Source organism: Harpia harpyja, chromosome 10, assembly GCF_026419915.1.
Source record: "Harpia harpyja isolate bHarHar1 chromosome 10, bHarHar1 primary haplotype, whole genome shotgun sequence".
Classification (NCBI taxonomy): domain Eukaryota; kingdom Metazoa; phylum Chordata; class Aves; order Accipitriformes; family Accipitridae; genus Harpia; species Harpia harpyja.
Genome location: NC_068949.1, coordinates 25,942,765 through 26,220,004, shown reverse-complemented (window position 1 = coordinate 26,220,004; position 277,240 = coordinate 25,942,765). Strand labels below are relative to the sequence as shown.

The 277,240-nt window shown below is 41.5% G+C and overlaps 3 protein-coding genes across 8 annotated transcripts; 2 read left to right on the top strand and 1 right to left on the bottom strand.

Moving 5' to 3' along the window:
* The first annotated feature begins 33,856 nt into the window (after positions 1 to 33,856).
* Positions 33,857 to 58,095, top strand: TMEM273 (transmembrane protein 273). Of its 2 annotated transcripts, XM_052799635.1 has the most exons (6): positions 33,858 to 34,132; positions 39,430 to 39,480; positions 40,287 to 40,397; positions 42,597 to 42,621; positions 54,930 to 54,956; positions 55,777 to 58,095. In XM_052799635.1, the coding sequence occupies exons 1-6, from the start codon at positions 34,078 to 34,080 to the stop codon at positions 55,820 to 55,822; spliced, it is 315 nt and encodes a 104-aa protein (XP_052655595.1). In that variant the 5' UTR covers positions 33,858 to 34,077; the 3' UTR covers positions 55,823 to 58,095. The 2 variants fall into 2 exon arrangements, with proteins under 2 accessions (XP_052655596.1, XP_052655595.1); XM_052799636.1 differs by lacking the exon at positions 42,597 to 42,621 and having other exon boundaries at positions 33,857 to 34,132; positions 55,777 to 55,843.
* Positions 58,096 to 78,675: 20,580 nt separating this feature from the next.
* LOC128146791 (V-set and transmembrane domain-containing protein 4-like) lies at positions 78,676 to 173,656 on the top strand. 3 transcript variants are annotated; one of them, XM_052798552.1, is made up of 8 exons: positions 78,676 to 78,843; positions 84,419 to 84,817; positions 93,284 to 93,352; positions 94,806 to 94,913; positions 98,272 to 98,305; positions 104,280 to 104,392; positions 105,248 to 105,309; positions 170,122 to 173,656. In XM_052798552.1, exons 1-8 carry the CDS (start codon positions 78,789 to 78,791, stop codon positions 170,998 to 171,000), a joined length of 1,719 nt encoding a protein of 572 aa, XP_052654512.1. In that variant the 5' UTR covers positions 78,676 to 78,788; the 3' UTR covers positions 171,001 to 173,656. The 3 variants fall into 3 exon arrangements, with proteins under 3 accessions (XP_052654512.1, XP_052654513.1, XP_052654514.1); XM_052798553.1 differs by lacking the exon at positions 170,122 to 173,656 and adding an exon at positions 117,273 to 117,442 and having other exon boundaries at positions 78,679 to 78,843; XM_052798554.1 differs by lacking the exons at positions 78,676 to 78,843; positions 84,419 to 84,817; positions 93,284 to 93,352; ... (2 more) ...; positions 104,280 to 104,392; positions 105,248 to 105,309 and adding an exon at positions 165,351 to 165,769.
* WDFY4 (WDFY family member 4) lies at positions 129,155 to 276,387 on the bottom strand. Of its 3 annotated transcripts, none has more exons than XM_052798548.1 (62): positions 276,217 to 276,387; positions 271,168 to 271,441; positions 264,686 to 264,800; positions 263,977 to 264,080; positions 262,368 to 262,514; positions 261,793 to 261,982; positions 260,489 to 260,678; positions 258,228 to 258,388; positions 257,444 to 257,896; positions 255,840 to 255,944; positions 253,067 to 253,257; positions 249,290 to 249,900; positions 244,878 to 244,971; positions 238,272 to 238,486; positions 237,184 to 237,287; positions 236,002 to 236,209; positions 235,659 to 235,735; positions 234,745 to 234,963; positions 233,521 to 233,705; positions 230,772 to 231,003; positions 228,577 to 228,728; positions 227,929 to 228,040; positions 227,625 to 227,815; positions 225,905 to 226,057; positions 225,387 to 225,460; positions 224,385 to 224,546; positions 222,592 to 222,683; positions 221,490 to 221,589; positions 220,470 to 220,675; positions 219,688 to 219,857; positions 219,211 to 219,336; positions 218,575 to 218,736; positions 218,268 to 218,465; positions 216,644 to 216,761; positions 214,769 to 214,965; positions 214,085 to 214,323; positions 211,493 to 211,602; positions 210,331 to 210,522; positions 209,654 to 209,793; positions 193,729 to 193,806; positions 192,610 to 192,813; positions 191,736 to 191,787; positions 190,255 to 190,421; positions 179,156 to 179,304; positions 177,903 to 178,023; positions 175,380 to 175,465; positions 173,874 to 173,936; positions 160,804 to 160,846; positions 159,877 to 159,996; positions 159,187 to 159,304; positions 158,373 to 158,482; positions 152,946 to 153,099; positions 151,253 to 151,344; positions 144,753 to 144,965; positions 144,068 to 144,212; positions 143,037 to 143,194; positions 141,165 to 141,323; positions 137,087 to 137,266; positions 134,011 to 134,193; positions 133,295 to 133,382; positions 130,944 to 131,055; positions 129,155 to 129,798 (listed from the first exon to the last, which is right to left on the bottom strand). In XM_052798548.1, exons 2-62 carry the CDS (start codon positions 271,426 to 271,428, stop codon positions 129,732 to 129,734), a joined length of 9,618 nt encoding a protein of 3,205 aa, XP_052654508.1. In that variant the 5' UTR covers positions 271,429 to 271,441; positions 276,217 to 276,387; the 3' UTR covers positions 129,155 to 129,731. The 3 variants fall into 3 exon arrangements, with proteins under 3 accessions (XP_052654508.1, XP_052654509.1, XP_052654510.1); XM_052798549.1 differs by having other exon boundaries at positions 214,769 to 214,926; XM_052798550.1 differs by lacking the exon at positions 130,944 to 131,055.
* Positions 276,388 to 277,240: the final 853 nt, after the last annotated feature.

The following is a 277,240-nucleotide window of genomic DNA, read 5'->3' as shown; positions in this document are numbered from 1 at the left end:
TGTTGCAGATGTAAACAATGGATTGCATCCTGTGCCATGCTGAGTGCACAGAGCTCCTTACTGAAGTCACGGGGCACTCTCGGGGCTCAGCATCACGCTGGACTTGAGCCACAGCCTGCAGCAAAATGAAGAGCAGAATCTCCTGCGATTACAGCCCAACTCCTGCTTCCATGGCAGAGCAGGGCTCCACGTGAGCCCAGTATTCATTTGCATGTTAAAAAGTGTTGCTAATTACATTGCTACAGCATAAGCAAGGCAACAGCCATGTGGTATCTGCTGCCTGAGAATCTCCAAGCACCAGGAGGCTTGTGATGAACTAATCCTCCCTGCGATCCAAGAGCGGCCTAAGTTTACCAGACCTTAGAGAGACAGTGACCTGCCTTCTCCAAAGCAACCTTCAGCTTTGAATTCCCCACCTGGGAGAGGTGTATCATTCACCTTAGATCCCAGCAGGAAGATTTGCAAAGCCCACTCTCCTAAAATCCTGGTCTGGGCTTTTGGTGCTCAAGTGCTCCTCCTAACTCATCCCAAACTGAATGCTGGTCTTGCCAAACATCAGGGCACTTCTGCTAAGTTCTGGCCCCAAACTACATACTTCTGACAGCTACCCACACTCTGCACCCATGAGAGCACTTATGCACAAAGATCTGGTGCATCATGAGTCATGGCACCTACGAACTGAGACATCGGAGAGAACTGGTGCACACCGAAAAAAAATAAAAGTTTGGGATGACAGACAGTGGAAAAGTAGTTTTCAGGCACCCACTGCCACTAATGTAGGCAAAACTGTCTGTATATGTGTGTCTGTCTCTCCCACATATTTCTAAAGAGGAGTGGAATGTATTTCTGGAATACTTGTGCTAAAAATAAACTCATCCCTGCTGTCGATGAAGAGAGGCAGGTATAGCCCTGCTTTCTGTAAGCCCATGAACTTGTGAACTGCTTAGAGGCTGAATTGCAACTAGAAAGACCCCCATGGAACTGTAACTGCTAGTGCAGGAAGGGTGGCTGATTGCTTGGAAAATCCAAAACAGGCCTCTCACATGAAAGCAGCTGGGGTTAACGCTATTCATCATGATGAATGTGCTTTACAGACTCCAGCTTTGAAAGGACTCAAATCTTGGGATAGGCATTATGCTTATTCAAATATGATGATAATAAATACATATATTTGCAAATTCAGTGCTCAGATGAGACTCTGGGATCAGATGGCCTGTCATTAAAATAAAACCACTTCTGGGGAAAATTACTGAATAACGCACAGCAAACACAACCCAGTGGCATTTAGATGTTGTTATCCTGCTCCCAGGAAATTTAAAAAGCAAAAATTCCTGCTGCTTCCTTTCAGAGAGTGTAGAGCAATAACAGATCACACTGAACTTTTGTAGACAGCAATTTGGACTGAAATTCTAAATCTATATGAAAAGAGTATGCAATTTGCACAAATATGTCAATGGAAAATGAATGTATGTATAATGAATTCCATCTTTCATACACACACTTGAAACTTTGTGTACTTGGCAAGGCTGAGAATACAGACATGAGAGCCTTATGCAAGAGCAGTAGTTTCAGCCTTTTCCAACTTGTATCCCATCCCTTAACGCTTTCTCCAGGGAAATAAATGGAGTTCTGCCCTACTGAGAGAGACAGTTTTTTCCTTTGTTACCTTAGCCGCAAATCCCAGAGAAGCAGTATGCAGACCCCGAGGGGTCAATGGACCGATCACATGCAAAAAGTCCCTGGTACATGGAAACCAAAAAGTGGAACTGATGATAAACAGAAATGAAAACATGCCACTCTAGACTAGGAAAATGGAAGCATCAAACTGCTTTGGTTGTAGAAAGTAAATGGTTTATAATTCTCTTGGCATTAATGAGCAAGGGGCCTATTTAATAACCCATGAGAGCAATATGACTATATTGAGTTTTCAATTGTTTGTTTACAGCACTTTTTGTCCAGCAGAGCAACGCAGGTTCAGTTCTTACCTGGCAGCCACAGACTGAATGGTTTGTTGACTTATCACGGTGAGTGCAATAACTTGATCTCTGGGCACCGGACAGATGGGTACAGAGCATCGGCTGGACAGAGCAGCCCCAGGGTCATATCAGCTGAACAAAAGCAGTGAACCAAGGACTAGAACATGTCCCACAGCAGGACAACACCTTCATCTGCTTTGCATGTTGAGCCCCACACTTGCAGGGAGATATTGCTGTGCCCCACCTGAAGTCTTGCAAGGCCTGCATTTCTCTGTTTATAGCACCTGCATGTCTGCTTCTGGATGTGCCCAGGAGTGCAGCAGCAATATCGTGCTAAGCAAGGAGTCATGGTGCAAACCAGATGCTGCTCCACCTGCCTCCTTGGGACAACCCAACCCCCCCAGCTTGTTTTCCAGCAAGGGGGCTCCACCTCCATGAGACCTGTCTGGATGGGGAGGTGGCCACCAGTTCTATCCCATTCCTGCAGCATGTCAGCAACCTGGACCCAAACCCCTTTCTTCCATGCTCAAAATGATCTGAAGGCACACCTCCTCTGATGATGGAAATGCTCCCAGCTTCTGGGGAGGAGGTGCTCCACTTGTTCCTCCTCTTGCAATCTTCACATTTCACACCTAGCTGAAGGAGAGAGAATGACTGAAAATGAGTTGAGGTCTCCAGTTTTGCATTCTCCTCTAGGAGGCGTTGGACTTCCCTGAGGATCTGCACATTTTCTACTAAATGTGAAAGCATCACTGCTTCCTCCTGCAGCTAGATTTTGTGCAAAAGCTCTGGTCAGACCTCCACCCCCCCCCCCCCCCCGTTTCCTGTCTCCAGGAGGCAGCAGAGACCTGAGGGTCCTAAGGGAGGAAGATGTCTCAGTTATTGCTATAGGTATTTTCTCACCCAAAGGGGAACAAGATCAAGGCTGCACTTTTTGCTCAGCACCTCCTGTTAGGCAATGCAGGCTGTGCTGCACCTGGTATCAGGGGAAATGACAAGTAGATCTCTATCATATTCCGCTCTGCCTGTATCCTCTTCTGGGTTCAGCCCCTTACACATCTGGGTTTGAACCAAGCTCTGTACTGACAAACCCAGCTGCGCAGATGTAGGTGAGGAGAGAAGGGTCCCCAGCACCTGAGAACCAGTAGCAGTCCTGTGGCCTCTTCCCATGAAACCACTTCTCCACCTTGCTGGAAGGACTGCTTATCCACCCCTAGCGCAGAATTTGTGCAATGAGGCAGGTGCAGGACTCATCCACAACCTTTCTCCAGGGCTACTCCTTAGGGCTCAAACCTTGTCAGTAGCTGGAGTTTATTGGTCCCAAATCCAGGAACTCCTAGAGCTCTGACAAGGAGAGAATTTCTAATTTTTGAGGCCCCTGGAGCTTTCTCTATTTGTCCTTATTGCAGCTTTGAATGAAGCCTGGCGAGGTAAAAATCCTCTGCAAAAGGAAGCTCTGGAAGAAATTTCAGCATGGTTCAGAAAGAAATATTTCCTTGATCTCACCTTTCAGAATTTTACAGTATGGTGTTTAATATAATACAATATCAAAATTATTTTCATCCTGCCCTCAGAAAGTAGTAAAAGATATTATTTTCCAACAAACAAAATGCTATGATTGTCCTCTGAAATCTGATTTCTCATGAAACCAACAAACTTTGCTACATTTCAGCTTTGACTGCATTTGTGATCACTGCCAGACATTGGTTCCACCATCTTTTTGTCCATTTGTGAATATGACCTTAAATTTAATTTTAAAAGAATTTCTACAGCTTGAACTGCTCTCCCTGCTGCTGCCCCATCAATACCACCCAGGCTTAGCTGACTCAGAGATGACTCGTCTGTATTCCCACCCCAAACACTCATCCTAAATCTCTGGGAGGTGCCCAGCCGTGGCACCAGACTGGGGCTCAGCAGCCCTCTTACGGCTTTCAGGGACAGAACGTAGGCTAGAAGGACCCTAAAGACACAGCCTCAGTGACAGTTTTGGCAAGGATGTCAGTCATAATCACATCCTACTTATTTCCCCCAAATCAAACTGACTCTTCAGACAGGAGCAAATTCTTGCTTTTGCCAGTAAGACTTGCCTCACATGCATTGATCATATCTGCAAAACCGCAAAAAGACACTTTTGTATAACTGTTTCACTCTTAAACACTCTGCCAAGAGTGGAAGACAGATGTGGCAGAAAAGAAACTTACTACAGGAAATGCTAAACACCAGAAGATGGCTAAATTATTTTGCAAGTAAAGGTTTAATCCTGCAAAGCACTGTTCTACCCAGGCCAATTTTCCAAAGGGTTTGATTGCGCTATCTAAAATAGCCAAAAAACACATTAGGTACCTATCTGCCCTCTGGGCACTGATTTACCTTGGATATCCTTCCCTTCCCATCAGGAATTGTCAGTGAAATAGGCAGGAACTGACAGCACTTTGCAATTTGCAGGAGAGGTTCAGCCTGTCCGAGGACATGCAATGAATCAGTCTTTCAACTAAAGCTTAAGAAATAAGCACACTTGTGACAGGTCAGATGAGGGAAAAAAATGCCTGTAAATAGTCTGAGTGATGTAAGAATTAGTTCTCTTTAAAAACGTTATGTAGCAGCCAGTGACATTTAGAGATATTAGGACAAAGGCATTAGGTATTTTATAAACATAGCTATTATCCATCTCATTTAAGAAAAGAGGTTGGAGGAACGTGGAGTTACTGGCCTAGCATAAATATTTCCTATTTACAAATCACAAAGCAAAAACCGGAGGCCATGGGCTAATTAAAATAGCTGGACAGCAATGATGGAAAGCATAAGGTGCTATTTTTAGGGAATCATATGAGAGCCCAAGCAGCTAGAAGTCTAGTCAACCTAGAGGTGTCACATGGCTGCTCTTGGAGTCCTTTGCAGTCTATTGCCCCACCACAGACAAGGTGAACTAGCCAGTATGATTTTTGTTCCAGACCCCCACACCTCCATCCAGATTTCGTGCAATCCTTTGCATTTTACACAACACATTGGACAAACTTCCATGGAAGTTTCCACAGAACCACTGGCCCTGTCCTGTGCCAGGTTCCTTTGCAACTGAGAGATAGGTTTGGGGCAGTGTTTGCAGGGCTGACTCCCCCCAGATGTCGGGGAATACCAATGTTTTACAAAGGGAAATTGTGTTATGCTGCAGTACAGCTGGTACTGCAGAGGTAGCTGCGGTTCAAATGTAGGCTTATCTCTGAGTGGGGAGGAGTGAAAAGGTAAAACATTAAAACTTGCTATAGGCTAATGAGTTTACCTGAATTACATGGGTTTTTATTTTGTGGTTTGCAGAACACACTTGCTGTGGGCCAAGAAGAGGAAAGAGTGAAGCACAGCAGAAGAAAACAAGAATTTTATTCCTCGGCAGTCACTGAAGTTTCAAAACATACCTGCATTCTCTCAAAAACTCATAGCGCTGCAGATTGTGTTCAGAAAATACTGGGGTGCTGTCCTGGTTTTGGCTGGGACAGGATTAATTTTATTCTTAATAGCTGGTGCAGTGTGGTTTGGATTTAGTGTGAGAATAATGTTGATAACACACTGATGTTTTAGGTGTTGCTACGTAGTGCTTATCCTAAGTTAAGGCTTTTTCAGTTTCTTGTGCTCTGCCAGCAAGCAGGTGTACAAGAAGCTGGGAGGGAGCACAGCCAGGACAGCTGACCCGAACTAGCCAAAGGGATATTCCATACCATAGAACATCATGCTCAGTATATAAACTGGCAGGGGGTTGCCTGGGAGGGGCGGATCGCTGCTCGGGCATCAGTCAGTGGGTGGTGAGCAATTGCACTGTGCATCACTTGTCTTTTCTTGGGCTTTATTTATTTCCTTCTTTTCTTTTTTTGTTATATTCCTTTTCATTAAAATTATTATTATAATATTTTATTGTCATTACTGTTAGTATTATATTTTATTTTACTTTAGTTATCAAAAAATTCTTATCTCAACCCATGAGTTTTACTTTTTTTCAATTCTCTTCCCCATCCCACTGAGAGGGGGGAGGAGTAAGTGAGTGGCTGTGTGGTGCCTAGTTCCTGGCTGGGGTTAAATCACGACAGGTGCAAAACATCTACCTGCATGGTTTTGTTCTGGAGCACTGGTGGGCAGTGTGGGGAAGGCCAGCTTGGCTATAGGAGAGAGGTTTCAGCCCTGATGTGAATCAGACAGGGAAGGAATTTAAATTTGCACTTCCTCCTTCTCAAACCACTTCTTTTCCTAGCTCAAAACCCTTCTCAGAAAAGGAGTATTGGAAACTGCAAAATGTTTCGACAAATACTTCAGTTTTGCATATCTTGGCAGAAAAATGGGCACCACTAGTATGCCAGCCACAGCAAAAACAATTGCCTAACCTGTTTTCAGTCCAGTAGCAGATCAGAGCGCACCAGTTAACTGCAAAAAGCAACGTAGCTTTTTGCCTGTTTCCCATTCCAGTAATCCAAGGAATTATAATACTGTATTTCTAAAATGATATGACTTTAAGTCACATTTAAGAAGAGCAAGTAATCTAAAATTGGCATTCAGTAAAACAGGAAGCACTAGAGAGAAGACTAGAAGTTCATGCCCAGCCTTTCAGAAAAAGCCAATGTGTAATTGTTCAAGGTTTTGCTGAATGTCAGGAATGGAAGATTAACAAGCCAACAGATGGTGATGCAGTGAGATTATCAGTGTTAGCAGGAAGAATTCACGCAAACACAGGAAGGCCAAGAAAAGCTAAAAACCTGGGCTGAAAGATAGCGAATGTGCTTCTCTGCAGGACAGTGCTAAATAATGACTGAGAAGAAAGGAGCCAAATGAGGAACAGAAAGCAACTGCTGCAGAGAAGTGAGAAAACAGAAACGTGGCAGTCGGAAACAGAGCTCAGTTGTGCAGATTCGCTGCAGAAATCAGACCCAGCTCCTCTGCCTGCAGTACACCTGGGCTGGTCAGCACAGCCCAGGACCTGGCTGCAAGGTCCTTGGCACAATCTGCCTAGGGAATTGGGTGGACTGGAAAACTAGGGATGGATTTCATCCTTTCCCTGTAGCTGAACTTGGAGAACAGGGTCAGTGAGATTTGTGGAGTAGGTAGGAAGACAGGATCAGACAACCCCCTAAGAATCCCTCAGGCCTAAAAACTATGTCACAACCCCTTAATGAGGATTAACCAGGTGAGTGCCAGGTAATCAGAGACTACTCTTAGGAGTAAGTGATTCCTGGGACCGAAATCCACTGTACAAAATGTACTAAAGTGGCTGGTATTAATAAACTGACAAATGCAAACAAAGAATTCTTCTTTAATCTCATTCCATTAAGGAAAGGGCATGTGGTTTGAATTATGATCATATAAACCACTGACTTCAGGCACTTTTTAAACGTTTGTAGTCTGCAAAACTCATTAGAAAATTTATGCTGTCAAATATTTGAAGAGAAACACAATGGGAATAAAGAGAAAAATATTGTCTTTTAAAAAAATGTCACAACTGGTTTCCTTTAAACTTTACAAAGGCCTTTTCAGCAAAAAGATAAAAATAAAACAAATAATAAAATTATTGCTGATAAAAATTCTAATCCCACAAACATGTATGTGATTGATTATCTTCCTGCAGAGATCAGGGGCCCTTCTCTTAGGAACAAAACTAAACATGTTCGCAGAATCAAGGCTCTAAGCAAATCCATAATGTCATTCATACGGATATTCTCAGTGATTTCAGCAGAAGTGTTTAGCCACAATGTAGAGCACACACTGAAGCATTTAAGCACTGCAAGCTCAAAGTGCATTTTTACTGCAATCTTTTTGTTAGTGACAGAAAGTATTGCTGTTTGAAAATACAGCAGTAATTCCCAAATCCAAGGTGTATCTGAAATCCATTAAGAAAATGACTGTGTATGCAGGCAGGCCTGAATAAGGAGGCAAGGTTTGATGTCTCCACTGATGACACTTTCAACAGTGTCCATGTCATTTGGGATCACAAGTCCCATTGATTTCAATATTCCAACCCTGCCAAAGGACAATAGCCCCTCAGACATTTCAATGTGACACATGGAAGCTGGATATTTTGGAAATTGATGTTGACTGCAGAAGCAGCCTGGCAGATGCAGCTGAGCCAGCTCCAATCAATAGAAACCCTTCCAGAGACATGAGTGGGAGCTGGTGTCCTGGTTTCAGCTGGGATAGAGTTAACTGTCTTCCTAGTAGCTGGTACAGTGCTGTGTTTTGAGTTCAGTATGTGAAGAATGTTGATAACACTGATGTTTTCAGTTGTTGCTCAGTAGTGTTTAGACTAAAGTCAAGGATTTTTCAGCTTCTCATGCCCAGCCAGTGAGAAAGCTGGAGGGGCACAAGAAGTTGGCACAGGACACAGCCAGGGCACCTGACCCGAACTGGCCAACGGTGTATTCCATACCATGGGACGTCCCATCCAGTTTAGGAACGGGGAAGTGGGGGGCAGGGATTGGCCGCTCGGGGACTGGCGGGGTGTCGGTCGGCGGGTGGTGAGCAATTGCACTGCGCATCATTTGTACATTCCAATCCTTTCATTATTGCTGTTGTCATTTTATTAGTGTTATCATTATCATTATTAGTTTCTTCTTTTTCTGTTCTATTAAACCGTTCTTATCTCAACCCACGGGTTTTGCTTCTTCTCCCGATTTTCTCCCCCATCCCACTGGGTGGGGGGGAGTGAGTGAGCGGCTGCGTGGTGTTTAGTTGCTGGCTGGGGTTAAACCACGACAGCTGGAACATGCTCTGCTTGCTTATTGCTTTAAAGATGGAGTTTGTGCTGTCCTCACAGAACAGATGCTAATGAGACCTTGGACTAGTCTTTTTCCAGCCTAGTTGAGCACGACAAACATGAAACATCTCAGCAGAAAAAATATCTCTACCAATTCTGAAAGTCTACAGATTTTTAGGAAAAAATTTGAAGAAACAAATACAAAACTTCCATGTTAGTAATGCAAGACCAGAAAATACAAATAAAGCAAGGAACCGGTGGTATAAATAAAAATGAGCAAAAATAAAATGTTATTTAAACAACAATATTTTTACATTGTTCAACATTCGATGCTTTGATGTATTGTTAATTCCAGTGTCCTGATTCACATTTTCTTTGTACCTTTCACAGCTTTACCATATATTTTGGCATCAATGTAAAAAATTATAGTCACCAAATTCTCACAGTTGCCTTCAAAAAACATTTGCAGACTCACTGTTTCCACAGGATACTTCAGATATAATCACACAGTCCTTATGTTTACTCTTTGAGTTACATTAGTTTGTGAATTCCATGAGATTTTAATAATAGTCATCAAGTATATTAGGGGTTTCCACTGTGGCCTGTACCAGAGTAAGCAAGCACCTAATCTTGCACTCAGAGAAGATGATCTATAAATCCAGGCCCATGTACACCTGGTCTTGTTGCGTAAGACAAAAACCCCAACAACTGTCAATTTGAATAAAATCACGCTGCGAAACACACAGATTCATATCAAATACTTCTATTGGAATGCTTTCCAGATCTCACTTTAGTTAAACATCTACAACATGCTCTGTAGATGGTTCTTAGATTCAGAGCAACTAAACTATATCCTCGAGGTTATGCTGGGAACCTATAGAAAAGCCAGGAAGAGAATCCAGCTCTCTTCTCTTCCAGAATTATGGACTATTCATCAGCTTATGCTGAGCCCTAGATGGGAAAACCTCCAAGGGAGGATTTTTATTAGCACGTTCTGCCTTCTGCAAATTACTATGGTATGATCATAATTCCTTTGCGCTTTTGTCTACCTATTGGTAGTATTTTAAAAGTGCCTATTGCTTTTGAGTCTAGAGCTGCATAAACACCAACAATAATAATTAATAACTTCTGCAATTATCTTCTGCCAAATGAAATCTCGTCTTCAGCTGCAACTGGGTACATTCATCTGTCTTAAGTTGTTGTCTAGGGTTGTTATGCACTAACTGTTGGTATGTTCCATCCCAAAGGTGGCTCTTTGGGAAACTTTGAAGCTCTATAAATAGAAGATATTATTAGTAGTAGTATTAATATTATTTGGAAGGGGCAGGAATGCAACAATTTACCCTCAGGGGACAGAGACACTCAAGAACATTTGTTTCAGCATTTGAATGCATGGACGGTTCACAATCAGTAATGTGAGGGAGAGAAATGCTCTAGTGCAAAATATCCTGTATGAGCAAAAGGATGAGATCCAGTGGATGGAATCCATCACACCCAGTGCTGGCCTTTTACAAGTTTAAACTGGCCATCTAGGCTCCCTTTCTCATCAATGGAGGTTAGCAGACACTTCTGGGAGGTTTTAAATGCCTTTCTTCCCGCAGGAAAAATCAGTCTCAGGACACGGTCCTGCCCCCAGATGAGAGAGGAAACCTTCCTGACCGGCTGAGCCTAGGCACTGAGTACTGAGACAACTGAAGAGACGTGGCAGGACTTTGGCCCCCAGAAAGGGGACTGAAACCCAGCAATGGCCGAGATCCCTAAAGCGAGGAAATACAAATGAAATATGCACAAGAGGAGATGTAAAGGGAGTGGGGATACTGGGAAAGTCCTAAAATAAGGAAAGGATAAGGGGAAAACTAGGAGCAACAAAACAACCAAAGTCATTGAGTCATTGGTTATCTTCTAAACTTTGCAGGTCTGGGTCTCTTTCCATTGACTCCTTGCGAATTATGAGCAGATTAAGATTTTATAGGATCAGATCGAAGGTGCCTAAAAGAATTAAGCATTCTCCTTCAAGTCACTTCATTTCAGCCTTCCTAAGCAAACCACACAAAGTTGTCCCTCTGCCTGGGAAGCCCTGTGAACAGTCCTGCTGTGCTCTCAGTGCTGGGCAAGCACCGTACCCCTGGGCTTCCTTTGCCGTAAGCTTTTGCTTTCAGACACGAGTGTCGTTCCTGACCACTGCAACACAAGGGGATTTTAGAACTGTGCTAAAAAGAGGAAGAGAGAAGGTGGACACTGAAACCGTTGGCAAATTTGAGCAAGACAGGGTGCCATCTCTCGCCAGCAACAAGTTCACATAAGCGAAGGGTGTTAGATTTCACTTCAAAATCAGTCAGGAAACAGTGTTTCACCCAGAAAGATGAACTAAAGAGATACGTACCCAGTCGTCCTCATAGAGAAAATCTGCCTGTGCCGATGCCCTCCTTCCCCCACGGTGGCTAGGAGGAGAAGGACTGTGTGAAATGGCAGGGCCACGGCAGCACGCCCTGCGTGAGCGAGGGGTGCTGAGCAGTGCTGGCAGCAATATCCCCCAGGACTGACACCTAACCTGCCTCCCCTCGCCCCACGGCCTGCCAGCACTGCGGGTGGGGTGTCGCAGCATGAAAACATAGCTCCCCCTCCTACATAATCAGGTGCCTAAAGGGCCTTTCGGGCAGAGCCCATGCTGCTGACAGGAGTGACAAGAAAACACACTGCCTTCGCCTAAAAAGACAAGTGCTATTCTCTGGTTAAACGAGCCTTTGAGTCTGTTTCCTTTCACTGTTCATTTGACAGCCCTAGAAAAAGCGCATGTCCTCAGTTCTCAGTGTGCTGAGTACAAGGGCTGGAGGACAGAGGAGAGGGTGGCAGTGGCTTGGCCCCACTTCAGCAGCTCTCTGCCTGGAAGCAGTGAGGGGGATGAGTAGGTACAGTTCAATTCTTCATTCACCAAATGAAAAATTTGCCTTAACCATACCTCATCCTTCTCCAGAAGTCCAACAAAGGTCTAGGCTGATGCAACCTACCTCTGCCCAGCCACTGGCAAAGACAACACCAACCAACCTCCCTCTTGCTTGTGCCAAGAGTCGGAGAGCTCGGAGGTAAACACTCACACAACAGTGCTGGAGCCAATGGTCTGAGCAGCAAGGTCTGAAAAGAGGGTGGAAAAATCAGTAGCCATGAGAAGTGGCCATTAGCAATTAGACTTCTGAGAAATGCTGCTAGTTAGAAGATCTTTGATTAATACTACTAAAGACAAGAATCCCTGCCCACCTAGAGCTAGACATCTGCTGCCTAGTAAAAATGCCAGGATGGAAACTATTTATGCAGCCTCTATCTAAGACACAGATTTTTTTGCAGCCTTCTGTAGGGGCTGCATTGTACAATGGGACAGGCCCCCAAATCCAGATAGGTGCAAGTGCCATGGTTCAGCCCAACCTTCCTCATAGCAGTCTGGCATCTGTCAGGATGTGCCTCAGCAGGTTAGCCAAAGAAAAAGATTCAGGGAGGTCCTTTGTGCACCCATTTGACTTGTCTTTGTGCCAGATGATCAGCGTAAACCTCAACCCTCTCCCCCACGCAAACCCTATTATTCAGTGTCTTGCAAGAACATCAGAAAAAATATCCTGTCTCTGACTGCGGCCAGGATTATCTTTCTGCTGGTAATCATTGTGTGGCCTGTAGTTCCTAGACTGCAGAAATGGTAAAAAAATTTCCCTATCAGTTGTCCATCTTCTAGGCTGAAGAATCCTACTTATTTAATCTCTTCTCATGGAAGAAGATATTCCGCACTTCTCCACATTTCTACTCTCTGTACCTTCTCTAATCTACTCTTATGACCTTTTTGAGGTGACAGCAATTACCATAGACAGTATTCAGAATGGATTTATGTAGGGACACAATACTATTCTTGATCCCTTTCCCAGTCTTCTGTTTGCCTTTCTAACTGCTGAGCACGACGCAGACATTTTGGAGGCATGAGTCTAGCCTACCAGCATGGAGAGACAGACGTCAAAGCTAACACAGCAATACACTTCAGCAAAGCATCTTGGAAAACCTTGCTCCTTTTAGCTCTCTGCCAAGATAGCCTTTCCAGGCTACCCCATGAGTGTGTGCTGCATTCACAGCAGAGTCAAGGCCTCAGTAACTCCTGATGCCACATGCAGAATACACCACTTGGTTTAGCTTGTCCGTGATCTCCTTAACTACACCTATTCCCCATGCCTGATATTAACCCTAGCAACTACCACTTTTTTTTTTTTTTAAAAACCTGTTTCTTTTTCCAATGAATTTGCCATTCATTTTGCCAAAGCCCCACAGACAGGGAGCACTGAACTTGTGCCCATTAATTTGCATTCGGTGTAAACTGTACCACTGATGAAAGATGAGTCCTGCAAATGCCTAAGTATAGGAATAAAGGAATGAGTCAGATGAGGAAAGTTATTTACAAGTACCTACAATCTAGGCTGGCACTGGTGATTTCAGGGCTTGATACTACAGTCAGTACTAGGTACAGCACTCCATCAGCCTTTTATGACTTAGCTCATAGGTACAAGATGAAATTGACTGGGCATTTCTAGGTCTACATCTTAGTCCTGGAAGTGTTTGCAGAGTTATGAGTATTTGCTCTAGATCACACTGAACTGAATTCAATCCCACAGAATGCCCTTCTGTTGGCTGCTGCTGGGTTTTGGGTTACCCAGCTGAGACAGGTGACATCCAAGTCATTTAAGGGCTGAGGTGCCACCTTACCAAGAGAACTTTGCCAGTGTGTGGTGCACTGGGTGGTGTGCTGCAGGGACCTCAGCCTGGCACCTAGCACCCTCACTCTGGCACTGGAAGGTATCCAAGCATGGCAGTGGCAGTGCTGTTCACCAGGAATCAGCTGCACCAAGCGGCTGTGTCCCAGGGGCTGCAGCAGCTCAGGTGGTGGTTTTCACAGGTGTCTGCACCACAGTCTGCCTCACAGAGACACACTACTGACAGCTGGAATCCCACAGGCTCACAAGACCTAAGCCCATACATCATGGCAAGACACCTGGGAAAACCTTTGCCTAGAAGTTCTTGCATATCTGTCATGTTGCTAATCATTTTATCCCAAGCATGATCTGTTTGCCTCGAAGTCAGAAATGCCTTCCATTTGTGGAGTTAATTCACAGTCTTAACAACACTAGAAGGCAGGTTTTTGTGGTCAAATATATTACCACATTAATAACTTCAGAATATTACATGAAGCACAAAAAGAAAAGAAGAGAATAAATTAACAGAAGAAGCCTGCATGGCACACTAGAGAATTAAAGTGCCATTTTATTACACACACCTTAGAGTTAAGGTTTTAATTTTCTTTTAAAAGATTGCAATATATCATTTTCATCCTCCATGTTCAAAAACACTTAGAGAGGATGATTTGTTCTTTGTTGTAATCTACAGGACAAACAAAGCTGTAGTCAAGTGATGTTGACCAAATCCCTGCAATTTCACAGTGATAACAGAATTGTTATTATTGTTTGTATTCATTATTGCTCTAATAAGGGACTTTTCTCCAAGGGTCGTAATGTACTTTAAATACAAATGAATGAGTCTTCCCTAATCCCTTATGAGCTGTTATGCAGTCTTATTTTACAAAGGGGTTACAAAGGAGAACACTGAGGCAGAGAGGGGTTACTGGCCTTATTTTCACAGGAACTGACTTTGAAACAGCTCCTAGTTAGTGGTTTGGCTCAGGTCAAAGCTCTAGCTCTAAGTCACAGGCAGCTCCAAGAATTATTCCCAGCCCCCTGCTTGGGACATGCCTCCCTGTCCAGATGTATGGCTGCATACATTCATACAATGCAAGTACAGTAAGCGCCGCCACTTGCGGGTTTCACTTGCTCTGCTGAGCTCTGAGGAGCTTTTAAAAGTGGAAAGGCATTCAGAGGCATCTTTTTCTTTTACAAGCTGCAGACATTTGCCTCTTAGCGATGAAGGTCACCAAACCAGGCATAGAGACCTCTGTGCATATCACTGCAGCGCAGTTTCCAAATGGCTCCGCAGTCCAGCAGCTCTCCCCACTGCCTTATATTGCAGACCAGCAGAGCTATATTTGGAGACAGATACAGGGGTTATGTTCCCAAGGGCCTCTGATGGAGTAAGTTCAGAGTGTTGTCATGATGGACGTGCACACATGTGCCCTAGCAGACTAGAGGTCAGCCATCATTCATGAATATGTGGAGACCACTTACAGTCCAGTTACAGCATATGCTAGTAACACATGTTGTCCACCCACCCTGCTTTCTCCCCAGTAAGCTGCTACATTTTTAATGCCTCCATTAGCTCTTGGAACAACCGACAGCTTCAAGTCTTTCCCTGCAATGAGCTGCAGCGTGGACATGCCATGCAGCTTTCAATCACAAGCCAAATGGTTAAAGATTTTGAGACAAGATTTCAATTCCAGAACAGGAAGCCTGCCCAGTCAACCCTACACCTTTAATATAATTATTAATTATTCATAAACAACTATAAATGCACCTAGCTCCTGCAGTACCCTTTGTCTTTAGAAATGCCTTTGCTGAAATCGCAGGTAGGTGTCTGGGTTTTTCTTTTTCAGTGTATCTGCACCTAAGGCAAAGTTGCTGGCCCTAATGCTTCTATTGAGAGTCAAAAGATTCAGTGTTTAATGCACACATGCCAGCTTATCCCCCAAACATATCAATTTTTACGTTTCTTTTAGCACAAGAAATTATTTTTTCATTTAAAGAGAGGACAGTGCAGTTAAATGGTTTCTACATAAGGCAGTCAGACTTCAGTCCCCCCCAAACCACATAAATTCACATTCACAGCTGCAGAAGAAAAACCTGAAGCTGGCTGGTGTTGCAAAGGTTCAAAGTGCCAAGCAAATAGAAACAATACGAAGCATCTGCTCCCCTGAAATCTTGTGTTTTTAAGGGATGCTGTCAGCCCCGACGGCAATGAAAGGTGTGCTCTGGTATGAGATAAAATGATGTTTCTCTAAGTGCCATGTGACTTAGTCTGGGAGCAGAAAGTCACCCAAGGCTCTTAATTGGAACATGACTGACAATTACAATTTTGTTATCAAAAGTTGGCTCAGTTTTAGTGGAAATGCCCAGCTATGGAGAGACACAAGCCTGTTCCCTCTCAGGTGGTTCGGCTCTGCAGAGCCACCAGGAATAGAAAGAGGTAAAATCGTACTTCTGTCACCGAAGGAAGCCATGCACACAGTTTGAACACGAATTTAAATCAATTTAGAAAACAATTTTGTTAAAACAGATCCATCCCTTGGTATAGTTACTTTGATTTTAGCTTGACGGCACTATTTTGGCTAAGGGACTGACTGAAGAAAGAGCAAAGCAGGTCACTGAAGCTGCAATTACACGTGCTGTGCCGATTGCTGCCAAAGCCAGTCAGGAGGTTAGTGCACAGCAGTTTTCTGGCTTAACCTTACTGCCCCATATTCCCACTCCAGATCTTACTGGCTCCTTTGGATTCCCCAAGCCCAATTCTGCAGAAACAGCATAGACTGAAAGTCGTCCCAGTAAGAACTTAAACTAAACTTCATCTTTCTGATGGAACTGGGTTAGGGAGAAACCACACATAATTATGTTGCCAGACCAGAGAGAACAACAAGCCCCTGAGTAACTAAGTAGTGATATGTGGTAACCCATACACTGTAGGAACGCAGACCTTGATCTGACCCCTAAGTTGTACCGCTTAAAACTTTGCATATTGTTTGACTTGGTTCAATTGTTCATGACAAACCTTTTTGTAACACACTAAACCTGCAGTCAGATGTGTTCCTGTGGCAAACTAGGTTACAAGTCTATCGCCACCATCACATATCAACTGAACCATGCTAACTAGCTATGGGCTCATTGCTGCAGCTTACAGCAAATATGATGTAAAATGAGTTGGCTTAAATTCCAGTGAAATGAGTAATGTTAAACTCATTTAAGTTAAGCCACGCTGACCTGTATGGACATATTCTTATTGTTTGAAACCTTGCTGGCATGCTTAACCATAAATACCAGTAGAAGCTAGAATGCTCTGGGTTCAGTTTTAGCTAACAGACACATCCACCGCACATGTTGGTTTTGGCAAACCATTTAATTTGAGCTTTTGTGAGGCACCAGTATGTTCCCAGAGGGGGAGAGAGATATTTACTGAGTGAAAGGAAACCAAGTAAGAGAGACATTTGTGTGGTAAGATGTGGCTAGCTGAAAGTAATACATGACAGACTGCATAACCCTGTCACACTGTCAGGATATGATTCTGATAGTGCTTTCAGTTCATGTGAGGCTTTTCTCCACTTTTTGCAGATGAGCAAGGAGATAGCACATTTCATTTCCCTGTCTCCTTCTCTCCGCCTTCTACTCAAAATTTCTGAAGGGATAGCACATGCTCTTGCTTTTTCCCACTTGGGAGCAAACAAGTTAGTTACCTATAACTTTGCAGCAAGAGCACTTTGGACAAATACTTTCAGCTTGTTGACAATGTGCTTTTGTATGTTACCATTCACAGTTATACTTCAGCACAACGAATGAATGACAAACTCTTGTAAACATTAAGGAAACCAGCACAAGAACATTACCAAAATAAGCTCACTGATATAAACCTTCAAGAAAATTCTGCTACAGAGAAATGGTCTGGCAAAAAACTCCACACAGTGAAGTCTTTCCCCTGCGAGATCACAAAGGTTTTAAGAAAACGGGTCATGAATCCCATCAGTCGAGATACCCACCCACTGAAGGTCTCTATTCAGTCAGCTAGGTAGACAGAAAAAAATTATGATATTTAAACACAGCTAGATGGAGGCAGGGAGTTTTATTTTTACAATCCTACACAGCTGGAGGGAGCCCTGGGACCACCAAGTGAAGTCTTGACCCTCAGTACCCAATCTATCTCCTGGATGATTCTCCCATCATGAAGAGCAGCCAGAGGAGACTTTGATGATGCAACTTCTTTCCTGCACTTACTGAATTGCTTTGGTTTTCAAGTAAGTCTACAGTACCATAAATGCTTAATTTAAGTATAGCTATGTGTGTTTAGCTCACATCTGGCTTGATGACTTCATAAGGGAAAATGCTGTAAGGACACACCTCTTTGAGAAGGGGAGGGTTGGGGGTTGTGCTATGAGGTAAGACTGCCTACGTCAGGCTCCCAGAGCAGGGGCTCGGGATAAGGCACTTCCAGCTCTCCACTGCCTGGCCATGGGATGGCACTCTGCAATCAAGTCACTCGTTGCTCTCTTGAACTTAGACCCTGCAGGCAATGCCAAAGCAAGCAATCAGACCTCACCCCTTTATCCTCATGCTCACACTCCAAAGTCCTATTTTCAAAAACAATGTGAGCACTTAGCAGAGTAAGTCCCCATGAAAATGACTCTTTGCAAGTAGTAGTAAATCTCTTTGGCACTTTCAGAGTTGCATCTTGACCTCTGCTTGTGCAGTATGGCTAGCAAACCCTTTTATCCAGCTGCTGACAGCCAGAGCACAGCTCCTCAGGCTCCTAGAAAATGTTCATTTCTAAACAAGGCAAAGCCAAAACTGACCAGATCTAGTGTTAGCAATAGACCAGCTCTGAGAATAAGGTTGGACAAGAGACCCTGGAGCTTCCTTGCTACCAATGTTCCCATGATTTCTATGGCTCAGGAAAAAGGAAGTCCTGGCAAGACTCCACTTCAGCCCTTCAGCATGGAAAAGTCTAGTCTTCCCTAGCATCCTTCAACACAGTGATCCCCAGATTATCTATAACCCAACTTATTTCAGTCTCTGCAAATCACAATGAGTCCAGGAGCTGAAACACACCAGAAGGTGACAAAAAGACTCTCCTCTAAATCTTCCCTATCAGGGATTTCAGAGGGAAATGCAAGATGCACCTATTCCATTATGGTAGGAGAAGACTTTGAGATGTGCAGTCTTCAGATCTACTCTGGGAAGGGCAGGGCATGCCCTTCTCCTGAGGAAAAAAAAGAGAGAAAAGAGGCATTTTTGTTGAAGACTAACAGATTAGACATTTCTGCTGTAATACCATGGAATTCAAGAGAGATTGTATGTGTGCTCAGAGGAATGAGCCAATCTTTGTAAATGCTGATAGACTGTAAATAAATAAATGAAGTATTAATCATCACTGCCATCAAACTCTGGGAGAAATCTATCTTTGTATTATTTGGATGAGGCTCTGTCATTAGTTCAACCTTGCCATTTTTAGAAATTATTAGAGTTTTATAGCAGGTCTGAAACTCTATGCCAATGAGACTGTGATTTTAATGCATATTAATGGGACAAATGGGGGAGGGGAAAGGAAGTTGGTGCGATTCCCTTATAGAGTAGAATGCTAAATAAGAAGATTCCAGCTGTGCAACAGGAAAGTTAAAATGGTTTGTTTGGATCATTAATATTGCAATGAAAACTAATTAAACCTAGAGCTACAAGGAGGAGCTCATTAGAGATTTGAATAGAGGCAGCACAGCACTCAGCAGCCTCCAGTTTTAGCAGTTTCTTTTATCACACCAAGTGGGATAGCAAGAGTTCACTGAACAGAAGATAGTAGGAAGTGCCAAGGGGATATGGATGCCCAGTCCAGTGGATGCAACTGCAAAAGGTACCTGGCTGCTACAGGTCTTCTTTGGAAAATGCTGCATGAGTTTTGCAGCTCTGTAGAATGAGCGAAGCCCTTTTATTGGGTCTCTGCTCAGGCTAACATCACTGTGCTCTCTACTGTTACCTTCCGCTCTGGCCTTGCCTCCTGCAATGTTATGACTTTGTCCCATGATCTGACCTGACATTCAAAACTTTACCTAAAATTTGCTTAGCCAAAAAGCCCCAAAAGCTGCTTTACAAAATATATCTACTTGTATATCTGTCCTGGTTTCAGCTGGGATAGAGTTAACTGTCTTCCTAGTAGCTGGTACAGTGCTATGTTTTGAGTTCAGTATGCAAAGAATGTTGATAACACTGATGTTTTCAGTTGTTGCTCAGTAGTGTTTAGACTAAAGTTAAGGATTTTTCAGCTTCTCATGCCCAGCCAGCGAGAAAGCTGGAGGGGCACAAGAAGTTGGCACAGGACACAGCCAGGGCACCTGACCCGAACTGGCCAACGGTGTATTCCATACCATGTGACGTCCCATCCAGTATAGGAACGGGGAAGTGGGGGCGGGGAATCACCGCTCAGGGACTGGCTGGGTGTCAGTCAGCAGGTGGTGAGCAATTGCACTGCGCATCATTTGTACATTCCAATCCTTTTATTATTGCTGTTGTCATTTTATTAGTGTTATCATTATCATTATTAGTTTCTTCTTTTCTGTTCTATTAAACCGTTCTTATCTTAACCCACGAGTTTTACTTCTTTTCCTGATTTTCTCCCCCACCCCACTGGGTGGGGGGGAGTGAGCGAGCGGCTGTGTGGTGCTTAGTTGCTGGCTGGGGTTAAACCATGACAATATTGTTGGTCCCTCTATGTCCGCTCCTGGCCATGGCACTTCATAGTCTGTAGTTTTAGTGCGACCTTCAGTTTTGCATTTCCTTTCTTCTTTACCATGCCACGCCACTTTTGCTATAGCCAGAGAAGGTGTCCCTGCCTCTGCTCTGTGAACAACAGCATCCTCCTACAGCTATTTAACTCTTCTCACCGTTGACACTCTCTTTCCCTCCCCCATGGCCTCCCTACATCCCAACCTCCCCAAAACCCTGCTCACAGCTCCACACAGAAACCCAGTGATACAGGACTATATCAACCTCTTCCTTAGATATTTGTTCGAGGAGTGAGTAATGATCAGATTGGGCTTCCCTAAGTCTTGCATCCTTGCAGCGTCAAGTGAATACTGCAGCCCCAACTAATCTGTTGCTTATCCATACTAAGTGCTGGTAACAGTGCTTGCATTTCACCCCAATAAAGGCTACAAGAATGAAAGAATGACCTCTTAATGCTGATCATAAAGGACTTTGTAGGGGGGAGGGTCCTCACAGATGAAAGACACTTTGTAATTTTACTAGTGTTGCCCAAATGTTGCTGGATTGGGGTCTTGCTGGTGACCTGGGAAATTTAAAAATCCTTTAGTCATAGAGAAAACAAAATAAGATACTAAACCAGTGACACACTAAACTGTACACGTGTAACTCAAATGAGAATTTTCCTTGGTGAGTTAGATAACCGAGTGCCAAAGAAACATGATAGAAAATAAACCCTTGCCTCCCTTAATCGCAATGTCAGACCATTTGAACACGGGGATCACTGAAACCCCTCCCATTTTCAAGTCAGAAGTTTCCCACCACTGTAGGAGGTGCTGACTCGGGTTTCTATTATTTTTCTCCATCTTTGGGCATGAGGGAAATAAATTTTGAACAAAACTGTCTGCTGCATTCACTGTTAGGAGATGGTACAGCCAAAGGGGTTGGCAGGAAAAGAAAAAAGCTCAGAAAATGAGAAAATGGACAATTAATACTGAAGATCCCAAGAGATGAGAATGGATCCAAGCAAGTCAGCAAGACATCAGCTCCAGCCCAGCCTGCATTTCCAGGCAGGTGTTATCAAGGCATGGACTTCCCTAGATAGCCAAGGAGAAGAAAAACATGGAAAAATGCTGTAAAATTAAAAAGAAATCACTGGAGATGCAAAATTAATTTTCAAATATGACATCTAGGCATCAGTCTGCTCAATCTATGCCAGTGAAGACCCCCAGAAATGCCTCTGCTGCAGCATTTCACGGTGGGAGGCACAGAGAGGCTGCTGGACAATGAAGAATATTGCACACCCTGCAGAGTCAAACCTGTTGCACAGCCCCAGTCAGTGCCGCAGCCATGGGGCACAGGGACTTCCGCGCAGGCACTGAAGAGATGACAGATGCCTCCCGTCTGTTCAGCACTGTGTAATAAAACAAGCTGAAATGCTCTACAGAAAGGCTGCCAGGCAGAACCCAGAGCTGTGTGCTGTGTGAGTAAGAGCCCAAGTGAGGCAAAACTGTACTTCACATTGCGCTTGAACACAGGAGGCCCAATCTAAATTTAGATGCATGGATGTATACTGGACCAGATTTATACAAACAATGCAAATTCACACCAAGAGACCTGAGGTAATCTTATCTGTAGTGTTTCCACCTTTTCCCTGGGGGAGAAATAGGTGACACTGTGATGATGATACTTCTGCCTCTTAATAGACAACAATCCTGAGAACCTACATTCCACTTTCTATTTTCCCCTCCCTGATGCTCCCCCTCAACCAAAGTCCTCAACAGCATGGTTTTGGAATGACAAATATCTGCCCAGGCTTGAGTGACTGCAGTAACCTCACATTCCCTTTTCTGGTGCAGCTTGCGTAGTACAAATTCACATAGTTTGAAGTCAGTCCTTGAATACTACACATACTGGTTCTGCTTCTTCCTCCCCAGATGTCAACACCTTTAAGCAACCTGTATTGTCCCTGAACTGGTCCATCTGATATACTTCTTATTGACAAACAAGGACAGTGACAAACAAGGGGGAAGGAAATCAAGAAACATGTTATGGCCAGGGGCTTGATTTCCACAGAGCAGTGAAAACCAGAAAACACATTAACTTCACATAAGCTGTGATCAATGTCCATCTAGCATTTGTTGTCCACCACGTAAGGCTTTTAAAGACATCTTCAAACACATCTAATCCATAAGGTGCTCTGTATGAGGGAAAGTGGGGGAGTGGGAGACTGCAAGCTCAGTAGAGATGGACAATGCAGGAGAATGGCATCTACCTGAATCTGTGGTGCTTCAAGGATCTAGTGGGAAAGGCAGTTTTGTTTCAGATCTCTCCCATAAGATTAATTTGTGTTGTGATGCAGGCAGATGTTAGTAACATAGTCAAAGTTGAATGCCTTGGCTGTCACTCGATCACGCATTGTGATGATTTTACTAGCAAAGTGACTATGCACTGAGATGCTGTTTCTGCTAATTGCCCATCATTAACACAGCCTCCACAGGAAAAACCTCAGGCCTGATCCATCAGAAAGACAACATTGGTTAGATTCTCTAACCTAATTTAAGTATATTAAACGATAACGTAGGTGCTTAAATTCCTGTTGAAGGAGATAAACTAGATGTTTACATATCTACATCTATACATAAGTGCTTAAAGAAAGCAGGGAGGTAACTGGAAACATATTTAAGTCTCTCATTTCAGGCATCCAAATCTGGATTTTGGTGCCCTTCTTCCTCATTTGTCCATAAACATCTCTCCACTCACTCTGCTTGGCGTGTCAGAGCAAGGCAGGCACAGCCCCACCATGCAGAGACTGAGATTTTTGAAAAGCCTCTGTCAGGGGCTGAAAGCTTTCAGCTTTCCACAGCACCATGCACAAGAGCAAAACGACTGTCTTCACAGACAGGTAATGTATTTGAGGGGAATCTGCAAGGAAAAGAATGACAAATGGTTGTTTTATTTTAACTTGGTGTTTATGAAGATTGCCTAATGACTTCTAGTGCTTTTCAGTGTTTGTTAAATGTAAAAGGAGAAAAATCACATAATTCTAATCCCAAAGCAGGGCAATTGGCTTGTTTATGCCTATTATATTCCATTAAAGATGCAATATCTGCTTTATCTCAAGAGAAGTCCCAGCTTATTTATGCCTAGTGTAAGGGCAAATATTAGCACCAAAACGGGATGCAGTTAAGTCTAATGTCATGCCACCAGCATTGCTCATATTATAAACAAAGTGGCAATTACTTTGAGGCAGAACTGGATAGTCTGTTCAAGTGGCTCTGCTTTATGTGCATTCAAAATTTGCTTCCAACAACAGGATTTCAAGAGTAAAGTGCAACATGTTCATACATTTGAGGAATAATATAAACATGGTGTAGGAGCCTGTTTGTCCACTATTCATGAGTTATTGCTGCCCTTGACTAGCAGTCTGACATCAAATGATTCCCATATCATTAGAACAAACATGCACCAAAAAACCCCTAGGCTGAACATTTCTACTCAGAAACTTACCAGGCTTTCTTGTGGAAGTTATATTTCTGACATTTCATGCCCCCTATTTTGATGATGGAATTGACTAATAAAAAAAAAATAATCCCTGGATGCATCAAATTTTTGCTGTGCCAGTGCAATGGATCATTCTGTCCTCTGGTTACAGCACATCATGAGAATGTAATTCAGTAGGTAACCCAGCCAAGAGAGGATAACAGGGACATGAACTACCTGAATTACAACTCTTATGGGGCACTGCATCTACATTCTCAAAAAGGAACAACTGGTGTTTGTCAGGAATTCATTCCTGATAGAAACTCAACCTTTCCACATTTATGGCACATTTTCTTGGAAGATTTATTCTGTTGAAAACCCTATTTTATGCCTAGGAACAGAAAAGACAAAAAAGTTTCATCCATTCCAACACCCACGCTCCTTAGTGGGTCATTTGGAGGAAACAACCTGCAGACCTTTGGCCATAAAGAAACAGACTTCTCCTGCCCAGCAATGGACGCGGAGCCTTCCATACATTGCCTAGCCACCAAAGCTGCAAAATGACTTTGGAAGAGCATCGTGTACTTACAGTGCTCTGTACCTGTAGCAGCAGGTGCTAGCTATGAGCAGTGTGTTACAATACTCTTACTTCCTGAAAATACATATTACTGAATGCATTTGTCACTTTTATATTTAGATATGGCCCAGAATTTCCTATATCACTTTTTTTTATCTGCCAAGTGGTCATGACAGCCACGACCACTTACACTTGTTCTCAGCTAAACAAAGTTTGGGATTTGAGATGGGGTGGACAGACGAAGAGAGCTTTCTTCCTACTAGGCTAGAGAGACAGAAGGACAGTTGTGCTCTCTGAAAGGTACCTAGGTACTAAGAGGAACTGCAGCCAGCAGAATTTTTATGAATGAAATCAACAATATCTCACCAAAAGACACATTCTCACCTGAAATCCTCTATCTTCAGAGCCAGATGCCATGCTTTTGACACCATTATTCTTGAAATACTAATAAACTGCTTAAATCACCACACACTGAAGAGCTGCTTCCCCCACATTCAACACCCAGCACAGCAAGTGACCTTTTTGCTATCCACAGAGGCCAGCGAGTGTAGATTCTCCTGGACCAATGTGAGGGGAAGCCAGAGAGGAAATCCCGGTGTCCTGCCCTTCCTCTGTGAAACAATGAGGCTGTTCATTCAAATGCCTCCCTAGGCTGCAGCGGTTGCATGGAAAGAAATGGTCTCTGTGGCTGTATTAGCAAAGATGGTTAAATTGTTTCCCAGTTCTCCCACCACCTCCAAAACTGCATCCTGTCCTAAGCAGGACCCAAAGGACCTATTTCACTTTCCTGACACCAGCATAATTAAAACAGGACAACACACACATGCAGACAAGAGCAAAGTGCCAGATCACCTCCACTATAGCAACTGAAAGCAAGAGCAAATCTGTCAACTCTGCCACCTTCTCCTCCCATCCACCTCCTTTGATTCTTCCCTTCAAAGCCTAACTGATCCATTAAAAATAAGTGTTATTACAGGTGGGCAATTTATTTTTGCCATCCTGTTATTGTTCACCCTTAAAAAAAAAGGATGCTTAGTACCTCTAAAAACTGTTAATATCCCAAATACCTTAAGACACTGTACAATTACAAGGCAAAGCTAAAAACCAGGAACTGTGACTACACCAGGTGTTCTGTCTTGCTCATTTCATGTCCTGCTTCAAATTAGGTAAGTACTAATGCATAAAAGCATAAGTGTTTTACAAAAAAAATAAAATATATAAACACTCAGTTTTGGCTCTGGTGCCATTACTTTCGTATCATTTGACTTCCTCATTTCTTTCCTGGGCACCCTCAGGTTTACCATTAACACAGCTATTTATGTTCAAACACTGGCTAAAGATTGTGCTCCATCTCCTGAGTTAGCAGTAGAATAAACAGGCTGATTTTCAGAAGTACAGGGCACCTCTTGCAGAGCAGAAAATGATGCTGCTTTGTACTGTGACAGCAGTGGCAGGAGGAGGAATTTAAGGTGAGCAGGACACAACCTGAGAGCGGCTGGGATCTGCCTCCCAGTCCTGAACCTCTGTGAACTGCAGAACTCCAAACATCATCTGCAAAAAATAAACCCAAGTTTTCCTTTGCATTAGAATCCCATACTGCCTGAAGAGGGCTAAGCAAAACCTTGTGCCTTTGCAGTTACTTCAAAATTTCTGATGGTTTAACTTCCTCTAAAGTATAACTATAGCTCCAGATTTTCAGAATCTCTGGTGTTTGGTTCCCGCCCCAATAACCACAATGCCCTTGGAAGTGTTTACTGCATTTTACTGATATAAATTACTCACAGTGTCTTCACTTTAACAGCGTCCAACATTCTTATACAGAGTACAGATGGACAGGAGATACAAGAATATTGCATGGGAATTGGACATACTCTACCCTTTCTTTCTCTTGCTCTGAATTTTCCCGGGCGCTGCATTTTGCTTCACCACCACACATGCCTCCTTCAAAGAGGAAACATGCAGCCATTTTCAGAGTCTGCTTAGGAACTTTCTAAGTTATCATCATACACTTCAAAGGTATTTTAAGACACAGCTGAGTGTATCAGAATGTGCAACAACGACAAAGCCGGGCTGCCTGGGATGTTTTGTTCATGCCGTATGAAAACCTACATAGGAAAAATTCCAGCAGTGCTGCCTCAGTAAAGGAACTTTATCAACACAGAGCCCTCCAGTGACTGAGATGCTTGATAATCAGAGGAGCAGACGATATCATCCAGTGAGTATCAGAGCCTTCACGTAGGGTCATCCAGTCCTAAACTCATTGCTCAGAGAGCCAAACTCTCCCCCAAGGACATCTTTAATCAATTTTGTGGGATTGTTGCTTCCTCCCACAGCCTCCCAGCTCCTCTAGTACCTTTCCAAATGCTACAGTATCTCCACTGTGACTTACAGTGCTTCAGGGAATATACAGTATGCAAAGGAATCTCATCCTCCAGTAGCTCACTCAGATAGATTTGAGCAATAAGACAAATGCAATGTAGAGAAGCTTTCCCACAGAATGCTGAATGTACTGAAATCCACATGCACTGTGACAAGGGTCCCTTCTCTCCCCGAGCAGACTCTTAACTCCAGCCTGGAGCTGACCTGTACAGAGAGGAGCTGTTAGCCAAAGCCAGCCAAGGAAAACAAGCAGACACCTCCTTCCCCAGCCAAAGCTAGCTTTCTGATGGAGTTGGACCAAGCGGTGAAAGGCACCTGCTGATGCATATGAGCAGCTCCGCTGGGATTAATACAAGTTTGTTCCGTGTTTGGCACAGGTGTTATGTAATAAATAAGGCCTGTTAGTCCCACTGAATGATGGAAATAAAGATATATTGAACAACTGCCACCTTCACCCTGCTTCATTCATTATCCATTTCAGATGAGGTGAGGATTTGTTCTTGAAGTCAAGTGGAGATGGGACAGGGAGGATTGTGTACCATGGGACCATGTTACTGAAGTCCATACTATCATGGAAATATGCAACAGGTTGAATTAACGTATCTTATATCTGAAATTTCACATGGTAGCACAAAATAGCATCTCCAAAAAGCTCGTCTTAGTGCAATACAGTTCTTCTAATGTTATTTTGGTAGTGTTACCTAGGTATGTGTTTTGGGTTTGGTTTTAAATAAATAAAAATCCAGATTTGGTTCTCTGACTTTGTAACAGCATCTGTTCAGGCATCATCAGCAGAGTTAGACTATTGAATTTTCCATACTTCAATAAGTATTTTCTACTCAACGCAAGAAATCCATCCATGCAGTAAGGAACAACACACAGTCAAAAAAACAACAGGTTATTCACATGGCAGTATACACATTCTTTAGACAATGAAGGCAAAAATATTGCAGGGTATTTCCAAGAGGCAGTGTGGGTGAGAGACAGGCAACCATAGGTTCTTTACAACACGTTTCTCTACAGCAAGAAGGCTTATATGATCACATTGTCTGTGTGTGTGTGTTCCTCAGTCCTCCCAAAGGTATCTGAACTTATTGAACAATTTCAACTAAATTTGAGACAAGGTTAAGATCTTTCCCAGTTGGTGAAGTTTTTGTAATTTTAAAAGAAATTTCCCACCTGCTAGCTCTCTGAAAGATATCAGAGTGGAAAATAATCCCTTTCAGGGGAAAAAGCAAGTCAGATCAGACAGTCTCAAGTTGATACTAAAATGTGACCTGGTTCTGTTGAAAATAAAACAGGATCAAGCTACAAAATGAAACAGAGCCTCTGTCTTTGTTGACTATTATTTGCAATCTTGCTATTGGAGGAACATAGGCCTTATTCTGTCTTCTCAGTTCTTTTGACTTGTTAAACTTTTGCTCCCTGTGTTCCCACGCTCATCCTTCCCAGTGACTCATGGACTACTATGTCTAAGGCAGGATCCTGACCTCTTTCCTATTTCCTTAGCTAACTGAAGCATTTCCCAGTCATCTCAAGCATGAACACATCCTCCTACTTCTAGAGTCTCTCAGCTAACTGACAGACCAGCTGGTGATTTTATGAGAAGCCTGGAAGAGTCTTTATTATTAATCTTTTTAACCTAAATAAACTATTTCATACTAGACAATTTGTCTCCAACTTTTATAAACATTTTATACAACAGGCTACAGATCAGACTATGGTTGTCTGAGACGACAAATAAGATTGCAAGTTTCTGTAATACCATTCCTCTGAGCTGTGGTTTACAAATACATATGAGACTGTGGACTATGTTTAAGGGTCAGCGAAGGTTAACCTAAGAACATACCTATAGGCCTAAATGCACTAGCTGGAGATTGATACCTCTCCTAGAAAATTTTTAGCTGAAACCAGAACGGAATTTAAATCCTCTGGTCTAAAGTAGAGGAAGATGGGAAAAAATGCTGCCATTGCTGATGCTTTCTGTATGCTACCTGGAATCCCAGCCTGTAGGAAGTTAACAGTAAGAGACACAAGGAAAATGCTAGAGAGGCACTTGCTGGAGCAGCCATGCAGCACAAGGTCCAGGGAGGAAAGAAAGATTTTCAGTGGCTTATAACATGGCTAGCTCTAAACAGATCTCTGTCCCCCCACCAAACACACACACAGAGGAACAGTGAAAAAACATACCCTGACCATAGGATCACCTCACTGAAAGCTCTGCTACACTGTGTGTAGGTGCCAAAGCTCTCCAGATGAAGGGTATCGGTATGGGAAAACACACTGGAGAAGAGGAACCATGAACACTCTAATTTTCTGTATTCAAGTCTAAGCTATAAACTGTGTCATCAGGAAACAGTATCAGTAGGTTGCCAGGATTCCAGACCATGCCTATGGCACAGTGGCAGGAGTCTGAAACTCAGCTTAGAATGAATTTGACTGTTTTCATGCAAATATCAGATATGCATCTTTCAAGCACACATTAGCCACGTTTCCTACAAAAAGATTTATTTTTCAACTCAAATTTATGTATGCCTACCTGTGTTTCATCCCAGCACATAATACGCTCATTGCTATGTGTTAACCCAAAAAATATACAACTTCCCAAAGTGATGTCCAGGCGCTTTCCTTCACTGTGGAAGAAATTGCCTTCTGTTGTAATACCTTTTTTCCCTGCTGTAGTGTAACACAGAATCAGCCTGGTTTAGAAATACAAAAAATCCTCTTCACTGGGAAACAAGAAATAATGACACATAGGTGCAGACCATCTGAATGAATAATCCAAATATACCCAGTATGGAAGAAATTAAGCTCAGTATAAGTTGTAACTTCCATGAGGGACACCACACAGTTTTATAAACCTAAGAACAGAGCAAGGTCTGGGGCAGGACATCTGCAAATGAATAGACTGCTCAGCTGAGCCATGGACTACTTTGACATTTTCTTTCCTGATGTTGCACAAAAGAGACTTGAGGACACATGTCCCAGGGCTTTATTCTTTGCTTCCTTGCACCTCTCTGAGTTGGCAATAGGACCGAGCTATAGTGTCCCCCAAGTAAAGTCAAGAAAACACGTTTTTAAAATGTGCCAACATCTCTGTAACATAACATATTCCTTCAAAAGGAAATGGAGATGGAGGAGAAAAAAAAAAGGAGCAAGACTGAAATGTGGAATGGTTTCCCATAGTATTCCTTAATGTCAAGGGAGGAAGGCATTAAATAACTGGTGCGGGTGTGTTTCCCTTTGTTAACACACCCGACATCTGTGATTCTGCTGCTTGCTGAGATGTGGAATCCCTCCCAGTTGTCCCAGCAGCTCAGAGTCCTGACAGAGGAGGAGATGGAGAAAATAGCAAAGGAAGAGCAGCTGTGAGTTTTCAAGCATAGTTTCCATTTGTTCCGGATGCCCATAGCAAAAGCACCTTGATTTTTGGCAGTAACCAGCCTGAACATGTTTTCTTCAATTTGTTCCATGATATGACAAAACTCGTTAAGGGAAGGTAGCATGTCCATGCACACCAGACTCCCCTGAGGTTGCCTAATCTCCATCAATATCCATTAAGCCAAGTGCACAAAAACTTTCCATCTTTTTCCAAGAATCTTTTTCATTCAGACTTCAAGACTTGCTTGCTTGGCATCACTCTGAAAGCATATATTTGAGCGCAAGGACTGGATTTATGTGATGATGAGCTCTCATCAAGAGCTGTTAATGAAACAAAGGAAACGACCCCTTGGATCAGACCAATGAATCGTTTCACTCCATGTCTGCCTGCAGTGGCCAGTACAGAGGATGCTAGCAATGGTTACAGAGGTCAGTCAGTAACAACATCCTGGTCATCTTGGAGGTTTCCTTTTGACTTCTTATTTTGGGACTGACATGCATCCCATTACATTGAAGTTTCCTCTTTCTTTTCAAATAGATTGGATTGCCATTATTTAAAGAGGTTGGTTTTTTATTTTTTTCCCCCTTGATTTGTCCTGCTGAAATTCCTAATTTCACAACATTTGCTCTCTCTCCCCTGGCTCATTTCTGTTAGATTCTTTAATTCCTGCTGTCTATATCTCTGTTATGGTTCCTTATTTTGTTGCCATGCTGAAAGTAATCTGAATTTCCTGCTCTCTACTTAACTCCTCAATTTGTTACATGCTTTGCCCTTTAAGGACCTACTCTTTCAAAATCATGTGGATAGTCCTGGTTCAAGCAACTAACCCCAGTGAGAAAAAAGACATTTCTATGTGGGTAAAGGCTTTGGAGAATGTGCTCCTAAATGCCCAAACCCCTTTTTCAGCTAAGCAGTGTAAATCCAGGCATCTCCACAAACACAAACCGTGTTACACCAGTTAAAATAAAAAGGGAACAAGCACTTGCATATCTAGTCCCTCAGAATCTTTTAAGAGGATCCCCTTTCTGAACCCACCACGACTATCTTGGCACCCCATGCAATCAAAAGCTGCTGCACTGGTCTTTGTTTTGTTTGATTCCATTTTTTGCACATGGGATGAATTCCACAGAGAACAAAAGTTTGCCAGAAGGACAGATTTCTTTTGAACCTTGGATGGAAGATAAGGAACAGCATTTTAGTGTGCCTCTAATTACAGCCACCATGACAGTTCATATGTGTAGCAATAAAAATAACCATAAACCTACCTAATCATTAAAGTAAAGCAAACAACTCCTCTCTGTATCATCATACACAGGTACTGCAGTTGCTAATAAACCAGGAGGAGCACTGAGGCACTGGAGGAGCATCTTTCCTATCTCCACAGTTTCTTAAACAACTTTAGAGGCATATTTTTATTAAGTATATGCAAGGCAGATGATCTTAAACCTCAAAAAGAGTCTGTATAATAATTGTGTGCTCTTCTAATGCTCTCCAAAGACCTATTCAGAGTCCATTCTGAAAGACAATAATATATCAAGAACTTCTGCAAACTTCCTCCTAATGAACACATGCCAATTTGAGACCAAGAATTCTGGCCTCGGAGGACAAAATAACCACTGCTCTTAGTCTCTGGGTGTTTTGCTACTTTATTTCAGAGTGATTCAAAATCTAATTAAATTTCTAAACTCTAATGAAATTACAGAAGAAAAATCATTTAGGATTATATTATATACAATTACTCACAGCTGAAAATTACAGTTAGCCTCTTTCACTAGGATAGGACCTCCTGAGAAATCCTTGTTATTCATATAACATATAAATCTGACATTACTCCCACTATTTACAGGTCGAAGGTAAAAGCAGAATTAATTAAACATATATATCCTGCCCAGTGGCCGGATGGTGGAGCATGGGTAATAGAGGGAAGGCTGATAATGATGACTATGCTTGAAGCTACATTTCCCAGTTTGGTCAAGAATCAGAATAAACCTACTACAAAGCAGGATTTTATTAAGTCTGGCTTATTCTGATCAGTGCTTTTCCTCACTGGAGGTATGCTGTGAATGAGAATAGTGAAGCATACGTAGCCAGCAGTGAGCAGTCAGCAAGCTAAGCTATCTGAAGCATTTTGTGGAGAGGTAGCAACGGAATAAACCAAGCAGCTTTAGAGAGTTCAGCCAAATACTCAAATGTTTAGTTGCTTTTTCTGAAGTATGAGAGCCCTCTGAGACCACTGACTTGGGCCAGGGGAAACACACAAACAAACAAAAAAAGAAAAAAAGAAAAAGGAAAGAGAAGGAAAAAAAAGGGGGGGGGGGGGGGGAAGAGGTGACATTCATGTTACTCCTTCCATAAAAGATTCTCAGGAACCTTGGAGCATAGGATCATTTGCAGATGAAACACATGAGGTATGAAAACATTGGGGGTTTCTTACAAGAATCCTGATCTTTTCCATCCAGCTGGTACAGAGATTTTTATTTGCTTGGTTTTGTTGTTTTCAACTCTGATCCCAGAGAGAACCAGGAACAGTGAAAGACCAAAAATGAATTATACACACATGTGTGTGTGCACACAAACACAACAGGTCAAAGCATTAACACATACTTTCTATCACATCTACCACACTCCGTCAGTTCTGCCTATGCTTCATCCAGAAAAACAGGCCAAGAATTAAGGCCACCTCAGATTTTTAGTGCCTCAAGAGTCTTATTTGTTGGCTAACACTGTATTTTGCTTATCCCTCCACAAACACCTGAAAGTCATAAACACGATTTTCCACTCACAGCTTGTCAGAGCCACTAAGCATTTGTGAACATCTTGCTCATTTACAGTCATTTTTCCACCAAGGTGGCCATACACATGCAGTCATCAGCATTCCTTATGGACTACAATGGTCCCATTAAAAACAGACTTCTGGAAGGAGGGCTTTACAACTATAATTTACTCACCCAGCCTTAAGATGTGAGATTCTGCTGAGACCAAATTGCTCAGACATACCAACAGTAAGAAAAAGAAATACCCAGGAGTTTTCTCTCTTAAAACTTCTTATTCAAGATGTGTTTCAGATTATTTTGATTGGAGTATATAAGCATCTACGTGAGATGAAGATACCAGCAGCAAAGGACTAATCTAAAGCAGAAAGGTACATCAAGAGGCAAGAGGTAAAATCAATATAGAGATCTTCCAGAGACCTCTGCTGAAAAAAAATGAGGCCCATGTTCTTGTGCCTTCCCCCTCTGAAGGATGGACCTGAAATGAGTTGGGAGGAATGGGTTCATTTAGCAAAAAGCTTTAATATTTACTTGTATGTTTTGCTGTCATTCAGTTTTGGATCAGGTTAACCTGTTTGAAAAGATGAATTTTCCCAAAGAACAGAAAAATCTGTTTTTTCACTGTAGTTCAAAGAATAAGCTTGAATCCTACCAGAAGAATCATCTGCTAGCAAGTTCCTGCTTTTTAGTTCCTACTAGGTCAAGACATGTTTCTTAGGTAGAAGTTCTTTTCCAGGAACTGGCTTGCAATGGTTTTGCAGCCATGGTGAGTTTCTTCCACTCTGCTCCTGAAAAAGCTGATTGTGAAAGGGAAATGGGAAATTATGGGAAATGGGGAAAAAAATGGGAAAATTGGAAATTATGAAAGGGTTTAGCCAAGTACTCCTCTCCTCAAAATGTTACGATGGCATTCATGTTGAATTCAAAAAAAAGCTAACAACTTTGAGAGAGATTGCATTAGAAGGGTCTCCTTCTAAGACAGAAAATCCACTTGCATCTCCATGGATTTAGGAGACTTCGGCAGAGACCAATTCGCTGCGGTAGTATTTTTTCAATTTTGTAAAAATAAGTGTTAGCATTTAAAGGTCTCTTAGAGAGCAAAACAGCTGAACTAGGCTGGGACTGTTGGTTGTCTACCTTCTCCACAGAACATTTTCAAGCAGGGAGTTTATTTATGTGTTGAACCTAAACCCAAAAAAGGGAACTTCTGTTTGCAAATGTAACTACTCAGGATGTGACTGTAGTTTCCCAATATAGTCATGTGACCTGCTTTAGGTTTTTTTTTTTTTTTTTAAGACACTGCAGAAGAGCTAAATTCAGAAAATTTGGGTGAAACCACTCTGTTGTCAAAACTTCACAATGGCCTTACTAACAAGCTGGATATCAGTCCTAATGGCATTTCTTCTTCTCTTCCGTAAGTGATCTCTCATATTTCTTTTCCATCCTTTCTGAGAGCTTTTTTTCCCTGAGCTTGGTGGGGTTATTTATTTCCCAGTCTAATTGTATGTATGTTGTTTAAAACTTTGTCTAGAACTCTGTTCCTTGGAGAAAGAACATTTGTTGAGACAGTGGGGTATTTTGCTGAGTTTTCTCGCTAACTTTTCCTCAGCTGAGTGCTAAGGGGTCAGCTATGCGCAACCCAGACGACACCATTAAGTTAAATACCTGCATCTTTGCAGATGAGATGCCAGAGCTGCTGAGCACCCTGTTTGGCACTATATAGAAGACAGTACTTCAGTAGAGCATAAGGAAAAAGTTGATCTGTGTACATGCTATCTGCAAGCCACTTTTGGTCTCTGTGACTCTCACTTACAGGACTTTGATGCTCCTGACTTGCACTGCTTCTAATGCTTCCTGCCAGCCCAAAGCAGGGCTTTCTCACAACTTGTCTCTTATTTTGCGGTTACTTCTTCACTGCACAAAGTGGGGGTGAGTGAGCCTCATGGATAGGAAGTCTCAGCAGGGGTCATATTAACATTGGGACTAATGGGGAGGCTGGAGCTGGCAGCAGCTACAAAGACAGAAGTTTCATGGGTTACTGTGGTCTCCGGGACCGTAGGTAAGGGGGCAGGCACCCTCTGGTGGCAAAAGCCTCATCTTTACCGAATGAACAACTCCCACACTACCCTACTTTATGCAGAAATTCATAGGAAATCATCATCTACCCTTGGGGAATCCCACAAGGGCAGTTTGCCCCGAGGCATGCAGACCAGCTATTCCAGCTTGCATCCACTGGATATCCCCTCCTGCGAACAAAGCTATCCATAGACCTACAGCAGTGCTCTATCCTCTTGTAGTCCTTCTCAGGGTACACATAGGAATATGTTACTCTCACTATCCTTTTTTGTCAGCGCTTCAAGCCCTCTGCACCTTTCTATAGACAATTCCCAGAGTCCAGAGTAATGGAGACTGTCCACCACGTAGGACATGGGTAACCAACCATTCTTACAGACGTGAAGTCAGCAATGCCTGCTCCTTAGTTACTTATTATTGTTCAAAAATCAAATGGCACAAGTTCCATTAATGCAGTAGCATTTGCTTAGAGCAAAGAGATGCAGCAAGACATGTACTACAGCAAAAGGCACTTTGCAATAGACACAAGGAAAATGCATTAACTTGCCTCCAAGTGTCACATGGATAGGTGCAGGCAATGGCAAATCTATAGGCCTTGGATGGAGGGGTGCCTGGCAAGGACTAGAGCTCAAAGAATTCCTGTCTTCATGTAGGAGTGACTCCTCATCTATTACTACAAAGAAGGATTTTGCCTCTAATTTGGGGACTGAGGAAGGACCTCAGTTACCTGGATGCCAACAGTGCCTATCTTATGAAATTTACACAAAGCTGGGAATTTTGCTACACTAAATACCAGCCAAAATACCTTTTTTTTTTTTTTTAATAATTTCTTTCAGGAGTGGTTTCCAGCAGGATCATTGCTTGTAACCTCTTTGTTGTCTTGGGCATTCCTTATTTGGCTCTGGAGTTGCTCAGACATCCACTGTGAGCCATCCCTTTTTTCCACCCTACCTCTGGCTTTCACAGATACTTGCTTGCTTTCCCATTTGCTGCCCCAAAGATGAATAGCACTGAACCCCTGGCTACTGCAATGCCATAGAACCAGCCACTATCTGCTGCAATGAGGAGAAACCTGAGATGGGGGAGGAAGGGAGAAGAAAGTCACATGGAAGCAGGAGGCAACAAGAGCAAAGGGACTAAGGCAAGTGCTGGGCACTGAGAAAAACAAGGCACATGTTGCTGTTTATCAATGCAGGTTATGGCTTGGAGTTGTTCACAGTATCTCATAAGGTGGGGGAAGTGAGCTATTCCTGCTCCCTGATCTTACACCCAAATTGCATTCTGCACCACTTCCTCACTGCGCTGACCTACGGGCAAGGCAATGCGTGAGCACAGTTATGTAGCAGAGGGCACACGGAGAACAGGACATCCCTCAGTGTGGCTCAGAAGCTGTTTTCTGCTTAGCCTAGCTCCATGCACAGCAGGTCTGAGGAGGGCTAGGTCTGCTGGGGGATTCACCGAGATCACAGACCAGGGGGTCCCAGCCTGGTGTATTTATTTGCTGGTCCATCACCTGCTCAGCAGATGTACCTTGTGGGAGGTAACTGTACTGGCAGAGGACTGCAGTGGGCAGCCAGAAGCAAAAGCTTCCTTAGCTGCATGCCTGGCTCCAGCATACCTGACCGAGCCCAGCTCCTCAGGCAGGCTGCTGCAGCAGATTCACACTTACTCTTTCTCCATCCCCCCACCTCTAACGTAAGACCTGTCTAGTCTGCAGTCTCATCTCCGGACTCGCTGCCAACAACACACGCAGAAATGCTTTCCCCACCAGTTGGAGACACAGCCCATGCCTCTCACCAGCCTCCCAGTGCTGCCAGGGCTTTGGGGGGCACATCGCCATTATAGCACCAGTTGCATGTTGCGTCTGAGCCAGGCACACAGGAGAGTTGAGAAAGCACTGTCAGTTGCTTCAAGACCCTTTGAAAAATGAACCACGGGTCACTCAAGTATAGATATCAAATTCATCTGCAAGGCCCTTCCACCCAGAAGCTAATATTCTCCAAGCCCAGAGGGTTTGTTCAAGGCATGGGAGTTAGTCTAAACCCAGTATACAGAGACAAGGGGTCAGAAAGTTAGCACTGGGAGTGGAGCACTGCAGGATTTGAGGCATCATATCTAACCCCTCTGTACCGGGAGGTTTGTGTACATCCCCAAAAGATCTGAATTGAAGATCTAGGTCAAACAGCAACATGTGTGTGTTTGACTTAGTCAATCCACTTCTTTCCACCTAAGAAGAAACTGAAACAAACAGAAGCTGGCTATCTAACACAGTCCTCAAAAGCAAACAGTATTTAAGCAGCACCCAGTAAGTGTTATTAAACCTTAATTAAAACCATATTGAAAGTATGAATTGAAAATGTTCTCTCTAGTCCTGTGGGTTTTCAGAGATTTCCCTCCCTCCCTTTTTAAAAAGAAACTAATAATTTAATCTCAATATATTAAACTGACCTACATAAAATATTCCATGTAAAATATTATTTCTGCCATAAAACACATAATCTGTCACTGGTTTAATTCCATTAGAAAGCATACATTAAGGTCTATGTATTATGATCATTAGGATAATAAAAGTAATACAATATCACTTTTATTATGTTTGAATTTAAAACATTCTTCATGTGAGCACAAAGAATAATTAAGGGGATGGAAGAAAGGTTTTTTTTTTTTTAATTTATAATGAAATAAATTCACAGGCGAGAGCAAAGAGACTGGTTTTAATCCGGAAAATCAGGACCTATGTTTTTTACACCCACTGTGTAGTCTTAGACTTTTTTTTTTTTTTTAATTTCCTTTTCTTTGTAACTTTGATCTTGGTCATTTAGTATAGCCAGATTTTGTGATCATATCTGCAGTTGGATTCCCCACCCCTCCCAACTCCCTTCTCAGAGTTTCATGGGGTTTTTGGAGAGAAAACATTTCTGCTTGTATAAAATAAGTTTCCAGACATTTTAATTATGAAGAAAAGTCTGGCAAAAAAGGTTGTTCAGCTCAGAATTATAGTTCCCAAAATACATTTGCTTTAAAACTCAAGATTTTTTTAAGTTCATCTCCAGATTTTTGAAGCTTGGTTTGTAATTTATGAAAATTTGGGATTAGAAATGTGATCTAAGACCAGGAAATAGAAATAAATCTTTTGTGAGCCACCCGATATATCAGATTTTTCTGACATAACCGTGGAAGCCCCAGAGCCCACATTCATCTTGAGAGAGAGTTTCATCAGTCTGAAAGGCAGACACAAGATGGATTTCTGTAAAGGTACCAAAATGGATGAATTTGGAGTGGGAGGACTATGCTTCAAGTTTAAAAGCAATCATATTTGTAGCATTCATTTTACTGGACAAGAAATGAAAGCACAGCCCCCCAAAACCTCAAGAAGACAGAATTATTTCTCCACAAGAAGCAGAGGAGAGAAAGGAGAAGCAAGCTGGGACTTACGATGTTAGACACCTTAGCAGTAGGAAAACTGGATGCATTTAAGACCTTAAAATCCCACTAGAGTTTCAGTCAGACAATACTTCCTCACAATTCCCCACTACAGTGGGGAATGCCTATGAAAAGATGGTTATGTGCAAGACAGCTATCTTCCCACCAGGTCCCATATGTACTGTCACCCAGGCAGTGGATTGCAAAAGAGCAATAGCTGTAGGAGACAACTTCATGTTCTGCCTGAAGCATGTACAGGAGACAGAAATTTCACAGCATGCTGTTTTAAAATGCAGGAGTCATACCTGCTTTTAAAGCCTTCTCATGCTCCAGGCACCTCATGCAGCTACATATCAGTTATGTCATTTGGAGCTACTTGAAAACAAATATCCTTGCATGCCCATCACTGAAAAAAAAAAAACAACATTCGAGTGTACTTTTTTAGCCAATTCCTATAATAAGCAAGCAACATTAAAACTAAACATGACTGCTCTTTTTCTTGATTTTTTTTTTTTTTTAGATTTTGAATCTTTTTCCCCTCAAAAAGTATGTGGGAGTGGATTGTTTTCTTCAAAGCCACTCTATTCTGAGGGCTTGAACACTCCAAGCATCAGGCAGCACAGCTCAGTGGCTTTATGGAGAAGGGGAGGGCTGGGAAGGTGTCCTTTTGATGAAGAGGGACCTTGGCACGGGAGCTTCTGAAAAGGTTGCTTTCAGCCCATAACATTTTCTTGCAAGACGAAAAGACTTTCTTCTCTGTCAGCAGTAAATCACATTTTGAAGACTGGAACTTCAGGCACGATTGGGATGCATGTTTTCTGGAGAGGACTGTTGGGTGTACCATATCCTCTCTTGTTAGCATGTCTTACTACCTCTACTGCATCTGTAATCTTTTTCTTGATTTATAGCAACTTCTCTTGCATACAGCTCTCAGGCTCACAGTGAGGAAACTCTGGGTGGAAACAGTGCTAAGACAACATTAAATTTTAAAATTGTATTTTCTATTCTGTCCAAAAACTGGCATGTGGTGGCCACATTCCTAGGATGTCCTCATTAACTTGACTGATAACACTTCACTACTCCAGGAAGCCTCAGATCCTTTTTTAAGCTTTACCAGGATCAACCATCCCCTTGGAAATAGCCAGATACGGCATTCTCCTTGAATATAGAGCATTCTCCTTGATGTCCTAACAGGCTAAAATATTTTCATTTCAGATTTTTGGAGAGCAAAGGTCTATGCTTCTGGAAACTTAGAGGAGGAAATAGGTGAGTTCATGGTGAGATTTTCGCTTCCAGACAGGAAGTTAGGGGCAAAGCAAATATAACAAAAATGAATGTGCTTAGAAGACTAAGTAATTTTTATGTGAAGATAATCATCTGGTTGCATGTTTGTATTTTCCTTAGCACAGCAGAGTCCTGCTGTGTGACTGGGGCTTTTAAATTATTTTTCGGTAAATATAATGACCATAGGGAGGACAGAGCCTGGAACATAGATCCTGAACACAGGCACCCTCCTGCCTGACAGATGAAGGTGGACCCTTATGTACAAACAGTGGTGCAAAAATCACAATATGGTTCATAGTTTACATTTTAAAATTCTCCTGCTTCCTCCCAACGAAGACTTATAGAGGCAGAATAGTCAGGCAAGGCAGAAGGCTGGAGACTGGGAGGTGGAGATGAAGCTGTGCATGTGCAGCTATGGGAAGCAGGATGCAGAGTGGCAAGGGAGTGGCGATGAGGAATTTCACTTTGAGGGCAAAAGTAGAGCCCTAGTTCTAAAACTCAACTGAGACCTGCACACACCAAAGGCTAAAGTTGTTCATTACCATAAACCAGCATTGAGCCCCTTAGCCACAGGTTCACATGGTTTCATGATGTGCAGCAGGTTGAAAGTGTAGACTCTTCTCAGCTACCTAGTCTGGCTCAGCATTCTGAAGAACAAATATGGTTTTTTTGTTGTTGTTTTTTTTTTTAGGGATGAATTTAAAATTTGGAAACTTTGTGTCACTTCTGAAAGACTGTATTTATTACATAGTGGTTTATACTCACTGACTTGTTTTCAATTTTTGCAGATTTCACATATGTTATTATAGGAGTTACTCTGGGAGCATTTCTAGCAATCGGTTTTGTAGCAGTAATAATCTGCATGATCAAAAACCAAATGATTGACAATGTCTTTGGAGGTAAGAAAAAATACTCCTGATTTCTTATCCAGAGATCTAGATCTCCTTATATTCTGATACAGCAGATCTGAGCTTCAGTGTTAGGAATTGTGTATGTACTACAGCTCTGGTTTTCCTGTGAAGAACTATTTTAAGTGTCTGAAGTGCTGGAGTCCCTAGAATAGCAGATTCACATTTCAGTATAACCAACTCTGCTCTTTAGCCTTACAAGAGAAATAGAATTCACTTCAGCATACTGCCTGGGTATCTAGAATAATTAATTTTTAAAACAAAATTCTCTCTATTCAACATAAGTTATAGAGCCTTGGATTTGCAGGATGGGCAAGAGGCTTGCTCACACTTCCCAGCCAAAATTACTATTTATTTCACTGATTCTGGACTTTTCCTTCAAATGTGACTGTCTGACTAAGATACGCAGTTTCCATCAGAGTACATAGCAAAACTCCCTATAACTTTTCCACTGTGACTGATTTTCAAGTTGCTACAGGAAAGCATGTTTTTCATCTGAAACAGGCAAAAAGCTCTTTGGTCTAATATCATAACTGCTGGTAGCAACAGCTCGTTTTGACTTTGGACCAGCAGTTTACAACCCATGATTTTGGATTCAAATCCAAAATCTTAAAGATAACTGAATCATGCCCATCATTGCACTAGACAGAAGCTAGCGACAGGCAGAATTTGTCCCATGGGCCTCCCCAGAGGCAATGCTGGTCCTTGGCCCTTCATCCTCCGCACAGAGCCTTTCTTACTTGACAGGACTCTGAAGTGCTTCATAGAGCACTGTAGAGCAAATATTGTGATAATTTCTTCCACTGCTGAATACAACTGTCATCTGCAGAATGAAGTAACAGCACACAGTAACAATCAACTGCAGTTGAGTTAGAAATAAAAATCATAGCAAAACCAATAGCAACAGATAGTGGCAAGTGAGGAAATGCAAAGTCCTAACAGGTTGACCAGAACATCAGTATAAGCTGTTCTTTTTTGCAAAAAAGTATCCTGGGACTTTGCTAAGGCAAATCTTTGCAACCTATATTTTGCTTGGCAAGAGAGGCCTGTACTCCTAGTAGCACATGAAAATTTGGCTTGGAAGGAAACCATAGCAGAAAAGGAAGCAGTAAAGCAATCTCATGAAATAAGCGGGGAAATAATCTTTACTGAAAGAAGAGGGACTATAATAAGAGAGTTTGGGGACTGAAAACATTGCTCTCTGTATGGCATTTCCATGGTGAATTTCATAAAAGCACCTTTGCTGCTCTGGTTGCATACAAAGTACCAGCTCTTGCAGTCTACTTTTAAAAACAGAGAAATTCTGATAAATGTAGCCAGTTTCCACCATGAAAACGAGTCGGACATTAAACAAGGAAAATGCAGTGAGAGAACTCAGTCAGGCTGCTACAGCACAGGACTAGGACCTGTTTGTTTCATCCACTGTATCCAGAAACATTTGCTTCTGTGGCTAGATCTTTGCAGTAACCTTACACAACAAATGAGAGGTAGCTTTCCAGCATCCGAAACTGTCTAACCCTACTAAGTCAGCAATGCGCCATGACACACCGCTTCAATAGTAGTCACAGACTCTTGCTTAGTAAAGAGGAGAGCAGAGTGGTCTTAACTATTAGGCTTGGAATGAAATAGACTGAGCTCTCTGGGCCCAGCACTGCTATGGTGAGCTCAGCCCATCAGCCGTGACCCAATTCCATCCTATTTACAGTAAACACTGGTCTTTTAGAGCATAATTTTGCAAACAGACTCCCCAGGTACCACATGAGGCTACAAATGACAATGTAATACCACTTCCTGGAAGACAAATAGCTGATGCTTTCTTTAGTGACACTACATAGCAGGCCTAAAGGGAAACTGCTTCCGCCTCATTCTCATCAAGCATCTGCCCTCACAGTTGTTTCTCGTGACACTCTGGGGATGTGCTACACTCTAACTCAATATAGCCAAAATATTAGCAAAGATACAGCTCTGAGAAAATTGACATGAGATATTCCAGCTGGAAGAATCAAGAAGGTCTTTAGGAAGGTTGCATGACACTACTAATATCAAAGAGTTTTGCCTCAGAAAGGATGGCTAGATCTTCACCAGCTGTAACTGTGTTCTCCTGGTTGCATCCTCACAACTTCTGAGCAGGCCTATCACCACTCTGTTCCTGGTTTCTTAACTAACCACATTTTCCTGTTCTCTCTTTAGACTCAGATGGCAAAGTGGATAGAAGGTAAGAGTCATTGCCCCATGCATTTTCTGAGGCAGTGTGATATACAAACTGTAATGTTTAACTCCCCTCTTTATGCATGATGCTTCCCCACAACTGTGATTTGAATGATAACACATAACACACATGCAAGCCTCTGGAGGACCATTATACGCAGTGCATCTAGTGGATCTGTGTGGAAAAAGGAAATTCCTTGTAACAGGGTTTTGACATTTCAGAAATAGGAAAGAAATCCCAGCAGCCTGAAATTCTTTTAAAAAAAAAATCCTTCAAACACTTTTGATTAAGCTTTTTTTTTTAATTTTGTACTATGTATTATAATAGCAAACTCATTTAAAAAAAAGCATTTTTAAGGAATGAAAGCCAAAGGCCTTGTTTCAAAAGTGCTGAAGTTGGATTTTTTTTGACATTGCTAGAACTTTTCCATATTTTTTCCGAAACAAAGTTTTTACTGTATTGTCATATATTCACAAGCCCTTTAGATAAAGAAAAGAAAAGAAAAGAAAAGAAAAGAAAAGAGGAAAAAGAAAAAGATGTAAACCAGGGTAAATGGCTTCATCAAAGATTTCCCAGTTACTGTGTCTGGATCTCAGTTCTGAGAAGTCCCTTCACTCGAGGCTCTTACAGGTCAAGGTCATGCAGTGATCATTCCTGCTGGAAGGGATACATTTTTGCCCTTCGCCTTCCTCCTCCTCATCCAGAAACAGTAAGATCATTTTAGGTTTTGAGCACCCGAGGTGTTCACAGGCAGAAGAGGCAACAGTAGACTGCTGAGGCAATGGCCACTCCTCAACTCCTCCAAGGACAGGTAATAGGGTAGAGATGTACAGGAGCAGGGGCTCTGGACTGCAAGTTGCTTGTTGGCTCATGGTAATCTACATATGTGGACACTTTTTTGTGTCCCTTTGAGACATTTTATAAGTGACTAAAAAGACCCAAACGTTAATTAATCAGCATTTTCATGAACTGAAGGCAACAGCTGTACTCAATGATCTAAGAAATGGCTTTTGGACTCTCCCAGAGAGCTGGATAGAAGGATGTCCCCATCAGTCGTACCTCATAAAGAGAGCACAGCATATGTAAACACTCAGTTGAAGCTCAAAGCAAGGGCATCCCTTGCAGCAAGTACTTCAATATCGGCTTTGCCTGTCCAACAGAGAAAGGTCCCAGCCGTGAAGCACCTGTCATTTTCCCAGGGAGACACTTCCCCAACCTAACAAACACAGCTGTCACAAAACGTTTCCTTTCTAGTAACACACTATTCTCTTACAAGACACTGACAATTTCTGTGTATTAACCTAAAATAGATGAGGACTATTATATGGCCAAAAGAACAAACATACAATACCCAGTAAACTTTCTGGTGTATTAAGGACAGTATAGACAGAGCAAATGAGTGGGAGGGGCGTGAGAAGGAGCTAAGCCAAACCAGAAAAGCCAGGGACCCAAGTCAAGAGAAAAGGGAATAAAGGGAGGAGAGGGACAAAGACAAGAAGAGACACAGAAGGCAGTAGATTTACTGCCTGGATGAAATGCAAATAGTATGATCTATGAACTGCTCCACTTTAGACTTTTCTACCTCCCCTTGCTGTTTATTATGTGTGTTATTTTCCTTCAGAGACAGTTTGAACACCTACGATACCATCCTCTGATTTTTCTGAGGGAAGTGACTGACTTTGTCATGGCAGCAAAATTTAACATCTTTAATGATGACCTTACACTGACCTCTTTGATGATTCCTCATCCCAGTCTACAGGCGTTTGTTAAAAGGTAGAGTGAAGTTTCCAACCTAACGCCAAAATTCTGGTCCTAAGGCTGGAAATGTGACACAATACACAATCTCTTTGCCTTAGAGCCACTAACACTGACCAGGGAGAGAAGCTGTAATTCTACAGTGTTTGGGGGCAAAACTATGTATGTTAAAGATTACTTCTTTCAGTTAAGTAGAAAACAACTAGAAATCCACCATCGCTTCTTAGCAGTTGTACTTTGCAATTCTACTGTGGCACTGAGTAATTTACTAACAAATCTTTGTTCTCATTCACTTCAGGGAATCCATGTATTACTCCTTGATGGCTCATTAAAGGGTTCTATAATGCAGGTGTTAATCTGAGGAAACAGTATAGCCTTCTACTGGTCTTGAGGAAAGTAAAAATACTATCAGATCCATAGCAAACATTTAAACAGGTCCCTATAAACTAACACTTAGTAGGATTAGTGAAATGCAGATAGCATTGAGATAACATCAGTTTTTAGCAAGGAAGTATATATGGTGCTTTGTTTTATAAACAAAGCTATGCTTTTCCACATGTCAGATAGTTGATGCAGAACTAGCTTAGTTGGTTTTGCACCATCATTCTGCAACCTAAGCAATCTACTCACAAAGAATCAAAAGGAAATACAGCATACAGGAATCAATGTACTTTTTTATCTTTCCTCCTAACCTTCAGGACAGGGCCTTTCCAGATGGTAGAGTTTGTGTTGACATGTTAAACCAGCCTATACCCACTGGGAATATCTTAAAGGTTGGAACTGGACCTCTATAGCAAAAGTAATAGCTGAATATGTGGTAGCCTTGCATAGGACTCTCACCCATGTTGGCATCTCTTTGTTGTAGGACCAAACTTGACCCAAAGAATAGGGTTATATGCCATGTTTTGGATTCCAACATTCTTCATCTAACTGGTTGAGGTTGTATATCTCTGAGAGGAGATGTATGGGAGGTAGCTGTTCTTAACAGCAGCAACCAAAAAAAAAATCCCCCAAACCCCACAAACACAAAGCCACCACAATCCCACCCAGTTTATTTCCTGAAAAGAGCATTGAAATATTACTCACGCTGAGTACTTGCACTGTAAGTGCTACAGTATTATAAATACCAAGGAGATTCCTCAAGAAAATCCAAGCTGTATGTTCTTTTTTATCTGATTTATTTTTCCCCATAGGTCATAGGGATAGTTGCCCATTTCTTCAGGTCACCAGAGAAGCATGTGATAATTGGGTCTAAACTGACTTCAGCTACTTGTTTCAATTCCCTGGGGGTTTGAATTCATGGCACTTTTAGGCCAGTGGCTAGTCCTAGAAAACCCTTTGATAAAGCAAAGTCCATTATCTAAAGTCACCTGATTTACTCCAACTAATCATACAGCCACGCTGAATCCCTCAGGGATACAGGCAATCTGAAACCTTCAGTGATAATTAAGATACCACTCCTCTAGGATCAGAGAGAACTGGCATATCTTCTGCAGATAACTTCATTTTCTGCTTGACCAGTGATGATTATTAGTGTTTGTTCAGGAAAAAAACCTAATCCAACTGATAGAGCCCTCAACAAATCCATCTTCAGCCAAATTTTGTTTTAAATTTCACATCATTATTCCCACAAGCACCTCAAACCACTCAATAATTTCTCTCCCTAGCTGGGACATACTCTGAGTGGGTGTCACCCAGCACAGTGTGCCATCATAGTCAATGGAGTTATTCAGCCTCGTACCAGTTGAAGGCCTTGATGCAGATAATCTTTTATGCTAGAACGCTGAATAGCTGGTACTGAACCTAACCAAGACAATGCAAGAACAGGTTTCCACTGAAAACAGGAAGCATTCTGATGCGTCTCCTTTGATACTTTCCCAAATACTTAAAACAGAAGTGTTTCTATACCCACATGACACTGACAGTTCATTGTGAAATAATTAACAGCATTTACCACCTTATTTAGTCAGGTATATAACAATAAGATTTAAACAATCAATTCATAATGTGATGCCCTTAAAGACAACGGGATATTTACTAACACTTGAGAGAGAGGCTTGAGGCAAGCTTCTGTCAGTTAACAAAACAGTAATTTAGATGTCAACTGACAATTATTCAATGTCCTCTTTTTTAATTAATAGCTCATGTCAGTTTCAAATGCCATCTTGGTGCAAGCTTGGTAAATTATATGCCTAAAAATTTCATGCAAGTTTAATGTATTAATAAAAATGTCTGGGCACATTTAATGCTAGCAATATTTTGAGTTAACTACAGTGCATGGCAGCCAGATTTATTTTGACAGAAGGAGGCAAAGAAAGAGACATACAGAGGCAAGGAGAAGGATGGAGAGACAGAGAATGTTTACTAAAAAGGAAAAGGTACATATTTTAAACTTGCAATAGCAAAAAGGCATCTGTTACCTCAACACATCCTGGGCAACAGCACACAACAAAACTCCCCATCCTACTCACTGGGTTCTAGAGGCCCCTAGGTAAATCACTCAGCAGGAGATCAGGTTTTAAATGCAATATACAAGTCATTCTGATGTTTGATGGAGGAGAGAAGGAGCTTGGGAGCTGCATCAGCCAAGTGCCAAGCATATCAGTGATCTTCTTTTGCTACCCAAAGCATCATCTAGATGTTCGCTTGTATTTTCCCACTTGACTCCTTCTAAGGGACCGACTTCTCTTTCCTTTGCTAGGCTATGCTTGGGAAGCAAGGTACTCCTGAGAATCAGAGCATTCTTCAGGCAAATGGAAGGGGGCTTAGAATGTTATCGCATGTTGAAAGCCTCCAGTCTCCTCATTGTTTAACTCTAAAAGCAGCACCATGGATTACATAGGAGGTGAAATCATCCACTTGGAAAACATAAACATCAGAGATGGATGGCATGGCAAAGACTAGGTGTGGGCAATCATATGTAAGTTTGAAAGTTGAGCTGCAGTTTCTTCCAACTAGCAGAACTGTCTCAGCCTAAACATTTCAGCCAAGAACATTTTTCCTAGCATTTTGCCATGTTTGGGTCTGTAGCCAGCTGCACTGACAGGCAGAGGTAGTGAACAGGGTCTGATCTAACAATTTCATATCCTTCAAACAGGTTTAAAGTCAGATAGAAAGAAAAATCTCTTGTTTTGGAGAGGAGAGCAGTTCTTTCTGATCTAAATAGTCCAAACTGGTCTGTAATACTGTGAACTGCAGAATGCATCATTTACCGAACAGGAAGTAGGCATGAGTCATATCACCGATACTATCAGCTGCAAATGGGAGACACAACCTGTCTAATCACCAGAGTCTGAGCTCATAAATAAACTTAAGTACCCTAGCATCAAAACCAAGTCTCCAGTTAAGAAAGCCACAGGTGTGAGTCCTTTGGAAAACAGGCCCAAAATTTACAAATCAAAATCCATAAGTGAATACACATTCAAAGAAAAGAGATTTTGGCTTTGTCTGAACACGTCACTGGAAGAGTGGTGTGCATGGAAAAAGAATCAAGATCTAGAACACAGCTTGGGTAGGACGCTGGGCATTGAAATGCATTGCAGTGACTCAGATACTGCGTCAGCCATTCACACATTACACTATACATTCAGTCTGGAGCCAGGGAGTGATACTGTCTCAGCTGCTCTACTATCCATTGAAATCATATTTGCTTAAGATGCAAGCACATACTGCTGTTCTACTATAGCCAAGTTCAATGGCAAAAGTACTTGAAATAGCATGATGCTAAAAATAAATCTGCAAAGGAATTATCTTTATCCAGTTCTTAATCAGAGTAGCTAAGATGTCCTCTCCACAGAAGAATATTTTTAAATGAAGAGAGCAGGAAACAGGGATTGGTGCGGGTTATTTTAAGCCATGCTACAGCAATTTTTGTGAGTTTTAATTACTTTTCAATGAAGTAATTGCCTCCTGTGGAAATATGTCAGACTCGGAGACAGATTTTTCTTTGCACTGACCTGACTTTAAGAGTACATTTTTCCCAGCAGTAAGGTATCTCACTTTTCAGCCTGGAGATACCTGGAATGAGGCTAGTTCATTCTCCACATTTCATTCAAGTTGTGGCCTTCCTGCTAAGACTCCCATTAAAAAGTTAATATAGGATTTGTTTGGACACCTATGCAGAGGTGAAATCACCTATGAAATCAATGACTCATTACACAAAATATGTAACCACTGAATTGTCTATCACTACAAAGCACTAACAAACATTGTCAACTGCCAATGGATATGAAAAAGCACACGTTTTCCTAGGCATGAATCTATGTCTGTCATATTCCCCCAGGAGATGGGCACTATAACATCCCATCTTCACCTGCAAGATTACAGTCTCCACCTTCCAAGTTTCCTATTGCTTAGACATGCTCTCTCAGTTGCTTCCCCACTGTCTTTTGTCTTTCTAATTCACCTCTTCCAACACATGGGATGCAAGTAAGAAGTACAGGCATAAGAAAGGAATTTGTTAAGCAGTCACTGGTATTCTGAGGAAAGCGATGGAGTGTCACCAACCTTACCAGAAGTCAAGTCTTGGTATGGAATGGTTTGAAAAGGCGAGTTGGCTTAGCCTTTCACACAGAGTCCCAGCTGCTCAGTCTCTTCCCAGCCTGGCCTTCAAACGTGTAACAATGAAGAATCCTAATTTTCAAAAAGTACTTTCTTCTTTAGATGTAATATATGACTCTGCCTACCATTCACTCAAACTGCAACTGACTGAAATTGCAAACTCAACTCACTAGCCTTGCAAAAAAGAAAAAACAAAAAACCAACCAAGCAAAAAAACAGAGAAAGAAAAAACCCCAACAAACAGTGACTTATGAAATGGAAGAGTTATCAGAAGCCATTCAAAACTATTGGCACTTGATAGGTCTCTCATGGGCAGTCCTTCCTGAGGCGTCTCATATTTCTGCATTAGCAGAACAGTGCCTGGAACAGACTAAATCCTCCAAGATGTTTTTCAACAACAAATATAACAAACAAGAGCTTCAGCTGTCAGAAACTGGAGCTGCCAGAAACACACCTGGCAGAAGGCAGCTCACACTGCAGCACGGATGGGCCTCCCTGGCACAAAAATCACTTCATATAGTCCCACAAAGTCACACCCCAGTGGATCTGCCCCAGCCTCACCACTTAACTCCCTTTCCCCACTCAGCTCAGTTTTGCCCTTGTTGTGTGCAGCCATGGCATTCCTGCCACAGAAAGAAAACATTGTCTGGTCTGGAAAGAGCAAGGTTGAGCAGAGGGATATGGGAAAGCAGAGAAGAAAAAGCACTGGAGAACATATCAAAAAGCTTCAGACTCTATCCAGCTTTCACCTGCCTACACCCATCATTGTAGCTGATGGAAATGGCAGAGCTCTGTTGCCTCCTAGTCCATCTATTCTCCCATCTCCATCCTGGCTATCTTTCCCAGTGCCCTCTGGGCTTTCTTCATTCCCTTCTGTAGCCTGCGGGTGTCTGTTTCTTCCCATGTAGAGGACTAGAAGTGGTGGTGCTTATACAATACAAAGTATGCCACAGCTCCCCCCATACCTTCCAGACCACTGCTCTTGGACAGACCAACTGCAACCCTGTCCTTGTTCTGGACTGAGTGCACCCTTTGGCCTTGAGTCTTCATCTTCCACAGTTCCATTCCCATGTGCCCCAAGTATCTTCTGGACTTGCAGAGGAGGCAAACTGAGTTTCAGTGCTACAGTTCCTCCTTACAGGAGCTGTGACCAGTTCAAAGTAGCTTCATGCATGGTCATAAAGCATCTTGCAGCAACAGAAGTGAAGCATCAAAGGGAAAGAATCAGCCATACCCTACATGCACCCCTGTTCTCTCTAAATCCCCAGTAATCCAGACAGCTTCCTGGATTTCTTCAGTAATCCTCAACTTCCTTAGAGCCACTGAGTTGCCTGCATCCATCTTTGTTCTACTAAAACAAGCCTCTTTTTCCCTTTTCCTCTCCCAGGCATATTCCTTTTAAACTATGACAGTTAGTGTCTTCTTCTTGGATCTGGAGAAAATCAGTCATGTAGATTCAGCCGAATTTTGATATCTCTGGGGTCAAAGACTTGAATGTTTTCTCTTAACATCTCTCAGCTATATCCTAAGCTGTTCTTTCACTTGCCACTCCTTCCCCCCCCCCCTTTTTTTTTTTTCCAAGCAGCCCTTCACAAGGTCTTTCATTCTGTCAGCTAATACATACTACAAACAACCCAATCATCAGGTCAACATAAAGTTTTCGTAACTTTCTAGAGGCTTAGAAATAAGGAAAAACAGAGCCAGCAAAGACACTTAGCCTCCTCCATGATCTAAATAGGCCTTGCAAAAAATCAATCAAAATTATTCCTTTGCGGTCTGCTTTGACTGCAGAGCCTCCCTTCACATTGGCCACCATGGCCAAATATCAGTAGTGATCAACTATTGGGAGAATGGGAGTGGAAGACAGCTTGGAGGGCTACAGTCCTCTTAGGCAGAAGTGCATTTGCACTTCGCTAAGGAGCAGATACCACCTGCACAAGATGAGTCTGGCCTTCCTGATACACCAAAGCAGGCCCAATTCCTTGCTCAACACTGTAGGGATTAGGGTGGCTGATAGACTGAATGCTGTATTCACTGCCTTAGGTGTTCTCAGTATGCATCCTGGGAACTGAGTTTAATGAAAAATATTTAAAAGCTGCACAAATGCCATAATAATGCATGCTATTGCAAATAAGCATAAGTATGAACAGAGATGACCGAAACAACTCCATGCATGTTTGTGTAAATGTTAAAAAAACATGAGCAAATGATCTCAGCAGAAATGGCTGTCTCAACTCCTTGCACATACACATTTGCAGAAACAAATTGTAAATACCCATTCTGTGTTGAGGCAATGCTCACCAGTGACTAGAGCAATAAACTGGCTTTTCTACCTGGTTCTGTCACTGTCCTGTCTAGCCAAACTTGTTCTTCTGAACAACCTTGGACAAGCTACTTTAGCTCAGGTTGCCCTTTCCATAAAATGAAATTAATCTTTATATCACACACTTCAAAACCAAGGACACTAAGCTTTGCACTGTGTTGGGAACACCAGGCTTTAAAAAGCAGCACTAAGACACTCTGTAGGTACTGTCAGGCTCTCAGTTCCTCTTTAGCACCATTCCTGAATGGAGGGAATACTTCATGTACAGACACATATGCACACAGAGACAGTTTTATATGTATACACATACGTATAGCCCAGACTGTTAGGGTGAGATTAATTCATTAAACCTGTTTCCAGGATACAGCATACTTCACTGATACCAGCTACCAGCCTGACAGGCAGAGCCACACTTCTGGCTATTTTTTGCTCCTCCCTGGCCACTCTCCACATTCCCTGGGAGAGCATCTGGCCCAGGACGCCTGTGCTCCCTTCAGATCTGGGGCTGCATTTGTGGCTGACATTTTCACAGCTGCCAAACAGGGAGGAATCCTTACTCCTTCCTACCCCTCTGCACAACTGTTTGAGGCTAGTCTTGAATAGCTCTAAATCATTTGATTGTAAGAGTTGGTCTCAAACCTGCTGAGTCAGGAGAATTCTTTCCTTGTAATATTCAGACACCTGTCAGAGGCAATTCCTTCCACAGCCATCGTGGTCTCTGCCGGCAAACTTGCTGGTGCCACTGATTCCAGCAATAAATGAGTAACCCTACCATTCCCTGGAGCTGCTGCAAGTCTGGATTAAAAAAAAAAAAAAAAAAAATCAAAAATGTTTCTGGAAGAGTACCCTCTTCATTCCTGTCAACAGACACCCAGGGTAACTTAAATATTAGATGCCACCAAGCAGAGAGCTTCCTGCTCCCAGGCAGCACCCATCTGCCATCCAGACTGAGTATTTTTATGTTGACTAGGGCTTGTCAGAGAGGTGACAACATGGGATTAGCTAGGAATGAAAGCTGCTGTCATAGCTAAAGGACAGCTTAAAACCAAAACAAGGCCTCCTGACGCAAGAGACTCAGAGTGCCACAGGTCTTAGCCAGAAAAGAACAGAGTCAAATCAGAGCTCCTGCATATTCTAACTCACAGAATTTCCTGTATCCAACTGAATTTCTGGACAAGTTCACACTAAACATATGAAAAATAAATCACTGATTCCAGATGGACTCCTAGGAGCCTTTTTTCAGTTACTTCTCAGAAAATAAGATTATTTATAGATCCTTTTTTAAGATCATGTATAAAGTCTGTTAGATCATTTTATTTCAGTTCCCTGATCTCTTGCTCTCCAAGAGCTCTGCCTTGAAGGACCTGTACTAGGTATCAGCAAAGCTAAGTTTGTTTATCTTCTGGTTGTTGCTTATAACCACACACCTCCATATTCCATGTGCACTTTACAGCTTGGTGTCAGAGAACAAATAGCAAGCTGAAAGAAATGAGCAAGTATCACACAAAGTGATGCTGACTTCTCCCTTGTAGGCTGCAAATGCTTGGGGATCCATGGAGTATTTCTCATGGGTTCACAGAAGTTTATGGGCTTAAAAGCTTTCCATACGGGTTTAAATTAGGTTTAAAAACACTTCACAGAGGCCCACAGCTTCAATGGAAAATTTGTATGGACTTGTAAACAGAAAAAGACAGAAAATCACTGGCTGAAAAGTAACTAGGCACTTTTTGTGCATTAAAAACAACACCTGGCCCACTCCCAAATCTGATTTACTACACAGACATTGAAATGCTTGTGCTGGCACAGGAGAGATGGAGGAAGGGGCCAGGAGCTGGAGACAAGTGCTGAAGAATAAGTACCCCTTTAGGTGGAAATGCTGTTTTTAAAGTGTTTGTAAACTGGTTCCTCTGAGTAAGCTTCCACGACTCCCTGGAGGAGAGCAAAGCGTGGGACAAATGGAGCCTCCCATGTCCAGAGACACTCCTGCTCTGCTTCCCGCTCCCTGCCAGCACAGCCACACGTTCTGGTCAGGCAGTCACGCATCTCCACTGCCTCAGGGAACTGGCCTTGCCAAAAATCTATGCAGTATAACATAAAAATCATTTTCAGAGAGATCAGGCTGTTCAAGGACATCTGGCACAAAGGAAGTAGTAAAATATTACAGCTGAGGTGCTGGACAAGGCTGGACCATCCTTTCCTGAAGCAACTGGCATTGTCAACAGTGGGAAGGCTGCCTGAGGGCACCAGCAAGAAAGCCACTCTCTTTAGGTGACTTACTGATTATGTTGAGCTACATGGAGAAGAGCACTCGCCTTGCAACCAGTCTCTTCTTTACTCTTTTTGTATGCAGACAATTGAGTTATTTAGGATTAGTAGTGCCTGCCACAGGCAGGCAATCACTTAGGAATGGTGCTGAAAGACAATGCCCTTCCCAGCAGTTCCCTGCCACCTTGTTCTCCTCTGACACAGGCAGGGAAAGGGATCAAGTAAGCATCCCTGAACCTAATCCATAGAATTTTTTTTTTTTTTTTAATGGCTACAGTTCCAGACAGGCAGAAATTCATGTAACATAGTTCACATGCTTAAATCTGTGTTATTTTGTGTGAAGAAATTTTGACAAGTTCATAAGCGCAGCCCATGTCAGGTGCCCTGATTATGTTTTGAAATGCCTATCCTTTCTGGGAAAGAGCTACCACAAACCATTTGGAAGAAGCTGAAAAATACTGCTGCATAACCATGACATCCTGGGTAACATCAGAACTGTGTCACTAAAAGAAATTCCTTGTGTCTGCAAAGTGCCAGACCGGTGCAGGCAAAAGAAGGCTGAGACAACCCCCGGATACCTCCAGCGTGGTCACCAGGCTGCAGGCAAGCAGGCTGGCAGCAGGTGCTGGCCAGCTTCCCTCCTTGCACTTCAGCAGACACCTTCCCTGGATGCTCTGGAAGCTCCCTGAGGGCTGGGCAAAGCAGGCAGTATGGGAACCTAGCTGTGAAAGCACTGCAGGAAAGTGCAGGCAATGCCACCTTGTAGAGCTATGCTGACTCACCCCAGTCCCAAACTGGAGAAAGAAATAAGTGAGGAAATGGAGCAGAACAGAAAAAATCCCTTTGATTCCAGCCTATATATGCCTCACCATACGCTCTCCCGTGGACTGTATGCCCAGTTCAAACTAGAAGGATGAGAATCAGGTCTTAACTCTTTCTTACAGACACCAATGGTTAGTGAAGTGAATTTCGCATGAACAGAAAATTTCAGCACAGCTTTCTAAAAGTCACATGTGACAATGTTTCTCTCAGAGAAGGAAAAAAGACTGAGGCAAATTACAAGCAGCACGTCCCTGCCTGCCAAATCTCCTGCGAGTTCTTTCTTTAGCAAAGTCATCGGAAAATGCTTAAGTAGTATTGAAGGAAAGGGACTACGATGAATACCATTTCCCAGTGGAGTCATGAGATCTAATACAAACAAGCTGAGGGCTGCAAGGCAAGGAAACATCTTATTTCCAAGCACTGACGCTAGATGGAGTAAAACTGAATAAAAGATCAAGAGCAGTGAAGAAAAGAGAAAGGCAGAAAAGTTCCTGCATTTCCCCAAGTCCTAACATGTTGCTTCTTTGAATTCTCATCTTTGATTACTGCTCTGAAAGTCACAATTAATATCACTCTCTATACTTTGCAGGTCGAACATGGGATCGAGCCAAAACAGGTACATTCTGGGGGAAGGGGGAGTCTGGTGGAGCAGGGAGGTGAAGTGACAGTGCTAGGCAGACACATAGAAGTTGTAAAGGCACATCCACCTAGGTAAAGGGAAAGGTCGCACAGCAATAAAGGCTGTGGGGTTACCCTGAGTTCCTACTGACAGCCCAGATCTGCCAGACATTCTGCATCACCTAAGGTAAGTAATTTAACTGCCTTGTCCTCCAGCTTCCCAGTTGTATACCTGGAATACCCTAACACAAGGCACAGGCATACTGCAAGGCTGTCTGCCCTATGCAGCTGCAATGCAGCTGCCCCCACATTAGCAGGTACTCCAGGTAGTAAGCTCTTGGAAAGATGCAGCTGCAGTATGGATGCAGGAGCTGCTCAGCTGCTCCCCACTCATGTGGCAGGGCAATACTGGGAAGCGGCCCAAATGACAGTAATCCAGAGTCTGCAATACACGGAGCAGTTCTTATAGTAGGATGCTGCCCTAAAATGCATTACGTGCTGCTAGTGAATTCCTGCCTGGCAGTGAAGCGGACATCTGGGAGTCACCACAACAGCCAGAATCATACCTTTGTCCTGTTAATTCACTTAGGAAAAACAGATACCTCCAAAAATACAAAGAAATACCTAGGAAAAGAAAAGTTAAGTGGGAGGAACTTCATGAATGTAATTCCAGCAGCTCCATTAATAATTTTCTAGAATTCCTGTAATCTTTATCTGGGTATCTCACAGCTCAGCTTTTACAATGATGCTGTGGATCATCCCCAGTAAAAGCAAAGCCAGAAAGTTATTGTTAACCTGTGATCTTTCTTTCTTTTCAGAGATGACATCAATGTACTAGGAAAACAAAGTACAAATGATCAATAATCCTTTTGGAATCAACAGTTACCTGATCTGAGGATCAATAGAAGTCTCTTGTGCACAGACAGGAATCTCACCAATACCAATTCCTTTCTTTGTTCTTTAATTGAAAGACTGATTGATTGATTACAGGAAGAGCTTATAGTGCATGCTAATTTCAATCACCTGCACACAAAAAGCCTGCAATCCCCAACAGCATGTATATGAAGGAAATGTATGGGGAAAATAAAATAGATGAGCTCTGCTCATTAATAGATCCTGTTTAGTCTGTGATAAGCATACGATTGATTTCTAAAATCACTTAAATACAGGGTAATCAAAAAGGTAGAAATACATTTCAGCAGCAGAATTTATGGTCACGCCCATATTTCAAGTTAGGTAAATAATGACGGAAGTAACTTTAAAAATCATTAATTTGAGTTTGAAATAAAACAAGGTTTCTCAGGTTCTTCGGGAAATACATGTTTTGTGTTAATATGAAAACATTTCATTCACACTGAAGTTATATCTTTTTTTTAGCTTTAGGACTGATGTCTTTTGTTTAACTGTTCATGGCAATGCTAATTTCAGCCATTTAAAATGAATTATGGTCATTTAAAATGAAAAATTCCTTTTTGAAATAATGTTTTTCATGTTTTGTTTTTAGAACATTGAAATGAAAACAGTTTTGTATACCAAAAAAAAAACATTTCTGGACATCTGAAAGAAAATATTTCATGTCAACTTTCTACAAACAAGCTAATCTGACATTTCCAAAATTCACCCATCCCTATTTTTTTATTATAAAACAATGCACTAAGTTCAATCAGCAACTGTGAATAATTTCAGTCTCCCAGCCCCTTCAATCTTGTTCTAGCCTTATATATTCAGTTGAATTTGATTTCATCAAAATTGCTTTGCCTGGCTCCAATTACAAACTTCTTACAGTGGAAGTAACAACAAGAAAAAATAGAGCTTTGTCTCAGAACTTTTAGAATAGTTTAAATAATTTTAAATGGTTTAAACCAAAGTTATTTTGTAAACACATCCCAGCTTTTACCAAAGCTGTGAGCCCATGGCTTTGGTCTTAGTTGAGAAAATAATGCTACAGATTCTATTCTGTTTGTTTAAACCCACTTCTTTCAAGAATGTTTTATTATAACAGTTATTGTCATCCCAAGGTGCAAGAAAAGCAGAAAGATTTTTGTATTTCAAGCCAGGCTTTCCTTTCAGCTTGTGAAGACAGGGCAGCAAATGTCAGCTGTGGGAGCTCTGGGCGCACTGGTCTAGCAGCAATGCCATGCTGGACATCCTCTGGTGTTCCTACAGCTCCTCTCAGGAAACCCAGCAGGACTCAAAGGCTTGAGAGCTTCAGGTAGATGGCATGCACAACATTATGTAATATCACAATATTTCACCAGCATAGCTGTTATGTCATTGCATTACAGGATGGCTCCAAGCAGGATGTTACACTATTTTATTGCCATTTACAAATAACCACTAGCCAGATCCAAAGACCACAAACTAAATAGATTGGATCTGCCTAAACTTTTAGCTCAGGCCAGTGTCTATAGACATTAATCTCTCACCTAACATGCATTCTTAAAGATAACTTTTAAGCCAGTGTCTGCTCTTAGTTATGCCATGTGGCAGATCATAATAAATGAAGTTCTTTCCAGTTCTTCACTACTGTAATATAGCAGAAACTATTCAACTTAAAAAAAAAAAAAGACAAACATTAGACTGAAGTCCAACCTAAAAATTGTGTAGTATTAAGAAATATCACTCCAAAAAAATCACAGAAGCCAGGGCCTTCCATCCAATAATCAACTTTCAGACTGTGAAGAGCAGCAATTAACCCCACACATTAAAGGCAAAGCTGATGTGCTGAGTCAGGGACTTAGAGTCAACACACTGTTAGAGCATAAGAGCAGATATATCAGAATTTTGTTTCTATGAAGAATAAGCTACTGTACTACTTGTAACTGTAACTGAAAGGATTTGAATATGTGAATATTATCTCAGCAAAGCGGGTCATTTTCCAAATGTGCAAAGGAAACCGAATGGTATTTTTTTTCACACATTTTGAACAGCAAAATGTAAGGTTCATTTTCAGAGAAAATTGATATATTGGAATAATTTCCCTGGATTCCTAGGTGTCTGTTACCCAGTTCAGTAACACTGCAGTTCATTAGCCGCATTTGCTAAGAGATAAACTAAAGCAGTAATGTGATACTTGTAAGTAATTATGTGTATGTACACATGTAAGTGAATAAACCATCTTGTAAGGTATCTGTTAATTGATTTGCTTCCTTTAGTACCGTTTTAATTAAGACTTGGAACAGAAGAGAGCATGTGGTCAGGGAGGGAAGCTATTACCTTCCCTTATTTGTGTGAACAAATGTTTCCTTCGCATCATTTCAGTACACTATGGGAAATAATAAAGATGAAAATAAACAAAAAATGGTAAGTTACAAGCAGTAGAGGAGAAAGGCCTGGAGAATTAAAGTTAGTAATCTTGATCAGGCAAATGCACTGGGCTGCAGAATAGATTCTGAATTTCCAAAACCTTTTGGTGTGTGCCTTGGCTCCCTGGGTATGGGAAAAATATGGGCAGCACTGAGACAGCCAGCTGGGGACCAGGGGCTCCCAGGGTTGCTGCTTCTGCTGCCGCTGAGAGGTTTGGGCACACTTAGTAACTGCCACCGCTGCATGGGGCTGCTGTGGCAGCAGCAACCAGTGCCCCATCAAGCCTAACTCTCCCACCCCACAACTGTAGCAGCCAGCGTGGCTCTCCACAGACAAATCAGGCTGCCACAACCGTTTTGCCACCCCAAGTGTTGTCCCACAAACGGGGTTCATTTACCCAGTGTGCAAGGCAATAACAAACAGAGTCAAGGTATTTTCAAATTAATTTCATTGATGTGCATGAATGGGTGCCTGTCTCAAGACAGCACACCCTTGTCTTAAAAATTCTCACATTTATACACTTAATTAATACATATTCATTGTTATTTTCCTTAATGATTGGTTCTTTCTTCTTCGCCCCTTATGTAAATTAGTGCGCAGACTCTGTCTTCTTCCTTCATTGTCTTGTTTTGAGTAGGTGGTATCATTTGAGTAGGTGGTCAATGAGTCGGTGGTCGCAATCTCCCCCTGTAGGAATTACCTTTGACCTACTTCTTTCCTAATCTTGGCAGTTCCAAGTGGTTCTTCAAGGTTTATTGGCTAGACCACAATCCATTACCTTTTCTGGCATAAACATAAAGCCCAATTTTCTAGTAGTTAGTTCCTAAACCCTAAATCATGTCTAGTTATTGTTTCCCTATTTCAAATATTAACTGATGTGGGTTGTACCAGGAGTTTAGCCGCTCCCTGGTTATTTCAATCATATTCTCCATATTAATTGATAACACAAGGAACTGCTGGGTTTGCCCATTCCTACAACCAGCTTTACCAGCACTGCTTGCAGCATCAGTAGCTCCTGAATTTGGGCCAAGCTGCACCACACTGTTTGGAAATAATCAGTGAAGGAAAACTAGATGAAAGGGGAACATTTTGGAGGCATTCAGTCAAAAGACAAAAGGCACTGTTAGCTCCACTAATTCTTGATCGAGGATGCAGCCCAGGCAGCCCACAACCAGCACAATAGGCATCTGTGCTCACCTATTTGCCTGTCCAGCACAGGTTACACCTGCCCATGCTGAGCACTTCAAGCTCTCCATGAGATCACTGGCATTCTCCTGAATGGATAACAGTGGGAAGGACTTCAGAGTCGGGGTTTGGACACGTGCCCCAATTATGTCATGCTAGACCTGCAGTCTCCTCACAGCAGATGCACAGCAACATAATGATGCTTGTGAATAGAGTTATTCAGAAGAGGACGCAGTTGTAGACACAAGAAGTGAGCTAAGAGGTGCGTACACAGCATGCATTTCTAAAGAGATAACGATGCAGTATTGGCTTTAGTTACAATGCATGTGCCACAGCAACAGTGCGATCATTGAGGTCAAATCCTGCTGTCAGCTGCACCGGTGCAAATTGGGACTAACTAACTGGAGGAGCCACATAGCTTGGTGCAGCACTCACTCACACGGTAATACATCAGGCAAAAATCTCCTGGACTCGGTAGAACTGCATGAATAGAAAAGCAGCGCCTGGGGGAGGAGTCCTGTATATCAGACCTCACTGATACAAATCTGCTCTGGGCGGTGTGCAGAAGAGTCTGATTCAGTTCCTCCCAAGCAGAAAGGATGGCAGACTTCATAATAGTCAAAACAGTTGCAACCTGATCTTTCTTGGCCTCTCTCGTACTTGTAAGTGAAAAATCAGGTCATTTTAGTCAAGAGTATTTTTTTTTTCTGTTTCTTGTAACTACACTTAATCAAATACAAAACACAAAGACTGTTAAAAGTGCTTTGACTCAGCAACCAAAAATGGGAAAAACACAAGCAAAGGAAAGCACCTACCTAGCAAACCTGATAAAGAAGGGATGTTTATACTCACCTACAGAGAGAAATATAAATAGAGTGTGAATTAAAGAAAGAACAGAGAAGTATGACACTATATGATGGTATAGACCAGGTCTGAAATACAGAGTGCCTGTAATTGCAGAAGAAATAAATAGGACCTATGGAGGCTTCAGACTTCTAAAAATCACACTGGTTACACACGGGTAATATTAGAATAGCCAGCCTAGGTCTGACTAAAGTCTATCTTCTCCAATAGCCTCTTTGCCACAGTGGCTAATAGCAAACATCTAGACTAAATGTAAGAACATTGCAAGTATGTGCCAATGCTTTCTTAGAAGACCGTACCGCCCTACAGCAAACTTCTGCTTAGCGTCACTAAGCCAAAAGTTGTCCTGTTGATGTACTTTCCTTCCACAGTCAGAAGTAGTTGATTCCATATATACTATATATTTATACATAAAAAAATCACAAAGGCCTTTGCCTTCCCTGTCACTACATCAGTGAATTTGCATGGTCGCTACTAACACAGCATGAAAGCAATTCACGTACTCCTAAGAAGGCACATCCACTCTTTACAGAGACAGGAAATGAGACATGGAACAGCCCAAGTGCTGCGCCAAAGGCCGATGCAGGATCAGCAGAGCAGAGAATACAGACAATGTTTTCCAAGTTCAATGTGGGTGACCTAATTATTAGACCATCATTCTTCTTCACTGCTGCCTCCAACAAAAATGCTGGTTTTGGAATGGTTAGGTGTTAAGTATTTCACCTTTTTGAATATATATGGTCTTGATTCCCGTATTTCAGGCTTTAAGCCCTAGAAGAACCCCATGCTTTCACTTACAACTGCATCGAACAGGAGCCTCAGCAAAGTCAGTGACATTACACTGGGGCTGAACACTGTGGACTAATAACAAGCCCAAATGCTTCACAGGCAAACTGGTACAGTGCACAGATTCTATCTTCTGCATTCAATTAAAAAATGTGTTCACCCCCGTAACCCATGCAGTGCTCACAGGAGGCTAGCAATGTTTCATTTGCATCCCTCACAGCACTGCTGATGGCAGTCTGTCCTGATGCAGACAATCCACAAGGCCTTTACAGATCAGATTCTACTCAGTGCTATCAGAAATCTTTCTGAGTCAATGGGCAATTAAAATAACTACCTTTAATCATATTTTTCAGTTACTCCACAGTACTGAGGGAGGACTCACAGGGCTGGGACCAGATGCAAACATATTCTGTTGTGATTAAAACTGGCTGAAATGCTTCAATGAATATAAAACACTGGCTGTTCTCCCCTTTTGGGAACAACCCCTGTATGTTTTAAGCTGGGTGATATTTAAAGTCATTAGAGTGACACCAGGAAGCAATGGAAACCTGTGGTGAGTGCACAAGGGCTCCTGCAGGAACGCCTTCAAAAGAGCTGCCACCTTGAAATGCATACAAAACATAAAAGAGCTACTTAGAAGAAAACGTTGCTGCATATTCGCAGGATGAGCAGTTCTAACAGCAACTGGCAAAGCAACTGTGAAGGCTGGGCAGGCTGCTTGGTGAATCTGCCCCTCACACACTGAGTACCTCTGACAGCTCTGAGACCTTACTGTTCCAACCCAGGTCCGTCTTTGGGAGGCTGTTGACATTTTTTTGTCCTGAGGGAGGGCCCCTGACCTCAGGTCTCAAAGGCTACAGGTACCCGGCTGTTTCCTTTGGGACTGTCCTTACTGGGGGCTTCTGCTCCTTCCTGCCAAAGGGATGCAGCACCCAAAGTAGAGCTGGAGAGGCTCTGAGGTACCTCGGGGGGTCCTGGTATGAGAAGCTGACTGGATGCATTTGGTATGGGACTGGGGACAGTGGCAGGTTCACAGGGACTTGGCTGGGGATGCCGGGGAAATTGCTTTTTCAGATAAGCAAACTGATGATATAAAGGAGTACGAAATATAAGAGAGAACTCTCTGATGCTGGGAAGGGGGAAAAAGTGATTGCACAGGAAAAGGCAGGATATGTGAACTCACAATTGCCTCAAATCACTGCTTTAGCAGAGTCAGGAACAACAGAAAAAGCAGAGTGCTGCCAACAGTCATTATTTAACCTGAAGTTTTGCACTACCTGATACTCTACTTGAGATACTAGGTCTCTAAATCATGTGGCTGTGGCAACCCCCACTTTAATTTAAAATGTACCTTGCTCTTGAGGCTGTAGAGAACAGTTAAAAGTTCTGATCTCTGCTACATCATAAAGACTCAGAAACTGGGAGATCAATAGTTCTAACTAAGAACCCCCCAAACTTGTAAACCGTCAGGATTATTTTGAATGTGTTTAGGGATTTTTGAATTCTCAGGGTTACGAACACAAGCTCGGTAAACAACAGGCCCATACCTGCTTGCTACCGGACAGGCAGTTCCTTCCCTGTGACACACACCAAGTCCAAGAAGTTCCCGGCTTACAAAGGGCAAAAGCCTAGCCCTGCATCTCCTTTCAAAATTACTCCAAGATGTAGTGCAGGAAAAGCCCACTGCATACTGCTGGGAACTCATGTGCAAATGATTTCCACTAGAGACTGGCAGAGGTGGGTTAGAGGTGTAAACTAAAAGTATGCATTGGCATTTAAATGTAAATATCATGTATATCCAACTACTGTGCAATGCCAATAGTAAATGAGTTTGCCCATCTCCATTCCCTTTCCCCCTGCTATATTGAGATTTCTCTTAAACTTACCCAACAAGATCACTGCCTTAGTCCTGCATCCCCTGCATAGAAATGATTCCTACAGTTGGTTTCCTTGAGTACTATCATCCAGATACCAATGCAGCACATTAATAAATAATTTAGATATAATTCATAACATTTTCCAAATAATGTTAATGAGACAATAACTCAAATCTAGTTCCTGTTAAATAGCATAATCTACGCATACAAGAGGGTGCAAATGGAAAACGATTCTCAAGCCCACATGATACCACGTCGATAAAACCAATAAACTTTTCATTCAGTTCTACCACCTGCCAGGCTTTTCAAACAAGATGATGAAAGCAGACAACATTTTACACAGAGTTTAAATATCAAGATCAAATTTTGACGCCCTTGCCCTGTGCTTTTCATGAATTAGACTGAAAGACACTCAGATCAGATAGTTAGGAGAGGAAGAGCAAAAGACCTTATTTGGCACCTCAGCACCAGCCTCATCCTCAGTCTGTGCCCAGGTGGAGCAGCCTGCAGCTTGGTGCACCAGCACACATCCCACCCTTGGCTCTTCTCTGCTTATTGTTGGAGCTTGAAGCTTGAGCCACAGCCCAACAACACACACTAAAATTGCGCAGTCTCAGTGCATGCGCTGAAGCCTTCTCCTAAAGGAGTGTAGACTTGTGCAGTGTAGTCTCTTAGGTACAACGCATTGAAGGGCTTAGTGAAGACACACTTTGCATTCAGAGTCAAGCACAGCTACAACTGATTTTAATTTCTCCATTGAGTTTAATGGGAATAAGATGAAGCTGTAACTGGATCTTCTATGTGAGCCATAAATGCCTTCCCACTGTGACTAAGGAAAAAAAACCATTCATCTTATGTCCTTGATTATTCAGTAAGTAGAAACCAGTCGTTGGCCTAGAAGCATGTGGTTTTTCAGGCATTCTTTTGGGGAGGTGATGCTATTGATCTGAATCGGGCTGAGGCTGAGATCATGTGGGGGAAACAAGCAAAGGGTGGCTGTGACTGCTGCGTGGCTTGTCTGCAGCAGGAGCAAGGAAACCACACAAGGGTCAGGGTGAAACCAGAAGCAGTACCGAGCCTCAAACCAAGTAACAGCTGCTAGTTCTCTGCTCCCAAGCCTTCCTACTGACTTATTTATTGTCTCCTCCTGTGTAATTTGTCATAATCTCTGACTCGTCAGGCCAATTAATCATGCTTCAGAAAAAATGAGATTTCTCACAAGGAGATTATCTGTCTCTGACAAACAAGGGATAATTCAATTAGCTTCCTTTTCTAAACATTTATTAACTGGTTTTGGTAAATTAGTCCTTTTTGTAATTTAGCTATAATTTAGGAAGATTTAATATGTCATTAGGCACACCGAATTCTGTGTTAATATAACATTATGGCTGAGATTTTAATTGCTCCAGAGTCAGGAACTGTATAGATAAATGGCTTGATTCCCACATACAAGTGGCTGATAGGAAGTACACAGGGCTCCACAGAAATTCTCCTTAAAATCCCCTTCCATGAGTTAAGGACTCTGGATAACAGGAGACTTTCTCTGACTTGGGTAAGAACTCTAAGAATTCAGTAAGAAGTATTTACATATTTATTTGCTGAATTTCTACATACTACAGAAATTTACAGTATGCATGGATTTAACTCTCCTCAGTTCTCAAAGTTCCTGTCTTCCATACTGCAATTTCCTGGGAAAATCTAGTATCTAACAGTAGTACCTGACCGTGGCTGGCCTGTCAGATGAGAATTTCTTCTGTTTCATTCTGGATTATGCCTTTTAGTCCTTTTGGACACTGCCAATTGATACTAATGTAATGGCATTGAAGAAGTCAATGCAACTTCATACTGAGAGTAAAAATCAGCCTCTTTCATGTGGGGGTGAAATCAAGAGAAAATCAAAGCAATTGAGTTGTGTGGATATTAAAAGGCACAAGAGGAGAAGCAGATCCAGTTTTAAAGCAATGTTAATTACCATAGCAGGGTCATACAGATTTTGCCTAAACTGCAAGTCAAGAGTCAGTTTAAGCAGACTAATCCCTACGCACTGCTGGCTGCAGCCCGACTGTAACATGGATTCAGAGCATTGTTAATGGTCGCTGGAATAACTGAACTCAGGGTATTTCCTAGTACATGTGGTAGTAACCCACCCATGGCAGATCCTTTCAGACTTCATGTTTGACAGCATGGATCCACCATAAAGTGCTAGGATTTGGGGAATCTTTCCTTTCAGAAAATTTTGGAGCTCAGGCCAAGACAGCCTCCTCCCACCAATGTTTGAATAGATTGGCCAGTTTCTATCAGAACTTGACGGAAGGGCAGAAGCCTCCAAGATAGTTACATTCCAGTAGATTTCATGAAGACAAGCAGCTAGAAAAAGACCTTATCAGTCCTCTGTGCAGTGTGGATCCTAGTGCCTAAGAAGACACAAAACCCCATTTGAAGCTTTTCCCAAGGCTGAGGCATTCTCTAGATCTCTCTTTACAGATTACCTGACACCTAATAATAGCCTTAGCCATATTTAGCTAATGTCAACCAAGTGCATAACACAAATCTGTTGGGAAGCAGATTTCATTAGTTCTGCTGCTCACAAGATGTAAATACTTACACTTGAAATACACAGCTCCCAGCAGAAGTAGTAGGAAAACGGCTACAATTTAAGACAAGCCAGTTCAGCCCATCAGACTGGCACAGCCAATACATGCCAACTCTGTGGCAAAACACATTTAAGAAAATAGAAAAGTTTTTATCACAGGCAGCTGCCTTTCTGACTCTCAGCTGGAATGACTGGTACCCACTTACAACTGAGTTGGCCAAGAAACGCCTCAAAGCAGCAAGATCTGATTCTCTACCTGCCTTGAAAACACTCATCGCTAGCACAACAAGGGAGCTTACACCTCGGGCAAAAAGCCAGATGTTGTAACCACTCTGCCATCACACCTTCATTTAGGGAAAGTAAGAACTTTCCTTAATTTTATTTTATGGTTAAGATACTCCAGGAGTCATTAGATGCCATGCTGTTCACTAGTTTAAAGCCATAAATTCATATTTGGAATAAATTGTATAAAACTGAGGCTTTTTCATGAGTTATTTCAAGTGGTAATAGGAGGCATGATTCTGCACTCAGCTATACACCAACAAAGACTGTAACTTTATGGAATTACTGCAGGAAAGAGCACTGCAGACAAGAGGAGAGCACAGCCCATGTATTTTTTAATTTAAAATATCCCTATATTTAACTACAACCCCAAACTCAATAATTGTTATCATTAAGGGATTTATTAGGCAAGGATTGCTCTGGGGAAAGCCCAGCTGACCTCAGTGGGAATTTTGCCCAAGTAAGCTTCCCATTGGAGCATGCAATACTATTTGTATGCTCACACTCCTGAGCATTAGCAGAGACCAGACCCATAGCTGAAAACTATTTCATTAGCTCTCAAAGGTGTCATTAGCAACAGAGGTGAAGCTTTAAGAACTATTGGGACAGATTCCTTCTGTCCCTTTTTGGTCTGTACAGTGTCCATTAACACTCTGCAGGCAGCTGGGAGGAATTCACAGCCCTGGGCTGCAGGGTGCATTAAGGTCTTTTAATTTTCCTCCTCCTCAATGCCATTGTGGGGCATAGAAAAGAGGGGTGGAAAGGTAAATGTCCTGGGGAAAAAGGAGTGTTCACAGCATGTGTGGAGCTGTGCATTTAAAAAGTTCTGGTACGAAACACGTAGAAGGAAACATTCAGTTCGATGGAGGTTCATGCAGAGCAATGCTGACATATTTGAATATCACATTTACAGTCTGTCAGACTCCCAGACTTGGCGTTATCTCAGGACAAAGTATGGTATCGGGGGAGAATCAAACTATTCTGCAGGAATGAATAATGGAGTGGGTAAACTCCCCGCTAGTGAAAAAACCCTTAGAGAAGAACTGCACAGTTTCTACAGCTACAAACAATGAATGTTATCAGAAGAATACTGGGCAGAAAGTCAATTTATTTCTGATAAAAGTTGGATCTCAAAGGCTTGAGGTTTTTAATAGTTTTCAAATAAGACAGCCAAGAGGTTCACAATAAAAATGGATTGCGGTATCTTAAGGAGGACTGCATTCCATGCAAAAATGGAACAAGATTCATTAATGCAGGGGGAATGGAAAGTATAAAAGGAGTTTGTAACAGATCTAAGACTTGAAAGATGGACATTTTTTCTGGAAGGGGGATAAAGGGTGTTGGGAAGGATGGGAGTTAACTAACCAGGTCCCTGATAAGAGAACAGCTCTTCATTGGTGTTAAGACACACACACACACACACACACACAGGGAATTCAGAGACGGGCTCATGAAAAACCCAGAAATAAACTCCGGCAAAACATCTGGAATCAGCCAAGCAAAGAAAGTCATTCAGACTTGACTGAAGCTGACAGAGTGCAGGCCGCTCTGATACTGTGGCCGCAATAGCATACAAAACCACCATAAGTAAAAAAATCAAGACAGGACCCGTCTGTGGAGCTCAGAGTCCAGAACAACAGTAAGTGACTCGGCACACAAGCCAAAGCCATGCCCAGAGTTTAAAATTATGCAAGAGCCATAATTCTTGACGAGATGGCAAGCAAGGCCTGGCAAGTTCAATGATGGTAACATCAACACTGCTACTTCTGGGGAAGTCTGGACAGCATGGCTACAAAACATGATTTGGCTGCCAGCTGTGGGATGCTTACTAATTTTGTCTCTGATGTGCAAGTCAGTGTAATGCTGGGAACAGTTGTATTAGCACTGCACTGAGGATAAAATAGGTCAAAGGCAAAGCCCATTAAAGAACTGTAAGAATTAGTTGTATGGACAGTTAACAAACCGGAAACAAGACAATTTTCTAAAACTTGGTGAAGAAGGAAAATCTTATTGCTGATCTTAACATGGCAAGTCTGATCAAGACAGAGCACCCATCAGAGAAAGAGTGACCAAAACAACTGAAGAAGGCTTTAGGGACACCTTTCAGGAAATAAGAAAGCTCTCAGAGTGCTGAACAGTGCTGAAAGGACACAATTATTCCAAGACACAGGCCCCCAGGAGAGCTACCCTTGCCCTAAAGAGGAGGCAAGCTTAGGCCCATTTCTCCGGGAAGGCAGGGAAAAAGTATCGGTCCAGTTGTTGAACATCTGTTCTGGTTGCTGTAGGGGGCAAAACAGACAATTCATGGAAAGCCAGGAAGTCCCTGAAAACAAATGCTGATATAAGTGAAATCAAAGTATGGCGCAGTGTATTATAGTTTTTAAATTTAAATTTTAAATGTGCTTTTGCACAGTTTATTAATCCACAGATTGTGCAGTATTTAAAAATGGAAATATCATAGCTAGAAAGAACTACAGATGTTAGTAATTAGTGGCACATTACTCACATTTCATTGTAAAACAGATGTGTGTATTATTTTAATTATAATGACTAATATAACATATGCCTTTGACATACATATAAGCATAATGTTTTCTGTGAGTCAGTGCTTTAAGTATGGTTTTGATTTTATTTACTTTCCTAAGTTCAATGTCAGAGAAGGAAAGTATATTTGTTACATGCTAACAGATCAAAAGAAGCAGAGAAAGCCTCTGTGTATTATTGGAAACCTGTGTTTTGACGGTATGCATTTGCAACTGGTAAGTGGAATGTTATGATCTCCAGCTTCACTCAAATTACTTCTTTTTAATGATAATATTTCCTTGCCCTGAGGCTATACCACAAATGATTATGGAACATTTTGGAGCCTGCACTGTGTGCTATTACTTTCAAAAGATAGTATCCTGCTTCCCGTTTTTCCCTACAATCTTTTTTTCTTCAGAGCAATGTCCAAATGCACTCCTTTTTGAAAATTACTTGCATATGCCATGGCTTGTATTACAGCCATTTAGCACTGTGGTCATTTACTGTATGGCTAGCTTTTCAGTTAAATTATTGACTGCCTTTGCACTGACAGAGAAGAGTCTGTATATTAAAAAAAAAAAAAAAATCAGACTTCAAGAGCAGAATCACCAGCAGACATTCAACAAGGTATTAATGTACCTTATGTGCCATTCAGGCAGAATTTAGATGCTTTCACCCACCCATCCTATTTAATTTTAGAGGTTACCTAGGTTCAGATACAGACTTCACTGAAAGATAAGCATGATGTCTATTGTGAGTCCCAAAGAAGGAGCTGAGTCCTCCTCCTTTCCATTTGTGTCTCTTCCCAGCCACTCAGGCACACACAAACCTTTGAGCCCTCCATTAGCCTGGTGAAGTCAACCCCAAGCACCGGACACCCAGTTTACACCCTTCAGCAATAACCCTCCCAGCTGGAAGGCCTTTGCTCAGTGTCTGCTGTGGACAACGTACATTTTGATAAAATTGCTGCTCCAAGTAACAATGTTGTTTTTCTATATATAATCCCACAGACCCATAAAATGCAACATTAGAGGCATTGACTATGCATATGAAGTGATCCTTCCCCTGACCAAGGAAGGATTGTTTTGGAGAACCTGAAGTGCTTCACCTAGAAGTGATGCACTGATCTTAATTAACATTACAAGTTTCACTCTCTGACATCCTCCCCCTTTCCATTTTCTCCTGCCAGATCTCCAAAATAAAAAGTGAATGAAGTATCGTCATGTACCAACTTCTCAAGGATGTAGTAAATCACCATGGTGGGAAATCAGTAAATGACACCCTTCTTTCCTAGCTGCTGCCCAACAATTCCCGAAGTCGCAGGAAAAGCCCTCAGCCTGCTGCAACTACTGAGATTCAGCAGAGACACGAAGCCATGGACGCTTGGCCTGTCAGTATAAGCTGACTTGTGTCAGCTCTGCTGCTGCTCTCAGCATTACTGTTGTAACATTTGCTGGCAATTTCCCCAAAGTTTTTAATATCTGACCTTTTTAAAATTTCCCATTTTAATGTTCACATTGCCGTACCACCTCTTCCAGTGCACTCAGCCAGTGCTTTTTGGCACTCTCCATCAGCAATCCCCATCATAACCCTCCACGCCCATTATTAATAACTTTTGACAGACTTTAACCATCGGAGTAGAAATGTTCTACGTGTAGGCTCTCCACCAGGAGCTGTTTTTTTTTCAAACTGAGCAAATATTAGCTATCCGTTTGAAAAAAAAAACAAACCAACAAACAGTGAGCTTTGCCAACATCTGACTTAAAATCAACACAATAAACTTTTAATACCTTCATAGGTGAGAAAAATAATTTGTCATGTTTCCAGGGGACAATCCTGAGTTCAAAGCTGTCCTGCCCAAGTCATAGAAAATCATTCATACAGGTTTTCTGTCATTTAGAAAGTGCAGAGGAAAAACCCTTTTTGTACTTGCGCAGAGGGATTTGACGGATGCTCACTTGTAATTCTGCCCACGTCCCTGCTGCCCTGCACAGACTATTGTTCCACGTAGCCATGGAGCCAGCAAATCAGACCGGACACAGCCAAAAGGGATCTGGCTGCTACTTCACCGCATCAAAATCATTAATTTTAATGGGTCAGGACCTCCCCTCTTCCATCAAAGAGTGCAAATAATTTGGTGCCTTTCTAAGGCCGTTGTTGAAGCAGTCATCTTCTCCGTGCTTTAGGAGATAGAAAAACAAGGAACTTTGTCTATTGCCTTCTCATGTAAGGAGAGGAATGCAGGAAAAAAAATGATTCTTTTCTTTTAATAAGTAGTGCAAATTTAAGAGTTTATACAAGGTAACTTTTCAGACAGAAGAAATACAAGCTAATTTTGTGATATGGCAACACTGCATCTTATCCACGTGGCCACAACACTGCTAAGAAAAATGTCTATGTTTGGTTAAAGGATGCATCCAAGCATACGGTATGTACAGTATGCAAGATGTGGCTTCTCTCATACTCTCTGCAAAGAATCATTAAACAAATGGCACCTGAACTTCTGTATTTTAAAAAAGGACAGATAAAGCATTTCTTTTGCTCCTTATTTTTACCTTTAAAGGAAAGAAGATGAAGAACACACAATATTCAGCACCTGACAGCTACGTGAATGAGATGCCTTTGACTTGCTACAGTATCAGCCTATTTTTCACTTACAGGCAGATACTACACGTCCTCCTCTACAACATGAAAGAGAATCTATCCTACAATATTTGAAGAGAATCTATCCTCAATATTTGAAGGACACGAAAGTCAAATACTCTGTTTATTCAAAGCTGTGCCAAAAATTCTTCAGAGAGATCATCTTAGAAACACAAGTGAGGTAACTTTTTAAGCAGTTCATGGACCTGCTGGATATTTGGATGAGTATTTGTTCATTATTTCACTGCTCAGCAGGAAATGTAATCACTTGTCTCATCCATAACTCCTCCTGAAGCTCAGAGGTCAAAGTTTGACCACTACTCAACCTTATATAGCATACAAAATTTGCCTGGAGCTTACTGATTAAACTGTCTCTGGTAAAGATCTTTACTGAAAGAATTCCTTAAGAAACAGTAGGTTTTTACTTCTGTTTTTAAGTTTAAAGAATCTGTTTTAAAGTTAGCAGCTGCCCAAGCATAGCGACACCATTCCTGACAACAGAGCAAAAGGCAAGCACATCTTCCAGGGACATTCCTGAGGTTAGGGAAGGATTCCCTGCTTTTCTGACAACAAACTCTGTGCTGTGGGTACGTGTGTGGGTACTTTGCTTCCAGCCTGGAATGTTTTAAAAAATGCAAAACAGAGAGACGTAGGGTTTATTATCTGAACTTAAGAAAAGCAGAAACAGAAGAAAGTCTTGGGGGATATGGTAGAAAATGGAGATAAGAGAGCAAGTTGCTATCTATGTCTGAGTAGAACAAAGTAGGCCAGAGACAAAATGTTGTTACTCCTTGGGATGTGAAGAGCTTAAATGTCTTTTCTGTCGCATGTTCAAGGATTTAGTATTTCTACTAAGGAAGACAACATACAGAGAGCATAAAACAGTATCAAAGAAAACAAGGCTAGAAGAGCTCTTCAGATCTCATTTAGTTCAACATCCTTCTGAAAAGCTGACCAGGTATACTTAGACCATTTCTGACAAATATTTGCCTAATCTATATTCAAAAGCTTCTCATAATGAGGGCCCCTCACCTCCCTATTCCAGCCCTTGACTAACGTCATGGTTAGAAAGCATTTTCTAAGATCTAATCTTGCTTCCTGCAATTTAGATCTGCAGTTTCTCATTCTACTGTCAGTGGACATGGATGGTTGTTTATTCCCTCCCTTTGCCAGAGCCTTACAATACCTAGACATTCATTATGCTTCCCAGGCCTCACTGAGCAATCCCAGCTTTTCAGTGTTTCCTCACAGGCCATGTTTCCTAGAGCTGTGATCTTCCTTGCTGGGCTCTCCTCTGGGGTCTCTCCAGTTGGTGCACATGTTTTTTCAAGTTTGTAGTTGCTTTCCAGCTGTGAACTTCAGCTGTTCCCAAAGGCGAGTTAGCAATTTGTAAAGTGCAGATAGTAATTTGGTTCCACTTGTTAGATAACAGAATTAGTAAGAGCTTCACACTCAATTTTCCAAACAGACTTCCTGGAGAAGGTAGGTTCTACATGTATCATAGCTCTGTAGGTAGGGATAACTCATGTGTAAGAATACAGCGTGTAATATCATTTAGGAGCAATATCTGAGCAGTTTTGGTTCATATCTCATCCGCATCTTCACCTTAATTCACCTTCATCCAAACCCTGTATTCCACAGCCATTCATTTCTCTGCTTGGACACTACCTCCATCTTTCTCCTTGATCCATGTGGCTGGGTAAAGGCAGATCAGAAATACCAGGTGCAGGCAAGGGGTGCATTTCTTGTAATATTCCTGGCCTGAGCAGAAACAGGTAGGCCCAAGGAGTTTATGTGGAAGCCTTTATTCTTAAGATACATCCAGGCTAAATTTGCTAATTTCTTCTTGTTGAAGAAATGTTTGAAAACTGCAGACAATAAATCCAAACATAACCAGACAAAGGCTAGACAAGTACACTATACCTTCTGCTATTAGTTCACTGCTTTTGTAGTATGACTTTTCATGGGCCATGTAGCGCCAGTTGACAGCAGTGGCTGTTTGAGTGTCCATGTACAGGTTCAGAGATTCTTTCATGATCAGCCTCACCTCAGAAATTTGTCCCTCGGTAACCACCAAGCTTTATTCCTATCAGGGCCACATGCAGTACCGTGGGAGCCACGGAGCCAGCCTGACCAGGGATGAGGAATATGCTGGCCAACTTCTGTCTCTTCAGCCCAGAACAAAGTGACAAAGGAGCACATAGTGGGGTTGGGTCAAATCAGTGAGGGTCTGAGACACAGTGTCTTGCTGAGACAGTGAGTGCTGCAAACCATATGAAGTTGGAAAAGTCTCCTGGGAACACAGTACTGTGTGTTTGCCCTGCCCTATGCTTCTTTAAGTATTTGCTATCAGTCACAGTCAGAAAGAGGGCACTGAGCTAGATGGATCATTGCTCTTTCCCAGTAGAGTCATTCTTGTATCTCCTGTTGACAAAGAGGCAGTGGGACGTCTCTTGGACTGAAGATCCAGAGACAAATTATGGACACAAAGTTTTAAATACGGTGCCAGCACAGGCTGTGTGGAAAGCACAGACCAAATTCCATGAGATAGGAGACTCCACACATAAACCATGTCCCTGCAGTCTTGAAGAGGCTTGTGCTTCCCCAAACCTGGCTGCAACACTCATTTGGGAAGGCAGGCAAGCCAAAAGAGGGGATAGCATGGTGCATTGTCAGGGCAACTCTCACTGACCATGTGGTTCTGGAGTCAATGAGCTGGGCAGAGTGGGATCAGCAGGCTCACAGCAGGTAGCTCAAAGTACTGTCAGTAAAGTTTTAACTGGGACGGGCACCTAATGAGAATGCCTAGCCAGAACATATTAATGCACTGAAAAGGGTTTGAAATCCATCTTAGCATGACATTTGCGCACCTACTGCCAGAAATAAGGACAGCTAAAAGTGACATTTTAATATCTTTGGAGAACAGAACTGGAACTGCAATGGACTTTTTAATGGTCCTCAAATGACACTGCTATGTATCACTATATGAAGCTGAGACTATATCTTTGTGCATGACAATGCACAGTAAGACTTAATCAGGTTTCAACTCTTGCAAACACTTAAGGATGCAGAAAGTACACATGACTGAGGCTCTAAACACTCTTGCAAAACATCCACAAATCTTATTTTTTCAGGATTAGCAGTACCCTGCAAATTGGAATGATCAAACTTTAAGCAAGAGCTACGGAAAACATAATAAATCCCCTGTGCTTTTATGCAGTCCCAAACATAATCATAAAAGTAGTAACAAAAGCATGTTTCCTGAACTAAAAAGATGTGCTCTCATTTGAAGAAAGAGAAAATTGAAAAATACGTTACAGAATCAATAGTAAAGATTTCACCTATCCAGGAAGGTATGGCTGCACCACAGAAAATATCAGATCCTACCCAGATACCTCAGTATCATTCATAACCCTGAAAGAAAAAGGAAAAGAGAATGGAGGAAGGACACCTTACACTGGGGAAAAGGAAATCTTCAGTAACAACATCAGCCTATCTAGCAACTTGCCAATCAGTCAGAAATAAATGGCAACAAGTAAACTAGCATCAAAGCCCCAAACACAGTGTAGACATTGCATTACATTCAGAGACCTAAAAAGCATGGTGCTTCCATTTTGGAAGCTCTTATGTAGTGTCTTTCCTGTTGCCATGGAGCTGGACCCACAAAACAGTATTTCCTACATACCAGTCCACAAAATAGCCATGGAAAAACACCAGGGTAGAGTTTTTAATCCAAGCCATGTTGTTCAGAAGCTCTGGGCTGCTACAGTTCAAAGTTAATTTGGTTCGTTAAAGGGATGGGAAAGTTTGGATACAGATTCAAACTCCCTCCATGCTTGGCAACACTGAATCAGTTTGGATTTTATCCATTTCTAATCACTGAACATTAATTTATAATTATGATTCCGTGGGCCATGGGAGCTACCAGCTGCTGGATTCCGAAGAAGACCTGGCCATAACTCATGTCTCCATGGTAAGGTTCAGGCAGGCAGGTAGCACCTTTGCACGCTGCCTGGATGAGGTGTGGGAGGGTGATAAGCTGTAGCTGCCCTGATCAGTCCAGGTAAAGAAGAGAAGTTCAGAGACACAGTTTATTGATGCAGGTGGGTAGCAAACTCCCATATATCACTCAGAACAAGCATAACTCTCTTTAACAACGTATCAGGTATGAAAGCAGGCAGTCAGCTGACCCCAGTCTATCTACACATGGTGAGTGTTGCAGCCTTGTGGAGACATTTTTCCCAGTGCTAGAGCACAGCCAAAGCAGCCCTGTGTGAGTTGCAGTAGATACTACTGTATCCCTCTGCTGCACTGCAATATTGCTATAAGGGCAAGCCACAATTCTGCTCACAGGAATCCTGCAGGAGTTTTTGGAGACAGATTTGGGGACGTTAGTAAGACCTTTCAGTGGAAGAAGACGGGTTAAGAATAGCACCCAGGGAGGAAGGATGGGACAGCGAAAACCAAGATGCTGTGGTTACCTCTCCTGATGTGACTTTGCAGAGAGGCAAGGGGGATTTGCACAGCAGGTCTCCCCCAGAGTGACTGAGGCTGATGATTTCAATAACACTGCCCCCAGGGAGCAAGGGGCTCCAAGCTCTGCACGAACAGGCAGTCTGAGCTGTGTCAGCTGCACGGGAGTGCTGAGTAGGCACTTTCCTCCTCAGAGCAGACCCGTTCCGGCAGGAAACGAGGCCACGTAGGTGCTGCCAAAGCTGAGAAAGCCATATCCTGCGGGTGAGAGGCTCTGCACTCCTGCGTCAGCACACTTCCAGAGAAGCTAAGGGAGGTGCACTGGCTTACAGAGCTGCGTGCCTGGCCTGAGGGTGAAAGAGAAAAAGGGAATTGTACTGCATGTTCATTTGGCCTCTGGGATTTTTGGTGCATGGGTAAACTGTAATGGTATCAGGTAAGATGCATCAACAAGCTCGAATAAACATTTTACAAAAGCAGAAGCATCTCAGCTGCTACAAATGGGTTGAAGTGATGAAAGATTTTAACAGCGAAATAATCCAAACCACGTAATTGCAACCTTTCATGCAGGTTGCCCCAGTTTCATTAGCAAGCCCTTCCAATCCAGGCACAAAGGAAGGTTACAGATCACCTAGCTGCAGCCCAGAGGTTGGAACCAATTTGCATAAAATCATCCAACAAGTCAGCAGCAGATCTGAAAAGATGGGAAGTCAGCAGTCTATGTTTCTCCACAGCTCGCTAGCCTGACTAGTGCTGTCTGCCCCATGAGTATAACCGAAGAAATTGGCAACATGTAGATTTATTTAGGTATGTTAGGTGCTGGGCTGCCTAACGAATCCTGCTGGTGGTACAGGTTAGTAGCAAGAGAGCGAGCCATGCATAGAAGCTTATGGGTCCTGTTCCTAGCTGTGCAAAGAAAAGCTCTCCCTTGGTAAGCAAACTATGAGGGCAGCATCACCTGAGCTTATTTGTGCAATGACAAGTATAAAAGACTTTCAGCCTAAACCACTTTAAAAAGTACATTCTGAAATTTAAAAGAAATGTCCCTTTAAGAATAAGGAGCACTCTTCATGTTCTTATGTTAATTAAGATCTTTCAGTAGGGGAGAAATGAACTAAATAATTCTACACAAAGAGAGAACCCACAACACACAGGGAACTGTCAAAGGTACAGAGATCACAAGCAGCAAAATAGAAAGAATATGTTTTCAGTAAACTGGCAGGCACATGAGACTGGAGAAGCCCAGATGTGCCTCTGACTCACCTTCTGTCTATCTTCTATCACAGGCAAATACATCATATGATGCCTTCTCACCAATCGATCGATCTAGCTCTGTCCCAAAGCTCATTACGGTTCTTGATGCAATTAAAGGAACTGTAAGTGCCATTGGTAACTGGGATGGTAAAAATGACAAATATTGATACTGATTCTCACAGTGCATCTTTAAGCTTTGTAGGGTCCAGGCACTCACATGAGAGCTTATGCAGTCCTTACTGATATCTTTACATCAGTCTTTTGTACACACCATTAAAAGATCAGTAGACTGAAGGAAATTATGAGACACATGGCGTGAGGCATGACTGAGCCTGGCAGAATTATATGAGCAGGTCTAAAGTGTCCATGCAGCCTAATATCTTTTCTCCAACAATAGCAAGCAGCAAATACTTTGGAAAAGAGTATGTAAAATAGGTCATCCATGGTTTCCCTCTCAGTCAGCAGTCTAAGGATTTCCTGAGATGGAGCTTCCATCAGGACCATCAAATTAAATAATTGCTGGTACGGTTTTTTTGTGAATTTGCCAGTTTCTTTTTGAATTAGCTTATCTCTTTGATAGGATTTCCCTTTGCTATGTTAAAGGAGTAGACTCAAATCTACAAATCTTAATTAGCTCCTCAGGCAGTACAACTTTTAACAACTCACTCTGTTTCCTCAGGTCGGCTGATTGTTCTGTGCACAATCCAGACCTGTCATTCTCTTGCGAGGAGTGCTTGCTGTACAGACACAAAAGTCTGTCCCTGAAGTAAATGAATTGCATGATATTAAAGGCAGTGTTCAGTCTCATAAGGATCAGACGAAGCACATGCTAAATTTTCTGTGATGCTTAAAAGCAGACATGTATTAACCTGCCTAAGTGATTACTAGGAGAGGGGTGGAGTAGCTAAATCGGTACTCATTGCCCTATCCAGGGAAGCAGGAATGCCAAAGTGTTTGTATCATCCACACTTCACGCCTCATGAATACTAATATCGGGCATAACCCATCATACCTGCTGGTAGAAGGATTAAGCCCGTGTCTCTGGAGATTTGTGGACTTTCAAATGATAAACACTTTCAAAAGGAGCAAAGGGGAAAGGCAGGAGTAGATTGCCAGGTGCCAACTTCCCTTGCCCTTTCTGGCCTAACAGTACAGTACCATTCGGCAAAACAAGCACAGTAACCTTGGGGTGATGCGCCTTAAGCTGTTATATCAATTAATTCAGCACTTTTTTAGAGAGAGGGTGAATGTCAGTGGTCAGTAGTTGTGCTGCCACAGCAGAGGGCAAAATCCTCCCAACAGCAGAGCGCCGTGTGTAATGTCCTAGCACAAGTGTCCAAACAGCCTACAGCATCCATCCCCATGCCTGCTGAAGGGCCGGCCACTCCTGCCTGCCAGACCTCCTTGTCCCCAGGCTGCCACCGACAGAGCCTACAGAGGGGGAGAGAGCCGTTAACTAGAACTGCCTGAAAATGGTGGTCCAGTTCCAGTTAAGGAGTGGGATGAGGGCAATGGGCATGAGGCCCTGCACAACTTCAAACACCTCCAGGAAAGCAGAGAGGGTGCATAAGACAGCCTTCCCCGTCCCACCACCCTGCCCCACAACCCCTAACTGCCAGGCTGTCTCACCCGCTGGTAAAGAGGCTTTCTGTGCTCAGAGAGGGGAGCTTCCCGCTTACCATCTGCACAGATCTGTGTCCTTTGGGCAGGGGGGGTGTGCACAGCGGGGATCGCAGAGACTACAGATGGAGCCGCCCTATCTAGCCCTACGGCCACCCCGCGGGCCCGAGCTCGGTGGGGAGAAAAGAAAGGGAAAGAAGGCGAGAAAAAGAGGAGGAGAGTTGAACAGGGGGCAGGACGGTGGGAAGAGCAGAGAAGTGGGGAGGGAAGGAAGAAAGCGGAAAAAAAAGGAGGAGAAAGGGGAGGAGATGAAAGGCAAGGGGAGAAGGGAGGACGGGGCGGGGAGGAGGCGAGAGGCCGGGGACGAGAGGAGGGAGGCAGCTCGGCAGAGAGGGAAGGGACGGGACCCGGCGCCCCGCGGGCCATGCGCCTCCTGGCCGCGGCGCTGGCCGCCCTGCTGGCCGCGGCCCCGGCCCCAGGTAAGCGGCACCGCGGGCGCGCAGCAGCGGCCGGCGCCCAGCCCCGGCAGCCCCGTCCCGGCCGGAACGGGGCAGCCCCCCTCGACCGCCCGCGGGACCCCGGGCTCCGCCGCGGGCTGCCGCCCTCCCCTTCGCGCAGCGAAGCGGGGGCCGCCTTCCCCCGCCTTCCCCCGCTCCCTCCCCGCCGTCGGCACCGGGGACGGGGCTGGGCAGCGGCCCCCAGCCGCGGCAGCGCCCGGCCCTCGGGCACCAGGAGAGGGGGCTTAGCGAGAGGTTTAGGGGGGCCGCCGCCCGGGGAAGGCCGGCAGCCCCCGCCGCCCCGCTCCCCTGCAGCCGGGCGGGCCCACCCCCGCCGCCCCCCGCCTCCCCCCGCCCCGGGGTGGTCCCTCACCCCGCTCCGCTGCCGCCTCTCCGGGCCCCCGGCAGCAGCGTTTCTGCCCGGCGACCTGATCAGCAACTGTGTTTTTAAAAAAAGAAAACCCTTCCCGTGCAGAAGTTTATGGAAATGGGTCCTCCACCACCTTCTGCGCCAGGCGGGACAACGTTGAGCCGCGCCGTGGAACTGCAGGCAAAGCTGAGGCAAAGAAAGGGAGATTTGGCATTGTTTTTTCCACAGGTGCCTAGGTCCCGTAGGCATCCAGTGGAAACGGAACCCGCAGGTCACTTGTAAAAAACCTCCTCCATTCAAGACCTTTATGCCTCCAAAATCAAAGGTGCATTGTGTCCTAAAGCTGCAAAATGGACACAGAGTCCGGATCTGAACTTCAAGGTGCAGTGAGGGTTAGAGGGGTGGGGAAGCCCTGCTCATTCAAGGTTAATAAAGGGGTTGAATTTGAACCTTCACCTCAAAAGGGCAGGAGGTGGTGGAGGCAGAGGTTTGGTTCAAGTCCATTTCTAGTCAATGCAGAAGCTTTCTCCGAGAAGGAGCCTCTGACTTGTGAAACTTGCAGACAGATCCGTTCAACCGAAAACAGCTGGTTGCTTTTGGTGATCTTGCTAGCCAGCTCCTAATTATTTTCATTTAAACAAAGAGCTTTGCTTCTTCCTGGCTCATTTGCTCTTCTTACTTTGTAATTGTAGAGAAGTCAAAATAAAGCGGGCTTTGACAGCAACATTGTTTCACAGAACAAACTACAACACAGATAAAAGCCATCCCATATGCTTCTGGTCATGCAAATCTGAGATCAGAAGAACTACCCTGATGGCATGCTTCTCTAGTCCATTAGCTATCAGCAGGGGCTGAGCAAAGAGCTCAGCCCAGAAGGGTGGGTTGTAGATTCTGCCTGTCAGTGCCCATGGAGGAAGGAAAAGGGACCTATATATAACACTAAACCTGGCTTGCGAGCAGTAGTGCACAGGAACAGCTCTACTCGAGAGTATCTCCACCAAAGTAGCTGGGGTTCTTCCACAAAAACACAGCCACGCTGAAACTGCTCACCAAACAGAAGGACCCAGCAGTGACTGTGGGTCCTTTGCTACTGTTCCAGCACAGACAGAGGGGGCAGCCCTGGCATAGACAGGTTTCTGGCTGCTAATATATATAGTATAATTTGTTACTTCTGACAGTGCCGTCAAAGTGTTTTGCTATGTAATATGGCAGACAACAAAGTCCAAACATAGCTAATACTTGGAATTGAACTGGTGTAAGCAGAAGTGGACTATTTTCAAAATAGGATTTTTCAAAACAGAGTTCAGTCAGCAGTAACCTTCCCTGACTTCCAACGGGCTAGTGAGACACGTAGGTGGAGGGTACCAAAGAAACCAACAGCTAAAACATCAGGATGGGGGCCACTAGGTGAGCTGGTTGCAAATAGGAGAGACGTGTTTGATGATTGGGCACATTGCAAAGGAAACCTCAAGTCTTTGACTCACTCTCCTCCCCTTTTCTATAAATAGTTTCCCTTTCCAAGCAGAAGCAAGACTAAAACTCTTGTGGTAAGCTCCACCTGAGCAGCTACATCATGCTATACTGGGAAGGCAGGAGAAGAAAAACAGTGATTCCTCGCTTGAAGCAGCAATCTGAAGGCCAGAAATTCAGTACTCTGTTGGCACACAAGCCTGGTCTCAAGTTGTGGAGGAGTCTCCTGTCTTGGCAAGGAGCCCATGACAAGGGTAAACCCCATGTTGGGGCTGATCCAGTGCCTGCTAAAGACAGGAGGAACATTTCCACTGGTGTCTGGGAGCCCTGAATGAGGCTTTTCGTTTCCACATAAGAGTAAATGACCTCTTTCCTCCAAAATCCACCACTGATCCTGCTCCAATGGCAGTGCGAGGATATAGTCAAATGGACACTGTTTTTCTGTTTTATATAAAGCATCACCTGACCCTGTTCAACATAAGATGAGAATGACAGTAAAAGCATCAGGAAATTTCCAAAACTCTCCCCATTGCTGCACTTGTACAGTCGCACCAATAGGAGCCATAGAAGGAAGGTAAGGAGATGGGTTCCCACTGATCAGACAACATGAAGGATGCAAAATTTGATATTTCCTTATAAAAAGGCATGTGCCCAGAGGAAAAGTAGAAGCCTTAGGTATAAAAAATACCAATGTTTGTATGAGTGTAAACAGCTAGAAGGGGATCAGAGACTCCACATACAATGCTGCTTTATCTTGCGGAGGCTTCCATCACCACCATATCTGAGTTCCTCTTTATTTTCTCTTCGGTACTTTTTGGCACTATGTTCTGCCTAGTTTTGAATTAAGCGATGATTCTTTTGCCTTTTATTTTGGGACTCTATTCCACAACTAATCCTAGCCAGCTTTTTCAAGCAAGTTCACATGTCAGGAAAATGACATAATTGTTTTTCTTTACAGTTTTCATGACATGTTGATAATTTCAGTAGAAAAAGTTTGTGTTTTTCATTTACCCAAACTACATTTTTATAAATGATTTATTAAACACTTATAGCCTAAGTAATTCTGAGAACCCCAGAAAGTGTTGAAAGTCTTAAACTTATTCCTTATTTACTGAGTAGCACAACCTTCAAAATTTAGTCCTATTTTGATGGCAGAGGCAACCATCTTCACATCTGCCTGTAAAGCACCAAGGTCAGGTAACTCCAGCAAGTAATAACTGAAGTTTCATGCCTGGAAAGCTTTTGGTAGTTATTCAACCTTAATTTTAAATTTCAACATCCTGTTCTACTGGTGTGCTTTCTACAATCCAAAATAATCTCTTGTTTTGGCACTTACACAAATTGCACACACAGACATTATGCACAGATAATTATATCAATAATCTAAGCCATGCTTAGCTGTAGTTTCTTAAAGAAATTAAACCCCAACCCTTTCTTTATACAACTTATTTTCTCCTTCATAAAGAAAAAATAATGTCTACTTGGAAAAAAATACACCATTCAGTAGACCATTCTATTGAAATGAATGAAAATAATTATTATACTATTAATTTTCAGAGGGTTCTTCTCAAACAGTTGCAATGTAACTTCTTTAATTTAGTGGATTTACTTTAAGTAAGGTGATACAATTCACCACTCCATTTCATGGCTTCACTGGGGCCATAAAACCAGTGTCTCTGCCTCCAATACTCCTTCAGAAATAGAATGGAAATACTTTACTTGCTTATTTTGAGGATAAATATATGTTTGTGTTTCAGGAGCTGAAGTCAGACACGAGTCTCTGCCAAAACATTCATCCCCTTTGTTAAAATGTTCCTAGCTGATGTGCTAGAAAAGTGTCCAGAAATGAAAAAATCATTCTCTGAGTTGCAATTCTCATTAGTATTTGAGTACACTATATTCACATAACAGGAAGCTTAATATTCACATTTTAGAGGACATGTCATGCTTTGCAGAGTGCATTGCAGGGAGTGTTGCTTACTGTTGAAATATGGTTCTCTCCCTAGTGGATGCCATCAGGCTGGTAGATTACACATTACACGTCATTTAGGGAACACATTGCCACAATATACCATTGGTCAAAAATAGATCAGTCTCTGATATGACTAATAAGAACATTCTTAATGTACATTAGGAAGGAAATAAAATGAGTGTTGATTCCCATGCCTCAGAAAATCAGTCCAGCAGAAATCAGTTAGGTCAGGAAAGAAGAATCTTCCTTTAATGAACAGCTATGGACTTCTTTCAACCTTCACATATACTGGCTGTTGTTAGAAGTAAAGCAGAGAGACAAACAACTGGTCTAAGCTAAGTTCATGATGAAGAACAGAAAAACAAGAGTCAGAAATGAATGGAACGATGGAATAATCATTTGTTCCAATATAATCTCATGTCATATTTCATCACGCAAGTAATGTCAGATTAATTTGAATTTGTAGTCAGAAGGACTAATCTGAGAGATTTAACCCAGGCTTGAGATGACCATTTGATTATGACAAGGAGAATATTACTTAAAACAGAGGACATGGGGAACTGCAAAGTGAGGAGCTGGTTAGGGGCATATAGGGAGGTTAGTAGTCTTTCAGTGATTGTCTAGGGAACAGTATCATGTAAGGTTTGCACAAATGATGTCTAAAAGAAGTAGACAGAAGCATGCACATTGAAATTATGTGACCTTATCAAGTTAGCACAAGATTGGGATAACACATAGGAAAAACTGAGGACCAAGTAACAAAAGTGGAGCAGAACTTAGTAAAGCAAAGTCACGTACTTGGGGATTAGTAATAATTTCTTTGATACACTAGGAACTGAACCACAAATGACAAAGAAGAGAAAATGCCCAAGTATATTATGTAATTATAAACTGACATATAATCACATGTGAAAATACAATGAAAAAGGACAACATAATTCTGGGCATAGTATATCCCAGGCAAGGTATATCCCGGTCAAATCTGGGAAGCACCATGACTATTTCACAGGACATTGGAGAGCTTCTTTCCAGACACTGTCTGTAATTCCAGTCACCCACATTAAAAAAAAATTAAAATAATTACGATCAAACCTAAAATTTAAACTGGAACCAATGCAGAGAAGGGCTACTAAGGTGAATAGGGAAGTGAAGACACTACTTTAGTAGAGGAGACCAACAGAGCTTGGTTTCTTTAGCTCAACAAAGCAAAGGGTGAGAGACCAGATAATTGTTTTCTATATGGAGTCAGGAAGGAAGCAGTAGAGAAGAAAACACTATTTAAACTTAAAGTTGGCACAGGAACAAATGGGCATAAACTGGCTATTGAAACAATTTAGCCTGGAAATCTTAAGAAGGATGCAAGTCATTGGAAGAGCATCTTGTGGAACAGCTTTCCAAAAGACATTCTTGGCTCTTGCTCCAAGCTAGTTTTAGATTAACGCTTGTTCAGACTGACAAAAGATTATGTGATGTTGGGCTTATGACAGCAACAAGGTGTCCACTTCAACCCTGTCTTATTAATTAGCGATAGCAAGAATACTAGAGCAGGCTTGCTGAAGGAGGGCCTCATACGATCTTTAACATTCACAGAAAGACAGAAGATGTCAGGTTCTAAAAGCTCATTACATTGCGGCACACTGAACGGATGCCATTGGTTTACCTGCTCTGGACTTGCGTGCTGGGACAGATTACGATGCTGTTGTGCCAGTGTGGAGGATTCTCACCACCTTTTCTTTCCTTTGCAGATGTTTGTGAGGCTTTAAATGTGACAGTCTCTCCGGGACCAACGGTGCGATACTCCGAGGGTGATAATGCTACCCTTTACTGCCACATTTCTCAAAAGAGAAAGACAGACAATTTGCTGGCTGTGCGGTGGGTCTTTGCTGCATCACCTAACCAGGAGTATCTGATGATCAAAATGACAAAGTTTGGGTCTGTCCAGTATTATGGAAATTATACTCATCATTTCCACAAGCAAAGACTTCATCTTCTTAAAGAGAAACATGGAACTATGTACAAATTTCTTATTCTAAGCCTCCAGCAAACAGATCAAGGATATTATATATGCAAAGTCCAGGAAATTGGCAAGCACAGGAATAAGTGGACAGCATGGTCAAATGGCACAGCAGCTACTGAAATAAGAGGTGAGAGGCTACTGATTTCTATCATTTTTTCTTGTCCCGTGATCCTTTTTTTTCTTTTCTTGCAAGTTCACCTATAAGACATTTGAAGTTAAGCTATTTTTAAGTGTTATCTGTGGATATGAGAAGAAAACTTAATACTCAACTTCTTTACTTACACATTACGATTTAAACATTATTCAGCCCACAATGAAATGTAAAAAAGTGAGAAGATTGGTAGATTTGTAGAAGGCAGTCTATTTCCTTTGCCTTTTACCAGAATAGCAGTAATTAAAACTCCTTTACATTTAGCTACAGGTCTGTGGTGGGTCAACCTTGGCTGGACACCAGGTTCCCAACAAGCCACTCTATGACTCCCCTCCTCACCAGGACAGGGTGGGGAGAAAATAAGATGGAAAAAAACCTCGTGGGTCAAGATAAATCCAGCTTAATAAAGCAAAAGCAAAACCCATGCGTGGAAGCAAAGGAAAACAAAAGACTTATTCTCTACTTCCCACCAGCAGGCAATGCGCAGCCACTTCCCAGGAAGTAGGGCTTCAGTATGCGTAGTGGTTGCTCCGGAAGAGAAATGTCATAATAACAAATTACATCCCTCCTTCTTTCTTTTTCTTAGCTTTTGTTGCTGAGCAGACATCCTATAGTATGGAATATCCCTTTGGACAGTTTGGATCAGCTGTCCTGGCTATGCCCCCTCCCACGATCTTGCCCACCCCCAGCCTACTGGTGAGGGGGCAATGTTGGAGAGACAGCCTTGATGCTGTGCAAGCACTGCTCACCAGTAGCCAGAACACTGCTGTGTTATCAACACCTTTCTAGTTACCAATACAAAGCACAGCACTGTGAGGGGCTGCTATGGGGAAAATTAACTCCATCTCAGCCAGACCTAATACAAGGTCTCTACAACTTTGCTAGTGTGAATAAACAAATGCCATTATTATTTAAATACAAAGAGACAGAAACAGAGAGAAATTAACTTATTTTCTGAAGAATATGCAGTGGGCGAACCTGAAACAGGAGCATTATATTTTAGATCTATGTTTTGCCTCTGTCTTGGTGTTTTCATTGCTTTTAGTTCTAGATTTGCAGCAGTTGGTAATTAGCATTTCTAGTATCACTTCAGTACTTTTGTTTATACCACTTGTAGCCAGAAAGCAGAGCTAGAAAAGCAGTGACCAGCCTGCTGGTATTGAACTTCAGATAAAGAAATGACCAGCAATGAGTGAGGATTTTGAACCAAGTTGAAACCAAGCCTTCTCTTTGGGATGAGTCAGCTCAAATCTAACACCATGACACCCACACTTTCAGAGATGGGTGAAGCTGGATTTAGAGAACAGACTCCTTTGAAGAGGTCGTTGAGCTCAGCAGTTGTGCTGTGAGCACTAGCTGGCAAACTAGCCCCCTGCTTGTGGCTTTATAAACAGAAAAGTTGATTTCCCACAGGGCCAACTCTAAAGATAATGCCAAAAATCAAGGGTGACCGCTTGGTCCATGGGTCTGGAAATTCAAGCGGCTCATCCAGCAATCACAGAAAAACTTGTGGGAGGAGACTGCTTCAAGTTTCTGCCATTCCTGTTCATGCTAAATTTATTGCTGTGTTTAGACCCCAAAGGTTATTCCTGTAGCTGGGAAACCCTAATCCCATTTATCTACCTTATATTTTGGTGAAAATGGCCCTAGCTCTCCTCTGAAACCAGTTTTGGTCTGAGGGAACTCCACAGACTACAGACCTTTTCAAGATGGATTTTAACATGCTTATGTAGTCTTAATCCAAAGCACATTCCCTCAACACCAGCTTAACTGGTGTCATTCAGGTTTCTGTATTACTTTTGGACTATAAACACACCAGGGAGAGAAATGTGACAGTAAAAAGTAATCTTTTTGAGTGTATGATCTCCTGTGATGATAGCTCTCAGGTATCACAAGCCTTCAATCTATCAGAAGTTTGAGAACAAAGATGTGAAAAATACAGTATAACAAGAGTTAAAGAGCAGCTTCACATTGACCAGCAATGTTTAGATCTGCCTTGAGAAATCATGGCATTAACGTAATGTAATTAACCATTTATTACTAGCAATGATGAAAGAAACTAACAATCCAAAGCTGAAGTTCTGTTTGGATTAGTAGCAAAGACCATGGATCAATTTTAAACAACAGCAAGAAAATCCTAGTCTATGCTATTTGGTCTTACTGGGCATGCAAAACTAGTCTGGAAAGCCTCTAAGACATTCATGAGGGATTTCCTCTGCTTTTTGGTTGCAGTCAGAAGTATAAATAATGACAGAGCAGGACCCAAGGCCAAATGGAAACCCCAAACCCTTACCTGTCTCCACCAGGGAAATGCCCATCCCTCCAACATCCAGACCCCAGCTTTGTACATCAGCCACACTTCTTTTGCACAGAAGACCACAGAACCTGGACTTAAAGGAAAACTTCACCAAAGTTCATTAGACTCCTAAATAAAAATCACCAGAGCAATCAGTATCATGGGTCAGAAATGTAATCCTGCAGCCAAATGCCATCTGTAATCCATAACTTGGTATCCTAAAGAAACCAAAGCCTACATGATCACACTATCAACTAGTCTGCACTCTTTTGAATCTATGGGCTGATTTTAATGAGATAACGGTCTTAAAGATATTAAGGTTGTACAAGTAATGTGAAATTGGCTGGGGGGAAGGGAGAGAAGATCTGTACGAACTTCCTCACTGAAGGAAAGCTGTAAGAACAAAAAAGGTAAATACTGGTTTTGAGCTGCTATATGCCCAGTGACCTTCCACACTGCAGTCAGTAATTGGGGCTCCTGGACATACCACAGGAGAAGAAGTCCAGGACTAAGGTTATTGTGGAGAGGGGAGCCATTTGGGATGGAACACAGAATTCATTATCTTCACAGCTCAAAGAACAGTTTCTTGTTTGATTTTTGTTGCTGTTTTCACTCTTTTGTTTTTAAACAGGGAGGAGTGAAAACACTATACCCAAACATCTCCTGAACTCAGCCATCTTAACCTCTGCAGGGCCTTAAGTTTTACAAGCACTGACCCCATGTTGAGTGGCTGGAGCCAAGACACAGTGGTTAGTCTTGTAACCACACAGGGTTATGAAATGAAACTTTATTGCATGCATGATTTAGCCCTACAGACTTCAGGCATTAGCTTGCTTCATGCTCAGCAGTCTTTCTTCCCTGCTGTTCCCGTGCTTGGCTAGGAACTGGCTTTCCTCCTCCTCTCCCTCTCTCTTCCTCCTTCACCCCTCTAGGTTTGGCTGAAAGCAGAGATTAAGCCACTGTCAAGAAGGAACTGGCAAGCAGGACTGATCATCCCAGCTGCCTCAGCCTCCCACATTTGGGACGGGGCAAAGCTGGTGGCTTGTGTGGGGAAGGGAAGCCAAGGCTCTCATCTCAGCCTACAGAGAACAAGTGGCTCAAACGCTCAGAATGGAAAAGAGGAGGAGAGGCTGAGAGTAACTACCAGGTGTTGTTACTTCCAACAGCACCTCAAATGGATGGTCAGGGCTGAAGCTTGCAGGCCTACAAGCAAGGCTAGGAGGCCACCATACAATCCCAGAGACTCCTAGAGGATAGACTACTCTTTTTTTTCCAGTGCTTCAGAGAAGAGTTTCTGAGGATAACTTGAGGGAAGGGAGCTAGAGAGGGCCAGGTCTGGTGTCAAGAGACAGAGAGAAGCAGTGAAGGAGGAGAGTGCTGTTTCAGCTGGGGGTTTACACTGTATTGACCCTTCCCCTCAGATCCTCTGCACCAGACCAGGTAGCTGTCTCCAAGTGTAGTACACTGAAAGATAGAATGGATAACAAGTAATGTGTTTCTTGCATGAAGGACTTGCAAAATAGACCAACACATGTACCCAAGCAGTGCAGAACAAGTAGCAGGCTTGTGGGGGAAAAAAAACAAAGAAAAAAAAGAGAGAAAATCAGATGGAGAATAATTTTTAGGATTTTCCTGCGATAATGTCATTTCATAGGGCAGGTCAGCTGTTTAAAGAGTGCTTTCTCATTCACTGAATGATGGAATTTCTTAAATGCCTGTAGTGAAACACAGGGATTTGTCAGGAGTGCTTGGAAAGGGAATGACATGTTCCAGGTAAATGGCAGCAGAAGAAAAAGCAATATAAAAGATTGTCAGACCACCTGTCATACCCCTGCTCACAAAAAGCCACTCTGCATCTTTCATAGCTGCTCAGGCTATTGCTAACTATAACACAGAAACCTCTTAGTGCTCTTCCTAGCTAGAGTGTGGGATTCAGATCAATTTAGTTGTTGCAAGAAGGGAAACTGTACCTTTTCTGTCCAGTCCTTAAATACTACTTTTTCACCTGATTTTTAGTATGATCTATGAAAACATAATTGGGGCGGGGGGTTGACACTTATGACTTCTTTCTCACACTGTCTGGTCAGCTGTATTGCTTCTCTCTGCTTCAAATGTAACCCAAAGCGGAGCAGGAAACCTGAGACATTGGAGGAAGGCAGGCCCACCTGCAGGCTAAACACACTGACAATACGCACTGTGGGGATCTGTGGCAGACACCACCACCACCCTGGGCCCCCCAAAAGAGTATTGATTCTAATTCTAAATCCAGATTAAAGATCCTAAAAGACATCTGAAAAAGGATGTATCTTTAAATGCCATAGCAACCGTTTTACTGTTAAAAGCCTTTTTACTGGAAATGAAGGACCGCCTTAGCTAGCATCGGGTTAATGCACTGTGAGTGTACAGGACTCGCTACACATAGGAGGGAAGGCAACTCTTTTCAGAGTGGTGATAAAGTCTCCAGTTTCCCCAATGGTAACACTTGGGCTTTTCAAGGAAATTTTCTTCCAAACACATTTTGTATTTTATATTATGATAGGTTACACTTTTTACTGCAAAGGGATTTACTTATGTTACGGTTAGATCCAGGATGTAACAAAACGAGCAATACAAATTGCCTGAAGCATTTGGGTACTTAAATTATACCGCTTGTGCTTTATCAAATAAGGTAACAGTGTTCAAACACATCACAGTTGCTGTCTTGTCTAACATGTTGTTCCAGTTAATGTGTCTGCAGTTATGCCCAAATTCAAAATAGTATCTTTATGCTAAAGTACCAGGCAAATTTCTTACAACCTTGCACATCAAGTGGATGCAGAAATAGCATTTAGGTCCCTTTTTTGTTCACACAGAAAGAGGAGGTCACTGTGTAAGACACAAATTTCCACAGGGAATGGGAAAGGGTCATTCAGCTTCTTCAAAATTTGACTTGCTCTTGAAGCAGAAAGAACCTGGGACAGTTCAGTACATAGCCTTTGTCAGCCACCAAGCATAGCACTATTCAAAGCAAAAGACTTTATCAGATTACAGCTGGGTCTGTAGTTTCTACTGCTATTAACTTATATTCAGATTTTGTTATTTGCTAGCAAGTTTGCAGGTGTGAATTTGTGTAGGCCATTCAGAAGTTGCAAATGCATTTTTCTTGCAACACAAATTTATACAGATACATGTACTGGAGTTGTAGAAAAAACAATTGAGTTACAGGCTACAGTTCCTTACGTCTAATGATGGCAGTTAAAAGTTTAGCTACATATCTGGCTTCTCCTTTGGGGACAGAATACATTTCTTCAGAAAAGGAGCCTCAACTGATGGAGACGGAGTCCTTACAGTATTCTCTTCATGGACTCGTGGGTCAACTACAGCAACTTTGTAGTGTTTTCAGAATGCCCAGCTGAAATTTGAACTGTTGCAGTTTGCCCCTTTAGGTGTAGTGAATACAAGACATCAAATAGGATTTATAAAAAGGCTACTGTTAAATCTTGGTAGTCAAAGCAAGAGAAATCCATGTCCTGATGTTGCCAAGAAGTGTCTCCTACTCCAGCCTTGCAACATCTTCCAACTAGGCTAAGGTGAACCTTTTCCCTTCCCCCATCTTATCAAAGGCATCTGTACTTTTCCTGGGCTTGTGTGGTCAATATTATCCTAAAACCAAGTTAGTGACCTTTATTATAGTACTGAATACACCAGAAAACAGTTTATTTGAGGGAAAAAAGACATCAGAAAGATGGTTCTCCCACTGCCTTCCTACCAGAAAACTCAAAATAGTGAGTAGTCCTCTCAGAACAATATGCAGCATCTCCAAACCATCATTTACACTTGGGTAATCCCTCAAGCCCACTATGCAAGGTACTGCACATCTCTTAGGATGAGCAATATGTGTTCCAAATGGTTTACAGTCCAAGAGAAGAGAATACATGTAGGAGGACAGTCCAACTATAATCCTACTGTCACGGATAACACAAACAAGTAGAGATGATCACAACAATCTGTCTGGTTGGGAAGTTTATGTGTCAGAGTTTCCCATAGAACAGAATCTGAGTTCTATTAAATATTAGTTGCATGTGGCATTTTCTAACAGCAAAAATGTTGCAAGATACAGGAATGCAAGATTTAGGTTTTTTTCCCCCAAATGAATAAAGGCCTTTTTTTTCAGGGAAGGTATTCTAAAATACTCGCCAAAAATCTACACATGTGATGCTTTCATGTAACAAATGAGCAGATTTGTTAAAATATTCAGGATGAACTTCCCATCACAACTGAATAAAAGATTTCATTAGTCCTGAAAGCAGCTCCATATCCATTGAGTTAGCCCCATGCCTCACATCACTACAGGGCACTCCTTAATGAATTCTCTTTCCATTAAAATACTTGTTCTTTAATGATTTGCCATTTGAACCTCTCTTGGAGATTCAGACCTTATTGGCAATCTGGAGGACATCACCAGACTCGCATTGCAATGATTGCTAGCAGAAGAAAAATCATGGATTAACATAAGTGACATCATCTAATCTGATCAAAAAATGTCAGCATGCATAAACAATCTGGCTGAGGGGAGAAGAAAGGGTTTTGAACAGTGATCCAGCAGTCATAGCATTCGGATTCTAGTGCTAGGCTGTACAGCTGTTATGATACTGACATTCATCCATTTGCCCAGAGCTCTGTAGTCTGCTCCTCCTGAAACAGGGCAGACAATTCTGTGCAAACTCTGCTGCTATTTTCCCTCTTAACTGAGTTAGAACACAGTCATTCAGTCAGCCCTTTTTCTAGGCTGTAAAGGTGAGCTGGTACAACTTGTGATCATATAGTCTTTCTTCTCAGGAAAAAACTCCCATCCATAGGCAGGGGAATTACACCAGCTGAGAATTTAAGCTATTCTGCACTCAATAGTCAATGGCCATTGATACAGCAGTGACAGAGCAGTTTACATTAGTCAAGATGTTCAGCCTAGTTTGTTCCTACATCTAAGCTAAGGACACTGAGGGTAAGTAGAGACATTCTGCTTTTCAGCTCAGATACGCAATTTCTGAAGCATTTGGACATGCTTCAGGAAGTCCATGCACACATGAATGGTTTTTTTGCAGATAGGCAGGTATCATATCCATGTATCTTTAAAAGGTATGGCATGGAAGCCAACTTTCGAAGGAAATAAGAAGAAAAAGAACTCATGAGCAGTGCTCTCACTTGGGGTGAGATGTGCGATTTGCGTGCTGTTGTAGGAATTGCAGGGCAATTCAACGTGCCAAGGGACATCCACGAGAGCTTTGGAAGGAACGCAAGTTGGGCAAAATCAGGGGCCTACAGAGTCAGTCCTGAAGCTGGGGAAATGCTGTTGTGTTGGCAGAGATTACTTCAGTGCCAAGCATTGCTAGAACGACTTTCCTGTTTTTTAAAAAAGCTGTGCCTAATGTGGCTGGCTCCAAGTCAGTTCCCAGGAAGCCTTCAGAGCTGTGTCTTTCAGTAAAGCTACTTCTCTTCCAATTATTTTTTTCCTTAACCTCTTAGACTTAGAAATAGACTACAGTGTTAAAAATCCTTCTTAATATATAACTAAAAGGGAGAACAAATTCCTATTCACTTGAGCAAAAGTTGTTCATCTCCTCTCTCAGAAGTAGCTGTTTTGGGACAGAAACAGAAACTGCAACCCTAGAGGTACAAGTTCTAGGTAACTAAGAACACAGAGCTGGAATAAAACTAGCTACATACAGCATTAATGGCAGCTTTTTCCCTGGGATACTCAGACCATCTCCACAAAGCCATTACAGACCTTACAAGCACATGGCCACCCTATTCTAAGGCCTAGGCTCTTCCAAAGTGTGTTTCTATTCTCCTGCTGTTCTTCACTGCATTTAACTTTTGATTGAAGAGCCACACATTGCATCTTCCCAGAATAAGATGACAACAGGGAGGCAGTCTCAAGCCATACGGCACTCACGGGGGGTGCCAAGCCAGATGAGATTTGCTGGAAGACATTTTTATAATGCTGCTTTATAACTGAAGTGTTTCATTGAAAGGTAATTATCCTGTGAAATAAAGCAAGATCTTGGTGCACTGAAGTCTAAGGCAGAACTACATTTACTTCAAGATGTCCCAACTTTTTATGCCACACATTTTCAGTTCTTGTCATGTCTTCTTTGGTTTTTTTCCAGTGATTTCATCAAAGTCTTCTGATGATCCCACTTTCAAGAAAAACCATGAAGCTTGGAAGTTTTTTGAAGGTAAAGATGCATCTAACTGCTACTGGTTCTATACAAGATGTTAGTTTAGTCCAATGCTACAGGACAACTAAAGTGCCCCAATCAGGACCAATTTTGCCAGTTCCTGTGCAAACTCAGGCCTTGCCTGAGAAACCATCCCACAGAGTACAAGCTGTGTTGGAGAAAAGGCTCCAGCTTCAGTTTCTTATATATTTGTTATGCTCAATGGGAAAATAACCCATGCAAATACAGACCGTTATCCAGGAAGGTGCTGAGCTTGTCTGAAGAGGTACCAAGCGCTCTATGTTCCCACTAGCCTTAGAAACTGCTCACTGAACATGCTCTGCACTGCAAGAGCAGCTTAAAGCTCCCTTGAGTTTCAAGGCAAGCAGTATTTTCTGTGTAGATTAGTGGACAACTGTTCCAGGAGACTGCAATCCAGAATTTGCATGCAGTTGGGATTCCCTCCTCCTCCTCCCTCCTAATCTGGAGCACCAGTGAAGCACCAGCATGGCATTTCCAGCTGCTGTGCTGCCTGCCAGGCAGGAATGCTTGCTTGCAGGATGGCCTTGCTTCTGTGGGGAGCCTTGCTGTTTAAACCACAATTTACAAACCATATTGTTGTACAGTGTAAGGGGAATGAAGCACAGAACTGCAGGTCAGGGGTCTAGTTCCAGCAATGCTATTTTCTACAAGAACACTTGACCTGTGAGGCTTAGTTTCCTTTCTGTGAAGCAGGAAAGAAGCCAATATACCTCCCTAAGGACATTTCAAGGCGTTAATGGCTAGAGCATCCTTAAAGTACTCTATTTAGAGTTCTAGTAAAAGCAGAAGTAAGTCATTAAAGATTTCTTCTCCTTCTGAAGAAAATACTCCATCTTGATCTGCCATGGTACAACTCCTGTTAGCTCCACTGGGATTGTGTTATGGCACCTGAATGAAAGCCATAAAGGGAGACCGAGGCCGTAGAGTGAAAAGAAAAAAAAATATACAAAAACTTCAAGCCAGTACTGCCACCAGAAGAAGAAATTGCAGAATTTCTTCCTTTTTCCCCACCCAGTCAGCACTTTTCTTGGGGTTTTTTTTTGGGGAAAAAAAAAAAAAGTACAGCTGCTTGAACTGGGAAATAATCCAAATGAAGTCCTTCTGTTTTTCAGTTGCTGCATAAAAAAAAAAAAAAAAAGAAAAGAAAAAAAAGGAAAGAGAAGAAAAAACCCCAAACCAACCCTTTCCTCCCTGCCAAAAGTAAGCCCTCTTAGGTGTAGTTACACCTATTTGCATTTATGGAGACTTCAGCCAAATTTTAAACTGAGCAGGATATTATATGAAAGTTCAAGAGCATTAAATTACTTTTGAACTGTTACCCAAAATCTTTTGGGGCAGGGTCTATTCAGATCTTGTAGATGTAACTTTTTTCTGTCCTGTAAGCACGAAGCATCTGCAACACTGACCGTCATCTATGCTTGGCTTTCAGATCTGTACGTGTATGCAGTGTTTGTGTGTTCAATAGGAATCATCAGCGTCCTCCTTTTTACACTTGTCATTCTCTGTCAGTCAATTCTGAACAAGAGGAGATCCACAGGTGAGTGAAATGTCATTCTTGCTGACTGCAAAGCCCTTACCGAAGAGGGAGCGAGGGGAGAAGGAGAATGCAGAAAAAGCCGGAAAGAGAAATATCTCCTTGCCTTGATTTTAATAAAACAAAAAAAATATTGGTAGGAAAAAACATTTCTGCCAGCAAAACTAGAACAAGGGCATTTTGCTCCCTTTGAATAGCTATTTCACTTTAAATTTGCTTTGGAGTTTTCAGAATCTTTCAGCTTTGCATAAATATAAATTGAAGGGGGTTGGAACTTCTTTCAAAGAAGACCAAGTGCTGTATCATTAAATTGCATTCTGATCAGATCTAGCTAACGATTTGCATGAGTGACATTTCCGCAGACATTTAGAGGGGTTTCAAAGCAGTCTTTTTCTGTTCTGTTTTCTTCTCCCTTCCTGACTAGCTGTCAATATTCTTGGGAATATGGGGGTTGTTATTAGCATGCTGTCATTTGTAGCATTCTTTGAAACTAAAGCATCATTTCATCATTCAGATCTGCCTTTTTATAATACTCTTTCATGATCAAGGATTACTGTTTCATTCTCTTCCTCAGGAAGGGTTTCTCAAAGAGGCTACGTCTGCATGAAAGCAGCCCTGTTGTAATCAGAAGTGCTATTTCAGATCTGTGGAGTAGCCAGTGCAGGCTCTACTTTCATTTCAGTTTAAGAGTGGTTTATTTGGAGACCTCACACAAGCTGTGGGGATGAGATACCAGCATGCTTAGCAGCCACCATGTTAGAGGAGAGCATAAGGACCACCTCTGAACAGAAGCTTTCAAAAAGGGTTTTGTCAGTGATTTGTCTTGTTAATGACAGGAAAGAATTGTGATCTTGTTGCTTCTTCAGCATCACACACATAGCATGAAGGAATTAGTGACTCAGATACATGAGGGAGAAGACATGTAAGCCAAAAATAGATGTATACAGAAGTCCTTGCCTGACCACAAACACGTTTCAGGCTGTGGCTCCGTCTTCCCGGTAGTGCGCTCAGTAGAGTAACTCTGATTCTAACTGAACCCAACAACTCTACTTGCCAAGAGGAAGGAACAAGATCAATGTTATTCTTCCTACCCTGTTAAGTGATGACAAAGGTTTTGTGCCAAGGGAGTACCCACACTTAAGTATGTTGGTCATGGTGAGTCACCTTGAAGCCACAAGCACTAGACACACTGATGTATCCTGGTTTTTCTTGAGCAGACATTGGGCTAGATTTTGCTTCTGGTTTTGTTGATTTACACTGCTGTAAGCATACAAGCAGCTTGGAGAAAAGGTCTCTTTACATTGAACCAGCACCAGCAAAATATAGAAATAACACAGAATACAATATAGAGTAAGCATATACAACAGAGAAAAAGTAATTTCTTCTGAGCTGCTAAATCCTTTCTTCACTACTCTAATATCTGAATAATTGCAGGCTTCACCAAATTTTTATTTAGATTTTGAACATTACCCAGTAAACACTGGCAGCATTAAACTTATGGATTCAATGGAAATATAACAGAATAAATCTTAGCAGACAGGCACTCAGTATACAATGATAAGACTTTCAGGCAAGTCTTTCAGCTACGACCACCTGATCAGACTATTTTCCGGAGCCACGTTAATTGGCTCAGCATCCAGTCAAGCATCGGGGAACTAAAATTTCTGAAGCAGCAGTGGAAGAAGTGTCACTGACAGACACAGTCTCCACCAGCCCCATATTGCTTTTTCTCCCCACAGCCTCTGGGCCATGGCAGCAAGCTCAGCCCTGAACCTCTACCCCAGGGAGCAGCTGTTCATATGGGCATGGGGCACAAAGAGCCCCCTCCTCCCACAACGCTCCTCTACCCCCTCCAGAGGCACCTTCCAGGGGTTAGGGTCTGACCACAACATACCCAGCCTGTCAGCCAGCAGCAGTGCTCTCTCATTCAGACTGTTAGAATAAGGCATCGCACCTCAAAAAGTGTTATCTTATCTCCTCTCCACCCTCGGCACTCTGTACCTCCATCCTGGGCTGGACTAGGCAGATGCTAGTATTCATGTGAAATGAGCCTGCAGTGAAATCATGAAGTCCATCCTTCCTTGAGAAAAGGAGGAAAGAGAGGGACAGCAAATCAAACCTCCGTCTGCATCACCCCCAGCCTCCAGGCAGACACCAGGCACAGCCTTCTTCCACCTTCAGTGAGGTGGTTGCCGCATCATCTTCCTCAGGGGCTCTCCAAGAGAAGCCTGGCTCTGCTCTTCCCCCTGAGACCAGGTCAGGGGCCCAGGCCTACTGTTCTCCTGTACACCTAAAAAAGGCCAGACAGATAGATGGAAGTGCTGCCTTGGCTGGCTTAGACACAGCCCCTGTGTTAGCCCCAGTTCCTAGCGCTCTAAGCTCCCATTTCCTTAGGACTAAAATGTAACCCCCCCCAGGAGCTGTGTAGCTTCCTTAGAATGAGAGAATTTGGGTAAGACCAAGTATGAAAGCTTTCCTGTAGAGAGGGGCATAATCATGTAAGTGCACTGTTGTCTGGTTTTCATAGCCTTTTAAAGAACGGAGAACATGAAGGGAGGGAGGTGTCTATGTTGTATTGAACTTCACATCATGGCCCAGGGATGCACCCTCTTTTCCTTCTGAGAAATAAGTTGGCAGTAGGTCAACCAGAACAGCCAGAGCCTCTCCTCCTGCCTGCACGTCTCCACCCTCAGCGCAGCTTGGGCAGAGCACAGAAGCCACTAAGCCACAAAAGAGCATCTTAATAACCCTGGCTCCTAAAACACTGCAGGGGAGGGGAGCTGCCCTTGCTCAGGACTACTGGTTCAAAGGAATATGAAGCAGAAGGATTTATACAGCTCACACATACAGCTGTCAGAGACAGGATAGTGGCTGGACTGGACCTCTGATCCCATCCCAGGAGGGAATCGCTTTATGCCTGAGGCCACAATCTATCTTACATTAGGAACAGCAGTGGCTCCTGTGGGTGAATGGTTTATTTCAGGCTTCTGGAAATAAAGAGAGGCACCACAAGGGAAATAAAAGTCTTCAAAGTAAAATTACTGGCCTGCTGTGCTTTTCCTTAGCAAGCTGTCTTTTGGCTGGGCTTACTGCTGGAATGTGTGTTGCCCAGCACTTCCACAGCAGATTTTTGGTGGTGTTTGGTACATTCCCCTCTCCCAAGCCCAGCTATGTCTTTGAGTCAAGCTACATTTTAATGCACAATATAATGTACTGTGATGATTAGTAGCTCTCCCAGTGTAACAATCTGGCAACTCCAAAGTCTCAGCAACACAGGTCTAGCTGCATTGACCATTTGTAACTCATAAACTGTGTTGGTGTGAAGCCACATTTTCTTTCTGTTTTTTTGTTTCTTTAACAGTGAAGCATTACCTGGTGAAATGCCCCCAGAACAGGTAGGAGATTACACTTCTCTTGACTATAACCCAAGGCACCAGTTCTAGTTTTGTTTTGTTATGTATGCTGAAGAAGATGAGTAATGTTTTCCAAAATGCCTACAGGAGGTTAAAATGTCCCAGGTCCATGACTCATGAACATGCCTGCAAGCCAATATCTGCTGTGCATGATAAGGGAGATCTACCTGGGCTATGTAGCTGCAGGTCCTGCAGGTGCTTCAGTGACAAGCCTCTCCTTGAGACTGGGAATTGCTTTCTGGAGAAGCCTGCTTTCATCCTGTGTGGCTTTCTAGGGTTTCCCAATACCTCACCAGATGGTAATAACTTAAACCAGCCAGGTACATAGAACAAAACACAATGTTACCCAGTAATTCCCGCCTGCAGAACAGGGAGTAGGGCTCAAAAGCAGATTTTCAAGGCCCACAGTCTATTTCCAGCTGAAGACTCCAAGTGATGGGAAAAATCCTACTTCTGCTGCAGTCATTAATCACTGTCCCTTTAAATACCACTGACTGCCAAAAGTTTTTGATCATGTGGTGCTATAAAACTGATTTCCATCATATGATTTTCCTGAGATATAAATTGTGCTGGAACTGCAGTAAAAAAAAGATGATAGAAGTATTTTACAAACAAAAAAGATTAAAGAGAGATGCCTCGTAACAACATAGAACAGCTGTTTCCCAGTTTTCAATGACATAAAACATATGTTTCTAGCCTTGTAATTTGAATCTGGTATCACAGATACTATTTCTTATAGTATCTTTTTAGATACTATGAGACTCAAAGCCAAGTATAGCATGCCCTAGATCCTCAAATAGTGTAATTTTTAGTGCATTCTCATGGGATTATCACTGTGTTCAATCTAACTGACACTCCGATGTAACTGAAGTTGCAACAAAGCAACAGAGAGTTCAGGAGGGACCAGTACAAACTGAAACTTCCATTATTCATGGAAAGATCTTTGTTCTGTGACCCTGACCAGCCATTGCACCACACCAAAAATTTATAGACACGGCTCAGCAGTTTTCATTTTTCCCTGGATGCTTTCTCTTCCCCCTTCTTTATTAGCTGCTGGGACAAAGTTGGAATTACAAAAACAAAAAAAGAAGGGGGAGGGGGAGGAAATCAAAGTAGATTGGTAGAGAACACAAGAACAGGAGAAAAATGAGACCAGACTGAAAAGATGACTGAAAAAATGGAACATGGCAGATAAAAAGACTCGTACTACAGAATCTGCCTCTTTGGGAATAGGTGATGTGGTAGTGATATTACTGCAAACACTAAACTTAAGAGGCTGAATAGCAGAGGGAAAAGAAGCCAGCATGATTTCTTCACTGTAAAATGCAATCTCCAGAAGCAAAAGAAAGCGTGACTCTGTATGGATAAAAATATGGTTTCATATATTTCAGCGTGACAAGATATGCTAATGAAAGCCCCGATCCCACAAATGCATGTCTAAAGCACATTGGCTTCAGGGCTTTAAAATCAAATAGCTATGAAAGTGTTACCAGTATCATCATTTTTGTTATGCTTCACACTTGGTACCATTTATTTTCCACCCTCTGCTCAAAACACAAACCGTTAATTCCTTTGAACTCATTTCTCTTCACCTGCGCATTCCTTGTCTTGGAACTTAATTCAACACATTTAGACCCAAACCCAGTGTCTAAATATCCATTAGGCCAAACTGATGAACTAATTTGCATGAGATTCCTACCAGTCAAATGACTATGCTGTGCAAAATTCAGCCTTGATTAAAAAGGCTCAGCTCTAACTCCCTCAGTGATATTTCAAACTCAGAGCAGAATCCAGTTTCAAAATTACATTAATAGTTTGGTGTCTAAGAAGTGTCTGTACTCCCACTGCAGTAATACCTAAACATCTTAAAGTATTTTATGTCTTGACATCATAATGATGTTTTTACTTAATTGGAATCTGAAGCACAAAGGGCTAAGTGATTTGCCCCCAGTCTCACAAAATGGCCTTGGTAGAAAAGAAAATCAAATCCAGATTTCCTGAGTACAGCAAAGTAAATGTTTAGGTTTTTGTTTGCTACTTGACCAATAACAAATTAAGGAAAAAAAATGAGTTAACCAAACCCCGTTTCTTTCCCACATTTTAAAAATAAATACCTAAATAAAAAGTACAGTTATTTTGGGTTTTCCAAACCACCTAATTCCATTTTATGAGGTTTTATTGTCTTTAAATATGCTCCTTCTTATTATCTTGCTTGTTATTAAATAATTTTGTCAGTTTTCAGATCCAGAAAACCCCAGGAGGTGTAGCTTTGAAAATAGGAATTATTTTTTTCTGTCTTTTATATTTGTTTTGGCCTGAATGCTCCAGTCCTTAAGTGACTGCTCTTCTGGAGACAAATAATTTGAGGTGAAAAAATTGTTCGCCTCAGAAAGCTGTCTGTCTTGACACCTTGGTTCCACAGCACCAATCTAACATCGTAGGAGCAAATTCTGCCAGACTGAACCAGAACCAAGCACCCAGTCCATCCCTGGCACCTTTTCACACAGCTCCCCTATTTGGAAAATACCAAAGCAGCTCCCAGTTCACTCAAGTGAATTTTTTGTCATCCCACTGCAGATCTTTGACAGTGGGAAATAACTGACTTAGATGACAACAGGAAAAGTCCCACATCCTTAACTCTAGTAAGGATACTAAAGACAAAATTGTAATAGTTTTCCAGCTCTTGGGACAGCCATGACCTCCAGGGAAACAGCTGTGCTAGTGCCATGATTGTTGGACATCTTCCACAGGTTTTTCCCCCAAACTCCTGTGTTTTTCTTACTCTCTAAAACCTCATTAGATTCTTCAAGAAATGCACAATCTGACACTGTGGAAATAGAAGCCAGGAGGCTGGAGGAGGAGCTGGAGATAAAAAACTAACTTTCCTTTTAGACATAGAACAAGACAAGCTCACAAAGAGGCAGTGTTTTGGAGCCAAGGAGTCTTTTCTGAGCCTCCTTGTTTGGTTTGAGGAGCTCAGTTCTAAGACAGCAAGTACAGTTATTGTATCTCCCAGAATTAGTTAACCCTGTATGGCCCTGGCATTTAAAAGAAAAGCGTAAGCCACAAATAATACATTTCTCTGTAGCTTCACTTTTTCAGTAGCAAAGCAAGAATAACAACTAAGGCAATGTATTGACACTAAGCCTTTTCATGTATTGTGCTTAAAGTAGCTATATCAGAATAATAGCATCTTTAAGCTACACATCTGCCTTAATGACCTTGGATTATTAAAACCAAAAACATTTAAAAAAATCATTCTCATCCCCTTTTTGCTATTCTTTGTTCTTTGCAGTTTGCTGTGTTTGGGCAATGGAGCCAGGCAGGACAGTTTCATTTCCTGCTAGTTTTAAACCATTTCATATTTTGATTTTAATATAGAAACAAATGAATGTTGTGGGATAGGTTCACAATAGTGCAGGCAGACTTTGAAATTATTTTAATGCAACCCTCAGTTTACATAATTGATGTGATTTATTTATAAATCATGAAAATATTTTACCCTTTAAACACTTTAAAAAAAGTTTGGCTGCAAACCTATGTTTTGGACTGAGTACATGGAACAAAACTCAGGAAAATCAGCAAACCAGAGTCTTTTTGTAATCTACGCAAGTGTAAATCCAGAGTGATTTTTACCAATGGTAGTGACATTCATTTGGATTTACAGCTATGTAAAATGATAATGTCTGTTATTTTGTTATTCTTGTGTGAGCAATAGCTGAGACGTCTTAACTTTCATTAAGGCTTTGGCCCAGTTTGAATATTTTATTCTATTAATATAAAGAGAATATTTCATTATGCAAAAGAACCTGGAGAGGAACAGGAACTTGGGACAAATGATTTAAAATTCATTGAAACCAGTGTTGTCAGTGTAATGGCTGTGGAGACCCTGGTGGGATCCCATTGTGTGGTGTAACTCACCAGCACAGAACAGAAAGGTCCCCACAACCATACTGCGTTAATCTTTCCCGGGGTGAGCCCATGGTCAGATGCATCTGAGCAACAGCTGCTTACCAAGTCACCTCCACCACCGTAGTCATCATAACTAACTGCTATAACACTCTCCTCCCACCCCAGCTGTAAGTTAAGATTTCTTTCATTACTGGTTAAGCCAATGCAATTTCATTTCACGTTAGTTGCAAGCCAGGAGCACTTGCACAGTCACTTACCACAGCTCAGCTGACACACGGTGACAATCGCTGCAACATGACTGCGTATCCAAGCCCTCGTTTAACATCTTTGTCGGTGACATGGATAGTGGAATTAAGTGTACCCTCAGCAAGCTTGCTGACAACACCAAGCTGTGTGGTGCGGTCGACACGCTGGAGGGAAGGGATGCCATCCAGAGGGACCCTGACAGGCTTGAGAGGTGGGCCCGTGCAAACCTCATGAAGTTCAACAAGGCCAAGTGCAAGGTCCTGCACATGGGTCAGGGCAATCCCAAGCACAAATACAGGCTGGGTGATGAGTGGATTGAGAGCAGCCCTGTGGAGAAGGACTTGGGGTTATTAATGGATGAAAAACTGAATATGAGCCAGCAATGTACGCTCACAGCCCAGAAAGACAATCGCACTGTGGTCAGTGTCAAAAGAAGTGCGACCAGCAGGTCGAGGGAGGTGCTTCTCCCCTCCATTCCCCCCCACTCTTGTGAGACCCCACCTGGAGTACTGTGTTCAGCTCTGGGGCCCCCAACATAAGAAGGACGTGGACCTGTTGGAGCAAGTCCAGAGGAGGGCCATGAAGATGATCAAGGGGCTGGAGCACCTTTCCTGTGAAAACAGGCTGAGAGAGTTGGGGTTGTTCAGCCTGGAGAAGAGAAGGCTCCAGGGACAACTTATAGTGGCCTTTCAGTATCTAAAGGGGGCCTACAAGAAAGCTGGAGAGGGATTTTTTGGTAGAGCCTGTAGTGGTAGGACAAGGGGTAATGGCTTTAAACTGAAAGAGGGTAGATTTAGATTAGATGTAAGGAAGAAGTTCTTCACTGTGAGGGTGGTGAGGCACTGGAACAGGTTGCCCAGAGAGGCTGTGGATGCCCCATCCCTGGAAGTGCTCAAGGCCAGGCTGGATGGGGCTTTGAGCAACCTGGTTTAGCAGAAGGTGTCCCTGCCCATGGCAGGGGGGTTGGAACTAGGTGATCTTTAAGGTCCCTTCCAACCCAAACCATTCTATGATTCAAAGCAGGATTTACAGCCTCAGGCTTTGGGAGATGCTAAGGGTAAAAACCCCAGACTTAGACCATGTTAATCCATAATAGTCCAAACACAGATGCTGTCTTGGATTGGAGTCTGTTTACAATGTAGCCTGTACTCTTCCCTCATACCTGCTAGTGCTTTTTCAGCACAGATATACTGGAGAATGCCCAAGTTTAGAGACTGGGGCATGGTTTCTCCATTTTATATGTTCTGAGCACACTGGCCTCTTTTAAGAAGCTAGTTTTTTCGAATGTGGGTTTGTGAGCTGTCTGAAGACATGCTGCACATCCTCCTGGCCTGCTGGGCCCTCAGCCAGTCTTAGCCCAGAAACCGCATCAAAGATTTTGCTTTGCCGTATGCTTTCTGTATGAGTTTATGCAAGTCACCTAACCCGTCTGTGCCTCTGGTCCTCCAGGACATACGGGTACAAGCTCATCCTGGGTGCAGCAGTGGGGTCATACATGTCTTTAAGGAATAGAAGCTATGAAATGAGTCTTCTTTAAACTGACACTTTGCATTTTCTGCACCAGGACAGATCAGACTCCTGACTTTCTCAGCCAGGCTATATGGCTGAAAAAATGCAAGACCCAGAGCATTTCAACCCCTGTAAGAGTTTTTTCAGTATATCCCAGGTCAAAATCCAAGTTGTTGGGCAGGGACTCTCACAAGTAGAAGGTGATGTGTTTGCATGAACTCACTGGGACGAACTGTCTTTCCCTCCATTGCCTTTATTTTGCCCTCACATATGGGTCTCTGCTTTGCAGCTCTGGGGAGACAGTTACCAGTGTGACAAGCATGTCCCCTCTACAGCCCAAGAAGGTAAAGAAAAAGAAAGAGAAAGAGAAACTGGAGCAGCCACCAGCTATCCCAGCAAAAGGTATGAAAACAGAGATGCAGACGTATTTCAAATCCTGATCACAGCCATGGAGGGACAACAGAGTGCGGGATGTCAGGACTCCTGCACTCTGCCACTGACTCTGCCTGTGAGGTGACCTGTGCTCACTCCCACCAGTGGGGGAAGAAATGGCCCGTGCCTGCTGCTGTGACCAGGCTCTCACCTCCCTGCAGCTTTGGCTATTGCAAAGCTAGTCACCAAGTCCAAGCAAGAGGTCTCAGCTCCCACTAATCAGAGGAGAGAGAGGAACCTCTGTAGCAATATTGACCCTGCTTAAAGAGAAGATTCAAATTAGGCAGGGTGAAATTTCATGTTGGGCATAGACTGAGGGGAGCCAGCACATTGCACTCTTAAAATTGCAGGTGCACTTGAGAAGTCAAGCTAGCTGAGCAGATAAAGATCAACCTCTTGGGGACCTCACTTTCAAAGAGCATTTGCGATTGCCTCTGGGGTCAGTCTCACAAACTCTTGGGCTTATTTTCTGAGCACTACTGCCAGTGCTGAGCCACTGGGAGAGAGGAGGGAAAGGACCTGAAGGTTTACTGTGGGTTGAATCACAAGTGATCAGTTCTGAAGGGGTACATTTGCTCTGGCTTCTGCACACAAACAGCATGTTTTGCATATCAGACTCTTTAAACTTATGAATTTTTCTAATTCATAAGCCCTATGTTTCATTATAAAATATGTTACATGAAATACAGTTAAATTCTGGTATAAGTACATCTATTTGCTCCTAATCTGCTATTAATCTGTAATTTATAAATTGTTAATGCATATACTAAAAATGACAGTGAATGATGATAATATGAAATGATCCCTTAATATTTATTTCTGTAGCTCCAATAGCCAATAATTTTCCTAAGCCCAAGCTCTTGAAACCTCAAAGAAAATTGATCCTGGTAAGTAATTTTCTCTGACATTATTTTCTCCATATTCTCCTCTCCCAATACAATTGCTGTACTGTTACCAGAACTCTAGGTTCAGAAACTATACATTGGTTTAAAAATCATACAAGTCTTTTTTTTAAGTAACACTTTTTCAAGTGATGAATTATCTTGGCTCTTTTCATTTTGAGCATTAGGTTACACTGGATCATGTTTTCCAGCTTTCTAGCAGTCATCGTGTCTACAAATTTAGCCTGTTCTTAAATGAAACCTGCTATTGATTCTCACATGCTTCTGGCAGCTGGTGCTTTGGAAAAAATACCAGTTACTGACAGAATCACAACCGAACTGGTCACATGGCTTTTGAGACTTCAAGTCAGAAATGGGGAGCCTGATTCTGCCCTACAGTGGTGTAAGTCAGGAATAACTGAATTGCAGGAATAAGATGGATGTATATAGATCATATTAAGGGAAGAAAAACCCTTCATATGACAGTTTCTGTTGGATATGAGTTTCTGTTTGAAACAAAAACCCTGCAGATACATGCCAGACAAATCAAATAGGTGGAAAGATGTTTCTCTGCTTTAGTAACAGAACAGTACCAAGGGTAATAGAGACAGAGTTTTATACCAGCTAACTTCAGCTGGCTGTATAAACAGGGTGGTCTGCTAGGGTCCCTATATAGTCAATAGAAAGCGAGATGTGTTAGAGTGGGAGCCTGATCCTCCTACCAATTCAGACTAGATGCTTTGAATTGCCTTTTGGGGATCCTTTCTCACTTTTCTGGCAATAGAGAGAGCCCAGAGTGACTAACTCCCTAACTTAGGTGAAGGTGGGTGCCTAAAGTTAGGCCATGTGAATAACCCAAACACCTCTGTGATGGCTTCACTTTCAGATGAGGGTTAGAATTGGGAACCTTCCCACCAATTGTCAGGAAAGAACCTCTGCCCTTCTAAGCATGGTCAGGGCACAACCCAGGATACCTGGGCACAACGCGAGGTGACTTGCGAACAGCTCAGCTAAAAATCTTAGGCTTTACTGCTGCTTGGGTATGGAGCTCACCTCTCCTCTGCTGGTCCTGCAGGGATTGCACCTTGGCCAGGCTCTGCTCATACAGGTCAGGTTTCAACAGAGGAAAAGACAGAGTTTTAAAAGTCCATGAAAAAAAACCTAACATCCATGTAGGTAATTGTGTCAGGCCAATGCTATGCTAAGAGGACAAAGACACAGATGAAAGCACTTGGCATCAGGGTATGACAGCCACCCATTGCTGCGTGCACACTGCATTAATCACTGCACCCAGACACACAGCTACATCAGAAATCAGTTAGTCTTTAGCCCTCCTAGGAAAAGCTCTCATAGTTAAAGCACTCAGACTCTTCCTGCAGGTCAATAAAGCACATCAACACATGCTGAACTTGAGGTAAATCTGTTTCCACATGCTTTTTCTTTCTGGAATAAATCCAAGGATATGGGCCACAAATAGCTGTTGGCTTTTCCCTTCCTGCTACACAACCCCAGTCAAGGTTCAAACTCTTTGAAGGTGGGCAGGAATAAAGCCTTTTCAAACAATGGAATCAGCTTTGTCTTCCCTAGCATGACTGAGGAGCCACATGCTATGTGCAGCCAGCAGACTTGGTTTTAATGCCTTGCTGTTGGACTTGAGTCTGGCAGCTGTTTCCATATGTTGCTCTTTTCCCTTTAATTTTTCACCTCAGAGTGCACCTGGAGAGACATCACAGCCTGCAGAAAACACACGATCTATGGACGTGAGTTAGTTTTAAGTCAAAAAGTAATCCAACAAATACCATCCAAAGGATTTTCAAGACCCAAACTCACCTAGCAATAAAGTGCAATAAAGGACAAAGTAAACTAAACCCAAGTCAGTCTTTAAGGCACATCCAGAAGTTGGGCAGGACAATCCCCAGAGCTGTTTCCCATTTCTGTTCCTCTTGCCTCCCTTTACAACACAGTTGGTTAAACCTCTATGTTTTAGTATTCTCAGGAAAAAGAAAAAAAAAATCCATTTTTTCTGCTTTTAAATGATTTTTTGGTGAGGAAATCAGACTAATTGAAGTAAAAGAAGTTTCAACAAAGATACAAAATTGTAATAATTACAGAGAAAAAGACATATCAAATTCATCTAAATGAAACATTTTATTGCTTTTCAGCAAACTTGCCTCCCCATTTTTTTAATTCTCAACAATTTCTCAGATTTTAAATCTTCAGTCTACTTTGGGGCAAAAAAGTATTATCATCATCCTGCCAAATCTCTGCAGGATGAAATAATTTTTTCTTTCCAACTGTAATTATTGCACAGCTGGTGTCTGCACTAGGTCCTTTTTCACTGATAGAACATACTTACTAGGTAATCGTCACTTCAGAGACAGACTCAAATTGCTGAGTTTCTGGACTTCTTCTGCAGCTTCTCTGTGCGATCCAAGGAACGTACCACACCAGGGCACCAGGACAATATTCTAGAAAACCTAAGCAAACAAGCTAGAGTATCAGGGAACATTACAAAATAATTCCAGTGTTTTGGGAAATTTTTTGTAATAACCTAAATACCAGCAAAATTATTTCCAGAGGACATGTGTTTCTGGTTTCTTGAAAGATGTTTATAATAAGCTAGAGAATTTCTTTTGTTGTTAACGTGCTAGAGTGGGTTGCAGTATAATTTTACAAGAACACAATAACCTGGATAAAATATGGACATAATCTCAATGAAAATTAAAAAACAACAACAACAACAACAAAACCAAAAACAAAAATGAGAGAGAAAGCCTAATATTGTGTTCAATTGCACAGCCTTGAGTAAAGCCTTTTAAAAACTCTGCTTAAGTCATATTGCTTTTGCTTTAGCCAGAATAACAATTCTATGCTCCCCTTGTTGCAAAAATATTCCCCATCAGTGTCATTCTCTATTAGCATCAATGAGAAATGTGTACAGATCAAAGGAAATAGAGATGCTGAAATGCAAAAAGGGATGGTTTTTATAGCATGCAAGAAGTACAGAGAGTCATTAGGAAGAATAAAATTCTGGGGACCCACAAATTCTGCTCTCTAAGGGCTGTTCTGCTATAGCCTTAAGTACTTAGCCCTTTGAGTTGGTAGAGATAAATCTTATACTTCCTCAACCAAATTTTCTGGTAAGTTTTTCATTGCTTCCTAGAGATTAGTTGTCATAGCCCAAGAGTGCCAGTTATAGAACATCATCTAAATGAAAAGGTTTCAGTGTCTTTTCATGAAGGTTTGCACCACCAAGCTTAGGAGCTCCTGTGTGATTCACTAGAGCCAATGGGAAGGACACGACTTCAGGTTAGACCAAATCCTGTAATCTTTACTTATACAAAATTTTTGTTGACTTCATCATTTTCACACTAAATTTTAAGGGGAGGAATACCTGCACAGATAAGACAGGCTATAGGGAACCTTTCTGATTTTGCTGCTGTCTTATGTGGCCTCTGCTAAGTCATATAATCATCCCACTTTGAAATGAAGTAGGTATATCCTGTATTACAAATGATCCCCTTGGGCTTACTTCTTCAAACACATTGTACATGTAAAGCACACAGTACATAAGAGTTGGCTTCTGCTGTTCCTACACTGACTAACCTCTTGAATAACCTCTTTACTAGAGTGTATCTGGCTTCTCTTGTTCCCCACCACAGAATACAGATTGGTCCTGTGTGACTTCTGAAGCAGAGTGCTTTCAGTAACCATAGCTGAGCTATTTAGGAGAAGCATCCTTCTACCTTCAGCTCATACAGCATAGACAGCATTGCTTATCTCAGCATGGATTGGATCATTGGTGGCCTGGCACCCCACCATTGCAGAGATTTTCTTTTGATGATGATGATGTAAAAGCTACCTGAGAAACAGGAAGGGCTTATGGTTATCTAAGACTGAGGGAAATTTCTGGAATTCATTTTGTTAACTTTGAGTGAAAGCATAATCTTGGGCACGCATTCTACCTGCCTGCCTTTTTTAGGCACCACTTACATAGTTTATGCTGAGATTTGCAAAGCCAGCTCAGAGATCTGGATTCCCAGGTTTTAACAGATGTAACAGAAATGGGAAGCACAGGTTTCTTTCTGCAGCTTTGAAAATCCCATCCTTATATACCATTATAGGCTAAGTGCTGACAATGTGCTGAGTGCCAGCCAGTGCAGGTCAGGACAGTCCCTGTGCTGAAAGTGCTTACTCTGTAGTGAGTAATATGTCTGAAAGTCTGGAATTTGCAAGTATTCATTCAAAGGACAGCTTCCCTGCTCCCACCATGTCCACAAAGCAGAAGGGTGGTGTTTTGAGCAGGAACTTGACATAGGTTTGACACCTGTGGAACTGAGAAGGCTGTGACTTGGTCTCATCATCTTCATGTACTCAGCAAAATCAAGCTTTCAGCATTACACATTTAGCTCAGTGTTCTACATTGGTGTATACTCCTGAATCAAGCAATGAAGACAGGTGCTCCTAAAGCTGCCCAGAAGCTTAAGTTTCCTTCACCTGAAAAATCTTTTTGACTTTTAGGTTTCAGGAGTACGTTTCCCATTGCACAACAAACCAACCAGATCCACTGTATATCAGAACCAATGATCCTGGAGTCCTTTTGGGAGAGGGGTCTAGATGTGCAAGTGAATTGTCTGCAGTCTGATTACCACGTCAGAGCTCTGAAATGTAAAGAGCTGCTTTTGGGTTTTGATTGCTGGGAAATTTGTGCCTTCTAAGCTGGGCTCCAGCCTGCTGCCCTGCAGCTTCAGCCTCACTGCAACTTGGGAGCAAATTTACACATTGCAAGATTGTACTTGATGGACAAACTGATTTTTTTCCCTGTCTTCTTTTTCATCTTACAATTAAGCACTATGTCATTTAAACCAGTCTTATACCTGTCCTGGTTTCAACTGGGCAATATGGACACTACCATATGCATCAAAATAGCTAGGAAAGGTAGGCTAGTCAGGTTTTTTGTGCAACTAGTGGGATTCCTCACTATTCTTAACCTGTAGGTACTAGTGGCCCTTTCCTTGAGAAAGAAAAAGGAAGTGAAATATATCTGTTCAGTAATCTGTGGATTTTGGATCTGGGAACAATCAGGTCTTCCTTTCTCCTGGATGATTTTAAATTAAAAGCTATGCCACCCTCTGTTAGAAGAGTTGTTTCCTCCACAATATATAACAATGGGTGATGATTTAAGTTCCCAATTTCTTAAGGTATTATTGATCTCCACAGACTTCAAGTAACATTGTACATATGATATACAAAGGAGTCGTAAACATTTTTTTCCTTGACTCCCTGTGATTCTTGAATATTTCTATCCAGTCCACATAATTTCTCTATCTGTGAGATGAATAATCCTTTTTTTTTTTGTTTGCAGTCTCTCCTTAAGATGCGAATGTCCATAAGAACATTAATATCATTTACACATTCAGGTTGACACTCAGAACACAACATACTCATAACTACTGAGTTATGCCTGCTTTCCCATTCAGATCACAGGTTGCTATCCTTACTCCCAAGAAGGAACAGTTTGTATAAATACATAACATCTCTTGCTGGAATTGTGCCAAGACTTGTGTATTTACAAAATCCCACAGCAGATGATTTTTGTGTGATAAGACATTTGGAGTAATAGAAGTGTCACCAGAGAACTGAAAACCTTTAATTACTTCCTTGGGCCTTTTTGAAGGATAAGAAGAAATCAGCCTGATTTCCAGCAATGTTGGTTTAGAATCTAGGAATAATTCTGCAACTGTAAAAGGAATAAAGCGTTAGCAAAGGTGATGATGCTCTTCCCCAAAAGCTGTTAAAACAGGCTGGACAAACCTCTGCCAGGTATAGTTACTTCTGTTAATGAAGAAAAGTGGAATGGCTCACCCCTTAGAGTCACTACCTGCCCTACATTTTTGGGATTCTGTTTCTTTAAAATAAAATCATTCAATGGGACTTAGTAAATCATCTTTGTCCCTGACTTTGTTATCATCACTTCTGTGGGATTCAATAGCAAAATTGAGATGCAATGCTGAAAGAGGCTTCACAAATTGTTGTAAATATTGTTTCCAGGGAGTCTGGGAAGTATTTTTTACTCTAGGGAGTGAAAAATAGGCATCTTAATGGAAACAACCTGTCCTTTTTAACTGATAGTGCCACTAAAAGTCATACTTCCTACTCTCCATATTTCCCAATGTCCTATTTCTCAGCTTTGGCACTGCAAAGACAACAGCTCCCTTGATATTTCAGCACTCTTACTGGCCAACAGTTGCATTTCTAGGGGATAACTCATCTTGCAGATCTAGCTTCAGATTTACATGAAGGTCTGCAGAAGTAATTTTTGAAGTTCCTCTCTTCCAGGGGAATCTCTGGATTTCTGCCTGCAATTAAGACACTGACATTAGTAAACTCTCGAAGCACTAAAGAGAAAAAAAAAAGATCTCTTTCTGACTCCTGAGTTAAGTTACTACCTTAATGAAGGAGCCATCCCACCAAAGTTCATAGGGTTTGAGCATAAAGTGTATCTGTGGCCCCGAGGAGTACTACTGATTTCAGCACAAGACGACACATTCTAGAGAGAGTGATTTTCCAGTGTATATTAAAAAAAAGGACTGTCGAAGGCTAATGCTTTTCTCTCTGAAGTTACAGTGTACAGTGAGTTTTCTCACTATTAACTTTGCAAAAGCCTGCCTAACCTCACTGCTAGCACGTGCTGTCTCCCCCTGTCCCAGTGGCCCACACAAGGGGGTTGCAGCCTGTCCACCAAACATACTGAATCTTCACTTCAGCACACTCTTGCCTTTACCTCCATAACTGACCCTCCGGTGATAGCCAAGCTGGCAGCCGTACGCCATTCCCTCCCACAGCTTCAAAAAAAGGATGCTTATGAAAAGAAGATATGCAGAGGAAAAGATGGGCTAGCCCCCTTTCCTTAGGCTGCACGTAGTATGCACTTTCCTCCCATCTGGGCATTCAAGCAGAAAGAAGCAACAGTCTGTCCCTGTGGCCAAAGCCCATCCAGTTGGCCTGGAGAGTCCTGTCTAGACACTTTCTGACTGAGTGTGCTCAGGCAGGGACACAGGATGCTCCTGGGCCATGCCATCTGGACAGTATCCGCATTTTTCCTGTGGAGCTCTTTACTGAGTGTGACTACAAACCAGGATGTTTCTCAAATATGAAAGGGAAAAGGCCAAAGATTTGAGTTTGGCCTTTGCAAGAGAAAGGGAGAGAAAAAATGGTAGTTCCAGCATGTGCTTGCTAAGAAAGAGCTACTTCATGACACTGCGGCAGGGCTGCTTTCTTTGTGCTGTGGAGTAACCTGGAAAGGAGTGCAATTCCTAGAGACTGGATCAAAAAAACCTTACTACCACCTCTTGACTCTGTACCTTTCGCATTTACATTTCCTACAGCATCCCCCTGGCACCGCAGTGTGCACCCAGCAGCACAGCATGGCCAGTCCATAGGTGGCAATTTGCCATGTATTGGCAATCAAACCAGCAAACATATGCATAATTGGCAAGGTTTTATCCTTGCTAACCTAATAGATTCACCCATGAGCACAGGGCATGCCAGTGAGGGTGGGGTTTCATTTTCAAGTCTTGCTGCAGGAAATTAGGATTACTAAAAATATTATGAAGCTCTGACTGGAACTTGGGACATATGCTTGTTAAATCCAGAGAACTTAGAGGTGAAAATTCAGTTTGGTCTATAAACAGTTTTCTTGCCCTGGTCCATGTTAAAATCCTTCTGCATCATATCCCCAAAAAAACCATCACATGCGATCATATAGACACTGAATTCCAAGGCAAATGTCTGCAGCAATAGTCACTAAAATATATAAGATTGAAGTGAACTGGGAATTGAGCCCTTTTCTGCTTATTTTTGATAGTAAACTAGAATCAGGGGAAAATTTTTTTTTTTTTAAATTAGAAATTCACATTCATTTTGTCATCTTCATGATAACTGGTGTGGTCATGGAACAATGAGATTACAGCAATCCGTAAGTGCAAGTTGACATCAGTTCTTTTTTCCAGACAAGTTAAATTTATTCCTGGTAATCATGACATAAAAATCAGAGTAATTTGCATTAAAAATCCAACCCTTCTAGGTAATTTCTAACACGTTTATATACTGGACAAACTCAATAAAAACAAAACTATGTATACACATACTTTAGTTTCCTTTAAATACTCACATGATAGACTTTGCAGATTGTTTATTAAGAAAAATGTTCCTATAAGTGAACTCATTCGAATAATTGCCCATGTGACTGGAATAAACTAAAATTAAACTGGAAGAAATCTGGAAGAGGGATCATTTTGCATTTGCCAGAAGATACACTGGAAAATGATGACTCTTCCTAATTCGTATTTGTGCAAAGTGTGTGATCCCAAGATGAGAAGACAGAGATACAAGATAAAGACTGTATCTAGAAATGTCACAATGGAATAGAATTCTATTTGAAGAAATCATTTCAATGTTATTTTAGAACAATGATGGAATTTTTCAGGAAAGGGTGTTGTAGCCATAGAAATCCCAATGACCTCCTAAGTGAAGAGCCAGGATGGAAAGAGAGAGGTGAATGGCTAGTCATTCACTGTCTCTTCCTCTTCTGCCCTAGTATCAGTCCCACCTATAACATCAGTTATTAAAGTCACGCTATTGTTCCAAAAAGGAGGTGGTGGCAGGATTCCAGGTTTACACTGCCAAAACGCTATCCAATCCAAATGAGATATGAAATCGTAGAATTAGTTTTCTTTCCCTGCCCGTTCAAAAAAAATTGTTTTTGGACAAACAAACCAGCAAAATTAAATTAAACATGTGGTTGATAAATGAAGTACAGAAGAGTATATGGAATAAAACCCTGGCTACCATAGGTACTTTAAAGTAGTGTTGGCTTCCATGCACTGTTATTACGCATCCTTTGCTGAAAACTGTATACCCTTCACAATTTTGAACCTCCTGTGTGTTTCCTCATATTTTCAATCAAATTATTACATACTAGAAATATGCATAAGGGAAATTATTCTACACATTTTATGGTGTGCTGTTGCTTGTAGCAGTAATTGAAGTACCTTTTCCACTTATGAAAGTACTAATTTTATTTGGTTTTATTGCTTTTCTAGATGCAATTATTTATTTAGTGTGTTTTGGCTTTATTAAATTATGTTTACTATAGGAACATCATAAAAATGTATGAAAGCAACACATCAGCCACTACTGCCCAATGACTTGTTTTGGGGAATCTAGTGTTATTTTTCATATCCAAACATAATAGAATAAAGTAAGAATAAAGAGATAATCTACACTGGAAAACAATGCAATTTTGAGATAATATAATAAAACACCTGGACAATATGATTTCATAAATCTTAGTTCTAAAATTTACATGAGCTGGGCGTTGGGGTGGCTATTTTAGGACATGCGGCATTTTCTAAATGGAAACATAACATGAAATACAATTAAACAGCAAAGGGGAAAGCATATACGGATTTAGCTTGCTCTGAGAAACTGATTTCTACAGAACAATGAAAATATTTCTACTTCAAAAGATGCACTGGGTCAGTCTTAGGAAATGTAGAGTTTTACTCTGGCAGTGACTAACAGCTTGTTTGAAAGTTTTATCAGATTCATTTTTAGGAGGCTTTTCACATGCACTATATCATTCTGCATTGAGGGTCTGAGGTGACACCCACTGAAGTTGGCAGCAAAACTCCCAATACCTTCAAATAGAGACTAGATGAGAGACTACACTGAGAAGAAAATCTTCAACATTTGCTGACGTTATTGTGATGTCCAGCCTCAACTCCTGTATTTAGCCTCTGTTCTACCTATTGAATAGGTGGGCACATATAGTTTTGAGATCTCAAAAGGAATCTTTAACATACCATAAAAGGCAAAAACAACTTAAGTGTCTAGAAACTGAGGCTAATACTCTCAGGCTAGAAGGAAGAGGGGAATATAATAATTGATAAGTATCAAAGCGGTTGACCAAGAGTATTTTCTAACTCTTTAAGCCGCCAAAGCCAGGATAGGACAGATGATGTCTTTCTAAACACTGTGGTTCAGTTCAGTCCTGATACACAAACAAAGAAAAGAAATGTGTGATTCTAATTCTGTTACATACAAGATCAGGCTGGGATCCACAGGACATCCTTTTACATCATTACACAAGAGAATTCAACGAAAGCAGGAAATTTTCTGTGTAGTCAACAGTGGCGCATTTGCTAGTGAATGAGGACTAGAAGCTGAGATCAAATAGGACTACCCATGCAAGGGGGGGGGGGAGGAAAGACCATGTGAATAATCAAATACAAAGATTACAGACCTGCAGACAGCCTGCAAATGGCCTTTACTCACACGCACAGATCAACTGACTTCAACGACACCACTTGCAGCAGCAGCTGCACAAAGTATTTCAGGATCGGATCTGCAGAGAAGAAATAAGATTAAATTAATGCTGGAAAAGTGTAAACTGATCCACCCAGGGGGAAACAATCTGAAATATAGAGTGTGAGCAACTGTCAAGGCAAACTGAGAGGATTCCAGAGCAATGCAAAAGACAGGAAGCAAGGGAGCACAGGGACTGATTTCAGAGGATATTAGATGTTTATCTTTTTAGCCAGAAAACAATATCATATTTATTCAAACACATTTCAAGGAAACAGGAGTCATTTATGTTAAATCAGAAAGAAATAAATAGCAGTAAATAAAACATAAAGGAAACTCTTGGCATTGGAAAATATTGTCAATTTCTTCATTATAACATTTAAATACTGCATGGAAAATCTTGGTTTATGAACTTTGAGTCAGTTTTCAGTTTACAACTGGCAAAGCCTTTCTTGGTCTTAGAGATGCAACCTTTCCTATGAGGTATAGTCTTGTGACTGCAAAAATTTGCATGGCTGAAATGGGGTTTTTTTTGTTTTAATTGTCCTTTTTAGGCTTAAACTTGAGGACACCAGTTATATTCAGGTAGAACACAGTACCTGAAAAGATAAAAGAACAAATTCTCCAGTTCTTCACTTGCACAGGGCCTTAGCGCTTCTCCCTTCTTCAGGAAGCACAGACTTTAATCTTCTACAGATGAACTGAAATCTATTTCAAGTACTAGGGCCCCACATACAATTCCACAGCAACTCTTTTATTTGTTGCTACATTTTCTGAGGTGAATTTGTTATGAATAACCCACTCCCAGCTGATGAGCTAATACACACAAAGGAACACAAGACAAGACTTTCTTCTTCAAAGCCACCACTCTGAGTCTGGATGAAGTCCCCAATAGCAGTAGGAAGCTCTCCTGTCACCCACGTGAAAATTGTTCAGTAAATTGTCTTGATAACATCTCTCTTAGCTAAGTTTTATAGTTTTAAGTCTAAAACTCAACCACTGTAATACATCAGACAGCTTTGGTGGTATGGCCTTTGTTCTAAACTCTGAACTCATCTATAGCACGGCAAAAGTGGTGAAATCCCATTGGAATGACAGTAACTCAATTCTATCCATTTTTGCTGCCTTCTGCATACTTTTAACATGGTTTTTGGTTCTGTTAAGAAACATATTGAGAGATACTGTGAGTGGCTGTGATTAGAGATGTAACTGGTCCAATGTTTACAGCTGGGAAGCAAATCTGGCTTATATATTTCAAATTGTATAATCTGCAATAACTAAAATTAAATTGCGAAATTTAGGATTAAAGAGGCTGAACATTTTGCTAACACACATCTTTCAAATTTGCAGTATTTGAATTGTCCAACTAAAATGTTCAGTGTTTGAGAAACAAAGAGAAATTGGAAATTAACCTGAAAATCCTACTATTTCCTGTTTCTTATTATTAATATTAATTTCATCTTCTATCAACTAAATCTAGTGCTGATTAACAGCATAGTAGAATTAGCATGTGTGAGAGAAGAAATATAGCCCATTCTATAGAATATTTATATTCAGTGGTAACGACATTATAACTGTAATTTCTTGGTTCTGTTTCCTAGCCAAAAATCGCAGAGGAGAATTTAACATACGCTGAACTTGAACTTATGAAGCCGATTCAGGAAGCCAAAGGCATTCCCAGTACGACAGTCTATGCACAGATACTCTTTGAGGAGAACAAGCTGTAATAGTTCATGCCTGTATAAATGGCCTTTGCCTGTGTTCTATTTAATTCTTGCTGTGCTGTTTATTTATAAAAAAATCATACAAATGTCCTTATTTTTTTATTTCCATTCATGCACTTCTATTTTTCTATGAGACTTTTAAACAAAATGTAGTTGAAAGTAATCATAGAAAAAGCAGCTGGTCTACCAGTGACATCCAAGAGACACCCTTCATAGTGTTCAGCCCCCCTGTTTTAAATGGACTGAAGTTCCACCTGGGGCATTTTCAATACCAAACATTATTCCTTCTTTGATACTAATGTGACAAGTCCAGCTGCAAACATCAACATCATAGCAAGCCTCAGAAGGACAAGTAGCAGGATCTATGCACATCAGCCTGCTTCTGAAGACAAAGACCACTGACCAGGAAATTTGTCAATTGAATGCTGTTGTTTCCATCAGAAGAATATTAGCTCAGTAAAGCTGAGACTTTTTTCACAGCAAAGAAAAAGCTAAAACTACTTTTTCTTTTTTTTCCCTCCAGAAATAGTTATAAAAAGGTTTCATTTCTATATTTTCAAGTTCCCTTTTAAATGACATTGTCTTAAAAAACTTATGTTACTTTTAGTAAAGTGCTTCTTAAGTGCTTGAAAACAAACATTTCAAAATAATCCAAAATAAACATTCATAGTTAAACCCCAATAATTTAAGGAAGAATATTTGTAGCTTGGGAGCATTTTCCAGGATTTGATCTTTTTAAAATTCTGATTGGGAATAGGAAAAACTTGATAGTAAGTAAAAGACTTTGACAGAACCAGGACACCGCTTTTGGCCTTGATTTAGATTGGTGCTTCCAAACCTGCAACAGTTTCCTCCTGTGGCCTACATTACTGAGCTGCTGATCTAGAGGAAAAGTCACACAGCTTCTCCTTTAGTATGGAGCAGACTCCGTTAACACCCTGCTCGCTTACGTTGGAGTTATTTCTTTGGAAAGACCAGGGCTCAGGAGACAGGAAAAAGATCCTAATGTGAGAGCACAAAATACTCTTCTCTTTCTTCCCCTCTTGATAACTGAGAAGGAATTCTTCCTTTTCCTTTGATACATATTCCTGGAAAATGGAGTATTCTGTGGCATCCTAGGCATTTCAGTCATGAAGGATATCTAGACTGATGTTTTCAAGCTTCTAAATCTACAATGCCCAAATTCCACCAAAGCTCAGGTTGAGTTGGGTACCCAACACCTTTCAGCCCTTGAGAAGCTTTAGCCCTCGAGTAACCACAGAGTTAATAGATACATAAAAGCATGGGCTCTTTAGCTCACCATCAGGCCATGGAGATCTGATATTTGTTGTGTGCCAGGTCCTCTCCAGCTCTGGAAGGGAGCCGCTTGACAGGCCACTTATTCAGCAGTATCCAGTGTGGATTTTGGAGTAGCATTTGCAGGCCTTGGGTTTTGAAATCCTCACCAAGGTGATCCAAGTTGCTTCCTCCTTTACAGGTCAGGCCTTTTTAGTGATACAGCAACTTCTCACTGGGGCTCAGAGCACAGCTGGGAACCATCGCAGGAATACTCATGCTCTTATTCCTGTTACTGCATGGGAGCACAGAAGAGTTGGGCAGGGCTGACAATGCAGGAATGGGGACACACAACAAAGGGATAGAGCACATCACTGCCTTTTGGAGGGTTTTACCAGAATAAGCAAGTCTGTATAAACTGCTTTTTAACTTTTTTGAACAGGGATAGAAATTAGGCAGCATACATAATCTGTTACTGTATAGCCAGGATGTGTAAATGTAAAATACAGTCACCTGCTTCCATGTTAGATAAAAATCTCTTGTATAAAAAGGAGAATTTAAGAAAAGCTTGGCCATTATGTACAGTACAAATTCCAACTCTAGTCCCTCATCAAAACAGTTCTTTCCAAACTAAAGCTAGCTTTTATCAAGAGGTTTGCTAGTAATTATTTGTATTTTTAATGTTTGCATTTGTGAGCTGTCAAGAAAATGTTTGTTTCACGTTTTCATTATCCCAGGAGTTTAATCACACACCAAAAGGGCACGGTATCTTTCCTTGTTCTCTGATCGGGTGATGGACTTTCAATGACAACAGCAATCAACTCATTGACCAAAAAGAAATTGGTGCTAAAGAGTGATCAAACATTCAGGGATCAATCTTGGAACAGCCAGAGTTCAACTGACTATTCAGAGAGGACATCGCTTATGCAGACAGGTGTAAGGAAGGCCTCAGGAAAGTATAGTATATATACTATATGTAGTATATATAAATAGAACTTATTAGTGATTCCTTTGGAATTAAAAATAAAACCCTAACACATTAATGAGTTGACCATTTAGTTGTGAAAACTTTCTAAAGTTTGATGTATATAAACATTCCTTTTACATACAACTGGCCGTTGTGCCCATTGTTCAGAAAAATCCTCTACTGTATGTTTATGCCCAGTATTTTAATGAATACCATTCTTTGTGTATTAATATTCTATATATTCTTGTTTATATTTGATATCTAATTCCCCAAAATAATAGTTAATTGAGCTAAATAAATTACCTTCTTTGGTGCAATAAGTTCTCTCAGTCTGTGTAGGATTTATTGCTTGCTAGAGAACAATTCGAGGATATGCGTTTATCTCATACTCAGCATTTAGACAATCCCAATAGGTGGCACTTGAATTTTCCATTCTGCAGAAGTTCCATGATTTTAAATTTTTTTCCATTTGTGACTGACTTCAGATGACAGCAGAACCCTGAAAGGCAACAGACCAACTGAGTGAAAGGAGGCCAGAAATACTACTTAGGAGAACACCCATCTTCCTGAGTAGACATTTCCTATGCCTTTTGTTATGCAGCGGCCACCCAGATTTAATAATGTCAGATCATATCATTGGAGAAAGAAGAACATCATCCTTTACCTTGCAATTAATTGTACATCTTTAAGTATCAAAGCAACTCACTTTAAAGACTATGGAGAAGAAAATTTCACAGAGTATGATGTGCTTTGGTGGGAGAAATGCAGAATAAATTGGATTTAGCTCCTTCTAACAGGAACGGCAAGGCCGAATTAATGTCTGGCCTAACTCCGTCCGGCTTCAGCAAAACAGCAGAGCTGAATGTGGTCCACTGTTCTTTTATGACAGGAGCTCCCATGAAGACTCTTAATACCTTATTAAGCAGCAGTTGGAGTCTGCTGAGTCATACTATTTTGGTTACTCCTTCTGTTGTCATTGGTAAAACATGGGCTAGTGCTGAAATTTTGACAAATACAGCTCTATTAGCTTCATGCCAATTTAGTATCAGATTGTTAAATGTTAATGTACTGCATCCTATAGCTTTAAATAGAATTAGAGATGTTTACAGCTTTGGTTAAATGCACCTTGTTCCTCCACATTAAATTTTATTACTAGAATCCTCCATCAGCAAATAGGAGTAAATCATATTAGTGTTACGGGCTGTGTGGGGATTGATTCTGCAGCCCAAGGAAAAGGTGTTTTATTACTCTTTATTACAACTTTCTAATTGGTAGGTGTGGTCAGAATATCATTATCTCTGTAATTACAAGCAAATTATTTGTTTTAGAATAACTGTAACATAATTGTGGGGTTCTTTTCATTAAGAAGTTCAATAAACTTTTGTACTTAGCCAGGGTTTGGCCAGGTTCTGCTAGCATAGCAGGACTCAGACCAGATGAGGTCTCATTTGATGTTTGATTTGTAGGTCAAATTCTGCTTTTTGAGGGCTTCTCCAAAACACCTCTGGTGAGTGACATCAAGGAGCAAAGACCCTTTTTGGCTTCGGTCTAACTTGCCAGGATAAAACATATAATTCCTAAATTCCACTGCATAACAGTTGCTCTTCTGAGTTTCCTGCACTAATTTGAAATATACTCATTTGGTGTGCTTTATTCCACCACCTCGTTTGACTCCATTTTACTACCTTGGTTGGGAGGCAGGGTAGATTGAAATACTGCATGTCAATAGAATACTCTAAGTTTGTGTTATTCCTCTCAGAAAAAAAGAGAAAATGGAGATAGAACATATTTTGAGATGTCAGCTAGTCTATTACTTGATCTCTAGGTTGGACCAACTCAGCCTGACTTAACCTGGTAGAGGTTGGTCTAACCTCTTCTTAGAAACTTACGATGTTAAGGTTCCATACTCTTCTCACCATCCATTTCCACAGCCCTAATCATTCAAAATGCTTCCTAGCATATAGGCTATATCTTCTTGCCTTTTCCCCAGTAGACATCCAGAACATCTCCCTTTCCTCCTAACAGGCTTCTCCATGTTTGAAGACTATTGAAAGGAAAGTTGAAAAGAGAATTGACAACCTCAGTTCTGTCAGGCTTTCCTCTTGTAAAGAACAAATGATTCCCAACACTGCTTCTGTGGAAAAGATTAACAAATTATTCCAGAGAAAACAGCCCTGGAAATTCAGGGAGTGGTTAGATTTGGGTTCTAAGCTGGCTTCCCAGATCCCATTCTGAGCACAGCCCACATGGGAAAACACCTGCTGAAACACCTGCACAAAACACAACATAGCTCCAACATGTGGATCTCAAACAACCCCTCTCCCTGACTGCCCCAGCTCTTTCAGCAAACTTCACAGCAGTTTCACATTCCAGCATTTCTACTCAGAGGCTAAATGCTGAAGCAGTGTGCTCTACTGACTGTATAGCAATAGGTAGGGTAAGAGTCCTACCTGTCTTGGCACCATATTGTGTTAAGTCTCTCCTGTTCCTCACCAGCATTGCTGGGTTGTATGCAAACCCCACGAGAGGCTTTTCAGTCTTTGACTACCCCAGTCAGAAATGTTCTGGCAGTCCTTTTCGAGCCTCCAGCTGAGACTTGCTCAGGTTTTCATTTTAGTACATAACACAGCTAGTCACTGCAACTGCATTTCTCCCTGCTGTGCAGGACCTGGGACTCTCCTGCATCTCACACCAGGGAAGTAGGAGGTCCTGTGCACAGGGTCCCCAGGCAAGCTCACTTGGGTTCTGGTCCTGCCTAGGGAAAAACTTTGGGCAAAGGGACTTAGCTTCCTGCATGCCTGTTCCCTGTGCCCCTCTTGAATGCAAGCTGTTGAGTCGAACTAAAAACTTTCCCACTTGGATTTAATTTGAGTTGTTAAACCATGTTAAAATCCTATCTATCTTGTCTGCAGCAATATTTTACTGTAAGGAAGTGAATGAGAATGCAACAGTGCATTAGGGCTCTGTGCACAGAGCTGCACAAGATCACCCTTGAGGGCTTTTGCCTTCCTGTTCTGGGCTGGCATGGTCTTGGGCACAGCTGACAGCAGCTACAGTACATAGCTACCCACAGCCCCACATCTATCTTTGAGAAATTAGCTCTTGATCTTTTGGATTATCCTCAGGAAAGAGGAGGCGTGCAGGAACTTCTCTGACTACTAACAGTTCTCTCTGACACCAGGGGGGAGTACAGCACAGAACCAAGGCATCACGTAAAACATACAGGGCAAAAAAGACATGGGGATGTGCAACAGTTATCACTTTCAAACATGGTAACGTGACACGTGTCCTCCCCTTACCATAAAAGCAAACAAGGCATCACTGGGTGCTGCTCAGTGGTGCTACACCACTTCCTCCACCTCTGATTCTGCCTGCTGCGCACAGAAACTAGAAGGAAAACTGCTCAGCACCATCTGTGAAGGGATTTTTCAGGCAGCCAGTTAAGCAGCTTTACAAATCTCATTCCCCTGCACTAGTCCTGTGGGAGACAAGTAAGTGGAGAATCCTGGCCTAGGTACTCAGATCAGAGAGGATCAATGAGATTGACAGCCAGCCATCATTATTCTACATGGCACCTCTACACCTTAAATGGTCCTGCTTTGCAATGGCACTCTGCTCTCACGGGAACATGTGCACTTCAAATCCCTCAGGCAAACATAGCTATGCTCACTTCTACCTCTACTTCCTCCTTGCTTGCTCTCAAAGAACAGCCAGAGAAGAGGAGAGCTGTGTCCTGCCAGGGAACTAACTCAAAAGCCAAAATTAGTAAATCACTGTGCACGTGACGACGGCAAATGGCAAAGGCCACTCCTATGTATCACTATAAAAAATAACATTAATTGGGATGCTTTGCAATTTCCTGTACAACCCATAATTAGGTTAGATAAGAAACTAGCAGTGTCTAAGTGCTATAAATGTCTAAATTAAGTTATTTTGAAAGTGCTCGGCACTTTGACATTTGAGAGTTCAGAGTAATTGGGGTATTGAAATAAAATTGCTTCTGTTATTTAAAAGGTCATTATCTTCTTCGGGTAGATATATAAGGACTATTTTCCACTCTACTGAGCTGTTCTATTTGGTACAATTAGACCTGCTTGAGTAGATTTCTAGTGGGCCTCCTCCCACTTATCACAGTCCCAGCACTGCCACAGGGAAGGTCCTGTAAATATACAGCCCAAATACAGAGTATATATTCAGCTCATAATCTGGCTCTGAAGAGCCAAGAGCTGTGCGGAGCTTCAGACAGACACCCACCATGAACAGCAAAGGCTGCTACACCCAGCAAGGTGGCAACTGAGTCATTATACAACAAAAGTCAACAAATGCCAGCTTATAGGCAGAAGCCAGCCTGCCAGGCAGACAAAGGCTTTGGAGCAAATCGGAATTTCACCTTCCCAACCAAATTACCTCATAGTCTGGCAGCAACTATGGTTATTTCAATAACACTACTGGAATCCCTTGTTTACAGCATGCATGGTCTCACTGTCACAATAAAGATATGCCTTTTGCTTGCTTCCCAGATCTGGTGCTCTGCAACTGTGACAGTCAAAGATGGGAACTTACATGACTACACCTTGACTGCATTTTATTTTGGTTAGTCCAGCAGTGTCAGTAAAATAAGGGGGTATAAAGACATAGACATTGGCAGAGGAGATTTAACTGATCACCACCTCTCCACTAGAGACTGCCACAGCCAGGAGACCATGGGGAATGGACTGAGCATGGGAGTGGCTGGAGAGCACTGTTGCAGTGGCTTAATCCCTGCGGTCCCCCCATGGGAGCTGAGCATCCCACCAAAACTGGAGTAGCTATGGGAGCATGACTCTTCGTTGTCCCTCTTGGCCAGGGAACAGGTGTACAAGGGAGAAGCAAAGTCCTTAGAGTCTCCTGTCCAAGCTGAACAAGGAGACAATTTCTGACCTGAAACAGGGAAAGTTCTCATGCTGCTGTTGCAGTCACCTACACAGAGACAGCTTCTCCCCCATCCATAAGAGCTCACGATGTTCCTTCCACCACAGGACTCACCTGACATCCTCAGCTCCAGCCACCCAGCCAGCACACTCACCATTGCTCCCTCAGTGACTGCCCTACAACAACAACCCCCCACATGCATAGGGTTGTAACACTTGAGTATGAAACACATCAAGTGATGACTGAACACAGGCACAGCTGTCCCCAACACAAGGCCTACCTTTGCTCAATACTCATTGCAGCAAATACTGCTCATGGTTACCAAGATCCCAATGTACTGCTGAAGGCTGCCTGGTTCCAGATGCCAAGTTTCCATAAGACATTTAACTCCAGTGCAGGGAATGACAGAGTTCCCTTTTAAAAACTTCATGTGGCAAATTTCCAGGAGCCTCCTGACACTTGGGAAGAGCTCTGATGACAACAAGCATAGGGAAGGATGGCATTCCTCCATGTCGTGGTTTAACCCCAACCAGCAACTAAGCACCACACAGCCGCTCACTCACTTCCCCCCCAACCCAGTGGGATGGGGGAGAGAATCAGAAAAAAAAGTAAAACTCACGGGTTGAGATAAGAATGGTTTAATAGAACAGGAAAGAAGAAACTAATAATGATAATGATAACATTAATAAAATGATAACAGTAATAATAGAAGAATTGGAATATACAAATGATGCACAGTGCAATTGCTCACCACCCACCGATCAATGCCCAGTTAGTCCCCGAGCGATGATCTCCACTCCCCCCCCCCCCCCCCCAGTTTATATACTAGATGTTGTGTCACATGGTATGGAATATCCCTTTGGCCAGTTTGGGTCAGCTGCCCTGGCTGTGTCCCCTCCCAACTTCTTGTGCTCCTCCAGCCTTCTTGCTGGCTGGGCATCAGAAGCTGAAAAATCCTTGACTTTAGACTAAACACTACTTAGCAACAACTGAAAACCTCAGTGTTATCAACATTCTTATACCTAGCTCAGAAACATAGCACTATACCAGCTACTAGGAATTAACTCTATCCCAGCTGAAACCAGGACACTCCACCAGCCCTGTTCTCTCTCACACCTCCCCATCAGCCTGCCTGATGTCAATGACAGTAATTGCTATGCACACGTCTGAAGAGTGACACCATAATGCAACAACTAGTCTGATCCTTAAGTGATCTGTGTGACCATAAGCAAACAAATCACTCCACCTACCTGGCTCAGAGGTGCTCAGTACCAAGCAGGAGGAGACAAGAGAGCTGGGATCAGGTCCAGAGCTTTTCTGGGCTTCTTTTTCAACTTTCTTTGGATGTCCCTCCCAAAAAATGAGACAAGCATAACAAGCTGCATTTTCATGCAGAAGGGAGCATATTCCTGCAAATTATTTTAGCTCATATGGCTCTCATAACTTCCCTTGTGACAGCCATAGGCATTCATGAATGAGATGATCTTCTCACCAATACCCTCTTGTAACAAGCTTTGAGATCCCTGTATGAAAAGGACTTGGGAACAGTAGCACATGGTGACAATCACAGGGGAAACTTTCCTGCGGGAGTTACAGATCGGTTTGCACGGGTTTCTCAAAAAAGGTTTGAGCAAATTCTTTTTTATGAGGATGCAAAGGCCCGGCAATGCACAAGCAGCTCTGCAAATATTGCTTCACTGGTGTTTAGTAGCCAACAGAAAGCTACAGAAATCAGCCAGTATTTAATGCTCACTGTAACATTTATAAGACTTCTATTGCCGAACAAGGAAGCAAGATCATCTATGCAATAACCAAATAAGTGTGATTAAGGCGTTTTAGGGTTTATGATCCTCGATTAGATTAAACTGATTTTTAAAGTCACATAAAGGTTGTGCTGTTCCACATTTCTCTTCTTGTTTTCCCTACAGGGCAGAGGTAAGACTGTGCCTTATTTCTGCATTTCTTATCCTAATGGGATTGGATTTTTTTAAGGGTAATTCTCACCCTGAGCTACTTACCCCTTGCAAAAGTTGGTTCGGAGATAATTACAACACTCTGTTGATGTTCACACTGTGCCACTTAGAGCAACAATGGAGTTGTGCTCAAAGTATTTGCTGTGGAATTGCTCTACTTGCTTAATTTTTCAAGCATGTTCTAGATCTGCTACCCCTACATCCCACGCGGCCATGAGAGAATGAGTATCACATCAGGATACCCACCAAGTCGGCACCACTACTGCCCCCGAGCTAGCACCAAGTCTTGTCCATGTGTCAGTGAAAGCTACCTCCACACCTAGAGCTGAGAGAATTTCATGGACATTCATCATTTATCAAATACACAGGAGACCAACACAAATATAAAAGTAGGTGCTTGTAAGAGCATTAGTTTCAGCTAATTGGTCAACCATATATTACAACTTTCTAGCAAAAAGTTCATGTCACAGAGACTTGCCTGCAGAAGAATGACCAGGTAGCACTCTACCTCTGTTGCACACACTGGCTGTATCAGACCTAGGGAATGTGATGACTGCAACATGCTTACATTTGTGCCTTAACTCTGCAAGCAAGGAGTGGTGCTTTTGGTACTCACAGTATGCATTTCTTCCCATGACTTACAACTCTGAGGAAAGATCCTCTAGAGCTAGAGAAGAAACCAAAACTTTCTCAACCAAAAAATCACTCCTAATCAGAATTTTCACCGGGGGAAATTGCAACCCACTTCTATCCATTTGCCTTTTATGTTCTCCCAAATTACAACTCCCTGAACATTAGAACAAGCTTGACTCAGGAAGACATTAGTTGGTAACCTGCTGACTTCCATTCACACTTGCACAATTTGGATTTGTTCTAGTGATCCAAAACAGCTGATGCACCTCATCCTTCTCTTGAAGATGTAAGACAACTGATGTTAGGCACAAGGAGATGAGCCTGTCAAATCCATGCATGGCTAGCCTACAGCTGGCCTCTTCTTATACCAAACAAAGTCAGGTTGATGTCTAGAGCATTGGAGCCATTAGTGCAGCTGTCCAGGCTGCAAAGTAGGTGCCAGTGCTGGCTCTAGGAAAGGAAATATCTGCTATTTGCAGACAGGCTGCATGAAAAGGCTAAAGGAGGAGACACAATTAGCAAGCTATCGAGATGCATACTAGGTAAATGAAAACATAGGTAGTGAGCTTCTGTCATGGCTCTTAATCACCTTTATCATGGTTCAGTAAAGCTGTATTCACAGCGGACAGGAGTCCAAGTTTTACTGTCCATGTATCCAAATCACAGGTTATTTTTAAGGAATGTGCAGAAGGAAGAGGAAAGAAGCAGTGTACTTAATTTTGTTGAATTTTATGACAATTGACCTTTCCCCAGTCCTCAAGAAAAGGAAAGATGGGCATGGTCCACCTTTGCTCCGTAGGGTTACTTTGATTGCAAAAACATCGGTGCGTTTTGGCCTGTTTTCAGTGTATGTTTCACTGAGCGCAGAAAGGATAGTATTTGAGTCATCAAGTCATGCACTTGGAGGTTAGAAAAGATAACCAGCCAGGTCATCTGTGTAGACATAATGCAGTCTTCCTTGCATGTCTGCATCACGAGCTAGCCTCTAATTACTACATTTTCTACAGGCAATTACCTCACTCACTGTGGAGGTTAGACCAAGTTGTGGGGTGGGTTAGGGCGGGGACATGTCTCAGCACTCAGTAAGGAAGGAAGCTGTTTGCCATAGGCAGTCCTGCTCATTCAGCAACATAATTCAAAAGAAGAGTCATTAACAAAGCAGTGCCCTACAGGAAGAAGAAAGTTGATGGTGTAGTTAGAAGACAACTGGTAAAAACCTGTCTCCTACTCCAGATTCTTTCAAATGATGCTGGCAAGTCTCTAGCACCAAGATTTTGGCATATAGCAGTTCCTCACATTCCTCAATCTCTGACTGTCCAGTGCAGCACACACAGGGCTACAATCCTGCAGTGCTAACCAGTCCCAGTGTAGTGGAAATCAGGGAACTCTCCCGGCTCTGTCTGTTCAGGGCTGTGTTTGGTGGTATGAACACAAGGGCCTTCATGGCCATAATGTCCTTTGTGTTCTTCCTGGCTCTGCCCTGACCCAGTCTGTGGTGTTCAGGAAGTGGCTCTGCCTAAGTGGGTACTCAGCCCTTCTGTGTGTAAGATAAGATACTCAATTTCTTTACCAGGTCAAGGAGGGGCAGGGGAGAGAGGGAGCTGAGTTGTCAGTTTAGCTCCTTCAAGTTATCATAACATGTTAAGGAGCTTGATTTTTCACACTTTCTCCATCTCCATTAGGGACACAAATGGCACTTAAATTTGTTACGCTACAAATACCCACTTCTACCATGCAGGGTGATTGTGAAGGTAAATCCTGAAGTACGTTTTATACACTGATATTCCACAGAACATCTAGACAAAGCTAGGAAAGAAGGCAGTGAAGGAGGAGAGTGAAAGAATATGTTGACCAGCTGTGTCAGATCTTCATCCTCACCCATTCCATGCATTTTGCCTGCCTTGCTCACTATGAAAAAAACAAGTCAGAGATTAGGAAACTAAAGATGGCACTGTAACACATGTTCACAATGGGGCTGGATAAAGGCACCACTATCAACCTGGGAATTCCTACCTTTACTTTGCAAACAAAATAGCTTTTCAGAAAGCATGCATACATTTTCATGTAGATTCAGGGAAGGAGGAAGAGTAGGAATGGATATATTAACATACCTGCATGTTAGTAAGAACAAAGATACCGCAACAAACTCACTTAACATCTGTTTAAAGCCTCAGTATTTTCTGATCTCATGGTATTAAAATCAGAATATGTGAATTTTATTAAGCTACATTGCTCTTTGGCATAATCAAGGCAGTTTTATTTGCTAGCTATTATTTGTGAAATACAATGTTTTATGCCAAACTCAGTATCTAAAATAACATTTAAAATACAAAAGGTTTCGCAGGACAAATACTGCAAAATCTCATTGTCTATGTGCATGTCTGTCAGTGTCTCTCACAACTTTGGAGTCCATTCTCTAATTTCAATCAGACTTTACTGCAGGGTCAGTCCAACAACTCCTTTGAGATTCAGTCCACAACCATAGGCTTCCAGTTTCTCTGATTCTTTCATGCTCTGAAGGGTAATTTTCTCTCCATCCAGAAGGCTGAAAAAACAAGAGTTCTTGGCTATTTCTTCCTACCCATCCACAGACCAGCAGCAGACTCTTCCCCAGCTATCACCAACTAGGAGCTTGGAGGAATTTCTTAAGAAAGAAAGAAAAAGAGAAAAAAGTTTAAGAGCAAGACACAGATAGGATCAATGCTTTCTCCTGTATGTGTAGCCATTAGGAAGATGCAACATTCAGGGGAGTAGGTTATCTTTTATGTTAAATTTGAAGAACACTGATATAGAGTAGACAAAGATTTGTACTTCAAAGACTGAACTTAGAATTGGATCCAAACTTTCCTGGAGTTCAGTGGGTTAGTTGTGGACAATCTAGCCAGATCAGAAGCTCTTACCCTTCTCTGAGACTCTATGAATGTTAAATAATCTACTGGCCAGATTCAGAATTCAGACTTGTTAGCACATAACATCATGGCTTCAGCCACTGAAATCTCTGCGGCATGCAGTGCCACCAACACTAATGAAACTAACCCTCCCCAGCAAACTTTTCCACTTTCAATGCATATAAACATCACACTCATGAAATGCTCTAAATCTGAGCATGCGGAATATAGGAATCATTTTAGCAACTATCAAAATGCCAACACTTTTGGAGAGAAAGACAGCAACTGTTTTACAGTACATCGTAACATCCTGGAGTAGGAGATAACAACAACTATTACAGCCAGATGAAACTGCAGGAGGGGGATTGCGTAAACTCAAATACTGCTGGCTGTGCAAACTGAGTGGTTTAACAACAAAGTTGTCCATTGGCTAAAATCTTCCCGTTTACATTTTAGGGAGACAGTACCTCCAGCAACTCCTAGGGTAGAGTTTTTTTCTATGGTGCAGAGACAGTGTAGCAGTTACTGATCTCTACAGCTATTCTAGCTGAAACCTGCTATTTCTCCTGGGTTGTCTATCTGACCACTGACTGTCCCAACATCCTTCACTTAATACAGTTAGCCAGGCCAACTCCCAGACTGTCTGCATTTGGCTGAGACTGACTCGACTGAGATTTAAGAAAAAAAAAACAAACCAAAAAAACAACAAAAAACCAAACCACAACACAAACCACCAAAAAACCCAACAACAGCAAAACCCAAACCACAAAAACCAACAGTAATACTAACTCCAGAATAAAATAAAAACCCCTGCCGATTTGGGGCTGGGTGGTGAAGACCCCGAGGCTGGCGCAGTGCCCTCCACCGGACAGCGGCTGCAATGCAAAGGGAAGGACAGTACCTCGATACAGCCAGCGCTGTCACCACTGGGCTGGTCTTACTTGGTTTTCCAGTCAAGGCAAGGCTGGGATTCAGTTCCCGACAGAGAACAAGATGTTTTCCACACTTGTTACCTGTTGTGTGGTTCAAAAATAAATATTTAGAAAGTGTCTGGGGGCAGCATGGATGGGATTGTTATTATTTACGGTCAGCAAGTTGTTAAGTTGAGAACAAATATATTTAATCTTAGCCTGTGCTGTTGTAAAATAGGCCCATCCCAATTTAATTTGTGGCTATGATAGTTACATGTGCTGACGTGCGGCTGTATCAATTGTGTGCTAAATTGGATTTGTGTATTATTGCTTTCTAAATTGCATGCCTAGTTCAGCAAAATTGTTCATCAGTTTTCACTGGCTCTATGCTTAATAAGATGCCCCACAATACCTTGCTGCCAGGATATAATACAGCCCATAATTGCCTAGTAAAAAGAAATTACATAAAGCCCTGGTATTATCAACTTATCTAAATCTGCTCATAACAGAACCAGTAATTAAATGCTGAGAACATTTCACATACACACACATACATACACACACACTTAACAACATAACTCAATCATAGTTACTTTGGTCTTTTTAATGGCTGTGTTTTCTATTAATTTTATTTTCTTTAATGCATAGAATGAGATGTGGGAATATTGGGCCATTTAAAATAATTCTGAAGTCATCTGAATGGTTTAAGGGTGCATGTCACTGCTTTGATTACACCTCTCAACTCTTTATTAAAAGCTGTTGCTGTATGCATCTGAGAACATGCATCCTTATGCCCATGTGCAAACAGGTGTGTGTGTCTAGACATCACCAGATGCCTGGGGTCAGTGCATGTCTTCTACAATCCTTTCGGAAAAAGCCACAAACAGGAGTATACTGCTGTGCTCCCGTGGGCAGCTTTTAAGTCCTCATTTAGAAAACTGTTTAAGATATAAATTTTAAAAATAGCTAAAATCTCAGTTTGTTCAGAGACATGCCTATGCAATCGTACCTGAGTAAATAGGACATGGAAATTTCTGCCACAGGAAGTTATGGACAAGAACTTAGGAAATTCTTAAAACAAATTGGATGTTTCTACATGTAGAAAGAATCTGCAAAATGACTACAGAATACTACAAGGACTTTGGAAGGAATGTTAAGTCTTTTGCATTGACTTACAGCAATCTCTGATTAGAGACCACAATGAAACCAAATATGTAGCTACCACAGCCAGACTATCTCACATCTGGGATCTCGGGTGTTCTTGCACATTGCCTAGAAGCATCTGGCTCTAGCTACTCTGAGACATGACAAAAGGTAGGATGGGCATCTGGTTTGGCATTAGCAATATGCCTCTGTATGTATAAAGATTTTCACATAGCAATCTAAGTAATGTAGATGCCAAGTTCCATGAACAGCATTTCTGAAGATCTCAGTGGTAATGCCCAATTACTGTATAATATCTTTTTATGCAGATGTTACATCTATAGCTCTTTATTTATGCAAATTGTATGCCTAAAATTGAAGTAATAGAGAATGTCTGTAATGAGGATCACAGCAAATAAGTGGTGTAAATTATACATACTAACAACATAATTCCTTTCTCTTATAAAATGTGCTTGTGAAAAGAAGCAAGCTGTGCTATTTAGGATGTGCCTTTAAAGCTCCCTGGCAGGTTTCAGCTCCTGTATTTGTTAGAACAGAGAAGCGAGCTTGGGTTGGTTTTAATACCAGTCCGTACCGTAGCCCCATCATGTTATTAACCTCAGCTCTGTGAGAACTCCCGGGTATCAACTTCAGCTTGGCACAGCCTTGAATGAACAGCTCCATGCACTAGGGTGTGTTGCTGGCCTCCAACCAGTTTGAAGGGCCTCTGACCTCATTTAAGGTGGCAAAGACAACGAACTTCCATGTTCCATCCCAGGGCAGGATCTGGCACTGCCCACTCTGACATTATGCCAGTATACTTCAGTACAGACTATCAACAGAGGTGCCAAGGGAATGGGCTTTCTGGAGCCAGGATAGTTCATTAGTTTCATAGGTTTATGCAGCAAGGTGGTCTATCAAGCTTGACAGAACCCGTGACAGAGCCTATGAAGAAGCTTTCAGCTTCATCCAGGCTGGATGTGGCCATGAGACGGGTGGCTCAGGGCTGCTCTCTGTCTCTAAGGTAGGGCAGTGGCTGCCCACTACTTCTGCTGGTTACAGTAACAGAATGGTAACAGTTACCTGCACCACCTCCACTTCACACCACTGTGCCCACACACCCTCTTCTTCCTCAAGACCAAACAAGGTCTGCAGCACACAGTCATGCTGCAGTTCACAGCTCACTCTGTGGTCATACCTGTGTTGCCTGGCTCTTCCATTGTGCCTCTCTGCAGTCTCAGTCCAGCAGCTTGGTCTGTGGCATTGGTGTATTCAGTCTTCCACAGCTGTGCCAGGAAGGAGGTAAAAACAGAAAAAGCATGGATTATAACAATGCAACAAGAGAGAGATGCAGCTGCCTGCTTCCCAGCAAGGGGTGGAAATTGGACTTCTAACATCAGAACAGGATTTTGCAGTCATCTCTCCCTCTGCCGCTGTGCTGCAGGGCATCACACTGGAGAAACGCATGCAGGGAGCTGATAGGGTTGCGAGGCTGACACACTAATGAGGATGCCAGTAAACCAGGAAGCTCTCCCACCAGACTGGAGGTGGAATCAGCAGTGAATTCCTGCTCCTGAGAAAGTATGACTTAATAAACTGAGCTGTGAACCAACTCTCAGAAACCAGACTCAAACATATTTCTGATGGACAATATAATTTCTGCTTTTAAAACCACACCAGAATGAAAAGCGCATTTTCAAAACTCTTCCTGAACGGCAAATACTCCTCCATTGAGGAGGATAAAAATTGATAGGAAGCAAACATTTTACTCTGATTTTCAGCTTCTGCCCTGTGCTGCCCTGTTAAGAAAGTGGCATGGGCTTTTAGTAGTTCTGTCTCTCCATTTAGGATGCAAAGTTCTGGCTCCGGTCTACAGTGAATCAGGATTCCCTTTCCTCTCTCCCATCCACCTACCCTCACCACTCCATCTGTGCTTCCTGTGATGATGATGCTGCGTGTGTCCCAGTCCATCACTTCAGCAAAGCAACAGCAAACAGTATGGCATTCGGGGCTGCAGGTGGTGTTAACACTTGCAAGAAGCTGGCCATTGACTGTCCACAGATACAGGTAAGATCCAGCACAAGAGATAATATCACCCTGTAACAAAGCAAGAGGCAGTGTTTCAAAATCCTACACTCATCCTCCTCACAACCCTTAAGTGCTGATTATAAATTACAGAGTTGCTCTGACTTAAATTCTGACCTTTGTTTTGCTTCTGGGCAGATGATGTAAACCAGAGAAAGTAAAAATGACTTTTTTTCTCATGAAAAATTCTGATATTTTTACATGGTAGAAATCCAAAACAACTGTCTCAGATTTAGCAAGATAATGCAGAAACGAATGGGGGTTTACATTTTTTAAATGAAAACATTTATTTAAATGTTCCCTTCCTATTTTCCAGAAAATCCAGGCTTTTAGTAAAAAAGCTGACCTAGCTGCTGTCAGGGACAGGGACTGTGCACAGGGAATGCCTAGCACAGGTTCTGGGGCAGGGCTAGTTCTCTTAAGTTCTACAGATAAGCATTCTCTGAAACAAGGACATGCTGTTCACCTGCTTAGCTGCGAAGCCTTTGGTGATTTCATAATCCTCCTCTGCCCCTCACAGGGAACTTAATGTCATCGCATATTTAGATTGTGTTTTCCATTTGACCAATGGCCAGGTCAGCATTCAGCGACCTGCACTTCTGATGCACAAAACATCCTTTGCAACTGAATCCCTCCTCTCCTCTCCCTTCCATGTAGGCGCATAATCTTACCAAAGACTGTGCGTAAGGAGCAAATACACAGGTAATCCCTTAGCGGCAAGAAACACACAGAACCAAGAGCCAATGCTGCGTTTTTAAATGATCTTATCAAAAGTGCATTTTGATCAAGTTACTAATTGAAATTCCACCTAACCTTTCCAGCTTTGATGCATACTAAGAACCAACTAAATAGAACACTGTCAGCAAAGTCATCTGATTCTGGCAAAGGCCAGTGTGCCCTTAAATTAGCAGCATGCATCTGGTTTAAATCAACTAACACCGTACTTCACCCCTGCCTGATTCGGGGCCAGAACTCTTCACACTGCAGGGCAGAATTCTGAAGATAAAACAAGGATAGCACATTCGAAACAGAGTTGCCAATAATTAAAGAGATTAATTTTCAGCTACCTTATCTGCATGAGAGTACAAAATGTCCAGGCATTTGGTAATGATCTACAGTTTTTTTCAGGTCTAGACCAGGGATTTAAAACTAACTGAAATCATTCATTACAGCAAACTTTTACAATCCTCCTTAGCTTATAAACTTTTTGGGACAGCCTTTTTATTTTGTGTCTACGTGATACAAACACCATGAGATTTGGATCTATAAATGGAGCTTCTAGATGCTCAAGCAAATATAAAAACTAACAATCACATAACAAAGAGCTGTATAGGGTTCTTATTTCACAGAAAGTAGGTGGTTCAGAAATTTGTTTCCTTCAAAAGTTTGCTTAAATCATTCTGCATTTTCCAGGAAAAAAACTTTGTTACCAGACATGTAATTTTGTGTCAATCAACATACTTAATTAGCACAATGGAAACATTTTGTTGCTATATTCATGTTACAATATATAAATATATAGAGAAAATTTAAACAAAAACACTTTTCAGAATGCAGCATCCTGTTCTGCTAACGTCAAAAAGAGTTTGTTCATCCACAACACGTGGACCCCTTCATCTTTTTTTCCTTGAAGTTTCAGTCGTACTTTCTTAAGGTTTCTCCTCTTTTAAATGAACCTTTCTGCAGACTACTGTCCAATCAGTTTAACCATTTGCACTCCAACAAGCTGGAGAGCTGTGCTTTGATCAATCGCCAGACTGTTCTGGCACAGACCACCTCGGTTTTGGACAGCTCCAGAAGAGCAGGCTACCAACTAAAAAGGCTACTGTCAACGGTGGGCTGGGACATAGAAAGGAAAGGACTTCATCCTATTGGGGTCTCAAGCCCATGCTCCGTGCCAGCCCACCCACTCATTTCTGAATGCTTGGCACTGCTTCAGCTGACTTCATAAGGAACACTAGGGTATTCTGAACTGGCCTGCTGAAGCCACTAGCCATTTTACACTAACCAGGACCTCTGGGGCTGGGAGCTGAGCTGGCACTGAACAGACCAATTAATCCCCACCCTCAATTACTAACCATCAGACTGCATGGTTAATAAAGATCTGATATGAGATGACTGTTTTGGCACAGACTAAGCAGAAAATGTCTACCTGGTTTCTTACTGCTATGAACTCAATTTTGCCTTTCTTGGTGCAAGTTCAGTACTGGATCCAACCTCGAATTGTCTGAGCAGCTGGAACCCTGCTCTGGTTTATTAACAGAGACAGAAAACACAAATGTGCAAGCAACATTTTTGGGAGGTAGAAGGTTGGAAAGAATCTCATCCAGAGTGTTTATAGTAAAATCCAACACAGAATATTTTCCTATCAACACGCATGCAATTCTGGCCAGGCACAGACCACAACAGAGTTATACCCATTGCTATCAAGAGCTCCCCCTGCACCTGAGAGTAGAAGGGAAAGCAAAAAGCCAACACTGTTACCGCAAAGGTGTAAGGAAGTTGTCAGCTGAGGTGGTAGAGTGAGGTCTAATATGTCTCAGCTGACATGGCTCTGCTGCATGAATGTCAGGAGAAATTAATGAAATAATGGAGTGAATAAGGTTATGGGTGAGCCAAAGCCAGGAGCTACTAGGGTAATACTTCATGGTCCATAAACGAAAAGTTGTTTAATCCTGCTATCTACCCATCCAAAGATACTTCTACTTAGCTACTCAGTCTAAGATGTTGCTTTTAGTGCTTGCCTCTCATCATTAAGAACACTATTAGCAATCTCTGTAGAAAGAAAAAAAAAAATCAATGTATCAGACTCTCAGGATGTTTTTATGTTGGGAAGAGCACCCATTAAATTATCATGAAATGTTCATGGATGCATCAGAAAAAAGATGATAAATGAAGATCTTACAGTTAAATTGTTGACGGCAACAGAACAGAGGCTTGCCCTGTGGGCAGGAAGCTGGTTTATGTACGTCAGCTGGTTCAGGTCCCAAATGATGCAGGTTCTGTCATCGGATCCACTCACGAATATGCTGTAGGTCACAGATGCAGCAAGGCAGGTCACTGCCTGAGTGTGCCCATACAAAGCCTGGTGGGGAAAAAGCAACCAATAAACCACAGCAGAGGATGGCTGATTTACTACGGAACCACAGTCCTACTGTCATTTGCTTAGTAAGAACAAGCAACCTAGTCATTCTTTGCAGAACTGAAAAGGCTATGAGGGGGAAATACCAAAGGATCTTATAGAAGCATCCTTGTCCTCAAATCATGGTTGAAGAAAGTTGAGACTCCAAGAGATTATATGACTTGCCCTGAGTTACACAGTAACTCAGCGCCCTTGGCATACATTTCAGACTCTACGACAGTGCTTTATGCTCAGCAGCAAAGCATCATTTTTCACTTCAGTCCATGCAGTTTTCAGTAAAATTTATGCTTGGAAATTACTGTTTCTCAATATTTAAAAAGCATTTTGAAATAAAACTTAGCAGGATATATTTCAGTGACCTTCTCAGTCTTATCTTTCTGTTTTTCTGAACTAATATTTTTCCAATTTTATTTAAGAAAAACAGCATTTGGGGAGAATTTTTGCTTTAAAGCCATATAGGAATTCCTTTCTCTCTCATCATTACACAACATTCTTTTGTTGTTGTTTTATAAGTTCCAGAGACACAAGGAGTGCCCAGTTCAATTTAGCCTTATTTAAACAGTTTCATAAAAAAAGACTACACTTTGGGCAATTTAATAGCACAGATAGAAGTCATGGATTGAAGTGTACTGATGACAATTGTTCAATGCAGCATTCTCAAGTGACAGCAGTATACATTTCTGCTGCATAACCACCAATGACAGTGAAGCCTGTAGGGCAACAGAGAAAAAGTCCTTCACAGCTTTCCTAAAAAGCCTTTCAGGGCTCAACTTTTAGCTGCCTTACTGTGAAAAATCAGACCCACAAGTTTTAATATTGGTTTTAACAGTAAATGCATATTCCCTGCTGGCTTTCTCTACATGACATAAATAGCACATCTTCAGGGTCTGTCTCAGTTCAGCATGGAGCAGGAGAGCCACAGGTCCCAGATGATTTTTGCAAATATATTTCATACTCTTTTCCAGTGTGTGACTGCGAGACTGAACTCTTGCTGGCTAACGTGTGCTGCCACTTGCCAAGGTTACTAGGACAACAGTGTTCAAACATTAATCCACTGGTGAAGAAGCTGAGCTGCAGCAGGTTACGTACTACTGAAGGTGACCTGCAACTGCAAGGGACGATCTTCAGCTTGTGATTTATTCCATTCACAAGAACTGTTGACTAAAATACTGGCACAAAATGGGGTCTCCAACAGTGGTTTTCAGAGGTCAGAAACACTCTCAACTGAGCATAGAAAAGGAGGCTCAGCAATAGCTTTGGACTGGCTGTAGAACAGTCTCTTTACAAAGGGCTGGACATAATCCAGTGCCTGTGCTCAAGAACTGCACAAGAGCTCTGCAAAAAGGGCTGGGACAAGGCAAGTTCAAGGGCTCCAAATATCGTCTCCTTCCTCCAAAGCATGAAAGAAAACATACCCACTGTGACAGCATCCAAACTGCCAAGCTAAGCCAAGCTGAGCTCCTGCACAAGTTTTAATAAAACCCTTTTTTTTCCTCTTTTTAACCCAGAAAAATCCTACCTAGCAGTGAAGTACCTTAAATACAACCTGAGGGTGGAAGAGAGAGCTAGACCTGAGCGCAGTTATAATCTCAGCTTCAATCCACCAGTGTCTCAATGCATATACATGCAAAAACAGTCGCATGCTTTCAGCTCTCTACTGTCTTCTCATTATTGCTCTGCAAAGACCGGCAGCTTTTCCCTTAATAGGAAATAACCTGCAGCATGTCTGCAGAAAGAACTGTGAGGCCTATGTCCAGAGTAAGTTCACAAATATCAAAAGACAGAAAAGAAGACCAGCTTCACTGTAGGAATGCTTAGTCCATGAAAACTTAAACCAAGTTTGACCATCCAACTTAGCTGGCTGACATGGACAGAGACGCTTCACAACTATGCTCAACACCTCCCTGAGAGGTCTGTGTGGCAGACAGCGCAGCTTGCCCAGACGCTTCTCCAAGTCTAGGGTTTCATTTGGCCCAGAAATTCTGGGAGCCGGATTGCACAGATCGCTTTGCTCATGAACACCGAGGGAACTGGTAAATTGCATAGATCAATACTGAGGCTATTATGCTCAATCTTTAGTGTTCCATGAAACTGGAAGCAGCTCCTGCTAGAGAGGGAAAAGCGACTTTTTCTGCTGAAATATAGTTTCTGTACTTTACTACATTCCAAACCAGAATGTGTCAGTCCCACGAGACAGCTGGTAAGTGAATAGCATCCACTTTATAGCACATCAGCTTTACTTAAGCAAAGCTCACTCTCAGGAAAGATGATACAATTTTTTTGTTCAGCAGAAAAAGCAGCCACCATGAAACAGTGAATTACATGAAAGTAGCAAGTAATTCACTGGAAGACATTTAGAACTGTAGTTTAAATTTACATCTATGCCAGACAGTCATCAAAAAAAAGCCTCTGCTAGCAAAGAGAAGGAAAAAATACAGAATTGGTCATTGCATGATCTCATGCCACTTTGTGGACTTTGGCTAATACCAGATTAATCACAGTGGAACACATCAGCAAAGCGGATTTTAGATTGTTAAAGAGAAAGACATTATATTGGAGAAAAAAAGACAGCCTCTTCAAACAGTTGCCTGAAACTTAAACTGACCCCCTGACTGGTATAATTTTGATGTTGATGAAGATTAATGCTTATGCTTTTCTCTACTGCTATTTCTTCCATTTCTATGTCCATGTCCTGGTTTGAAATAATAACCAGCTGGATTAAAAGGTCATCACTGAAGATCTTGTCTAATATTTCTGGCTTCTCAAGCAGGAAACATCATAAACCACAGAAGAGAGACTGCTCTAAACACAGTTTCCCCCCTAATTTCAACATACAAGAATTTCAGATAAATGAAGATCTAAATACTTCTCTAGCATCCCAACAGACATTGAAGTTTTCACATCAATTAATGACAAATAAAATGTTTTGGCTCAGGGTATGGAAAGCACTGAAATATCATCTGAATATTCCTCCAGAGCAAATGAACAGAAGAAGCTTCTAACACTTGGAGACCTTGCTGATCAGTGAACCCTTTATTAGTTTGCCTAAAAGTAGCAGAGCATTTTCTGTCTCTTGCTTTCTTAGGGGGAAAGGGTCCCATGCTGCCTTTCAGATATGATAGAGATGTACTCTAGCTTTACTTGTAAAGTTGAGAACTCACCACAGCTGAACCACACGAATCTTGAATGAGAATTCACTTTTGTAAATGAAATAGTATTTATACAGCTGTTTGATGACTATAGATGAGCTCCAAATCAACAACCACTAAAGGACTTTGAACAATGAGGACACAAACTATATCATTCTTATTGAATGCATCCCTACCTCATGGAGTGACAGATAAACCTTTTATGTTCTGAATTTAGGTTGAGAGAAAAGAATCGAGAACTTTGCCTAGCTGAGCCTTCATCTCCATCAGCTAAGTTCTCAGGGTGTTTTGGATATCCTATCCATTGCTGTAGCAGCCCTAAAAGAACTATAAGCATCTCCAGGTGATACTGGTTTTTGAAAATAATCCAAGGGTTGGCTGCACTTCAAGTAAGAAGAGCATATGCTTTATCTTCACTGTTTCTTTGATTGTGATAAACTTTGGAAATTCTACCAAATGTGAAAAAAAAAAAAAACCCAACCAAGCAGAGTTTATAACTATAAGCTGTGAGTTTAAGGCATATTATCAGCTCCTGACCTGACAACAGGCTGTCACATGATACTGATGATTATTCGGTTTTTTCTCCCTTCTTCATTCACCCAAAGATGTTACTTCTGCCAGTCATCTGAGCGAAAGAAACTGATCTTTTAATTTTCATTAAGTTTCTATAGCAAAAGAGCCACAGTACTGACCTGTCTCAAGTTTAGGCATTTCACTTTGTCCTTGACCAAGGAAAGTTCCCAAACACACACAACCGAGCTTGTTCCAGATGTGATTATGGTAGTTGCTGAAGGACACACAGCGCAGAGGCACTTTCCCCAGTCTGCCATGCACTCAAATGTAGTCACGTTCTGTGCAAGAAAGCAGCTTTAAGTCAAATGCTCATCTGGCAATACCATGCATTTGTTAATACCAAATGGTAGATTCAATTTTCAGAACCGAACCTCCATTTCTTTAAATCCAGGTAAGAAAAGCTCACCTTAACCACTCTCTGTGCTCACAGCACAGCTGCATAACATGTACATGCAAAGGCTGTGTCTGCACGCGGCTGTGGCTGCATGCAGCTGTGCCATCCTCCAGGGGCCAAGCAGGAAGGCTGGGCAAAGGTCAGTGTCTTAAGTCTTAGGAGACCTGAGTCCCAATCCCTCTTGTGTCGCAGACTTCCTACATAACTTAAGGCAAGCTCATTCTGCCACTGTATAGTGACAGAATGCAAACATTCACTGTAGATTAAAAAAGCTCAGGCTGTGATGGCCACTGCTAACAGAGTTAGCGCCAGGCTCTGCAAACCTCCTCTTACTTGGATTGAAAAGACAAAAGCCAAAGCACTAAATTCCATTCTGTGCCAACGGCTCTGTTAGCAGCACCCAAACCAGTCTAAACCAAGGTCAGGTCTATTACACTTTGCTACAGTTACAATATAAACATCCTTCTGCTCACATTCTACATTAGCTCTCTCCCACACCACGGAGACAACACTATGGTGCTAAAGATTCTGGTGGAGCTGGACAGCACAGCTACAAAAACCGTACCACAGACAGAACAAACATTTACCTATTCACAATGAGGACAAAAAGTTCTTTTAATCTCATGTCCAGAGGCACTGTTGACCCAGAGAGAACTCAAGTTGGACTCCTAACTACTTCTCACAGTGACTGTGTAATCACACTCACTATGCTCAGTGTCATTAGGCTCAGTGACACCCTGACTTTTGAAGAGACAAAACAAGTAATTTATACCTACAGCAGCACTATGAATTGCTAATCACTGATTTTAATTGAAATCAATGGAGAAAACTCTCAATAATTTTATACAGTGAGCAGAAAGTAAAACACATCTCATGGCTTTTTCACTTCCATTGAATGCGCGTATGTCTGTAAAAACATAATGATGTGTCTTGTACAAACACCCAAGTCAGTATCTTGCTGAATGATGTATTCTGCTATTCTGGTACCCAAGCTAACTCAGATGTCTTTGCATGTCATAACATTGTCCCAAACACACCCAAAACTCAGTGTGTTTGTGGTAGAGGAAGAAACTGGATCTGTCAAGTGCCCTAACAAGCAGTGTGATGACATAGACTGTTGATTTTTAACAGCAAAGAAGTAAGAGTATTACCTTTCTAGAACAGAAGACATTATTATTTTGAATGAATGCACTCGGCTAAGCTTGGGAGCCAGAGGGGAATTGACAGATGGTCTTATCTTAATTCCAGCAGAAAGTTCTGCCCAAGGAAATTCTAATCAGTGGCCAGGAGACCTTGTATTGTCCTTACAACCTGTGAAATGGGGTTTCTCCTTCATTTTGATGGACAACACAACCACTGGAAGGAAAGCTTGAGATAATTTAGAGGGGAAATGTCACATTTTTGAGCCATGTAGAATGACTTTGTACTCTGTTGGGCTATCCAACCTGAGATTCCTCAAGAAGCTTGACTGTGAGAAAGTCCTGTACAGCATCCTCTGAAATCAGCTCCCTAACAGCCTCTGAAATGGGTGCCCAAACTAGCCAAAGACCACACCATATCATTCATTTCTGGAATGCTTAGACTTTTTCTTATTTACCTTCTCAGACCCATAGTTGCCAAAGCAGCAGGTGAAGTCCTCAAATCCCCAGCAGAATGTTTTGCTCCAAAGAGGAGGCATCAAAACTTTATTTTTTTCGACAGCCAGAATGCCTTTCTCAGTATGAACAATATGCCCAATAGCTCCCTTGGGATAGTCTGACAAGACAGAGAACATATTTAATTCTGTTGGTTTTAGAGCACTTATGTTAACTTTCCTCCTTGCACAGCTTGTGTGGTGAGGCTGGCAAGTCCCACAACTGGGCTCAGTGCTGTGGCCAGGCCCACAGACAGAAATCCACTCTACAACTGAGATTCCAGACAGAATAGCAGAAACACTCTTCTCCAATGGACCACATAAATCCATGCAGAGGGAGTGATGTGCTCCAAAGGAGGGGGTTTAACAGCAGTGTCATTAAGCTCCTTTTCATTGGCACACTGCCTTATGCCATGCACTACAGAGGATGCTGGGCATGTCACCAGCAGCCTCTGTAGTACAGCTATGGGAGCCCACTGTCCTCACAAAGATGTGTGATGTAAAGGACACCACTGTGGGATGACAAAGTAGATACACTGAAATTTCCAGACTTCTTTATGGTAAGAAAAGTAGCAGACCAAGAAAAAGATGAAGAAAAAGAAAAGATTTGAAGATTGAGAAGTGGGGAAAGACAAGCAGTATTTACTTTGCTGTTGAATATGAAAAGAGAGAATGTGAATGGGAAACAGTGAGCTTTATGTTTCAATTTAACATATCCAGAATGTAGAAGACAGAAAAGATTTAGGTGTCTTATAAAAAAAATCTGTTCTGAACTCTACAACAGAAGTTTCAAGATTTCTCCTGAGTATTTGAGTGTTTTCAATGCCCATTCACAATACACACATACACAAATAACAATTGGCAGAAGGGATCTTGATTGCACCAACTCATACAAAGCTGTGTGGCTATTTCTGTCCTCTTGAAAATGCAGATTCACTCCATCCAAGAATTCTGTACTTATTAGCTCAGAAAATGGAGCACAGCCCCTGCAGCACCTTTTATTGTGACTGGTGAGAGTTTCAGATTTTGCAGGCTGCTCATAAAAGGAGGAAGAATTCCACTTGAGTGAAAGGACAGCACAGTTTCTCTTCCTGAACTTTTCCCTTGGGCATTCCTGGATGGATGTGGTTTCATGAAGAGCTAGAACAAAGGAATGGCATTGAAAAATTAATCTCTATTTGCCAGATCATGCAGGAGAGACATCTGTTTAAATCCTTAATCATAAACTCCAGTACTACCATACATGAACCTCTTCATTAAAATAAAATCTTACCCTTATTACATTTTCATCAGACTACATCCTTTCCTCACAGAGATAGGAAGCTAATCCCAGCAATTCAGGAGAAGAGAGAAAAGTATAGGTGAGACTTTGAGCTGCTTTTATTTGACTGTACCCATTCCCAGACTAGTGGTTACTTGTGACTGTACTGAAGGAGCAGAATCAGATTTGATGCCATCGCTGTACGGCACACAACAGGAACAGCACGATTAGAAAGTGGAATCACACACGTGTGTGGGTGCATACTGATGTAGTACACCATCTGGAGAAGTCTACAGCCTGTCTTTCAGCAGATTTAAACCAGAAAATGTCTCTGATTTAAGTTTCTATTCTTGCTTTCCTGTTGAAATACTGCAAGATCAAAATAAATTATGCTTTCTACTCTCATGATAAAGTGGTACCTGCTTTGGTATCTGTCCAAAGTTGCTGATAAAACCCAGGATGGTGCTCTTAATCAGAGGATCTTTAATGTTGTTGAGGTCCATCTTGTCTCCATAGAAGTAAGGGTGATAGGTGTTAACTGCTTCCACCGCAGCTGAGCCTTGTTGCTTGTGGCCAAAAATCAGATCTATCCAGCAATGGAGGTGTGCACTGACATAGTCACTTTCCAGTGCCTAAAACCAAAAGAAAAATAATTAATTCAGTAGAGAGTATCCATTACAAATGCATTACCACTTCTAATCCCTGCTGGAGACTTAAATTCTCTACAAGTGAATCTTCAGACTTTCAGTTCCTCCAGTGCCACCATTCTCAGCTCATCCTCACAAAATGTGAACAGACATGAAAGGTGGATTCCCACAGGAAAAGGAAGGACAGAGTGCAGCATGCTTGACTTAATAGACTCCAGGAGCAATATCCTCAGAGACAACACAGGCAGGTTCCACAAAGCAAAGTGCAAGCACTCCACAGATCTTAGCACATCCTCCAGCTTCCAGCACACATTAAAGCCTGGGTTATCATGTCTTCACCAACACTGTTACTGACACAAGATGGTTTAAATGAGCAAAACATTTAGCATTTGGTAGCACCACTTTGCTCTATAGGAAAACCACAGGTGAATTTCTATTTGTAGAAATATGCCTTAGTTATGAATCACACTGAGTAGCAGAGACGTTATTTGAAAAGATACATATAAACATAGATTGAAAAGGGAGGTGACTAGAAGAGGGGCTTTAAGTTGGGTCTGAAGGATACAGCATGGGAGGCTGCATGCCATGAAACAGCAAAGAGAATGTAGAGCTTGTAGCGAAATGGCAACAGGTGCTGCAAGCCAAGACAGGCAAGGGGTTTTGCAATAGCTGAGTTGGGGTGCAGTGAGGCAGCTGTATGACAGAAGCTTCAAGACTGACTTGGTTTGATCAACAAACATTTTGTTACCCTCGCAGCGCACCACCAGATTTCCTCATCCTGGAAAAACTTGGGGTCTGAACTTTTTTCCCTGAAATGGTTAACTTTGATTAGATTTGCCACCCATAGTGACAGGTGTGTGGATTAATGGGACCAGAAAAAAAAATCACTACTGGAGAAGACTGGGAGAGATGCTACAAGGCAATACATTCACCCCAACATGGGCACCCTAGAAAGCTCAATATAATCATAGTGGAAAACTTGTGCTTGGAAGACCCAGACAGCAAGTTCGTAAGCAGTAGAAACAAGTCTGAGTTGAACCTTTGCCCATCTCCAGGTTAGCCAGCCTTACCCATGAGGCTTCACTAAATGCTTCTGCCCCTGCCATCACCTGCTTCACCAAATTTTTGTGCATTCCCAAACAGCCTTGCCCAATGATTCAAGCAGCAGTGTTAAGCATTATTAAAAATACTTTCCTATCTCCAAATCATTTGACTGTGCAATACTCCCTGATGCTCAGTTAAAGGTCTCCCAAGCAGACCATCCCACCCAAAACACAGCAGAAATAAACAAGCTAATGGGATCCAGAACAATGGCTCATTTCACAGAGCAGACAGTTAGCCCAGTGCAGCTGGTTTAAATGACCCTGCCCACAGCTATAACGATCACAGGGCAGCTCAGAGAACAAGTACGGCATACAATCTGTCCCCTGCAAACAACAGGAAAACACTTATGAACAGACTCAGAACTCATCCTCATTAATAAAAGCAGTTAGTCCATGAATTACAAACTGTAAATTTTGCCTGGCATCACTGCCAGAGCAAAACAAAGCAACCAACAGAGCTGCAACTGTGCAGCCTCTCAGTATTTCACTGAGCACTATGACAAGCCCAGCCAGGAAGGGAGAACTTGTGGTCTAAGTAGGAAGTAAACAAATTTCTTTAGTATACTAGATTCCTAACTTATTAAACATGAAACAGGGAGCTAATCAGAGTTTTATGTCAAGAACAAATCTTTGCTCTCATATTCTTTAAAGCAGTAGCCAAACCTCAGAACAGTGTTGACCTGGATCTGATTAATGCACCAAACTCACTGTGAAGGCTCCTAAAAATGACCATGATACCAGTAACAAGTACATCCAGTCTTGTGTATGATTTCAGAGGAGACAGAGACCCTCATGTTTCAGAATTCAAGATCTCTAACTCTTCACTTCAGGGTTAGACAAACTTTCCCAGGCAGGCTAATCAACTTTCCACAGTAAGATTTCTTGCACCCTCCTGTGTAACAGCTAGTACTAGCCATGGTTGGAGATAGAATATTGCACTGACTGTACATTAGGTCTGATCAGGTCTGGCAAATCATTAAGAATACAAGTCTATAAACATGATCTTTCATTTGCTAAATTGCTCCTATTTGAGATTTGAATTAATTTGTAAAAGTTGTGTGGCTTTATCAGCTGTGCCAATGTTATCAACTAGTGCAGCTCAGTGGAAGCAGATCTGTAGAACAGAACAGATGGTAGAGAGGGCCCAGTATCCACATTATGTGCACTGTGGGGGCTTTACTTCAAACTAGATCTAGTCTGCTCCCACAGGCTGAATGCCACCAGCATCTGGAGTGCACAACTGGAGTGCAGCTTTTGGTTTCATTTAATCCCAAACAAATCTAGTTCACACAATCTGAGATCAGTCTACAATGAGAGCAAAACCATGCCATGCAGGGATGATTGATAGATTCATTTCCAAACTGCACCCTTACTCCAAAGTACAAGGCAAAAGCAGATGTTCCCCATTGTATCTAAGTACCTTCATAGTGCTCACCATTACACAAGCAGTAAGGAGCACAGCTCAGTACTTTCCACTCCAGACAAACCACAATGTAAAAGACAGCATTTCTACCTATGTTTTTGCTTAAAAAACATCAGCGTAAAATTGCAGCAGCTTTCAGGCATCCATGGATTTCTGTCTGTAGCACCTCTGTTAGGGAAGGACAGTGTTGTCTTTCCCACGTTTGGTAAACCAGAGAACAGAGACTAAGCACCTTGGAAGGTCACAGAGGGAGCATGAGATAGAGCAGAGAAAGGAACCAGAGAGCCCCAAAACCTCCATGTCTTCACTGGAGTCACTAGGGAACACCAGGGAACTGTTGCGTGTTTGACCTCAGTGGCCAAAACGTATTTGCAGTGGGTGGCTGCCAGGGAAGGAATTGGGCACCCCCTAGGCTCAACTCTTCATTTTAGCAAGGACTGTACTTTGAGTAGCAAGCCTGCAGTGCACACAACACTTAGATAAGGATCTCCTTCCTCATAGTAGATGTATCATCGTGTGGTTACAGGCACTGACAAAAACTCAGGTCTCTCTTCCCTTCCACTGCCTTTCAGCGTGACTAGAGCTCTGAGCCTCTAAATCACTCTCTAGGCAGCTTCAGAGATATCTGACTCAGTAATACCTAATATTGTGTATATACAGGAGCTTAAGCAGTCTGAACATGGCTCTTAATCTCTCTGCATCTCAGTTCCTTGGCAAAAACATTCTCTCCTTATCCCCTCAAGCTTGCAAATAGGCAGGGGACAGAGTTTGACTGAAAAAATAGAAGCTAGGTTCTGGGGGAAATTCAGACACTGAATAGTGTTTTCTTTCCAAATCAGAGCAAAAAGCCCAAATCTCAAGTTTTCTCATGTATTAAAATCTGCCCCCCACCCAGTTCTAAATTTGGAAAAACTACGTCCTTTTATCTTACTAATAATGAAGCTATATACCATACAATACAATACTAGTTATAACAGCTACATCATAAAATAAAATATTTTCAGTTCAGCCTGTAATCTAATATAAAACATTGCAATGAAAAGATCGTTTTGATAACAAAGACAGAAAGTTGAAATAATTTATTGAGACACTTTCTTGTTACTACTGACACACTCCCATTTCAACCTGACTAGTTTTCTGGTGAAAAGCTTTTCCGTACACTTTTTTTCCAGGCAGGTCTACTCGCTGTGTGCTTGTCAGCCCAATAATACTGGGCTGTGATCCAAGTTATACAGGTAACTGCCACAGAAATACAAGGTAAAACAAAGAACAAGAAGATTAACGTAGCTTCTGTAAAGGGCCTGATTAGTCACTGAATATGCTGTAAATTCAATGTACTGGCTTAGGTTACGAAACTGTGTGGCAGCACACCATTGAGTCAAGCTACTAGGCATGGAGACACTTGAGACCTGCTAATAATAGTAAGCAGCTATTTTCCACACCACATGACTTGGAATATCATTAATTCACAAGCTTTTATGTATTGAGGCAGGATTCTGGGGCAAAAAGTGGTACATGACTACTTTCAATCACATTTTCAAAATGATTGAAAATAACATTTTTAATAAGTGTATATGAAAGTTATCAATTTCAAAATAGGTAAAGTAGCAAGATAGAAATCTAACAACTTTTAAATATTTTTTGGCATTACTGTTCTGACACAGATTTGAAGTGAAGTGTTCAAGTCATAAATTCACAATAGAGGCTAAAGAAAGCCTCTTAATTAAACCAAAAAATGAAATATCTCACTATATGCTCAACACCCCTAAAAAAGAAACAAAGGTAGGACTACTGCACAAAAAAGTAGGCAAGTACGGGCTCAGATCACATCCATGTTCACTCACAAGAGTAATCTAAGCACATGTGAATGAATCCAGAGTTGAACAGGCTCACTCTCAGAGTTATTCACAAGCAAAAGTGTTTGCAGCATCAGGAACCTATAGACACAGCATGGGATGCAGGTGCTACAAAGCACTGACTTGTCTTTGGAATATAAAGTTTTAACAACAATTAATTCTTCACAAGATATGCAGATGATGCACACTACCAGGAGCCTGTTCTCTTCAAACTGGTTTAATAGAAGAAAAATTTCTTCAGGATGGATTCACAGCCCATAGATCAGCTTATAAAGTATTTTTTTGTTTGTTTTTTAAACATGGATAAAAATGGCATTGCCAAACATGGGCCTAAGGCTAGATTACTGACAGCACCCAGGTGGCTGCAGGGCAAAGGAGATGTAAGAAGAGGCCAGAACAAATAAATCACATGCGTAGAGTCTCAAGAGGGAAAGGAGAGACACTTTAGGTATGAGGAGTGGAGCCATACAGAAATTCAAAATATAAGGGCATGGGGAAGGAGATTTGTATGCAATACCAGACAATGAAGATGGTACACTTCCATTTGTCTCTGTACTGACTTGAAACAAGGTATCAGCACATCAGAAAGAATGAGATGAATGTTCAAGAGAATGCCCATGAAAAGCACGTAAATGATTTAGTAGTATGGACAATCACAAAAAGTATGGACTCTGAATGCAGCACAGAAGTACAAAGCAAGGGACATGAAAGTAATGGTAAGTTAATGGGAGCATGGTGGTTGCTGTCAATAGTTAAGAAACAGTGGAGAAAAGAATATTTATAAGACAAGAGTATGAGACTGGTTTTTCAAAACACGAACAAAAAATTCAGTCAGTAAGGAGGTCAGAGACAGGATTTAAATCAGCATTTGGAGAGGTCAGCTGAGGAAAGGCTTATCTGGAGATATCAAAATAGAGAAGATGGTTGTATCCACAGGTTTGGATACAATCACCTAGAGAGATTATAGAGAATGAAAGCTGAACCCCCAAGGGCAGGACCTGCATAGCATAGGAGAGGTGAGAAAACCCACTGAGGCAGAAACTGAAGGTACACATAACAAACTAGGATGATGCAATGCCTTGAAGATCATGGGCTATTTGTTTAGTCCCACCAATGCTAACATATAATCATCACGCTTCTTATACATAGCAACAATCTGCACACACTCACAAATACAGATTGACTCCTTTTGCCAAAAGAAATCTCATGAGGTAATGCAGGGGCACTATAGTACAGCCCATTACCTTTTTAGCTCTAATAAAAAGAGAGACCTGCACCAAGATATTCTGTTGCAAAGTCTGTGTTCAGTGCAACAACCCTCATACAGAATTGCCTTTGCACTCACTGCTACATAACAGGCAACATCATACAGAAGTTAAGACTTTCTAACTATTAATAGATAGCACTAATTGTAGTAAGTCTCAGGACCTTAAAGCTATTTGCTTTCAAATCGCCAAGGCTGACTCCATTAAAGGCAGGAAATCACATTACGTTCCCCCACCCCAAATAAAAAAGCAATTGTAGTCCTGGCGTGACTCAGAGGTGGAGGTAGATAGTTTAAATAAACACACAGCTGGTTAGCAACAACATGGAACTGTATGCATATAAATGCCACGTGCATGCATTAGGTTATGGTCACATATATTTATGGGCTGATAGGTCCATGCCATGGACCTAGATACAAACCTCACTTGGTCTGGAAAGCTGGCCTTGATTCAGGGTGAATTGTTAGGCAGACAAGTAGACATGCAAAGTTCAGAACCCACATGAACTCTGCAAAGGTGACATGCATTTGTATCTAACATTTTGGTTTGTGACTCTGGTCTTCAGAGTTTCATTCTCAGTGGGACCCAGTTCAGCATTTTGTCACAAATCTTGATATTCACTGACCTGTCTGTGCAGGAGAATGAATTTATGGGGGTCCCCATCTGCCCAAGGAGGAAGCTGCACATCTCCCAGCACTGTTCCATCCTGCATGCAGCCTGCAGGAATTACAAAAGGAGAAATAAAACCAAGAATCACACACACTGCAAATAGGAACAGCTTTTCCAAAACACTGAATTCAAAGGAAATTGAGGTGTGATTTTCACAGATGCAGTTTCAGGTTCTACATCAAGTATAGCTTCATAGAACACTGCAGAACCAATTTCTCCTGGGATTTCTCATCCAGTGATAAAGCACTGAGAAGATGTTCTAGTAACTGTCACTAATGCAGTAAAAATATGCATGTCCTCAGCACAAACCGTTTTAGCACAGACTGCAAACTTAGACAAGACAAACCTGTTGGCACAACTCTTTTTATACATAATCCTCTGGGCCTAACTGCCAGATATTCCTACTAAAGCAGCCACTGAGAGGGATTTTGTTCTCAAGTCCTTTGCAATCTGATTCCTTTCAGAAGGTGAGCATATGTTCTTAAATCAGAGCACAGTGTTGCGTAACTGGATGAATTAAAATCTAAGTTGAGGCTCAGGTCTGGGACTGTAAGTTTCCTTACAGCGTAGTGGTGAACAAATTCATTTCTTGGCTTTGCCTATTGTAAAATCTTCCTGTATATTTGCTCTTCATTGGCAAGATTCTTGTGTCTTTTTTAGGTCCCTCCACTTAATTCCACTCAGGTCAGTCTCTGGATCTTGATTTCAGCCAGGCTCTGTTTCTTGGCCTCCTCTCAGGATGAAACTAACCCAATTCTTTCTTATCTTTTCACAATCTTCTAACATCTTTTCCCCATTCTGCTCTTTTCTTAGCATGTCTCATTTCACTGAGATCTTAAATACAATTATAGCTAGACCTCAATACCATGGATTAAGTTGCCTTTGCTATCAGCAATTTAGGATGATTCTTAAGGTGTTTCTCCTCTGCCTTAACTGTTAACCGACCTGTGTCCACTACAGAAAGCAGCTCTGCATTGCAAATGCAATGAATTTCCTGTAAAGTGAAGTGAATCAGGACTGCCACGCCTATTTCTGAATACTAGTTTTTCTGGATTCTCTCTGACCCTCCATCACTGATGCAGAAAGGTCTAGAGAAAGTGTACATTCAGAAGGGATTATGATGCTGCTTGAGGCCAGGGACAATATATGAAGTTCATGTGAATTGTGCAGAACCTTTCAAGATGATAGTGAGAACATTTGGCAACTTTAATCACCAGAGACATGAGATTTAAAATAACACCTTTTACCAACACCATTTAAACAACTGATCTGTCTCCAAAAGTCAAATTAATATATTGTTCATAGCCACAAAGATGTGATTATACAGACCAGATTTTCAAAAGCAGCCAACTAGACTGCTTATATCAAAATCCTCCTTTGTCTGACAAAATGTGTAGTTCCTTTGCACAGTAACTAATAGGAACTACAATCCCTTCTGAGCTGAAAACTTGGTTCTTCCGATATCATTCAGGTATCAGAAGCTTGTATTCTTGTAGCTGTATTTTAACAAAAATTGATCTCTCATCACTAGAAAGCCTCAACAGTCTGCATAGTCCAGGGACCAGTTCTCAACATGTGATCTGGATCTTTTCCCTTGGCAGGGTGCTGAGGAGTGGAAGGAGAGCACTGAAGTCCCTTCCAGAACTTACCAAGTTCAAAGTTATTTGCATTAGTTAGGAACTCTGGCAAGTAGAAGAATTCAGGGATGAGTTCCCTGACATCACTCATGTTGTCCCTTGATGCTGATTCCCACGTGCTCTTTACACTGTGAAACATCCTGTCTGCAACATCAAAACTCCCGCCCTGTGAAATGGAGACAGACAAAAAGACTGCAGTGTGAATATTCTGTTAAATAAAAAGCAGATGCAGAATCTTAGCCAATTCTGCAATAACCACCTTATCACATGTTTGATATCTCAAGATCTGTCCCAGCTCGATTTACTGTGATATTATATTAGGGGCTAACTTAGTCCTGATTTGTAGATATGTAGTTGAGAATACCATAAAGCTTGGAGACTTAGCATAGCTTGCAGTAACACAGAGGCAAGCAGAAATGATCATGTGCAGCTTGAGAATATCGGCATACCCATTATTAATGGTTCTGAAGGCAATTCATTCCTTTCATACCAAAGTGATTTGCAAGCAGTGGACACAACTTCAGTGTTTTCACTTCAGTTGTGACCCAAATAGTCGTGAACAATCTTATGTGCAATTCTCCTGAGAAGAACCTTTGGGGAAGGGGGGGTACCACTGAAATAACATTCATCAGATCCAGGCAAACAGGAAAGGCCCAGTGGGCAGGAGCCTGCAGGGAGTGTTCATTCCTTATGGGAAGGAGGGACAGCATAAAGAGGGGAAGAAAGGAAGAATGTCTGGGTCCCAAGGTTAACTGGTGTGTAAGGAAGGAGAAACAAACTACATCACATCCTGAGAGCATTTGAACATGTTTAGTTTAATGAGAGTCAAACACTAGACAAAAGCAGCCTTAGTAGCCCAGGACATCATCCTGAACTAAGGCCTCAAGAAAAAAGAAAAAAAACCCCACCATAAACAACCATAAATAAATCACTCACTCAATGAAGGGTATATGCCTTGCATTGAAACCATATTTCATACAGGATTTTCTAATGGGATTTCAGATACTGTATGCATTTGTGAAAATCTGGGTTCACCTTTACATAGGGATCCCTACATTGAGCATGAAAGGATTTATTTTAACATAAAATTTCTACAATAATGGAAATAACCAAATAGAAATCAGGTTTTGGAGATCATCTGAATGAGTTTGTCAGAAAAAAACAAGCTGTTTCAGAAGAAAGCTAACTTTTTAACTGTATAAAGTGACAGAACCAAATTGTTTCTCACTACCTAGTTCAGGTGCTGGCAACAGTATAGCTGTCCAGCTGCAGCATGCTCCCAGGCTAATATAGGCATTTCTCATTGGGGTTAATTAATTTGGATTATATGTCATGGGACATAACACTACATCCCACTGTCAGGGCTCAAGAGAGATTATCAGAGATAGAACAAGTATCTTTAAATAGTTCTGCAGTGCAGTGAAAATGTATGAATGATTGCTCATCCTCAACCATTCAATCTTCAAAGCTGCTTCACTAGGCAAAAAGAATAAGCCAGCGGGTTTGCAGAGTGAAGACACTAAAACCCAGAGGCGGTGCAAGAGTCAGTCTGTTAATGAATATGAGATGCAGTCAGGTTCTGTCTATGGCTGACCTCTTGCGAAAACTTGATAGCTTTTGGTTAGTTTTCTCTCTGCCTGTAGACTGCTGCATGTGCCAGATGAGGAGGATGCTGCCCTTCTGCACAATAACAGTCAGCTGAAGCTTTGACTTGCAATCTATTAAATAGAAAAATAACATCTAAGCATCCTCATGCTGTAAGGGTGGGATCCCACTCCCATGGACCAGATGAACCCTGAGCAGCAGTTCCCACATTGGTTTCTGATGGTAAGAACCACAGCCCTTTTGACCCGCCGAGTACCTGCTCACTTATGATGCAACTCCTTTGGATCTATAAACTCTGCTAAGACTGGGAACTGCAAGTAAAAAAATAACTTTTGCCATATCTTTTGTTAGGGAGAAACTACCCTCATGGATAAGCTATCAAAACACAGAAGTCAATAAACCCTAAGTTCTGAAGCCACATCTCTTTGCTTGTCCTTTGAGATAGACTCCCACCAAAAGCCAACACATATTCCAGATGGAAAGACCCCTGTTTCCCCTGAAGTCAATTCTGACCAGGCTTTTGGTCCAGCCTCATCTCTAAATGACAGCATAGTTCTGCTTTATCTCCTTGTCCTTCTTCGTTATACCGCTGACAGTTGTGAATCCTTCCCTCACCCACTCAAGGGACTGAATGAAAAAGTGGCTAATCACATGAGTAAGCCTAGCTGGAGTTAATCTGATGCACAAGGTCATCTTGTTCTTGATCATTATTAGGCAGGGACCCTTGGAGTCAAATTCAAATTGAAATTAAAACAGAGTAGAAGAAGGGCTATAAATAAATCAACAGCTAACAAGTATCTCATTGAAGCTTATTAAAGGGCTTTGTATATTTAATCTGCACACAGTGTGCTGTGTCTGGTGGTGATTGATGCTTTTTCATCTTTTTTTGCAGCTTTTATGAGAGCTGATGGTAATCTCCTGAGAAACAATATGATTTGTAATAAAAAGATTACCTGTATTAAATAAAAATAATATATACATAGGAAATGCTGTTAGCGCGACAAATCTGGTTAAAGATATTACCACCACGAAAAAATGTGATTTTTTCCCTGGCTGTCTAATTCATTTTAGGCAAAAGTAATATCTTTAAAACTTAAGCCTGTATTATTTATAAAGGAAGCAATAACTGATTTTCCCATTTCCTATATTAATAAATTTATTTGCATATATTTATATCAGAATTAATGAGTTTTCTCTCTCTATGAATGCAAAAACTGCACTGAAAGGGAAAAAGAGAATCAAGAATTGCTTTATGCCTTTGGATTGCAAGTCAACATGAACTCTTACGGCTTTTCTATAGCTAGACACAGTAAGTCTCTGTTTTATTTCCTTTCAGTAGAAGCCTTACACTGTCATCAGGAATACTGGAAAAATTTGCTTTTTAAAACTACAGTTCAGCAGGGTATATACAAAGAAACTAGTCAAAAGTGGTCTCTAGAGAGAAGTTAGAACTTCCCATGTTTATAAAACTAAGTATCAGTGATCCTTGGTAGTGCTTTAAACCCAAAGACCTCAAAGTGTTTGTAAGAGATGCTCGTGAAGGTGCAAAGACTTACCACATACCCAGAGACGCTAAGAAGTAATTACCTGCAGACAGTGCTTAAATGACTGCTGAAGAGTCAGTGACACAATGAAGAGTAAGAACCGTATTCTCTATAAGTACCTTTGAGACGTAAATGCCAGGAAAGAAGATCAGCCTGCTAGCTGAAATGCAACAGTGGGATAAGAATAAAAGGGGATAAAAGCTGAGTTGAATCAAAAGCAAGTCTCACTAATCATTGAGGGCATGGGATCCTAAACTGAGTTTCCAGTGAAGACACTAAACACAGAAACCTTTGCTGCTTTTTCATGGTGCTAAGAAAATTCCTGAAAGGAAATCCAGGAGGTACTTGACTAAGGTGAAGTGGAAGGTACCATGCAACACCTGTCTGATGACCCAGTTTTTCATCCATTCCAGTACAATATGCAAAGCACATACACACTTTTCTCCAGAGTCAGATCTCCATACACTTAAATAAAATGTGAAATAATAAGGTTTTGTAAACTCCTGTACAGTTCCCTTACTAAAGGCAATGCTTCCTCACTGCCTTCTTCTGTAGTCAGGTGCAAATCAATTCTTCGACTTGAGAAACAGGATGTTATGCCAACATCAATTTTTCACAAGGGGTGCACCTAAGTTGTTGCATCTCCTTGTCATGTACATTCAGAGTGGCAATTTGCAGTTATAAGCATAGCTTTTCCACTTTTTAAGATGCTGAGAAGCTTTCACAGCTCCCAACTCAGCACCCTTCCAAGGTCTTAAGTTTGGGAGTACTCCTTTTCCAACCTCCTCTTGATTTGATCATACAGTTCTCAGGTCTGCTGTTTGCCTGACTGCATCTCAGAGCAATTCCTAAGCCACTATAAGACTAGTCACCTGGGGAAAATGACAGCGATGACCTCAGCTGAACATGCAGCAACATAAGAGCAAAGGAATGAGAATGGAAGAAGTTCAACAGTTTCAGTGGATCCACACCCAGACAAAATTTTGAGTGCTTCAGATCTCAGCAGCCTATGAAGATAACTATCCCCACAAAAATGCTGTTTACCTGCTAATCACACTTTAACAGAGCTGCAAAGCAGCTACTCAGACTGGGAACTTGTTATGCATGAAAAGTGTGCCAGTGTGATGCAGCAGCCTTTGTTGTTTACAACAAGAAACAACTGCTCCACAGTCATTCATGACTGCAGCTAACATATGGCTCACAGAGTGCGATGGTAACCATTGCCTCAGGTGGTTCACTAACCCATCAGCTACTGCTGGTAACAGCTGATATCATAGGGCTTATTACTTAATTAGCACAGAGCTTTATTTGTATTAGTTCATTTGAAAAAAAAAATAGAAAAAGAAAAAGAAAAAAGACCAGCACAACAGCAAAGCACTTGGAAAGCTGCAGGAGGCATGGCCAGCCCTCAGCACACATACAGCAGTCTCTGAGTGTCGAATATTCTGGCCTCGCAGTCTCCCTCACATTGCTTTATAACAATAGGCAGATTTCAGCAAGACACTCCTTAAAAAATACACTTTTGAGGACCTGTCCTCCTAGCAGACCCTGCTACAGCCCAAGTGTCTGGGCTTGTGCATCACCAACTGCCTGCTGAAGAGGGCAGTCAGGAAATTTGGTGTCCCTGTATGCTGACCAGCTGGGCAAGGTAAGCACAAAGTTCAGTTTCCATGAAATTCAATTCCATGGTGAGTGCTTTTGGCACCATAAAACAGTGTCAAGTTTAGAACAAGCTAAAACAAAATACTCCTTCTGGAGCACTGGATGTAGTCTCACCCACTTCTCCTTCTGGGAGCTGATCCCATGATCCCTATCGTTTCCCACCCACCAGAACCTGTGCATCCTCATTTGGCCCAGGAATGCTCTTTATGCCACCATAGCCAGCTGCAAGTGCTTGCCTGTAGCCATGTTACTGTATGGGCACCTGGGCTTAGAATACCTACCATGAAAGTCTCATCTGTCCCAAAGTCAGAAGCTTATGTTCAGACAGATAGTGAAACATTGTCTAGGTGTTTACATGCCTCAGCTCTCACAAAATGCATCACAGGACCAAAACTAAATAATCCTTCTCCCTCAGAAAAAAACAAGATCATCAGGCATCAATCATGCTGCCATTAAGATGTTTTCACCGAATTCAATAGACATAGCATATAGCCTTCAGTGAGTCCAGAGTCCACATAGAGTATACAGAAAATGTCAAAAGAATTAATCCCCCTTCATTACACAGCCACTATAATGTGCTACATGGTTCATAACGAGGTGTAGGAGGGAAGCTATCTTGCCCCCTTACCTGCAGAGAACAGAAGGTCTGGGTAAATGGCTCCATTCGGACCAGGTAAGATGCCACTATAATTGCTGATGAATAGTGAGTACAGTAATGGCACTGGGCTGACAGGTCTCCTGGAAATTGAACACAAATCAGATTCCAGTGCAAAATATCATCATTTCAAGCCCATAGCGTCCAGTTACCGCAGCACAACTAAATAGGAAGCATCTTTAAAGCAGATGTGTTCAAGGATCTGTGAGCAAAAGCACACCTTGCATATTTGCATTGAATGTGCAGTTACTATCATCTCTGTATGTTGGTGGTTTTTTTCCTTCCACATTTCATTTTCTGAAGAATAAGGCCTTTAACTTTTCAGACCATCCCTTTCCCCATTAGTACCAAAAAAGGTCTTGATCTCCAGAGGTCAACAGCCTCAATGTTCTGTTTCCTTTTCTTAAAGTAGCTGTTAGCTAAGCTGTGTACAGCAGCCTTCTACATGCAGCTTAGCTAACAAACAAGACTAATGTGTGCAGCTTAGCTAACAGCGCAGTCTTTTCTAGAGAACATTGCTTTTTGCTGTAGCATCTCTTCCTGCTCAAGGGAAGAAAAAAGAATGCAGCAGTACAAGGCACGTAAGGCAGTGCTTACAGGAGTAATTTCTCTTTGAATCCTCAACTAGTTTGTATCCAGAAGCGAGAGGACCTCCTTGGCATGGTGCTTCCCTTAGCCACAGCTCCGGAAAGTTTTTGGGTGACATTTTCCAAGGGATTCACCAGAATCCCCAAAGGCCTGAGGGGACTCAAGCCTCTGCTGTCTGTTAGTCTCCTAAAACACTCACCCTCACTCTTCTCTACCTCATTGTAGCGCTGGATGAACTTGCGTTTCCTCTCCACAGTCTGTGCTCCCATGGGCTTTGACAGGTCCCGAAATGTATGAGGATTAGTAAGGTTTAGAGTCTGAAAAGCAAAACCAGCAAAGACGTAGATTTTTAGATCCCTGAGTCTTAGACATCATGAATAGCTCAGTGACACTGGATAGCAGCAAGGCTGTGTTGGAAGTTTCACCTCTACAAGAAGGTCACAGATTCAGTACTAAAATACCCATCTCCAGAACTGGGATTGGACTTGAAAAGAGAGTGGCAGCATGTGCCACTGAAAGGATAGCATGTACAAGGATCTTCACAAATAAAGGACCTGGCAGGTTGCAAATTGCTCTCAAGACTTTTCTGTCCAAACCTCTTTGTCAGGGGCCAGAGAAGCCTGCCCCTGACTATCTGCTGAGCTGATGCAGCCTGCCCTTAACTAGGGATGTATTTAACAGATGTTCATCCACCTTTCTGAGACAGAACATTATCCTCAGTGTGCTGATTTGAAGATAAGGCTAATCTATAAAGAATCAGTACAGTTCAAATAAACTATCTCAAATTTTGAACCCGTGGTCTAGACCCCTTTTCTTCAATGGCATCATTCAACAAACCTTTGTATGGTTGCTATTGTAGAAAGTACAGAATGCTGCAGCGAGCACTGACCTCTGAGTGATAGTCAGCGAGGACCCATGGAAACACAGGATACTGCATGTAATCATTGTAGCTGCGGCCAGCCAATGTGTTCAGGTACATGAGGTAATCAAAATTGCTAATCTCCCTTTTCTGCCGGGAAAGGAAACAAGCATTAAAATCTCCTAACTCCACCCCTGAAAACAGTGCCTCAAAGGCACTCTCAGAGCCCTGTGGTTCCCAGGTCCACCAGGACAAGAATTATAAATAGTGTAATCAATCATCCATTGCCATTCAGATCAGCACAATATCTCTTATACCACAACCCATTCAACAGAATCTTTCTTCATTCTGGCTCTTCTTCAGACAGGCCATTTGCATTTGTCTATAATCATGCAGTGCTTTTATGCTGTATTTGCATAACAGAGCACCTTTTCCCAATTTAAAAGGGAGCCAAATGCATGCAATCTGTATATTGGAAAATCCTGGACAACTGCCTGTACAGAAAAGGCTGCACAAAGTGCTACATATAAACAAGAAGGTATAGATTTCTTCAATGTGTCTTAGGTCACCAAGATCAGGGGTACAGGGAAGTAAATGCATCTCTCGGCTAAGCAAAACTTCTGGGAAAATGAGAGGTGCATTGATTTAGATGGACAGGTGATCTGTGAACAGTCATTCAGCTGGGTGGCTCTCTTTGGTCTCAGTTTAAAAATGTGCATAAAATCACACTTAATCTGCCGGACAGTAGCACCATATGTTTCACAGCAGGAGGAGCAAAACCTCTGCAATAACCAGATGTAAATACTCTGCTCCTCTTGAGAATAACCGTACCTTCAGCAGCAAGAGAACAGCTTAGGCCTTGAAGTACATACCTACACACACACATATCTGTGTGCAGACACACAGACAGGTGCTGAAATTCTTCGCTTAACCAGGTGAAGCCAAGATTTAGCTTACCTGCCACTTCTGGAGCATTGTCTTTTCCCCTCCTGAGTGTTTCCTGTATGGAACAAACATTTGATTGAAATGGCCTGCTTCAGAACAATAAAAGAAAGTCAACACCTTAACATCTGTGCTCCCTGTACCCCCTGTTCTCATCCCGCAGAAATGAGAGAACACCAAGACTAGAAGAACGTTGAATTTTCATGATTGACCAAGTAATTAAAAAATCAGAGTGTCATCAGTTAGGTTAGTGCAGCACAATACAAATTTCATTACTGCTTTCATTAGGACTGAAGGCTCTGCCTGGTGAACAGGGATGGCCTAGCTTCAGATGGCTGATGAATTTATCACTGTCAGTCACTCTCCCTATGACACGCTGACTTTCCCTAAGCTACTTGCCAGTCTTCTCCTGAATGAAGTGCCACTTAAAGTATGACATTTAATAAAGAAAAAAGAAGGAAGTAGGGTGGTGGTGCTAAGGATGGATTCTGTTTGCCTTAAGAAATTGCTGCAAACTGCCATGGTGGTGCCATACGGTAAACTGCAAGAATTCAGAAGCTGACTCACAGGCAGGGAAGATGCCCCTGCAGTAGAGGCAGATGGACAGCTGGGGACAGCAACCTCCTCAGCTGTTCCAAGCTAAGCCACACCGCTAATCAGTCTGTGCTCCCGGTCTCATCCCATTGTTGAGCTAGAGTGCTAGTGACAGGTACCATTAAGGCTGTCTGTTTCTATTCTGAAGCCTTGTTCTCAAAGGCTTATGCTTTTCTGAAGCATTCTGAAAACACTGACTTGAAAACAGAGGTGTCTTGGTCTCCATATCAAAGATGATATTTTTGCACAAAGCACTTTGAATCTAATGTAGTCCTTAAAAAGTGGGTTGCCATTTTTATGATTTTTTTTTTAAGTAATAGACTAAATATGGTTTTTCCACTTTGTTCTCAAAATGCAACTTTTTCTGAAACTTTAAATAAGAAACAAATCAGCTGAAGGCAGATTCTAAACAGGGTAATTGACTTGAAAATGTGAAAGGGTCAAAGGTTCTGAGCAAACTAAAGTCACATTTCAACTACACTGAACTAGAAGGTGTCTCAGTATCTGAAGGCCATGGACTTGCTCTTGTCAATTCCTAGAGACCAAACTCAGACAAGTGACAGCTTCTGGATTAAAGAAACTTTCAATCTGCCAAAGTAAACAGGGTTACTGATATGATATGATATAACTGTAGTAGGAGATGCTTTTCCCTTTGAGTGTACAACTTTAATCCTAAGGTGCCAGGTCAGAGACAGGACTACTAACTTCCCGAAGAGTAAGGAAATCAGTTCAGCCATAGATTATAAAACTGCTACAGTAATAACTAGCTGCTATTTTGCACTCTTGTGCTCTGTATTGGATCACACTAGAAATCCACAAAGCTAGGCTTAAAGCAGCCTCAGAGATCTAAATAAAACACCAGAACTGTCTATGATCATTACAGTTTTATTGAATTTGCAGTATTAAATTCTTGTAAACTACCTCTCATGATTATGAATCATTATTTTACTGCCTATTCGCTCCTGGACCAGTTAATAGTGTACATAAAGGAAAAACACTATGGTTTACTCAACACAGTATTTTATTGCTTGCTTAGGCACTCTTTTCAGAGAAAAGCGTGTATCTGAGGGAAGGATTTTGCATAGCCTAAGTAATGACCTATACCATGAACAAACATGAAACCCAGGCCCAGTTCTAGCACATGGTCTACAACTCTCAAGCTTTGTTTAGTTCTCCTGCTAAGCATATGAAACCTAACAATGATAGGCTATGTTTATAGAAATCAGGCAACACAAAAAGGTGTAGTTCATTTCTGATATGGGAAAATAGGATCTTCACTCTTTGTCCTAAAAGAATGAATTGATTATATGATGGTCTAGTTTACACAATGTAAATCAGAAGAAAGTCCATTGACTAGAGTAGAGTTATGGTGGCTTTCCACTCCCAGTTTGAGCCACATGTGGCTCAAGGATGTAGGAATTCTAAAGTAGAAAAGGGTTATCATGAGCACTTACCCTTTACAATTCAGCCCTCTTGCACTATATGTAGATTTCACAGAGTTTTGCCCCACTGGCCTTTGTAAGGTCTCCAACAGACATTCGGAACTCAGAGAGAGTATCTCAAAGGGACGGAACAGGATCAGGATGCCTGGCATTATTTGAAGTGTGGTTGGATTAGGGTATTTGTCACAGAGGGATCAAGTTAGGTTCTTCCCTTTCCAAAGGGGCAGGCTCACTCACTAAAACTGCCCAGGTCTATTTTGGATTTATGGCTGAGTTAGAAAGCAGGGGATCATGTAATGTACAAACCTGCTCAATCCATCAGTCCTCCAACATTTAAAGTGGGAGCTTTATAAAATACTATACACAGGACTAAACTGGGCCAGTCTGTGTATATGTTATGCAAATATACATATGTTGACTTGTGAGTGCCATGACCCTCTAGTGGAACTCTTGCTTTGCTTGTCACAAGCCCTAACAGCTAATAAGGACTCTACAAGGGTCAAAACAATCCTCTCTGCTGACTTTGAAAGCTGCTATATAACTCAAAGAGGTCAATAAGTTCACCACGTCATGAAAATATGCAAGGCTAAATGTAGTCACTCCCCTGTAAGAGCCATCCTTCTGGGTTTTGGGGGACCAGGCAGGATGCTGCCTCCAAGTCCCCAGAGATCTGGAATTCTGCATTCTCCCTTGTTGACTTGCAGGGGCTCAGAACAAGAATCGCATTACAGGCAGCTCAAGCCTGTTCCTCCCTTCTCCTTGGTAATCAATCAGCATTCCTCCAGCCAACACCTCTCTAGCCAGCACAGCAAAAGCTCAAAGTAGATCAACTGCAGCTATCCAACTGCAGTAAGTGCATTTAAAAATAAATAAATAATCAAAGGCTGGTTTGAAAAAGAAACAGTAGAAGTGCTTTATAAATAACTAAACTTCAAGAGGGGGTGAAGTTATGTGAAGTCAAGAGAAGTACCTACACATCTATCTATATCTAAATCTATAAGGTATTGGTAGGGCACTAGCCATGGCAGAATCTAAGCATGATGTATACTAATGATGATCCACCTTTGGCTACACTATACAAAAGTGATTTATTAATCCCTCTTCCATTAACATCAGACTATGATCTCACTCTTGTGATAGCCAGTGCTCTCCATTTGCTAGAGACAGGTGGACCTCAACCCATTTGGAGATTCATTGCAGATGAGATAATCTCAAAGGATAAGATTTTGCCCCCACTGAAATGAATACAAAAATTCCAATAAACTTAATGGGTTCTTAAACTTTACAAAGCTGCTTTCATTTTCTTTTTGTCTTCCATCCTCCAGACTTCTTAAGTCTGCAAAACAGCGCCAAGGCTCTCCTAAAACTGCTTTTCCTAAAGAATCTTTGCAATTACCAAGAATATTGTAAGGAAAATCCCCTTCCCAGTAAGCCACAACCTCGGTCCAAGTCCTACTATTAAAAGAGGAAAGAAGATGCCAAAAGGAATGCCAGCTTTCCCTGTGAAACAATCAAGTGTCTCTCAAACTCAGAAAAGTGTTAGGTTAGACTACTTTAGAATAAAGGTACAGCATCCTCCTTGTTTGATTGTACCAGTCTACCTTCTGGGGATTCTTACTCTGTGCTCAAAGAATAGAAATATAATACAAAATTTATGAATAAGTTTAATATTAAAATAGGGGTCCTTGAAGTAGGATGTCTTGAAAGGGCTAGGGAGGGAGAAAGGAATCTCCCTCATTTACGGAACACTGTTTGCACCTGTTCACAGGCTTAAACCAGACAAAGGAATGACATTTCCACTGCAGAAATGCTGCACCCAGGCACACTTTAGGTCATGAAGAAAAACATCAAGTAAATTCAATTAATTTGTTGAGGTGAGCAGAATGCAATCTCCAACCCTGGAATCAGGCAAGCACATCAACATTATCAGATTCTTTATGCCAATAATATCCCGGACCCATTATCAGCAAGAGAGGGACTTCAATGTTGCATCTCCTGTGAACAATACTTACCACAAAACACACAGCTATTTCTCTTTCATGGTTCTTTTTTTCCAGATACTATTTCGAAATTATTGCAACCAGTTACTAAAAGCTTGAGCTTTTTAGCCCCAGTCACAGAGACAAATTCCAGTATATTCACCTGCTACAAAGGGAAATTGTTGTACCAACTGCAGTTTTGAAGGGTCACAGATAGATGAATATAAGCCGTAGCTCACATCCTCTCTGCTGCACTGCTGAATGAGCCTTCCCTCCTGTGTCCATATCTATCTGACCTGGCACATGCTAAAGATGGCATCACAAATGTTGTGAGTTTTAACACACACATACAAGTATCTCACATTGTGTTACATCCAAGTAAAATGAAATAGCCAAATGACTAAAATGGACAGTTAAGGCAATGTTAGAAGCTGACGAACAGCTTCTAACGAGGTCCAGATGCTTTTTCTTTCTGCATAATTTGAAATCTAACATTTGCAGGCACTGCATGCCGTTTAGTTCTTTTCCCTCCAGCTTGAACTTGCATGCTGGAACCAAACATTATGCTAATGATCTCCAAGGACCTAGCGTTGCTGTTGCTTAGGAACAAAAGTTTCACAGGCTGTGGAAAGAGAATTGAATAGAAAGACCCTGAAGCCGGGGAAGTCCTTTTCACTGTTCTCCTCCTCCCCGCACATTCATATACACAAGTTTCTTGAAGGGCTGCTATTTTCCATCAAGGAAGTACGATTCAGAATTTGCAGGACTGTGAAAAGGAAATTGTCCTGTGCTCCCTGCTCATGGGTTTATTTACAGACTGAAAGACTAATTCATTACTCAAAGACGAGCAGACAGAGGACAACTGCACAGTAACAGACCATGAAGGCTCATCCCACACTACTGAAAAAAACCAAACAGCTTTTGACGTCTATACCTCGCCTTCTAAGTCTTCCTAGCTGCTAGCCGGTAAGATCTTATGTAGGGGGGGCAGTCTGGCAGAACTGTTAAGATGAAACAATATTTTCATTTATTTTTGGTGGGTCTTGGTTTTATAAGTGACCTTGCACTCTGTGATAGCACAGTGGCTCTGAAGTGATCTAGAAAAGCAAGAAAATTAAGGAAGAAAACCTCTCTCTGCCTATTTGCTCATGGCAGGATTTAGTCTAAACATGAGACTGCATTTAAGATAGTGAATTAATCTCTCTTCCACAGCAGATTGTATCCAACAACAAAGAAATGGTAACATGCTTGTAAGCAGGAAAATAAAAACCTACCCTAGCTGGAACTGCTTGGCTTCATGCAAAATCATTCACTGTACAAATGCTGGTTTTAAGCTTTATATGAAAGTATTTCCATAGAGCTATTCCATGGGTGAATTAGAACATGTCACCTCACTGCTTTCCTGCCACCAGAGAGGTGCAGGGCATGCGTAGCTCCACTGGGCTTGGCAGGCCTGCTCTGCAATACGCAGACTTCCAGGAGGAAAGACAGAGGAAACTTTTCTCACAGACTAGTTCAAGATGTGGTCAAGGTGATTCTGTGCAGCTTTGGGTGCAGTGAAGCAACCTATGGAATGAAAAGAACAGGCAGAACCACAGAGGACAAGGTCCTGAAACACCCAGACAGTGTCACAGGCAGAAGGCCTGTTCTGCTCCTACCAGCCCTATGCTGAGAAAGGAAGAAGAAAGGGTCAGGTAGAAGAGACTGCATCAGCAGGGTCAAAATCTGTATTCTTCTAGGATCAGATCTCCTTCTTAAGACAGGCTTAAGCTACAAGGAGTCATGACTGGGCCCTGTGCAAGTGCTTAAGTGCAGATAAGGAGTAATCTCCAATCCTTCCTTGCCTCAGAGAGATGCTGACAGCCCTAGTCCTGATGCTCAAGGTCTGCTCCCTCCCTGCAGCTCCCAGCAACACAGAGCACCACAGACAGCATGATGCCCTTAACACATTTTCTATCAATTTCTGTATCAGGTCAGCCTCAAAGCTCTGAGCCTGTGAAACACTCTTAAAGCTCTGGGGTTAGCCCTGGACTTTCAAAAGCCCAATCCAGACAAAAGATTTTACCAAGTGTGGATAAAAAGGGAAAGAGTTTTCTAGTTAAGATACTCTTTAGCAAGACCTTATACACACAGAAAAGCAGCACCCCCACCCCCGGGCAAAGGATTGCCAGCAACTCAGATGGTGAACCTGGCAGTGTGGTGAGGGTTTCAAGAAAATGAGTAAAGAGAGTTCCCTCTTGTCATCATCGTTTCTCAGGTAGTAGGACAACACATGTAACTCTCCCTCTGCTATCCCAGGAGATGCACTGTGAACATGAGGTCAAATAGCAAGGAGGGCTCCTGCAATTCCTGAATTTTTAATATCAGTGGCTACAGAACTGGAGCCCTCTTATGCAGAGCTAAAGAAAATGAGACACGGCTAAGTTCCATTATCTCCAGCTACAGCCCTGTGAAACACTGATAATTAGTTTACAAGCATGCGGAGAGAAGAGAGCTATTCATTCCCTTCAAGTTGTCTGGCACCCGGTGTTTCTGCAGACCTCTAGTGCAAACCCCTATCTTTGGGATTGCAAATCACCTTTTTGTATGTTTGAAACACGGCTGCAACTTTTAACCCAAAGGAAATAGCACTTGGAAAGAATGACCACTCCCTAGAGACTCATGTTTTCCTGATCAGTGCATCTTAGAGGTCCACAGTAGGATTTTAAAAAATCTGACTAAAGGAGGTGGTTAAAAATCTCTTTGAAGTCTGGGCATTATCCAGTGCAACACACAAAGAGATCTGTCTTCAGGAAAATTAAAGTGATCTGCTTGTTTGGTCTGAAAGTCCAGGTTCAAACTTTGTAACAAGTTGGCAAGGGTTATTGACAGAGAAGTACTCAAACCCAAAAGATTGAACGGTGCTGTTCCTGACAAGCCTCCAGCACTCAACCTTGTACACCAGGCTCCCTCTAGTGCTCCCAGGCACGCACAGCACAGAGGGACACCAGCACTGGGAACCAGCATTAACAGACAGCTGCAGAACAGGCTGATTTTTTGGCAAGCTGGTATTTTTAAGAAAGGAAACTGTTTTGGATCAGTGCTTCCCCCTTGGATTTTAAATGAAAATTAATAGGAAAAAATTACTAGGAACTGAAAACAATGTTTTCTTTCTGAGAGTTTTACAGATGTTTCAAAAAGCATTTTAAAAGAAATTATCATTTTTAATTCAGAAAAAAAATTTCCTTGAGGCTCCCTTTCATTTTTTTAAAGGCATACTTGGCTGAAAAGCTTCACTGATCAAAATGTGCTGAATGTTTTGGGCAACTCATCCATCACAAAATTCAGAGATAAAGTTGGACCCAAAAGTCACCAGGTTCACACCAATTGCAGGAAGCAGAAAGTCTCTTTCCATTCTGCCAAAGTGTAAGGAAGCTGCCCTGCAGATCTTTTTCTGAAGCATGGTAGTGACGCTCAGTGTACCAGTAACAGATTCAGGGTGTCCTGTACCAGCAGTAGGGCTCTGGCATTTCCCATGCAGTTGAACTTTATCTTCACAGAATTGCCAACAAGAATATTGCATCAAATCCTTAAAATGAGTGAACTGTGATTAAAAAAACTGTTGTTTTGATCTCCAGAATTTCCTACCCACTCCTGGGCAAATTATTTAAGCTAACTTCAACAAAGGTGGAGAAAGTGCTTCATTTTCCACTGTAGAGTACTTTGCTTCAGTTACCAGTCTACACTATGGAAAGAATAGCATTGATATTGTCCTTGGGGCACTGTCAGGTTAAATACAACAAAGAGTGAGAGGCCTTCAGATATAATGGTAATATGGCCCTGTAAGTACTGGTGAGAGACACAGAAAGATTTAACTGTGTTTAAATATTTTTATATAAAATAACAAAGATCCAATTTTGGAACATACCCTCAGGGCAAGACTGACCCCACTGTGATGCTTCCAGTATTTTTTGAAGCATCTGCCTCATTATGGAGCTCTTGGGAGGGTAGGTGGTAACTGGCAGAGATCCCCCTTGCTTTTGCATTATTTTTGGCTATGGCATGTAATTGAAAAGGAGCTGAAATGCCTTAGTTGTAGCCTGAGCTTCCCCTTCATGTATTTGCACATGATTAATGAGTAGCCAAAAAGCCTGAAGGGTTTGTAATGAAGCCTTTCTAATAGGGAAATGTATTGTAGACAAATCCATATTTTGTCCCAAACAATCATTCATCAAAGCTGCAATTTGACTCTTCACAATTAAATGCCAGAGCACCCGGACCATCCTGAGATTAGCCAGCTGTAACCCATGCTCCTCTCTGCACTCTGGTTGAGAGGACGTTGTCATCCATTTCCAGGGAATCAGTCTATTTCCTTTGTCACTAGCCATAATTAGCAGCTGTATTTGATGACCTTCGATTAGAGCGATAGTTCACCAAACCTGAGACTACAGTGGACTACTACTCATACAGGCCTCAATTCGACAAAGCACATAGTACACACTGAGCATCAGTATGAGTCAAAAGTCTGACCAGAGTACCTACACGCATTTTTTGAGGGTGGGACACCTTTGCAGTGGGAGCCCATCTATCCTGCAGCATGGATGGAAAGACAAGGTTAGAGTATCCAGAGTCTGTCCTTGAAAGCACAGGAGGCACTTAGCAAGGCCTGGTTTAACATGTCATAAGCAGCAGTGACACAGACCCCCTGTTGCAGTCTGCCCTGCAGGTGATCTATGAACTGCAAGCAGTCCTGGCAAATCTGGGAGCCCACTATGTTCCTGAGGTCCTGGTTAAAACAAGACTCTTAATCACTTGCTTTAAATATTTAATCTTTCAGTAGTGTCCACAGCCCAGATCTCAGGTCCATTAAACAGGATGTTTAACCAACCTTTCAACAGATGCCAGGCCTGTAAAGAAGGCAACCTGTTGGTCTGGCAGAATATGTGCGATTTTGGATAGCTTCTTTTAGTGCAGTCCCTAAGGACTGGATTGAGACCCACAATACATTTTTCTTAGGTCCCCAAACAGCTGATAGGTAATTACACATTTCACTCAGTTTCATTACATGCTGAACTCAAATCAGTATCTAGGGATGAAAGACAGAAAATTTCTCCCACTTGTAATTTCACCCTGTAATGCAATATAGGTGTTACAATGCAATAAAGTAATATTGTAAATTATTAGAATTTCATCTACTCAAAATACTTTCAGGAAGAACTTTCAGAGTTGCAGCTTCAGGGTTGAAAAGTCCTGACCTTAAAAAAAAAAAAAAAGACTTCTGAACAGTCCAGCAGTCACATGTTAATTTATAACTATGTGATTCTTTTGTTTTTATTTAGGGAGTAACAGCCACTGCTTTCAAAGGCTTTACTGGAGTTTCCACCTTTATCTACAGAGTCTGGTGTGTCTGTCTGCCTCTCAGTGGAGAGATGGCCAAGGGGAAAGCAAAAGGTCAAAAAGGGAAAAAGATCACCTTGAAAATTGCCAAAAATTCCATCCGGATATCTTTTGATGGAGGGCGCCGTCTTGACTTAAGCAAGATGGGTATCACCACCTTCCCCAAGTGCATTCTGAAACTGGCTGATGTGGATGAACTTGATCTGAGCAGAAACATGTTAAAAAAGATTCCAAGCAGCATCGAGAAGTTCCAGAAACTGCGCTGGCTGGACCTGCATAGTAATCAGCTTGAGGAGCTGCCCAAGGCAATAGGTACACTTCAGAACCTCTTCTACCTGAATATATGTAACAACAAGCTGACCACCAAAAATCTGCCAGAAGAGTTGAACCTTCTCAGGAACCTGCGTATTCTTAACCTTGGCTTGAACTGTCTTGACAGTATTCCCACCGGTCTTGGGGCCCTGAAGGAACTTAATGAGATAGGTCTCTTTGACAACGCCTTGACCACCATCCCAAACAGTGTGAAAAAGCTCCCCAAGCTCAAGAAACTGAATGCAAAAAGAAACCCTTTCCCAGATTCAACAGAACAAGAAGAGCATGCTGACTCCATTAAACGCACAGAAATGCTTTACTTAGTACAAGATAAAGAACTGTGCTCTTCCTGCCTGAAGATGTGTCAGGATGAGAGGGACAAGCTGAACAAGCTAAAGAATGTGACACCTAGCCCCTCAAAGAAGCCAAGTTTCCCATTACTCCTTACACCCAATTCCACTGCAAAGGATAATCAAGAAGAATGGAGATTAAGAGGCAAACACCCCTGAAATATACCAAGGCACTCCACAGACCATGTCCCATGAAGTCCAGTCCAAGCTAATAAAAAGCTGAGTACCTTCCTCCTCCCTTTTTCTGCAGTTCTCTTCCTTTAAAGATCTACTCAGTTTTAGAAGCAGCAGACCTGTGTGGTCTCTAAAACGGAATCTAAACCAACTAAAACAGATGTATACTTGGGAAAGGAAGGACTATTTCCATCTGGACCTGTTCCTACAACATGTTCTCCACGTTTGGGTTTGTTTGGGGGTTTTTTGGTCTTTTGTGTGTGCACGTGTCCAGCGAAGGAATCTTCAAAAAGATAGTTTTTTCTAGTAACTCCACTCCCACCACTAAGCTCCAAACATTAGTTTTGTTCATTTTCATAGGGCGAGACACAGTTAAACTAGTCTCAGTAAATACCATTTGGAGGAAAAGGAACAGACCTGGGAACCTTCTGCTGCTGGTGGCTGCCACCAACACCTCAGAGAATCTCAGATAGGCACTGTCAGTGTAGGAACCATGAGCTTGTTCCAATTCAGCAGAGGCAGATGACACAAATATTATGCTCAGGAGTAACTAAGCAGTGCAAACACAATGCTTAGAGCTAAACAACCAGTCATCCTGTTTGCCATCAAGGGGCCAGACTGTGCATAAGGAAGTTCTCTGGGATTTTGGGTGCTATACCTGGGTGCAGTGATCTCTAACTTGAACGACACAATCAGCACCACCACCTATATTCATTGTGTTTTGTCTGCCTCTGAGTCTCCCTCCAAGGAAGGCACAGAATAGAGAAGGGTTAGGGAAAAGATTGCTCTCTTTAAGGGTTCTGGGCATATCACTTAAGCAGTGAAAAGAGAAGAAGAGTCACCCTCTTCCATGATCCAAGAGTCAGCTGGTGAATTGATGAAATCAGGTGTGGTGTCCCCACAGTACTTCTAGCTTTCTGTTCACGTATGCGCATGTACATGTGCACCTGAGCACACACATTCACTTGCTCAAATCACATCCCTAGGGCAGAGAGTGCTGGCAGCCTGCAAACAGCAATATACAGGTACAACCAACAAGCAGATTATAAAAGCAGTCAGGCATGACACAAGAAGAGATGCTAGCTGTGGCCGTATAACATATGGTGACGGCAAACATTTAAGTATATTTAAATGAAGAATAAAGTGCCAGGGGCAAAGTACTCAGTTGTCCAGTAACAGCCCATCATAATTTCTTAAATGGCTACAGTAGAGCCTGGGAGTCAGAACTCCTGGGTATTATTCCTATGGGCTAGGTGGAAAAACTGATATGAGGTTTCACAGAAATGCTACTACCTCAATGTCATAGGATACATCAAACTAGTAATTTCTTCTTTCCATGCTTCAGCTGTGCAATTATTAATAGTGTGCCTGGGCAAAGAGCTCAGTCTGGACTTCCTCCCTGCCTCAGGTAGGGCAGGAAAAGCTGGGATGCTGTGGAAGATGTCCATTGCCCCCTAGATGGGGAAGGAGCCCCTTGTGCTGCTCCTGAATTTTTCTAACTCAGAAGTGGCTCCAGAATTTAAATGAGAGAAAAGTAAAATCATCAAGTCCTCAGTCCTTTGGTTCCCAGACTGGAGCTTGGTAAAGGGAATCATGCCCACTGGGGTCATTTTCTCTAACCTTCCACTTAAGCACAACTTTTCTGGGATCATTACTTAGGCAGTGGCACTATCTCGTGTTTATTTTAATTCAGCTCATGGTCTAACATGGCCCAGCCAAAGCTATGCCAAAGGCCCCTTACATGCTGAGAGTGAGTAAGATGCACAGGGTCCTCTCTCAGCCAATAGAGTAAAACTGAAGGCAAAGCCTTATGGGATTCAGGACAGGCTACTTTAGACCTAGACATACTCCCTGCTTCAATCTCTGAGACCAAACATGAGTCAAGTTTTTCTCATGATAATGACATGCCCAGCTAAAGCCCAAAGTTCCTGCAGCCATAGTGCATCTTATCTCAAGACATTCCCACCTGTTGAGCACCCAGCAAGCACTGGGAAAGGAAACCCTGGGGTCAGTTATTGGTTACTCCACACAGAACACGCATCATTCTCCATAGAGTCAACCATCACCTCTGGCATAGGTTAGGCTCTAGCCAGAGCTGGCTGCATACTGCACTGATACTTTTTGCAAGCTGATGGCTGGTACTCAGGGGTGAAAATGTTCATTTACAAGATAGGTAATGATCTACAACAGGTAGAGTAAAAATTAAGAAGAATAGTACAGCTGACACAGGCCACAATAACTCCTAGGGGTAATCTGCCCCTCAGGTCTCAGCAGTATTCCAGCCTCCAGGCAATCATTTCAGAGGACACCAATTAGGCATTCAGGCTTGTGTTCCTCAGATATCCAAATTGAGAAGAGTTACAGGCATGCAAGTAACTCAAGGTCAGCATGGAACATGCTCTCAATCACCTCCCACTAGAAGAAAACTTTTTTCCCTGCAGTGGTAAATCTGACACAGTTACTATAACATGCCAAAATATCCATGTGTACATCTATCATTGTCTGCCCTAACCACGCAATAAAGAGGCCATTATGCAGAAGCATTATGGATTAGCTCTAACCTCACCTCACTGACTGTCTCTTTCCCACACTAACTGTCTGTGTAGAGTTTACCAATAAAGTCATATTAAGGAGGTAATAATTATTAATCAACTATGCACAGTCAGCTACTCAACATGTTCTTCACGTCTTCACACTGTGGATGCTGTACACTAGAATGCTTTTCAGAGTTCTGGGGACACCTTTGAATCTTTAAAACAGGGGGCACAAATAGGTAAGTTTCTAGATGCTTTTTTAAGGTGCAACTTATTCACACAATTGCACTTATCTACAGTTATCCAATGTTTCCTATGTTTTACCTTATATTCAAAGACTCTTCTGTTATCCCCTTCGACTTCAAAGCAGGTTGGAAAGAGCAAAATCTATAGGAGATATGAAAGGTCACATTATAATTATTTAAATGGTTATCTGTATACTTTACATATGTATATAACCTATATCAAGTTCTGACAGCAACTTTTTTCCTTAAGGATGCCACAGCATTTCACTGAGACTCTAACCTAGGACAAAGCTGCAAGACAACACAGCAAAAGCATACATTTAATATTAAGGAGTTGTCTATGGGTTGTATAAAAGCAGTTTCTTTCCCAAACAGGACCTTGAATTGATACATAGGGCTATGGACTTATGATCAGGTGGTTTAAGGTGCTATTAGTTAAAGCCAAAGAATGAGAACCTGCTCAGACATTTATCTAGGAAAAACAGCAGAAAGGAATACCAACCCATGCCTCAGCCATTCCTGTTTACTTTCACTGGGGGTTTATGATGTCAGACATACTAAACTCTTGAAATATGTAGGTTTGGTGACCTTCAGTTGAGGGGCAATACAGGCAGCTGAGGATCAAAACCTTTTATTGAACTGCCTCCACAAGATTCCCCCAAGAGATATTTGTCAGAGCTGAGACACAGCAAAGATAAGGGCTAAACAAAGCAGCAGGCTCTGGGGCAGAACCCGGTGATTCTAAGTAGCCACACTATGCAGCCAGTTTAGAAAGAACAAACAGATAAATCTGCATTGACTTTTTAAGCAATACCCCGTTAGAAACTGTTCAGAGATTTCAGGAGCAGAAGGAACTGCTATGATTGTTTAGAAATTAACAGTACCAATCCTCAGTCCAGGCTGCAGAATTTGCCACAGGAACTACTACGTATTGAAGTATTTTTTCTGCATAAAGGATAGTGAAATTAAACCTGATATAGCGGCCAGAACTGCAGTAGGAAAAAAAAATGCAAGAAAACAAAGTGCAAATTAATCACCTCATAGTCTTACATTCAAGTTCCATCAAACAAGACAAGCACTTAAGGAGAAATCTTTTTTTAAACAAAAATTCCATTGTTAAAAGTTAACTCTACACCAAAGATAAAGTCAGTCAGAGAGACAAAAAAGTTTTATTCCTAAAGAATCTAATGACACTTCCTGTGTTGGAAGAAGGCAGGAAGAAACCTTCTTTCACGTAGTACTGTGAGGCGAGATGGAGGTGGCTGTCATCTCAGTGAGAGGAAGCGGCACAGCTACAAATGCAATTTCCTGGGATGCAGGGACATACAACACACCACTGGGTGCTAGAACGCATGCACTAGCTCCCTTGATAAATCAATATATAATGCTCCGAAGAATTCACAGGTCAGCAAAAGAAAAATTTCATAGCTTTGCTTAAGTGTAACCCAGTAAAGACCAAGGGCCTGCAATTGAAGAAAAAGCCCCTGGGGCAGCACAAAACAGACATCTGAAACCAGGATAAATAGGGGCAATAGACCAGGAGTGTCACCTGGGTGTTCACATGTTATTATGAAGTAGTGATTACCTCTTAAATATCTTATTTCTGTCGCTGTCATGGAAGACAAGAAATCTGGAGTAACCATTTTTGAAGAATATTTCCAAGGCAATCTCCTGGAAAGATAAACCATTTACAGTGTGAAGAGCTGCAGAGCAAAGCCTAGTGCTGCAAAGAGTCCATCATGGCCTGTCCAATTCTTCAGGGCTTTAAAAAAAAAAACAGGCCTTGACTTTGTATCAAGTGTGAAGAACTATAGCAAAATATGCCTAATATTCCCAGTTTCTCCAACTGTAGGAATGGTCATACTGGGTTGACTAGGAGTTCAAATGCTTCTCTGAAGCAAACCCAAACTCCAGATATTGGTTCCATCACCCACCTCCTCCTGCTGCTTCTGAAGCATTTTTATCTTGAAATCTCAGTGTGATTAACAAGACATTAGTAGTATTCACTTCTGATTAGGTGAGAAAGATAACATGAAGAGGGGATGCTAAATAAGAGTTTCTTTTAGAAAGCAACCATACTGCTTTCTAAATGAATAGTGAGCTCAACAGAAATGCCAAAATAATTTCTCCTGACAAGAAGCAGCAGAGGAGGAAGGGGAGTTTATGACACTTCTCACTGAAGCTTTAAACAATCAAAGTTGAAAACTTCACCCCCTTTTTTCTGCAAGGTCTCCACACAATTGTTGTGTCAGACGTTTGCATATAATCCTATTATTTACTCATTGAGTGGCCCTTTTTTCCCCAAAGTCAGTCAAGTAAAACTACAAATGACATGTAGTGTCTGGGGACCCCAGACATGAGTTTCAATCCAAACATGGCAGGTGCAATACAAACCTAGAAAAACATCTCAATGGCAACTGCCCCATACATGATTCACAAATAAAGTATAATCAGAAAGGTAATATGAGAGTAGCTATGACAACAAACAGCTTGCAGCGTTTGCTCTGAAGCTCAGCTTCCCAAACCAAGTCTGCTCAAGTGTCATCATTACAGAATTGGGCCGTGTGGTTTCACAGTGCTTTGCTCTGAGCTGGGCTATGTGCACAAACAGGAGATAGCTTTCTGAGGCACAGTAGCTGCCCAAACAGCTGATCCACCTGTCCTGCAGGGAAAGTGCAAGAAATCAGTTTTCTTCTTTTTCTGCAATATTTTTTCAAAGCAGTTTGTGACATGGAGTCCTAGTGCAAGAACTTGAGAGCCTGATACAGATACCTGAGTTTTCAGTTTGTTAATTGAAACAAATCAAAACAAAACAAAAACACCAAACCACCCCCCCAGCCAAAAAAACCACAAAACCCCCTCAAACTCCGCCTTTGCCCCAAGTCCACTCAAACAAAGACTGTTTTTACTCATCTCCATTTTTCACTTTGGGTCACACAAAACATTTCCATTTCACATGTTTAAAAAAATCCATGCATACACAGACATTTGAATATATGAGAAGGCAGCAAGATTCCACTGGCAACTTTGATGCTATTCACAAAACAGAAGAGGTGACAGTTCTGTTGTTCAGGTTGCTCACCAGTGATATAAGAAAATAAGCTTCATACAGTTACTCAGAACAAGACTTAATGTTCCTATACATGCTTGGAGAGTGACCTAACCACTGAGATATGCTATATCTTGAAGCAAGTCTCACCTAATAAAATTGTCCATTTTGCATACATAATTAAATATAAAATAAAACAGGCCTGAGTCATGGATGAGTGCCATACTACATGACATAAGACAATTATCAGCCCCATTTTCTCCAACCTTTGAATTTTCTGAATGTTTTCTTAATTCTCTTTTGAATCTCAACCTTCCAAAAATGGATTCAAAATAACAGGTAACCAGTTATGGCTGCTTCAAAATGCCATATTTTTGTCAGACAAAATCTGTGAATTACTCTTTAGACTGTACCAAAACCCTCTAGAGCAAGCACAGGCTCTGGTGCTGCAAGGAGCTCTAGCTACAACTCTTCTGTGATTCTCATCACAGGCCCATCTAAACCAGACAAAACTAAAAGGGTACCAGGCCACTGGTGATGAGTAGCTTCTGGGTAGCGCAGCTAAAGGCACAGAGGATTCAAATCCTCTGCTCTGACTTATGATTCATTTATTGACTCACATGCACAACTTGGAAGTTATTGCAAGAGGCCCAGGGTAAGCATGTTACACATACCCATAATCCACTGGTGTCCAAAACTACTGACGTCTGTGGGAGCTGAGTATTACTGAAAGTCAGACACTTACTGGGAGCTTCCATCAAAACACAGGATATTGACTTCAAGTCTTATTTTCAAAAACATTGAGATAAACTGTGAAGAACATTGTTAGCCTAACAACTAATAAGCCAACCACTCCAGTGAGGGTGCTTAAACACTCTGGTGAATATAGGAAGGAGTTTGTATTACCAAAGGCTAATGAAGCAATGATGGGAGCAAAGGCATTTTGGGACTCAAGTAAATCTCAGCAGTCTTAGTAAAAATTGTGGAAGTAGTTTTCAGTCACATGTCATCACTGCTGTTGCAGCTTTTTCTCAAATGACTGAGCATGTTAGCTCCTACCTGCAGAAGAAAGCGCATCAGGTGAATCTCTTTTATATCATGATACGAATAACGGGAACACATCTGGTCTCCCACAGCATGATCTTTATGACATAAGTTGAAAATAAATGGATCACTGATGCTGGAAGAGAAAAATATAAAGAAAGAAAAATTAACTTGAAACAAAAAAGATCAGGAGAGCCATCACGAACATCCAAGTCCTCCCTAAAGAAGAATAAAAATACTATGAGATAGCAAGATCAACTGGGGCATACATGAATTGAAAACAAAGCTAAATACTGAAGGCAGATTTTGTACTAGTTCCCAAAATAAATTAAAGAGCCTGTGGAGGCTAAGGGTAGGTTTGGAATTATTTTAGTGCATGCAAACAGGCAGACAGCAAAGTTTTGCACACACTGAAGTCTGAGAAGCAGCAAGGGAAGGAGCTGGGTGGGAGAACCTGAAAGCCTGGGGCAAGGGCAAGCATCATATGGACACACAGCTATTATAAACAGCAATTAATTGGAACTAATAATTAAGCAATTAATTCGTTATTACTTTAGTCGTGTACATGTACTGCAGTTGCTATCTACAGCCTAGTTCATAGCAAATCCCTTAGAAAAACAATCTAAGCTTTTATCGGACCCAGTCCAATCGATCCTTAAGTCACCTGATCAGATTGACTGATATTGGACTTAGTAAGAATTTGATGCAGAGCAGACAGTCAGGGAGCAAAAACACTGAGTTACTCACTGTCCCACTGGGCTTTGCACATGAGCACACAGTATGCGCAAAGAGCTAAGTCTAACAGACTCATTTTCAATATTGATCAGTTTCAATAAATCATGAGTCAAAGATGATAGCAGTGTGCCAAATATTAATTATGATTCTGTCTTGGAGAAACAAACAAAAAACTTACGAGACAATGAAGCTAAAGGCTCTTGTAATGACTGTTCCATATGAATAAAAGATGGGAGCCAATCAGAAAGAAACATTAACAACACTTTAAAAGAACTGAAAAACAGCAATGTGTTAGACTGCCCACCATCTCCATCTGTTGGAGCTGGGAGTTCTTGTTGCACCTCCAAAGCCTGTGAACAAGCACCTGTGTTAGTTATGTTAAACAATTCCATGAATAGATAGAAAGAATGGGAAACTTCTTGCTGTGCTAATATCCTTCTTGAAATTCCCTCAAAGTCTGTGCAAATTCTAGGTATTCATGTGTCAATACTGAAGTTAACCAAGCAGATCTCTGGGAGGAAAGAATGACTCACCTGGACAAGCAGTGACGTGTACAGTAGACTTCTTCTAGAGGAGATAACACAAAGCACTCGCAAATGTAAAAGTGCTCCTTGCCAAAAAGCAGCACTCCTTCCAATGCTGTATGCCCCTGCACAACTGCCACAGAGCACTTGAATGTGACCTAGTATGGAAGCAAGCATAATGAAGCCAGGAGTGGGTAACACAGGAGACAGGGACAGCAGGAAGCAAGACCCAATGATTCAGAAGGACATATATTTGTACCAAAACAGCTGCCATCTTGATCAGCAGGTCTATAGGGATGCAGCCACAAAATCACCATATGACTGACAGTGCCTGCCTCTGTGGTACTAGTAGTGGGAGGGTCTTATGCTCTTTTCCCCCAGTAAATCTGTTACTTCCCCATCTGTCTGTGGCTATATTTAGCAACATCACTACAGAAAATGAAGAGCTTGCAAGTGTTACAGGAGTTATCACTGCAAAACTTTGTTAGACAGCAGTACTTACTACACAGGCAGGGGGTTGAAGCCCTGAGGAAGTGACTTACACAGCACCAAACAGAAAAACAGTGGCATATAATAAATATATGTATATTTAGAATACAGTGAAAGGCAAATACTTTTATTTAGATCCCAGTGAAATATATACTTGAAAAAATCCTACAAAGGGATCCCAGGGAGCAATGAGCAAGGAAAAGATCTAATATTCTAGGTATGTATCTCACCATGGTCAGCTGGATCAGCATACAATGGATTGAAATCTCAGTAACATAAAACTCTTTGCACTGGCACTTTTCCATCCTTTATTATACAGAAGGCTAATCAAAATACATGAATCTATGATTCTAGTTGTCTTAAAGATTTAGTTAAACATTCTGGAATAGTTTAAAAAACCTCCCTTGGCATCCTAAGACTCACTTTCTTTTTCTTTCTCCTGAGCAAATTAACTTGGCCCTTAAAATAGAGGAATTTCTAACCCACAGTTTAGAAGTATTGGGAATTTTTCAACAAAGTAGTTCTTCAGTCATATATGCCAGTTCATAGAAAATTTGCTTGGGAATTGACCAGATTTGATAAAGAAAAAAAAGCCTTTTTTCTGAAACAGTTTCAATGGCTGAGCGATGGTATAGAAAGGAAACAGACCAATACAGATACCAGAAAAGCCCAACAATCTGGAAAATTGTGTGGGCTGCAGGAAACTTAAAGTTCTGATTTTAAATCAAGCAGTAATTCTTTGTAAAGAATTTCCCTAACGTTTAGAGGCATGAAGTTCCTAATTTTTCTTGTCTGTTGATTCACTCTTCTATATATACTCAGCTCCAAAACAGCAGTCCACTGGTTAGTGCAGTCAGCTGGGAGGATCAAGGTCAACCCACTGCTGTGCCCAGTTTGGACCAGAACTTTGAACCGGTATATCCTACATTCCCAGGGAAGGAGGTAGGAGCTAAGCATCAGCCTATAAGCCCAGTCTCAGATGAAGCACCCTCTATTTGCAAAGATCCCTTCAAATGTTCGTACTACAACAAAACACTAATGCTTCCAAAATTTTAAAACACTAACACTACCTTACATACTAAGAAAACTGCTCACTGTTGAGCTGCCCCTGTAAATCAAGACAATCCTAAACTACCTACAATCCAGAAATTCGTGTAAAATTTTGTGAGCTGAGTCCATCTGAAGCCAAGGACCAGAGGGCTGCATACAGAGGGATTAGATCTGAGAGGCAATTACATAACAGAAGTTTGCTGGTTCAGAAATCTAGTGCAATGCTCTTGAGAGAACTGATTGACAAGTATGAGAAGTATCACAAAGTCTGTTTTTTTCTTTTAAAATCTCAATGATCTTACCTCTACCAAGCTTCATAAGAACAAGAGTCCTGTATTATATTTTGTGCATGCAAAAATGACCCAGAAATAGCATTGGTTCTACTGGATCACGTAAAGTCTACACAGTCGTATGTATAGTAGGTATGGTTCTCCTTTGCTTTTTGCCTTTGTTCCTACCACACAATTTCTGGAATCAAATCTACAACCTTCCTTGCCTCTATCTCAAAATACACATAGGCTAACTCAGGTCAGCTGAAACAGACCCACCCTGCTACACAAGCTTTCAGTCTTGGATGCCAGCATAACATAAATAATAAATTCATAAATAATTGAAATAAAATCTTTTTTCTACATTTAATTTTTTTTTTTACTGAAAAGCAATTATTTTACCAGCAAAATAGGGGGGTTCATTTTGAAGTCACATAGTGGGCACAGAATGTTGTTTTTGGTCTGGGTTTAAAAAAAAAAACAACCCTGCAAGATTTCTGTGGGTAATTTTTCATTAAAATCCCTTCAATCTCTTTTTCTTTCCCCTCTAAATTATTTCTAAGAGGAAGCTAGCGTTTTTCCATCACCTTTCCTGCTGATCCCACAGGAATGCCTGTCTCTGTGGGGATATACCAACCACAGAACTCTCTGAACTGGACTGCCTGCGTATGTCTGTACCATTACATGGTTAGAGGCATGTATGCTTGCACTGAGAATACTGGGGAATTCTGCTCACATTAGCAAACCACAGGGTTTCCTGAAGTAATTAAATAGCAGAAAGATCACTTCTTCCCAAAAAGAAGGTAACTGAATATTGAAACATCAGGCAGTTGTGTAAAATAGCTAAATGGACACAAAGTTAAAATCCAGACTTCTAAGAAATCCACCTCAGCAAACCCTGCCCATGTGCCAGAGATCATGTGTGTGGTTTTGGGAGGCACGTGAATTGTGAAGGGGGCCTGCTCACGATCACTAATACGGTCTGGCACAAATAATCACTTTGTTACTCCACCTAAGGCAGGACCGGCACATTAGCAGGCCTTGAGAGGGGAGAGACCGTGTACCTCTCTTTCTCAAACCTTAAACTCTAAGCCCCAGTACATTCTGTCTTCTATACTACCCAACCAGTAACAGTCACCAGTGCCAAATCCATTTCTTCAATTTGATGTCATATCCCCCGACAGAATTAAACACATTTGCACTGTTAGGAATACTAGAGCCCTTGGGCTGAGTCAGTTGTTCCAATTTGGAGAGCAGGGCTCATTTTATTCTGGGTGGGTAATAAAGATCTGACAAAGAGGTGTACTACAGAACCCCCACCAGGACAGCCTTGTACCTACGGTCTTGCATGGAAACACAAAGCAGCCTGAAATTATCATAGATTAAATAAAACCTTTCCTTTTCTGTCAAAACAGAACAGAATCCAGTTCACCAGCCACTAGAATCATTAATCAATGAAGCAAACATGACATAAAATAATTGAATAATTTCCTTCTAAGGTATTGCCCAAAGCCCTGCATCTCTTGATTGCTCTGTTCATTCAGATGTACAAGGAAATTAAAGCTAAAGGCATGGGATTTTCTTTTTCTTGTTTTTCAGAAGAGCTCTTTGTAAATGTTCCAGTTGCATTAAGTGAATAGCCATAAAAGCATATCTGCTCTTGAGTTCAAGAGCCAGATTTCCAAAGGAATTACATGCCTGAAGATGCAAAGAGTCTACACAGTTTTTCAAAAACACTGGAAGAGGTTAGCCATCTATTCCTGCAGACTCTAGCAGCATTAGCATGGCCCCTCCAGGGAAAAATACAATGCAAGGAAATTGAAGTCACAAAACCATGTTACTGGAACACACTTACCCATGCCACACAATCTCCTGAGCACAGCATGTTTACAGAATAAGGACAAAAGAATGGCTACTCCAAGTCAGTTCAGTGGTTCATCCAAACAACTATCCTGCATCTTAGTAATAGAAGCTTATGGAAAGAGTATAAGAAACGTGCTAGGTATGGAGCGATTCTTGATCTCCATATACCTTCTCAGCAACCAGTGGCTTAGGGACTTCCTGAAGCCCCTTCCTCCTCATTGTCACTTCTCATGTTTCCCTGTAAACACTCACAGCTGTCTCTAATCACTTGCTCAGCAAAAGCTACAAAAACTTTACACAATACACATAAAAGCAACACATTCAGGTAGCACTGTATCAGGAATCACAGAGATGAAACCTGTAGTCATATACTATTTCTGCCCTTTCTGTTGTGTATTGAGGAATCCCAGGGTGCATCAGCTACAAATGACATGTCAGTAAACTAGGGCCAATGTTATTTAAGGCCACAGAGTTTAAAATTACTGGGAGCGCATGAAATCAAATACGCTGCCTTCACTATTTTTGCTAGGGAAACATACGTGTTATCATGGTAAGTGAGAGCAACACATGTCCACCTCTCTGTGCCACTCACAAGACCTTTTTCCTGCAATGATTGTTAGTCTGCTTGTTGTTGAAGTCTCATCTTACTTTGAAACCATCACACATGCGTCTCATTAATCACAACTTAAGAATACATGACAGGTTGCTTCATTCTCTCCAGCTGCTCAATGACCAAAGGAAACTAAATCTGCTTGACCTAGTCTTTAGTGGTAGGGGCTCTAGGCTCAAGTTTGGTCACATCTGAACTGCTACAAACATTGCATCAAATTTCTTCTGCTCAGGCTTGAGTGAAACCATTGCAATCACTAGAAAGAAAGCCTTGTTGTCACAACTTTACCTTAGAAGACCGAGGACACATTCCTTTTTTGCAGCTAGCCTCCACTCACCCTCCCTCCCTTACTCCACTGGAGCAAAACCCCTTGTGGAAGGTGTTTCTTCTGCATGCACTTCTCAGGTTTTAACAAATTCTCAAATGCTGCAAGGAAAGAATATCAGATATTTGGGAGAAAGCAATGGTGGCAGGAGGCTCTTGTCTTGTACGTGGTTGTGGGCACTGGGACTGCTCTTTGTCCTTGCTTTCTGTGATGAAAGCTGCCATCTGTCCTGGCCCATCACCAGCCTGAGAAGCTGGCATCCCTTAGCTGATGATAGCATCTGGAAGACAGTTCTAATAGGATTGTGCTTATACCTCTTGCACACCCAGACATCTCTGTCTCACTCCAGGCTCCTCTCAAAAAGAAAAAGCTGCCAAAAACTAATATAAGCCCTTAAATTTCCCCTTAGGTCAGTTCACTCAAGTTCACGCCCTTCCAACTGCTCCCGTGAATCTCTTAGGATTAACCACAGCAAAGTCTGCCTGCTCCTTCCCCTGCTGCATCATTCTACGGAAAGCAACTGTTAGGGGATCAGCTGCACTTGCTTGAGGTGGCAGTCAGGGCCCTGGCGTTTGTCAGGAGCTCTGCAGAGATCCAGGAAGAAGCTACAGCCTTGCAATTGAAAGACTTTTTTCATCAAGGAAAACACTAAAAAAACCCCACCCCAGAACCAGATATGAAGAGAGAATACTAGAAGGTATCCATGGAGCACAAAGTAGTATGGTAAAGGAGCACATCCAGAAGAGCAGAGATCCAGCTAAAGATGCTCTGGGGTTTTTTGTGACACTTACAGCATGAGTCAGACCCTGTCCTTCGCACCTAGTAGCAAAGTTGTTCACTGAGCTGGGGTAGGGATGGAGGAACATGGGCTGGGGAAGGGGCTTGTGCCAAGGACCTGGCTTCCCAGCCTTCTGCTTTGACCACAACAGCTCGTCCCCGGTTCCCACTGTACATCAGCACTGGGATGAAGTGTAACAGTGCTCCCATGAAAACAGCATGCCTTGATGTTTTGCATTTTGTTCTCTACAGCTTCTTGAGGAAGAGAAGTGGAGAGGGAGGTGCTGATCTCTTCTCCCTGGTATCCAGTGATAGGACGCATGGGAATGGTTTAGAGCTGTGCCAGGGGAGGCTTAGACTGGACATGAGGAAGTATTTCTTTACTGAGAGGGTGGTCAAACACTGGAACAGGCTTCCTAGAGAGGTGGTCACTGCACTAAGCCCGTCAGTGTTTAAGAGGCATTTGGACAATGTCCTTAATAACATGTTTTTAACTTTTGGTCAGCCCTGAAGTGGTCAGGTAGTTGGACTTAATGATCACTGTAGGTCCCTTCCAACTGAAATTATTCTATTCTATTCATAGCTGTGAGGTATGTGCAATGCCCCTAAAAACATTGGCTCCACAAGTGGATGCAGAGCTGCTGCACCATTCTGCCAGTCCTAGATGCTGAGCTTTATAGCTGCTCCCTCTTTCAGTTGAGCCTGTTCTTTAATCAGCTCTTTTCTCCCAACCATGGATCCCACTCCCTCTGATTTATGCTAGTCCCTTCTGCTATTGTTCTTGGCAACTCCTGTGCTCTCTCCAGCCCCTCCTTCAAGGAAAGGCATTGTGCCCAGATTTCTGCTAGGCCATGCCCTCTTGTTAACTTCAGATTCATTACCCCAGCTGCTTGGATTTCTTACCATCTTGAATGACTTGCTGGCAAATAGAGGTTTACTTTTCCCCAAAAGTCACAATTTCTACACCAAAACCATTCCCCAAGCCTTCCAACATTTTCTTCATCTATTACATGCTAAATGCACATTAACAACCTGGTAGGACTACTTTAGGCTTGTAAAGATCAGGGAAGCAATCTTGCAGTTGGGGCTCAGGTTGCAGATAAGGAATGCAATCTCCCTGTCTCTGCTGGTAAGCCAGCGTTATTTAAAGGGTTGGCTCTGGCCTTTGGTAGGCAAGTTGATAGATTAGTTCAGGACAAGTTCCTATTTGCATTTCTCTTGCAAAATTCTGCAGCAGCACATGTTGTGTAACATCACCCACATCACATATAACCTGTCCTTCCATGCCTGTGATGTGTACAGTCTCAGTACACTAAAGATACATGCAAAATATAATCTTCACTGTGCACATTATAACCTTAACGGAGCCTCAGCAAAATGTATAACCAAGCAGCCAGAGTATGACAGTTCAGTAACTTCTGAGAGGACAAGCCTGACAGCAGCACCTGTAAATCTGCACCTGCAGACTGATATATTCATCTAGTGAATTACACACATCAACTTGTGTGCAGGAAAAAACAAACACCTTGTGCTGCTTTGGGCATATACACATAGATACTACTTTACACTACTGTAACTACAGCACCAGTTCCAAACATTCAGCAATAAGGTGACTCAACTCCCAACTTTGACTTCAAAGTCACATTCATCCCAAGAACACCAAGAGCAGTCCTTTTGCCCAGCTTTCACAAGTGGTCCCTGCTGGGGCCATCTGTAAGGGAGGATGTTGTGGGAGAATTGTGGGAGAACTTGTGGGAGAATGAGGGAAAGTGCATAAGGCACAACTGTTATTCTTTGTTTGCTGTTATAAGTTTGCTGAAGTAAGCACAAAAAGTAGACCAAGGTCGGGCGTACATGACTGATAACAGGAGGGCAACGTGACCGAAGACAGGGTGCCAGACAGCATGCAGGTGGAGGAAACTATTCACGTGATCAGAAGACTTTATCCAATTAGACTATTGTTTAAGCACGAGTGGCACATGTTAACCAATCAACAAATGGCTTATGCGTGAGTAGATACTAGAAACATATATAACCAAGTGTTGCACAGTTAATAAACGGAGAAACCGTTTGATCCACAGTATCTGTGTTAGTCCGTTTTCTCCCCAGGGCGAGTCCCTGGTGATGCATCGTTTTCCCTAGACTGTCGCAGCGGAGAAAGTGTGGCAGATGTGAAGCAACAAAATATCTCAGTTACCAGCCCACCATTCTGCTTTAGTCTGCAAACAACTACCCTGACCCTCCATCCCTTGTGCCCAGACTCTGAGTGTGTGGGTGAGCCACAAACATCTACAACTCCTCTGAACACCCACTTACTTCTTTATGTACCTCCACAGAGCCAAAGCACAACAATGGCCCTCTGTATCTTGCATTTCACCAACACTGCATACAAGGTTTTTGGCTTTTCAATCTGCATCTAGCAGATCACTGAAAGCTGTTGAGGACTAGGGGAAACTGGTGCAGAATAGAGAAAGAAACAGGGAAAGAACAGCAAGGAGCTTCATATAACTCGAAATGACACTACATCTAGGGTAGGGTGACTGTAGAGGAGAGACTAGGACTCTCTGGGCAAGGGAAATAGGATGAGATCAAGAATCCTGAGAATTGGAGGCTGTACTATATAGGTGAGGAGAATGGGGTAGACAGCTCAAACAACAGGAATTCAGGGGCAGCTAAGAGGGTCGCAACAGCTGAGGCTAAACTTCAAATAATCGGGAAAGAAAATGTGCTCACCACAACACGCTCTCCCTCCCAAAGGAAGGGCTGGGACACACGGTGGAGGAGATTTGTGTTTCCTTTGCAACATCCTCCCTCTACAGGACAGGTCTATATCCAGGATCAAACATACTCCTACTATCCCCTCCAGCTGCCACTTGGCAGAAGCCATTATAAAGGCCTGAAAGGCTCTAAAGGTGTTTTCTCCAGCAGATGACAGTGTGATACCTGTAATTTTCAGCAATTCTGCCATTGGCCTGCTATTCTTGGGAGGTGTGATAGAGGCCTCCATTTTCAAGCTTTGGGAATGTCACACAAAATTTAAGAAAGCATTATTATGATTGCAAAGTCATACCCTCAAAAGTCAGCCTGAATTCAGCACCTTTGTAAATGCATTATGTTACCATGTAACTACAGGATTAAGTACTATTCTTTTCATAGAATCTGCTCAGGATGGACATATTCTAGTAACAAATTAACACTGTGTAAGGAAGATGACTGGAATCTACAACATTCCTGCTTGCTACAGAACACAGAACATGCAGTTATATGTATTACAAGGATCCTGGCTGGAAGAGACAGACTTATGATCAATACAACTATATACTACTTTAAAGGTATGGATTTGGATGGACATACCTTCCACTCTATGTACTGGTAAAGCAGAATGGATAGTCTTATGGTAAAATCAGCAAGTGATTATGTCATTAAGGGCTGTAATTGCACATATCTGGCAATAATTTCTTGTTTTCTGGCATTTCCTAAATTCAGAGTGTTTGACTTTGAAATCTGGGAAATGCATTCTTCTGTGGGTAGTTTATTGCATTAAAAAAGTGTCAAAAAAGGACATATCTAAAGGCTGGACTTTGCATGGTCTGGGTGCTGTTCAAACACACAGAGCATGACTGCTCCCTCATACAATTAGTCTCCCCTCCCTCAGGGACTAACCACTCAGTAGCTTCCTTTAGCCTATACTCAAACCATATCCATTTGCTTTCTCCTTTATAGCCCCTTTCTCTTGCAGTCCAAGTGGTAAACTTACCTTGTTTAAATACTTAAAATTATTTTCACAGGAATGCCTAGAAATGTTTTCTATTCTATTTTTCAAGTCAGATAAAACAAAAGACTGATGATATTAGCATAACAATACCCCATCTGCACCCATATTCTCCTGATTTAACTTGCTGAAGAACAGACTCTGAACCAACAGACAATGTCAATAGCATTTGATCTGCTGCTTCTGCAAAAAGCCATCTCTCATATCTGAATACGTACAAAGGTGTCTGTTTAATGGTAATGCAAAAAAGTAGCACTGGGTGACATTATAAAAGAACAATCACTTTCCAGACAAGGGCTATCCCTGTGTTCCAGAAATCAACCTAGTATCTGCCAAAGTATCGCAATGTCTTTTCTGTGCAGTGCAGTAGGTAAGATGGTTCCAGTTGCCTGCTTAAAGTACAAACAGCTCACGAGGCAGCCATTTACAAGGCAGGACCGCAGCGCACTAAGTGAGCGCAGGACAGCTAATGCCACCCCCTACTGCTTTTTTTAATACTTCTGTCAGCTCAGCAACACAGTGACTGCTGCTGGAAAAAAACATGCCTGGCATTTCTGACGGCTTCCTGTGGAGTTACATGGAGAAGAGACAAACAGCCTGAAGGCTCAAAATGAGATCAGCTCATGGAAAACATGCCTCGCATTTTCATGCCTGTCTCCTTCTCCTGGGGAGAGGTATGGGGGGAGAGGAGAAAAGGAGGAGGGGCAGGGAAATGAATTATGTTGTACAGACAGACAGTGTACAAACAGCTCTAATGGCATGAGGAAGCCATCATGTTAGAGAGCACAAATGTGACCCTTGGCCACTGGCAAAGCATCAAGAAAATTTGGCAATGGTATTGAGACACAAAAATAAAATCATTATTTCTGTATCTATGTACAACTATCACAGCACTCTGATGGCTCAGTTTAAATACTCCAAGTCTGACCCTTGGCTTCCACTATGGGATGCTAACACTTGGGCCAACAGGGGGAATGATGCAACTGGAAGAAACAGGTAGACTTCAAAAGATCAGAGAATGAGGCCAGGTCTACTACTTATGACAAAATCTCTCATAGTCCTGCGGAAAATGGCTATATGCAGTGCATATCCAACATCAAGGATTTGATTTGGAGTCACCCTTGTGGGGACTATGCTGAGAGCAAAGGGCAGGTTGCTGACTTTTGAGCCAAGGGATTAAATGAGAACACCAGACCAAAGTTACCATCCCCCTAACAGAGTCACCCCTATTTACTCCACAGTTCATGTCCTCCCTCAGTGTTCCTGAACCTGCCTCTTCCTTATGCTGGGAAGAAACCTGGGAGAAGGGCCATCTAGTCCAGTACAAGAGCAAAGAAGGAACAGCACTGTTTTGACTAGATGACACACAATGGAAACATCAAACAGGAAGCAGGGAAAGTCTCTATGGCATTAGAGGGAACAATCTGTTCAGTAGTCATGGGGAGGCAAAGAGGAAAAAGGCATGTGAAGGGAGGAGGAAACGTTTTCTGGTATTCATCAGGAAGAGATTTAAACATTGCTGAACTAACAACCTATACAAAATTGGCACACTCTTCCAGAAGTAATAAATAAATTTGATCCAGGCACTGCTCTGAGCATGAGTGAAGGTGGGGAAGCAGGATAGGATTCTCAGAGTCTCATAATTTGCCATGTCTTAGGCAAATTCAGACAATACTGTCTCACAGGTACAAGAATACCTTCGTCACATGCCCCAGTTTTTTTTCTGTTACTTCAAAGAGTTAATGTTAAATGTTCTTCAAGAATAAGTCTATACAGGAGTTCATACAGAGGCTGGAAAATTTTAACTGCTCTAAGGAAACAAATAGTGATGGTGTTTACTGTAGCCAGAATCCACCTGAACCCCAAACTGAAAGGAACAGATAGACCTCCAAATACAGTTTACCTTCTAAAATGCCATCCCCCCTGAGAAAATTTTCTAGCTCATTTTCCTACCTTTTCACTCTCTGCAAACTCCTGCAGTATAATTTGTCTCTCCACACACAGTTCCAAGAAGTCTTCTGAATGGAAACTTTCGTGTAGTGCAGGGAAGAACGTTAGCTGGTTGCAATCCAATCCCTTCTTATCCATCTCCCTTTCTGCTCCATTTAACATCAGCTCTCCTATATCAGTATAAAAGAGATTGCAGTTTTAGTGGCAGCCGAATGACACCAAAAGCATTTGCAATTTAGACTTTCACCCAATCTGTTCTACCTTGGGAAATAGCATTATTTATCTGCAAAAAAACAGGCAAGAGAGAAGTAAAATCTGTGAGTCCTAAAGAAGGATGCTTAGTTCAGGGAACTAAAAACAGGTAGCTGGACTCAGTCATAATTCAAACTAAATTTCTACAATCACTGAACATTAGGAAATTAGGAAAAACTGAAAATGGTAGTCTTCTGGGGACATGAACTGAGCAGGATCTTAAGAGAACCCAAGGAGTGACAATCCACTCATACCTTGCTGTGTACCAAGTTTTGCAAATTCATGCAGTTCACACAGTTAGGGAAGGCATGATCAGCCTTCTTATTGAGGTAGACTAACCACTTTCATGCAGAAGCTATGTAGTACTTCAGTCTTGTTTGGAGTCTAGAACAATGAGCTCCACTCTCACTTGTTTGCTAGGCCGTATCACATTAAAAAAATATACGACAATACTGCCTATTTCCAACAGTGTACACTAGAAGCTTGACCTGGAGCAGCCATACAGATGGTTGAAATCCACAGCCTTAGACTTGGTTGACATTTCCAAACTACAGTTCTTTCTCAATGTTTCCACCCCCCTCTGAAAAACTATTGACTTCTATACCATACTTCATCCCCCCTCCCCTCTTCTTTTACTGTCTCACGTAACAGAAAACCTGGCCTTGGAAAATGAAAAATGTTGACATAATGATCATATTTTGAAAAATCTGGTTCTATTTTGAACGTTGAAAACCAGTTTGAAATGTTAATATTCTTGATGATTTCCTTCCGCTTTCCATTATTTTGTCCACATTCTCAGAAAGTTACAATTCCTATTACCAAGTGGTAATAGCCATCTATCACCTGGTTTTAAATATTATTTCAGAGGTAGAACTGGAGTGTCTACTAAAAGCAGGGGGAAAGTCTGCACTTTTCCTTCTAAGTTTAAGCAGTTAGGAGCTTTCCAGGTGCCCAAGAACACCCAAAGCTTTCATTTCAAGATTGCTTTTTTGCTTTCAGATCTTTCTGGTGGCAACAAGAGAGCAACAAATTCTGAAGACAATTTATGTACCACCTCTAACAATTGCATCAGTCTTTTCCCAGACTTTTCCCAGTGACTTTTTAGCCCAGAGCACTGACAATAAGTTTTTTTCACTAGATGAAATTCTGACCTGGAACTCCATACACTAACTCCAATTCTCTTTGGCTGTTTGTGTCCACCCTCTTGATGTAATTTAGGCCTAACAGGTTACCTGGATTCACTTCAGCAGGGGGTGTTGTTTCATTTCTGTTTGCTAGGAGAACCTGAAAAGAGACTAGGTATGACTAGAGTGGAATATGCAGACAGGTAAACATAACTCAGAATATTGTTGCAGAGAAAAACACAGATTTAGAACTACGTTGCAAATAAATGCCTTGGAAATTCAAATAAACTCATTTGAAAGGACCCAAAGGAACAATATAATGTAGGAACAAATGTCAACAATTAAGCAAAAGGACTATTGTCTTTTCAAAGACGACCCTGCATGAGGCCAGTTATAGGATAAAAAACATACCACCCAGCCTACAGAAAACTACCAGAATCCAAGCTTCACGTAAAGGCTGAAAATGTCCTAGAGATGGGAACCTCCTGATATACTAAAGTGCTTCAGCTTTGGTTGATAGGATTTGGCACTTAGACACTACGGAGGTAGACAGTTGTAAATACGCACATATACACTTCAATGCTTAGTTCAAACCAGTCTAATTCCCCTTTTGATCATCCACCAGTTCTAGCAGCCCTGACAAGCATAAGACTAACAGAACAGTGCAGCCTTCTAAGTGGGCTCCGTTGCATACATTGGGAAGCGCTATACCCATGAGATACTACAAGCAGAAAAGTATGGTTGGGTTATAATCTCAACTTTCTGGGGAGATCTTATACCAGAAAAGAGGGAAAATCATTAAGTTGCTGCTAAACACATTGCAGCCCCTCTTATTCTCTCAAAACCAGACCCGTTCAGTGGGTTCTTTATGCGTGGCACAGCATACTGATGAATCAGGTGACGAGAACCAGAAGAAAGAGGTGAGTATAAAGTCACCAGCAACAGCTACAGAAATTGTGCACCTCCTGCAAAAGCTTTCTACCTCACTCTTCACTCGCATAGTTGCCACTCGGGTGTTCACATGTTGAATCCTCCTCCTCATTCGCGAAGGCCCTTCATAACAATCAAGAATCCATCGTGGCTCTAAGGATCGTGGTGCATCTCTCCACAGGCCTCTTCTGTAGAAAAGTTGCTCCTCAAGTATCATCCAGTCCTTGGCTGCTTTGCTGTAACCACACTGCAACATCTGTGGGACAGAACCACTTTGTGCCACCTTTTGCACACTTCTGTCCTCCTGCCTAGCAGTGGCACCACCCCAGTGGTTCAGAGGGATCTACCCAACCTACCAGATGGGACCCCTGCAGAGGGAGCACTGCAGACCCAGCAAACACAGGTCCAACTGACCACTGAAAGTATGCTGTGGGAGATACTACTAGTCAAACTAAGATACAGTGATAAATACAAGCATGTCGCAACCTTCAACCTCCTTGAAAATGGCTGCTTTCATTAGATTTCCAAATCAAAAGCAGTGAGTCAGGAGAACAGCATCACAGGTTTTAGTCACTCCAGTTTTTTCTGGTGAATGTTTGTGTCAAATGGCAACAACCATGCTCGCTGAAAACACAGTCTGAAAGTCTCAGTCAGAAGTGTACTGTGCTCCCTCCAAGAATGGCATAAATTTAATTATTTCTGCTTAGGAGGTGTGTGCAGGGAGTTGGGGGACAATAAAATATCAATTTAAAGGAGAGAAGAGGTGAGAATTTCAAAGAATGAAAAGCTTGTTGGTCTCTGATGGCCAATCCTGAAACAAAAACATACCTGTGATATTTTACTGGCTACAAGCTTGAGACCTCTTGAAAAGTTTTATTGGCTGCTGAGAAAAAAAGGTCAAAGTCCTCACTTTCATTTTTGCCACTGTAGGAGTGGAATAATTCATTTAAACAAAAGAAAAAAGGCTCTTGAAGATAAAGTGAAGAATCTGGTGAGTGATGCTATATCACACTTCAGGGGTGATGTCAGGAACAGAGTATTGACTCATTAACTCTCAGCATTTCTTTGGGCAGACTACTCATCTCACTTCTGAAATGCCAGATTTCTCAGGGTAGTCCAAGAGCATCCTTTCAACAACAGAAAGCTGTTGCACAATATTCCTGTTCTTTACCTGTACATGGTTCTTGTACAAAGAGGCATACAGCTCCTGCCCAATTCTTCGGTACTGCTCCATACATGACACAAATCCCTAGAAGAAACATCAGAACACATTACAGCAAGGTGCTGCAGGTGTAAACTCTGTGAGAAGCAGAAGCAGGCATTAGTTGCTCTGTCTTTTACAAGAATAATTAGGGAATATGACCTGTGTCTGCAAGTTTGATGGCTCTCCAGACAGTATAGTGATGAGGCAATCATTTGAGAGCAAGTTGCACACTAACACCGGGAAGATAAGCATATTCATGATCTTAACAACGGTCATTAGTGGAACTACTCAGAAGGAGAAAGAAAACAGCAAATAAAATTTAAGGCTCCTCCTTTTGGAGCTGAATTAGTTAATACTGCAAGTAGCATAAAAGACAATTATCTGTTGTAGAGACCTCAGCTGAGGTAGGGATCCATAACAATACACCTGCTCCTTGCTGCGTAAACAGAAAGTGCAAAACAAAGGAATGGTCCATATCCCCTTTTTACAGACAGGAAGCTAACTGCTTCCAAAAACATTTTTGAGTTTTAGGAGCCTAAGTCCTCTGGCAACAAGTGACTTGGAGTATAAACACACTATTTAAAGGGATTCTGATGCAGAGATATCTGAGCTACCTCTACAACTGGAAACTTGCAGAGCTGTGCTAGTGCAAGACAATACCCATAATAACTGTCTCTGCTCCACTACACAGCACAGACATGTCCTAAACCCCAGTGCTACTCAGGTGTTTCTGGAAATACATGTATTCCAAAGCAGTCTGACAGAACTTTCTGGCCACCTTTCCTTTCCTTCCAGAATGCACTAGACTCACAGAACAGTGAACCTGTATTAACAGTCATACATTTCATCTGCTGTTTTATAGGAATAAACTTCTCAAGCTAAGGGTCTCTGTACAAGTACAAGACTGATGAACTGCTGTCAAGAGATTATGAGCTGCATTCCCCACTCGCAAACAGACTGTTATGTGATCTTCAGCAAGACATGCAATTGCCCTAAACCACTACCTCTCCAACCACAAAAGAGAGACTAAAATACTAACCTCAGAGTTACACAGACTAACAATGCTCCAGTGTGGTGGGATCCTTAAACTCAGGGAGTAGGGAAATTAAATGGGTTTCATTCTCTTCTTATCTACTCCATCAAAACCCACAGGTTTTGGGGTCACAGGGTTCAAATAGCCAAGACCTATACAGAACACAAACTGGAAAATTTCAAACAGTGCTTCCTATCTGAGCCTCCCTTTTGAAAAGGTCAGCAGAAACATTATTAAACTCGGTAGAATACCTCAGGTGCGAAACTAGTATCATGCAAATAACAAAATACAACCCAAGATTTTCACTATCATACTAATTCCTGAAATTCCCCTGTTAAACTTTAATCAAAGACAAGCTTCCAGCTTTGAAAATGCTAGGTTTGTTCCCCCATTTCTCCTAGCTATCTATGAAATTCTGGGTCCCAAAGAGACTTGAAGTAAAGTATTTGTTCTCATGACATTTTTTTGCCTGATCAGAGACACAAAGCATATGGAAAGGCTATGTGTATAGCTGAAGCACTGAATAGCTGCTGAGTAAGCTACTGGCTCGTTTTATCTTATTGCATGAAGGCAACTGAAGAACCAGCACAGGACTCTGCTTTAAAATGTTGTCCAATGCTCAGGGGACTGTTCTACAGTCTTGTAACTCAGACTTTCCTATGCAAACACAAGGATAGCTGCTCCATCTATTTCTCTCCTTGCTCAGTGTCTCTTTGTGTGACTGCTGACAAGTAGCTACTGGGAAGAATTCATTATCACAGCCTTCTTACTAACGGTCTCCTGTTTGACAGTGTATTTCCTGGAAAAAGATTCTAGCTATCCTATTACAACTACATGATGCCATGTCTGATCTTCTGGGCATACTTGCTTTAAAATTTTCCAAACCAAAAGCTCTCTTAAAGAGCAACTTTTTTTTCCCTGAAGTTAATGGTACAGCACATTGGGACCTGACTCAGGATGATGCTCCTAATCACTACTGAAAGAAAGAGAATCTCCAAAATCACAGTATCCAAATAAACTATAAATATCTATTCCATGTGCCAGCCAAATTTGTAGGAAGGATGCAGGCTTACTTGAACATGATTTTGAAGTCAAAATAAGATTGCCTACCCCTCCCAGGAATTTACAAAAGGTACACCAAAGCCATGAAGTGGCAAAAGAAAAAAAAAAAAGAAAAAAAAAAAAAAAGGAATCAGAGTGGCTGATCATTAACGGCATTACAGAGAGTAGCAGAAGTATCTGTTCCTTTGATATGTTCCTGAGGATTAGAGGTGGCAGAGAAGGCAGAAGCTCATCAGAAATTATACAGGAGAGGTTAAAGTGCCCCCAGTGCCATTCGAAGGCTCTCATGCCCACCCGAGCTTCCCTGACAAAGGTGAGATTGCTGTGAGTCACAGCACAAGGCTAAACTGGCTGTGAAAGTCCCAGCCTCTCACTACCTAAAGCCATGGATCAGATGGGTAACTTTTAAATGCATGGACTCTGTGCCATGCTGGCAGTGATTCCTCACAGCAAACTATCTAGCTGCTGCTTGCACTGTGCTATAATTAAGTTAACACACAAGGTCTATGTGGTGTGCCGATTACTGCTGGCTGCCAGCCAGGTCTGTACCCCTGCCGCGAAGTCACATTTATTGGTGTTTCCCTGCAGGAAGCTCCTGTTTTACACTGATGGAAGTCATTACATTTTTGTTTGTTTAAAGCATCATTAAACCTGTAATCACAGTTGCGGCCTCACAAAACTATTCCATAATTCATATAAAACTCCTATAAAGGCTGACCTAGAAAGCAACAGCATCTCTGTGCTGTTGAGCCGGGCCCAGTACAGGAGAAGAGCTGAGATCCCAGCTCTATGTGGACATAGGGTAAAAGCCATTCAGAATAGACAACCAATTCCTCCAAGTATTAACAACCACTTCAGATACCCACAGGCTATTCAAGCCGAGTCAGTGCTTTCCTGGCAGCTGTTTCAAAGTAGCTCATAGTCTGTTATTTCACTCATGGTCACCGATCAGACCCCTAAGTTCAAAGCCCACACTGCAAAGATTCTCGCTGACTTCACTGACCCAGCTCCTAGCCTTTGAAACATATGAAGAGTCCTAAGAAAGAAAAATTCTGCTAGCCACGTCTGGTGAACTGAAGACTAACCACTTTGGCTTCCAAATGAGCTATAGCTAGCCATTTTCAACCAGATGAACATGTCCCTGATGATGATCCCCACAGGAAAACCATCTGGTTGTAAAATGAAATGAACAGTTAACAAAATTGGAGATCATTGTGACTGGAAAAAAAAAAAAAACCACCAACCCCCCCCCCCAAAAAACCCCAACCTGCAAAACAAACCAACAAACAAAAACAAAACCTGAAAAATATATCAAATAAACATGGAGAATATAGACCAGGCTATTATTTATTAAGTGTTCAGTCAGAACAATTACACTGTAATGCTTAATGAACAACCAGTGCAAACAAGTTTCTAACAAATAAAGAGTTTCCATTAAAAATTGTAGGTAGTTATCCTTTAAAATGGCAACTCCTTATGCAGTAGATTAAATACAACAGAGCCACAGTGTAATATCTATCTTGACCAAAAACAATATGCCAGCTTTGATAATTGTTAATATTGTGTAACATAATATAAGGTTTGAGTTTCATATGCTGAAAAGCAGGTGTAAATGCAAGAAATATGACTCACATTCTAGGGAAGAGCAGACTAACAGGCCATATTGACCCATCCTGGCCTAAAAATCTGAGTACGATACCATGCTTTAAGTCTTTTTTATACAGCCTTCTGTACTTTGCAGCCTTAGACAATCACATTCTAAGTAGAATCAGGTTGTTTTGCTGCCTCAGATTCCCCAGCCGATATTTAGAGCTTGAAAAGGTGATGGAATTTACAAGCTATTTCCCTATTAAAAAAAATGAACCACAGAATCAAAACCTGTTTCTCCTCCTGCTGCATGGAGACCTGAAGCAAATAGGAGAGAAAATGATTAGCATTGGGGAAAGGTAAAACCAGCAAGGAGAAAATGCTGGCAAACAGGCAAATTAGCATGCCAAAAAAACCCCAGAGAGTGGATTTTCTATAATTTCTTTCAACTAAAGCAATTGAAAGGCTGCTTGTAATAAGAAACAGTTGAAAAGAAAAGAAAAAAAAAAAAAAAAGAAAGAAAAAAGGTTGAGGTGTGACTTCTAAGTTAACAATTCTCTACTGAGCTCTGGAATGTTTTATGTCTGATTTTTTTATTATTTTTATATATATATATCACTTAGTACTCCTGCACCCCATAAATATTCAGGCTTGCCATAATAATCTCATATTGCATGATACAGACGCCACATATGCCACAGTTCTTTCCTAAAGAAACATTATGTCATTGGAGCACTGCACTTTGAGGTTTTCTTTGGGGAATTAAAGGCTACGTGTTGTATTACAGAACACACATGCACACAAAAGTATGTGCCAAAACTCTTAATAAATAAAAATAAACTTCAAGACAAAATATTTTTGGACTTTGAAAGGCCAAAAGGGAAGCCCAAATATCCAAATCCCTCACTGTACCAAGTGAATAGTCCCATGGATGATAGTGAGAATACCCACGTAGTTGTTCTGAAGCGTGTGTTTTAGTCATCTGTTAGTGAGGACTAGAATTGGTGATATTAACCTACTACTCTGCTCTTCCAAGCAAAAGAAATATTATAAATATAGAAGCATACACAGTAAGAGCATTCATATAGCATCACAGCTATAACGAAAATATCTACTCTTGTACAGTACTTTTCACCAGTACAACTCAAGACATCTTCATGACAGAGGTCAAAGTCTTCAGCTTACAGATGGGGAAACAAAAACAAGTGAGTTTCTGGAACATCCTGCCACTATGACTTGGTTGCAGGGAAGGGGGATTGGTGATGGGGCAAACCCAACCTGATTTAATTTGAAACAGCCTGATAAGCCCACAAAGAGGATGTATATGGTGACAGCATGCAGTAGTGGGAGGGGGAAACAATTTGATAAACCAATTTGGAAATCACTTCTACTCTTACATTCCCAGTGCCAGATAGTATTCTAATATAGCTGATTTACCAGATACTAGATCTTATATCACAGAAAGAGTCCACATACCGTATTTCTCTAACTTGGGCTTTCACAATTCTACATGGAAGGTTTTTTGATCTAATTACAGCTATTCAAGCAATCACTAGGCTTTTAGAAAGTATTCTATGGATATAGAAGAACATAACAGCAGGTAAGGAGCTCTTAGAGACACAAGAAACTGCATGTAAATAGCATATGTGACAGTGGCAAAGAGTTTGTGCATGGCAGAAACAGATTTGATGACCATGATTCAATAAATCACTGTGTTTCAGGATGTGTTTAGGCATATACTTCGCAACTTTTATATACAGGTTGTCTGCTACTGAAGGGGGAAGATTTGCCTTTAATCCAAGCATTTAAGGTACAAACATACAGATAATACATATACAGCACTTGTACCTTAAAAATGGCAATTAAACATGCTTAAAACCTCTATGGGTGATGACTGCAAAAGAGCAAAACAGGAAATTATCATCATTAGAATGAAAAATATGACATGATACTAATGTGATACACTCTTCCCATCTTGAATAAAACAGAAAAGCTGCATTTTTTATGAAATGGAACACTAAGGAAATGCCATTTTATAAAGAGCAAATTGTTCAGTTTTACTTAAGTATATATTTCCCAGGAGCACAACATTAAATGGCATCCACCTGTGGTGCAGCATTGCTCCTCTTGGCAGCCCCGTATCCCAGCTCTGTCCTCTGGACTGCATGCCCTAACCAGCGCAGATCTCCTGTTACTGATGTTGTGACTTAGTCAGGAAGGAGACACTTTCTCACAAAAGTGACTGATTTTCACAGTTACCATCTAAAGCCAATAATCTTTTTAATGGAAAATTCCTGAACCACTATGACTTAAATACCTACAGAGCCAGATTGTCAGCAGTTAAGTTTTGAGCCTAAACTCTTCTGAGGCGTGAAAACCATCTTCTTGTATTCACTTCAGTTCTCATGCTCTCCTTTTTCCACACATCTAACCAGAATTTCCCTTCCTGACATGAACAATTAGACCCCAATGCTTCTGGTCCTTTCCTGCTAAATCACAGAGAATAAATCAATCCCTTCTTCAACAGCCTCACAAGCAGAGGATAGGATTACAGCTAGCATGGCAGTTTTACAGAGAAGAATCTGAATGTTATAGTAAATTACTAGAGCTGGGTGAATTCTCCAATTCACCAGCCCTGTTGCATTCAGATACAGGGACAAAGTGCATAACATCTCCAAGTCTACTACTGCTACTAAAACTAACATGGTGAATCAGAGACCAGGTATACTGCTACCCTGTGCAAACAATAAGCCACCCATCTTGTGACAAGACTACTTTTCAGGTAATTGGCTATGCACTAGGAAGCGAATAGGTTCATTTCATAAGAGGAAAAATGGTTTCATTAGTCACCAGGTAACAAGCATTAGGCTAAGGCAGATAATGTTTTTCTTAGCAGATTAAAGATCAGTTTATCTTAGTCCTTCGCACACACTCTCCATGCTGAGGATTGTTTGCAGGCTCTTTTGAATCACAAAATTGTTATTGCCATGTGGATTTTATTGTTGCTTTGCCAAAATTCATTTAGCTTTTCAACAGACTGTAGTTCCAGCAGTTAAGTGTTGCATGGAAGCTTCGTGCCTCAACCCGCTAGGAGGCTAATGCACAGTGCCAACTGCTCCTAAGATCATGGATGGATTCCTGGCATCACCAGTTGGTTGGGGAATAGCAAACTTAATGAGAAAAAACTCCATATTTCAGTGCATTATAAATGTACCCACACATGGGGGTGGGTTTCAAGAGGATAAACCCAAAGTATGGTGTACATGTGATGAGACTTCCACACTGTAGTTATCAGCTAAACTCAGGCAGCACAGAAGCAGCTTTACTTCTATAGCAACTATATATATGTATGTATATATGTGTGCATACACACACAGTCCAACAGATGATACTACTGAAGAGATGAATTCCTGGGAGAACAGATAACTTGTCTCCTAATAGCAAAAAAGCTCAATTGTTCTTTAATCCTATCTCTGAGAATGACTTCTGTGACTTTGGGATAATTCACTCAACCTCTTGAGGGTTCAGTTTCCATCCTGTTACAGCAGAGGTATTAGCTTTTACCTCTAGTGAAAGGTGGCCAGACTTCGGCATTATGGGGAATAGCAATGGAGTCTCTTCTTGCCTTCACTTGTTCTTACTCACCATTTTCCTATTTTTATTTAAAATGGTGATTTTTTGTGAAGTCCTACAGGTATATGTAACTTAGGGCTTTATTACATAGTATCTCAATGCATTTATCTGAAAACCTCATGCACTGGCATTTTCTGATTACATTTGAATCATGGCTTTTATTTAAGAAAAATGTGCACTAATCCTTTAGCTGATGAAAGAATTCTGTAAAAATTAGCATATGCTTAGAGCTCAGACTATAGAATACAAAGAAACATCTCTTCCCTGACCCCCAAAATTATCAGTTTTCCTAAAATGGCATGCATTTAAAGGTGACAAGATTACTTCTGGAGTTTTTTAGTGCCTGTAGAACAATCCTGGACTCTACAGAATACTCTGCAGCAGAAAGCATGAATGGAACACAGGCACAACCAAGCTTTACCTTTAATTTGGCTAGCAAGGATGAGAACAGCAAGAAATGAATGGTCACAGACTTCAGCACAGGTTAGCAACTTATACCCTCATTTAGGAGAAACATTTAAGTTCATGTTGCAGAGATTTCTAGGACCTCCCCTGATTTCCTGTTCTCTACTTGCACATACCACCATCCAGTTCACACTCTTAGCTATTTTCAGTCCCTGCTGATGGAAACTCATACTTAATTTTCTGGGCACCCAGACTCCTATGTGCATTTTATAATGCTCCCTGCATGAGATGAGACACCATATGCAAACTCATAACTTGTTGATAAGCAAATTTGGTCATAATTCTTCTCCTTATAAAGATTTCTAATAATAAATAGCATAATTGAAAAAGTGCATTATTTGTCTTTAAAAATAGACCAAATATAGAACTTTAAAAAAAAAAAAGAATAATGAAAAACTATTTTCTTTTGGGAAACTGGATGAGAATGTTGATTCCACCCAAAGTTTTAAAACAAAAATATAAGTTTGATTCGGTTTAATGCTGCTTCAGGCTTTTGAATCAAATGATCCATATAAAGCAACTTAATTCAAACAATTTTTTTGAATTTGTTATAAATAATAGGTTGCATCAAAATTCTGGAAGAAAATGGACATATTTGAACCAAGAAATATGAAAAGTTATTTTACTTTCTATATATTCAGCAGGAAAAAAAAAAATTCTCTTTCACTGGCTAGCACTTGTTTCTACGGTTTCTCTGCAACCAGATAAAACACTGCTTTCATCCACATTAACACCATTCAATTCATTTGCCATCCTCTTTGTTACATGAGAGTAAAACTCTGCAACCAGCAGCTCTTGAAAGATGAGATTTCAATGCCAACAGCTTTAAACATTAAACTCCACTCACTGAAATCCTATATCCAAGCTTAAACCTAAATGAGACACAATCTCTAGTCTGGAAAGCAAAAATCTATTTAAAAAAAGATGCAGGAAACATAAAAGAAAACATCTTTTCATACAATGCGTAATTGAATGAAGGGTCTTCACTGCCACAGGACACCACTGAGTTTAAAAACACAGAAAAACTCCCTCTGAATAGTTACCAACAAAAAGTTTTGGAAGGGATATTATTTCTTGTATTTTAGGTTTTAAGATGAAAGTGATATAAATCAAGAAAGGAACAGTTTTGCTAGGATAGACTTTCTACTGTGCATTGTGCTGTCACACACCATTTCCTGTAGCAACCGGTACTGGATTTCTGGGGACGGACTGTGGAGTGAGTGGCCTGTGGATCTGAGTCAGCCTAATGGTTTTTTATTCATCATCATACAACCTTTATATTCCAACTTCTCTGTTAAACAGTTGTCTTCAGTGAATGTGGAAATTATTCCCACGCATTTCAGAAAGTTTGGTGATTTGTATTACATAAAATCAGATAGCTCTGCATTTTGTGTTTTCATGCAGTTCTTATCTAACTTATTGACCTGTTGAATTATTTCTTTATGATCTTGGGAATAATCTGAAAATGATAAGTGAGATACTTACCAGCATAAGTAAGCAGATACCCGCTTAAGAGGACATAAAAATTTCTTTGTTCAAAGTTAAAGAAACTTTTTCCAGCTTGCTGCAGCATACTGTAATTTAGCTTTGAGCCAGTTATTAAACAAGACAATAATATTATAATGGAAATTTTTTAATATACATCATTAATAGTAAAGTGCCTATTTCATTGAAGTAAAAAAAAATGTGTGCTATGAGCAGTTTTTAAATGAATATTTGATTCCAAACTTCCCTTGTGCATTTAATGACATGCTAATTTACATTTTAATTACTTCCTAAGAAATCAAAGCATTTGTTGACAGAAGAACATAATGTCAACTTCACGGTGCACTGTTGGTGGATAGTTAATGAACTTAATTAGATAATTAGTGATGTTAATTATCCTTCTATTCTGAAGATAAAGATGTTACACAAATGATGCACTTTTCAAAGAAATGCCATTATATGTTTGCTTGTTTTAACTCAGTTAACTTGAAAAGCTAATAAAAGATCAACTGAGTGATTGGTAAGAAAAATATTTGTTTAAGTAGTAATCGTGATTATGTTTCAAATATTTCTATCTTCTTCATTTCACCTACCGTGAACTGCTAAGTTGAGCTTGTTCCTCCTTCATCCCAAATTATCAAGTTCTTTCTGTTCAACCCTGCTCTCCTTTTCAGTACCCTGCATTCCTCCACACCTTGAACAACCACTCTCTGATGCAGTGGCTCTACTATTGTTTGAAAACCCAGGCTCATCAGCATCAGCCTTCATTTTACAGTCAGTTATTGAAAGATGCTATAACAATGCAGGAAAGAATTAGCTAGTATTTGAAGGCACTGGTCCACTAACTAGCTCTGGGTTCAGCTGCTAGTGTTGCCACTGACATCTTGGATGATAATGGCCAAGTCTATGTAAATTCATGTCTGTCAACTTGAGATAAAGCTTCTTTCTTACATAAGTCAAAGCCCACTGACATACAGCATTTTGAGCTAACGCTGATTTTAAGTCCTGGGGCTCAGTCTTCTATGCCCTGACAAGAGCCTTAGAATACATCATCAGCCTTCCAGTTCAAAATCAAACACTTCTGTTTGAAAACCCTTGTTTAAAACTACCCTCTAAAACACAGACTTCTGCACACAGACATCTCACCCAAGAATTTGTGAGTATGATCTGTACATATTAATTTGAAACAGGTCATTTCTCCCTCTTCCCCAAACCTAATGCACAACCTGTAAAAGATGGCTGCAAAAAGTGTAAAGCAAGACTGACAGCCAGGAGTGAATAAAGCCCCAGTGCTCTTTCCTGGTGGAATCATGTGGGGTGAGAGCCCTGCCCCAGACAGGTCTAATTCTCTATCTGTGATGCAGCTACTACTTGTACTAGGTAATTAAGTCCTGGCACTGTACAAAACATAAAAAAACTCCTGTAAGTGTTGATGTAGAGATATACATTGCCAGCACAGAAGGAATTTAAGCCTGTAGTTCAAGCTTCCACTGAAGTTAATGGAAATTCTATGTTTAAATACTTCTCAAAATATAATGCATTGCCACCACAGGTGAATGACTAGAGATACTAGGTATACTAGCCATATTTATCTTAAGAATGAGTGTTACATGTGAAACAATTCTGTAAAATTTTTTGCTGTCTGTGAAATTTGTTGTTCTTGGTGTAACAAACAAATAATTTTCTGTAGCAACAACAATTTTAGGTGCTGGCCTAAGAGAAGCCTGGTGAATAAACAGATGAGAAAACTAAAAAAATAAATTTCCTGTAAATCTAAAACTAAAGAAAGTCCTAAAGACTTTGAAATAACATATTGTTTGAAACATGCCTCAGTCTTTCTCAGAATTCAAAAGAAACATTAATTCCTAGAAGAGATTTCAGAGGCTGTCTTTCTTTCTCTTGGGAATCTAACTATAGAGGCAGGACTCCACAGACAACTTTCAGTGGAGCTTGCCCAAGAGACATTTGCTATTACTTCAACCAAGGGCATCTGTTGTTAGGAAACTATGCAGAATTCAAGTGGTCCTTGGCCATATCACCATCTTCTTGCTCAATGATAAGATGAGGATATACAACTCACTTTCCTAAATGAGTTAATGAACTTGCAGTTTCTTTTCAGCAGGTACATCAAGACTGCTTAGCGATCAGTATAAATAAATAAAATATTACATTGTAAAAAATTAAGAGAAAGAATTTTCAAAAGGAACTGAAATAGATTCTGTGTCTGACAGTGACTTAAGTGTCAGCCAAATGGTCTTTTCTTGGAGCTCCTGACTTCAGAAAGTTATCCACAGAGGCAAAGAAGGGTCTTGCTGACACACTGATGCAGTTATCTTCTACAGATTTGCTGGGGGTTTACCAATCTGCTTACAAAAGTAAGCACAAGAGATGGGCTCTTACTACAAGGCCAAATAAAGAAAAATTAATCACTCCCAGTCAAGCCACACTTGGCATCTAGTATTTTCTGATTTGTAGAGCTACACCATTAAATGCTTTTTTTGCAGCTAGCTCTGCAGTGACCTTGCATACACTAAGGGCAGCAGATCAGAAACCAAGTTATCCATCAAACTGCTCAAAAATCCTTAGAGTTCAAAGGCTGCATTCTCGCATCACTTAACTAGGAGGAATTCTTTTGCAACAGAGTGACAAAACCAGCACAAAGGAGGTCAGATGCTGGCTCTTTATCTATAGCTGTCTTCACAAGTGTATGTTTGCTGTCCAAAATCCTACCGTAAAGTTTCCGTTTTTGCAATTACAAGTTAGGTCTCTGTTAACCTCTTCTTTCTGAAGACTGGGATTAAAAAGACCTTTTCTATTTCATTCTCTGAAGGTATATGGGCCTCTGGCATAGAGGAATGTAATTAATGAACCAAAAGAGGAGAGGACAGGTATGATCAGGCCTGCTGTAGAACTCAGGAGGGTCTGCATTTCTTGTAAAGAATAACAGCTATATCTACAGCACTGAGGCAGTGTGTCTTACAGCAGTTAGAAGTATGCTGCCTGTAGCCTTGCTTGGGCACTCATCCTCAGGAAGAACTTCAGGACACTGCATGGTAGAAGCTGTTGACTGATTTACAATTTACTGAAATATGATTGTTATAGTGGTCCCTTGCTTCTTTTGCAGCTTGTTGAAGATGACAAAAAAAATCAGCCATTGCTAACCTAAACATTAAATATATATCCTAGGTTCTGACAGCAAAACAGGGGGGAGGGGGACTGGGGAGGAAAGTAGGAGAAAGAGCAAGAGATCTAGAAGCTCGCTTTGAAACAGGAAAGTCAATGACTTGGAAACCTTTGGCACTGTATTCAGAGTCTTACAGACTCTCCTGCTGGTAAATTTACCCAACTGTGTCACCTATAAGCATTAAAAAATCTGACTTTGTACAGTGCTCCTCTTGCTCCTGCATGGCTACTCAGACTTCCAAGAAAGCACAAAATAGCAATTACCAGAGCAGATGATCACCATTCTACCACCAGAAATGTGATCATGCTCTCCTTTCTGAATGATCATGCCTTCCAGACAAAGCACAGACCATGAGATAGCAAAGTAGATTCAGAAATATGGGGGAAACACAGCTGTATTTGATTGTTAATTCTGACATTTACCACCAAATAGCAGGGAATTGGCTTCACTGATGCTGGTGATCCTGAGTGAAAGTACAGCAGAAATATGGAGCCTGATCCTTTGCTGGACTGAATAGTTTGAATTTTGTTGTTTTTTTCCAGATTGAGGATTGGGTCTCAAAAGCACTCTCGCTATCTTGTAAATGACAACAGGGAAAAAGCTGACAGTTTTGAGGGGGGTGTTTTATTTGGGGTTTTTTGGTTATTTTTTTCATCTGCAGCAAATGCAACTACCGCTTCAATTTCTTTGTTTATTATAAACCCATTTCTTCTTTCTACTGGGCAAAGATTTGAAATCCTGGCTGAATTTCTGCACTTTTCTCAAATTTAATAGTTTTGCTCAGTTAGGAACAATCACGCTTAGCTCTCAGTAAATGCGAAGATTGTTATTTTACTATAAGATTTAAAGGCTTTGTCTCTCACTATGCTACTTTTCCTTTTATCTCAATGTTTCAACCAGGTGCCTGTCACTGTAGGACATAGGTCCATAACTATCAGTAGTGAAGACAGAGGCCAGTATCTGAAGATTTTTCCCAAGTCAATACAGAAGGTACCTGAGACACAGCAAATGATACAAAATCACATTACAGCCCTTTTTAAAGTGACTACCAAAGTGAGGTCAAAAATACAAGTTAGAAGCACAAATACCATTTATTTTTAATGTAACTTGTGCTCCCAACTTCGACACTGAAAATCCCACCTTATACCTTGCTTGTGAATTGTATGAAGAGGGCTGTTGAAGAACAAAGAAATTAATTTTCTTCCTCTTAGATTTCATTTCTCTGAAAAGTGCATCAAACTCTTTCAAAGATAGGCTGGAGGGAGAAAGGGGGAGAGGGAGAGTGGAGAAGAACATTTGGAACTGTAGCTTTGTATCTCATTGAGAGGAACAATTTATCAGAGCTGTGGAGCTGTCAGTCCTTGACATGATAAGGAATAACACCAAATGAGTAATGTTTCCTCCAAACCCAGCTCCTTTAATTACAAGCCGCTTCCTTGCAGAAGAGAGACAGAAGATGCAGAAACACCAATTTCATGCACTTGTGCCTGAATAATGTCTCCGTGCTGCCTTTTCCAGATGGCAACCTTTTCACTGGAGGAACTAATGATGTGGGCATATTTAGGGAAAAACCAATAACGGAGTCTTTAACCTTCAACAGCAAAAAGCATGTTGTACAAAATGTTCCTTGGGATACATTTACAAATATCAATTACATTGCTCACTGAGGTGTAATCAGCTGTAATAATCAAAATTAATTTTAAAAAATAATTAAACAGACCCCAGGGCAAATAGTTGATGCTCTTGTAGTATGACATCACAGTCTACATATGTACCTGGGAAGAACTTGCTCACTCTGCAAGGAGCAAAGTGATTTTAAGGAATGAGAACGATGCTGTGGCATGCTGAGAAAAAACTTGCAGCTCAGTAAGGTACTATCAGAAACATTACTTGGGTATCATAGCCTTCCTGATCAATACACCTGGAAGTGAACCAGTCATCACTGAAGATAAAGTTGCAATCTGCTGCAGCTTGAGCTAGAGGGTTAAGACTCCCTAAACTGATGCTGTAACAGACTCGCTGTCTCCTCAGCAGGAGAAAAAGAGACCTTAATATGATCAGCACTGCAATAACACAAGCTCAGTGCAAAGCTCTGAATATTCTGTCAATGCACTGCTGCCCTACCATATAGCTGGTGTCGTGGTTTAATCCCGGCCAGCAACTAAACACCACGCAGCCGCTCACTCAATCCCCCCCACCCAGTGGGATGGGGGAGAAAATCGGGAAAAGAAGCAAAACCCGTGGGTTGAGATAAGAACGGTTTAATAGAACAGAAAAGAAGAAACTAATAATGATAATGATAACACTAATAAAATGACAACAGCAATAATGAAAGGATTGGAATGTACAAATGATGCGCAGTGCAATTGCTCACCACCCGCCGACCGACACCCAGCCAGTCCCCCCGAGCGGCGATATCCCTGCCCCCACTTCCCCGTTCCTATACTAGATGGGACGTCACATGGTATGGAATACCCCGTTGGCCAGTTTGGGTCAGGTGCCCTGGCTGTGTCCTGTGCCAACTTCTTGTGCCCCTCCAGCTTTCTCGCTGGCTGGGCATGAGAAGCTGAAAAATCCTTGACATTAGTCTAAACACTACTGAGCAACAACTGAAAACATCAGTGTTATCAACATTCTTCGCATACTGAACTCAAAACATAGCACTGTACCAGCTACTAGGAAGACAGTTAACTCTATCCCAGCTGAAACCAGGACAGCTGGTTACTCTAGCCCTAACACACTTAAACAAGTAACATCTAACTGGTGCTTTTTATTTGTATTCTCAACATATGCCCAGCAAAAACATGGAAATGGCCCTCACTCTCAGCAAAGGAGGAGCTTACACATGCAAAAGATAGTCCAGCTGCATTGCTGGCAGTAGGAATGCTGCATACCCTCCAGATCCATCCCTGGTTTATATAAACACTTGTCTCCTTATCTCTTGAGGCTAAACTAAAATTTGGGCCTTTAATACTTCATATTGAGTAGAAAATGAAAGGACAGTACTATGGTAATACATGATCCTTTCTACTAATTCAGCGTCTGAAGGACAAGATTTACATAACTGATGTAAGTCAAAAGCAGCAGCAAAAGCCAGCATCTCCTCACCTTGTTCTGACCCAAGCAGAGCCCTGTGAGCACAAACACACAAGGGTTGCTTAGGTTTTTCCTTTCAAGTGCAATAATTAGGCCTCATGCAAAAAGTATGCATTAATACATTATAATTTAAGGCTGCCAGCTGAAGTTCTTCAGATCAACGACTATTTCTTAGTCATTACTTCTAGCAGTCTAGAAAAGAATCCTTAACTGCAATAGGTGTCTAGTTTGCAATGGAACATGTCAACAGACATACTCAGAAGACTCCCAAGTCCAGACAAACTCTGCAGAGCCATATAAAAGGCAGACCGGTGACAAAGCCAGAAAAGACAAAGAGCAGAAGTTACCTCAGATTTGCATGTCATTTCCTTTGTGTTTCGGCCAGGCATCAACCTGATAGCTGAAGAGAGGCTTTCACTCCAGGAATTGTGCTTGCTCTGTGATGGGCCTGGCCCCGCTTTATTCTGGAGAAACTTCTTTTCAGATGCTGTGGGCCAGAACAGACATAAAAACTTGTAAAACTTGAAGTTGAGCCTGTGGGAAGGTAGAGGGTTTGTATCCCCGTTACACAAGACATGACAACATGGCAGTGCCTCACTCCAGCTGGATTGTCCTTCAGTTTATAAGAAAAGCACTGAATTAACGCACACTTCTCAAGTCTTTATTTAAAAGCCTCACAGAGGTGTGCCATAGATCAGTTTCATTATACAGATGTGAACTCTGAATCACTGCAGCACTGCACACATTGGGATGCCCTGCTTCAACCAAATATACAATTGTCTAAGGAGATTTCTATTTCTTGCAGTACGGCAGAAGCCCTACAACATTACCAGGTGATTACAGAAGAGCTGGGGCATGACACAGAAAGAGGTCACCATTCTGGATGAGAGAAACTGAGAATCTGCTTTATCTAACAGGCAATGTGCAGAGGAAGGGTATAACCAAGGAATCAGCGGCTTTCCATTAAGCGCTACATTTACTGCAATGTCTTTGCTTACTACAAATGTTCCATAAAAGAACAGACCTATCAAGTGTTGCCAAGCTTTTGTCATAATTTCTTCCCATAAAGGAGTGATCTCTGTTATCTTCATGTCCCTTTCTTTGTCATTTCCTTTTACAGAAAGATCCATCTTGTAAGTGTCCTCCAAAGCCTGCCGCCTCTGAGAAATGAGCTGCTTCCAGATGATTTCTACTGTTCTTAGAATCTCCTGATGGACTAGGAAACAAAAGAAACTACAAATGAAGAATCATTTTTTGTGTAACAAGTCAAGCAGCAGATAAAGCAAAAATATCTCATTTGGAACAGCACTAGTCCAGAGTAACTGCTGGAGTCAGTGGAGTTGCTCCATGTTGTCTACTGCCTCCATAGGTTCTAAGCCAGACTAGTTAATCTAATACAGAAAACAGCAGGACATTTCTTTTAATATATTTCAACTCCCTGAAAGAAACAAGTAGGAGTGACAGATGATCCTAACTTGTTTCTGCCTTCAAAAACCATCTCATCAGAATTTTGATGATCTTATTATCATATATAGAATGCCAGAGCACATAAAGGACATTCCTTTGTGTTGCCAAACATCATTAGAGACAGTGGGGGGAAGGTAACTAAGTTGTGAAACAACTTGACACAGCAATAGTATGCTGTACAAGGAAGTGTTGAGCTGTTTTGCTGTATTTCCCTGCAAATCAGACTTATTTGGTTGCATCATATCCAAGCCAATATATATTAAAAAAAAAAAAAAAAAAGGAGAACATCACTCTGCTGTGGGGTTCAGCTGACAGCCCCCACACTGAATCCAGCCGAAAATATTTCCATTGTTTCTCTTAAAAGAGCAAAATGTTTCTTCCTGTGTACAATACACAGACACAATCTCTGTATAGGCCTTGAAAAAAGAAATACAGCTACAAATGGTATGTATCTGGGCACGGATACTGGCCACAACATAGGGAAGAGATCTCCAAACTGATATTCATTACTGCTGAGGATGTGGGGTGTGAATTTTGAATAAAAAGGTATGATGCAAACACAAGTCATTTTTAGCACAACTTTCCTTTCTCTATGCTGTGCCTGCAGTGCCTATACACCAAAGAGGCAATTAAGTAGAAATTGCACAAGCTGCTGATAACTGTTTAGGCCACGCGCTTTCCTGCTCTATAAGCCAAAGGCAACATGTGCCATAAATTACCATCATCAGGAGTAGGCAGGCTGCCCTTTTCCTCTTCACTGTGTGCAAGGAAAATTTGGTGATACGAAGCCAGCTTTGGTTTTGCATCCACCCCAAAACCTTCTGAACAGCTGTGACAAAAAAAAAAAAAAAAAAAAAAAAAAAAAAAAGGAGGACATGTGAGGAAACCAGACTTAGAATAAACTGAGGATAGTGAAAAACCTAAAGGTATTTCTATACATGCACTCCTACTCAATTCATTTAGTAGATCAGTATTCCCAGGCTCAAGGGCTTACACCAATCACAGGATATTGCAGGATTTACAGGAAGTGGGAACTAAACCACTGCCAGTCTGGTTTTCAAAGTCAAGGAGTGGTCATCAAGATCCTACGGATCACTCTGTTGTACATGACTTATCCCTACACTTCTTAGTGCACTTGCATCTACCATTCACCTCAATTAGCTGGAACATAGGTCTGTACTGATGTAGCCAGATTGCATCCAGCTTTCTTGCACCTCCCCTGAGCATCTTGTATGCCATCTCTTTGCTCTGAATTTCTTCAGGTATCTCCCATTATATGGGAAACACTGCCTTGCCGTACCCTACAACTGAACTGCTTACTTTTAGCCTAAGTTCTTTGCACCAATGGTTGTTCATTCAGTTTATAAAGCATTCAGCACAAAAAAAGTGCAATCTTTAGCACGATGGTATGAGTATCATGTAGATGTGATTACAATTGAGAGCATCACCATGGCCAAAAAGAGTTAGTGCTGCTTTGGGGGTGGGGTGTGTGTCAGATAATTTACCAGTCAGTAGATAAAAGACACCGGGAATTTCAGCACAGCAGTAATGTATACAATAAATGCAACAGGCTTAGTTAAGGCATCCAGACAACCTGGACTTGGTCACAGAAGTGCTGTCGATAATATATATATATTATATATAGCCACTAGTAACATACTACGTTCTGTCAACTGTAAACAGGCACTACTACATGGGAGAGTCAAATCTCTTGGGTATGCAAAGCTACCATTTTAATTTCTGATTTTATTTAAAATACCACAATTCTGATTCCCTGGATTTGCTACGTTTGGCTTTTGGCTAACAACAACACTTCTGTACTTTATTTTTTTTAAAATGTTTCTGCTCTTGCTACATACAATCAATCCTTACCCCATCTCAACAGTTTTGGCCTGGAAATTATTATCTGACTGGAATAAGAACGATCAAGAAAAGACCTCAGGAAGCGCAGCTCATTTCTGATGTGATATTGTATTAATGGATTCAATTCAGACCATCTAAGCAGCATGGAAGGTTTTCATTGAAACAACAATCATCATTGTAGTGAATAAAGCACAAGGCAATATTTGCTTCTTTTCACAAAAAAAGTTTCCAGAATAACTCCTCAGCTTAGATTAGCAAGAGTACCTCTGATACATCACCTGTAAGAAGAGCAAACAGAGTGGGTATGGATGTTCTAGCCCTATCCAAGCCAATGGCAAAACTCCCAGCTTCAGTATGACCAGGACTTTACAGCTCAGATCCAGGTAACAATAACCATAACAGAAAGATTCACAAGATCCATGCACAGTTTTATATATATTTTTAAATGTTCCCACACAACAATAGCTGCTGGATCAGAAAAACCATCTCCCTAAATTAGCCCACGCAGATGTCTCAGAGTGGCCACCTGCATGCTTGTGGAGTGATTCTAGCCTACATCCCAGGAAGATTTCCAGATTCTCTTTTTAATGATGGGCTTGTGAGCCAACCCCACTGAAATCAGTTCAAGCTTGTTAACTGCAGTTACTACTCCGAAGTGAGTAAGCTGCTGGAAATGCTGGATGAATAAAACAGATACAACACAGCTGTTTTGGTTAATAAAGAGTAGCAATTAAACCTATGTGCAAATTTAAGGGTTCTGCTTAGACAAACATGCAAGCTTGCCTGTGTGTCTCTGAAATGAAACGCCCTTTTCAAAAGGAAAAAAAGTGGAATTAGTGTTACGTTGTTACCATCCACTGTGCCTTGCTTACTAGATCCACAAACTCACATACTAGCTGGCCTCTGAGCAAGAAAGATGGTAGGAAATTTTCTGCTCACTAATATTCAAGGCAAAAATAGCCTTCTGCTTGAAGAACAGTTTATCCCTTTCGCTTTCTTGCTGAAAGACAATCCATTGCCTCCAGAATACTGAGTACATCAGTAACCTTCCTCTCCTCCAAATTAAATGATAAAAAATTACATCAAAACATTTCTGTTGTTGTTTTTCATTTAGGTGTATGAGGAAAACAACCTCTTTCCCCAAGTGGCTTTACTCTGCCACTTCTACAGACACCAAATCAGAGCTGAAGGTTTGCCCTATTTAAAGCAGAATGGTGCTTTTAAACCCCCAGAGCACTGAGCCCAATGGGTTAAATGCTTGCTAGGATACAGTATATATACTACATCCAAAGTCCTTAGTCTAGCTGAATCCAGCTCAATTTCAGCTTCTAGCAATTCCCCAAAATGGATATTGCCTAAGTTTTGTGAAATCTCCCCCTCTGCACCCACTCCCATAGATAACAGCACAGAGATGTAAACAAACGTTATGCTGAGATGAACATTTGTACCTGCCCGAATTCAGTTGGCAAAGGCAGTACATTAGGCAGACAACAAAATTATTATTTGAGTTGTAATGTGCAAAAATAATGTCCCACTGCTCCTGTAGGACATTGAGAGTGTTCAGGATGTTAAACTGTTCAGGCAGCGATTGTTGTGGTCTGGATAGGCAGTATAGGATGGCTCTGTTTAGACAGCTGTACAGGGCACTGAGGAAAACTTCCTTTTGAGAAACGGAGCTTTCTAAGACCTGTGAAAACACAAAACACCAGAGTACTTGGCTTGCTCAAAGAACTCTCTCCCCAATGATCCACTCCTCTCACTTCATTTAAGCTGTTGCAAACTTATTTCAGCAAAATTCCCCTGAACTACCTGTTAGATACAAATTCAATTTTTCTGTATTTCTGCTGAAGTCCCCAGAATTGTGGAAGAGATTAATTTATTCCTGTTCAGCAACACGTACATAGCCAACAGACAGTGGCAGAAAAGAGCTAACTATGCCTTCTTTACGCTGCACTATCTAGCTCTGATTGTCATTTAGAGCCATTATGTGCTCATGCAAGAAAACAGGAATAATCAAAATCACCAAATGGTTTACAACCATCTTCCTGAGAATTGTGGTATCACAACCTCAGTGTGAAACAGAACATTAGAACATGTTGATAACAGTTGGAAAAAAATTTCATGTGACTCACCCCTATAATCTGTTTGGCAGTGAAGATCAGGATTTGCTTGGGGTCAGCAGCAAACATTCTGCTGTTCAGCTTCTCAACCAGCTTCTGAGCAAAATAAGCAATATTCATCATGGATACAGGTGCAGTTGATTCTGAAGTGCCATGAGGATCACTGGTCCCTGGAAAGGTTACAAGAGGGTTGATTATCCCAAAACAAGCTGAAAAGCAAAAAAAATTATGCAAGATATGAGGTTACCTGGCCTGAGAAGGAACAGTCTTATGCCATAATGTCTCAGAGTTGGGACATGTCTGAGAAAACTCTAGGTCTAGCAGAAATACCTGTATTGTGTTTGTGTGGCAAGGTTTTAGTAGCGGGGGGGATTACAGGGGTGGCTTCTGTGAGAAGCTGCTCAAAGCTTCCCCTATGTCCTACAGAGCCAATGCCAGCCGGCTCTAAGACGGACATGCCGCCAGCCAAGGCCGAGCCCATCAGCAATAGTGGTGGCACCTCTGTGATAACATATTTAAGAAGGAAAAAAAGTTGCAGGGGACACAGAAACGGCAGCCGGAGAGAGGAGTGAGAATATGTAAGAGAAACAACCCTGCAGACCCCAAGGTCAGTAAAGAAGGAGGGGGAGGAGGTGCTCCAGGCATCGGAGCAGAGATTCCCCTGCAGCCCGTGGGGAAGACCATGGTGAGGCAGGCTGTCCCCCTGCAGCCCAGGGAGGTCCACGGTGGAGCAGATATCCACCTGCAGCCCATGGAGGACCCCACGCCGGAGCAGGTGGGTGCCCGAAGGAGGCCGTGACCCCATGGGAAGCCCACACTGGAGTAGGCTCCTGGCAGGACCTGTGGATCTGTGGAGAGAGGAGCCCACAGAGCAGGTTTGCTGGCAGGACTTGTGACCCCACAGGGGACCCATGCTGGAGCAGTGTGCTCCTGAAGGACTGCACCCCGTGGAAGGGACACATGCTGGAGCAGTTTGTGAAGAACTGCAGCCCGTGGGAAGGACCCACGTTGGAGAAGCTTGTGGAGAACTGTCTCCCATGGGAGGGACCCCACGCTGGAGCAAGGGAAGAGTGTGAGGAGTCCTCTCCCTGAGGAGGATGAAGCGGCAGAGATAACGTGTGATGAACTGACCGCAACCCCCATTCCCCATCCCTCTATGCCGCTGGGAGGGGTAGGTAGAGAATTTGGGAGTGAAGCTGTGCCCGGGAAGAAGGGAGGGGTGGAGGGAAGGTGTTTCAAGATTTGGTTTTGTTTCTCATTACCCTGCTCTGGTTGATTGGCAGTAAATTAAGTTAGTTTTCCCCAAGTTGAGTCTGTTTAGCCTGTGATGGTAATTGGTTGAGTGATCTCTCCCTGTTCTTATCTTGACCCACTAGCCCTTTGTTATATTTTCTCTCCCCTGTCCAGCTGAGGTGTGGGGGAGTAATAGAACGGCTTAGGTGGGCACCTGGTGTCCAGCCAGGGTCAACCCACCACAATACCTTACTCGGACTGGAAATGACAGCTCCATCCTAAGGACAGAACCAATCTCACTAAAATACTATCATGAAGGACTGGTCCAACTAATGACTCGGAAAGGAGAGCAGCAACAACTAAGTTATCAGGGTTGTTTCCAGAAGCACTCAAGGATAAACCTAGGTTTCTTTTTAAGTACTCCCTTTTTAATGTTCAGAGTCTGTTCTCAAAAAGAGAGAAAAGAGTGAAGAGGCTCTCTAGAAAAACAGTAAAACTATAGTAATTTATGCAAACTGGCCTATAGCAGGAGTGAATGGACAGTCCAGCCTGCTGAGCTGGACTGTCTTTCTAGCTACTGTTTCCAGACCTTTCTAGCAATTACAGCTACATGCTAAATACCAGCTTGCTAATGATCTGATTCTCACCACTCACCTCTTGGTCTTGTTTTCCCCTCACCTTGGCTAGTAACACTGAAGATGTCCATAGCAGACAGCAAAACTTTTGTCTGAAAATGTCTCTTCTGCTCACTGGTGGCATCCTCTGGAGAAGCCTATATAGTGACCATATACATATTAGTAGAGCAGAAAACCAGCCAGGAAATCAGACTCAAATTCACTTTCAGCCTTTATTCAAAAGGCCTTTGATTTCATTGGATCTTTGGCAGATTATGCCTGTCAAAGATTCAGATTCAGCAAAAGTTTTCCTCAAAGAAGCAAGCAGAAATTCCAAGAGACACTCAGTACTATCTGAGATAATTAAAAATGCCCGACATTTCCCTTAAACACCTAGGCACCATGTTAGGAAGAGGAAGGGAAAAACAGCACAACAAGAGCAAGGACAACTACTCCACCTCACTTGCACACTTTAGCCTTAGGTGTGGGCATATGAAACAGCTGCTGCAAGCTGAGAAGTTATCTGTGACAGCTAATCCACAGTAACACATAAATGCAGAGATCTGGTGTACTCCTCCATGCAAAGGCAACATGGCACATCTCAAGAGTGCATGTGTGGACAGTTACTGGGCAGCAGATGAGACGGCAGAACCTCATACCCTAGCTGGGAAAACAGGAAATCTTACATAGGTCTACACTCTCTAGCTGATAGCCAGCATAGTTGCCCTCTTCACACTAAACACAAAGAAGTTTTGCACAGGGACAGAACATAGATTCACAGGTGGTTCCCAAGAGATCTTGCCCTCTGGATATTTCAGCTCCATTTAGGAAGGCTCAGGATTCAGATAGTCAGAAGAGCCATCCTCTATTTTAAACTGCACCAAGCCTTGGGATGTTATTGTATAGACCTTTAGGGAACTGCTGCTCTGCAACATGATTTAACTCATGATAGTTGCAGTCAAGCTTATGTTCATTACTATTTGTATTACTAAACTAAGTCTGCATCAGAACTCAATCTGGGACACCTGGACTATTGACAGTTTGGAGCTGAAGCCTAAATTTTATATTTTCCCTTTCTTCAGACTACTCTGTCTCTTTCCAGTGCTTTGAGTGGTTGAAATCCATAATCCAGGCTCAGTTGCTACAGCTTGTATTAATCTGTACTAAAAGTGGAGACAGTTGGTTTTGGTTTATTTGAGCACTAAAAAGAAACTGTTGTCTCAAAAATCAGTACACAGGAATGCTCTGTGTGAAGTCTTCTGTTCTCAACAAATTCAAGGGCTGCTCTAATGACAAGCAGGTATTACTAAGGAAAAGGGTAATTTTTTTACGCCTTACTTCAATATTAAATGTTGCCCCAAAAATGCCTCTGTTGTTGTCTAGAGGCAGCATTTTCTTAGTTCACATGAATGCAGGCCTTTATTCCTTGTTAAAAAGGTAGGAATTCCGTTCCACTAAGCAGGCAGTCCAGATTGGCCAGGATGTAGTACATGTTCTCTAAGAGCTGTGATCCCAGCCTTATCCTAGACTGTCGAAAATGCTGACTGAATACACCTCTTCGTTATCATTAGCACTTTTTTTACTAGGCTGCTAGCAGGATACCTCCTGTCCTTCCAGCCCCAGTGCAAGGTATAGCAGCAAAGCCTGATGAATACAAGAGAGACCTCAAGAATCAGCTCAAGTGGATGCCCTTGTTTGTTTGCTGGGATGCTGAGAAGACTGTCCATCAGGAGGACTCGCACAAAATCCCACACTTGTTTCTTGGCAGGGTGTGGTAGGAGCGGGAGAGAGGAGGGATCAACACAGCCTTTCCCTTCAGCAATGGCTGGACCATCAGGAGTCAAAAGGCCTTCAGAGCCTCCCTGTGGAAGCAGACAGCAATGCATTTTAACTCATAATCTTTAAACTGATTTTTCTTCCTAGCAAACCATCTCTGATCTGAAGGGCTTGTGCTGGCCCAGATGGACATACCTTGGGTGGTCCAGAATGGAAAGCAACCATAGCCAAAGTTTTCAGGAAGTCAGGACAGTGCCACACAGGGTCCTGAGTATAACTGTGATAGACCAAGCACAGAAACTGGATAACATTCCCTGGATATGCAATCTCCCAGGAGGCTTCTGCATCTGCAATAGGCTGAACACAGACAAATGTGCATCTAGTCAAGGCAACATTCTTCTCACTCATATAAGCTCATCTTTGGTCCTCTCCAGGTATTCCTAAGCAACTAAGCAAACATGACATGGCCACAGAGAGTTTAGGCAAGGCACAAGCAGCCGAATCCCAGCTTGTAGACTGAAGATACACTGAATCAAAAAGGTGGCATATCCTCATCATCAGGAATGAACAAAATGGGTAGTGCTGTGGGTAAGATCCATCTCTGTGTTCACTTCTTAAACATGAGCCCATCACACCATCTGCTATGTAACATAACCAGGCCAATAGCTGTGCTGACTGTTTGAAGTCCCTGCTCACTATTATGCTCAGTATTGCCCTGTGAGGGCAGAGGAGGGCTAGGAGTTGCAGGTAAAGACTGCCACTGACATCTGACACTCTCAGGCAGTTTATTCTGCCATTCACACTGCACTGTACTTGCAACAAAATGCTTACCTTGTCCACAGTGACTCTAACCATTTCCAGCAGTAAAGCAGCTGCCTCTGCACACAACCCAATTTTGAGGACATTCTCCTTAAGATGGTGCTGCAAGATCCACTGCAACATAGACTCAAGATCTTTCTACAACAGGAGGAGAGATATTTCAAGAAGAGATGGGAATTATTAATTCTGAGATTTTAATGAGTCTTGACAACGTAAGAACAGACAGGGAAGCTAATCTGAATTACCTTCTAAAGTATAGTAGTTACATAACATTTAACACCTGCCTGCATGAACAAGTTTGTTGCGAACACAAATTTTCTTAAATCTCAGTTATCTTACTTTATTTTTAAAGTATGAATGACTAATTTTCACTATCACAAAAATCAAGTAGAGTTAACTTGCCTGAGAATCCTCTCACAGAATAGGCCGCAAAATGCCAAAGTAGTAAAGCAATAGCAGCTTCATGGTTGTCCACTATTTTTTTCATACCTTGGCTGCTTCAGGTGGTTCAGACTGTGGAGTTGCCAGAAAGAGCCCTGCCACAAGCAAGTAGATCTCAGGGATGTGGACATGATCAGTCAGACATCTTTGCAACACAGAAAACCCAAAAATCAAGAAGGAGCCATTGTCAGGCACTGGAGGATCAGTTTTTAAATTATCTTTAAAGGAAAAGAAAAGGAAAACATTCTGAGGAAGTGTCTAAAAATGAATGCCATATCAGAGGAAGGATTACTGACTCAACTTTATCCTCATTTGTCTGTGTCCCAGGCCACTCAGTACTCTGCTAGGCTGCAATATCAACAGTTTACAAAACTTCTTCAGACTGACAGACAACAATTGTTCCCACTACCACTTTTGTTACGGGAGGTTCTCCCTGAATTATTATTCTTCCTTTCTCTTCCCTTTCTCAGAACCACAGGTCTAGTTATCAAAGAGCAAGCTGAACAAATCTTAAGGAAACAGAAGGTTTCAGGGCACAAGCTGACATCTGAACACCTCACAGGCTTATCAACTAGCCTGATTTTATGCAAGACAAAAAGGCCCATATCCCTGCAACTGTTAATCAGAAATGCCAACTACCATGCAAGGGAGAAGCAATGCTTTCCACTCATCAGCACAGAAAAGCTGAAGTACTAGGACAAACTTGCTCTAGAAAGTAATATCAATTCTTGGTCTACTGAGATCATGGGAATTCTCCTATCACCTACTTCAGTGATCTACCACTGAGCTGAATCAAGGGATTGTTTTGGGAGCATTAAACCAACACGTACCCATTAGAATACTCAACCCCACAGAGCTGTTTTCCAGCCAGCGCCCAGCCACTATCCCCTCCTTGAATTTGTTCAGCAGCAAACGGTTCTGGAGGAAGCACAGAAGTAGCTTGATTCCTAGCACAACTGTGCTAGAGTGCACGTAGCTCTGTGTGAACAGCAGAAACCAGTCTGATCCCAGCACCAAAAATGTCTCTTCCTGCTCCCTAGGACAAACAGGGAAATGAAAACACATGAAAGGAGATGTGGTGGAAGACACAAAGGAGATTTTATTTAAAATTATCTCTAAGTGATTTAGAAGCTCAAGTTTCTCTAGAAAAAAATCTGATTAAAGGCATACCACAACACAGAATTACAAAGATTTAACAACACACTCATCCACACAGTTCAAGCCGCTTAATTCCCACTAAATCCAACCTTATATTACTACCAGACAAACAAACCAGTTAACATGAAGCTCCTTCTGAGAGTGTGTATCAATAACTGAGGTAAACTACACCACAGACTAGATCTTTCAACCTATGAAATTCAAAATTCCAGTTAAAATTTTGAAGTCCAAGATATGTTAACTAATGAAAATGCAGTTACAGCTCCCAGAACTATGAACTCTGCCGTTCAGTTATACAAGGTAGAACTATAGTAACTGCATGTTCATGGTTGTGATAGAGGGGTGCAAGTATTCCCACATTAGATTGAATTGATTCTCAAAGACAGCTGGGTTTTCTTCAACCCTTGCAATGCAGAAGAAACAGCAATATATGAGTTCCTCCTTTGAGACATTTTCTGAAAACATTAAACTTTTTTCAAAATGGATATCAGATGTGTGATCTGATCACACACCTGTGTGAATGCCAGATAAATCACTGACAAAAAATAACTCTGAATCCACTCTGTTCTTACTTACTATTTTGTTGAGACTCAAATATTACCAGTATGCTTAGTCCTGGTCAAGTACCACCAAAGAGGAAATCTAGAAGACAGAGACACTTACCTATGCCTTCCTAAATTGTTTCTACTTACTCAGAGGACAGATGAAGTTTGTCTGAGAGCATTACATCTAACAGCGTCTTCAGTAACTGGTTTCGAAGCCAGATTGTCTTTCCAGATGTTTGGCTTAAGGCTACAAATATCAGAAAGTAATAAAGAGTAATGAAGAGACAAAACACATGTTCCATTGCGTTGATGAACAACCTTGTTTGCACCAGATCAGCCCAGTGGAAGTACTTATATCAGTCTTTTGTAGAGTAAAAGGATGCAGACATCAGATTTTAGACATAAGAATTCCTGCTAATATCAGAAATGACCAGTGCTTACATTGTCAAAGTCCTCTCCTTAGAGGTACTTAAAACTCATCCAGACTATGTGTTGAATAATAATCCACAGGAAGCAATCTCAGGTTAACTAGAGAGGGAAAAGTAAACAGGCAACCTGACTTGTATTGCCTAGCTGTGATGTCTATATACAGAAACTACAGTTATCAGTGTCTCCTTAATATAATACATTTTTAGAGGTGCAGTAACCAATATAGTCTCAACTGAAAGATCACAATGAGAGAGCCAGCTGACTGGAAGTTCCCACATACAATGTTGACATAAATACACAGATGCTTTAAAAGGTACAGAGCTCCACATTATTATTATTCACAGAAAATCCAGGATCCCAAGTGAAATTTTATTCCTCTTAAAAACCCAGTACGTTAGTATTGGGGCAATTTCAATTTAATGGCTTTCACCTCTTTGTATATCTGTGAAATTCAACATTGTGTAGGCTCTGGACAATGCAGCCAAAGTACTGCTGCCTTATTAGCAGAGAGGGGACAAAAGGGGAACTCCCTTAGCAGGAGAAGTATCTTGCGGTAGGTCAGGCCTTCCTGCATATATACACAGTGACTGTCACTTCACTATTCTTCACATCAGGCCTTTGTAGCAATGTAAGTTTCCCCCACAATTTCAGGTCACCTCAACGCAGCCTGTCCCTTTCCAGATGAAGTCATTTGACTTGTGTCTCTTCCTGCCACTGGAGGCAGAAACACTATGTTTCATTTAGGGTTCATCATGCCCTGGGGAAGAAGGGAAGTGCTTAGCTGTTTATCAGAACACATACACCAAAGGTAGCTCCTCACCTTCACTGGGCATCTCAGCCACACCATCCAGGCAAATCTGATTTTCATCCACAGAAGAAGGTTTCAAAGTGTAAACAAGGAACAATCCAATCCTTGCAGGGAAAGAGTGAAGTAGCTTTGGTCAGCAGAAAGACAGACATTCATTTAATTTGAGATTACATGCAAATCTCAGTACTCATTAATGATGACTGTTAATGACAACTGTTGGAAATTCTAATTGCTGCAGAAATAGGGTTGAAATAGGAATGCAAAAGTTCATAAACTAGGAAGCAAATACAAAGGACATCTATCTACAAATGCAAGTAATATCTATTCTACCATGGAAATATTTTTCTCTATATCTTAATTTTAAAGGTCTTTCACTATGAGGAAAGCAACACTGAGTTAAGCACTCTGTTCATACAAAAGATTCTGAACTGCCTGTGGCATTCAGATATCACTGTTATCACCACTTGGTTTCCAAGCACAGAGATGAGAGCAGAGAAACCTCAGCAGGTACTCAGGGAAGAAGACTGGCAATCTCTTTTCACCTGTAGTTTCCTTTAACACATTACCTGGTTCTAAGGATAGATAGATTAATGTGACATACGCACTTAGTGGAAGTGCATAACCTCTCCTGCCCACAAGAAGGGCGTTTCTTGAGGGACAGAACACCAATTGTTCTGCAGGAATGGTCCACACAGCAATTTCCATTAGATGTGTCAAAAGTCTGGGACCAGCAGAAATCCCAACACCTTTCAGTGCTGCTGAGAGCCTGTTATAATCTCTGCTGTCCTAGAGCTGGAAGGATAAGGACTAAGTTTATCCACTCACTCAGCACTCATGGGCCTGACAACCAATCAAATTACCATGGAATAACAAATCATGATATTTTAAGAAAAATGTTCATTCACACTCCTTACCACATGGCAAATTTAATATACTAAATCCACTACTTGAACCTGTATGAAAAAAGAATATGCTAACTCATATAAGCCCAAGGTAGGAACATATGTACATGTAAGTCCACAAAACAGCTGGCAAGCAGTACGTTCACGTATTAGCTTAAACCACTGAAGCTACTTGAGGTGCTTGTACTCTTCAACAGAGCTAAAGGCTGACTGCAGAGACCACAGATTAGACATGCAACTCTGTTTCTATGTTTTATTTGGACAAAGGGTTTTAAAAACAGAGCTGTCCTCTGTGCAGTGCATGTCCCTGGAGTTAGGTGGCTGTAGACAGCACTGTGTGGGCTTTCCTCAGTTTATAGGCTACAGGCTGATGCAACTAGGCTGGGAATATAAAATGGAGCAGTGCTTACATTCTGTGGAAAGCAAACAAGGATTTAAATTCTTTGCTTCATGAAATCCTGACTAACATATCTTAACTGGTTGAAATTCACAAACAAAAAGGATAGTTACTGGGATATAAGCCAAACCAACAGGATTAGGTACATAGTTGACTGGGGCCAAGTTGCAATACTATAGCGATTGCAATACTTTAGGGCCAGGATTTAATGAAACCAAATATTAAGTACAGACTTTGAGTAGTCCCAGTCATAGCAGCAGAGCTGTTTGTGCGATCATTGTAAGGGCCATCACCCAACCCATCTTCACACAAATATAAGGTTGGACTGAACTCTGTTTTGAAGGCATGAAAGAGTTTTTTATCAGTGGGGATCCTGCAATTGTCAAAGATCCGGGGGCTCCTACCAAAGATGAGGTGAGGGAAGTTCTACTATAGAGGTCTCTCCAACACTGGCAGGAGTATAGTTCATCTACAAACTGAGAAAAAGCTATAGATTTGAAGGTTACCTGAGAACATCTCTTGTGTTAAAGTACCCTTGCAACAGATGGGAGAGAATAGTGCAGGCCACAGTGATCCTGGAGTTACTGATTTCAGGATCATTGAAGAGGAAAATGAGCTTGGGCACCATTTGCACCTGGTAGGCAACTGCAGCATTCTGACATCCATCTCTGTAAAAAAGCACAGGGACTATTAAAAGCTTTTACTGGAAAGAACCAAATTTGCTGGGTTTCAGCTAAAAGGATTCTCAGGTTGCACTGATACTTTGCACCTTTGGCTTCTAATGTTGCCTTGGCAACATTTCAAACGCTGTCAGACAAATTGAATATGTGTCAGCAATGGAGATCTGAAGACTTCTTTGTGTGTTCTCTACCCTTCCCATCTGCCCTCTCCCCCGGAAACTGCTGCATTTCAATGAGTTCAAAGAAAACAACATTATTGAATTTTCAAGCAGTGAGTTGGTGGATTTGCTATTGCTGTAAAACTCAGTAAGGGACACCAGACACATCTGCATAGAGCTTTCTAGTACCAAAAAGAAGGAATCTAGCATCCTGCTCTGTTCAGCCCCTCTGCCATGCTATGTCTCTTCAGATAACATTTAACTCTAGTACAGCTGATTAAGAAAGTATACTGTTATAAAAAAGTCTTTCTGGGTTGTAGTTTGGTTTTAAAAACAACTTCAACTACAACTTTTTTTTTAATTATTTCATACTCAGTTCAAACATTCAGATTTCCCCTCCCCAGCAGACATTTAAACTTTCATTGTATAGCAGTGGTTCCATGTGAACCAGGTCACCAGATAGCTTTTCCCCATCTGGCCCCACAGTCATCTCAGCGGCCGATCAAATCACTAACTCCAGCCTTGAAAGAGCAATATAGGAATGATTCACTCCCAGAGTCCACTGATTCCAGCTAGGGATTGGACCCTTCATATCCACCTGACAGTTCCAGCTTCAGGTTACAGATGAGCTTGTACCACATGTTTCTGATTCAAACACTAGCTTGTATACCTGGAGGACTGCAAGATCTCCACAAGATGTGAAAAAAGAGCAAGGTCAAGATTTTCTGGTGCTTTCATCCAAAGCTGAAAGACAAAGGAAAGCAGACGTTTTACTGCTCCTGCTGAGCTGAGAGGACAGTAACCTGTGGCAGAGAAACAGTTACAAGTAATTCAGGGAGGATAACATCATAAACTCTCAGTCATTTCTGCAATGTCAACCTGCAGGCACTGAGAAATCCCTGTCAGTGTGAGGAGTTGCTGCTCCTGAGCTAGCCCTGAGAAGCAGGCCCTCAGGATCTGCAGGAGCACTCCAGAAACAGCACCAGGGCACAATGGCGAGCCATGGTGACAGAGGACCTGCCATTCCAGGAGCTACCACCTCCCCAGGTGAGCTACAGTGTGGAAAATCACCACACACCACCCCATCCAAAATATTGTATCCAGGAGGTACTATGAACAAACCAAACCTCATACTATAAAGCCATCGTTAATACAGCCAAACCCACAAAGTAACATCAACAGTTTTACCTCAAAGTTGCAGAGAACATACTCGAATGCACTATAATTTTTTATGACTGAAGACTCAAAGCCAAGCTCAGCTGTGCCCACTAGGGAGAACATTAACTGTAAAATCCTGTTGTTTAACAGCTGTGTCTTCCTCTTCAATAGATAGGTCAGCAACTGAAAAAAAAGAGACTTAAGTATCTGGCGAGTATAAATCTGTATTTATAAAGTAACATATAACACTATTTTTTAATTCAAGGCAAATGCACAGTTTAATTGGCTGTAGTAGTCATACATCTTACACAAGCATCATGAAGAAAGTGAAGATTTCAGTCCGGGCATAAAATTTTGTGCAGTAAGTGAAAGGGTAAGTCTTTGAAGGAGTTTGACAACTCTGTGGCATTGAACAGGAGCAAAATACATGCCATATTATGTTGAATGGAATTTACAAAAAGCAACATACAAATATAATTGTAAATAACCACAGTAGGTTTTCTATACTATTCATGGATGTATTCTTAGTTCCTTGCAAATGGTGTTAGTTTAACACAAAAAAATTAATGTTGACCTCTTCAAATGAAAGACATTGGTATGAAACATTGCCAGTTTCTCAACTGAGTCTATCTTTGATTATTCAATGAATTCTTGGTACAGTGAGAAAAATGTTCAGAAAGTCACCACATTCTTAATAGCTTGGGAGGAATACATTAATTTAAAAATACATATCAAGACACATTTTTATTAGTTGGCTGTTTAAAAAAAAAAAAAAGGTTCAGACATCCAAACAAACAACAAAACCACTTCATTGCAACATGATGATCTGTCGCATGGAGAGAACAGTATTTAGCACAAAGTCAAAAGGAACAGCTTGTACACAATCTAAAGGCTGGCATTCACCTACAAGAAAGGATTGGGCAAGCATATCTAAGTATGATAAATATATTCATATGAATCAGGATCAATTTATGAACAATGCACAAATTGGGAAAATGGAAACTTTATAATAAATCATTCATGAAGCCCTAAAGTTAAGAGTCTTGTTTGGAACGATGTCTGTTAAAGAGTCTTCTTTGTTCCATAAGGCTCAGCTTAGCCTACGCAGCATAAAGTAAATGATACTGAACTGAAACATCACACTTGAGACTTAACCCATCCAATATTACATATATAGTGCTTAAATACAACCAGACTCTTCAGTATGCACAGCTTTCAGATTTGAAAGATAAATTCAGGACAGACCTAATCAATGAAATCCAGACAACACTTATTTATATCAGCACCATTCCTAACACACAGTGAAGACAGCCATAGGAATTCATTGTCAGCCCTAGACTGGGCAGTCTGTAAAGAGGAATCTTAGGCTGGATGAGCCAAGGGGAGGAAGCAGCCCTGTCTGTGAAGTAGTCTCTTGTGGGAGGGATCAACTGTGTTGGTAAAAGGTGAAGGTTGGGTCAACTCACAAATCTGCTGCACTGGCTTAATTGTTTATCACATCTGACTAAGAAGCATCTGTTCTCACCTTCCCATCAGCAGATATACTCTTATAGAGGTTCCCAGAGACTGTAAGCACAGGATTTACAGCACTACCCTATATCCCCCTCTCAAAGATCACATACCTTACAAAGTTCCAATTGTAAGTGCTAATAGCCAGGGTATGTTTGGTTCATTGCCATTGATAGGTTTTGGGATAAGGTTCTCCAAGGGAAAGACTGTAACCAGAATGAATGAACAAAAGAGTATCTACCTGGTATCCATGCATGTGCCTCATCAATTTTTCACTCATTGGGCTACTGTTCAGGATGGAGTTCAGGACTTTGACAGCTGCATACATGGTGTGGTCATCATGGGCCATAGCAATGAGACCCAGCAGAATGGCAGGACCTCCGATAAAGTTCAGGCTAGTAGCTGCCGGAGAAGACTGGAACACTCTTACCCCTAGGAAATTGCAGTGTTACTCTACCAGGAAGTTACATGCACTAAATCTGTTATTGGACAGAGAAAGGCCCAACTCTTAAAAAGTACGAAACATTAAGGTGTAGTGCATTTACCATATTGGCCCACAGCAACTGACCCAATAGTCCGCAAGGAACCTGAGAGGTGTCCAGCAATATTCTTAGCTAGGAATACTGGAGTTGAACTGTCCCGAGAGTTAATCCCAATCTAAAACAGATAAAAGACATCCTAGGAAAAAATGAGGTAGTATTGGGGAGACAAAAAGTAACAAGCAGATGCTCTAATACTTTAGGTTATTTTATTACCTTTAGACTATGAAAAACATTATTTTTCCTTCAAAGTTGATTGTTAGGGCAAATATTCACCCACCTGAAATATCCTACAGCCCCATTACTTTGACATGTCAGTAGGCCTGGCATTGGCAAGAATGCTAGAATAGCATGTGAAAGGTCATTCTGAAGGCATTAATAAATCACAGACTGAAACAAATTATCATTAGACCTGAAAACTATGGCTTCTGTTGCTGTTTCAAGAAAGGCTTTTAACACTGTGCTCACACTATCCAGTCTATTCCTCTCCACAGATGAAAACAAGACTATGAATAGAGTTAAGGAATGGGAAGAGAAGATGGAAAAAAAAGTCACGGAAAGTACACAACTAAGACAAAGTCACAAACTTTGCTCCAGGAAACCAATCAGAAACAAGAGAACACATGTTCAAGACAAATGAGGGAAATTTGTGACCTCTTTGGCAATCAGTCGGCCATCCACTTCATTGTAGGAGCTCTTTATATCTTGGACTGTAGTGAGAGATGAACACATGGCATTGATTCCAAAAGAAATCTTCTCTTCTGCCACCAGAGGTGTACGATTATGATCACTGTACTGCTCCTCACCTAAACCAAGAGAGACTATAAACCTCTGAAGGAACTTTGCATGCTCAACATGCAAGAGGCAGATGAAAAATAACTAGAGGAAACCAAAGTTTAGATAGGAATTTGATTTTGACTTAACTATAATCAGAAAAAAGCCCTCAGCCTATGCAACACAGTCCATGGCAGCTTGCCAGCATAAGCATCAATAGGTGATGTGCTTGGCTTATCTCCTCTGGTTACTGCTTTGTGTAGATCCTACATCCTCTCCCAGTATATCACGAAGCTCAGAAAAGTCCAGAATAAACCTTTTCTGTCCACACAATATAAACAAACTTTCTGGGCAGAGAAAACATTTCAGAGACCTTCTGTGTTACTGGGAGCTTTCTCAGGGGTACCAGGAGCAAGGATTCATGTGGAAGAAAAAGGACAGAGGCAAAAGTTTAGAGTTGCCAAGTCACAACATACGGGAAGCTTCTAAAAAGTACCAGGTTCAGCAGTTTAATGTTTGCATGAAATTCTCACATGTTTTTCTTTAGAGAATTTTCTATTCTTGCTCGCACTTGGAAAAACTATGTGTACCTTTTTTAAAAAAAAATCTTGTATTTTTGACAATTTTATAGTCTGGGAAAACAGTTGATTTATGAAACTGTTTACTAATGCTGGTGACACAGCCCTTATAGGCAAAAAGAATTAGCACATTTTCTGCATGAAGATTAACTAGAAGTAAATGCCCCAAGACTGTGTCACCTATTTTCCTTCCAGTAGGACATGGACTTATGGCTAAGCCTCCACACAGCTGCTGCTGATTAGTGAGAAGCAATGAGATACTGGTGAGATGGGACACAACACTGCTGAAACAATTCAAATTGCTGTTTGCAACAAGATCATAAATCCATTTTAAGGAATAAACTATAATATTTGGGGGTTTTGTGCTGAAACTTTTTAAACTCAAAATTTCCATTAGAAAAGTTACTTTGAGTGTTTTGATGGAATAGGGAGATGTTAGGTACCACATCCCCTCCCTGCCCACCCCCTACCCCCCAAAAAAGAGGCAGGGGAGTAGGAAAAGAGAGAGAGAGAGATCATTTCATAATTATAAGATCATATCTTGTATGGTGCCCTATGATTTCCCTGTATCAGGGCATGACTAGAGTCAGATAGCCACAATCCATGATTAGTACTAAAGTCCAACTGGGAAGACCAGTGTGCAGAGAACAAGCACCCCAGACTTTATAAAGACTCAACACTTCAAAAATCAAATCCTTCTGACTTCTATTGCTAATATTTTTATTTTAGGGCTGCATTTTGATATAACTTCTCTTTCAACAACCCCTTCCCATGCTTGACTTGGAGGTTTGGGGGGGTTTTTTGTCTAGATAGACAGCATTCTGAAGGAGTACTTTCAGCCAGGCTTTTCACTTTGCTTTAGGCTGAAGCATCACCAGATGAGATTATTCTGCTCTTTTCAAATGGGAGATGACCATCCCATTTCATCCCAAGCTCTATTACAGAGGTGAATGCACTACTTGTTGAACAAACAGTAATCAATAACTGAAATGTTTTGTCTGCCTGTTTAATAATTGAAGCTAACAGTATACTTTAGTTAAAAATCCTCTTCATTAAGTGGAATGTAACTTATTCCCCTACCCCTCTCTCCCCTGTGCTCTTTCCTACTCTGCAGGCATTTGCAATTAAAGACGATGCTTCTTTTTCTGCTGTGTTTTTTCTGTAGAGCCATAAATGCAGAACGTCGCAGTTAAAGCTGCTGCTTTAACGTTTGTCCAACAGAAATTGCAATCTTACGTCTCCTCAAGGACATGTTATCCCTCTTTACTCTCCAGCTCTCTCTGCTGCTTGATTCCTGCCCTTTTTCTGCACATTTACAGTATGTTAAAAGATCCTCATGGTATCTTATTACAATCTTGTACAATGCTCAGTAACGCAGAGTTCCAGGCTTTTAGAGCAAGGTCTAGTCTCAGTTGGAATACTAATAGTAGATTATAAGAAGAAAAAGAGCATCGCCCTGACAAACAAACAGAGGTGGATATGAGAATTATCACATACCTTGAAGCTGCACTGCTTGGAAATTGCTACAATACTGTGGGCCAAGCTTATTAATCACCTCCATGGTTTCCACAGAGATGGCTTCTTCAAACAAGTATGTAGGACCAAGGCGCCAGGTCAAGGAGGACTTCTGTTTCCAAATTCGAGGAGTAGCTATGTACCCATAGACATCAATAAAGGAAGAGGGTTCCATGGAAATACAGCTACCTGGTAAGGGCTGGAGATACTGCATCTGCAACAGAGGAAGAATTCACTGAGGGGACCAAATACACTCAGGGTGCCTTAAGGTCTTGTCCCCGGAAAGTACTGCCTGCCACCCCTTTCCTCAATGAAGTCTCAGTCAGCTACGCAACACAATTATCAACTACTGTTTAGAAACTGGACTCTCAGAAGTGTCACAAACATAAGCATTTTCGAAAGTTCAAGCCTACTTTTTGTTCAAAAAACAGAGTCAAAATAATTTCAAGTGTTGGCAAAGAAAAACCCTATCTTGGCCCCAGACTTATTCTTCCTGTTCTAAACTTTGTAACTCAGACTGTGAATTTCAACACAGAAAGCCAAGTTACAGATCACACTTTGTAGTAGGCACCTAGAGAATAAACAGTTTTGAAGAGTGTAGAGTGTCCAAGTGCATCAGCTAGCTTCAGTGAAAGTGACATAGTTTAGGAAATTGGACCATTTATTTTTGGTATTAGAATAAGGATTCAGCTTCTTAAATTAAGTCTGTTATTTTATTTATACGTGGACAGCTCTAACAGGAAGTAGTTGGAATTTTTTTGGTAGAGAGAAACTATATTGTACTTCAGGGCTTAGCCCTGCCTTTAACTATTTGCTATTAGGATGAGAGACTCCTAGTATTTACTGATCTCTGACTACTGAGATGTAGAAGACAGGGCTGATCAATATTAGGAAGCAGGACTTGATACCTGAGTGAACAAATATTAGGCTTGATGCAACACAGTAACCCCCATCCCCACCCCCTGGCTCCACCACCCAAAAATAGCTTTTTGTATTGTTAACAACCCTTGTGCAATTCTAATTTCTTACACAATCTTTTCTTCACTGTACGCATTGAGATGAAGGCTTGCATCATGTCAGAGACCCCAGCACTGGGACAATCTTTTATTTACTAAAGGCTTGTTTTATTTATTATGAGCTGTTTCACTGTATATTAAACACATTTGCTCTGAATTCTTTAATCAATTGCAATGCTTAGGCCTAGTTTTATTGATGACTTTCAGTCTCATTTGAAGGAAGGCAAATTAAATTAAATTTTCATTCTTGACATGGATATAGGTCCCAAAAGGCATTTAGAAGACAGATCATTTTTCTCAAGTATGGGAAAGAGAATATTTGGAATTAAACAGGTTGTTTTTACAAGGGAAGTATAAAACACACAAGTGAGCTTTGCATGTGTTGAGATTGATTTGAAATATGGGAACAAGAAGGAAGAGACCGAGGTTACAAATTTCAATTAATAAAAGGATTCTACTAAAAAACAAAACCAAAAAAACACCACACCAAGCAAAGCTGCAATAGAAAGAGGCTGCATTTTCAACATTGCCAGCCTGGAGGATTCAAAATCCGAATCAAATCTCACAAATAATTTGAGATTAGCTTCAAAATCAGGAGCATGATGATAATGATAACATAAACCAGGGGCTCTTCTCATTTATTCTGTAGATTATGAACCCTTCAGGTCCATTTGTATTGCTTTGTCATGATATCTCATGCAACCTGAGAAATTCACCATGTGAGAACTGACTCTGATGCAACAAGATGATCATAAGAAACGGCATATTAGGGGTAATATTAGCTACACCTACATTTGCAATGAACTCATGAGTTGATATCACTGAGATTTATAAATTTATCCTAAATGAAAAATTTCATTTCTATTAAATTGAAAAAGAAGCATTATTTTAATTGAAGAGCTATCTCACACACTGAACAACTAACCTGGAGGAACATCTATCTATTCCTAAATGCTTAGAGTGCCAGTGGGAAAAAGGCCACTGACTTATCAGCTGATTGTTCAACGGATGTAACAGGAAGAGGACAGCTTGAAATATGCCCATGTAAGATGCTTGAGGAAATTCCATCCATCTTGGGATTCTTGCAAAGAGCTGGCCAGTCACAGAAGCTTATTTTTCTGCGACCTTTCCGCTTTTCCAGGCTTTTCTTCAAAAAATGGAGGCTCCCTACATAACTCATCACCTTTGCAGGTTTTAGCCTAAATCCAAAGCACCTTTGGTTTAGGCTTCTCTGGTCACACCTTAACGTGATGTACTTTTTGTAGCTGACAACTTCTGAAAATCTCAGATGTTACCTGAGAGATCCTCAAAATCACAAGTCAATTCAGAAAATTTTGGCCTAAGAGTACAACTGAATTTCATCAACATAACCCTGAGCTACCTGCAAACTAGATAAGCCCAACTCTCAGGTGAGTGTCACCACTCAAAATTGCCCTGGTTATCTGCATGCTGAGGGGAGAGGGGGGAACTAGTTCAAAGCATCAGTATAAGCTGATAACATACGTCTGAAAAGCAGCAGAAATACACCCTGGTTTGTATGGATTTCCGACTCAACTCACGCACAGCACAGAGTGGCACATGTTATATATGCAAATCACCATGCTTTGAGTCTCTCAGATTAATACTGAAAAGTCATGGTATGGGCATAGGGAGATGAAAATTAAAAACAATGAAAGGCAAATGTCAGGCACAAGATCTATGCAGAGAGCCTTTACCTTTGCAGAGCCAAGCATCTGACCATTTATATAAGCTGACACAATGCAGTTCTTCTTTGCTTCCTTAGCAACTGTCACTGTGAGATGATGCCACTGGCCAGTGACCAGCAGCTTGCCACAGCCAAACTGGACTTGCCCTGGAAATGGGGAGGGATTTATGATCTCACCCTCAGGTTCCATGATATCTGTAACAGCAAAAATGGGGCCGTCAACAGCAAGTCTCTCACCTTCCCCTGCCTCTGGAACACAATTATCAAATGTAACACAAAGAACATGACACTCTGTGGTTATGGAGTGATTTGGTGCTGTTCAGTTCAATGTCTTTAAAACATTCCCTGAAGGTCTGTTATAAGGACCTGAGACTTACACAACTCTCAAGATCTCTTTAGCATAAAATGTGTCATACTCCCAAATAACACCTGCTAGCTGCCTCAATGCTGCAAAACTAGACTGAACTAGGACAAGGCCAAGATATTCTCTGAGAGGAGAACCCCTCAGGATATTCACTGAGTTAGCTGACAAAAAAAATTCCTAGCGAATTCATGAGATGATAAAACTCTGTACATTAATTTGTAGTTTTTATGAAAAGAGGCAAGCTGGGATTTTTAACATCATCTAAGGGAATCAGAGCACTCACACAATGTTAGCTGTGCATGAAAAATCCCAGCTACTATTCCCACTCCATTCCCAACCTCCTCTGCAGTGTTCAATCACATTCACATTTGAAGTACCTACTGTACTCAGTAAGGAGAAAGGGATAAATGTCAACAAGAAAAAAAGATTAATAGGCTGACATGACAGAAAACATTCTAAAAGTGAGGAGATGAAATGAACTGTTTGATTATGAAGCTAGATCACTCCCATACTCCTCAGTCCTACTCTCCAAACCTGCCTACTGCCACACAGAACAGGCAGGTACCAGCTGGTTCAAGTCCAGTCTCCACAACTGCACACAACCATATAACTGACATTCAAAAGTTTTTCTTAGAAGATCTCTAAGTTTTATCACATATTGCAGGCCACAAAATAATTCTCAATGCCTACAGCAAACTTAAAACTAAATATGACCAAGAATTAGAGTCACAACAGGCTGCCAGAAGAAAACTGAAGAGCTAAAAAGTCTCATTAATGTCCTGGCTACTTATAAGAAGAGGAAATTTGTTAATGAAAAATTCCAGATAATCAGAGGACACAGCACTGCAGCTTGACTGAGAAGAGCCTTACCAAGCGGCTGGAATTCCACTTCTTCTGTGGAAATTACCAAAGAAAGGTCCTGTGGGAAGAAGCTTACTGAAAAGCAAACAAATTCTTGCTCTGTTCTTGACATGTGCCTCACGACCGTGAGGAAACGGAGTGGGTGACTGTTGTGCACCAAACCAAACTTGCTAACCAGAAACCAGCAGGAGAGTGTCAGGCCACCTGAGGGAGGGAACATTCTGGTGCCTGCAGACAGGAAGCAAAAAAGGCAGTAAGGACGTTGGTTTTCCTGTGCAGACATTAGCAAACTGCTTCCTGTTTCATTTGTAGCCCAAACATTAGAATATGAGGTTTAATTTCTGTTCTGTTCTATTAGATTTCACTGCCTATCTTCAGTATCATAAAGGCTGCACATGTAAATGTGTGCACATATATAAATGACCTAAAATTGACTGATGAGAAATGACTACTAGGTCTCCATGCCACGGACCTCATCAATTGGGAAGCACTGAGCCAGAAACAAGTTCTCAAAGTTCACAAAATTTGGGAAGCAAAAGGTACAGTCATCTCCCAATTCACCCAATAGAGGATATTGATCTATAGGAGAATCCCATTTCATGTTGTGGCAATTTCTATTCCTTCTGTAGGAGATTACCATAAAATCTGGTGGCTTTTGCCTGTTAAGACTGTTTTCTTAGCATCCCGCTTTAAATTTGTATTGTTAATGTTAATGCTAATGCATCACACTATTAAGCTGCATCTGATCTGCATTTTGTTGAGTAGTCTGAATTACACAGCTCAGAGCTGGACTGGGAGACAGAAACAGAAGTGTACTAAAATACACAGCTTATTTGCTGCCATTTCTTAGAAATGTTGAACACTTTGAGTGGGGCTGAAAAGTCAGTGCTTTCAGGAAGCTGTAGGTGAGTCAAAGTGCTTACCCATGCCAATTCCTCCTGAGACAGACTGCTCTGCGCTGGGTCCCATGACAGTGGCCAAGGTAGGGAGGTATAAACACCTACAAAAGCAAGCAAAGCACCCATTCATCAGAAACATGCTGAAGGTCAGCAGTGGCTTAATACAGCAGAATCATGGTAGCAAGGCAGAGCCTAGGCTATCAGCAAGAAGACAATAACAAAATAGGTTGGCAACATTGTTGGAAGGAAGGCAGCAACAGGGCACAAGGACTGACTAAGTTCGAGAGAGAATTGATTAGTTGCCGTGTCCAGAATAAGGGCTTCGAGACTGCGGAGCAGCTAAAGAGAAAAGCAACAGCAGCAATACCCGTATCCTTCCATGGACATGTCAAACTCCACAAACGATGGAGCCAAAGCATTGCTGCGGAGCTGGAAGTTTCGAGGTGACGTCATGGAAATGAGACTCATTGCAGTCTGGAGTGCCAATGCAGATCCCTTAGACACCCAAGGAGAGCTGCTGACAGGCACAACTGTCTGAGGATCAGTTTTATTGTCCACCATGTCCTCTTCTGAACCTACAAGATCAACATAATGCCTAACCAGATCAGTGTCTGCAATACTTTTTTCAGTCACAGGTTTTGCCCATGTTCAATTCATCACTGCTAAGAACAGCGCTGCACGCTCTTCAAATAACACATCCTCAGCAGCCTGCAGAAATCCTCAGCAATACACAAAAATATTGCACTGAAGGAATTTCAAAATGGGATGCTGGCAGGAGAGATGAACTTGCAGAAGTGATAGCCATATTTCCTCCCGACACATCTTCAGGCAGCTCCGGATTTCACCTCTAGTAAAAAAGATCCCTGACCCATTGGTGCCATTTTTCTTATACACAGACCATTCAATTCTGCCATAACAGAATAGTTACAACCAACATGTGGGAGAGGATCTGAAGAATGACTGCAAAGAACGTAAGACCCAAATTTGTACCGTGCTGTATCAGGTGTCTCATAGACATGAGAACAGTTTAAGCACCAAATACTACTACTGTAGCCTTTCACCTGCAAAATATCTTAGAACAGAGAAAGGACTTGGATGGAAAATGGCCTGTATAAGCAAGGCAGACTACTAGGGTATCCTAGGGATTACAAAAAGCTGTGCTCCTTATTCACATCTTTATTCTATTTCTAGATATAAACCACAGAGAAAACATGCTGCAAACCCAGGAGACACTCCCCTTGGTTTGTGGAATATGATTAGCATTTTTATAGACCACTTCCATGTCTGATCCAGCAAAGTCTGAGTCTCTATCAGCATCTGGCTTCAGCACATGTATTGTAATTTGATCTCTGCTGGTCATTAGATCAGCTCTCACTGTTGGTCAAGTACCACCCAACCTGGGCAATACTCAGTCTAAAACATCCAGGCATACTCCACCTTCACTGTGCCTGTCTTGGAGCAACCTACTCCAACAGCAGCTTCCTGTCATTACAGAGACATCTATAACCCAGCCACTGTATCAGCAACAGACTGTTCATTGTGTGCTTACCTTCATTCCAAGCTGAATCACTCCCCTGACATGAAAGGACCTCAGTCTTGTTTGTGCTGGGCCTGGAAGGTAGTGGTGGAGCACCTCCCAGCCAAAGAAATTGCCTCATATGAAAAAAAAAAAAAAAAAAGAAGAAACAACTAAAAAAGGGAAAACAATAAAGCCAGACAATTTGGAGTCATAGCAACCATTCAAATACAGCTCAGCCCTATGGAGACCAACTTTCTTATTGAAGACCAAATTTTAAAGACACCCCAAATAAAATAGAAGAATGTTTTCTATTATATCATCACGAATATTTGGTTTGCTTTACCTTCCCCTTTCAAGGTTTTCCTATTGAAAAAAAATCAAAGGTTTATTTTCTTCAGCAATACTTTTGAATACTACTAATTTTTCAGAAAAAAGATCTATGGGGGTTTGGGGGAGGGGGGGTGTTGTTGTTGGGTTTTGGTTTTTTGTTTGTTTTTTGTTTGGAGTTTTTTGTTTGGTTTTGGTTTTTATTTGTTTCTTTGGGTTTTGGAGGGTTTTTCTTCAAGAATTCTGTTCAATTTTTGAGTAAAAGAAATCCAATTGTCCACTGCATATCTAACTTCATCTGCACTCTGATCTCTATTAGGTACTCCCATGCCTAGCATTTGCTAGCATTAAAGAAGAAAGTACATTTTCAAAGTAGAAACAACAGAGACTGAGAAACAAGACTACACTTTTTATTTCTGCGTTTATAATTGACATGGATCCAAGCTAAGAGAAAGTCACTTTTGCTCTTCAGGAAACAGCTTCTCCATATGAATACCAGGAGAGAATAACCCTAGTTGTTTTGCAATTACTTAATTAGTTACCATTCATAAATGGCTTTACAACCCCTGCAGAGATGATGCAGCAGAACACTACAGACTCATACCATCTTCAGTAAGTCATTTAAACATATATTCTGTGATCAATATGTAAGTAGTATTAAATGAGACTTGAAACAAAAGGCTGAGTCTTGCTGAATTAGGGCACTACATGAAGTATCCAATTATTACACAAACTTTGCAAAAAATTTGCACCACTAAAGCAAATTGGTTCCATTAGATAGAATCTGATACCTTAACACATCTGGCTCAATAGCCTGTGATGCAAGCTTCTCAAACACTCTAGTGAGGGGCAGATGCAGTGGATGGCTCTTATTGCGGAAGGCATCCTGACAGGAAGTTATGACAGTGCTCAGCAAACCAGATCCACACATCACCTGGCGACTCTTCTCTGACTTCACCAGGAACTGGATATGATCAACCACAGCACATTGGATTTCCTGTGAAAGCTGAAATGGACACAGAACTGAAGTCAGTGTGCTGGAACTAAAACAGTACATGGTGATTGATTCCCCCCCCCCCCCCCCCCCAGTTGTCAAATCTCTGGATGTAAAAACCTGGCCTGGAAAAGAAGCCTCTAAGGCCAGAGGCTCAAGTGCAACTGCATGGCTGTTCTATAAAGCTCTGCACTTGAACAGTATGCATATATCCACCTGAGTAGCTGCTCAGCCATCCACAGTTGAGCTTTCCTGCCACAACACTATAGTAGTGAAGGAAGAGAGCAATCACTGTCATTCAAAAGAAGGGACCACCACCACCGGCAGGTTATTAGGCATAAGCTTCAAGACCAACACAGTAACTCAGAATATATGTAACATTAAGCACATGTAGAGTCATATTGACAGGATCTACTCTTCTAAAAGCACTGTTCTTAAACAAAACTGTATCTAGCAATATCATGAAACACTTACTTAATTTTAAACACTTCTCTACATGTTTTGCTGAGTTGAAGCTTTACTTCATTATTGTTTATTAATGGTCTTAAAGAAGTATCTCAATTCTCATAAATTATCTTTAGAGCAATTTGTTTCCAATTAGGAATGGAGCCTAGCCCATTGACCTAACTAGATTTCACACAAAAGTAACTGTGCATCGTATATTTAAACACAAATCTTACAAAGATAAAGTGGTCCCTACCCCCAAGAGCTCTTTGGCTTTCTCATACATTCTTGTAGGAAATATCTATGCAAACTTTTAAAGAAAAGGACAGACATGAAGATTAGGACATGGGGATTTGATTTTATAACATAAATGAGAAGCAACTTCACTGGATTCAGAATAAGCTAGTTTATTAAGTGTAAAGAGGAATTCAGCTCTTTTGCATCCAGACTAAACAAAACCAGTACAGGACAATTTCAAAGCCAACAAGCAATTTGTTTTCAAAGTGCTCAGCAACCAAAAGCCCCAATTGCAACACCTAGACAATAATACTAGCACATCCAATGCAACTTACATATTGTTTTTGTAAACTCAACTACGATTTTTGATATCTGAAGGGCGAATTCTTTGAATAACATTTTCTTCTTTTAATGACTGTTCATTCCCAGTGACACAAGTTTCACTGTGCATCTCATTACATATAGAACTCATCCACCAAAGTACACTATTCTTCAGAGAGGCACTTATTGCTACAGCATATCAAAGCTTTGCTTATAACTTTTTGTAGCTTTTTATTACTATTTTAGTCCATTTTTGACTGGATGCAGGAAAGTATTTAGATGTATAAAACCATGACAAAACAGAGAAGGACACAGGTCTTGACTAAGTGAAACAAAATAAATCCAATAAAAGCATAATGGCATACAAAAAAAATTGATTGTTTTCATTAGCTTAGCATTTTTGTCAATACCAGTATCGCCTTGTTTTGAATAAAATGTGCTGTTTTCATGGATCTTGGTTCCAGTAAAATGAGATTTTAGTGGAAATATTAATGGTGGCCAGGAAACCAGGCTGCGTGTTTCTATATGCATGGATTGATTTTCCTAATGCATACTACTTGCACCATGAATCAGGATATTGAAGGTGCAAGTTAGAATGCAGTTGGGCTCACAGCTCTGCCTCAGATTAGAGTCTTAAGGGCGAAATGTCACCTAACAATTTGTCCAATCTGCTTAAGTAGTTCCCAGATTCTTGCTCCTAAGAGCCCATAGTTTCAAAACTTGGTAGCTGAATTTAATTCACTGTTATTCATCTCCAAAATTATTATGCTATGTTCCAGATGAGCAAGAACTTTGAACCTTTGGCAGTGTGGGTTCACTTCAAAGGGATGTGATTTCTTCAGATTTAAGAATGATACAGCAATAATTCTGTCTGTAATTGCAAAAACCAAACTTACTTTTCAATCTCAAAGCTCCTCTCACTTGAAAAGCTAGCAGCCCTTCATAGAAAATTAGAATTAACTTCATAACATAAGATAGAGATTTAGTTTTACTAATGAAGAAATCAAGGCATCAAAAGTAGCACTTTCAAAAAGTTCCAAGTGACCCAGGATTTTAAATCATGCTTTCAATAGAAAGCTTAGACATCCATCAGTTTAGAACCCATTGTCTGTAGAAAGTTTGAGTCACTTCTGAAAATCATCTGTGCAATTTTTTTTCCCTTAAGATGTTACCAAAATTAAATAATTCATAAATTTATCACAGCTCACATTCCTGATGCACAGTTCCCAGCTGCAAGCACATTCCCATTCTACCACAATATTTTGCTGATTAAATCTCACTCACAGACCTTAACAAGCAAAACTTGCTTTGCTGACAGTATGTATAACTGGGTTTTACAAAGTTACAGAATAACTTGGCTTCATGTGCTCCTTGCAAGTGGACAGGGAAAAAAAGCTCTATGAACTGTGTGAACTGTTTGTACTTTTCCAAAAACATGGAGCTAGATAGGGCCTAGTTAAATGCCCCACATAAATTATATCATATCCATCAGGCTTTTCATATTTCCCCTTGGTATACCCTGTGTGTAAGAGAAGCTACAGAGCTTTCCTCATATGAATACCAGGGCTACTATTGCCTTCTAAAGAAATTACACTAGTAAGTCTTGACCATTTGAAGCCAGGCAACAAAACCTCTTTGTAATTTTAAGAATCCTTTTGTTAATTCTGGTGGTCTGACAGACCTCTTGGTCACCAAATTACATTAGTTGCAGTATTTTTTTTTCCCCCACAGTATTAGCCAAATGCAGTATCTCCTCATTTTTCTAAGCTACTGTGCAGTGCTGTAGTTCATCGGACACCTGAGAGGAAGGCAAAGCTGTCTCTGTGTGCCACCTTATAAATGATACAATTGCACAAAAAACAAGACAAAATAGAAAATGATCTTCAGTATAGTTAGACAAGGATTCTTGGCAGAGTTCCTACCCCTTCAATCCAGGGTACATTACCAATATTTTAGTGCAACTTTAGAGACACTGACTGCTTTTAAAGGAGAAAGTGAATAGCAAGAGAAACAGGACAAATAAAAGGGCAGGCTGTGGGGTTGGACAAACAGGAAGAAAATTACTTGGTCTGTATAAACAGTGAAAGCTTCAGAAGTTGGTTGATCAATGAACAAGCAAACTTCTTACTAAAAGCCTAAAAATAACCTTGGAAAAGAACATGCAGACAGGCTGTGCATTTTCTTTAAAAAAAAAAGTTGTGCTGTAATCAGGCTTAGCAAAGAAAAATCCCCCAGGGGACAAGGCTGGAGCAAAGCCTGCAGGAAAGTGCTCAGGGGAAAGAGCTGAACTTCAGCTACCGGCGCAGGCTGGAGGACCCACAGCCAAGGTGTTGCTAGCCTCCTTCCTACCAGAGTTCTAGTCCATTCTCCTCTCCCTTCTCTCAAAGCCTTGGCTGCACAACCCAAAGGGAAATGAAGCTCTGGCCAAATACCCAAAGAATTTCCTTGTGCAGAAAATGCAGTGCGGTAATTTAGGAATTCACTGTGATATTAACAGTTACATTAGCAGTGATAACAGTAACCTAAGTCTAAAGGCAGACAAATCTCAAATGTCACACAGTCTTCTGTGGGCCATGTCTAACTATGTCAGAGATCTTTTCAGTTTGGAAAGAATTTACATTTTTAAGAAGTACATATACTTGGAAAGTGTTATGCTGTTAACATCTACAGTGAGAACAACTAGTTCAGGCTAAATTTAAACCAGTGATAAAGGTCTTTAAGAAGGTGCAAAGCCCTTATTGATGCACAATGTTTTAGTTTTACAACAGTGAATATGACAGCAGTTCATCATAGGAGAGACATGGATAAGAATAGAAAGAACAAATCCAGCTGTGGAAGCAATAATATTATTTAACATAAGTATAGATAATTTACATAATGAATCATATGCAGACTTTTTGTCCATACTCACAAGAAACCTGCCAGGATGATGACACAGAACTGAATCATGCTTTGATTTTCTTCTCAAAAGTTCTTTTCTTTCCCTTTCCCAGCCTTGTCTGATCTAGGAGATCTCCTTATCTGACATCGCACAGGGGAAAGACCTGGCATGACACTCTGGACTCTTAAAAGCCACAGTTCTAAAATGCCAGATAAGGATGACATATGTCTGAGGGGAAACTTCTTTCTTTTTAAGGTAGAAAAAACCCCTGTCAGTATCCTGAGCCACATATCTAAAGTAGATGTTAACCTGTCTCACTTTACTTAGTTTTTGAAACATGTGACAATGCTATCCTTCATCACTGAATAGGCAGCATATTAATAAAAAAAAAATCCACCTTTTATTTGGTCAAACTGTTTGCAGTCTGATGGGAACTGGCTTAGTACCAGTCCCAGGCATGAACATGAGCAATATCCTCTACATACAGTTTACTGACTCAAAGACTGTCTCTTGGGGGGGGGGGGGGGGGGTTTAAGGCTTTTAAGCAAATTTTCATCCCCATATGACATTCAAATTATTTTTGATCATACCTAGGAATAGCAGTAATATACAACCACAAATCTATTCTCCTCAGGTTTTAATTGTCATTCTAGACAGTCAGAAGAAATGGCTGAAGTGCAAGACCACCTGTTTTACTGTCTGCTGTTGTTTTTTCTATGCTGACAGGCTCAACATTTCTTCAGCCCATCACTGCTTGGGTCCGACAAAGGTCACTGAGAAGCTGCAAATTTGGCAGGAAATGGATATTATCTCTGAGGGTCAGAATCAAAGTACATTAAATTTATTGAGTTCCATTAATGTTTCTGTAAAAGCAGTGCTTTCTCATTGCCATTTCTGTGAAAACAAAGGATTGCACATGACTTAATCTGATTCTGAAGATTTTTCCAGATTAGTCCTGAACACCTTGGCCTAAAAGATCTATCACAGCACTAAAACAAGCAGAAAGGGTGAGTTACTGTCTGTTCTTCACCATTGCTCCTGAAAAATTTATGATTTGACCCACACTCAGAGCAAGAAGGCCCTTCAGATTTTTGAATGAAAGTCTGCAGTAAAAGAGTTCCACCCACAAAGAAATTATTTCATCTCTCATATAGCTGTCAAACACTGTTGCACTAAAATAAAGAATAATACCCTGTTTGGGACAGAATAGATCTATTCAAAGAGAAATTCCCTCAGTTATTATCCTTCTACCAAGTAGCTCCCCTTCACCAGCCATTGAGGTCCACCTTTTGCATCAGATCTTGCCCGACTCCCACGTTCCAAGTAGCATCTCATTGCACAAGGGTTCATGTCATGGTATATGTTATGATTAAAGGTACTAAAGTCCAGCCTTTTGTGTCACTACCTGGCAGCATCAGTGAGCTGTCCAAGCTATGGGGCACGAGGTTCCACTCATTCTCTCACCCACTTTTACATAGAATTAGCCAGAAAAATCCTATTTTTCCTCTATCCTTTTTCTGGGTCATTTGATGAAAAACTCTTCAGGACATGTTTTAACTTCTAGCTAGAGTCTGACTATGTAGGACCCCACACAACAGCAGTCCCATTTTACCTGAGGCAATCCTATTCACAACAGCAAACACTATTATTAATAATTTCTTGTTGACTAAGAAAAAATGAGTGAAAAGGGAAGAAAAGATGAACACACTTAAATACATAACTGAAATTACTGGAATTTGTGCTCTAGTTCTTCATATTTTTAAGAACACTGCCATCTACTGAGGGTCTGAGAGACTTTCTCTCTCATAGAGCTCAGCCCTAGAGCCAGCTCTGATAAATTTCTTGATGACACTCTCTCTCATCCAATTAACTGTTCTACTTGTTTTTCAGAAATTAATTACTGTACTTAAAATTTCACTAGCTGATGGCTTGGTTCCACTACACAGAGTTGGGATGTGCCAGCAGTTAGTTGCACTCCCACCTTCCATAGCTCTGAATGAACAATCTGGTTTTATTTCAATCCCTCCGTATGTACTTTAACGGTATTCAAGTCTTTTAGACCAGATAGCAGATACAACATAGGCAATATGCTTGTTCAGATTGGGTGTGTGCATAGAAGGTTTGACAAAGCAAAGCAGATTCTAAGCTCCATTGAAAGTTTATGGACTGTTAGGCCTAAAAAGCCAGACTGTTCTGGTTGCTAGGGTTGCTAGGTCCGTAGCAATATTTTAAACAATTTTCAAGGGACTTCTACACTTGTGCCTTTGCAGTAAGTATTCTGGGACCAAGACCCATGCACTGCATCAGATAGGTATAGAAACACTTAGTCAAACTGATAGCCAAGAGCCTTTGTTGTTCTTATATCTGTCGACTCAGTGAAATTTGCACTGTTCCTCTTGCCAGTGTTCTAGGTAAATTTCAGTACTTCCACATCTGCAAAGAGTAAGCAATTCTTGGAAATGAAGCTACAGAAAAGTAGCAGACATTGTTTAGACGGCACTTTGATACATTCAGACTCACCTGAGAGTGTCCCTTTTTGTACAGCTTTGGCAGCAACCTCACCATAACACAGACAGCACCTGGATTTACAATGGCGCAGTCACCCATTTCCCACCTGCAGGAAAAAGACACATAAGACTCACTGTCATAATTATCATTAAGATCAGCAAAGACAGTCCAACAATATTCCAGCAGAGTACAGCATTAAATCCTCTTAGCAGTAATAGGCAGACAATACAGATGACCTGGAACAGCTGGAATCCTCCTTTGAGTAACAAAGACAGGACATAACCTGCTCATGAGCTCACAACTCAGGCACCTGTACATTCAAAGATGTGCAGCAGCCTCTTTAAACTACCTTTGCCTTTGAAGGTACTTGCAGTACAGAGAGAATAGACAACCAGAGGGACCTCTCTGATGCATCAGCCCAGAACTAGTGTTACATTTTCTATTTTCAAGCAGTAACTTTGGTCCTACTATAACTGGCATACTTTAAAACCATAATAGCAATAAGCAAAGATGAGACAGTCTTGATGAAATCAGTATGCCACCCTTCCCTTCCAACACCAGAATCTACTTAAACTAGTAAAAAAAAAGTTAAATGTCTGTGCTTCCCCACCAGTTTTCATTTTTGCCATGTATCACCTTCGTACATTCAGGCACAGGAATGAACTGTGGCATCAGAGTTACCACAGAGAAGATCTGCTTATGCCATGATGCAGGCTAGAGGTCAGATATATCTCAAAGATGAAGACACAGCATAGCAGTAACCCTTAGGCACTGCAGGCTTGTCATGCTCAGAGTATCACCGGCATTTCTGGGTGCACCTCTGAACCAGAGTTGTGATGTGCACTGCCAGAAACATCTGTCCCAAATAGATCTCATGAGAAAAGAAAAGGCAACATCTAACAGCCATAATTAGACTGAAAAAAATAAAGCACAATATGCTTTATGGACTGTATAAAACAAAGGGTACAAGTAAAAGAGTGAGCATAAAAAAAGCCTTTACAAGGGACCTAAAGGAGGGTAAAAAGGCTGTAGTAACATCTTAGCCACTTCCGAAAAGAGCAGCGAGTAACGTGTAGCACACTGCCACACAGTGACAAATAATTCTTACTGCACCCTCAAGAAAGACTCAAATTGTTCATTTGCAATATTTTCTGTGTAATGATTCAAAATCAGATGTGGTATATATACTTACTGCAGCAGTGCCCCCAGTTTCGACACACACACCTGTACTTGACATGAATGTGGGCGAGTTTTTCAATGTCAAACAAGAAAAAAGTACATACTAAAAATATGCTTTCTTCTCATCTCCCCCCAAAAACCTTAACCACCTTAAAAGAGAAAAATCCAGGACCACTAGAATCAATAGGATCGAAATTTCAGTCTGTTTTCCTGCTGTGGCTGTGCTCCCCAGAGCAAGTTCATTTTTAGCCTAAGCCACTATTTTCAAGGACTGACTTCCCAAACTTTCAATTCAGTTCAAATTCCCATCTCTGGCACTATAAAAATACATTGTCAGGCAGTGTGTCTGGTTCTCCTAACCAGACAGCAGTCTTCCTAAAGACTTAGACACTGAAGAAATATGGTTACTTCTGAACCTCAAAATTTTGCTTTCATATAGAGACTTTTTTTTATAACCCATATGATATGTAGTAAAGGTAAAACATGAGCTAACGAAATGTGAATATCAGAAGGCAATAATAGCAAGTGATCCTTTAAAAAGTAAATAAAATCATGAAATAGTTAAGACATTGGCATAACTATAAGGAGATATTTTCTTATTTTTGAGCACTGCTTGGCAGGGCTGTTAACAAGGAAGAACAAAGAAGAAAAATCCAGAGTCCCTGACCAGCAATGAACTACACCTTAACTTCCCTGCCAGCATTGCATACTTGCTCCCCTCTAAGAATATTATATAAGCCTTGTCTCCACCCTTCTCTGCGGTTTTCCAAGAGGCCCTCGTTTTCTGGCTTGTCTTAGTACAAAAGCTGGTACCAACTCCTCACTCCTGCAAATATCCCATCTCTTGCACTCCTGCCTCAGGGCCATCCAGTCAACCCCATGATTCCACTCCATCTACCTTACCAGTATCATGGTGTGAATCCCAAATCTACTCTGCACTGGCTGCTACTTAAACAATAGATAAATAATAGGGTTTGGGGACAAAATAAGATGCTGCAAAGAACCTGAAAAGCCATTAGCGCAGTGAGTCTGTGGTAACAGCAGCTGCAGCAGCCATTCTGCTAGGGTGGACATGAAGAGGGGCTTCCCTCCCAAAGAGAGATCAGCCTCAGTTAACACAGTTTGCAGTAAGGTATCTCTAATCACCAGGAGCAAAAGGAAAAACAGAGACCCCATCTGTCACAGAAGGTATTTCAAACATTAATGCAGGAGCAGGAACACAGAGGGCTGTTTTTCAGATGGGAATGAAAGGGTCAATTGCCCTGTGGCCCAGCAGCTTGCAGCATCATTGACCACAGGACAGTGTAAGGGGCTAGAATATTATCCAGTTAAAATGCTGATTTTTCTCTCAGTCACAGGCTCCCATAGGATGACCTCCTTTCCCCCTCTTCAGGGATGTTAAATACATCTTGCAGGATGGGGCATCACAGGGCACCTATGCTGACTGCACTCAAGTTCCTCCTTTCAAGCTGCATAGCCCCAGGCTGAAGCCTTCTTCAGGAGGAAGTGTGAGCATGGAGTACAGCTAAGAGGAGGATGCATCAGGGGAACCACAGGCTTGCAGGAACTCTGGGAACTTGATTTCTTATTTTTATTTTCAGAAAATTTACTGCTGGAAAAGGATACAGGCTGTGTGGCCTGAAGATTGACAGCTTGCCAGAACATGTTCCTCTGCTGTGTTTACATACACTTGTCCTGGACAGCCTCCAGCCACCTCTAGCTAATCTGGCTTCCTTTTGTGCCTTCACATCCCAGAACCAAAGCCCAACTGTCCCAAACCAGACACTGTGAACTGAATGGATCCCAACTGATATGATTAATTTCCCCACAAGTTGTATTCATTCAGTTACTACACAGCCTCACAGCTCAGCAGGCAAAACAACACAGGACCTAGGAAGCCTTGCTTTATGTTTCAGATCTAGTAACTTGAGAAAGGTAATCAGAAGACAGAGCCATACCCTTGCCAGCATTGCCACTGATCTACTCTTTCTCCCTCCTCTTCCCTGAGCCTCCCTTATACACACAAGCTACAGGCTATGGACTTCTTATAACCACCACCATCCATATAGTCTCCGCACACTGACCCATGTTCTCCTAAATGAGGCTAGGAAGATCTACTTTGAAAAGAATATTCATTCCTCCTGAGCCACCAAGTCCTCTCCCCAGCACTGAGTATCTAACCAGAAGCTTCCAGTGTAATTCAAAGAGTGGTGACAGGGAGCAAACTTCTCCATGACTATTTTAAAATCAGCTGCACAAGGAGCAAAGAAACCTACTGCAGGTTTTTCTAGTTCCTTCAAACCAGTACAAATATGACCAGAAATACTTATTCAGCCTGCCTCAGTACTCAGGGAATGAAAGTTCTGTTGACTTCAGTGACTGCTAGCTACAAGTGGCCGACCTAATGACTTGGTCTTTAAACCTGGAAGATGACTGTGGAATAACCTACAATAAGGGCTGAAGGAATCTCGCAGTTATAAACTTAGCCTTTTTAAGCATAACTCCAACCAGAAACATTTTTGAGAAAAGGACTGAGAGATTCAAGATCAAGCTACAGACACATGAAGGTGCAGAAGATCTCACAAGTTATGAAATGCAAGTTATTCAGAATTGATTCACAGCTGACAGCTGCGTTGATTTCTGGTGTAGTCTTTTCTTCCTGCAAAGGATATATATTTTTATATAATCCTTCATTATATGAGGCAGGCAGCATTATTATTGCTTTTCCAATTTTCTCTATTTCAGCTGTATGAGTAAATGAGTGAGAGTGTGTGTGTCTGTACACCTGTCTGGACACACATGCATGGGAGAGCATTTAAAATAACTTAAAATAGTTTTTATTTTTAAGGTACCAGGTGACTGGAAACAGCTTTCCACATAATTGAGAAAATCAAAATTGATAGGGGCAGATTCAAGCAGAGACTAAAGACAAGCTTCAAGTCCCAGCAACCTTTTCCTTAGAGCCCATTCCTGCTCCCACATTGCACGTGTCAGAACCATCAGCACAAACTGTAACTCTCGGAGTTGTGTGTCCCTCTGCTCCACTGAACACATGCCCCAATGTTTAGCACCATTTACCTTTCAAAAAGAGGTGATGACTGCTGTCTGGAGGCCTGGGTGTTGGGACTGTGACACTGATTTGTTTGTTCTAGGCAGGTTATATCACACCTTACCTCAGTTTACTACCATATAAAATGGAGATACCAGTCTTACTGTTCTATTTCCTGTAGTAAATAAAGACTTACTTCTCTTCAGGGTTTCCCCATTGCCTGTAGGCAGAGGCAGGTAATTTGTTGCCTGGTCTTTTGAAAACAGCAGGATGCTCTTCTTGAGCTTGGGGTCCCTCCTGATCATCTCTTGATGCCTCTCCCATCTCTGGCTTTCTCTCCTTGAAGTAGCTCTTCAGATGGAGGGTTCCTTTGACCATGTGATCAAGAAAATTCAGAATCCATATGCAGTTCTTTAGCCACATTGGGAAAGGTTCTGAAGAACAGAAAGCTGCATCCAAGAATTCTGCAAAGGTCCTTGTCTTCTCAAGGGTCACAGGGATTTGCCATTCCCCTTGTGTCCAGAAGCATCCAAGTGACCCGAGATCCTCTGCCATCTTTTCAAAGAGACCATTCCTCTGGAAGAAGTAGCTGTTGACAGGGTCCAGGTGCAGGGCTGCTGATATCCCCTGAAGTGTGTAGAAAACAAGCTCCAATATGCAATTCTGCCCAACTGCTGTCCACAGCCCAGATGGAGGGTCCTGCAATGCACCTTCCATATCTGAGAGAAGGGACAAGAGTCCATTGAATCCACTGCAGGTTCTGAAAGCTGAATGGCTCTTGCGACTCTCCAGTATCCTTAGGAGTGACTACAAACATTGGGAAGAAAGGAGACAAAAGAAGCACTTAAACCAAGGGACAAAGAAGCTTCAGAATATTTTAAAATTCCAAGTTTGTACCAAAATTCTTTCACTGAAATTTCACTCTTTGACCAAAAAAAAAAAGTTGGTCAAAGTAAAGGTCACCACTGCACAACTTTTCTCCTCCTCCCTTCCCCCGTTTACCCAATGAGTCAAACAACCAAGATTTGAATGCACCCTCTGGAGCAACCCATGTAGTCAGCCTGACAGGTAGAGAATAGAGCTCACAGGAATAAGCGAAGAAATCAAATTTCCTGCATTACACATCCTAGTCAGTCTGGCCAGAGGTAGTTTCAGACCTTTGGCTGTTCTTTCATCAGTCTTCTCAGACTCTCTCAAGAAATCTGCCTTTGCCTTAAATAAATAAAAGCAGAGATTCAATTATAAATAACCTCATATAGTAACTGAGAAGGCAGCACAGCTCTCTATAGGCAAGTCTTCCTACAGCCCTGAATACACATGAGAAGCCACGCTGGACTTTTGCTCATATGACTGAGCAGACCCTTTCCAAAAAGGCAGTGACACAGGATGGCCAAAAGAACACTGCAAGCAGCAGGCTCTCCTCATTAATAAAGGCAATAATAATTCCGTTTCTCAGCAGAGGCATTTTTAAAGTTTGCACAACACTTTGGAGGAAAAAAGCCATAAAGAGTCAGATCCCAAGATAATTAAGTGATTAGATTTTCTCTAACTTCAATGGGCTTAAAGCAGGTTGTAAGTGAATGCCACTTGACAATATTACCATGCATGAAAACGAACCTATACCACTTGTAAATTTTGAATGCTATGGGCTTGCCATTTTAAAACAAATCTAGAAAAGTGTCCTGGTTTCAGCTGGGGTAGAGTTAACTGTCTTCCTAGTAGCTGGTACAGTGCTATGTTTTGAGTTCGGTATGCGAAGAATGTTGATAACACTGATGTCTTCAGTTGTTGCTCAGTAGTGTTTAGACTAAAGTCAAGGATTTTTCAGCTTCTCATGCCTAGCCAGCGAGAAAGCTGGAGGGGCACAAGAAGTTGGCACAAGACACAGCCAGGGCACCTGACCCAAACTGGCCAACAGGGTATTCCATACCATGTGACGTCCCATCCAGTATAGGAATGGGGAAGTGGGGGCAGGGATTTCGCCACTTGGGGGACTGGCTGGGTGTCGGTCAGCGGGTGGTGAGCAATTGCACTGCGCATCATTTGTACATTCCAATCCTTTCATTATTGCTGTTGTCATTTTATTAGTGTTATCATTATCATTATTAGTTTCTTCTTTTCTGTTCTATTAAACGGTTCTTATCTCAACCCACGAGTTTTGCTTCTTTTCCCGATTTTCTCCCCCATCCCACTGGGTGGGGGGGGAGTGAGTGAGCGGCTGCGTGGTGTTTAGTTGCTGGCTGGGGTTAAACCACGACAAAAAGTTATTAAGAGTTGTAGTGGTGGAAGTAACATTACTGAGAAAAAAGAGATTGTAAGGAAACAGTCTACTGTATTTGAGTGTAATCCATCCCAGGTTTTTGGTATGTTGCACAATTCATTTTGTAAATATGATGCTCTTTCAGGCACCAGGGACCTTTCAAATTTGAGGCTGTACCTTTTCACATTGGAAAGGGCTAATTTTACATATAAAGTTTCCCAACAGATATCTAATGAAAGAGGTTCACTTCACAACCTGCTGAAGAGGAACAGTTTCTAACATAAATATATCTCCCTGTAACAGGATCTAGGACTGTGAGAAATGGTTGCCAGCACTGGAGGGGGAGGGGGAACCCTATTACTGTCATTCAATTTTGTATGATAATGTATCAAACCAGGCAGAGACTTCTGAACAGGGAGTAAATTTAATAACTCAGAGTTGAAGTTATCAGGACGGCTTTAACACATTTCAGAGAAGGTCAACAGTAACTACATTTCCTCCAGCTCTAACTCAGTTAGAATTTAATCACCTATGAGTTAGTATTCCTCTGTCTTGAATCTATAAAACTGATGTCTGCTGGAAACCCCCTAACCCAGTTAATGTTAACAGAATTTATTTCACATTCCATTATTTGTTATTCGTCATAATTGTCCACGTGCCACGATGGAATACGGCAGTGCTAATTGCATTTGGGCTCAGGCTTTAACAGCTAAATATATATTAGCAAATCAATCTGAATCTTTGTGTAACACAATCACAGTCCCAATGGGTGTAGATAATAAATTCATTTGCTTGCATTATGCTTTAATACAGTTATCATTTGTCAAAATTAGACACTGCAGCTGCATTTATTTTCATATTAGATTGGACACTGTACTCAACTTTTCCACAAATATTGTTAAAGTTTACTGTTTCATATCAAAGCTATAAACTTTGTCGTGTTTTTGTTTTTTTAAAGTAACATGGTTCTTTTATCACAGAAGCAGCTGCTATATCGTGCTGAAAGGTGAATTCAGTTCACACTTGGTAGAGAAGGTAGAATGAAACTGCTTACAACACTGCTGCTTTTCATTTTGATGCCTATGATCTAAACCAAAATAAAGCACACTGATTTTTTCCCCTGCTTCATTGCTTATGGATCAGACCCCCTATAAACACAATACAGGGTATGAATAGTTCTAGTTCCTTCCTCCAAACTTTCATAAGACTCCTTCTTTCTATCATCTCACATTTCTTTCCATGACACTAGTGTATGTGAGAGGTGACAAAATTAAGGACAGCAAAGTTTCAACCTCAGAAAATTATCAGAATCAAGCTGTTTATCTCACACCTACCCTGCCCCTTCCAATCTTACTCCTTCACTTCTTCTCACATCCTCCCTCCACATCTCCTCCACTTTCATTCACATTTGTCTCTCCTTTCTCTGTCACATTACATAGAACTGCTCATACAACTGTGCCCTTTGCCATTTCCATTTCTCTGTTCTGCATTACTATTTAAGTCTTCAAAATACTTCACAATCTGATACTGGGTGAAGGTGTTGACCACAGACACATCACTAAAAATCAAAGCACCCAGTTTACCAGAATCAAAAACTGGCCCATGGCTCTTTTTTCTTCTGCATTAGTGCTAGGGGTGAGATTAAGAGCAATTTGCCACAAGCCAAGCAGTTTCCAAGAAAACAACAACCAAGTGGGAAGCCACATTAATTACCTTCAGCAGATCTAGTTTCAGATGTAGTTCCCCTTGAGTAGAAGAACAGAGGGCCCCAATGATAATGCTCATATATTCTTCATAATTGATGACTGATAGCTGCTCCAAGATGCTGAGAGTAGCATTCCTGTAGCACTCATCATCCAAAAATATCTTGATATATGGCACCATTCCATAGTCCTTCAGAACAACTGGGGACACATACGGTATCATTTGTTACTTAAACTATGCTTTACTTGTAGTTTTCACAGGCAGATTTTCAGTGTTGGTATGAAGTGCCACATTTCTACAAATATAGCAGGAGAGGCAAGAAGAGCTGTTTAAGCTACAGACAACACAAACTGAGTGGCACAAGAACAAGTAGGGATAAAATGACTGGATGACGATGGTTTCTAATCACAGAATCATAGAATGGTTTGGGTCGGAAGGGACCTTAAAGATCATCTAGTTCCAACCCCACTGCCATGGGCAGGGATACCTTCCACTAGACCAGGTTGCTCAAAGCCCCATCCAACCTGGCCTTGAACACTTCTAGGGATGGGGCATCTGCAACTTCTCTGGGCAACCTGTTCCAGTGCCTCACCACCCTCATAGTGAAGAATTTCTTCCTTACCTCTAATCTAAATCTACCCTCTTTTAGTTTAAAGCCATCACCCCTTGTCTTATCACTACATGCCCTTGTAAAAAATACCTCTCCAGCTTTCCTGTAGGCCCCCTTTAGATACTGGAAAGCTGCTATAAGGTCTCCCCAGAGCCTTCTCTTCTCCAGGCTGAACAACCCCAACTCTCTCAGCCTGTCTTCATAGGAAAGGTGCTCCAGCCCCTTGATCATCTTCATGGCCCTCCTCTGGACTTGCTCCAACAGGTCCATGTCCTTCTTATTTTGGGGGCCCCAGAGCTGAACACAGTACTCCAGGTGGGGTCTCACAAGAGTGGAGTAGAGGGGGAGAATCACATCCCTCAACCTGCTGGTCACACTTCTTTTGATGCAGCCCAGGATACGATTGGCTTTCTGGGCTGCAAATGCACATTGCCAGGTCATGTTGAGCTTCTCACCAACCAACACCCCCAAGTCCTTCTCCTCTGGGCTGCTCTCAATCCATTCTCTGCCCAGGCTGTATGTGCACTTGGGATTGCCCCGACCCATGTGCAGGACCTTGCACTTGGCCTTGTTGAACTTCATGAGGTTTGCACAGGCCCACCTCTCAAGCCTGCTTTCCAATACAATAATGAATAAAAAGACACCTTATTAGTTTTCAGCTTAAACATCTCTTTAGTTTATGAAGGGGACTGTTTGATAGTTTGTGACAATATATTTGCACTGTGTAAGATGCTGCAAACATGGATTCCAGTATTCAGAAGAGTTCAGTTCTATATTACTATGTTCCACAAGATTCCCCACACATACACCTCTTAGGTACACCAATACTAAATGTATGAGTGTGTTTTGGGTTTGTGTGGTGAGGTTTTGGTAGCAGGGGAGAGGCTACAGGGGTGGCTCCTGTGAGAAGCTGCTAGAAGCTTCCCTGGCTCCAAGTCAGACCTGCCTCTGGCCAAGGCCAAGCCCATCAGTGATGGTGGTAGCACCTCTGGGAGAACAGAGTTAAGAAGGGGAACCTGCAAAGGGGGAGGAGATTGGAATGTGAAAGAAACACCTCTGCAGACAGCAAGGTCAGTGAAGAAGGAGGGGGAGGAGGTGCACTGGAGGAGGGGATGTCCCCGCAGCCCGTGGTGAGGCGGCAGGCTGTCCCCCCCAGCCCATGGAGGTGAGTGGGGGAGCAGATGCCCACCTGCAGCCTGGGGATGAGCCCATGCCAGAGCAGGTGGATGCCCCCAAAGATGACCAGGACTCTATGGGAAAACCCGCACTGGAGCAGTCTGTGACTGAAAATCAGCCCGCAGAAAGGACCCATGTTGGAGAAGTTTATGAAGGACTGTCTCCTGTGGGAGGGACCCCACGCTGTAGCAGGGGAAGAGTGAGGAGTCCTCCCCCTGAGGAGGAAGGAGTGGCAGAGACAACATGTGATGAACTGACCTGACCATAACTCCCTTCCCGGGGGGAGGAGGTAGAGAAAACCAGGAGTGGAGTTGAGCCAGGATGGAAGGAGGGTTGGGGGGAAGGTGTTTTAAGATTTGAGTTTTACTTCTCATTATCCTTATTTTGATTTGATTTGTAGTAAATTAAACTGATTTTGTTTTTTCCCCAAGTTGAGCCTGCCTTTTGCCTGTGACCATAAGTGGTGAGTGATCCCTTCCTGTCCTTGTCTCAACCCACAAGCATTTCTTTATATTTTCTCCTCCTCATCACACCGGGGCTGGGAGGGGTGAGGGGGGAATGAGTGAGCAGCTTCTACCAGCTGGGCTTAAACCACAACGGAGTGTTAGTTACTCAGCATGTGTCTGATCCCATCAAGATTTCAAGTAATAGATACCATGGAAGAAAATCTGGATGAACAAATGATACACAAAACTTACACACACAGTCTTGTTTTCCACAAGGTAAGTTTGTGTTTTCTATGTAAACACTTCAGGAGTATCCACATGGATGAGGGAAACAGGGTGACTACTGGGATAAGGCTCATTATGCAGAATGAGAATATCTTTGCCACATTTCTTCCTGGTGTGACACTGTTATCCCTACACTTCTAGCTCTTGTCCTCCACTTCTCACTGAAGCACAAAAGTCGGAAAATTTGTTGGTGCTCCTTAAGAGGCATCATGGCCACTTACCACCAAATATCACAAAGGTAATGCAGTCATATGTCATTTCTTACCAGTGTTCCTCACAGACCTCACTGTAAGGGCAGCCACCATCTTCAGCATCACAGCATTTAATTCTTTCTCAGTGCCTTCTTCCAGACCAGGCAGATGGGTTCCAGCTGTCAGTATATTAAAAGTCATAATACAATTTATACAAGACATGGTTAACTGTAGCTAAAATATATTAAACCAAAAAGGAAAACTAGTTCTCCAGCAAATTCTAGTTTTCTCTTAAATATTACTTACAAGGTACTTGAACCCCCAAATGAGCAACAAAATACAGACAGGGCATTGTCTAGTCATCAGGGTCTAGTCTGGGACTAGGAAACACAGGTCTGATTCTATGGTCTGCAGCCCAGATCTCCTGTATAACTATAGGCAATACTGGTAATAGTGGTGTTTCCACTTCCCAACTGATGTAGAGTTACCTGTTTAGTGATACCTGGTAGGAATACACACAGATAAAAGAACATTGCAGATTATGAGCTATAAAGTGGTAAAATATTACAGCAACAGGGAGTACTTAAATACCTAAACTAAAAGTGAAGAGTAGAAAGCCCCTGCACGTTCAAAGACAAACATTTCCAAGATCAGACAGTGTCAGGTAGGTTATTTTTAGATCTAAAATTCTTGAAGTTTGCAGGCTAAATTTCTGGAAACCAGAAGAGGGAAGTAGTGATCACTTCACACAGTGTCTTCCCACCTGTGCCTCTTCATCTGTGTGTCTAAATTTACAAATTACACAGCCATTCAATCACTCATTCTATAAAAAGTACTCTTGTACAGAACTCTAGTTCTCTGACATCAAGAATGCATATCTAAGTGTCCTTGCAGGTAATGGATGTCTGCACTCTGGAACTAATGTTGCAATTCATATTCCTTCTGTTGCTTGGAATAAATGTGTATAAATAATTCAATTGTGCTTGCTGCATCAGAAGTTATACCTAGTTCTTTGGGTCCCTCCTCCTTTATTAAATGACTATTGCACTGAAATTTAAAGGCATTTCCCAAATCATACAGCACAGAAGATGTTATAATGCATTTTGCTTTCTTTAAAATAGCAGTTATAAACTTCTAAATATGTGAGTCTGTCCCCTAAGTCAGCTGTACCCCACAATTACCAAACCAGGACTATTACCTTTTTGTTTTCATAATAGGACATAACTATAGATGACAATAGGTGGTAGTAATTGTGGGTAATATATGGCCAAAATTCAAGAAACTGCTTTCCATCATCAATCCTCAGGATTAAGTGTTATTTTCAGAGGAACTAAGCACTGCAGAAAACCCTTTCTCCCTCTACTCTCAAGCTGGCATCCTAGAGAACCCCAAATTGAGACCTGTTTAAAAGTGTGGGCTGAATGATACCCTCCAGAATAATTCATTGTACACGGGTGAAGAATAGCCCAGAACTGTTTATGCTAGCGAAAAGGACGATAAACAGCTAAGATTTCAGAGAGGACCCAGCTTAGTATGTCATAAACTTAGACCAGTTGGCTTACAGACAAAATCTAGCTACTCAGTACATAAAATTTATAAATTGACTGTAGAAAGAGATTAATTCATTCCTATTGATCTGCCTACTTCAGCAGTCATTATGAATGACATTAAGTTGTACCTGACTTCCTTAGGATCTTGGCTTGCTTCCTCAAAAGTGCCAGCAGTAGGCCTAAGAGCCCAGAGTCACGGAATATGTCACTGAATAACAGGTCCTTCTTGGTCATGTTGAGAAGGCACCGGAGAGCTGTTAATGTGCAGAATGGCACTATGTTTTCCTTTATCAAATACTGAACCTTCTTCAAAATTTCATGGGGGACATAGGAGAGGTCTAGCACTATGGACTCCACCAGTCTGAAGAACTGGACTTGGACTGGGTGTGGCTTGAAATGGATTATGTCAGTAAACTGGTTGATAGGTTGTAGTGTCCATTCCAGAAGAAAGAAGTTTACTGTGTCCCAGGCCCATATGGTACCAATTGCTGCCAAGATTCTTCCGCACAGGTGCTGATCATTACTTTTCTGGAAAATGGACTGCAACACCTGAAAAGCCTGGAGGTTTTTCACTGTCATTCCTGTAGGATAAAACCAGGTGGGATCACTTTTACATCAATGCTATTTAAGACTGCAAGCACCATAACTATAATGTTAAGTCATGTCTGAGAGTAGAAGTAGGAGTCACAGACACAATGGATGTGATTGGAAGGTATGTTCTCAACCTTGGATCAGACCCTACAGCTGACATAGTTCAGTTTGATGTAGGTAGCATTCAGGCTCCTGCAGCATTAAGCACATAGATCAGAAAATGCCATTTCATACTCCTTCCCCCATCTTAAGACATGTAATGAATAGAGCTTCATTTTTCTATGACCTGCCTGTGTAGCCACATATATATATATACTGTACCAGAAGACCGTGTCCGTTCGAAATCGAAGTGCGGTAATTGTGGGTGTACAATATTGCCAGAAACTTTCAGTTCAGTTTTTCCACAGGTTGTAAGACAGGTCAGCATGTCCAAGATCTCATCCAGATAGGGGTCTCCTTCATTTTGCTGCAACCCCTCACATCTAGGAACAAAACTCAGGACAGTCACATATTCATGCCTTAGTAATACAAATATTTTGGATATATCACCAGGTACTGAGCACATAGGACCTACCCATTTTACTCCCCACTCCTCCCCAGCCTATTTTACTGTCTTTTTGTCTTATTTCTGTGACTTGTTTAACCATCTTACAAACAGTAACTCCACACCATGGTGGCACATTCTGAATCAGAACAAAACTTACAAACTAAAGAAGAAAACTGAAGTGACACTGTAAGATTCTTCTGAAGAAAAGGAAGATAAATGTTGGAATTTCATCCAGTTATGTGTACTTAAAAAAAAAAAGTAATTCTCTCCAAAAGAATGCCTGTTTTGGGGAGTAAAAATTTAAGTTTTGTGAGAGTTCAAAAAATTAAAACAGACACTTTGCATTAAAAGGTAGGCATATGGTTGGCAAGGTAAGGCACTCGCTGAGATAAATAACAGAAAAAAATCTCAGCCCTTAGGAAAGGAAAAATATTGTATTGCCTGAGCTTTGTGAATCAGACATGAAGATGGCATGTCTGTCTTACGTAAGGAAATAGTTTGAACTGTAACTCCAGATTTGCCATAGTTTAGACTGAAGTGAGAGTCTGTCAAAGGGCAGAGAGCTGCTTATCATGTTGTCCTGTTCTGTACTGCTTAGAAGGGTCAATTCTTAAGGAAAACTGCAGCATCTGGGCATGGGTTAGCAACAGAGCAATAGAGTGATACTGAAAGTTAGGAAAATCTCAGAAGAAAACCGAAACAAATATGTTCTGGTTTAATCTGAAAAAAAAGGGGGGGAGAAGGGGGCAGGGGGAGGGCAGGCAAATGCTAGTATTCATTTCAGCAGGAAAGAATGTGATTAGCAAGATTCTTTTTACCTGAAAAAGAAACTCCAAACATCAGAGAAGAGGAAACCTGGTCACACAAAACATTCAGGAAAGCCGCTCTCTGTCTATCCCTTTCTGCCAGTATACACTGGGAAGGGAGACTAATCTGAGGCCCTGAGCACCTGTATGCTATTCCTGTCTCTCCAGCCTAGTTACATCAGTTAAAAAGGATGGGAGCAGTCATAGCCTCTACTGATAAAGATCAGGTGTTTCTGTCCTTATAGGGATAGAATTTCATCAGAAATATACATTTCAACACAGCTTATTTATAAGGGAAAGCTAGATAATCTACAGTAACTAAAGAAAACACTGCTAGAAAAAGACAAAACTTTCTCCAACTGTAGGTTAATAATTTTGTGCCACCCAAAAATCATCAGAAATACTCACCTACAGATATCTTTTGGTTCATGATTCAAATTACAATCCTCTACATCCAAATTACAAAATACCCCCTCTCAGTCTAACGTATTGGTCAGGGACCAAAGTTCTTGCAAGTGTTGGAGAAGTACAAGAGAAGGCAAAGTCAGAATGGAAACAACAATAGATTGAGAAGATCTGGAAATGCTCTCTTCATTTGATATTAAAGAAAACCAGAACAAAGCTCCTAAGTACTTCTTGGGAAGTGGTAAAATGTACTGTTTTGACATAGCAAACTCAGAGCCTGGTTAGACAATGCAAGGAGACAAGGAGAGTCAAAGATTCTACTTTGTATTTTTGATTAGGATAACTAGTGGGGATTTGTCCCGATATGTTCATATTCATCTCAGTTCTGAAGAACATAACCATTTCAGATATAAGTTTGGGTGGGTTGGTTTGTTTCTTTTCTGCACAGCAAGGAGATCAGGTTTCCCTCCCTAGCTGACTGCATTCCTGGATCAAGAGTTCACCTTAACTAAGACAAATATCTTTGACCTACATCCCCTCTAATACTAACTGATGAAGAACCTTTGTCTTGTGTTTGGTAAGTCCCTATCCCACCTGTAGACTAACTTCTCCTACCATTCATTTCCATTATGGTTTCAGTAGAAGTTATGTGCTGCTTCCCTTTGTAAAACAGCAGTGAAAGACCCCATATTAGGGTCTTTATTACTGGCTTTGCATCCACGCAGAATTACCTACATGATTCATGTTTTAAAACAGACCACTACGCATTCTGAAAATAAAGTTTTACTATGCTCTAGAAGCCCACTAAAAACCTCTCTACTTACCTGAGTAAAATTTTTAGCAGGAGTTGGTAGCCATCATTATCTTCAAACTCTGTTAATAAAGCTGATGATATGGGATAGGAATCTTTCACAAAGCACAAGACAATACTAGCAGCTTCACACACATCACAAGCAGGTAGGGTATCAGCCAGTTTAAAGAGATTCTGAATAGCTATTTTAATGCAGTCCACAGCTGTGGGAACAAAAATGTAGCAAGTATTTAAGAACTGACAGTCAAAAAAGTTCAAAGTTACTAACAAAAATGGAACAACAAGTTTGAAAAGTTATTTCCTAGTAAAATAAGAGTCAGTTAACTCTTTTTCTAGAAAGAAAAAAGAGGGTATATGAACATCACCACTCACCTCAGAGGCTACATGAAGAACGTTACTGGTTTTAAAGTATGCATGCATTTCTTTGCTTAAACCCCAGAAGCTGATTCAGTGTCAGGAGTATAAACTTCCAACCCACCCACTCACCAAAATTCACATACAGTGAATCCAGCTGTCTGAGTACAAAGTAAGTGGAGGCTGACATATTTAATTGTCTTGTACTAAGTCAATCACACAGTCTGTGCAGCATTCACAGATTAATTCTTTGCTCAAGGAGGCATGCGTAATGGGGTATACACATACACAGCAATGAAGCCTAGTTCTCTTGTCTAATCTGATGGCCAGTCCTTCCAGGACAGCTTCCAAATGTCCAAAGAGTTCAGTACTCTTAGAACTATTAGTCCTCAGTCTTTCATTCTCACCCAGGAAGCCAAATTTTTATTGTAAAAAATAAAAATACCTATATGCAGTTACTCCATGATAAGGAATACTGACAGTAAAGTGTGGATTCTAAAACTTTTTTTTTCTTTCTAAGAAATTGAGACTCATGTTTTCTTAATAACAAAAAAATTGGTTACTCTAATAAAGCCTAGGAAGAAATGATGTTGTCCCAAAAGATACCGTTCCTCTGGCAGTGCCCTCAACCTTGTATTTAGAGTGTGCATGAGCCTTAGGCTCACACATTGAGTCACACAACTCAAAAAACCCCTTAATACATCTTGTCCTAGCCTACATTAATGTGATCAGATGGGATTGGCTCTTGCCTGTAATATTATTTCTTGTGTAGAAAAACGTCAGTTTCCAGATAGCTATCAGAACTAAAGAAAGTTCCTGTCTAGAAAGCCAAGAGCCCATGTTTTGCAGTTGACTGACTACCAGATGATGTAGAGATAAAAATCTATCCTAGGGAGACTCGTCTTGAGAATTCATTCTCAGTGGAGCTATGAGGAAAGGAGAAGCCAAATTACTGAACCAAACCTTGTAGGTACACAATGCTGGTTTTGGTCTGAGCCTTTGAAATTGTTCTCAGCACACGGCCTGTAGGTACTTTCCATGAATGGCTACACTGGTCCCAGAGGGAAGCAGTTGCTATGATTAATGACTGAAGCTTATCAGCTGCCAGAAGTTCCTCTACACCTTGTTCCTCTCTGTACATGTTAAGCATTATCTGAAAAGGAAACAAACATCAGCTACAATAATCACCTCTACAAATATCTGGGAGATGAAGAACAATCCACTGGGGGGGGTGGGTGTTACAGTTTGATACTAGTGCCAGGAGAAAGGATGGAGTGAAATGAACAAGTAAAACTACCACTAGGATAGTCTTAAAGGATTTTTTCCCACTTATAAAGTCATGATGTTTTGTTTAACAAAAAAAAAAAAAGAGAATAGTGGCATCATCTCAGATTGTTTTATACTGCTCCTGATGCTTGTTCAATGGTTTTCAGTCCAAATTTACTCCTTTTTTTGGCAGTTTGAATCAATCACCAGCTAAAAGCCTAAGTGAACATGTGAATACTCAGGGCAAATGAACTCCCAGAGGCACATCTCACCTTAACAAGCATTTCCTGAGTTTGGGTGTCATCTTCACTTGCCTCTCCATCATCACTGGTTTTCTTCAGAGGAAAAGTAAAGAAAAGGTACAGGCACTGCATCAGAGCAGCTGGAAGGCCAGATCCAATGATGTTCCACATAGTGCTCTAAGTAAGGAAAATAAAAATCAGCCCCTCCAGAAGGCGACCACAGTTTCCTTGTGTTTCTACACACTGAGTGTAGTCATGGCAGATGAAAGACCTGCTTGAGCATTTTATCCTTACAAGTGTTCTAGGGCACACAAGCATGGCAATCATACAGCATGGCTGTACAAATCCACTTCTCAGAAGTAAACACACTGACAGTGTGTTGCTATAGCTGTTCCCAGGACTTCTCACTCCAGCTGAACTACAGCTTTGACAGAGATACTTACTATGTCCTGCATAAGGAGACCTATAGTCGATAAAGCACACAAACTGCAAACTAACTAGCACCTAAAATTAAGTCCAGGGGCAGACAGTGTCCCCTTTATCATTAGTTCACAGGACACCCTGCAGCTATAGAGACCTGGTATGTTAAAAGCATGAATTCTCCATTCCCTCCTTGACCCAGCATAGCAGCAATTTAGCGATAATGCCTTTGCTTTTGTAACATATTAAATAACTGCACACACACTTCTAATTATAGCTTTTATAAATGCAAGAGACACTGTTTCTCCACAATGTTTCTCAACACTTAGTTCCTTTCCATCTTCACTACGGCTGTGTACAACTTAGAGAAGTCCCAGTGTGCCTGCTTAGCACACAATAATCAAAACAAAAATCAGCAGCAAATTAAACAGAAGAGTGAGGTTTGTGATATGAAGTTTTGTGAGTGTGTGTGCTACAAAAAATAGTAATGTCTTAAATCTGTGAAAAACACAAACCTCATCAGGAACTTCATGCTGTGACTAACTATATATAATTTTACAGAGCTCCTTGTGACACAGAACATGCCCACTAGAAGCTGACAGTAAGATTTTATTTTCATGTATCTGAATAAGGATGAGACAAACTGCTCAGCTCAATGTCAGGGATAAACACACCCCTGATGCCCATCAGCAGGCTGTACTGCTGATGCCAGTCTGCATTCGGGATGGTTGTACAAGTAGAGTTTGTGAAATGCTTTGAAACGCTTCAAAATGAGAGGCTATCAGTATGGAAAATCCAACAACTGCATTACCAGACAGACGGATCCTTACTAGTCATCTTTTTGATATGCAAGCTGGAGTGACAAAGGTTGAAGAGCAGTGATACACAACGGGGAAAAAGAAAAAAAAGATAAATCAGAGGAACACTAGGAAAAACAGCTGCCTGATGATCAAAACAAAAAGGGTATCTGAAAGCACAAAGGCTTACTTCCCTCTTTAGAAAAGCCTGAACTATAGACCTGGTGGTGCGTCCTCTATGTGACTGTATATCCTGGGTATGCTGAAGCACAAAGCATTGGGGATAACGCAAACTTCATGAGACTTAGGTGTTCCACTGTTGGGGTGGCTATCCAGCTTCTCTGAAATAAAAAGGAAAAAACCAAAAAAAGACAAAACAAACAAACAAAAAAACCAAACCACATTGTAGTCATTTCTCTTACCAAGTCAGTCTGTGAGAGCACATACACTGATTTCAGGAGCAAACGGCCATTTTCTGCTTCCCCTTTCTGTTGTAGCAATTGCTCCAAAGCCAGACGAGCTTCCTCTGTTACCACAAAAACATTAAACTTTAATTTCTTAGTGAAAGATGAAAATGCTGCATTGATCCTTTCTTAACAGAGCTGACAAATTTAACAAAATTACAGTAGCAGGAGTCCACTGAAGTGAATAGAAGGACATAAAAGGATTTTGATCCAGCATCAGGCTCAGGTCAGTTCATGTAAACTACATGTTTCAAACTGACAAGCTTCACTGGGAATACCAGCTCAGTTCATGAAGTCTGCCAGCTGACCAGTGTGAAGAATGTACAACAGCCACCAGGAAAGCCATGCATAGCTAGCAGTACTCTTCTCATTAAAGAAAGCTCCGAGAAATAGTGTGTAGCCTACTCTTTTACTGCATAGCTGCAGTATTACACATTTCTAGCTATGAAAGTTCCAAAAACAAGGTCAGCACAGCATACAAGGCCAGATCTTAAGTGCAATCATCCAAAACCAGTGCTAGCTCACACGTACTGAAAGATCTGGCTTGCTACACTTAGCACTTTCCTGCTCCCCCTTCATTTCCCTCATGGTAAGCACAGGGGACAAGCTGAATGACAGCGCATATCCAGAATAAGTGGATCCAGTGAATATAGTATGGGATCATTACCTGCAGGTTTGCCATTGAGGTTCCTCTTAATTTCTTTTGTCAGAAGCTTGGAAACCTCACTGGCTAACAGCTGAATGTTGGGGAATACAATTGCTCCAGCAGACTGTTCCCAGGCCTGAAATCCAAGTGTAACTGTTAAGTCTTTCTGATACAGCATGTCTTTGGTAGATTAACAATATAACAAATATATAACAATATAAATAAAGAAACATAAAGCTAACATTCCTCTGCAAGATTCCCTCCCCAGACAGTATAGTCCATTAAGCAGTATTTGCCAGGCAGGCAGGAGCCTGACGCTACAGATACAGAATTCAACCTGGAACTAGCTTTAGAATCACGTAATGCACCTACTAGAGAGCATTTACACTATTTTCTCCATTGAATACAATCAAAACAATGTAAATGTTTGTCACAGCCCTTGTGGCACTAATTATTTGTATCAAAAAGCATGCTAGTCCCTTTCGAAATACAATATAAACACCCTGTACCCTGAAGAAGTTACAGCTACAGTTGTCTAAGAATTTTTCAGTAAAAGTAAATCCTTCTCCAAAAACTGGTCTCCCCAAAACTATCATCATAAACAAAACCCAATTTTCAGTTGAATAAAAAATAAAAATAAAAATTGTATTTTCTCTGTTCAGCCAGTCATTGCACAGTCTCAGCTGCTTAGAAACTGAAATGGGATTGGAACTGCTGCTCTTGTGGAGCATTTGTAGCAGATCTGTCAAGAAGGAATCATGCTAATACAGGACTACTGCTCCCAGGTAGCAGTATACTGGCCAAGATTCACCTGAAACTGAAGTATTTATTTCAAGTCAATAAATTTATAAAAATCACAGAATGAACAAACAAGCAAAAGCCTTGGGGGGGGGAGGGGGTGGTTTTTGTTGGTGGTGGTTTTAATACATTCATAAAGTTTCTGCCTTTCAATTCTACTCTATTTTGGGAGGAAAGTAAAGCTCATAAAATCAGCATTTCTTGCCAGACAGAAATAATCTTTGTTGTAAACTAAGGAAATAAAAGAAAACATGGCGAAAGGAGCTAAAAACCCAGCAATATTCTAGCCCAAAAGGCACCGGATGTGTTTTGCAGCAATATGAGTTGCCTAACCCCTCTGCATATGAGGTTAAGATGTAGGCTGCCAGGCCTGGACTGACAACCCTGTCTGGCTAGGAATTTACAACATTACAAGACAACTTACATGATGAGTACAGATTGGTGCTAATATAGGAAAAGATGCACTTTTAAAATGCTGAGATGATGACAGTAAGGGTTTACCAGATCAGGATTTCTAAACATTTCCTATGCTATAAGAAGCACCCCTAAATAGGAAAGTATAGTCCTAAATGCATAGCTAGCCAAGAAAAACAAATTTATAGACAAGTTTATAAACAATTTATAAATAAGTTTGTAAATTACTTGTTCAAGAATGGACAAGCAATTGAATGCAAAACTGACAAGAGTAACAATAGCAAGACTTGAGGTTTCCATGCTCTGAGTCTGACAAACAGATCCCCTCTCAAATGTTTCTTAGCCTTGACTTTGGGGGAAAAAAAAAATCAAAAGCAATAAAAAAAATATTCCAGTAGACTAATACTATCGCACCCAACTGGCCTCCAAGAATCAGGTACCATTACTTTTATATAGAACATTCAACCCTACACACATCAATGTATGAGCAATAGTGCAGCGTTCACCTCTAAATAACAGGCTGAGACACTTCTGTCCCCAGTAACCTTGAAAATTTTCTTTAGAAAAGTTACCTCCTTCTAAAAGCTCAGAAAAATCAAGCTGTAAGGCCAGATGATGAAAGGAAGATAAAAAAAATAATAAGACACCTGTTCTCCTAAAATAATTTGGAGCAGACACCCCGTAACAGTCTGACAAAAAATCAGTGCAAGTCTGTGAAAGAAGATCCTCTATGAACATATTTCCTTCCCTACCATTGATTTCAATCACTTGTTCTTTCTTTGCTGATGGCAGCTTGTGGACAAGCTATTTCTTTCCCCACAAAGTGCCAGTTGTCTGTCGGCAATCAGGCAAGGACCTACTTTTTACTTCATTTTACTGCATTGACCTCTGGAACTGCACCCAACTCTTTTTTCTAGGCTACAAAAGTGTGACATGCAATCACACAGTGTGCTTATTAATTGATTTTCAAACAATCAACAATATTAAAACAACAAGCTAGTTTTTTCGGATTTTGACCATAAATGATTTTCAGAGACCCTCAGTTGCAGGAGCAAGAGCCACCAACTTCTCTACTTCTGATGTAGAAGTGAGGGAAGACCTGTAAAGAACAGAAGCAAGCTGGGCAAACACAGTGACAAGAAACCCACAGCTACTTAAGAATACACAATAGTTGTCATTAAGCTAAACCCTTTTTCAGAAGAAAGCAGTGATAGATTCCTGCCCCTCTTCCTCAGAGAGGAATATCCTCTGAACACTTCAGAAAGGACTTGTTATACTCACTCTTCTGCTAATAGAAAGAGCAGGATAAATTTTAGAAGTTCAGACCACACGCAGCAGAGAGCAGTAATCAAAGGTTCATAGAAATGCTATCATTATGCAAATATTTAGCTAGTCCATCTCACTACAGACCAGGCCTCTAATGTTCTGATTTGATTTTACAGGTGATCTTCCTGTGGGTCAGACACCAATCTCTAGAATACATTCTCTTTTAAGAACAGACCTAATCAGTTCCATATTCATCTTTGAGCCTATAAAAGATCTGTATCTGGAAGAGTATGAAACTGACTCCATTCCAGGATGTCTGCCTTCAGGGGAAACTCAAATAATATGGTATCAATGTAATCTGATTTTCTTTCTTCCTCTTAAGCCTGTTTCTACATGTTTAAGGTTCTGCCACAAGTTCCCTGTGTCTGATGTTGCCATCTGTCCTTCCTATTCCATGATTCATGGAGAGATGCTAGCTCAAAAGCCAGACATGTAATAGAACATTCTGACACTTTCTGAGGCACCAAGAGGAAAGATACAGAGGGCACATTAAAATTACTCCTAGCCTAGGCCTGAATCACAAGCAGATGGCTAACATTTTCCTCCTACACCTTTTCCTTCTACATCAAAGCATATCAGTGAGTAATGAGTCTCCACACCCCAGGCGGCTCCTGGTTAGTGCCCTCTCTCTCCAGCCAACTGAGTAAGAGCTAAAGCACTCTAAGACAAAAAGACAGAGATGCACTGGCATCTGCATGATCAAACAAGGAAAGGAGAAGCTAGAGATGAAAAACCTCCAAGGAGAGAGTAGATTTATGCAGAGTCTGCTGTTAAACAGGAGGAAGCAAGGTAGTTTCTGTAAGAACTTCATAACACGTACAAGTCGAACTGACATGCATTTCCCCAAGCCAGCCCAGGGGCTTAGTACAAAGCAGAAGGCTGGTACAGGAAGGGAGTAAAAGTCACATGGGGAAGGACATCAGGACTCGAAGCTAAAAGGCCAGATCCTCTACAATGTACTCCTAAATCAATGATGCAATGCCAAAATACTCTAGCCACACATCTGAACCTAAATGCCTACAAAGAACTGCAAAGCTCCACAGATACATCTAAGGAAAGTGAAGGGGAAGAATCTCTCTTAGGGCACAAAATCAAGTGTTAAGCTAATGAGAAATGCACATCTCCATTCTGAATATATTCTGTAGCCAAAATATCCTTTAGGAATTTAAAATTCCATCTTTGCGAGCATTACTGCAATTCAGAAAATCACTTTCTACAACCCTAAAGCATATGAAGTTCAGTCCTACAGAAAGGAAACACATGGTAGGTGTGCATATGCATAACATGAGCAGTTCCTTAGCCATACTCAGCTTGCCTCCTGTGGAATAGCTGTCCTTTGACCCACCAGTACTAAAGTTTATTTCTCATGTGTCATGATAAATAAGCAATTTCCTGCTTTGCTGTCCAATTTTTAATTCCTCAGACTTCTAGACTTTATAGCTTTCATCACCTTTGTTCAGTAACAACTTCCTCAGTCCTTTGAAAATTTCACTCCAAATAAATGACCTTTGCATGGAAGGCATTCTTGCTATTCATACTTTGTTAATGATCAGCAAATCTGAAGTTGTTCTACATAATCTCATCTCACCAAGACTTGCTTTCTTCATGTTCACTGTATGGTATTCAAAAACTAAAGCCACAACAGAACTCAGAAACCTTGAGATCTGGGAATTTCAATTTCATTTTAAATTTGAGGCAGGAAAACCTCAGCAGATTTTCACAAAAATCCTGCAATACATTCCTTACAAGAGGGGGAGGGAGCAGTTTGGAGAGACTATCTTCCACAGCAAAGCCTATCTTTGTTGTGATGAATTTATACCCTCAAAACATTATGGATGTATGTTTTCCATGGAGCTTCAAGAGGAAGGAAGACAGGAGGTCTGAAAACAGCTCTAGGAAAAGCAGAATAGACAGCTCTTGCTCCAAGCAAAAAGGTTGTATCTTGTTGCTGTGCTGTCTCAAGAAAAAGAACAGTGCAATTTTCAGCACACCATTTAAAAAGCAGATCCATGGAATAAGAAGGTGCTCCTCTACAGAAAACTGTCAGATCATCAATCCTGATCTGACTTTGAAGAGCACTCTTTGAAGGCTGAGGAAGGAATGCTGCCCCTTTGCAAAGCCAGAATTTTTGTGACCTGATAAAGCTGTGGTGAGCTCCCAAGAGAGCCAAGCCTGCCCCAGCACATGTTGTGCCCTATGGAGAGAGAGAATGACACATTTCCAGTGACAGCCACATATGCAGAGTAACAGCTCTTCTGCTCAAATATAGCCTTTGGTTCAGGAGGGAGACTCTTCAATGCAAACAAATCCAGAAGTTGAGAGGAAGTGGTGAAAAGTCAAAGCATTGTTCAATAATCATAAAATATCTGTAGGGCCATTTAGATTAAATGAGAAGGCTGCTTCTGAGACTCCAGGCTATACACTCACTGCCTTTTCAGACCCTTCCATTCATTTTGTCTGCACTGCCTTGGACCAGGGCAAGCTTGTACTTAAACACAGCAAACTCTTCACCATAGGCATCACCAGATCCTACCTGCAACTCAATTGTTTGCATCACACTAACACCAATGAGTGACCTAATTCAGTGCTGTTAACTGACACCAACATCTACAGTGATTTCAAAGTCCTGCTCTGCACCAGGACTTACAAGCTTCACAGGTTCGTTCTCCATCTAGCTGAGTGAAATGTTTATGACCATCTGGAAGTTAATCCTGCTTTATTGTCATGGACACCAAAGATTTCGTAGCCCTGAGCACAGTGATTTCCCTGCACATGCAGTTCAAAATGTCCCTCTCACTACAGAGTATCCCTTTTTATGTCCCACAATGCTTCCATATAAACAGAGTGACCATGTCTTTAACATTATTTTTTTTCTCACCTACCCACCGACGACTTATTAGAAAACCAACTCAGCTAGGTAGGGAACAGATGGATCTGAGTTTGGTCACTCAAGAACACTGAAAACTCACAAGTACAGATGGCTGAAGTATGCCATCATTAAAACATGGTTTCACCAAAACCAAGCTTTTATTTTCTTTCTGAAAGACTTACATAGTGCGAGTGTAAATACACAGATTCAATACCCAGAGATACCCAAGGTAATTCAAGAGAAAAACAATTCTTCTGTACTACAACATGGCCACAGTACATTTAAAGATATGCCAGGTTTTCTCCTCCTCTCAGTATAAGCTCTGCCATTCTGTTGCTATATGGTCCACTCAAACAGTTCCCTGTACATTTCACAAACTCCAGCAAACAAAACCAACCCATAAGGCTCCTATTCATCACAGAGCTCTTCCAGCTTCACCTTTCAATATGGCCATCTCAGAAATAGTTGGCTGATGGAAGCTCTAGGGCATGGGGGAGGGCAGCTAGCTAAAATGTTCTCATTCTCAGCTGTGTCCCTCACCTACAGTGTGACCTTCCTCTCCTCATGCCACAGTTTCCCTGTCTATAACACAACTCCTCTCTGAAGCACTAAAATTAGACATCAGCACTGTCATTAAGCCCAAAATTCCCTCTTAAGACTGTACCCCTGCATTTCCCCTAGCTGACTGCATGCCACAACCGCATTTTCCCAGACTGAAACTGTGCTCAGCCCCCTAATAAGTAATAAAATAGATGAGGCAGACATGAAGTGACCACTTCACAGGGTACTCTAAAACATGCCTGTCTCATCAACATATCTCTTGACTCCAAGAATAGAATTTAGCCATTCATGAAAGTAAATCAGTGCTCCCCCAGATACTTTTCTCATGCTAACATAGCAGGTTAGTTAGATGAAAGGAGGACAAGCAACTGTTTCCCCAGGCTCCCCATGGAATAAAAGTAATTATCACCTAGACAAAGGGATCACATTCCAGTTAACTCCACTGGCAGTTAGGGTGACCACAGAACAGATAGAGCAACAGAAACTCAAATTCACATCCTTGGCATCTTCACCAAAGGCAACAAGGAGAACAAACCTTTAAGAAGGGGGGAAGAAAGTCCAGCAGCCTTCTCTGTTGCTCCTCTGGGATAAGAAATTGAGCCACCTGCTCATACTCTACAAATTGTCTGCCTAGAGTCTCCCACTGGAGTGTATGGCTCTGGGGTGGCTTGTCCTTGCTGTGTGCAGGCTGTCCTGGCACTTCTGCTTTGTCTCTGTCATCAGGGCTTTGCTCTTGCTGTTCTGTTTTGCCAGGTGAATCCTCCCACTGCCACATGAGTTCAGCTGCTTTGTCCATGCTAAAATGAGACCTGAAGTTAAAGATACTGTGTTATTTACAGTTAGCATCATCTCTTACCAGTCAACTGTCCCATGAAACTAGACACTGACAGTTTTAACTACTGGAGCTGGGGAGTTTAGAAGTATGGAAATGCTGGCAGCCACTGACTCTTTTCCAATCCTGATGGCAAAGCACTCTGCTCCTGGACAAGAGCATTATCAGCCTGCAATCACATGAACAAGCTCTCTCCCATGAGACACGTGTACATGTGCTACACAACTCATCTGGGCTTTGGCAGGACAAACTGGTAAACCACGCAGGAAATCTGGATTCCAGCTCCAGCTTTGCCACTGAGCCAGATCCTTTCCTTATACTTCAGCCACCCCAACTGTAAAACAAGTCATAACTATTACCACCATCAGATCTGCAACAGAAGAGCACTACCCAAGTGCCAGGTTACACATTTCACTGAGTATGGATGCTAAACTAAGCTGCATGTTTCTGATGCATTCCTCACCTACAGTGAGGTTGAAGCACTGGCTGGAATAGGAGCTGTGTGGAAAAGCCAAGGATTCCCCACATGGGTGTGCTGGCCCAAACAGGCAGCAACGTTCAGCTCTTCTAAACTGCAGATGTACAGCTCTGTACAAGAGATAGGTATTTTTACTACAACATTACCTGTTTTGCTGATCCTGTAAACTGAAATGGATATGCCTCAATGAAGAAGCAAGGTGATTCTAGCAGCCTTATTTCCATCAAATTGAACTTATAATGGGTCCATCTTGCACTATAGGTAGAGGAATCCTTCTGGTACCTTCATCTCAACTCCAAGTCCTCTCATCTACTTTACAGCCCTGTTTTCATCCATAGTCTTCTGGGAGGTCACTGACACAGCCTTGAATCCACAGCAACCCTACTGCTTTGCCATAGCCTTCTGTGAGCTCACCCTGCTACCCAGAGCCTACATAATGACAACGCTTACACCAATGGAAATCAGGCTTCTCCAGTTTCCATTAAAATCAGCCATATGCTTATTGGTGTCTAGGATATCATCTGACTACTCAAAATATGACACATAAATTATCATAGTGTGGGTAGGCAGCTGGGGAGTTGTCACCAAGATGAACATAGCTCATTACTTTACTTACCAAATATATTGTCTTTTAAAAGCCTAGAAGAATCTTTAACATATCATTACACCCCCTCAAAGAAAATCACCAATGTACCTCCATTTCTAGGCAACAGGTTCCTTCTCTACAGTGTCTCTTTGATTGCCATTCTAGCTTGTCAATAAAAATGCCAAAAAGCAAACATAACTAAAAAACTGAGTTAGATGTGCACTACCAATACATACACCCCTTAAAATAAATTTTTAAAAAAGACTATTATGAGCCTAGTTTAGCAATTAGGAGCCAACACTACTACTAGATTTGGGATTCTCTTCCTTCACCATCCATCAGTTATACAGCTTGCTTACTGCTTGCATCCTACCCCCTCCAAGCCAGATGAACCAGTTTCACTTCCACCCTCACGCAGTAGCTCCATACCGCAGAAATGAAGAGGGTGTTATCTTGTCACTGTGCACCACACCACCTGCAGCAAGGTGATGGTCCCAGCAGATACCTATGCTTGGATGTAAATGCTGATCCTTCACGCTACAGCAGAGGGTAACTTATTCTACCACAGCCCATACTCTGTCCTTTGCTAGAAGATAGAAGGCTACGAAATTCTGACCAGTCTCCAAGGATGTCAGTCTGGAACTTCCTACATCAACGACAACATTTTGTGTTTCACTGCTGTTGTTTTCCTTAATTATCTGTGCTAAGACAACACAGCCCTCTGAGCAGAAAAAGTGTGATCACTGTCTGCACAGAGTAAACAGGAAGAGTCTGTTCCTCATGACTGCGTGGGAGGTACATTTGTCATATGTTATACTTAACCCTAGTATGGGATTTTGGCCCCCTTGAGTCATTGTGAAGCTGTACAGTGTGTTGAGAAAGCCTGGGTACTGTTCTAGGGGCTTCAGTGAGCATAGTTCAGAGTTACTTTTTCAGTGAGGCTGCTTTTGCATCCCAAATGGCACCATTCCCTTCCTAAGGGAAATCTCTCACCTTGGAAGCTACTCTGCTAAACCTAAATCAATGCTAAGTAACAAGTAACTCACTCTGCCTTTTCTTGCGTCTACAATTTCATTCGGACTTCTAAATCCTTTGTGTTTTCTGTTCCTCTTGGAGGATAATTATTCTTCTAGACCAATCACAATATCACAGGGTCCATTGGTATTAAGGATAGCTTAGGTATTTTGAAAAGATCTTGTATGTTGGCTGTCTTCTACATCCCACAATTTGTCCTGATCCTCAGTGTAAATTAATGGCTTATTTCAGTTTTAGTAAGTTATAAATATCACAATGATACAAAAAGTAAAGTCTAAATAATTAAGATTTTAAAAGACATGAAAGTGAAAATATATCAAATAAACTTGATGCTATCATTCAGAAAGTAGTGTCAGGTAACAGAGAGGAAGTGGAACTTATTCATGTATTTTCCCTTTTGTTCTAAATTAAGCTTGTGTGAAACCACACTGCATTGTGGCTACGCCTTTTCAGACTGGTAAGACAAAAGGGAAGAAAGGCCTGACCAAAGATGGCAGAAGGACAGGCAGAATGCTGATACTAGAAGTTTAGTGGCTGAACAAGCATGATTTTTTAAATGACATCTTAATTATATTTATCTGGGGTTAACTCCCCCAGCAGTCCAAAGAATGATCCTGTACAGCTACAAAATCCCAATTTGTACCAAGATCAAGAGGTTTACTTATACATTTAAAATCATTTATTATCAGAGAAGGGTCTCACGGCAAGATGGTTGACCAAAACACAATCAAGTCTCATGCCAAATTTCATAGTTTGGTCCACTTTTTATGGTAAGTATCTGCAAAAAATGTCAGATATTTGAGTGTACATGGAAATCTTTAATCTCCAAAAGTACATGAAAGCAAAATGAGGACTACAATTTGCCTTCTTGTTTACTCCAACTGTCCAGATGACAAGAGGCATCTTAGACACAATATCAGACACCTAGAACTAGGACTAGCTGCTTTAACTATTCCTTCTCCTAATAGCCTTTTCTTGACTATTAAAACCCAGGATTCTGGTGACTATCAGAAACACATGGCTTACAGCACTCCAAAAATCCACTGTGTGATACCTCTTCATACGCCTTTCCTTTCCTGGGCAGCCAAGATAAATCTGTTCATTAAACAGTCATGCCAGTCAATCATTTTAAATGCTAAAAACGGGGATTCCACTACCTCCCCAGGAAAGCTGTCTGATGCCATAACAACCCCCAGCAGCAGAAAGCATTGCTTGTTTCCTTTATGAACCATCTTATCTCACAAATTATAGTTCTCTCCCAATTCAGTCACAAACTCCCTCTTTGTGGCTCACACCACTCTGTGCTCACAGGAAATGACAGTACCTCAGAATGAACACTGTGCCAGATACTGTCCATCTACTACTTTCTTACCTCTGTCCCTCCTAATCACCTTGGTTCTTCCTCCTGAGCTCCCTCTGCCTTTCCTAGATCATCTACACCTATCCGTTCTATGTCTAATGATCATACTTGACATATTTCATGAGGCAAACCTAAAAACACCACCAAGAAGATTTACACTTTGATGTCACACTATTTATTGCAGAACAATATGAGGACTGCAACGAATTAAAACAAGTTGCAAAATTCAATATCTTACCCATCCTTGCCAGGTCCATTTAATTGTAAATTCTAAGGGGAAGGTATTCTCTCTTCCTAAGTTCTGGCACAGCACTTTATACAATATGAGCCTAACCTGGCTGGTGCCTTGAAATGCAAATAGCTGACAAAATATAAATAACAGAGGGGTTTTAAAAAACTTGTCAGCTTAGAGAAAGTTGAATACTGTTCAAAGAACAAGTCCCATTTCAGTAGGGTACAGCCCCTATTTTTTCAGCAATAGAAATACAGTTTCAGCTTGTTTCAAGAAGGTGTGACACTTACTACTAAAGGAGTTGCATTCATTTACGCTCGGACTTCATTCGTCCAAGCATATTTTTACTTTTTGAGTACATCTAAGTTGGACAAAGCATTTCTGCAGTGCAACCTCACAAATCATTAATTCAAACGCTTAACTGCATTCCTCTTTATTTTTGTTTGAAGAGCATCTCCATGCAATCCAAAAGTAGCTATAAAACTGACTTAGGCACTCCCTCATGTATCCACTCTTCTTTTTTTTTTTTCTGTTTTAAAAAGTAGCTTCTAAATATCTAATTGGGAACTGTTTCTTCTCTGGCTTGTGTATACCCCTACTGCAGCTAAGAGAGAAGCAGAGATTTGGGGTATACTTGCTTTTGAGATTTGGTGAAGTAATGCCCCCATCTCAAGAGCAAACAGAATGCTTCTGGTGATTCACAGACAATATAGTTGCAACAAACTCAAAGGAACAAGACCAGGGCAATCCTGATCATCTCAACACAACAGCTCATTAGATAAGGACATGCAGTTAAACCAAGTCCAACAAGTCTCCACTAGCAGCAGCAACAGATATACCCCTTACATCTGCAATCCTATTACCACCCCTAGATTAAAGGATACAAGCAAACCACTGATCCTTTTTCCTCCTTGTACTGCAGTTTAGGGTCAACTTTGACTGAAACCTTTTCTGTTTGAAAATGATCCTACTACAACAAACCAGTTGCAGATAATACAGCAGTTTCCTTCAACAGTTAACAGTCTGTTCCTTTTGCTTTCACAACAGATCTCTTTACATACCTGGGCTCCTAGATTTGGCAGCTCCTGTTGCAGTCAATAACCACATCCAGAGAAAGGAGCATTACTGCTTCTGTCCTCCTAGGCATTTTGGTGCATGCAGCAGCTCCCACTCTGCTCTTTAAACTTTCCACTGTTAATCACCTGATCAGCTGCTGCACTTATTTCCTGACAAAAGCAGAAGTGAAGAGCAAATGAACCACATGCTTGGGGCCCACCAAGCTCCCAAAGCAACTTAGAACAATTCAGCTTATGCACAAACCTGGCAGGCATTGCATACTTCTCCCTGGGTCAAGAGTAACCAGATATTTCTCCCCATACCATATTCACAAAGAAGGGGGGGTTGGTGGGGGTGGCGGTGTTTCATTTTGTTTTTAAATTTAAGGTTTACCGAACTACTACAGGAATACATCACCACAAACCTCATGCTCTCTGTGCAACCTGTGCCCAAAGGACAGGCAACAGTTGGAGTCCTTCCTCAAATGCAGTTTCCTTAAAATAAATACATCTGAATGCTGAGGTGAAGAGTAAGTCCTTGACCTCTCTACTAAAACAGTCAAGACAGCTACTCAGATCAAGAGGCAAACAAGCACTATAAGCTCACTGACAAAATAAAGGAGCCTAGATTAGCTATGGGGTTGGTGGAAGACTACTTCTCAGTTGTCTAGTTGCTCTTTTGTTCTCCCTAATAACACACCTGAAAGGCTTTATAATTGGTTTTTAAGGGGAGGTGGAGTTTAAACTCCACAGGAAATTCAAGTGTTTCCTAAACTGCTTCTCCCCGAGAATTGTATGGTGACCTTGAGAATCAGTGGGGTCATGGCCTTACAGTGACTGAAACCTGAGGGGATTTTACCCTAGGTGGTTAACATGCACTTCATTCAAATGCCTGAAAAAGTATTCAGGAGAAAAACTAATTTCCTCTTCCAGCTAAGCTAGGGCAGTATCCGCACTGGAGGCTGCTGATGTTTCTGAAAGTAGAAGCAGCAAGTCTTAAAAGGGACTGATTTCACTGTTTGGTAGGGTT

Coding starts and splice junctions, on each gene's coding strand:
- TMEM273 (XM_052799635.1), top strand. CDS start 34,078: ATGGCCTTACTAACAAGCTGGATATCAGTCCTAATGGCATTTCTTCTT. Junction 39,481..40,286: donor AAACTTAGAGGAGGAAATAG/GTGAGTTCATGG, acceptor CAATTTTTGCAG/ATTTCACATATGTTATTATA. Junction 40,398..42,596: donor GATTGACAATGTCTTTGGAG/GTAAGAAAAAAT, acceptor TTCTCTCTTTAG/ACTCAGATGGCAAAGTGGAT.
- LOC128146791 (XM_052798552.1), top strand. CDS start 78,789: ATGCGCCTCCTGGCCGCGGCGCTGGCCGCCCTGCTGGCCGCGGCCCCG. Junction 93,353..94,805: donor AGCTTGGAAGTTTTTTGAAG/GTAAAGATGCAT, acceptor CTTGGCTTTCAG/ATCTGTACGTGTATGCAGTG. Junction 98,306..104,279: donor GTGAAATGCCCCCAGAACAG/GTAGGAGATTAC, acceptor TCTGCTTTGCAG/CTCTGGGGAGACAGTTACCA.
- WDFY4 (XM_052798548.1), bottom strand. CDS start 271,428: ATGGACAAAGCAGCTGAACTCATGTGGCAGTGGGAGGATTCACCTGGC. Junction 216,762..218,267: donor CACTTGAGCTGATTCTTGAG/GTCTCTCTTGTA, acceptor GTCACTATATAG/GCTTCTCCAGAGGATGCCAC. Junction 210,523..211,492: donor CCTGCCTACTCCTGATGATG/GTAATTTATGGC, acceptor TTTGTTTCCTAG/TCCATCAGGAGATTCTAAGA.